General features: G+C 45.3%; 1 protein-coding gene across 2 annotated transcripts; it reads left to right on the plus strand.

Moving 5' to 3' along the window:
* The first annotated feature begins 594 nt into the window (after positions 1-594).
* On the plus strand, positions 595-230,740 carry SNAP23 (synaptosome associated protein 23). 2 transcript variants are annotated; one of them, XM_086937239.1, is made up of 8 exons: positions 595-722; positions 121,346-121,459; positions 130,331-130,372; positions 157,020-157,068; positions 172,227-172,344; positions 180,694-180,849; positions 182,669-182,813; positions 228,730-230,740. In XM_086937239.1, exons 2-8 carry the CDS (start codon positions 121,403-121,405, stop codon positions 228,793-228,795), a joined length of 633 nt encoding a protein of 210 aa, XP_086793365.1. In that variant the 5' UTR covers positions 595-722; positions 121,346-121,402; the 3' UTR covers positions 228,796-230,740. The 2 variants fall into 2 exon arrangements, with proteins under 2 accessions (XP_086793365.1, XP_086793364.1); XM_086937238.1 differs by lacking the exon at positions 595-722 and adding an exon at positions 38,981-39,116.
* Positions 230,741-285,774: the final 55,034 nt, after the last annotated feature.

A 285,774-nucleotide genomic window follows, 5' to 3' on the forward strand; every position in this document is an offset into this window, starting at 1 on the left:
GATGTCACGATTGCACCACTTTTCTGTTTGCAATAAAGTATCACTTGTGACACATGGAAGCGTCACACAAAGACACAAAGCAAACAGAGAAATATCACATACTCATACTAAAGGTCGGCAAGCCAAACAATTAACAGAGAGTGACAAGCTAGAGCCAAGCCAACAGTCTGGATGAGCTCTAAGGGTCTGTGCACAAGTCGAGCTTTGTAAATATTTGGCATGTGAATAAAGTAACAAACATCATGTAAAAATATTATAAAGTCTCTTCACAATACAAAACAAATTACTTATTTAATGCAATGAAGGGTTCCACTTTTGGACATCAAATTATATCACAGCAATGAGAGATATTTATTAAAAGTGAAGGTTTAAAAAAATGAACTCAGAAACGTTCCTGCCCATGCTCTGGCAATGCCATTATCTCAACATCCTTGCCTCAATCGTTACTTTTGAGGCGATTCCACTTTCCACAGGAAAAAGCATCCAGAAGTATGATGTCTCACCCACCCAGGGTGCTAAAGGCTAGCTTCCCCTAGTTCAGTTCCTGTTTTTTACTCTTGCCTCATGACTGAGACAGGGATGGAGGGAGGCCGTCCTTGGTGGGATGGGGTTGGGCTACTCGCTCCCCGGTGTCGTTCCACGCTGGGCATGTGAGTAACAGAGGGAGGGCACCGATGTCTGGGAAGAAGGATACTCAATGAAGGTGACACCATTGGACCAATGTAAGTGACTGCAGGGGAACAGAAGAGCTGGATTTCTTGTTCCTTTCTGGGTTGCCTCTTCTCTCTTTTTGCCAATATGTGTGACCCTGGTGTTTGCCAGGATGGCTTGTCTGGGTCTTGTGCATGAGTGGTCAAGCGGGAGCACTGTGCATGTGCAGACTTTCAATTTCAGTAGCTCACGTCTCTTTATCTTTACTACACAGAGTGTGATGGTGAGTTTTGCCGGATATTCTGATTTCTAGAGTTTGATGGTAATTTTATTGGCAAAGATGGGGAAACATTCTCCCAAGAGGAATTATGTGGATGTTTCGTCTTCTTCGGCCTCTGCTCAGATCTCCCTGCATAGTTAATATGGGATTACCTGTGGATCAAGTTCCCAACACTTTTGCTGATCCAGTTCGAAGGCAGTTTCTGAAAGCTCCTGCTTTAGATCTTCCCCTACCTGAACATGTTTCTGATGAGTTCGGAGAATGGAAGGATCCAGATCACATGTCATACCAAGATTCATATTTATGCTTTATTCTCTTGACCATATGGATAAATCAGTGCTTAATTTGTAAAATTTGAAGTGCAGGTGCTCAAATCTTTGTCGAAGGCCACACCTACTTTTCTATGGCTCCTTCCACTTCCTACACTGCCACCAGCCACTTCCTCAACTGGCACTGTGAAGTCAGATTTTCACCATAACCTTGTTGTCCCATACATTAAAAATATCACTCAAAGTTGTTGAACAATCACAGACGTGTAACGCCCTGTTTGGGAGCATAATGTAGCAGAGTCCCCAGTATTCTCTCTCTTCTTGCTTCTATATTTCTCGCTAAATCTCACTGCCACGCCCCCCTGTCTACCTCCAACTCTGATTGTCTTTACTTTAGTTTCTCTTTAGTCTACCTATCCCTGCCTCAACACCCTTCTATATATCTTTCCTTCTCTTCTCACCCATCTTTTACTCTGTCATCTCTCTCTTGGTATGTGACCTCACGGCTCACCCCTCTTTAATACCTCTGATACCTCTGTCTCTCTCTCTCTGCTTTCTACCCTTTCCTCCCTACTGGCATCTTCCAAGTTATTCCTCACCTCACCTACCTCTTGCTACCATGCATCATTCTGCTGTGGAAGACAGACTATCGATCATAAAAAAAGTAACCAAACATAAGCATTTTTTTTTGCTTCCAGCACCCACACGTCGAACACCGAGGACCAATATTCATAGACACCACAGCAAATCACAGCTTTCAGCATCCCTATATCTTTCCCAACCTATTCTAATATCTAAGCCAGAACACGACCCGATACTTGATGCAATGCAGACATCTATGCATTTCCTGCCAGGTACCTTGGAAACTTAACTGTAAAGGGTCTAATCACAAGTCAGGCAGCCTGCTTTCTTATGCTTGCTACTCCACCAGACACTATGCATCGATCCCTTAGGTACGCACACCTACCTTCTCAATCCTCTGCTTCCCAAATCTCCACAAGGTAATTCCATTTTCAACCTTCCCATCCACTGATGCGCACTAATTTTGTTATAAAAAACACAACAAGCTCCTAAGGTGACACTCCTTTCTGCATGCCCAAACCCCCAGACCTCTACTCCTTTGAACAACAAAGCTTCTATCTACATTCCAACAGCAAAACAGCAAGACAATGCGTAGAGCAGTGGGCATCGCTGCGGCGGTGGCTACCAATCATTTTGCTCGGAACAGTCCACAGTACGTCCTCAGGCATCACCGAATTTCATTATGACCCTGCAGGGCCGGGTCATAATGAAATTCACCTTCAAGTAAAGTTTAGTGCTTAACTTACCTATGGTGGGAAGGCCGGCAGGGACTGACTCGGGACACACTCACACTGGCTTCACGGCGCACACACGTCGCACAGCCGTTCTTTAATAAATGATTAGGCCTGCCTGGTGCTGCTTAATACTAGCAGACACAGTACTCTAGTGAATGTGGCCGCTGATCAATGCCCTCACAACGCCACGATGCGATGACTCGTGGTGAGCTGCCTGCTGCGCGCTGTGGTGGTTAACCGTTATGCTGGGGCATGGCAAATTGGTAATGTGAAAAAAATCTGCGCAGTGCGCATGTTGACACACAGCCTGCCCCTACCCCATCATAACAAAAATCCAGCCCAAACCAGTGTCTCCGGCCCGCCCACCAAAGGCAAAGGCCCCGAGGTGCGCAGTGCGGTGCCGCCATTAACACAGTTATATTTAATGAATATGAATCTCCTCTGGGCTGGGGCGGGGCTCAGGACAGGTTAAGTGTCCCACATTCCGCAGCACTGTTAAATGCCGGCTGCTTCGGAGATGTGAAAAAAACACGATGCTGCTGCACGGGAGACAGGACAGTACAGTAGCGAGTGTACAGTAATAAGTTAAATTGAAAAATGTGACGTGCACGGTGCGCCTCGTAGATCTGGCCCTGTCAAGTAAGTTTCGGTACTTAGCACCGGAAAGCACCGGCACAAATTAGGCCCTGAAAATGCTAGACTCGGTGGCTATATATTCCTACATCACCAACTTGGACGGCCGCACTTTCATGTCCAGAGAAAGTATTCTAAAAGACTAGGGGGCATATTACCAAGCAATAGCGATAATTATCGCTATTGCTTGGTTAGAGACAAAAATGTACTGATGAGCTGCGGCGATTTTTATCGCAGATAAACCTTGGTATTACCAAGGTTTATCGCAAATGCGATAAAAATTGGCCGCAATGCATGAATATCGCTGAAAAGCCCGCGATATTCATGCATTACCGAGCTAATGCTCTTAGCCATGTTATCCACCTCCCATTGAATAACATGGCTAAGAACTGCTGAGGGCTAGTGTTAGCTTTTGGAGATATTCGCTCTTAGCGTGAATATCTCCAAAAGTTGGAAATAGGAGATAGCGATGTTAGCGACTGTTTCCAGTCGCTAACATCTTGGCACGCCCACTTTGCATGTCATTAGTGACAAATATCACTGACATGCAAAGTGGGGCCCAAGATGGTCGCTATCTCCAACTAGCTGTCTCTAACTGGTGTTCGCGACAGCTAGATAATAGGGAGATAATTTTATCTCCGCTTTCTTGGCTTTTAAAGCCAAAAAAGCGGAGATAATCCCCCTTGATAATATGCCCCCAGATGGTTAAAAAGATTGATTCTGCTCAACCTTCAAGACGATCAACACAAATTCCTCAATCCTACCTTAAAAACAGAAGGGGAAAATATACAGGAATTAAACTGAAAAGAAGAATATGAGGTTACTTCCTCACAAGACCCACCGCTCCTTACTATCAAGGAAGTGGCCAAGAACAGCCAGTAAGAAGGAAGATGGTTTTCAGGAAGGTATGGAAAGAGTCTACCTGGTGTGATTTAGGTAGCGAAGGAAAGCTACAGAAAGGCTTAATTTCCTACCTCGAAACTCTGGGACCATAGTTATGCCCTACCCCAGAAAGTCGATCAAGAAGCAAGCCTTGCAATCAGGGATCAGGAAACTCATTCTGAAAAGCAGTCTCACCAGTTCCAAAATATGAGAGAATAAGGTGTGTCTACTCCAAGGTCTTTCTGGTAAAAAAAAAAACCTTAAGGGGATTACAGAATGATAATCAACCAGTGCAAGTTGAATTTCTGTATCAAGAAAATTCCTTTTGAAATGGGAACACTACAAAAGATCATCTCCCTGATAATAAACAATTCATTCCTAATAATAGTGGAGTTGATGGATGCTGTCAGAAACCCTTTCAGAGGCCCTCAGAGCAAGCAGGAGCTACTGGGTCCAACAGTGGCAGTTGAAGCCTTTTATTCCTGATATACGAGGGCCTGACCTACTGTTGATCCCGAGCAACGGGTCAAGTACTTCTTCAACACATGACCATCAGTGGAAGTGCAAGTATAGCAGAGCATGGCTTCTCTGGGGGAGAAAGATACGGGGGTGGTGGGTTTGGGAGGGGGGTGGAACACAGGCTCCCAACTTAAAATACATTCAATAGCAGCAATAAATAATTGTTCAGTCAAAATAGTTTCTATTATGACCAAAGAAGTATTTACATACAAATACAAAATGAAATTCAGAATACACAAACAATACACACAGCCCTTGAGATCAGGCCTCTAGTGTTCAATAAGCTGCCCCCCCCCCCGAGTCCCACTTTCCTCTCACCAGCAGTAGGGGTTATTCCCCATAGGGGACGTTCAGGTTGCGCCTCCCTAGCATTGCAAGTCTTGAGAGTCCCACCTTGACTCTTTTAGAAAAGTCAAGTGTTCCAGCGCCAAATCTCTACCTGGTAGACCAGTTTCTCCTGGGCATTCCAGCTCTTCGAACAATCTTAACCGCACCAACAGGGACTGCATGACTGGAACCTCCAGCACCACCTCACTGCAGGTGCAGAGGCTGCAGCGGCCGCCATCAGTGAGTAACACTGCAGGTCTGCAAGGGAAGCAGCAGGCTATCCTCTGCACTTCTCCGGTGCTACAGTAAGTTCCCTTTGATCCCTCTCACAAGTGGATGGGCAGGGATTTGATGACTTTTGGTTGATCTTCATTCAGGGCTCTGGCCCCCAAGGATCACCACGGAGGCATCTCCTCTCAGCAACAGCATCAAACAGGCTATAATCCTTGTCCTTTCCAGTGGCCCCCTCTGGCAAACAGAGTCATCACTCTTACTCTGCACTCGGGCAGGAGGCCGATCGGCATGAAAACAAGTTCCTCTTCACCGCGGCCCCTCTGGCCTACAGGGTCACAGACTCTACAACTGCACACAGGCAATGGCCTGATTGGCATGGCTAACTTCATAGCGGCCCTCTTTAGCATATGGGGTTGTCGATTTTCACAGCGCACACAGGCAATAACCTGATTGGCATGGTTAACTTTACTGCAGTCCTCCTCTGGCATATGGGATCGCCGACTTTCACTGGCAAAGGAACCATAGGGACAAAAGTCCACTCCTCACACCCCGCTACAGGGATCCACTCGCCACAATCCCCTATTGGACTGTGCTCTTTCCAGAACTCTGATCTTCCTTACAGGGCACGTTGCTCTTGGCAAGCAGGCCGGCACTGGTGCTCCAGGGGCAGGTGGTCTTGGATTTTCCCTGGGTGATGTTCCTCCACCGAGGTAGGAGACTAGCAGACCTTAACCCCCAGTCCTAGTCACAGGCAGAAGTCTTGAAAAGCTTCCCCTCCTTGCACTGCCTGACTGGCTACTTGGCCTCAAGCTCCCCTTCTTACCATCCATTTCCAGACACCAAATGTGATTTAGGGTCTGAGTTTTTGAAGTTTGAGTTGGAGGTCTGCTTCTTTTTGAAGTGTCTACTCCTCTGCCCTGTCCTTTCTTAAGAAAGCAGTCTCTTACAGCAGGAGTGACTCCAAATCTGATAGTCCCACAACACAGGACACAGGAGGGACTAGAGGTTCACATCTGGAAGTTAGACACAGTGATATGCATCAAAAAATGAACTCAGAGCCCCAGCCCTACCCTTTATGATTCTCTTATCAGTCTCCTTCCTGATATGTCCCCAGTCCCCTTTACAGTGGACTCTCTCTGAATAAAAGAGCACCCTTTGAAGTGTAATGAAGAGCCTGGCTCTTCCTCCTCCAGTGTGTCCCGCACCCAGCTGACAAGAGGGAGCAATCCACAAATTTCTGAGGGGGTTCTTCTACCTCCTCATGCTCCTCTAGTCAGTCGTGGGCCTTACAAAATGGATCCCAGAATCCTCTATGTATAGTACCAGTCACTGGCACACATACACCCATCACATGCATACAGCACACATGCACTACACAGCACTACATACTACCTTGATGAGCCAAGGGTAAGTTAAGCACACAGCAGCAGAACTTTTAGTGAGTGAGTCTGTAGGCCTCATTTCAGTGACACAGGCAAAAAGGCCTATTCACTTCCACTGATCACTATGGGGTATGCTGCCATCCTGTGCTCATGCTACTTAAATCCTGGCAAAGGCTATAGCCTTTCACTACTTTGAGTGTAGCCCCTCATGGTCCCAACAAGACCACAATATGTGAGACAGGCCTATGCCATGATGCACAGGTATGATCTGTGCTCACATTTGACAACAAAATCAGACAATGTTGCAAAAGCGGCACTCGGGGCAGGGGTGCATGTGCCAACAGATGCCTACTTCCATATACCTATATGGACAAGGTATTTGAGGTTCCTAAGGTCTGCGGTAATATAAAGACATTATCAGTTTCAAGTCCTACTCTTTGGAATACAGTTGTCACCCAGAGTGTTTGCTATGATGATGTCCCCACTGGTACCATATCTTCACTTTCAGGACTTTAATATTTACCCATACTTGTTTATTTAGACTCCCTCTTAACAGAAGGCACTAGTAGGGTGGAGAGTGCTAAGAAACTGCTTGGAGGAACATCGAATGTTGATAAATTAAGAAATGCCACCTGGCGCTTCAACAGGACATGACATGTATTGGGGACCTGTGCATGACCAAGTTGGGGAAGGTTTTCCTTGCAGAGGAAAGAGTTCAAAGATTAAGAGATGCAATCTATGAAGAAAGCCCCTACGTGTCTTTGGCAAAAGGTACAGAGCAATATGGCCTCATGTGTGTTCCTGGTACCCTAGTCTAGACAACATCTCATATCTATAATGATTGACCTTTTAAGATGGACTGAGATCAAAAGATTCATATAACTTCTCAAATCATACTATTACTGTGTGGACGAATACATGATTCCCTCAGTAGGTGCTTTCTTTTACATCTAATATCTTCCTTGTTAATAATGATGGATGCCAGTAAAAAGAGCTGAGGAGCAGCGTGTCTCCTTGATGATTCAAGTAAGATGGTCAATCCTATAGAGACATAAATACTTAGAAGGGGCCAGAGGAGATTTTAAAGACCAGCGAGAACAATCTCCCTGATTAAACACACACAAAACGGGCCCTCGGGTCGAACAAAAAGAGAGAGAGGGGGTTGACTTAGAAGAAAGCGTCCCTTTTAAGGACGTTTCCATCACCCACCAATGGTTGCATGCTTCATCATTGGGAATCCTCCTCGCAGCATGAAGCCTAGTTATGGTACAGACTACAACTACCTCGCTGCAAAGGAGGAGCTCAGGGATGTTTTAGGTATGTAAGATGGGTTGTTACTAAATACCAATGTGAGCTGGCCGGATGTCATGAGGGGTGCAGTGGTAGTGATGAAGTGGATTAAAACTAGCTACAAGGTTTACCTTATACTTTTATTCTGGCTGGCTTGTGCTAGGATTAAAAACAGAAGTTATGACAGAAAACATTAGATTTATTCGTACTATACTCAGATCGACATGTTTCAGCGAGTTTCATGGCCTTCTTCAGGATCTAAAGTTAGCTACTGCTGTGAGGGTGAGAGCAAAACGTTTTTTAACACAGAGAAAGACGGTATATTAAATATGATACAAAACCAGTGATCCATGGAAAGCAGGATGGTGAATTCACCGATGGTACCTGTAAGGGGATCTAAATAACATACTAAGCAAATTGTTTATAACAGAGTGAAAACAATGCAGCCCATTTTGTCAAATTGTAATCGAACAGTTTGTCGAGACATACACATGTTGTGAATGAGGAAGAAGGGTCCCAAAGCAACGCCCACAGAGTTCCCCATACAGAGGTTGTCATGCAGTTACTTGGGGTTGGTATGACACAGTGAGGAGTTGTCTATAATTAGAAACACTCATCTGCAAAGGTTAGTCAATGTGCACCAGCTCTCCTTAGCAGAAAAGCTTAAATTGCAAATGTGACTCCAACCTGTCTAATAAAGGTTGTGGCATTAGTGTATAATCTTGGGTCAGAATAATAGAAACTAGCATAAAAAAGGAGAGCAGAGACCAAGTCAAATCTATGTGTAGTAGACTCATCTCAATTGCCGTCAAGCAGTATTCCCTATTCGTATTGTAATAGATGGGATGAAGCAGTTATAATGGTGATGAGGGGTACAATAAAGTTTTGTTGAAACAAAGTATGTTTCAGAAAAGGGGGTGGTGATGAACAGAGTATCTGAATTAAGCAGACTCATTGCACCATCAGGATTCAAGCAAGCCGGGCCGAAGACGGCTGAAATGCCAGAAACCGGTCCCCGGTAGCTTGTTTCCTTCCCAGTATAAGAATTGGCTTGGTAGTTTGGTCTGCCCTGTTCCCATGATGCACTGGGCCAGGGACAGACTAATTTGCATGTAGCCAGGTTATGAGCTGGGGTGGTGCAGTGAGCTAAAAAACTGTGATGGATCAAGCCCTGATCTTTGGACTGGGTAAGAGTGGTCTGCTTAATTCAGACATTCTGTTCATCACCACCCCCTTTTCTGAATCGTTTTTGTCCACCATAAGCGTGGAAGGGTATACTCAGATGTGAGTCCCTTGCTCATTGCACCATCAGGATTCAAGCAAGCCGGGCCGAAGACGGCTGAAATGCCAGAAACCGGTCCCCGGTAGCTTGTTTCCTTCCCAGTATAAGAATTGGCTTGGTAGTTTGGTCTGCCCTGTTCCCATGATGCACTGGGCCAGGGACAGACTAATTTGCATATAGCCAGGTTCTGAGCTGGGATGGTGCAGTGAGCTAAAAAAACGGTGATGGATCAAGCCCTGATCTTTGGACTGGGTAAGAGTGGTCTGCTTAATTCAGACACTCTGTTCATCACCACCCCTTTTCTGAATCGTTTTTGCCCACCATAAGCGTGGAAGGGTATACTCAGATGTGAGTCCCTTGCTAATTGCACCATCAGGATTCAAGCAAGCCGGGCCGAAGACGGCTGAAATGCCAGAAACCGGTCCCCGGTAGCTTGTTTCCTTCCCAGTATAAGAATTGGCTTGGTAGTTTGGTCTGCCCTGTTCCCATGATGCACTGGGCCAGGGACAGACTAATTTGCATATAGCCAGGTTCTGAGCTGGGATGGTGCAGTGAGCTAAAAAACGGTGATGGATCAAGCCCTGATCTTTGGACTGGGTAAGAGTAGTCTGCTTAATTCAGACATTCTGTTCATCACCACCCCCTTTTCTGAATCGTTTTTGTCCACCATAAGCGTGGAAGGGTATACTCAGATGTGAGCCCCTTGCTCATTGCACCATCAGGATTCAAGCAAGCCGGGCCGAAGACGGCTGAAATGCCAGAAACCGGTCCCCGGTAGCTTGTTTCCTTCCCAGTATAAGAATTGGCTTGGTAGTTTGGTCTGCCCTGTTCCCATGATGCACTGGGCCAGGGACAGACTAATTTGCATATAGCCAGGTTCTGAGCTGGGATGGTGCAGTGAGCTAAAAAAACGGTGATGGATCAAGCCCTGATCTTTGGACTGGGTAAGAGTGGTCTGCTTAATTCAGACACTCTGTTCATCACCACCCCTTTTCTGAATCGTTTTTGCCCACCATAAGCGTGGAAGGGTATACTCAGATGTGAGTCCCTTGCTAATTGCACCATCAGGATTCAAGCAAGCCGGGCCGAAGACGGCTGAAATGCCAGAAACCGGTCCCCGGTAGCTTGTTTCCTTCCCAGTATAAGAATTGGCTTGGTAGTTTGGTCTGCCCTGTTCCCATGATGCACTGGGCCAGGGACAGACTAATTTGCATATAGCCAGGTTCTGAGCTGGGATGGTGCAGTGAGCTAAAAAACGGTGATGGATCAAGCCCTGATCTTTGGACTGGGTAAGAGTAGTCTGCTTAAATCAGACACTCTGTTCATCACCACCCCCTTTTCTGAATCGAAACAAAGTATGTGGCACTGATGGAAGTTGTGTGGTGTTGCTAGTGTTTATCAGCAGTGAGTGCTTCTAACGTTTCTTCTGGGGACTAGGATACAAACGTAATCGTGTTTAATGATGACAGCTACGAAGGACAGCGTGGCTGAAGAAAGGGCAAGCCACCTCTCAATCTGGCAAATAGTAATGGTAGCCCATGAACCAGAGCTAATTTACAGAGTCGATAGGTGCTGCATGTGTAAGAGTTTTGTCGTGCCCAAAGTAGGTGTGTTCTACATGGGGAAAACATGCAAAGTGCTTCCTGGTATGTAGTACTGCGAAGCAGGCAGAAAAAATAAAAACAACACAGAGACAAATACGTACGCCGTCAGCCATAAACCCATACTCACGCAGTGTCTCAGATACGAGGAAGTCAAACTGGTTAGCTTGGTAAATATCTCACTGAGATAGGCACAGTAGTGATCCCGGTTACCATTCATGAATATGCCACGGCCGATTTGACTGCACAGTTAGACTTCATTGTTTTGACTGTAGTTGTCATCGATGATGCAGAAGTGCCTTGCAACTTCCCTTTTTCTGCGACACTGCGTGAGTATGGGTTTATGGCTGTTTATTTGGGCCAGGCACTCACACCGACGTTTGGTTTGTCTCTGTGTAATTTTAATTTTTTATGACTGCTTCGCAGGACTAGATACCAGAGAGCACTGCACATTCTTCCCCCATGTAGAACACACCTACTTTGGGCACGACAAAACTCTTACACATGTGGAACCTATTGTTATAAACAATTTGCTCGGTATGTTATTCATGATCCCTTACAGGTACCACCGTTGAATCCACCATCTTGCTTTCCATGAATCACTGGTTTTGTAACGTATTTAATATACCGTCTTTCTCTATGTTAAAAAACTTTCTGCACTCACCCTCACAGCAGTAGCTAACTTTATATCCTGAAGATGGCCACGACACCCGCTAGGTCATTGGCTGAAACATGTTGATGTGAGTATAGTATGATTGAATCTAATGTTTTACGTTGTACCTTCTTGTTTTAATCCTAGCACAAGGCAGCCAGAATAAAATTATGTGGTAAACCTTGCAGCTAGTTTTAATCCACTTAATCACTAGCACTGCACCCTGACATCCGGCCAGCTCACATTGGGTTTTAATAACAACCCGTCTTACATACCTAAAACATCCCTGAGCTCGTCCCTCGCAGCGAGGGGGTGTAGCCCTCACCATGACTAGGCTTCATGGTGCTAGGAGGATTCCCAATGTAGAAGCATGCCACCAATGGCAGGTGAGGGAAACCGTCCTTAAAAGGGAAGCCTTCTTTTAAGTCAGCCCCCTCACTCTCTTTTTATTCAACCAAAGGTTGGTGAAGATAGGGGGGCCGGTGCCCTGCAGATTTTTGTGGGCAATGCATAGGCCTTTGAAATGTATTTGCTCTTGTATTGGGAGCCAGTGGAGAGTTTTTAAGGTCAGTTTAGCTGAGGAACAGTTATTAATGCCTGTGAGGAGTCTTGCTGCTGAGTTCTGGACTACCTGGAGTTTGTGGATAACAGAGGTTGGGGCTCCTAAGTAAAGAGCGTTGCCATAGTCCATCCTCGATAAAATGAGGGCTTGAATTAGATTTTTTTTTAGAATTCTCGGGTAGGAGGGGCAGTACTTTTCGTGTCGATCTCAACAGGCCAAAGCAGGTAGCCGCTGTCTTTCTGGCTTGGGCTTTAAAAGTGAGCTTGTGATCAAGCCAGAAGCCCAGGCTCTTTATTTCCTTTTTAGGAGTGGGGGGCTGGTCCCATACACGGTGGCCACAGAGTGTGTAGGTTAAAAGTTGTTTGATTACCCAGCAGCATGAGCTCCGTCTTGTCGCCATTGAGTTTGAGATGGGACTGACAATCCCAGTTTTTATAGCAGTATACAAGGTTACGGTGATTCACAGTATTGAAGGCTGCACTAAAGTCTAGGAGGACGATGGCTATGGATCCTCCGGAGTCCAAGATCTTTCTGGACTCTTCCACCACCGCCACTAGTGCAGTCTCCGTGCCCTGACACAGGCAGAAGCCCGTCTGGGAGCAATGAAGTAGTTTGGAAGTTTCAAGATAGGTGGAGAGTTGGCGGTTCACATATTTTTCCCGCAACTTTACTAATGCCAGGGAGAAGAGAGATAGGGCGGAAATTGGACAACTCTCTGTTTCAGTAATGCTTTTAGCATAGCAATATTCCAGTCCTGTGGGACTGAACCAGATTCTAGGGAGGCATTAACCAGATTGACAAAAGGAGCTGTAATGACAGGCAAGGCGGATTTTATGATGTTAAACGGAGCCGGGTTCAGCGGAGAACCACTTTTGATGGTATTGAGGATAAAAGGAAGAAGTTCCTCATGGAGTGGGACAAAGGATTCAAGTTTGGAGGGAGTTATTCTGGGATTGCGTTTCGGGATGCGTGGAGAGTTGATCATTATTGACCAATGGAAGGAGGTTAAGTATGTGCTGAATTTTGATGGAGAAGAAAGCTGCTAGCTCCTCACAACGCTGGCCCGTAGAATCTGGGGTCACGGGGGTGTGTGGGACTTTCATTGTTTTTTTGATTATCCTAAATATTTTTTTGGGTGCATTGGAAGACAATGAAATTTTTTCCTCATAGTAAGTTGCCTGCGCTGATTTGAGTGAACTTTTTTAGGAGTTAGTGGATGCCCTGTAGTTGGATTTTTTATCCGCTGAAAAGTCTTTCTTCCACTCTCTTTCGAGTCTCTTGCACCTCTTTTTTTGTTTGCAGAGATCAGGTGTGAACCATGCAGTGTTGTTTGAGCCGGCTTTTTGAATAATGGATCTCCTGGGGAGTACTACGTCTAATGGGTTCTCGATCCATGAATGGAACTTGCTGCTGGCTATTACTGGATCGGGGTGATGTAGAGGTGTGGTAGAGTGAAGTTCCTTTGTCCATTCCTCTATATTTAATTTGGGCCAGTGGCGGGCTTGAGTGCGGGAAGTTGGCGCATTTGAGCGGGGGACGATAGCTGCCATGCAAAGGGGATTAAAAAATGGTCCGACAAGGGGAGGGGGATAGGTTCCTTCCCTTTAAGTTCTGCAATGTTTGCGAAGATCGGGTCGAGGAGGTGCCCTTTGGTGTGAGTCGCTTGATGGATCTTTAAGAGCATTTCACATGCTGCAAGGTCGGGGGCAAGATCATTGGCTATTATATCCTGGGGGTTATTAAAGTGCAAATTAAAGTCACCCAGCTGATTAAAATTAGATGCGGTGCTGGCTAAGTTTACTACCGCTTCAAGCAGTGGGATGCAGAACTGTCCCAGGGCTCCTGGGGGGGGGGGGGCGTTATAGGAGAATGCCGACAAAGGTTAGTTGAGGGGGTGACCGTAATGGAAAAATTGGAATTTTCACAGTCTGAGAGGGGGCTGCCCAGGATGCGTCAAACAAGATGGTCTTTATAGAGAATAGCGATCCCTCCCCCTTTCCTGCCTGTTTTATCGATGCGCTGGATTAGATATCCCGGGATGAGTGCTTGGACCACATCTGGGTCGGAATTAGGTCCTAGCCATGTTTCCGTAAGGAACAGCACATCGAGTGCAGTGTCCTGTAACATTAATGAGATCTCAGTGGTGTGACTTAGCATTGATCTGCAGTTCAGCTGTGCCATGTTGTGCTGATTCCCATTCTTTGATTGGTTTCCTGCTTTTGGGGATGGCTCATATGCACATTGAAAGCATTTCTGTTGCCTTTCCTCCAAGGCAATGGGATGTTTACACGTTGTACCTAGGGTGTTTCTAATTTTGAGGAGAGTGTCCCGTGAATATTGAGCAGGGGCGGGGGAAAAAAGGGCAAGGGGTTTGGGCCCAGAGCCCGGTCTGGCGCGGACGGGCTTGCCCTTGGCGTGCCGGTGGCGCGCCCGCTGCACGCATCCGCTGCGCGTCTGACTCTGCATGTGTTTTTATACTGGTTAGGCTAGACCGCTAACCTGCCGTCCTTGAGTGTGCCTTACTTCCGGTTTTAGTGGCGCCTCCCTCCAGACAACCGGAACAATCCGTGCTGGACCAGGGAGGGCGCTAACACTGGGTGCAGAGATAATCAAAGTGAGTGAGTATGGCTGAAGACTTAGTGCAGTACGGAGAGATTTAAAAAACACGCAGAATGTAAAATATTTGAAAGCCCTTTCCCAGGCGCTTTCTCGAATTTGTCTAAGTTAAAAGATGCAGTTTCCAAGTGCTATGACAGTTTTAAGATATATAGCGAGAAGCCCTTTCCGATGCGCTCCCCAGAGGCAATCACCTTGTCAGCCTTAAGCGCGTCCGCTGCGCGTCTGACTCTGCATGTGTTTTTATGCTGGTTAGGCTTGACCGCTAACCTGCCGTCCTTGGGCGTGTGCCTTACTTCCGGTTTTAGTGGCGCCTCCCTCCAGACAACTGGAACGATCCGTGCTGGACCGGGGAGGGCGCTAACACCGGGTGCAGAGATAATCAAAGTGAGTGAGTATGGCTGAAAACTCAGTGCAGTACGGCGAGATATAAAAAACACACAGAATGTAAAATATTTGAAAGCCCTTTCCCAGGCGCTTTCTCGAGTTTGTCTACGTTAAAAGATGCAGTTTCCAAGTGCTATGACAGTTTAAAGAGAATATAGCGAGAAGCCCTTTCCCAGGCGTTCCCCAGAGGCAATCACCTTGTCAGCCTTAAGCGCGTCCTGTCTTATGTAAACAGACGGGGAAATTAGAGTTGGTCCTCTCAGCCTGGAACTTAACAGAGAGTAGGTTTGCCCCAAAAAATTCTCTTTTGTCTTTAAGGGCCATTCCCATTTTAGGGAAGGAGAATACGATGGCAGATCGCCTCAGTAGAATACTCCCATCTTTCCAATACCTATCCCTTCCTACGTGTCTGGTCTCCCCAATATGCCTAAAGTTCAGGAGGCCTTTCATACACCCATTTCTTCCAAGAAGACACTCACCTGCCATGGTTCTTTTCACTCTTTCCTGCACCAGCAGCACTGAGAGGGGACAACCTATCTCTATCTTAGCCTCATCAGCTCCTCTATGCATGTCCTCTTTTTCATCTTATACCTCAAGTTCTTCTCAAAATTCAAAAAGAAGCAGTAGAGATGATAATAGTACTTTGATTCTTGCCATGTGACTCCTGGTTTTCTCTGGTGATAACAGTGGTGGTATTTCCTAACTGGGAAATCCCTCTCTTCCCTTATTCTCTACGAACAAACAAATAGCGGAAGCTTTGATAAACGAAAACACACCAGAATCTCTTGGGTGTTTCCTTTTATCAAAGCTTCCTCTATTTGTATTTTGGTTGAGAGGTACAGACTGCAAACCAAGGGAATCCCTCAGCGTCTAGCCAAGTGAGTGCTGTTACATCTACTAGGCAAAAATTTAGAATTTGGAGCAATTCTATGTAAACCTTGTTTTCTTTCTATTTAGTACACAGTGTGACCTTAAGACCCAATCCTGCTTTTGCAGCTAAGTTCTAGCAAAGTTGCATAAAGAACGGGAAACTGTCTTATATACTTTATTTTCTTCACCAGCTTCAGAATCAGAACAGGATAAGTCACTGCATCTTTTTGGATGTAAAACAAGCCCTTTTAATTTATTTGTGCAGATCTAAGCCTTTCAGGAAAAATAATCATGTGTCTGTTACTTTGGAAACTCAAATTAGTGAGTTAAAACTTCTAATATGAATATTAGTACATGGATTCACTGTACTATTTTCATGCCATATTTGCTTTCTGACATTCCAGTTCTGGTGGGAATACACAGAAGATCTATTTGGGTGGCTACTTCCTGGGATGACTGTCAGGGTCCAGGAGTTCCTTAAAATGAAATCTGTAGAGCATCTACTTGGGTCTCCCCGAAAACTTCTTTTTGTACATTACCAAATAGACATTTTGAAACCAGAAGGTTATTCTTTTGGTAAAGATGTTTTGAAATGTGTTTTGTCGTCTTAAACCCAGACTTTCCTTTTTACGAATTAAAGGGTGTTGCATAGTTAGTAATTGAAAGTATTATTTTCCTAAAGTTGAAAGCCACTTTTGGCTTTTTTATGCTCAAAAGTAATAACTGTGATGAACTATTATTTGCTTGGCTTTCCCAGCCAGATTGAATCACACCATGGGAAGGCTGTGTGGACGTGGACATCGATAGGGAAACGACCGAATGAGTCATGTGACGGTGCCGAGTCAAGTTGCGTCCGAGCCCGAGGCTCCCAACCCGTTTCAGGCTCCTTCCAGGGGGCCCTCTGCCGTCTCCACACCCCAGGCCAGTTCAATACCATCACGAGTGCATCAGCCGTAGCCCGCTGCATCGGAGAGGGTGCCTGGGTGGTTCTGCGGAGGCAGCACGGCAAGGACAGGGTCCGGCTTGCGGTGCCATCTGGTGAACCCCATTCGCTCTTGTTACGCACCGAGCAGCCTGTGGAGAACAGCGCAGAGCGAACGGGAGAGCGCCACGGCTGGTGCCTGTTGCCCTTTGCCTGATCCAGTTACATTGGCGCTCGTAGGTAACGCTTGAGGAGTAGTGGGGCCTAATGGTTACAGATTGTTTTTTGGTCCCGGGTATCCCAAGTGGTCTAACTCATACCGGACAAAGTGTGAAATGTCCTCCCCCTTAATAAATAGCAGTACATTAGCAGACACTTAGCAGGCAGCTCTAAAACAAGCATTTACAATGCAATGGTTTCGCCTTTGGAAAAGTTAGAACTATTGGCATTGTAAATGACAAATTTTGTATTTATGTGTTGGTTTTGAAAACAGATAAATAAATGGCATTGTCATTTACATTGCCATTAGCTTAATCTCTCGCAAATGTGAGACCTATTGTACCCTACGGTAGCAAACAGCAAGACAGCAGAGCTCAGCAGACAGCAATTACTACCACACCCACACACCCAGAGCCACACACACACACCCAGAGCCACACACACACACACCCAGAGCCACACACACACACAGAGCCACACACACACAGAGCCACACACACACCCACACACCCAGAGCCACACACACCCAGAGCCACACACACACCCACACACTAAGAGCCACACACACCCACACCCAGAGCCACACACACACCCACACACCCAGAGCTACACACACACTCAGAGCCACACACAAACCCACACACTGAGAGCCACACACACACACACACTCAGAGCCACACACCCACACACCCAGAGCCACACACACCCACACACCCAGAGCCACAGAACAAGAAGTTTGAAGCAGCACCGATATCCTGTTTTTAGAAACTTTATCGCTTGTTATTTTAAAAGAACAGCCAACATGTTGGCAACGTCATACCAGTACCCAACACCAATCCCGCTCGATCACAAATGACAAATACATTTACATTTATCCTTCATGTACTATATTTGCACCTCTGTATCCACGCTATTCCAGTTTAATCCAAAAAATGAACAATAAAGTAACTATTGTGCACCGTTTGCCTTATTTGTGGCTCTTTCTATGTCCTATTGTAAAACACTTCTCCGTACGTTTGAAATACATGAGCATCGCCAAACATGGAATGCTGGAGCCGTTTCCTGAATCTCAGTTAGATAAACATATACATCAGTCAAGGCTCTTTGATTGGGAAGCAAGGGGTTAGCTGAATTTTGCCACTAAGACAAACATCACTTGATAGACTTTCAGGTAGTGTGGTTTCCGCAGTCTACGGTTTAAATAAAAACTTCAACAACACTGGAGAATTCATTTAAAGAGAAGGCGAGTCTTGGCTGCTGCGTTGCATAATTTAGCTACACATCATGATAAAGGCCCTTTAAGGGTTGATTGTTTATGCTCGATGCATGGGCAGCATGGCTCCTAAACAGGCCCTACAAAAGGAAGCAGGACTATGGTTCATGAAGGGCACACTTTCATTTAATACCATACATCACTGGACAGGACAGGGGGGCGAAGTGATGTTTCTATTGCAGCGTTTAGCTGAAGCACACAAACACATTTCAAGACATACTCTTTAAAAGGAACAATGAAGGTACATCACAGATGGCAGTGCTTGATGAAAACACATGGAGGTCTCCTGGCATCTTTAAAATGGAAGCATGGGGGTGCTTACCGCCTTGCACAATTTAGCTAACCTCTGAAAGTGAGGTCAGTGGTGATGTCACTCGCAGTGAACCCCGTTCTGAACAAGCTGATGATCTCACAAGTGTGAGAGAATCATCATCGGTTACGGATGTGTGGGGGTGGAGTGCGGGGTGTCTGGCCTCGTTTATTATGTTCATAGTCACATGGGAGAAAAGGCATGGCAACCCAGCCACGGCGAGCCACGTTACATCCCACCTGCCCACTCCCTACTCTTATGAGGAGCGCGGGAGTAAGCAGTTGCCTTCTGTTGCATAATCCCCAGGCGCGGGGTCTGGGAATGCCTTTTAGGCAGGACAGCGCTGCCATTTTATGCCTACAAGCTCAATCACACAAAAGACATCCATGGATAGCGTGGTGCGGGGACAACATGCAGCTGACTAATCCCTCCTATACTCGCAGAAAATCTTTTAAAGTGCTCAGTGCCTGTGAGGAATACTGAGCGCCCCTCTTCAAACAGGCGATGCCTACACACAGGTACATTTATAATCGTATTCGGTTTACAGACGGAGGGTGCTTTGTGCCAGCACTATGAAACCACCCAGCTGCAGTGTGCTGTGGGGGCTGATCACAGTTCGTTCTTCGCAACTTTTAGGGTGGCAATAGCTTATAGGAGCTTCACTTTGTGCTAAGGTGTGGGCGGGTCTCCACAGAGTCCAACTCAAACAAATAAAATAAAAAAATACCCTTACGATCAGGCCAGTGACCTGGGAAAGGCTCTGTTACAGAAGTGCCCTGGAAGCTTTAACAACCTATTTGTACCTCACAACATTAGAAATGCATGTGTGGCTCACCTAAGGGAGGCGGGGGGGGGGGGGGCTTAAAATTAAGGAGTCCATAAAGAACTCAATCTGTGTTACTGTCTCAGAAGCCCCTAGTGCAACCAGACATGCCTACCTTCCAGCAACAAAGTTTAGCATATGATTGCCCATCATAACATAGGAAGGCAGAACATACAAGAATTTACTATATCGACACAGTGTAGCATAGAGCAGCAGAGCATACTAAGCAATGCCTTACACCACAAACTGCATTAAACTGTACCATGATATCAATTAAAATAATTCCCCTCTGTACACAATTTCATATCGTGTCATCATACCATACCATATTGTATCTAATCCTGAACCTACCTACAAAAAATTATTCAGTTTTAACAGAGAATGGATACAACAAAGCGTCAGGGATGGGCCAGCTCCCATCAGAGGCACACGTCATCACGTGATCTGACAAGAACCATAAACACCTGCAGGGTGCAGGTCTTGTCCAGCCCACAGCGCTACAAGCTCACACGTATGGCTGCCATGTGCCACACAAATATAGCTTACCGCTACATACCAAAACATGCAATACAGCGCAAACGCATAGCACAGCATCCCACAGTAGATGAATTCAACAGAACGGAGCCACGCCAGTGCAGAGTCGACTCTAGTCTATTGTAGCATAAAACAAAACACACAAAAAATGAAATAAGCCAAAACATGTTTTAAACTCCGGCATCTACTTGCATTTGGAGCACTGGTCAGTACTGAAAGCCTAATTCATAAATATCCCGGCTCTCAGGACTGCTTTTCTGGCCACGTAGCACTATGACGCAGCAATAAATCGGCACACATTTAGAACATATAACTAAATATATTTAAAACAGCGAATTATACAACAGGGTAATAAAGAAAGCTTTGGCGTTCAGCGGTATCATAGGCCCTGTCAAATACAAGGACAATAAATCACTGCAGCTGGAAGGGCAGTGGAAGGCAGCCACTGGGTGGGGAAGGGGCAACAGAAACCTTACACCCCAGGGCCCTGGTGCAACTGCACCCACTCCACTAGTGGTGTTTTCGCCCCTGAAACAGATAAGGCGCTATCAGTAACCACAAGAACTTTTTCTCATCGAAGCTCACCTCAATGGGAGTGGTGGTCTCACTTTTAACAAGTTCTAACTGGAAGATACGAAATGCTCCGGACTGTTGCCCATACAAACGTGAGAGACTAGGCTAAGAAATGTTCACAATCTCACTCGAACCCCCTACACCGCTCTCCATTCACTCCTCGCCATCCTTGCCTTCATCACGACCGCCCTCCCTTTCTCTCGATATCCCCCCCACTGCGTTACCCCCACCAAGAGCCCCGACTCCCCCCCCCCGGCTATGAAAGCTGAGTCTGTACCCGAGCAGCTTGGCAGGGCCTTCCTCACAGCATCGAACACAGACAGTGGGCGGGCGAGAGGGAGGTGGCACGGATAGTGGGCGGGCGGGCGGGAGGGAGAAGGCAGGACAACGGAAGGGAGGGCGGGGGATCACAGCATCGAACACAGACAGTGGGCGGGAGGGAGGAGGCACGGACAGTGGGCGGGAGAAGGCAGGACAACGGGAGGGAGGGGGATAAACAAGATGTTAAGAAACCAGGTTGGACAGCATCGAACACGGACAGTGGGCGGGCGGGAGGGAGGAGGCACGGACAGTGGGAGGGCGGGGGAGAGACGACTAAAAAAAACAAGGCCAAGGGAGAGAGGGAGGGCGAGTACAGGGGAATGAATGGACGGGGGTGGGATGGGAGTGTGTGATTTGGGGGCATGGTTTTCGTGCTCTCCCCTTCCCATTGGCTGGAAGGTAAAATTCCAGCCAATGGGAAGAGGAGAGGGCAGTCCTTAAAAAAAGACACGGAAACGCCCCGAATCGCGTTTTCACGGGGAAAGCGTGATTGACAGCCAATCTCTTCCAATGGCTAGCCTCCATTTATGGAGCTAGCCAGTGGAAGACAGAGGCGGGACTAAGCCCCACACTGTAGGAACATAAGAATTCTCCTGGGCAGAGCTAGTGCTCCGGCCCAGGCGAAACCTAAAAACAGCTAAGCACCTGACCCTGTAAAAGAACCAATTTTGGCAGTTCGGAAGATCAGAAAATTGAATAAATTCCTCCCTCTGCAAAATCTCTGTCACTGCTGACTAAACTGCCACAGCTTTCTCTGCTCTTCTCTCTCGCCGTACTAGGATATTCCAGGACAGCTCTGCCTATAGTGAAGCCCCCATAAGCATCTGCATGCCTCCAATTTCCAAACTTCCTGTCTACATTCATAGTCGGCTGCCGCAAGTGCATGCCCCGCTCCCCTCAGAAGTGGCTCGGCTAGGGCTGGGTGCGGCTTGCAGGGATAGTCAGGTGTGCCCTGTTCGAGTCTTGAAGCTTAGTAAATCCTGTGGCTAGGAGGAGCGGGGCGACAAGACTTGGTGACAGCAGTGGCAAAACGGACCAGGAAAGTTGTCGTAACATGTCTCACTGGTTCTGTCCGGAACAAGATTCAAGTGGGAGGAGAAGATGTGGGGTTTCTTCTTTTTGCGACCAGGAGGTCTTGTTTATCAGAGCTCAGGAGATACATAAGAGGTAAAGGGAGTCCTGAGTGTCATGGCAGTAGATACCATTGCTAAGTGACAGCCCACGCCAGTCGTGGGAGCGGCCCACTTATGCGGCTTGGGGTTGACCTGTTGAGTTTCCATTTTAGGCTTACCTACCACCTCAGGAACAAGACTGATATCCAGGTGGAGTTATGACAGCAAAGAAACTGCGTTCATGTAAATTGGTTTACATAACAGATTGTAAAAAAAAAAAAACAAAGCTAATCCCCTAAGGAACAAATCGATACAGATAAATACGCTAAAAGGATTTCATACTATTTCCACCTTTTTTCTAAAAGAGATAGGGTTAATAAAAGTGGAGATTATGCAGAATAAGCTTGTATCTCTTCCTGGAAAGGTCAAGGCGAAAACAGAAAAGTTGCTTTTGGCAAATCTTACTGTTTACTCACCTGGAAATAGAGTAACTCGTCTGTGGTTGAATTAAGCCCTGAACTCAGAGAGGAAGGCTCCCCGTTGGAAGGCTTTACTCTCACAGATATTAATATCAATCTGAATCCTATTCCAAAGGTCCTTCAGGCTACTAAGCCTCACACTAATATTACATCCCTTTCAAACTTTCGAGACAGTAGACAGGACTTTTCCCCTGGCCCTACCTTTAAGATACAGCTTTTTAGTAGTACACACCCAGTGGAACATCTACATTAAATTCAAGGGTGTCCGCCACCCGTGACTTGCCCCCGAGTCCTCATCTACTAAATAGCAACGCAGAGAATAAAATATTGATGTCTGAATCTTTGCTCTGACTGGAAAGAGTCCTGTTGTCAATTGTGGCTCTAATTGAGAAAACTGTAAATAACTCTAATCACATCTTGGATTCTCTTCTGTCCCTGATCAAATCTATTATCTCTGATTAAAGACCTCCAACTGGTAAAACTATCCCCCTTCCCTCATATAAGACTAATCCCTTCAACAGGGACCCTTTTTCCCTTTCCCTTTGCCGTAACTTTAATCAAACCAAATCCACTCAAACGGGCACTGTTTCCCAGTTTAATTGCCGGAACTTTGGCACTCAGGCAGGTACGTCCTTTGGTAGTAGAAAGAATAGGGGCAAAGAAATTGAAGACTTATTTGAAGAAAATCAGCCCCTCTTGCTACAGCAGTTCTTCCAACCTGAGGAACCTGTTCTTTTACAAACACCTCTGTCCTCTCAGTGTTCAGAAATGGAGAAAACAAATATGGAACCACATTTCATTCCCATTTTCTTAAAACGAAAGGGTATAAAAGTTGAACAATCTGTAGCAGAGGAAAGGAAAATCAAAAGTAAAAGTAAATCTGCATGCAGGAAGAAATAAAAAAGTAAAAAAACTTCGTAGAATAAACAAAAAGAGAGCAAAACGACTGCACTTCGACCCAATTTAACTATGAATCCTGACTCGACTGCTATAAGGAGGGAAGAAGGCCAAGTTGAAGCTATTTATACAACACGAATATCGAAGGGTCTAAAAAATAAAGATAATATTCTGAACATTATGAACTCTAGAAAAGAGAAAATGTTTATGTGTACGCCAAATACCTAGATGCAGGCCACTACAATAGAAAATACTAATTAAATCAGAGGATTCCAGGCACTCACCAATTGGTGACATGCTTCATCATCTGGGTCTCCTCTTGATGTCACTTTAGTGACACTAAGGGCTGCAAACCCATCAGAAAGATTGGGGAACCCAGGGATGCTTTGTTTGTAATAACCAGAAGGAGGAACTAACCTCCTGTCTAAATTACCAGATGAGAGCAATTGACTTGTGTGGGAACGGGATGCAGTGCATATTAATAAGGTGATATGTGATTTTAAAATTGAATCATGAGAAACCCTACGTTTATTAATGTCTCTCACAGTCCAAACTAAAAACAGTGCAAACGACAGTTTGTAACAAATAACTGTTTCGGTGTTTGAAAAAGAGGTCAACATGTTTCAGCACATCCGGACAACTTTATATCCAATGCCTTTTTCAGGACCACTATAGTATTGCTACTGCAAATGTGAAAAGTGAAAAAGTAAATATATATAATAATAAATACAAGTACACTTGAACTGGTTGAAACCGAGACACCAGACAGCTTGGATGACGGTCAGAGTTACCGACGGAGAGAGGGGTGCCTCCTTTTCCCCTGAGCCCCTACCAGGTGAGGTGAGGTATCCTCCTCATGCATATCGGATACCGTCATCTGTACAAGTTTTGCAGAGGAAGGATTGTACATTCCTGATCACAGGTGATTCGGGTGTATTGGTTCCAACCGGTTCAAGTGTATTTATATTTATTATTATATATATTTACTTTTTCACATTTGCAGTAGTAATACTATAGTGGTCCTGAAGAAGGTATTGGATATAAAATTGCCCGGATGTGCTGAAACATGTGGACCTCTCTTTCCAACACCATCCTCTCCTGTTCGCCCTGGCCCTAGACCCGCTTGCGCACTGGATCCCGAGGGTCAGGTCATTCTGAGGCCTGGCGCCGACCGGTGAGTGGGAGGAGCCTATCTCTTTATACCGTGTGATGTTTTTTGTATATGGCCAGACCTTATCATTCATTAGCGCAGGCGCTCCATCTCTTTGAGCTGTTCGGTAGTTACTCAGGCTACATGATCAACTGGACCAAATTAGTGATCTACCTGCTCTCGGGTCCCCCCCTCCAGGCCCCCCCCCCTCGAGGATACAGACTAGGTGTCCCGCCTCAATCGTGGAAAACAGGTTTAAATACCTGGGGGTCTACATCACCAGAGATAGAGCAGAGTTCTTCACCAGGAATCTGGAGCCCCAACTGAGGCGTTTGGGCACAGATGTAAGCCACTGGAGGTCACTACCGCTTTCCCTCATGGGGCAGGCTGCAATGCTTAAAATGCTGGTCCTGCCGAGGTTCGTCTTTATCTTACAGAATACGTTGTACCCGGTTCCCAATGGAGTATTCAAGCAGATCTCTCAGGCACTACGAACGTTGCTCTGGGAGGGAGGCAACCCAAGGATAGCATTGCGTAAATTGATGAGGGGGGTTTACGATGGGGGGGGGGGGGGGGCTGGCCTTCCCAGACGTACAACTATACTACTGGGCATCAGAGCTACAAGTGGTTAACGACTGGGTATATGCAACAGGGTCGGAGCTTATAGAGTTGACAGATGGGTCATGCCAGGGAGAAACTACGAGCCTCTCCTTTATGCAAAGAGGCCACGAAGGGACCTGCCATCGCACACAGGGGTGGCGATCCAATGGTGGAGGGACGCAAATCAATTCCTGAGCTGGAAAGACTCTGATAGGCAGAACCCCGTTATGGTTTGGGGATCAGCTACCAGAGGTGACCTGATTGACTGGCTTTAGGGGATGGAAACTAATAAGCATTAAGTACTTATGGGACGTATGGAAAAGAGACGCAGCCCCACCTTTCAAGTGCCTTCAAAAAGAATATGACCTACATGACATACAACATTACCACTACATACGTCTTACTCATGATCTACATTCACACATGCAGGGGTCACATCAATCCTGGAGTATTCCCCTATGGAGGAAAGGCTTCTCCTTGATGCCATAGTGGAAAAACCCACCTCCACAATCTATCGTAAACTTATCAACAACATGCCTGACCCCCTAGTGTCCCTGTGGGAAAGATGGGAGGGAGACATAGGGGCCCTTGAAGACGACGACTGGAAGGATGCACTACAGAGCCCCCGAGAAATTGCAATTCGTGTCAGGTTTCATTTGGTGCAGCAAAAAATTCTACACCGGTGTATTACCCCCGTACCCATCTATATGCCTGGGGAAGAAGCCAATCGGCCCTATGCGTGAGGGGATGTAGACGTACAACTATACTACTGGGCGTCAGAGCTACAAGTGGTTCACGACTGGGTATATGCGACAGGGTCGGAGCTTATAGAGTTGACAGATGGGTCATGCCAGGGAGAAACTACGAGCCTCTCCTTTATGCAAAGAGGCCACAAAGGGACCTGCCATCGCACACAGGGGTGGCGATCCAATGGTGGAGGGACGCAAATCAATTCCTGAGCTGGAAAGACTCTGATAGGCAGAACCCCGTTATGGTTTGGGGATCAGCTACCAGAGGTGACCTGATTGACTGGCTTTAGGGGATGGAAACTAATAAGCATTAAGTACTTATGGGACGTATGGAAAAGAGACGCACCCCCACCTTTCAAGTGCCTTCAAAAAGAATATGACCTACATGACATACAACATTACCACTACATACGTCTTACTCATGATCTACGTTCACACATGCAGGTGTCACATCAATCCTGGAGTATTCACCTATGGAGGAAAGGCTTCTCCTTGATGCCATAGTGGAAAAACCCACCTCCACAATCTATTGTAAACTTATCAACAACATGCCTGACCCCCTAGTGTCCCTGTGGGAAAGATGGGAGGGAGACATAGGGGCCCTTGAAGACGACGACTGGAAGGATGCACTACAGAGCCCCCGAGAAATTGCAATTCGTGTCAGGTTTCATTTGGTGCAGCAAAAAATTCTACACCGGTGTATTACCCCCGTACCCATCTATATGCCTGGGGAAGAAGCCAATCGGCCCTATGCATGAGGGGATGTAGAGGAGAAGGCACATTCTTCCACATCCTGTGGGAATGCCCAGAGATAGTCCCCTTTTGGGCTAAACTTGCAGACACAATGGCAGCGGTGGTGGGTTTCCCGGTTCCACTAGAGCCTAGGAGGCTATTGTTGATGATCAAATGGGCCATGGACTGGTCCAGACACAATGAGCTCTGGCTGGCAATGGTAGCAGGGGTGGCAAAAAGGAATATTGCAAGTAGCTGGGAGGCGCAGGCGCCCCCACAGTGGGACCAGTGGGTGCGAGATCTAGATTGGTGCCAGAGAGCTGAAGAAACTATTTATAAGTCCAGGGGTTGCATAAAGAAATGGAAAAAAGTCTGGGGGCCTTGGAAGAAATACAGAGCATTGAGGGGCAGACCAGGGCTAGATCTATGAGTATTGATAATCCCATCTGTGTCAATGTCAGTCTTTCATTGTATTGTGAAATTGCATTCCACCACATACTACATGACTATTGTCCTGAACTGTACGATAGTGTGAGCAATGTTAATAAAAAGAGTCCCCCCCTCCCCCAAAAAAAGAGGTTTTCTATATCAAGACATTTTTGGAGAAAAAAACATACAAATATTCCTTCTCCTGTGACTTCACCTTGGCACTGAATTATTTCAGTGCACAGGAGGAGTCCGTGATTCGCTCCCGCTTTTAGAACTTAAATCTTTTTTAAAAAACACAAGTTGTATGGTTAGTTTCCAGAGAGACGTCAAGTATTGTAGATTAAAGGAAAGATTGGAGATAGTAGCCACAAGAGTTGCTCAGAAATACTTATCTTGTAATTTGGACCATGACATTGGCCGTTGGCTAACTCTAATCCGCATGAATCTTTTACCATTAAATGATCTAACAGCAAATTGGTCCACCTCTATGAAAATAGGAAAAAAGTGTAACAATTTGTAACCTGGGCATTCAGGTCCTTAATCATATTCTGTTTGTTTGCCCAGCCATGTTACCGTATTGCTATCGATGGCTTCGACCAATCTTTATACAGAATAACATCAAAGGGGTACTATCAGCCCACGAGTTTCTCCTCTTTCCAAAAAATGAAATAGTGTGTACAATACGATTACATTTTTTAAGGAGTTTCTGAATATATTTTAGTCCTTATTATACTCTATTTAAGTAGGTCCGTCCGTCCCTCAGTAATACATATTTCATTTTTAGAAATTATGGACAAAGAGGAGGACTAGAGCCATGAGTTATGAGAACATAATTTTACTCCTGGGATATATGTGATCTTTATTGATTAGACTTGTTATCTCATAGGAAAAATAGTGTTAGAAATGGGGGTCTCTAGTTGGCAACGGTTTGCACCTTTGTCCAAGCAGGGACCCTTCCTTCTAGTCAGGATCAGGGAGTTACATTCCTAAAATAACCCCCTTGGTAGCTTGGCACGAGCAGTCAGGCTTATTTTAGAGGCAGTGTGTAAAGTATTTGCACATAGCCAACAGTAATACAATGAAGACACTACAAAAGGACACCACACCAGTTTAGAAAAATATCCAATATTTGTATGTATCCAAAACAAGACCAAAACCATAAAAAAAATCCACCATACAGTTTTCAGAAATCTTCAGTAATCAAAATAGATTTGAAATACAGTTCCTTGAAGTCGATAGCTCCATCTGGGGCTATCAGGGAATCGTGAACAACAAATCCAAACAGTTCTGGCTGACCGCGGCATCGGGGTCTGGATACAGTATCGGGAAGACCCGCAAACCAGTACTGGTAGAAATGTAGGGCGTAGGCGACCTCTTAATGCTCCCCGAAGGGTCGGCGTCCGCAGGCGTCGGTTCTGGAGATCAGTGCAGGAGTCATCGGGCCCTTGAAGTCACACGCGCTGCAGATTGCACTCCTCGCGGTTGAAGTCCGGAGCACCGGTAGGCGTCGGGCTGCGATGCCTAGTGCAGCTGTGCGGCGCCCTCAAGTCGCAGTGCAGGCAGCGGCTCGGTGACGATCTTCCAGCGGCAGCGGTGAGACCATGGCAGTGGTCCTCGTCGCAGTGCTGGCCGGTCAAGGTGCAAGCAGCGGCGGTTTCGTTGCTGAAGCGCTGTTGTCGGCTGATGAACTGTAGTGGATGGCGCCGGTGTCGGTAGGCCAAGGGTGCGGTGCGGGATGAGGACGGTGCATTGTGTAACTTACGAGCGGTGCCCTCGAACCACGGTGCAAGCAGCGGCATTGATGTTGACGTGGAGCGGCAGCATCAGGGATACCAAGGCAGTGGTGTGAAGCGAGGCGGTGCGGTGCGAAGTGCAGTTCCCACAGGTTGCGGTGCAAGCAGCGGCTCGGTGGCATCGTCGGTGAGACCAGGGTTGCGGTGCGGCATGCTCCGGTGCCCTCTGTGGAGTCGGCACTGGCCTCTTAGGCGGTGTCGGGTTGCTTTTTCTTCTGCGGCTCGGTGGCGTTGTCGGATGGCATCATCGGTGAGACCAGGGTTGCGGTGCGGCGTGCTGCGGTGCCCTCTGCGGAGTCGGCACCGGCCTCGTAGACGGTGTCTGGTTGCTTTTTCTTCTGTTGTAGCACAAAGCACAAAGTCCCCAGTGCTGATGGCATACGAACTTGAGGTCTTTGCTGTTCCTGAGACTTCTTGAACAAGGGGCAAGCTCTACCTCAAGCCCTTGGAGAAACTCAACAAAGAAGTTGCAGAAAGTTCAGTCCAGTCCTTTCAATGCCCAAGACAGAAGCAGCCACTGCAGGCCAACACAGCAAAGCACTCAGCAAAGTTGTAGTTCCTCCTCACAGCCTCTCCAGCTCTTCTTCTTGGCAGTCTTCTTGGTCCAAAAGAAATCTTAAGGTTCTGGTGCGTGGGCCCCAATATTTATACTCCAAATTCCTTTGTCCTCTTAGGCAGAAAGCGTCTGTGCTTAGTCCAAACCAGTTTGGTCCTCTTTGGTCCAGCTTCCCTGTAAGAGGCGGAGACAACATTGTCTACAGCAGACCAGGAGAAAATCTCCTCCCACTACACTAAATGCAGACTAGGCCTATCCAGGTGCTAGTGAAAACTCCTCCCACTGCTCTGAATGCAGCCCAGCCCTGACTCATCAGACTCTCTAGAGCCACTGCACATTCCCAGCCCCTGTTATCCCCAAAGCCAGACACTCAATACACATCCTAGCAGAGGCACACTGGATGGCTAAGCAAGAAAATACCTACTTCTAAAAGTGGTATTTTCAAACACAGAATGTAAAAACCACCCTCACTAAAACATGCATTTTAGGATTCTGAGTTCAGGCATACTAAACTTTATTTTTCTATCTGGTCCCAATCGGAAGTTATATTTATAAGATGTTATAAATGAATTCCCATGCTTTCCTATGAGCCAGATAGCCTTTCAATAGTGAAAAACTAAATTGGCAGTATTTCAAAATCAGGACATGTCACACACATCAGGTCATGTCCTACCTTTCACATACACTGCAACCTGCCCACAGGGGTACCTTGGGCCTACCTTGGGGGTGACTAATATGTAAGAAAATGGAAGGGTAGGTCCTGACAAGTGGGTGCACTTACCAAGCCGACATGGCAGTTACAAACTGTGCGCAGACCCTGCAGTGGCAGGTCTGAGCTACCTTTGAAGGGCTGCTTGTGCGGGTGGCACAACCGGTGCTGCAAGCCCACTAGCAGCATTTGATTTACCGGCCCGGGGCACACACAGTGCACTGTACTAGGGACTGACTAGTAAATCAAATGACAAATCATGGAATCACCCATCCATAACAACAATTTACAACAGGAGCACTTGCATTTTAACACTGAACAGCAGCGAGAAAGTGCGCTGAGACACTAAACCAGCAAAAACAGAGTCAAAACCAGGAGGTCAGAGAGCAAAAAAACTGGGGAAACATGCCAAAAAGATGCCAAGTCTAACACATGGCACCTCTCATGACTTTGCTCCTAAGTTACTAGCCTTCTGTAGTTCTTATTAAGGCCAAATTAGGGAGAGATGGCCCCACTTGTTCGAGGGAGCAGGACACAGTAGACACAAAAGCCTCAAAGAGATCCCTGGAAATGTGTATATTATGCCTCTCAACAACTTTTTACTTCTTGCACTCCACACTCATAGCCCATACACGACTTGATTGGTTCCTCAATATATTCACACACTAAAATGAGGTGCTTACAACAATTTATTCAAGTATAAAACAATACCATTGTATATTTTTTTTAAATTCGGAAACATCCGAAGACACTGTCAGTAGTTCATATAATTTAAAATAATCATTTCACAGTATGGATGTACAACTTAGTGAAGCTAAATGAGAAGCTATACTAGCATTTAAAAACACAGTGATACATCCTACAATATAATCAATCACACAGACACTGCATAAAAATACTACCCCAATGGAAAAACAGTAATCGTGATACACTTCAAACTCAATCTGATCCAATAGCTAATTGTATTGTAAGGGGACCTATTGTACAGAAAATTTCCTATACCTCATATGCTGCCTTGGCGTTTTTGGATTCCTTTTAAGAAAACAGGCGTCGACGCGTTTCGGTGCTAAAAGACCAATGGATATGGAGCCACCTTCTTCAGGACAATATTGTGTTTGGGGTCACTTCATTCAAGTAGAAATTACTTTGTCTTAGGCAATTCCTTTGGTCATTGCTTTGTATTTGTAGGATATAACCTTGGTGCAAACATCGGTACTTCAAGGTTCCTTGTTGTTTGTGGAGCTTGCAGATGTATCGCCTCTCAATTTAGTACTCCACTAATCAGAATGCTATAATTTAGCTGGATGTTCTGATACACACCACCTTTGCATCTATGTCACTTTTGATGAAAGTATACTGCCCCGGAAATGGAGTCGGGTGCCTGGCAGTCACTAGTTTCAACTGTCATCGGTTATGCCTTTGGCTTATTTATACATTGCGTCACTCTTTTGGCCTGACCTCTGGATGTCGGTCGGCTCGTTCCTCGTTCTATCCTCCTAGGATTAGACTCAGAGTAATGGGCGAGGTAAGCGGAGCAATAAACATCGGGCGAGGGACCCGCCAGCGTTTTCCCTGCTCCCTGCTCCTCTTTGCCTTCTACATTGACTCCTTTATAAGGAGAATAGACCGCAATAAAAATATCTTCCCGATAATATTAAATGGGTATGAGACAAAAATCCTAGGATACTCTGATGATCTGGCGATTACTTCACCCGAACCAACGTCTGCATTGTTGGAAATAGAAAGAGAGGCGGACATTTTTGGGGCCTTATCTAGATATAAATTAAATCAAGGGAAGACACAAATCGTGGCTAAAAAGAAGATTACAATGGTAGATCAAAGGGTGACGGACCCAGCGGTTTATTTGGGAATAATGATAACTTCAGATCTAACGAATCTAGTAGAGAAGAATATTGCCCCAGTGCTTAAGAAAGCAAGGAAAGATCTAGATAAAATGAATAATTTACATTTGACAATAATAGGCCGCTGCAACTTAATAAAAATGCTGTTCCTCCCAAAACTGCTATATCTTTTTAGGACGATCCCACTAAATTTTAGGGGCAATTGGTTTAAAGAAATGGAGGGAGTCGCAAATCGCTTTATTTGGGCAAAAGGCAGAACACGAAGAGCCATAAAATGTATGTCTTTGTCAAAAGAGCGAGGGGGTCTGACAGTACCAGATTTCAGGCTATATTATTGGGCAGCAGTACTTCAATATGCAAGAGGTCTTCAGGGGGGTACGACCGAAGATAAGTGGAGAGGCAGCGAGAGCACTCCGGATATATACGAGCTCATAACAACTGTGGCAAAAGGATGGCTTTTTACGTATAGCGGGGCAAATTATTATAAGAAAGTTAAATTTAAGACACTTGGGGCTGCAGTGGCAGTATGGACCTCGGTCCGGAAAAGGCTATGTATTGGCAGGATGAATTACTACACTCCCCTATTCAACAATCCTTTATTGCCGAGGGTGTTTCATGACAACATAATGAAATGGTGGGATGCGCTCAGAATTAAGACTATAGGGGATTTTACAGATGCCAATGGTATAATTACTTTTGATAAGGCACAGCACTTATATAATCTAGCACGCAGAGACTTATTTAAGTATCTGCAGATCAGGTCTGCCTTAATAAAAAAACAAGGGGGCATTATGGTAGTTAATAGAGCAGAAGTCATGGAACAAGTACGGAGAGAGGGGGGATGTACAATTTCATACATATATGAAGAACTGAGCCAGCACTCAGAAGATGATCGAGGGAAAATCTCTGAGAAATGGAGAAGAAAATGTAATCTAGAAGGGAGCGAGTATGAAACCTCGCTCAAGCTAGAAAACACAATATTAAAGGTTGCAAACCTTCAAGCACAATACTTTAAAACTATCCATGAGCTTTATTACACTCCACATAGAATAGCTTGCTGGGGGGGGGAACAAGTGGTATAACCTGCCCACGACGCCAAAGTATTGAAGCTGACACAATACACATGTTTGCCTCCTGCCCAAGCCTGAACCCATTTAAAAATTCTTTAGAACAATTTTTGAATAGCGCAATGGGTATTTCTATAAGTTTAACCAATGAAGTAATGGTATTGGGCGTTGTAAAGGAGGGGGTCCCTACAGATCGCTAAGAATTTATTTTTCTAGGGATGGCTATTAGCAGGATATGTATAGCTTGTTTATGGAAAGATCCAAATCCTCCAACATTTCAGCAATGGATCTCACGGCTATTAGCTATATATAATTTTGAGAAAGCACTGTCTGAGAAGAAGGGTCGGAAAGCTAAACAACTGGGGGAACGTATCTGGACCCCAATGATAGAGTGGAAAGAGAGGATGGAAAGAATCTAAGGCTAGTATTAACAGCTTAGAATACATTTGGTGGGCAAGAGGCTGGATCATGTCTTTGTGCTATTTGAAATCCCTATATAATTTTGTAAATATTGATTCCCTGTTTCTCGTTTCCCATTGCTTTTTACTTTTGTTTATTTTTGTTTGACAAGACGTCTTGACTGAGTACTCACTCGGTGTTATAACGAATTCTTGAAATTATGTACTGATGATGATTATAATAAAAAAATGTTTTAAATTTAAAAAAGAGAGGCATAGTATAAACATTTCCAGGGATCTCTTTGAGGCTTTTGTGTTCTTATTATGGCTAATGGAGTTTTTTACTCTTTGGAATAAATATTGCACTTGGCTATTGCTGTTGCTTTTTGCACAAAACTGGGATATATTTTTGCCTTTTAACCAGTGTTGTTATGGGGAAATGAAATTTTAGAGATAAATGTGTTTGATCTTGCCGTAAAATATCTTGTCTATAAACGTCTGTTGCTACATGAAGCTCTCTATATAAATTTGGACTAATTATGAAGTTGATATTGTATGGAAATGTAACATTAACAAATTGAATATGTATTGAACTCAATTTATTTGTTGTGATAAAGGATTTAACTATGTAATTGCAATTTGTCTATTACATTATAATGGTGAATATTCTTATCCATATTCTGTTTATTCTGTGCCATTGTCCTCCTTTGATTTACCTTTGTACCTACCTTTTTATTGCTTTAGGCTAGAATTGGTTATGCAGGATTTCGATATCTCCTTTGATAGATTAATTGGTATAAAAACTGCTGCTGCTATATGGTTGTGATATTTTTGTTTAAAATTAACTCTTAACTTAAATGAAGTGATTTTATTGAAATTTTATAATAACAACTGCTTATGTAGGTTATGTTATTTACTGCTGTAAAGACCTGAGCATGCAATTTTAACATGCTTATTGCGTAATATTTGTGTGTATATTTCTATGTGGACCTCACTGGAGATCCAAATATTAATAAATAAATGGAATTGAATTGATGAAGACAGAGGGATGTAGGGATAATGTCCAATTACTTACTGCTACTCTTCAATATCCTTAGTACTGGAAGTCTGGTCACGGTCACTACAACCCACCCACGCCTCCCTGTGATAGTGGCCTTCAAGGGGCTTGGTATTTTCAAGATGTGACATGGGGAAGCTAGATTTTAGAAGCCTGAATGGATAACACCTTCCTCTTCCTTTCTCCTGTGGGAGGTAGATTCACCTCAAAGGTAAGGAGCGTGACAAGAAATTCCCGGGACTAAGTACAATGAAGATTACCTGTAAGTAACCAGGCATTAGGGAATTAGAGGAAAATTAGTAGTTATGTATGCCCTAAATGTGGCTCAGATTCTTATTACAGATGGAGCAACTATATAGTGCATACATGCTAACATTTTAAAACTGTGAAGTGGAAGATATTGAAAACAAAATTGGGGGAAATGTATTTTTCCCCCATTTACTTCTATGGAATCAGAGACCATTTTTGGAGGGAGAAAGCAAAAACAAAAACATTTTGGCTTTAAAAATCGAGAGTCCACTGCCTGAATCAGGTCTGTTGGCATGTATGATAGTGTATTATTTCAAATGTGTTTTATTAACATTGCACATCCAGAATTCACGTATTCAAAGGTGCTTTCATAGGCGAGCATAAATAACAAGCATTAGAATAGCCACTAGGTCTCGCCTTTGGGACCTTAAAAGTGTTTAGTCATGCAGCACATTATCCTGGGTGCTGTGCTTTTGCAGCCTTAATGCCTGATAAACAACCTAAGTAAACAGTGACGCAGCACTGAGAACACTTTTATGCAAAGGGAGAAGTAATGGCTTAAGCACACATTCTAAGGGAGGCCTCTGTAATCATGACACAGGCTGGGCCATTAGGCAGGAGGCCTTGATGAATTCTGCTGGCATCCGTAGTTGTTGCTGATTACTTCCAAGGTCTGTTTCACTCTGCCTAAGTGAGCAGATACTTGTCAAATCCACTGCCTCATTTTCCTCTGAATATTAAGCACATGGTTAGGGTAAAACGTAAGTAATTACACAGTCACTGGCGGGGGCTGCAACTGGTCATCCAGGACAAACGCCGGCGCAGGTCAGTCGCACGTCGATTGCTGATTTGTTGGCGCGTGAGAGTCATTGGGCATCGAGAGAGCGGAATTGCTGAAATGGTCCAGTGTATTTAAGGGCAGTAAATGTGTCCTGGGCATGGCGTGTTGCAGGGCTCTGAATCTTAAATCTATTTGAAGCCATTTCAGCCCAGCCTGCTTGTTTCTATTTTTTCTCTTTTACAAGAGGTAGAACGTAATTATAAAATGGTGATTCTGGGCAAAGTTGACGCTCAGCTTCTTCGGCCGTTAGGTTTTATGTGTCATCAAAGGATGGTGAGCAGTACATTGTACTAGCGCCCTGTCGCAGTACGTGTCGCTTTTCATTACCATATGATTTAAATGATATGGAATGACTGGCACGCCTCGTGTCATTATACCCGCCCAGTGGCCCATCCAGCCATCCCAATACCAGTCTGGACTCAACAAAGGCGGAATGGGTCTTTTAGAGAAATCGGTTTACTACCTAAAAATTACCTATTTGGGATTATAATTGGGTACTATTTGGATTCAGTGCACTCTGCAGTAATGTTATCTCTAATTTAAGTAAGCTTTGCAAAACTGTACCCATTTTGCAGCTCGTGGAGCTGCTGCGAGCGCTGCACACTGAGCAGTCGCCCATCTGCTGAGGCCTTTAGCAGAAGCTAATTATTAAGCACAGCTCACTGGCAATTAGCTGGTATCATTGCCGCTGATATTTGAGACGTCTGAACTGCCTGTTCCAAACTTTCAACAGTAACCTGACACACAGCAATGCAGCTGCCACCCTGCGCGCCACTACTCAAACCCGCAAGCAAAACGGTGTGGGAGTGAACATTTGCAAAAGAGGTCGGACATGCGCCCGCCTTTAGCCATTTGCAGGCTACAATAACAAAACAAGCATTTCCAATGCAATAGGTCTCGCATTTGAAAGTTTACGCCACTAGCATTGCAAATGACAATGCCTTTTATTTGTTCTAAAAAACAAAACAGAAATAAACGACTTTGTCATTTACATTGCGAATAGCTCAAACTTGCGTAAATGCGAGACCTATTGCATTGCAAATGCTTGTTTTAGTTATATGCCTTATGCTGCGTGACACACTCCCTGTTTCTTCGAATGACTGGCACTGCAGCTGCGCAGTATGCTGGGGCGGGCAAAAAGACTAAACCTGGATCTGCATTGGTCAGGCCGACCTGGGGAAAAAAACACAAAACCTTGACAATATAATGCCAAGGAGGGATGACGCCTTGGGCCAGTCTAATAATTCACCATCAAGCAAGACTACAGCAGTTGATTGGTTGCGGCCGTAGTGCACTAGCGCTTCTATAATTTTATTGCTGCCTGTGTGAGATTGTTAGTTACTTATGCTGAGCTGAGGCACGGACGTCACATCACCTCACCTGCCGTTTCTGGCAGTCTGTGTGCAGGGAGGAGACCGTTAACTCACACTACAGAGCATACGTAATTATTCCATGCGATGTTCTGTAAAGACCTGGCCCTAAGAAATTAGTGCTGATGCTAAGCACCAGAAAGCACTGGTACAAATTAAGCAGTACGTGACGACATAAGCAGCAAGCAATGACATCTCACCCCAAGAGGCAGGGAGCCCAAAAAGAAATCTCACCACAAGACACAAGCAGGTAAAAATTACTTCTCACCTCAACAGGCATAATGCTCACGGGGACATTGGCTCACCCACTTTACATATATAACGTATATCCGTAGGACAAGAGCTGACCTCTTGGACAGGAAGTGGGACGCTTGCAGGTCCCACAGACAGGACGTGGCTTGGTACTGGTTATTCTTGGGACGCTTCCTCTGTTATTAAGATATGTCTTTGTTATTAAAACATCTTCTTTATCCATGGGATAATAGCACGCTAGGCCGGGGCTATTTCCATCTTCAGGAAATGGCTGCCACACTTCTCAAGGTTAAAGCGCAGAGATTGGTCACAGACCGCAGTAAACAGTCGTATTTGGGCTCAAAAACGGTGTCTTGCGTGTAAACAGAGATGCAATCTTTACTCAGGATACAGACCAGGGGAGACATCTAACACATGTCAAAGATAATACGTTTCTCGACGCCTCTCCAATTTCTAGGTGACTAACTCATAGTTTTTACGAGGGAATGCTGCTATTGAGCAAATAATTGTGCCATCTTGCCAAAACAATATTCAATAGCAGTTAAAGTGAAAGCGTGATACAAAAATAAACCATCGGCTGCCTTTGCCAAAGACAAGTCTAGACAAATTGAGCTGTGCTCTATCAGCAGGGAGTTTTAGAGTGAGGTTTTACATCTCTGATGTTATTCGTAAGAAACAAGAGTAAACAAATAGAAAGAAAATGCGGACCTCACTTTTTTTTCTATTTGTTTACTTTTGCTACAATCGAGGCACCCACGAAAATCTATTTCTTTACTTTTTCAACAATCGCGGCACCCACGCTTTACCTTTAATCATGTTAAAGTAAATCGTGGGTGCCGTGGTTGTAGCAAAAGTAAACAAATAGAAAAAAATCAATTTCTATACTTTTTCAACAATCGCTGCACCCAAGCTTTAGCTTAACATGGCTGAAGGGTGCGTGTGCTGCTAAAGTGAAAAAAAAGTTAATAAATAAAAGAAGCATTAGACAATAAAAAATACACAAGTGCTGTGCTATAGCGCGGTACATGGCGGCCCGTGAATAGCGAGTGGCCTTTCCAAAGCAGAATGAGCACAAAAGAGTGCTTACCCACTAACAAAGGAGACAGTTTAACGGCGCAAGTGAAAGATCCAGTACGGATGGGCCGTCCGCGAGGAGACAGGGCGGTAACAAAGCAACCTAATTTTCAAACACACGCCAAAGTTTAGCATAAACGATGACGCCAGCCAATCAGAATGATGGGTGGGGCTTCAACTCCACTTCTGAAATCTCCTAATTACAATGTCTTGCAGAGTGAACAGCGCATGTGCACTGCAATGCAGGTCTGCGAGACCTAATGACACAGGCAACAGCCAACCTAATGTGTGGGGGGAGTCAGACCCACACAGAGATGTTTAGAGTGCTTACAAGAAGCCTCGCAGAGCATCGCATGCGCAGTGGCTCATGCTCGACCTAAAAAGGACGCCTCGTGAAATACTTTCCTTAAGATCACACAATTTGAAATCTGGGTGTTCAAGACTGATCACAGGTTTTCTTTCCACGTTATGAAATTCAGCTACTACTTGGGTATCTCTTGTACGTCGCCTGTTTTACATCGAAGGGTGTCTGCAATACTTGCTGCATGAAGTCTGAATGTGAAGCCTAGGCAGCTTTCAGTTGTTCTCCCACCTCTAATGCATACAGAAAAGTTGGTAGCAAAGGCCCACAACTTCTCCGTTGGCACCCCCTTCACTGCACATGAAAAGAGACATCGCGTCTAGCTGCAAACCCTCGCTGCCTACTTTCTCGCCTGCAATAGCGGCCATCGTGCGGCTGAGGCGCACTTCTGTGGTGATGCCTTCCGGGACAGCTGCATGATTGTTTCTTCCGGGAAGGGCGGGGCATCTGTTTGTTTTTTTTACCAAAGGGAGGTCATTTACTTTCTATCCAATCACAGCACTTGTTCCCTCCTAGGGCACTCCTTAGCCTGTCAATCTGGCTGAATTCGCTTTCCGATTGCTGCTTGAGTTGGGCTCCTCGTACTGAAGTTGATCAGAGTGAAAGCAAAGGAATTCTGATCGTTTGTGATCCTTTCCAGGGAGACCGGAGGTAAGGCCATTCACGGTTGGGAACATTCAGCCTTTCTTTAAGCTTGATCTTTAAGTGTGGCTGTAAACAGGCGTGGCATACCGGGCTTTAACAAATAGGCATAAGGACTCCCCCCCCCTCTTTATCCGTGTTTTGTTGTATCCAGCTGATGTCATTAGAGTTAAGCGACTCTGTCCATCCGGTTGCTGACTTGCGTCACTGTTAGCATTGTTTGCTAGAATAATAGTAAGTTACTGACTAACTTCCTGCAGCGCTTGGTCTTAGTTTGCCATTATTGTGAAAATACACTGTTGGCTACAAAATACTAGATGTGATTAGTGGAGGCGATGTAACAAGTTGAATTAAAACAATCAGTCTGACATGGGATTTCCTTGAGAGAAACGAAATTAACACACGCGGAATAATATATTCGATATGGAGCTCGCACAAACCTCTTCAAATGTCAACAATTCCGAAGGACTGTATCGTGATACCGGTGCCGCATCATGCGACCACAACGTTGTGCTTCAAAGTTGACTAACACTGAGGCTAAAGAAAACATTGCCAGGTGATGGAATGTGAGGCACAGGGCGCTAACTGCAGGGCGACGCGTTTCAAGTGTTCATGAAACGAGAGTGGTAGAAGAGTAACGCACAGGACAGTTCTCTAGGTTAAATATAAAACTAAAATGGTACAAGAGTCCAAATGACCTAAACGGTTGATATAATTTGAAATCTTGTACCATTTTAGTTTTATATGTGACCTAGAGAACTGTCCTGGTGCGTTGTGTTTGTTGTTGAGAGGGAAAGCACCTGGATATCTCAAGAGTCACGTAATAGGTTTATTTGGAGAGTACCGGGACTTCTCAGCAACAAGCAGATCCTCCTGCACTTCCATTTTAACATTTCAAGCATGCGTAAACCGTAGCCCAGGGCTTTAATTGGACAAAAATACTTAGTCCGGGAAATCATAATTGGGGGACAAGATGTGGCAGAGGAAAGGGGGTGGAGTCATGAGGGTGGAAGCTTGAAGAGCAGAGTACAATAATTCACAGATACATTTAGTTGCAAAGATAAAAATTCTACTACAAATTGACAACTAGGGCAATGTGACAATGTTCTAGATGGCGTAATTGATCCCAACGAGGCTACGTTTTAAAATATACTGCAGGTCTAAAACACCTGCTGCAGAGATTGTGTGCTCAGCAATTTTGAGGGGATTGTAATAGCGGTAAAATTCCTCTAGGTTTAACATAGTTCTGGGAGAGTTCTGTGTTTTGTCCAGTCAGAGTTTTGACTCATAAAGTAACATAGATGATTAATGTGATTTTATTTAGGTTGGTAAGTGGGCTACTGCTTTTGACTCTGAGATCATTTTGTTACTTCAAGTTCATACATTTCAAGCCTTCTAATTTAGCATAGAGCTCTATTTATCAGCATCAAGCAGCTGCATGCAAATTGTAAATCATGGGTTTAGAGATTGTTTTCCCTATCTATTATTATAAGTTTGCAAACCATGGTTCCTTTGCAAAGTAAGTTCAGACAACCACAATCTCTGTGTAAAGTTTTATATCCTGACACTGTGTTTCACCCGAATGTTCACTCTTAACAGATAATTAATATATAGTATTGGTGATATGTGATTACTACACCTTATAATCATTATTGTCTTATGTTATATTTCCTGTAGAAGGATTTACACATGTATGATTTATTGTGCCTCTGTGAGGGATGTAAAGTGCTCTCATACACTACACTGGGATGAGTATCTATGTAAAATAATTAAATAAATAAGTAGTAGAGGCTTTTTAGATCAATATTTGTTTTAATTACTCATACAGACACATACAACTTGCATTCTTACAGTGCAAGCACATCTTAAATAGAGTGGTGAACAAAGTAAAAAACACCTGCTTCCAAATTATAGTTTCTTTTGCCGGGTCTGGTGGCTCAGTGGACTGCAGGGGCCTGTGTTTGACCTCCTCGTCACAGGTTCATATCCTGACGGGTTCACTCAGCCTTTCATCTTTCTGAGGTCTATAAAATGAATACCATTGAGTTGGGTACCAATAAACATCTGTTATTCAGCGCCAAGATGCCTACAATTGAATGTGCTGCTTTACAAATACACGTTATGTTATGAACTTGTGAAGTGAAAACATGCTGTGCATCTTTTTGTTTTTTCCATGGCCTTGACAACTAGGGGTCAGTCTCAAGCTAGCTCTCGTCCAGTATTATGGTCAAACAAAAGGAAGGCTGATAGCCCCTTCAATCAGGCCTTTGTTTCGGGCCCACCTGGAAGCCTGAATAAGAGCGCCTCCTGCACATTGCTGTTCTGAATGGAATGCAGACCAATGTGCAGACGCTGTTGAATTATGTCCTGGTGTCAGAAAATGACATTAGGACAAATTCAGCATGTATTCATGGGTCATCCGTATCGCAGATTTGGCCGGAAACGGGATCCAGCACGTTCCGCCTCTGTTCCCAGCACTGCCCTAGCTTGTATCACAAGCCCACTAATTTAGTTTTTGGTTTCTTATGATGTTATCATATTGCTCTGTTCCTAGTTGGTTTGGATCATTGCTTTGGTTTGTTTAGGCTAGCTCAATTAGGCTTTAATGTTTTACTTCTCTGTTCTAGGATTGGTTGAGGTGAACACTACACTATCACTTACCTTTAAGAAGTTGGCTGAACGATTTCTGAGTTGCTGTAGGGCCCAATCTGTCAGACTGTACATCCACAATTACCTTTTCCTCCTAAGGTTGGGGAAATTGCTAAAGAACATGATCTGATGATATATTGAGACTGGCAACTAAGAAAGCTTCTCCACAGGGGAGGCATTTTGATGGAAACATTTATGTAATGGTAAAGGCCAAACCTAGTCACAGGGCGGGCGGTGGGATTCGATGCCCCTACTGATTGGCTTTTAGGACCTATTGGTCCGCATAGTGGACGCCTGGGAAAGAAAGCTGCATGAATGACAGGACATTTTTTTTACTTTTGAGTTTGGTTGTAAAGCGATAAAGGATTGTGTTCTAGAAACGTGCCACTCAGTTCAAACTTGGCTCAGGGTATCCAGATCATAGAGCTGTGGTGTCACATCAAGGTGGAGGATATTCGTTATTTAAGAGACAACTTTCAAACTCGTCATAAAATATCTCTGGAATTGGGCTCAAGTAATATTTACGCTAGACCTTGCATTCCTAGTCTGTTACATATTTCTATGCACCTCTGTTGTTTCCCCATGCAAAGCCCTCTGGGTATTACCTGGAGGAACTTACACAGGGGATACAAATGCAGTTTTACCAATCAGTAAAATCAAAGACACACCTTATTTTCTATTACAACTGGTAATCTCCGAATCCATTGCAAAAATCTCGAGGTTTAATGGTGTTACCATTCTGCAGCAGTATTTCCTCTGGGCAGCTTTTGTGTCTTATAACTCTAACTAGTTCTGAATGATGGTGTGTGTATCATAAGGACTGGTGAACTCGGCTGGACATAAACATCCACATCGATCTATGTGGAGTTTACTTATTTGTCAGTTTTTATGTGGAGTGTGTAACATGATCTTCTGTAGTTCCCCTGGCAAGGAGCCTAGTAACTCGGCTATCTTTTGGCCTGTCCAGTGTGTATTACATCATTCATAGCTGCTACGCTTAAGTCACAGGACATGAAAATTATCCCCTGCCTGGACAATGGTTTGGTGCTCAAAAACGAAGGGACAATGGGAATACAACACCATTCTGCCAGTAGATTACCCACAGGTCTTGTGCTTCCTCTTGAATTTCAAAACGCTAATACTAGTTCCATCCCATTAGATTCAGCCTTTTGGTTTTTAGATTTGTGGTTTGGTTTTAGACGCCTTGGGTTTGCCCACAAATAAGATGGTGAATGCTTCTTTAATCTTTTCTGAGTTCATCTTTAGGATCATAGTGAAGTCTTGAATCTGTTATTTGCCTTCAATACGGGATATTTTTGCAGACTCATTTACTTAAGGGTCTGCAGTGACGACGTGAGAAAGTGGACCAACTATTGCAGTTGAATTGAGCTCTCTGTGGAGACCCTGGAAGAGCTTGGCCAGTGGATGGACTACCTTATAAGGTTGAGGTGCTCTTATGCTTTTCTCAAATAATGAGGATGGGGAAGGTGGATTGGATCCATCAGAGGGATTTATTTTTTCTGTTCAACTGCCTCTATTTAACTATCTTGATAGAAAACGACCAGCAGAGGTCAGTAAAATACCAGAATCCCTTTAGCATTCTCTAGATTTCAGTCCATAAAAATTGTCTTCCATAAGCACCCGTAGACCATAATATATTTTTAAAATCTTGTATTTTCAGGGATAGGACCACCGAAGGCCCTGCTTTTATAATAAAAACAGAGCTTTGGACAATACCATTTCCCGCTGAAAGGCAATTTTTCTCTCCATGTGTTCCCATACCTGGTGTGTCACGCAGTTTGGTGCTTACTCTCCCTCCATGCACCCAGGGTAATGTGCTGCATAGCTAAATACATATAAGGTCCCAAAGGTGAGACCAATTGCATTGCAAATGCTTGTTTTACATGATTTTAGATTGTTTGTTTAACTGTTCATATGTAAGCCGGGTCTGGTGGCTCAGTGGACTAATGCGTCCACTGCAGGCGCCTGTTTTTGACCTCATAGTCACAGATTCAAATCCTGGCTGGTCCACTCAGCCTTTCATCCATGTGAGGTCGATAAAATGAGCACAATTGAGTTGGGTAACAATAAACATCTGTTATTCAACGCCAGGATGCCTACAGGTAAACACACACTTTACAAATACACGTTATGTTATATAATTCTCACACTGTATGAATACTTATAAGTTAAGCCACATGCTAAGGAATGTATGACTTTACATCGCAGTCTTTACACCGCAATACGTTTACAACGCAGTCCTTACAACCCAAGTCATTACAACGACTTGAACTGGAGGGCGCTGGACTTAGGAATAGTATGATTTACTATTCCAACTCCAGCCTATGTAACAGTGGGCAAGGTGTTGAAATAGTAAAGCATACTATTCCTTAATGTTTAGCGCCATCCAGCGCAAATCGTAACGACTTGCGTTGTAATGGCCACGTTATAAACGTTTTGCGGTGTAAAGACCCCGTTGCAACGGATTTCTCCCCATTCTAAGTACTAGGTCATTTTAAGGCACTAATCTTGCATAATACTTTCCCTTTGTGCCATTCTGTAAAATGTAGTTTCCCCGTAATTTGTGTCAGTAAAATAATGATGTTTGTACATACGAAATTGATCACCCCACCGTTTGCTGTATTTGCTCCATTTTTAATGTTTGCCCGAGTAAGAATCTGTTGCAGAGCAGGCACACATAGTGTGTGCTAGTAATATAGAAGGCCTTTCACATTTGTATTTGTTTCGGGTCTAGGCTAGTCGGAATGATATAAGAGACTGTCAGATGAAGACGATTCTAAGCATTCCACAGAGTGAGGATGAGTAACCTCACAGGGCCTATTACTGTTGGGTTCTTATCTGGCAGTTTAGTTTGCGTTGGTGATAAATTAACATGGAGCTTATGATCTAACCTCAGCAGATGTTTTTGTCTGCCCAATCCCATATCACTCTTAAAGATAAGCAGCTCCTAGTCTGTCATCGATGTATGATCACATTTCAGACTTCAGGAATTGACCCATGTTTTTGCTCGTTTCACTAGATGAATCCGAACTAGTTCTAAATATTTGGGGAAACCATTCCTTTGGTTTTCACGCACAATGTTATCAGACCCTGTGTCCTAGGTGTTTACTTTTTGAAAGAAGAGTGCTTACTGTGTAAATGAAGCAGATACGGCATGTCTACAAAATTCATTTCAGTACAAAACCCGAAAGCGTTTGCTGGGTTACTATCTGAGTGTTTTAGAGAATTTGTTATGCAATCTTTGTCTTGGTTTTTTTTTAGTTAGTTGAGCAAGTATTTTCTTAGTGAGTGAGTAAAGTGAAAAATGTCAGCTTCCTCTATTTGTGCTGTGCTGCAATCTTGACGCTATGAACCATGGAGTTCTTACTATTTAAACCTCAAGGCATGCTCAAAGTCTTAAGTCCTTGTGCGCTGGAATCTGTGTGAACTCTGCTGTACAAACAGTTAGCTTCTTTATTCATGGATCAGGAACATCCGTTTCAGTTGCAAGTATATAGGTACAGGACACCCCACCAGGAGCATGGGACTTTCCTCCTCAGCCTCTGATCTCAACTGGTGTCACTGCCAGAGTAACACTCCAGGTGACTTAGAAACACTCCATACAGCATCATACCCATGTTATGTTAGATTTGTTTGTATAGCGCATGGCTACCCCAGCAACAGGGCGGCACAGCGTTTGCAGACAAGCCAGTCAGGCGGCGTAGCAGGATAGTCAGTGAAGTGAGAGTATGAAGTGGAGGTCGGCCTAGATGGAGGTGTACATCCAGGTTTTGATTTGTTTCCGGAAGAGCCAGTGGTCTTTTGTGGCGCGTGCCTCAAGGGGGATGGAATTCCATCGGGCAGGGGCCAAGGACTTAAAGGACCGCCTGCTCTGCTCTTGCGTATCCTAATGGTGCGAGCAAGGTGAAGGTCTGCCGAGCGTAGGGCACGTGTGGGGATGTAAAAAGAGCAGAGTCCCTGCAGTAGTTGGGGGGGGGGGGGGGGGGAGAGGCCCTGGCCATATAGGATTTTGTGGGTTAGGCAAAGTGTTTTAAACGGATTCTTTGTTTCACAGGCAGCCAGTGCAGCCGGCAAAGGATGTGTGAAGTGTGACAACGTTTAGGTAGGGCGAAGAGAGTGCGGGCAGCTGCGTCCTGAGCCCTTTGAAGTCTTTTTGTGACCGTCAAGTTAGTTCCAAGCATTAGTCCATTACAGTAATCCAAGTGGGATAGGACCAGGGACTGGACTATTACTTGTCGGGTGGGTGGCTGGGACACAGAACACAAGGAGAGCAGGAAACAACACATTCCCTTTCTCTTTCCTTTCAAAAGCATATAGCTGGTGGGGAGAACACCAATTTAAGAAGCTTTTCTTGTTCCTTTGCTATTGCCATATGATTCCAATGAATATTTCAGAAATCCCCAAACCACCTTCGAGCTCATTTGAACTAATCAGGTTATAGTTTGTATTATTAGTTTAGTATTATTTTGGAAATCGCAACATGTGTGATTAAGTGTATTGGATGACATTTCTGTGACCGTTGCTATTCCAAGGTTCTTTAAATAAGTTCTGAGCAGTGGGTTGTTTTAGACTATAAGACTGTACATACTTCAGTTTTTATCAGTACAATTGTATTGTTTTTTTCCCTAAGATAAGCACATGTACAATACTAATATCAACAGTATGTCCATATAAAAATGTATTATTTCCTGAGACGTGACTGACAAAAATGGGTCTTGTTGTGTTTAATTCTATTGTATGTAAGCAATCGTTATCTTTCATACCTGGCTAGAAAGCACAGGAGGACAGTTCAAGGACTCGGGGTAGGTATGGTTTGAGATATTTTACAAGGGGACAGGAGTAGCGTTGCCTCTTTTGTAATGGTGCCTGGCCATGGGCGGGTTCTTATTAGACGTTTGCAATAGTTTTAGAAGTTCAAGCTTTAAAGAGCTTATTCTCTAGAGTCCTGGATCTGACTATAACTGTTTGATAGAGCGACCTTGTGCCTGGCTGAGCAGTGGGATATTTTTCGATGGTCTGATATTCTGGTTCTGATTGTAGGAGTGCATCATAATTCCCCTTAAATGCCCCTTCCATCTTTCTTATATTCAGTATCCAGGTCACCCACCACTACATGATGAGGACATTATTGTCCAATTAGTTCCAAAAGAAAAGCCAAAGACTGCAATGTGTTATAGTAAAAAACCTAGCTCTTCAGTCACGGTTGTCCAAAGACCATTGGCTCTCCTTTTAGTACTTTGTTGGCCGTGGAAGCAGGAATTAGAGTTTCAGGAGCCGACCCAAAGCAATCACTTCTCTAAAGTGAAGTCTATCATGCCGTTGGAGACCATGTGAGCGATGTCCCAAGGGAGTGAACCTGAAATAATAGCACATTTGGTCCTTGGTCTATGTGCCCAAAAACAACATACATGATGTGCGATGTCCGTCCTTACACCACATATAAAGCGCAGTCCATGTAGGTACTTTGCATTTATTTTGACTATGAAGTTTCTGTAAACCATATCTGAAACTTACATTAAGTTTCTCTAAACCATATCTGAAACTTAAATTTCATCCATGAGATGGAAAGAGTATTTTCACTGCCTACAATCTATATATAAAAACAGAATTTTTTAAATAAATTTTGATGCATTGTTGGGTAACAGAAAAATTGCTTTAATTGGAAGGGTAACGAGAAAGCTCCAGCACTCCCCAAAATCTATTTCACAACATGCTTAGCCCCTAAGGCAAGGGCCCCAGTTCATAAATTCTTGTCTAAAGCACACTCCACCTGTTTCAGATTGGTGGTGTTACTTTAAATTGCATTTTACTCACTACTGAGTATATTGTTTTGCACTTCAGCTCCAAATACTTAGTTCAAGTAGAGTTTCAAGAATGTAAACTTATGTTGCCATGGAAGAGGTGTGGCGCAGTAGCCAGGGTGCCTAACTCCGGACCACGGGGCTCAAGGATCGATCCCTGGCGCCGGCGGCAGGTCAGCCCAGCACCATGTGACTCTGGGCAATAGCTTGCTTAATCTTCCCGAGGGCCCCTATCGGCGGGAAACCACTTCGGAGGTATCTGTGCGCTTTACAAATTCAAGGTTGTTATTATTATTATTATTATTATTATTATTGCCAGGCATTATATCAACATTTCAACCGTTTACTACGGTGAGAACAAAACCTTAATTATTGAACACAACCCCTCCGCTTCTAGAGTCGAAATTACACATTTTTTCAAACCTGCAACAAAACAATGTCAGGGCAGATCTGAAGAGTAATGTTGCAGCTCCTTTAAACATACCACTGAAGATTTCAGCATTATCATACAAATCTGTATAAATGTGCTGGTCTCTGAACGAAAAAAGGCAATCCTATATTGCAGACACTAATGACTGTACTTGGTAATCACTAATCACTGTGGTAATGATTTCCACGTGCACAATTAGCATAACCACTAGCGTTAGGCGCTCCTTTGCATGTATTATTGAGCATAACAGTGACCTCTTCAAGAGATGCATTCTAAATAGTGAGTAAATGAAGCACGAAAAGGGTATTCCAGAGACGGAGAGAGTGTATTAACCAGAAACCACAAAATGTTAAAGTGCTCAAAAATGAATCCTGTCTCCTGCTGTATGATGTGCAGCAGTAGCATGCAAACCTGAGTCTTCTGAGCCCACTTGAAACCCCAGTCCAATGACATTTCCTGCATAATGCTGGCCATTCCATTTGATTTATTCATACTCGGATGGAAGAGCAAGTGACCCTTTGTTGAATGATGCCATAAAAGAGACCTGACAGAGAAGTAAAGTAGCTTTTGTTGTCTGGCAGAGAGCTTCAGGTTAGCAGCTAGGCCACTGTTCTGGTGAGCCCAAGCAGTGGCAGCATGCAGCAGCACTCTATCGGGGAAGAGATACCTAATTATTCACCTATGAGTCAATAATATATTACAGTACATTTTTAAATTAACAGATACATTTTTTGTTTAATTGAAAAATTGTATGTATGTTTTTAAAATTACCTCAACAAAACCAGACAATACTTAGTATGTGTATCATTTTAGTCGACATTATAAATTAGGCTTTGTGACTTGTACGCATAAATATGTTTTTCTGAAACCACATCCAAAATATGTTATTAGTGAAACCTTTAGCCAATATTGTTCGTTTTTAAACATTAATGTGCTTCTTGACTGGGACCTTATTATGGCCTCTAATGTTTGCCTTGTCCCCAGCTTGCCTCATCTGGAAAAGACAACTGGTTCTACCCTCCTGATCCATTGAACTCTACTTCAGGGAGCACAGCAACACTTGGATTATATTTAGAGTTCCACTCTAACCTTTTTGTCTTGTCTGGCGGGAGGATTTTGCAGGATCCATTTGTCTAATACCACCTTGTTCATTAAGCAGGGATGTTTTTTCACCCCCTCCCATTGCTCAATTTGAGAGCGTGTACATGAGTACCTTTGGCATGTCAGTTGACGATATCAGCACTGTGTGTTTGTGCTGTTAGTTACAACTCTACAAGATGATTGTTGAAGTGCAAGTGGCTTTGCTTCAATTACTGAACTCATAAGAAAGCATTGCATCCACTAAATTAATTCCTAAACAATACTCTGTTATGACTCATTTGCTGATTAGGAGACTTGTTTGAGTGTTTGAAATAATTCCAGCCAATAATCGTCTCTGAAGAGTGATTCGGCAAAGAGGAATTTTGATGGGTTATTGTTATATGTATTTGTAAAGTGCACTATCGCGCGCAAGGGTCCTCCGGATGCTCAGCAGGGGTGTGTGTGTGTGTGTGTGTGTGTGCGCGCGCCTAGCATTGCCTATTCTAGGTTGGCTAATTAAAAAAGCGATGGCTTCAGCTTCTTGCAGAATTCAAGAAGAGAGGAGGAGGAGGAGGAGGCGGCTTGCATTTGGAGTGGCAGGTCAGTGCAAGTGGGAGTCCTGCAGAGCGAAGGTGTCTGGGTGGTTGGTGGAAGGAGATGACTGTTTAGGTATGTTGGGCCTGGGGTGGTCTTAATTGAACACGTTTGTGAATCGAGAGCCAGTGGAGCCCCCTGAAGTGTGTGTGTGGAAGGTTAAGGATAAATCTGGTTGTCGAGTTCTGGATGGTTTGTAGTCTTCAAGTGAGTTGTTTGATGATCCTGGTGTAGAAGGTGTGCCCATAATCAAACTTGCTGGGGAGTAGGGCGTGAGTGATAATTTTTGTAGTGTTGCTTGGGAGCCATCTGAAGATCTTCACCAGCATCTTCTAGGTGGGGAAGCCGGATTCAATGACCGCATTGACATGTGAGGTCATGTCCAGTTTGCAGTGGATGATTATTCTGAGGTTCTTGGCATGAATTCTGAATGTTGGTCCAAGTTCATCCTGCCTCTTGTTAGAGTCCCATAATGAGGTGTTCTTACTTCTGTTGTGTCGGTGTTGAGCTAGAGAAAGTTGGCTTTCATCTAGTTAGCGACTTTGGTCATACAGGCTGTGAACTTGTTCCTTGTGTTGTAGGTCTTATCCGTGCGGGAGGCTGAGTTGCATGTCATCGCGTAGCAGAGGATGCTGATGTTGTTGTGTACTCGAATGACATTTGCTAGAGGGATCAATTATGCAGTAACGTGGGAGGAGCTGAGCGATAAACCTTGAGGTATACCGTAGATAAGTTTGTCGGCTTCTGAAGAATAGGGTGCCAGGCTGACGGCTTGTGTTCTATCCATTAAGAAGGTGGCAGATTCAGCAGAGTGTGGGTCCTTCGATGTCAATCTGATCCAGCCACCTGATGAAGATGGGGTGTGTGGCTGTGTCAAATGTTGCAGAGAGGTCCAGAAGAATTAAGGAATGTTGATTACTGGTGCTCTGCTTTGGATTGGCTAAAATCTTGCTTGACAAATATATCCCACATCAGTACTTTGTCCCTGTTAGCTTTTGTGGTATTCAAAAGGGTTGGATTTTTGTGCCGCTCCTATTTAGCACCTACCTGTAGCCATAGACCTACGCTAGGAGTGTACTTTTATATGTATGACACGCAGCTGATGTTTGGTTTAGCTTACCAGCGAATGCGCCTTTGTATATGGAGGTTTCTTTGAATAGAAGATAAACAGCCCACCATACTGTCTGTACTGCAGTGGTGAGGTGCTGAATATCCGCTAACTTCTTAAAACTTGACCCTATGAAGAGCATGGTTTTGTTTACCAACATTGCATCTCTTATTTGGGCCTCAATCATCTGGCTTGTAAGTGTCGGTGTTTGATCTTTTAAAATAGTGTCTGGGCTTATGTCTTTCCTTAATTTCTAACACTTTCTTTCACTTGAAGGTTCTGCATAGATGCATGCCTTTCATTGATTTTGACACTTCGTTCTTTCATTGATTCAGCCCATTCGTTGCTTAATTGTTTGTTGTCATGGTAATCTTATTTACTTGCTTCTTTATAATCCTTTTTATTGGATCACGTGTATCCTTCAACAGATCATATCAATAAACTACTCTTCATGAGAGTGCATATGTTTTCTTGTTCTCTCTATCATGTGCGGCTTCCTGTGCACCTTCGATTTCCCCACGCTCTCTATTGCTCCCCACCACTGCCAGCTTATCCGTAAACCGTTACATATAGGGTTGACCCAATGGTACTGGGACTGACCCAATGGTACCTGGGTATTCTTCAGTACAGTAAGGGATGGTCCCAGTAAACAATACTTCAGCAAGAGAATAAAATAATAATGTGGTTCGCTCCTTTCTTGTGAGTCCAGAAACTCCATCCTCGCAAACTCTTTGGAATCTACCAGTAACCCTCGGACACTGTAAATGTGGACAGTGTAAAGCCTGTAAGATGACCATTCAAACTAAGAGTTTTACGTACAAACACCATACCATTGATTTTAAGTCATTTACCAATTGTAACACCAGTAACGTGGTCTACTGCATCACATGTCCCTTCAGGCTCATTTATGTGGGTCAGAACCAGCAAAAAATCAAAGCACGGATACTGCAGCATTGCTGCGGAATAAGTTGTGATGTGCAAGGGGCACCATTGGTGGAACATTTCAAAATTGTGACCCATGGACCCGAGGAACTCCAATGAATTGTTCTTGAGAAAGGGACCCTTGGTCCAAGAGGAGGAAACATGGGATCGATCCTCAATATCAGGGAGGGCAAATGGATGACACGTTTGGACTCCATAAACAATGGACTGAATGAACAAGATTCCAGCGAGGCTCCGCTAGCATGCCCAGCATCAGAATGAGGTTGTGGCTCTATATTAATATCTAGACACCGTATAATCCGCAAGGGTTCTGCAAACATGATTCTATTGTGATACACTTACCTTGATGAAATGTGCTTTGCTCTAGATCAGGTTAAACTGTATGTATATGTATGTATCAACCCAACTCCTAACTGTCCTATAATGGTTAGCCTTGTGTGTAAGATAACTACCCTAACGTGAACGATTGTAGCGTACAGTATGTTGACTTAACATATGACCTACCTGGTATAAATGCATTGTACTTTCATGGTCTAAGTTATAGACCCCTGTCTGTGATGTCACATGTACAATTGACTACATCCTCTTTAGAATGTCCTTTAATGCAGTGAAAGCGGCTACATGATTTATATAATTATGTCTTACATTCCGCATATCGATTGAACTTTGATAGAATCATCATTGTAATCATAGGTGTGGACTTTCCCTCATTTCTTAATACTTTTTGAATATACAAGCACAAGCCTAGATTTTATTTTATTTTTTAACGGGGCTGAGTCTTTTGTCCCTTTCTATGCTAGGGACTGCAACGTGGTGATGCTGCTTACACAGCATCCAGTGTCTGTCAGCGAGACGTGTGGTTCATGACGCGGGACACGGGACACGTACGCGTTTACAAGTGGAATTGGGAGACCGGCTCTGTTCCCTCGTTCCCTTTTGAGACAGCTGCCAGCGCACAAACGGGAAGCACATACGAGCAACGCGCTCTTTATTTCATTTGACCCTATGTATGTGGCGTCCTCCTTACGACCTAATGCTTGCCCTTTCAACCTTAGATTTTTGCTCAGCGTGGCCTGATTTCACCTTGACTGAGACGGGTCTACCGAAGAGCGGTGAGTTCTTACTCTTAAAGTCTGACCCGATTTAGATTTCCCACACCGAGGTAGATGTTGCCACTAATGTTTCTGCACAGTTTCCCTCTCCCCCAGATAGAGTGCCCTTGTGTGACGCACTTTTGGGAGCAGAGCAGGTAATCTAGTAGTCTCATACGGACATGCTGGGTGGTGGTCTACTCTTTATTAAATTTAATTTAGATTTTGCGAGGCTTTCCTCATTTTTGGCTAATATATTATATGTCAATTTCCTTTCCGCATTTTTAGATTTGTACTCAGTGGCTTAAGCTGATGATTACGGCTGGGATAATTAATATGGCCTTAATGGGACACAGGGTATTATATCCGATGAGAGTAAGTGGTTAAGCGGTCACCACTGCTCGTATTATTTGGTCACCTTTGGACGTTTGCCCATATGTCATTATTGAACGGGCTAATCTGTAAACTACACCTTACTCTTGCAGGTGCAGTTGCCGCGCACGCTTTTCGTCGGAGCCCTCGTGCCCGATTTTTATTTTATTTTCTTTTTTTTTTCTTTTTCATGCTTCAGCCCTCCGTGTAGGGCTCTTTATGTTAAATTGGAGGACCAATGGCCTCTAATTCGTTTTAATGTCTCCAGCGAGACTACCTCCCCTTTTAATACTATTTCACTTATACCCTAGGTGCCCACTCCCCCTTCACAGACCTGAGGAAGACCACTATTGAAGGTGGACAACAACCTACAAATCTCTGGGGTCGAAACGTCAACACTTCTATTAATCCAGCCCAAAAACAACTGATATTTTTTACTGTGTTTTGCTATGCAGCTTGGCTAGTAACAACTATGCAAATTTATGTGTAATCGTGGGGAAATAACAATCCCAATTTGGACGCTTAATGTGAATCCGTTTATTGCACCAATTGTTTTGCCTGTCCATGACACTCCATCCTCACACAAATGACCCACTTTTCCTAATACCCCCTTCTTTTCTCCTGGGCACAATGTCAATGTATTCTAAATGTGTTAGTTATATTTGTAAATACGACTGTGTGATTAACCCGTTGGCTGATTCGAACGTTCTGCGCCAGTGCGGAACGTTAGAGGAACGGGTGGGGCCGCGTCGGCCAACGGACGTGCACAGCACTACCGAGGTAATGCTCGCGACGACCGTTGGCCGACTGCAGCAGCCAACGGGTTAAATAACACTGTTCAGACATCGATTATATGTATTGTTTTTGACGTATTGTGAGTACTTGTTTATTCTATTCTCTTGCTGAAGTATTGTTTACTGGGACCATCCTTTACAGTACAGCTCATCCGTAAAGGCACAGCAACAGTTATAGGTTTGACTTAACAGCAGTCTTTGTCAATTTGCTTTGGTTTATCTCCTGCATGAATACCCAGGATTTGGCACACACAGGCAACATTTAATGCGCTGTACCAGGAGCAGGCTACTGTGCTAGACATGTTTGTGGCAGAAAGTGTACTTAGCTCCTAATCTGCTGCAGAGCACCAGCTGGCCGGAGCATTCTTCCAGTGCTGAGACAGCCTTGGCATTTTTTTCCTTTACATTTTGAGACTTCATTATTCACTGCCTTAAAAACTTTTTAGCTTTTTTTAAGTTACTTCAATTAGTCCTTTACGTTTTGAACTGGATTACGTGCAAAAGGCTTTATTGAAAATATTGAATTTGATGTTCATTTTCGTGATACCTTAAGATATGTGTTTGCTTTTACGTCAGTATTTTGAAGTGTTTACATTGGCAAAGTCAGTAGCTTGGCACTCACAATATAAGGCAAGATCTATTGGCTTTGCCAGTGCTCATTTCACTTGTACTTATTTGTAACCTCAGCCCTTAAAGTTTTGGCATATGTGCACTTTAAAAATTAACATAGTTAATGGTAGGTACAGTCTTCTGTTTTTCCAGCTGTCACTAAATGGAAAGGGTGTACAACCTCTCACAGTGTTCATGCACGTTCAACCAGAGCAAATCCAGTAGTGATGGCTTTTAAACGAACATACTCATTGCAGACATTTGTAGAGCACACGTGTGGCCATTTCACATGTTTTTGTTAGCATTCTTGCAATTTTCATCTAAAGGTTCTGTGCACTTTATTTTTAACTTGAATCCTTGTCATGTTTAGATTGTCTTCTCTTCCTTGGTCTGTGCATTCAGGTTCCCCACCAGTTCGGAACAAAAGGAGCCATACAAACAAAAGAAAAATAACCTTTACTGTGATTCATGTTGCAACACCACCATTGGCAATCATAAGCAGGGGGTGGGTCTGTGCATGAGGAAGGGTCCCTGTAAAGTTTTCTTTAGTGGCAGTATTTTTATAAGCTTTTTTTGGCCCTGCCTAAGTCTAAATCTCAAACCGCGAAAGAAGAGTAGTAGTCCCATAAGGTTCAGATGTTACGGTATGCAGATTTGCAGAGCGGAATATCACTCAGGAGGGTATCCTGTCACCAAAAATTACATTTTCTCCCTCGAGATGTGGCCTAATATTCCACATCTCTTATCCAAACATGTTATAAGGACAATATTTGATTGTGTTAAAACAAATAAATCATCTACTGACAATGGAGTTCGCGCAATCATAACATGCATTTGCAATGCAATAGGTCTCGCTTAGGAAAGTTTGAGCTATTGGTCTTGTAAATGACAATTTTTTTGTTCATGTGTTGGTTTTGAAAATATCTAAATTAATAGCTTTGTCATTTACAATGCCAATAGTTATAACTTTCAGAAATATGACACCTATAACCTGGGGTTTACGCTGAGTGATGCTGTGGTGGTGCTGTGGTGGTGCTGTTGGGGTGCTGTGGTGGTGCTGTTGGGGTGCTGAGTGGTGCTGTGGTGGTGCTGAGTGGTGCTGTGGTGGTGCTAAGTGATGCTGTGGTGGTGCTGAGTGATGCTGTGGTGGTGCAGAGGGCAGAAAGGCACAAAAAAGAGTAGTGATGAATCTCCCACAGCAAAGAATCAAACCAAGACATTGTCTGTGAACAAGGAGAGGGTCAATTAGGAAGAATTACGGGTTCAATCATGAACAAACAAGTAACTGATAGGCTTCTGAAACATCCCGAGAGGGAAGAACTGGTTAAAACAATGGGAGGTTGGACAGTCCCTGATCGTATGTAGCCTTCTGTAAAAGTGGGCTCTGCAATTAAAAACGGACGACCGCGCGAACGTGATCGCTGTGTCCTGTAACATAATGAATGATATTGGATGAGACTAAAGACCTCTGTGTCGTGGAACTCCATTAAAGGCAGAGGGAGGCTGAAAAGCAATCTGCGGGCTGCTGCAGACATCCAAGAGCTAATGTAGTGAGCGTGGGGAGCACAGTGAGCTCATGCTGTGTCGGTATTAAATCGCTATCGTCCATAAAAAATCAATCCACATCTCAACCAGCTCTGACGTCAACCTCGCCAACTCTGAACACCTTCACTTCCAGATCCACATCGACCCCAAGACCACACTCAGAGGCACCCTCCTCTATAGACCACCAGGACCTCGCGCAAAATTCAGTGAAGACATCACGGACTTCATCACTCCACACGCGCTCCCCTCCAAAGATTACATCCTTCTGGGAGACCTCAACTTTCACCTTGAAAAGAACAACGACCGCAACACCACCACCCTTTTGGACAACCTCGCCAACCTCGGACTTAAACAACTGGTCACTTCCCCCACCCACATCGCAGGTCACACACTCGACCCCATCTTCACCTCCAGCAATCATGTCTCCTTCAGCCACACTACGGATCTCCTCTGGACTGATCACAGCTGCGTTCACTTCACCTACAACAAGCCGAAACCCACCAACCACCTCCAACCAACTCTGCAAAGAAACTGGAACAAAATCACCATAGACCAGATCTCCTCATCGCTCCTTTTAAACACACCATCCCACTCTTCTAACCCAGACCAAGCCGCCGCCAACTTCACCCTATGGTTATCCAACACCGCCGACATCCTAGCACCACTGAAAAAACGTCAAAGCAAACCTGGCAGCAAGAAGGCCTCATGGTTCAACGATGATCTTAAGACATCCAAGAAACTCTGCCGCTCCCTTGAGAAGACCTGGAAAAAAGACCCAACAACCAGCACCAAGGACGCCTTCAAAAACGCCACCCGCATACACCACCAACTGATCCGAAATGCCAAGAAAACAGCATTCAAGGATCGACTAGACAACAACGCCCACAACAGCAAGGAACTTTTCAACATCGTCAAGGAATTCACCAACCCCTCGGCCAACTCCAACGACATCACCCCCTCTCAAGCCCTCTGCAACTCCCTGGCTCTATTCTTCCACAACAAAATCGCAGACATCCACAACAGCTTTGACAACCAACCCGGAGAACAACCCACCCAACCATATGCTGAACATTCACCCCCCTCGAACACCCTTAACGACTGGAACCCAATCTCCACTGAGGACACCATCCGCCTGATGAACTCCATCCACTCAGGATCCCCCACAGACCCATGCCCTCACCACATCTTCAACCAAGCAGACTCCATCATAGCACCGCACCTCCGAGACGTCATCAACTGCTCCTTCAACTCCGCCACCTTCCCGGAAAGCTGGAAACACGCTGAACTTACCGCCCTTCTGAAAAAACCCACAGCGGACCCCACCGAACTCAAAAATTACCGCCCCATATCACTCCTTCCTTTCCCGGCCAAAGTCATCGAGAAGGCTGTCCACAACCAGCTCGCCGCTTTCCTCGAAGCCAACAAATCCCTCGACTCCTCACAATCTGGCTTCCGAGCAAAACACAGCACTGAGACTGCCCTCATCGCAGCAACAGACGACATTCGAACTCTACTGGACAATGGAGACACAGTCGCCCTCATCCTCCTCGACCTCTCTGCAGCCTTCGACACAGTCTGCCACAGCACCCTTTTACAACGCCTCAGAAACATCGGAATACAAGGAAAAGCACTTGAATGGATCACCTCGTTCCTCACCGGAAGAACCCAGAGAGTCCGCCTTCCACCATTCAAGTCCGAGGCCACTGAAGTCATCTGTGGCGTACCACAAGGATCCTCACTCAGTCCCACCCTCTTCAACGTATACATGAGCCCCCTTGCGGCCATCGCTCGCCAACACAACCTCAACATCATCTCCTACGCGGATGACACTCAACTGATCCTTTCTCTCACCAATGACCCCAGCACCGCCAAAACCAACCTACACGAAGGAATGAAAGAAGTTGCCGAATGGATAAAACACAGCCGTCTGAAACTCAACTCAGATAAAACAGAAGTCCTCATCTTAGGTACATCCCCCTCTGCATGGGACGACTCTTGGTGTCCGGAAGCTCTTGGAAAAGCACCCATCCCGACAGACCACGCACGGAACCTAGGCGTTATCCTGGATTCTTCACTCTCAATGAACAGACAAGTCAGCGCCGTATCCTCATCCTGCTTCAACATTCTTCGCATGCTCAAAAAAACATTTAGCTGGATCCCCACCGAAACCAGAAAAACAGTCACCCAAGCTCTGGTCACGAGCCGACTGGACTACGGAAACACCCTCTACGCAGGTACTACCGCTAATCTCCAGAAGAAACTCCAACGAATCCAAAACGCCTCAGCCAGGATCATATTAGACATCCCGCGTTACGAACACATCTCTGGTCACCTGAAAGACCTCCACTGGCTACCCGTCAATAAGAGGATCACTTTCCGACTGCTAACCCACGCACACAAATCACTCTACGACATCGGACCAGAATGCCTCAACTCACGACTGTCCTTTTACACCCCCCCCCCCGCCAACTACGTTCTTCCAACCAAGCCCTCGCCACTGTACCTCGCATCAACAAGACCACCATGGGAGGCAGATCCTTCTCATACCTGGCAGCTAAAACATGGAACTCACTCCCCACTTACCTTCGCCTTACCCAGAACCACCTAGCATTCAGAAAGCAGCTTAAAACATGGATATTTGACAAGTAATCCTCCTCCCCTCACTAAGCGCCTTGAGACCCTATGGGTATGTAGTGCGCTATACAAATTCTTTACTTGACTTGACTTGACTTAAAAGTATCATTGCGTAAAGGGTCTGCGAACTAACACCAGTGATACCGCTAAACCTTAGCATACAACATTGGGCGTACGCGCTTATAAACAGGGGAAAGCTGAAGAGCATGACGAGCATAACACTCGTGCTTACGTCTATGGCGTTTGCTCGGCTCTGAAATGCGCCCGACAGTCAAGTCTCACGCTTCTTGTAGTGCGAGACGAGGCACGTACGTACCACGAGGTGCAGCCGCTGGTTGATTTCCGGCGTCTCGTCAGTGGACGGCCAATGGTAGGGGAAAGAGGCGGGGTTAGTTGTTTAGTAAAAGCTCACGTCACATAGTGGGTGAAGAATCTAATGGTAAAAGCCATCGAAGGAGGAGAAACATAAAAAAACCTTTGAAACATAAAAAAAACCTTTGTGGCGATTTGTTGAAGGTGTAATATTTCAAATAAGTAGTGTCGTTGTTTGAGAAATCATCGTGCCAAGTTATTAACGCGATGTGCATTGAAAATATTCCTACATTGTTACTCGATGTAATGTCCGGTCAAAGTTGTTCTCATATGTTATCCCATATCACATATGTGTATTATTATCACAAAGTAAGTAGATTGCACCAGCATTAACAAGCTCTTGGCATTGCTGTGTGGAGAGGGGAGGAGAAATGCGAGACACGGCCTGGCGGCCGTGAAAAGTGTGAAGCAGTGGGCGGGGGAGCGGATCCCTTTGAAGCTCTCGGAGGCAGGAGCAAATGGTAATAAAAAGCGTGTGCATGAGCACATGCACTTGACGTAATCCGCAATGGTTTCAGAGCTTGGATGAGCCTCTATACTCCCGTCCTTTTATCGCTTGCGCGATTAATAGGACGAGACCTAAAAATGGGACAGCTACTAAGAAGATGAGGTCATAGGCACATTTAACATTTTTAAGATTATGAGATCATTTTTAAGAATGACCTCCTAAACAGGAACTTTCCAGCTTTTACATTTTGCACACTAGTGCTAAATTGACAGAAAATGCAGGTCCAATTGCAGATTTACCTTCTGCACAGTGACCTACTGTAGAGCGATTTTCTCCACTCGTGTCTGTTACTTTGCTCTTGAGTTTCTGTGAAGGCCACGTGCACAATAAGCTGCTACGACCCTGGATTGTTCCATCTTTTATATAAGAACAGGGGTTTTGGCATTTGAATTTCTTTCTTGTATTCTGTCGGTCAAAAGTGGCCAACCTTTTGCTTTAACTCTTCCTTCTCCACAAATGATTGGAACTTATGTCTACAGTGGCAATGTGGTTCAGTGAGTTCAACGCTCATCGCCCAACCCTCCCCTTCCCTCTTAGGTGACTAGCAGATTACAAGCTCTAATGCAGGCCATTGACTTGCCCTTCCATCCTGCCAAGGTCAGTCAGTCAGTCAGTCAGTCAGTCAGTCAGTCAGTTGAGTTCTCTAAAGGAATATCCGTGGAACAAAATCCCTCTCATGTCCATTCAAAATATCTAAAGACGTTTTATTTTTTTAAATAAAAACAATGGAGAATGAGTATAGTTTTGTATACAACGTCTATGTGTAGATGTGATGCGTCGTCCACCTGACCAACTGTGTTACAGTTGTGGTTTGATGCTCGTTCAGGCATGAGGCAGCCCGCAAACAATACATATATAATTCAGACTTTGCCACATAGTTAACCATGTTAGTGATTACCTTAGATATGTGTGGTGTGCTTGAGACCGTTTTCTTCAGTGTAACACGTAGAATGAGTAGTCTATTGGCGTTGTATGTATCCCAGTAATCCCTTGTAAGAAGTATTGTATTGAAATATATTTAATTTCAAATTATATTGCTAACGTCTTTTTTTTATTTTTTATAAAGCACTTCGTACTTCACTGGTTCGTTTGTAAGTGCTGTACTTTAAAAATGTTACTAACACCCTATTTTATCGTGGAAGGCTGCACTGTCCTTGCCCAGATTTAAACTTGTAAACTGCAGGTTACACCAGATGTAGCTGTGTGCACAAGCTGTCCTGCCAGCCTCAAGGTGCAAAGTTAGAGTATATAGTGTAGCCAGGATATCCGCTTCCATCCCATTTACGGGCTAACTATTGATTGTGGGTAGGATTTTTTTTATTTCAGAATTATAGTATATAAATTCATCATGTGTGGATATTATGAGGAGAAGGCCTGAATGAATCTGCTCCTGGCTTAAAGGGACACTCTTGGGTGTACCTCCTTTTTAAAGTCTCTGTTTTACTGATTAGTATTCTGATGTTACGGTCAGAGCAAGGGCCAGGAACTCCTATTCGAACAGAGACCGCCTTGCCCTTTTACATTCACTCTGGCTTCCTGAAACCAGTTGTCAGTAGCCAACAAACACCCTGTAAGCAGAACTGTGCCCTGAATCATTGACGGACAGTAGGCCGCTCTTAATGATTCATGTCTGTTTACACACCATAGCCCTGGATCCAAAAATTCCAAGAAAATAAAGCAGCCAAAGTCCGGACTAAAGCAACAGAGGGAGTCTAGCCTTTTGTTGACACCGATGGTAAACCGTGACCAGACACTGAAAGGAGATATTTCATCTTTCACAGTAACCATTAACTTATCCCAGAGTGAAGAAAGGCCCTTCAGCTGGGAAAATGTTTAAATGTTTCATGCAGAAATGTGCCACATGGACGGACACTCTGCAGGAGGTAAGTTATAGTGGAATGGAATTATACATGAAAATCTCCGACCGGAGTTGATTTCCATGCTTATTCTTGAGAAAATTTGTGCAGCTCCAGAAACTCCGAAATCTATCCAAACCCATGGCTCATGCCTCCAAACCAGAGTTGTATGGCTTCCCATAAAATGTCTGAGTTAAGACTCTTGGGAGGATTGTTTGCAGCAGAGTGCACAGGTGAACTTTGCAGTTGGAGACTCTGCTTCTCCACGTCACTCGGGGCAGTTCAAAGCAACCCATCTCAACCTTTTGTCCTCTGGGAACCTAAGACCACCAGAAGATGAAGGTAAGGCAGATGCATTGGGTATTCTCCTGGGAGGAATACTGGAGCAATGCAGCTTCAAAGACTAAAGGAATCCGTTTTCCTCAGTACTGTGTAGTCTGTTCTTCATTATAAAGATATTTTCCCTTTCTAAGTCTATGGGACAGGTGCACATTTTAAATATTGTTTCGAGACCTGTTTTGAGCAGAGTTTTAATTGAAACAATGCTTCTCATCTCTTTACCTCATGCTTCTTAATACTTGGATAGCCTTGTTATGGACCATGAAGTGCTGTGCTCACATGAGGTCTGCTCTCTGGGTCTTGTGGCTGTCTTTGATTTCTTTCAGGGTCTGTGGTGGGTACAGCTGTTCACCACTGGTAGTCAGTAAGCTTGGGTTCTATTACAGTGCCATTGGATTGACTAAGCAACCAGGATGCCAGCGGTAGCTAAGTGAAGAACTCAAAACATCCTCTAGTAGGTAGTGGACGGTTTGGAACCCGACAGACAAATTAGTCGCTCGTGAAAACTAAGTCTTTGATATCGTGCTGTGCGGAATTGCTTGAATATACTTTAAAAAACACAGTCCAGCAATAATTTGCATTTAAACATCTATTAGGATTATATGACTGCATTTATATACACTTTTAAACATTTTCGAAAATAGTATATCTTCAATGATACATTTCCATGTACAGTTAAAACCCTTTCACGAATAAGTTGCCAGTTCAGTCCATTAGATATTCACAGCTATTCATGACTTTACACAGTTTAACAGTTATTCATTTAAGTAGATGATCACATTAAACACGTGTTTCGTGGTATCGAATTATTGCCTCTTCAGTGTTGGTTTACTCATAAGCCACCAAGCACTGCTTGAGTGGACCGAACCTCAGATCCATACAAGAACCTGAATTATGATATGATTCATCCTTGTTGCATCTGGGCAAAGTATTTTTGACAGTAAGGACTATGATCAACCTTTAAAAGTACATATGCCAGGCTTTTTCCTCTGGACGCTGCTTGAGTGGACTGAACCTCCGATCCATACTAGAAACCCGAAGTAAGATATGATTCAGCCTTTCTTGCTTCTGGGCAAAGTATTTGTGAAAGTAAAGACTATGATCAACCATCGAGTGCATATGCCAGGCTTTTTCCCTATGGACGTTTTAGCGAAAGCTTTTGAGGACCATAACCAGATGGTTAGTGGAGTTGTTCCAAATCATGCCCGGGCTCAGTCCTCTGCTGGAATTTTGTGAACAATAAAATGCTCCACCGCACTTCAGATTAGTATTTGAATCTCACCCATTTCAGTGACTTCAGCTGTAGCATAAACAGGATCCTGTTAGTTTTCATGGTGGCATCCAATTGGAGGCCTCCCAGTGCATAAGAGCAAATAAGATGTGCATAGACATTTGGTTATTTTATTTGCTTTGATGATCTGTTAAATTGCTACACGTGGCCCCTGAGTCGCTTCACATTTTGAATTCATACATTTGTAAGGGAAGTGGAGATAACTTGGTCATCCTAGCCTGATGAGGGTTACTTCTTTCTAGAATTTGACTGCTTCACCCTGGTGCGTCGTTAAAAAAGGCTGGAGGCATCTAAATGGCAGCCTGTACATTTCTATATGGATGCTTTTCCATTCAGTATAGTTCTTGTGATTCTGTTTTTAGGCTCTAATGCCAGGAAACCCAGTACTGTAATCGCGTTTCATAAATGTACATGTGACAGAACAGTTTCCTTCCTGTCAGCCAGCTGCGCAGTCAGAGGGTGTAACGTTTCTTCTTGTTTCCCTGTCGTTTCTTAGGCAAATATCGCACCTTTTTATTGAACCGTAGCGCGGCTATCCTGGATATTATATTTGTTTGCAAAGAAGAGTTTGCCCTAGGCGCTGGAAACTTCCCCTTCACGCTGTGTCCAACAGAATGTATCTTTTATCTTTCTTCATAATGACACCACTATCAAGTATGCTTTTTCAAATACTGGAGATTTGACCTCGACGGGTACAGGGTTGCCAGTTCTGGACTTTCATTTAACAACCCGATACAGTCTGGAAGTTGCAGTCTTTCATGCAGCTGTGAAGAGGCCCCATGCTCTGAGACCTCTTCAGAAAGTTCTAGATTTTTAAGCCAATGTCTTTGTCTCAGGCGTGTAGTTTAGCTCTTAGCAATGCATCTGTGGGCACCGAACTCCCAGCATCCATATTGTTGCTGGTTTTTAACTTTGCCTTGGCATCCCTGCTCTTGGATTGTATTCGAACTTAAACAAGCATTGGCATAGCCAATAGGTCTTGCTTTTGGGACCTTTATAAGTATTTAGTTATGCAGCAGAACCTCCTTGGTGCAACAACATCAACTGTTGCATGGCTAAACACTTATAAGGTCTGAAAGGTGAGACCAATTGAATATGCCAATGCTTGTTTTTTCTTTTCAGAGTTTTATATAATGCTAACTTGACCCAAAGTATCGGGTATCAGACCACTTTACATGATAACCACTGCGTTACACGGGCAAGAAGACATTCATTATTGTTGGGCACAGGGACATTAAGTGATTTGCCCAGAATCACAGGATGTTGAGTGTCCTTGAGGAGACTCAAATGCATAATGTGCATATTTGACCACCCAGTCTCAACGTGTTCTTTCATTTAGGAATTTCATGTTACGAGTGTTCATTAGAGCATTACATTAAACATATAACTTTCCTAATTCCATTAGTAACCTAACCAAATATCATCTGGTGCACCGAGGTAGAAAACCACTCTAAAGAACCAGTAGCACAGACTTTTATTCCAGACCTCCACAATGAAAGTGTGTGATCTTGGGCAAATTCCTTTGCTTCCCTTGCCTTAAATTTTACAGTGACTCAAAATGGCTACATTTTAATTTCTAAGCCTCCTTTTACAATCAAAGTTGGAATGGCATTCAGTGCTTTCGATTGCCTGAGGGAATTACTTATATTTCTGTGCTATTGCTGTCCGAAAATAGATATCAGCAAATATAAAATTTAAAAAAGAGATTTAAAAAAACCTGTGTGAATTGAAACTATTCGGTTAGCTACCTATTGCGTGTATTCATACAACTCAATGTATTAAATTAGAAGTATGTAATGCATCAGTTACTAAAAATGGCATGCCATAGTAGAAGTGCTGCAAAGTGAATAATCGATTTAAAAAAGAACTCTGCTGATACCAGGGGCATGCCAAGGGTATTGGTTGATCTCTGCAGACATCTGTTTACTCTAATCTGCTTAGCCATATCTTCCCTGATTCCGGTCCAGGGAAGATATGGCTTGGCAGTTCGGGCTGGACTGTTACCAATAGGCACAGGGTCAAGACTGATTTGCATATGCCCATGTCTGAACTGAGGTGCCTTGGTGAGCAAAATAATAAAATGGATTAAACCCAGTTCTGTGACTGGGGGTGAATGTTTTGCCATTGTGCACCATTGCCCGACCACCTGGTTGAGATCTATGTCACATGGCCACTTTTACCGGGGAAGAGTTACTCGCTCTCCGATGTGAGGTGCCGTGTGCGGTCCATCTGCTACACCCTGGCTCGCACTGCCTACGATGCCATCATTGTGGTTTTATTACTACCGAAGTCCCTCTGCCTTTACCGCCTGTAAAGTCTATGAAATTAAATATACTGAGCCTGAACTGCCGACCTCTAGTTAGGCATCATGAAGATGTCATGACCTTTTGGTAGATCAATCCCTTGATCTGCTATTCTTAACAGAAACGTGGCTAACAAATGATTCGTCTGCCATCTTGACCCTGACCCTACCTTCTGGCTATTTGGCACTTACCCAGAACAGACCCAAGAAAAGAGGGGGTGGATTAGCCGTGATCTTCAAATCCACCTATTCCTGCTCTCTTTCTCCCATTACCATAGTAGGCTGTGAATGCGTCCTTTTTAAGATCAGGGTCTCGGATACCTTTACCTTTACAGGGCTCCTGATCTATGGCCCCCCCCCCGGCCCTGCAAGCACCTTTCAGGAATCGCTGGTCTCTACTATTTCTACGTTAACGCTACAGTCTGCTAATTTCAGTATACTGGGGGACCTGAATCTCCATCTGGAGTGTTGTGACTCCCCTGCTGTACGAGACCTTCTGGGCGATCTGGAGGCTTGCCAACTTATTCAGCTAGTCAAAGGCCCATCCCACTTGGCAGGCCATCTACTTGACCCGGTATTTTCGAACATTTCCGAAATATCGGCCTCCACTCCCTGCCCCCTCAGCTGGTCGGACCATTTCCTGGTTCAAATTTATATTAAAATCTCAGCTGGTTCCAGGAAACAGCCTCCCCCACCGCGTTGGAGGCGATCATGGCACAAACTAGATGGTGCCATATTCAAGACCAGACTGAAAAACTCCCGCCCAGACTAGCCAGAGGATCTGGAGGCAGCTGATACAGCATACAGAGAATGGGTCAATACATCACTTGACTACCTCATCCCCAAGAAACTGTCCAGGCCCAAGCGCGAGCATTCTCACCCTTGGTACACTGTGGCACTGGCCGAACAGAAAAAGCAATGTAAGTTACTAGAGCGCATCTGGAGACGATCGTATGACCCCCAGGCGAAAGCCACCTTCAGATCCGCTACCAAAGCTTACCATAAACTTATAAAGAAAGTTAAAGCTACCTATTTTACGGACCAGATCAGTGTGAGCACAAATCGATCTAAAACCATCTTCTCTTTAGTGAAGGACTTGACTAAACCACCAGAGGATCCCAATTGCACGATAACATCTGACTTGCAATGTGAAGAGATTGCTTGCTTTTTCGTAAGTAAAGTCCAAGGGATTTATAACTCTTTTGGGTCTGATGGGTCTGTCTCGACCCCTCACCAATCCCCAGACTCTTCGGAACTGCCCTACTCTCTTCACTCCCTCCCTTCCATCACACAGGCTAATATGAAACTTCTGGCTGTTAAAGTCAAGTCTGTGTCGCCGGAAGACCCCGTTAAACCTGAAATGTTCAAACTGTTCCAGGATTCCATCTTGGCAGAGGGTCGGGAGCTGATTAATAGATCTTTTCAGTCTTCCACCGTCCCTAAATCATGGAAACACGCCAAGGTTGTCCCTTTACTAAAAAAGCCCACCTTGGATTCTTCCAGGCCTGAAAGTTTTAGACCGATTTCCCTGCTACCTTATTTGGCCAAGGTGGCAGAAACGCATGTTAATGACATCTTGACCAATTACTTGGAGAGCAATGGGATTCTAGATGACTCACAAAACGGATTCCGGCCTAACCACAGCACGGAATCCGCCCTGCTGGCCGTCACTGAACAGCTAAGGGCAACACAAGATCTGGGTGGCACGTCGGCTCTAATCCTGCTGGATTTGAGTGCGGCGTTCGACACGGTCTCCCATGGGATTCTACTTAGAAGACTATGGGAGATCGGAGTCCGAGATGGTGCCCTGGACTGGTTTGCGTCTTTTCTATCTGACCGTTCCTTCCAGGTCCATGCTCCACCATACTTATCCAGCAGGCTTCCGCTGAGTTGCGGTGTCCCGCAAGGGTCGGCGCTCAGCCCTACGTTGTTTAACGTGTACGTCCGCCCTCTGGCAGTGTTGGCCAGAGAACGTAAGATCCAATTAATATCATACGCGGACGACACGCAGCTTATCTTCTCCTTTTCGAAGGACACGGATACGGACCAAGCCAAATTTCAAGACGATATTCTGGCCATCTCTAGATGGATGACCAAGAATTGCCTGCAGTTAAATTCATCAAAAACTGAGGTACTCCTGATTGGCAGGGAAACAAACAAGTGGGATGATCACTGATGGCCCTCTACGTTAGGTCCACCTCCCATCCCTAAGAAGGAAGTAAAAAACTTGGGCGTGCTTATGGACGACTCTCTTTCCCTAGAATCGCATGCTAAAAGAGTGGCGGGCGTGTGTTTTGGTCGCCTGCGGTCGCTCAAACCAATTTTGGGCTTCTTTGAACCACCTGTACGCCAGACAATTGTCCAAGCCCTTGTTTTATCGCATATAGACTATTGCATTGTCTTAATGCTGGGCTCTAATCGAACAGCCATCAACAGACTCCAAAGAGCCCAAAATGCAGCTGCCCGCATTTTGTTTGCCCTACCAAAATACTGTCACACGTCCCATATTCTACGGCGTCTACACTGGCTTCCAGTCACACAACGTATTCAATTTAAGTCCCTCTGCCTAATGCATAAAATCCTTCACGGCTCTGGCCCCCGAGTTTTACAAGGTCTGTGTTCGTCCTATGTCCCCTCACGTGCCCTCCGCTCGGCGGACCTTCATCTTGCCTGTACCATCAAAATCCAAAGGAGCAGAGCTGGTGGCCGCTCCTTCAGGTATTTGGCTCCGAAACTGTGGAACTCGATCCCCGCGGAGGCACATGCTACAAATAACTACCTGTCATTTAGAAAACTCATTAAAACCTGGTTGTTCCCTTCTATCTAGTGCTCCTAGTGGCGTTACACGTCTCCCCCCTGGTTCAAAGTCCGTCTTACTTTCAAGTTGTCTGCAAGGGCTGGGACGCCCCGTCACTGGGGTAGCCATGCACTTTATAAGCATTTTTAAAATAACATAACATTCCGTCCATCATCTTGTGTGTTTTGCTGACAGGGAAACAGGGCATGGCTCGCGTCTATTAGGAGCACAGCCACCAGGTTCCTCTTGTATCGGTTGGGGGGCCCTGGCATCATCTTGCTTGCATTTGTTATGGCTGTTGCAGTTCTGTCATAGACTGTGAGTACACCAGAGCAGTTGCTGCCCCAACTGGGTCTGTTGGTACACCAAGGCAGTTGTAGGACCACCTGGGCTCAACACTGGAAATATGTAGACTTTAGTGTTACTCCTCTGAAACCATGAAGAGACTTCGAGACCCTCTGCAGCACGAGTCACTCCTGGCTTCGTTCCTAGGTAGTCTGCTTTTGCTTGGCATTTCTCAGACCAGGGAGATGTTGGACTTCTCATCCTTGACAGTCTGTCCTCTTGCAGGTCCTGGCAGATTCCTTCCCCCTCACAGCATGCAATCAGGCAGCTAGGCGCTAGGAAGAACTCTGCTCCTCTAACTGACAATACAGACTTTAGGTGATGTCCCCTTACCTCTGGTAGACTGGCTGTCAGGAAAACTCCAGCCCAGATCATACAGCAGTGTTTTGAGTACTATGGGGACCACTCCCTTCCTTGCTCATCAAGAACTTGGAACAAGAACTAGTGGGATGGTTTGGGTCTCAGTTTTGTACACACTTTCTAGACGGATGATGTGGATCTACTGTCTCACCACTTCAGAACCGGTTTGGGGTGGTTCTCTTTCAGGTTTCCTTCTCATGCTTCTCTCCTGACACAGGCTTTGTGTAAAGTGATACTTCTCACAGCAGGTAGCACTGATGTTGTCTAAATACTGGAGCGCCCAAAACATGAGCACAGTGAAGCATGAGGTTTTTCAGAACAAATTTATAGAACAAAGCTTTCATACAATTTCTGAAGGTAGTCCTGTCTCCATTCTCCTTACTGTAGTCCCTGGATCTCCAGTCACAGGAATGCAAGCAATGCACTTTTTCTGCCTGAGGAAGCTGTCCTTATCCTCATGTCTTGTGACATGCGAACCCAGCGGCATTCCGATGGGATACCACTGACTTCAATTTTCAGATGTCTACACATATGCAAAATCCTACTACTACACACATGCTCCACTCAACCTTCATATGCGCCTGCACTGGACATGCACACAAAATGTCAGCACAAGGTTTTGAGCAATCACATTACAGCGGGACTTTATACGAGAGGGCTATTATACCACCTACTGACCATGATAAAAAGGTCTGTTCACACTACCCGTCCTTAAACGTGGCATACTGCCACCACTGATTCTACTTGCAGGACAGGGACAGTAGATCTTGTCCACTATGAGGATACGCTTTGTGCACCCCGCAGGAAGGGTCCCGGACTTCGAAGAGTCGAGGACAGGCCTAGGCCTCTACATAAAGGCTAGATAACTGTGATGACAGGGCCAACAATATATGTCCGATTACCAGGTACACATGCAGCCAGACACTCTGGTCAGGGAAACACACCTATATACCATGCATGATCTATTGTTGACCCAACAGGGAAGTAGCGTGAACTATAAAAGAATATGGTTATTAAATAGTTTATGCTTGGTGTGCACATGACATTATCCAAGCGTTCAAGCCCTACATATAGCTATTCTGTCAAAGTTGCCTCCCTTCTGGAATAACTTGCTTCATGGGAGCAATTATATTTTTTTAAAATGCATACTAAAGACTCTGGTTGAAGTACCAAGATGCGTTCTCTTTCTCGTTCTTCTTTTCTCTTCTTCTTTCGTCTCTCTTTCTCCTCCTGTTTCTCTTTCTACTTTTTCTCTCTTTCTACTTTTTCTCGTTCTCCTTCGTTTTCTCTTTCTCTCTTTCTCCTTCATTTTCTCTTTCTCTCTTTCTTTCTCTTTCTCTTTCTTTTCTTTCTTTTCTCTCTATTTTTTTTTCTCTTTCTCAAAAAAAAGGTTTACTCTGGTTATTTGTTTGCTTTGGTTTTGAAAGGTTGTACCAATATACTCTTTTTATCAGTACGATCTTGGTTTAGGCTTTATGCTTAAGAACATTGTATGTTAGTTGGTGGGAAGCTGCAGTCTGACTGTCTTTCACAAGAGACGCACTCGCCTCTCATTGTACTTCCGAATAATGCCCTCCAATTTGCGTATGCCTTTCTGCTTAAAAGTTTACCGTCATGAACAAATAGCCATACTTTCCTTTGGCAATAAAAGTGCTTGTGTGCCTGGAGCTAGCATCGGCTGACTGCTGCTATTTACACTGTGGAGAGGTGAGATATACCTTTTCAATGAGACATGCGCACTGGTGTCTCCGATGACAGCCCTCGACCTTAACACCGTCTAAACACATTTACACCGTAACACTGAATCTAAAAATACAAATGTAAAGTGTATTCAAACAAGGGTAGTTATCTAAGATGATGAAACAAAATAGAATGTCACCCGTAAAAATAAAAAGAATAATAATCATGTCTACATAAAACCATGCAGGAATTTAAAGTTGTGCAGCACAACCTAGTTGTGCTGCTGTTATCACAAAAGAAATTCATAGGAATTTTTGTTTTCTGAAAGCTGTATTCAAATACGTATTACTGCAGAGGTGAAGTCCATCTTTTATCATGGTATTGTAATTGTATTTATATAGCATTCTCTACCCCTGACGAGGCGTGTACCACTCTACTCTGGAACCCAAAAAGGATAAGTTGTGGATTAGTATAGCGGCACTTGAATTAATTTAAGCGGGGGACGTGTGAGTCTGTTAGTTGTATTGAAAAAGATAATGGAGGGATAGAAGAGGGAACATTCTAGAAAGTGCTTTGTGGGAGGTCATAGTAGTAAGATGAGTATAAGGAAAGATGGAGGAAGGAAACATTTCTAGAAATGGATTAGGGAGACCATAGTAGTAAAATTAGTTTTGGGATGAGTCAAAGAAAGGATAAGTGAGGGAAGAATTTGGAAGGATTGTTTGGGAGATCATAGTATTACATTGAGGTTTGGGGGGATCCAAGGGGGGGGGATAGAGGAAGGAGGAGTCTAGAAATGGTTATTTTGGAGATCATGGTGGTAGAATGAGGTTTGGGGTCAGTCAGAGAGTGAAGGTAGACAATATATTGAGAGAGGTATAGGGTGAAATGTTTTTTTTTTCTTGTATGGTAGGATTTTGAGGCAAGGTGCCAATCCGGGACGGAGGATCCCTTGTTAACTGTATTTGGGGTGATTTTATTTCTGATGAAAAGTGATCTTGTTCCTTGTATTACCTTTTGGGTGATACAAAGCCTCCTGAATGTTGATCTTCTGGCAACCGGTAACCAATGTAGGGCCCTTAAGGCAGGGGAGATGTGGACTCGTGGCTTTACATGTAGTAGTCTGGCATCCTAGTTCTGAATCCACTGTAGTCTTTTCATAGTTGATAAAGATAATTCTTCTGGAAAGTAAACTCAATACTTAACTCCTTAACCGCGGCGCGAATTCAGCCACGGTGCAGGAGTTTTAATCAGTGGGCTGGGCTGCGTCGGCCAATCGACGCGTGCAGCACCAGCGAGGTAGCGCTCGCGACGGTCGTTGCCGTCACGAGCACGGAACGTGTTGAAGATAAAGCTGCATACACGTGAGCCACTACATCAAAATGCACAATTCACAGAATCTGAAGATAACGTTCAGAGAGCCATGACCGCTACAGTTAGTAAAACATTAATCTGATTGTTGCCATAATATACAGTTCTAGCAAGTCGGCATGCGGCCTGCTCCTTATATAATCGTTATAAAGCACACTTCCACAAGGTACATAAGACCCAAGCTACATGACTTTTAGAACCTCATTTTAAAAACTGAGAGGCAACACAGGTTATTTTACTTCACAAAAGATACCGAATTATGCTGTGCTTGAAAACCGTGCTGCAGGACCACTGCCTGCTGTGATCGCCAAAACACGGCAGTATAATTCCACGTGTGATTTATTACTGTTCCTAGTGGGTATGAGTCAGAAGTGACACCGGCTGGCCACTTCACAGCACAGAACATAAGCATTTCCGAACACACAGCTAGACCAGGAGGCACATGTGGTGAAGGTGTAAAGGCACTACTTCACTCTCCCTTCAATGCTTCGGATGTGCCTGCATGAAATGCTCCTAAAAACGAAACCTATCGGCCTATCACATGTGTGTCTCCTGGGTCACAGATCTGATAAATGCTGCTGCACTCATAATAGTGCCCTGCAGTGGCACATATGTTGCTTGCTATCTGTACCCAGCAAGAAGCGCAGAGTCTAATCAGACGAGCCCTAAGCTGGTTCCAATAGTGTGCCCAAACAGTTTCACACACATTAACACCATGTGGCAAGACCACGCACCAGATACCAAGCTTCAAAGAAACAACTGAATGTACGGTATTTTAAGTAATGACTTAATCCATGCACACTTCCTTGTGAACCTCACTATACAAGCACAGTGGCAAGGCAGGCATGCATTCAATTTATAGCTCAGGCATTGCACCCAGTTAAAACCAATAAAACAACACTTGCAACTCGAGCATGGACTTCCAGTGAGGTGCTGACAAACACCCATCGCAAAGAGACACCATTGTTCACAAATAAAGCAAACCATGACCCTAATATTAGCGGTACTAATTAACAGCTCACCAACGTTCACATTGTATTAACAAGAGTTAGTGTGTAAGCTAACTAACATTCATTCACTGTCAGCCGGTGCTGTGTTACTCAATGGGTTGCTTCACAGCAAGCAGCCCAGCGGTGTAACTCAATGAGCTGAAAACAGGTCAGATTGTAAACCGAGAAGAGTGCTCACTGCAGTGTTGCAAAATGCAGAGGCTCACATGCACTGATAAAAACAACTGGTAAAGCTAATAGCTGTCTTCTTTTAAAGGTGAACCGTGTGAGCTATTGACTTTGAGAATCGCTTGTTTCTATTGGCAAAAATAACAAGCGGCTGGGGAAAGAGTAAGGGAAAAATGCCTTCTGTGGAGTGCTGAGACGTAAATAAGAGTACTGACCTGGTATTGGTGGTGGAAGAATACAGCTCATCCAGTCAGTAACACAATAAAGAACTATGCTCCAGTGGATGGACCCAGAAGGGGAAGGAAATCCATCGAAGAAGAGGCAGGCAAATGAGATTGCCAAGAAGTCACCCATTGGTAAGCAGTGAGTTGACCAAAAACGGACTGCAAGTATTGGATTTCTCCCCAATAGTTCTTCAACAACAGAGAGCTTAAAGCTCTCTGTAAGAGAGACCTAAACATACTTTGGTTTCTTAAGAAGGAAAGCTTAAAGGGGTGGAGCTCTATGTATCGGTTAAAAAGTACTTACTATGTATGCTTCCTGCCAAGAACGGTCTTGAAATAAGACTGTGTATGTGGCTTTGGAACAGGGTTCCCTAAAGACGTATAGCATTTCATTGGGCAGCACCAGGACATTTGAATTTGAGAAATAGTCAAAAGATTTACAGGTATTGACCTTGGCCAATGAGCAGTACATTAAGCTGACGAGAAGGGATGACAAGCTAAATGAATACCTGGGGGAGTGGGCTGAAATGGCCAAAGTATTGTCCCCTTTAAATAACAGACCACCCTGATTGGTAAAGGAAGGTCTATGGATATGCTGGAAGTGTTAGCCCCAAGAGGTATATAGAGCTCTGTTTGTATCTTTGATTGGCTAAATGTGCATAGGATCCATTGAACATATTTGGGTACAAAGTGGTTTGTAAATTGTAATGCCCAATCAGTGTGTTGAATGTTAACTGGAACTCATGTAGTGGTGAGGAATCCCTTTGGCCAATATGGTACAGTTAATGTAATTATTGAAAATAATAAATAGAATTTTAAAAATAAGAAAATAATATAGAATCGCCAGATCCATTTTAAAATGTTATTCGTCAACAATTTCTTCTTGCCTGGATGCCCAGTATATAATTTAAATTACCTTGTGTTTTCTACCTCCCAAAATAAAATGTACATATAATGTTACATTCGGCAGAAAGCACGTTTTTATGTATAAATATCTTTTCTATAACAAGCTTGTCCTATTCATTCAAAATATTCCAGTTATTTTTTAAAACTGGTCTTCAGTTTCTGGTTTACCCTGTGTGTCGACTATGGGACGTTGCAATTATATTTTCCATTGAAACAAAATTAAAAGCCTTGAGATAAGTATAGTACATTTTTTTTGTCTATCCGGTATGTGGCTCAGTTGGAGACACTTTACAGTTCAACACAATTGGCATTAAAAAGAGATGAAACATGGTTGGGATACTTCCAGAGGGCCCTCTTGAAATAACTGCTAGTTTGAGGAAAGTATCCATGATCACATCATTAATTTCTGTTAATAGTGAAACAAAACATTTTCATGGCCGCAAATGAATCATTTAGGTAAATAGGTCCAAATTGTGGTCAATCCTTCTTGAGATGGGGATAGATCCTTCCCTGATCACTTTCATGGCCTCTTTACATCAGGAGCTATTCGCCAAGTTTAGGGTCACAAATGAGGGGAGGTGTACGGACACTTTTAGGTCGGAGAAAGGGGTCCGCCAAGGGTGCATCCTGGCCCCCCTCCTTTTCACCATTTACATAAATGGGTTGGGAAAACATCTAGAGGAGGGGGGGGGTAGACGCTCCGCGTTTGGGAGGACTGCAGGTTCCGGCCCTCCTATACGCGGACGATGTCGTACTGATTGCCCGCACAGGTATCGGTCTACAGACATTATTGGATCGTTTTGGTTCCTTCATGGAAAACCTTGACCTGAAAGTAAATGCTAAAAAATCTCATTCTATGATAGTGGGTAAACAGAGAGGAAAGTTTAGATCTAAAACCTTCATATGTAAGGGCGAGGTGGTTTCAAAGGTCCCGGTCTTCCTTTACCTGGGGGTCCTCTTTGACGAAAGGGGGTCCTGGGCCCCCCAGATAAAGGTGAAGAGTTTAACCTTGGCGCGCTCGACATCTGCACTGTTGGGTTTTACAAAAAGGCTGGGGGCTAGGCCGATGGAAGGGCTTTTGAAGGTTTATAACACCAAGTGTATTCCCATTGCCACCTATGGGGCCGCCTTGTGGGGCTACGCTACCCAAGACAAAATCCAAAGGGCAGAAATGGGATAATTAGACAACTGCTCTCAGTCCCCAAATCGACCCCTACCTTTTCCATCCACGAGGAAGTGGGTTTGCTTACATTGCAGACAAGTTGAACCTGGCACCCCTCTTGTTCTGGGCAAAGACATGGCTAAATCCAGAGTTAACTTTGAACCATCTTATTCTGGAGGATGTCACTTTTTTGGACCATGCCTTGAAAATACCTTGGCTGAAGTATTTAAAAAACACATTTTCTGCTCTAGGTAGACCGGAACTTTTTTATCTCCATCTAATATCAGGAGAGAAGATGTCAAGTGGATCAAGGTCCATTTTATAGAGAGAGTCCGTCTTAATAGAGAGGAGAAGGAAATAATGAAACCATCTGTAAGAGCACACTCTATGTTAATCACTACTGCCTCCCTGGAACCATACCTGAAATTTGTTACAAGACCTCTTCATAGATTCCTATTAGTAAGATTCAGGTTTAATCTGATTCAATTCTCTTTAGGTTGCTACCCATCATGGGACAATTCAGAAGATGCCCCTCCCTGTGAGTGTGATAATTTCTCAAAGCAAGATACCATGCATTTTATGATGTTCTATGGGTTTTATACTGCCGCTAGGAAAAGACACCTGTTACCTGTTTTGAGGGAGGCTGGCTTTATTCAAGTCAGACCCGCATTAATCTACCTCCAGATGTTGGGCAATATTTACATTACTTTTAGCGTTGCCAGCTTTCTAGCGGAAGCTTTTAGAACTAGGAATAAACGTGTACCACTGAACATTTTATTGTAAATATGGTATCGTTTTAATAGACTTTAATTCTATGAGCCAAACAAGATGTAGTACAGTTTAATTATGGCCTTCACTGATTTTGTACATAAATTAACTGCGATTTTAATGTATATGTATTGTATGTGCCTTTTATGATTTTTTTAAAATCGAATAAAGTGTGCTTTGAATCATTTAGGCTATCATAATTGAATTTTATTTGAGTATTTAAGATTTTTTTTAAAGCAAGCAAAAGACCTTTCGTCAGTCGGAGGTGTTTAATTATCAGAGCAAAATTGACACCTCCTTAACTACAATAAATGTGGCCAGTAGAGCTTTTGCAAAGAGGCAGCATCAGCATTGTGCACAAAGTGCATCGATTTTGAATAACTTGTATTCCCTTTGAGCTACAAACATTATTTATTTAAACATGCAGCAGATGGTGGATTATATGGCAAGGGCAGTACATTTATTTCTATGAGTGAAAGTCCACAGATTTGTATTTTTTTTCTAGTACCGTGACCATCATCTTCACCTGAAGAGTTGGAGGAGCATTAAGGCAACCTCTTCGTCATTAGCTCTGATTTTAGGGCTACTGTTGACTTTCCAGCAGGCAAACCTAACTAGAAGCATATAATGTTGCTTTCCCCTGCTTTAGGGGTCTGAATGTTTACAAATTTCCCAAAGTTCCACCTCACAAGATGCTCTCGCTACTGAAAATATTCTTTTATTTCTGCTACTCTGAAATTCCAGATGAAGGCCAAGACCCCTCCTGCTGTCTAGGAAACAAGTTTGCTTTATAAATAGGGCCCTGTCAAGAACCTGAGACTGTTATCTGATTTCAAGATAGTCCTACACTGTTATCTGCTAAATTCTCGTCCAATTCACAGAATAATAATCCCTTTTAAATTCTCTTCCCCCATGACCATTTATCAGCTATACATGGTCATCCACTAAAATAAACCAGGCTACTTGGCAAAAAAGTTCCATATCTCTCACATTCACAACAAATCTTTCAACCCTACCTTTCAAAACGTTGTGCAAGGAATGCATGCATACAGGGCAGACAGGTATCTCCTCATATGCCACTAAATGATCTCGCCCTTCACCTCACCCTCCCCCCCGGTCTATACAACACTGCAGGAGCAAGCAAAAGGTCATCACTTGCCCAGCCTTCTTGCTGCCTGTTGACCGGCTTCTCCTTCCTCTGGTCATCCCTTCTGCATCCCCATGGCCTTCCAAGGTTTACAATTAGAATGCCTCAGTGATTTAAACTGCTGCTGCTACGTTTGTGCAGTGATTTTCAAGTCAGAAGTATTCCATTTGCAAGGTACAGAGCTTCAATAACTTCGGGCCAAGTCCGTATACTATGAATACCAAATCCTATATTGAGACCTAGTGCAGAGTACTGCATTTTTAGGGCAGTTGACTCGTCGAAAGGTACGTTGCAGATATACTTTGTGACCCTCTTTCAGAATTCACAACCGTCTAGGCCAATGCTGGTCTAGATCCAATATATCTCTAAAGAGTGAAGGGGGTCCCTGGGTAATGCATTAGGTGACCAGGTTCAGGTCTTCATATTAACTTGAGTGGTACTTCCTTCATAGGACCTTGTGTTGGGATCGTTAAAAAGGTGCATCCAACCCACAGCTGTTGAGGCGCCTCCTCTGTAGAACCAATCAGTGTTTTTTTTAAATTTTGTTTACTTGTTCTTTAACTTCTTAAAGTGAATCTGCAGACATTTCACCGCCGGACAAACCTTTGTTCACTTTGCCATTGGATTCAAGCTAGCCTGGCTGATGAGGGGTGTGATGCTGAAACCGGTCCCAGGAGGCTTGTTTCCGATCCAGGGAAGACCTGACTTGACCGTTCGAGCTGGGCTGTTCCCATGAGGCACAGGGTCAAGACTGATTTGCATATAGCTGGGCCTGAACTGGGGTGGCGAAGTGAGCTTAAGAACGATGATTGATTCAACCCAGATCTGTGACTTTGGGTGAGTGAAAAGTTTCAGCACTCCGCCTATCATATCCTTGTGTTTGCTTCAGACATTTCACTGCAGGACAAACACCTACGTGCTCTGGACGTCCGTATTTGCCCCTTGTTGATTGCCATTTATTTATTTATTTTTATGCGGAAATGTCAGTCGTCAGAATTAAGGCAGGCCAAAGTCTGAATGCCCTTAAATTGAATAGAGCAAAGGGTCTTCATCTTTTGACATCTGTGAAACCCCACTGATTCACTGCTGGAAGCCGGTGACCCGGTCAAAGCAATTTCTACGATTTGAACCTCAAAACGATACTCTGATATACAGAGCCAAGCATACATCAAACAAATACACACCTAATGAAATATTTTTATTTTATAAGCAATCAAGATTTGCAAAAAAAAAAAAAACTTTATTGGGACGTTCGACGCTTTCAAAAGTTATTTTTATTTCTAATTGTTTCTACTCTGGTTCCCGATCTTGATTGCATTTCCACAATTTTTCCGAGCTCTGGAAGTGTATTTGACCAGCTGTAGGTAGAATTCTCTATTTTTATTTTTTTTTAAAGGGTGCATTGCTACAGCTGTTCTCAGCAACTTCAATTTTTTACTTTTTGACATTATTTTATTAATTTGGAAGCATCTCTGCTTTGCAAATGTTGCCATGTGGATTAGTAGGTCTTCTCTGATTGCTCCTCTTTTGTGTACACTCGTGCAATTCTCCTCCTCCTCCTGAATAGATTGGCGTTGAATAGCAGCCTATGTTTTTATTCCACCTGCCCCCAACTGGACTACATACAGAGACAATGCAGGTAAATCCCTGCCTTTAGCATAAAAGAAACCAAGAAACATAACATGGACGCAGCGGAGTAAATTCTAACCACTAATTACAAATATATTTGCGCGCCTGTCTCTCTCGCCTCCTCCCCTATCATAGGGTGTGGTGCCCTGAAACAAGATAATATTACCTCTCTGGTTACTCGCCCACAACACCAAAACACTTCTCGCAAAGGATCTCAAAATGTGTAACACACTGCCAACTGGACTTGTTCTTCATGGTGTAGGGTGCTTCCTCCCTGAATATGTGCTACGGCACCCTCAACTGGGTACAAAGTGTTGCATACGTTTGCAGTTCAATGCAATGTAAAACTGCTTGAAAACGACAGAACATGTTTTTTCGCGATGGTCAGTGCACTACATGAATCTCTATAAGACCGCAAGCACTCGCAGTGAGAGGGACATGCTTATTAACCAATGTCTTTGCAACAGATAACTAAAGCACTTGTGAGCCACACCTAATTATAACCCTGGGAACGGAGAAGAACGTTATTAATAGTTTCCCAAGGAGAAATGTGCTCCATTCGTGACAACTTTGATTTTATTTGTTTTTCTATTTTTAAGATTTTTGTAACTAAGCAGCTTGACTTACCATGGATTGTGTTCTTCTTGCTCTTTCGAATTTGCTTAGGATTTCTTAGATTTTTTTTTTTAGAAAGTATTGGTTTGCTGTGAACACAAGCAATCTTATTTAGTGTGTTCACTCCCACAATCGTTTCTGATAAGTCTCACAATCCCTTATCTCTGTGTTGTAATGACAATGGTGCTGACATTAAATTTGATACATTTAGGACGCCCTAGATGTGCTAAGAACTGTATGTAGCGTTGAGCAAAAGCGCTATTTGTAAGTTATTTCATAACCTCGTACCCTTGAGTCTGTGTGCCTTTTACCGAAAGTGTAAACGCCATTTCGAGAACATGTTAGTTCCTGATTGTTGTATTTCACACAGTGGTTAGTAGCTGAAAGTATCGTTTCCCTTTTCAGTGTGTGAGGCGTCATCAATACTTCCAGTGTTATTCATTTTATCAGGACCAGCTTTGCATTCTGACTTGTATTTTTAGATGGGTGGAGGCCTTTAAGATTGTTGTGTTCTGATACTAATGCTGAAAACGTTTATTTATATTTTAAGGAAATAAAACCAACATTTTAAAACCTAAGGTTTAAAACCTAATATAACTACAATGCATTATTATTGAACCTTCTTAAAACAGAAGGGGCATATCTTTGTCAAAACTGTTTCCCATATATCTGATAGAAAATGCACACAATTGTGTTTTAGAAAATGGTGCCAGATACTTGGGGCAGTTAATATGACAAGCCCCCACCCCATAGCCCCTTTTAAAATCCACACAACTGCCCTACTGCGAAGCTCTGGCAGACATAACGACCAGCTATCTGGTAATCCAAAGGCTATATAGACCTTGCCTACTCCTGTCTGCTGCCCCCGAACAAATTTTCTCTGTCAGGCTTGGAGTGTCATCAATATTTTCACCAGTTTTATGAAGGAAAGGGAGGATCGGGTCACAAATGTTTGTGCCAGGCCCGCATTCTCCCCGCAATTTGTCTTCAGTATGTTTCCCAGCTACTCCACAACATTTCTGTGAGAAGGTGCCTTTTTGAGTAAAAGCACCACAGTCCAAGGTTTGAACTTGTAAAACTTCTGACCTAAAATCATCAGCCTTTCAAGTCACTAAGTATCCTGTGATTCAGATTCCAGTCCTTGCGATCTGCTATCCAGGTTACCCGCATGTTACCTATTTTGTGAGTTGCTGATCTTTGTTGTGTGAATTACTGGTTTTGTGCACCACGACCATGTCCATTTCCCAGCAGATCGGCCATACTATGTGTTCGGAAGCTGTTAGACTGTAGCCACAACTATTAGGGCTGTCTTTAGATGACCAACCCATTGTATTGTTATTGTTTGTCAGTCTTCTGCTTGTCCAGTACTTATTTTCACTACACCAATTCTAGTCTGATACTCTGGTGGTTTAAAGTAACCCGCATTTACTTTTCCAATGAAAACAGAGTTTGTCAGGGGAGCACCACGAATGGTCTTCGAGCAAATTGGATACAATGAGAAAAGAAATCAATTATGTACTTTTTGCACTGTTTGTATGACATGGTCACTAGATCTGTCTGAAACAAACATCCAAATGAAGCTCTTCTTCATATGTGTCTGTCGGATGCAGGTATGGTCATCAACATGCCTTCACAAAGAACTGGATGACGTACTTTCCTTTTTCATTCTCCTTCGCTTTGTCGGATATCTGTTTAGTTCATATTTTATTGCAGTGCCTGGTTCTAAGGGTAGCCATATTCTCAAGCCAATCCATGCCCTGGACATAGAGACCTAGCCCTTATTGGTTTCATTTAGCACAATTTGGCTTCCGTAGGTATGCTCTTTAGAGTCTTCAAGATCTGCAACTGCTCCATCCTCTCAAAGGTCAACATTGCAGCAAAGGGGCAAGCAAACGGCTAAACCTGCAAAATGTGGCTGTCCCCAATACTGCACCCTTTCGCTGGTCTCCAGTGTACACCTCTACCTCTTGTAATACCTTCAGAAATCAGCTCTACCTCTTGTAATACCTTCAGAAATCAGACTGGGTAAAAGGACAGCAGGAGATTTGGCTTTTCCCCAAAAGCTTCCATTATCATTATCTACTTTCTCCACAGTGGATATATGTACTTCTCACAGAATCCTTGGATTCTTCGACAACCAAACCCGTCAGACGATAGTACAGGCAGCCATCCTCTCCAGATTGGATTATGCCAACTCCCTTCTCCTAGGGACTAACGTAGCTGAAAAAGCTGGACTTCAACGAGTACAGAACGCTGCCGCCAGGGCATTGGTAGGCATTCCCCGCCATGTGTCTGTAACCAGTACTCTCACCAAACTCCACTGGCTCCGAATGGAGAAACGAATTCAGTTAAAAACTCTGTGCCTGGCATTTAAAATTCTAAAAATGGCTTCCCCACCCATGCTCAGCCCCCTTCTGTCTAACTACGTCCCTCTACGCACTTTACGCTCAGAAGGTCAAAATCTGGCTACAGTACCTCGCATCAAACTATCCAGGATGGGCGGCCGCTCCTTCAAGTACTTGGCCGCAAAGCTTTGGAACAACCTCCCTGATTCTATCAGAGGGATACAGGACCTGCAGTCCTTTAGGAAAGCTATACAAACTCATCTCTTCTGCTAAACTCCTCTCCCTTCCTTCCTCCTGTTCCCTTCCTCTGTCCACTCCTCTTACAGTAAGCGCCGGGACGTTCCTTGGCTGGGGCAGCTGCGCGCTATACAAGCTCATATAACATCATATAAAGGTGAGACAATATGGGAATAGGAAAGGCATTCTCTAGCCTTGCCACAAGTATAGACTCCTTCTGCAGAGGAAAACCCTCCGATGACCGAAGCCATTACCCAAGCAAAGGCAGCATGCTCCATTATTGTACCTCTGCTCATGCAACAAGTTTTTTAAACAAATTAAATACTGTAGAAAGCAATATCTTACACCTAAACAAAGAACTGGTAAGCTTGCAAGACAAGGTCAAAACATGCTGTGATTATTCTCAGCTATCTGTAATGCCATTGGTCACAAGGCGTTACTCAAACATTTGGATACACCTTCTTGACTTGTAACTAAAATCTAAGTCCTGATTTATGTCCATTGTGAGCAGTCACACCCATCCCATTAAGCCAGGCTCCTGTAGGTATATTATCATTAATATCAACTGCGAAGTTGCAAAGTGATCATTCTAGAGGCCCTATATGACTCGCTGTCAAGAAAGAAAATAGAAGACGGAGAGTATCAGATAACGTATGAAGGGTTCTTATAAATGGTTCGTACTATAGAAATATTTGAGACTGCTTACCCTGTGTTAGGTGAAGCATCACTGTAACTAGCCCCCAGGCAAACATGATCACTTGCCCGAGAACCGAAGATATGTAGCGCTGTACTCCACTGGAAATGAAACCAGGCCAGAAACCGGTTTCTAAGCCAGTAAGCTAAATCAACTGAGAACTGGAACAAGTTTAAAAAAACTGTTAATACCCAGGTACATCCAAAAATAAATACATGGGTATTTTGACTTGGCTACTGTGTTTTTGACGTTTCTCCAGTTCTCTGTCCATCCAAGAAGAAATACATGGGTCAGTACAAGGGAACAGGAGAAGGGAGACCGAGGAAGACAACAAAGGGGGAAAAACAAAGATGTGGGATCACAATTACAGGTGTGAACTGTAACTGCAAACGATGGAGTCAAAACAACCGTTCTTGCGTGACAGGCTTCTGCATCCACTAACCCTGAATAGGGCCCTGCGCTGTCTGACCTCGAAGGCAACTATCAGTCCTCCGGTGGATGAAGCAGCATATTTCAGACCATAAACTGGAAGCTGTTGCCCTCCATGACTGTAGTATCCATTGTCGTGTTATCTCCTCCATGAGGCATGTTTTCAAACTTTCTTGTGTGGTGTCTTATCCCAAACCTGACAGGATATTGGAGCTCAGAACTTGTGGCAAACTGCTTGAAAGTTTTCCTTCACTATATGAAGTTCAGTTTGCTCTAGTTCAACAGTCACGAGTCCAAGATCCTGCTTTTTGGCTCATTGGATGCTTGACTCCCACTCTACCTTTTGTCAGTCTCTGTGGGGCTGACCACATAGCCATTTCAGAAGTCCTGTAGAATGGAGTGCAAATGATGACGTCGCTGTCACCCTTCAGTCGAAGCAGTCCCACAGAACGTGTTCCATCATTTTACTCAAGCTTTATTCAATCCTCCCTGAAGTTTCTTACTTGATCTCCTCCAGACCCAACTACTACAAAGGCATTTATACACTGCTTCCAAGAAATTATCTTCGCATACATCTGAGAACCCAGAACCACGTGGTGTGTCTTTTACTGAACTTGAGCGACATCGATTATATCAGACTATCTCTTAAAAATGGTGTTTACTATCAGTAGAAGAAACATTTTAATCAGAAAATGTTGTGCCTGGTACACAAAGAACTGGACGACGGCACCCTAGATTCGCTCTACTTTTTCTTCCAGCCTTATCAGATGATCCGGGTTAGCCTGGCAGGGTCTTCTTCCTTCAGACGAGACATACAAGCAGTTTGGGGGTAGGTCTTCATGCAGAGGGATCGTAGTAAAGAAATAACATCTCTGCACATCACAGACCAAAGGATGATTCCCTGAACTTCCTGTGAGACCTCAAAATACCTCTTCCAATCGACCTTTGCCTATGAGCAAAGCAGTGCCCATACACATGCTGTTTGCTATTCTTTCATTTTCAGTGTGGTTGCATGGATTACCTATAGTTTCAGGAGAACAGTCACCAACCACCCTGTTGATTTTCCAAGATTTGCTTCACCATCTGCACTTCTGAGCTACCATGTTATTGAAACAAAAAAGACTCAGTCTGCCACTTCAAAATGCTTTCAAACCCTTAGTAATAACACAGATGGTTAAATGAGATTTCCCTTCATACCCAAGTCAAATTGAGCTACAGGTATGTAGGTCAGTAAAGACTTTAACTGAAGACCGCCAACTCCTTACATTTAGCAACAGTTTTCCATAATTTGCAATATACCAGAGGGTCCCTGACGGGTCTTCTCTGCGCCCCATGCTCTTTAACCCTTTCGATGCTGATGACAAGCTCAGCTCGTCATCACCCACGGGTGTCGTGTGCTGATGACGAGCTGAGCTCGTCATGGTGACACTAAAATGGCAATTTCCAGCACAGGACGGGAAAACTGCCAGCAGCCATGTGGTTAACATCTTTGTGTGTCCATTGTCTCAAGTGATCCGATACCTTAGTTTCATCCCTTTTAGCTACGCAGATGATACCCACATTTTATTCTAGGATAAGTCATCCTCCCCAAGTACTTTAAGAATGCATGACACACATCATTGAATTGATCTCTAGATATTCCCTCAAAATTGATGTAGTCAAAACTGAGATAATGCTCATCCCTTGGCAGAGATCTCCTTTTCTGGTCTCTCTCGACCTTTTTCACTGAACCTGTGCCCCCCAGCCATGACACCTACAACAGTGTGCAACTTAGGATTCCATTTTGATCAAGATTTTGTCTCTTTCCAGTGAGGAAGCTAGCTTCCACTTGTTTTGGGATTTTTAGAATTCTATGAGTCTTCTCAATCTCCATAAAAATTCCCAATTCCCATCTTCCGATTGTGAAGTCTGCCATTCTCCATATACTCGACTACTGCAGTGCTCTTTTTCTTGATGCTAAATTACATAATCAATCAATCGGGAGTTTTAGAGCGCACTACTCACCAGTGTGGCCAACTTCGTTGTTCATTTGAAAAGCCAGGTCTTGAGGTCCTTTCAGAACTGGTGCAGTGTCGGGCTTTTGTCGGATGCGAAGCGGGAGTTCCAGGTCTTGGCTGCAAAGTAGGAGAAGGATCTGCCACCTGCTCTGGTCCTGTGGATGAGAGGGACTGTGGCTAGGGCTAGGTCGGCAGAGCAGAGGTTTCTCTTGGGCGGGGTGGGGGGCGCAGAAGGAGATTTGTTCGTTGAGGTATTGGGGTCCAGTGTTATGGGCGCCTTTGTAGGAGTGTGTGAGCAGTTTGAAGGTTAGTCTTCATTCGACGGGGAGCCAATGGCGGTCGCGCAGGTGATGTGGTCATGTTGTGGGATGCAAGGATAAGTCTGGCTTTCCGGAGTTTGCAGAAGAGTTTTTTGTTTATTCCAGCATAGACACAGTTTCTGTAGTCCAGTCTGTTGGTGATGAGTGCGTGGGTGATGGTCTTCCTGGAGTCGGGGGGGGGGGGGCATTTGAAGGACTTGGGAAGTATGCAGATGGTGTTGAAGCATGTGGAGGACACAGCATTGATCTGGCGGTTCGTGGTGAGTGAGGAGTAGAGTATGATTCTGAGGGTGCATGTGTGGTCCTTTTGGTTGGTGGGGGGGGGGTTCCGAGGGTGGAGGGCCACCAGGTGGTGTTGCATGCAGAGGGGTTGGAGCTGAGGATGAGGGCTTCTGTTTTATCTTATCTCCCTACCGACCCAAACAGCAACCCACTCACTAACACTCCCAACTCTACAACCACTCCACTAACACCCCCCACCCCTCTCCCCCCCTCCAGTAATCTAGACACTTGCTCTCCTTCAACCCCCACCCCCACCCCCTTACCCAACCCTACGTTGGACACGATAATGACCACCCTACTTCAACTGAGAGAAGAACTCCACGCCCTCAAAGAGTTTTTCCTCACACACCCCAGACACCCCCCAGGAAGAAGACACGCCCTCAAAGAGTTTCTCCTCACACACCCCAGACACCCCCCTCCCACCTCCACTTCCCAACCCAATAACCTAGTCCCCGCACACCCTACTCACTCCCCACAGTGGACCTCTATCCCCTCTCGCAATACCTCCAACCGCCCTCGACGCACCATCAAGACCCTTTCGGACCTAGACATACACACCCTACTCAGCACATATGGCCTTAACACCTTAGCTACCACACACCTGTCCATTCCTGCAATTCTCCCCAACCCTCTCAGACTCCCCAAACATAACAACAGAGGCTCCGCCCCCAATAACCTCACAAAAGTCCCCCTAGCCCTAGATCCCCCCTCCTACCTCTACACCCCCAGACTCAAATGCACACTTCTCAACTGTAGATCGGCCCAAAGACACTCCTCGGAGGTCGCTGACCTCATCCTCTCTCAGAACCTTGACCTAGCCATCCTAACTGAAACATGGCTAACTGAATCTTCTACTCCTATCATGGATATCCTAGTCCCCCCCCCCCCCCCCAACTACTGCATCATTAGACTTGATAGACCCAGGAAGACAGGCGGTGGGATCGCATGCATCTACAAGAGCGACCGCTCAATTAATAAAGTCTCCGCCCCCTCTCTTACCTCCTGTGAATACATATGCCTTGAGCTCTTCAGTGAAAACAAACCTATTTGCTCACTACACATCATCTACCACCCACCTGGGGACAACCTCACCTTCTCCCAACAACTCATGGACACAATCTCAATCAACTCAGGAAGGCAAAACACACAAATTTACCTGGGCGATTACAATCTTCACTGGAATGATGGTAGTGACGCAGTGGTCAATGACCTCAAGAATTACCTTGATGCCTCTGACCTCACCCAATTTTGCAACAGCCCGACCCATGACAAAGGCTCTATCCTCGACCTCATAATCGCCAAAGAAGGCACTATTCAACTTGATTCAATCCAACCCTGTGACTGGTCAGATCACCATACTGTCACATTCTTCATCAATGAAAAAGTTAAACATATCCCAGCCCAATCCTCCAAGCCCAAAGTTTGGAAAAGAGACTTGAAGGAACTCAATCCAAACTCTCTACCCCCTAACAGCTGCAATCTCCTACTTCCCCCTACCGGCGTTACTGACGTTCAGTGCCTAACTGACCACTATCTCAACGCTATGACCTCAATAATCAATGAGGCTGCACCGATGCAACTGAAAAGAGACTCCACCAAGATCTTCAACCCGTGGTACGACGGGAGTCTTAATGAAGACAGACGTGCCATGCGAATGGCAGAGCGCACCTGGAGATCAGTACCCTCGGCACTACACCAAAAAATTCTGAAGAAAAAGAGAAACGCATACTTCAGGAAAATAAAACGCTCGAAGTCAGAGTTCTTCAGACTCCAGCTCGACCAAGCAAAAAAACGTCTGAGAAAACTGTTCGAACTAATTCGATCTCAATCCAAGGAAAAACCCCAAGCAGTCGACACTATAAGCAAAACACCTTCCTGTGAAGATTTCTCTGATTTCTTTAAACAAAAAACCGACAGCATCAGGAGCGATCTCTTCATTGACGCAAGCCTCTACTCCAAACACCATTGCACAACACCCAATGAACCAAAAAATAATGCGACTTGGTCATCCTTTGTCACGTACTCTGAAGAAGAAATTGACAGTCTACTCAGCACCCTGAAACCATCCAATCACCTCAATGACCCTCTTCCTGCTAACGCTGTAAAAGGCTTCACCCCTCTGCTCCTCCCACTCTGGACTAAAATTATCAATAGCTCACTGCAACAAGGAACCATCCCTGACTCCCTCAAAGTTGGTCAAGTTACTCCTTTACTAAAGAAACCAACAGCAGACCCCACTGATCTAAACAACTACCGTCCTATTACCAACATTCCCACTCTCGCCAAATTGTTGGAAAAATGCGTCCAACTACAATTGACAAAGCACATAGAACAGTTCGCTCTCCTCAACCCTCATCAATCAGGCTTCCGAGCAGGGCACAGTACCGAAACAGCTATGACTCACATAATTGACGATGCCCTCCAAATTCTGGATCACAATGATACCTGCCTCCTCATTATTCTTGATCTCTCTTCAGCATTCGATACTGTGAAACATGAGAACTTACTCGAACTCTTAAAAACAAGAATGGGTCTTTCTGGGACTGTCCTTCAGTGGTTCACCTCCTTTCTACACAACAGGTCTCAGAAATTCAAGAGCAACAACTTGATGTCCTCCCCAGTACCTGTATCGCTAGGTGTCCCTCAAGGATCCTGCCTATCCCCTACTTTGTTCAACCTAGTAATGGAACCTCTCACCAACTTGCTACAAGCATCCAATGTACACTTTCACATGTACGCCGATGACACTCAACTATATCTCATACTGGAATCCCCCAAAGACATCATGCGTCTGAACTCAACGATCAGAAGCACCCAATCCTGGCTGGCCGATAACCACCTCAAACTCAATGCTATGAAAACTGAGTTCCTTCTGATTTCACCTCCCGCGAAAATCTCTACCACTCAAACCTGGCTTAAACACCTAACTGCACTCAACCTCCAACCAACCATCGTGGATTCAGCTAAATCTTTAGGCATAACACTGGACGCCAATCTCAACATGCAGCAGCTTATCTCCAAGGCAACCAAGGGAGCGAACTTTCAAATAAATACCTTGAGGAAACTTAAACCCTTCCTCCCAGCCAAAGACTTCCAAACTGCAGTACAAGCGCTAATCATCCCTAGCATAGACTACGGCAGCATCGCCCTTTGTGGTCTCCCCCTAACTACAACTGCACCCCTAAGAGCCTCACTAAACGCGGCAGCGAGACTCATCACTGGATCAAAAAAACACTCACATATCTCCCCTGACTTTAAGGCCCTGAACTGGTTGCCCTTTGAAGCCAGAATACATCTGAAAATTGCTTGCTTAACGCACAAGGCTATTCACCTGAACTCACCTGGCTACCTCACTCAGAAGCTGACAATTTCCGGCGGCTCCAGAACCACCAGAAGCACAGAAAACCTTCTCCTGAAGCCTCGAAGATTCCGCAAGGAAAGAACTTACAAACGCTCCTTCTCAGGAATGGCGCCTAGGATATGGAACTCACTCCCTCCTGAAACCAGGCTCATCTCCTCCACTTACCTTTTTAAGAAAGAAGGTAAAGCTATCCTCATGGCTAAATTCACCTGAACTACTACCTTTGATTTTTTAAGACTATGCATCGATCTGTACTCCTGTTTGATCCATTTGCACATGTGTTTTACCTGTATTATCGTCCTTACCCGATTGTTCTTACTCCCTCCCATTTGTTATACTCTCTGTGCTCCCTCATGTACCCACCCTCCCTCCTACCCCTCGTCTATGTGAAGCGCTCTGTTATCTGCAAAGATCTTGTTCGCGCTATATAAAACTTTGAAAATAAATAAATAAATAAAAATCTGAATTGCGCTTCAGGCAGCTGTTGCTCATCCAGGTTGCAACATCTTTCATCCCTTCTTGGAAATTGAACCTGGTGATGTCTGGTTCCTTGGTGAGTGAGAGGATGGGCTGGCTGTTGTCGGCGTATGAGACTATGTTGAGTCTGTGATTTCGGACAATGGTTGCAAGGGGTGCCATGTAGACTGTTCGGAGAGGAAGGGCAGGAGTCTTATTCTATGTGTTCTGACTGAGAGGATGGATCGAACCAGTTGAAGGCTGTGCCTTGGATGTCTGCATCGTGGAGCCTGAAGGCTAGTGCGCAGTGGGAGCACAAATATTTTACACATTACCATACATTTAGCCTGTGTGCAATAGCTGCCAGGGGGTTTAGCTCTGGTTACTTTAGTGACTTTGAGGGTTCACCCTGACAAGGGTTGTGATTGTTCCTTGAGGTGATAATAATCCAATGTCTTGCACCTCTTTAGAAGTTTAACAGAATAGAAGACTTCGCCAATGTGCAAGTCCCTACAAAACTATAATTTGGGGTGCTATCAGCTGGTGTCCAACCATTGACACCCAACAGCCTTATAAATTCTGAAGCATAATCAAATAAGAGAAGTGCTTGGAGAATATGCCATCACAAAACATAGTATGAAAGACCACCCCACTTTCCACAACTTTTTATGTTAAACCCACAACTTCAATAACATCAGGCTACACACTGTATTTTTTTTTTTTTTTTTTTTTTTTTAGACCTTTTTTATTATTAATATACAATACACAGCTTCTGGCCTACAACCTCTGGGGCCGGCCGCCATCTTACTTCTCATAAGCAGTATGTTTGAAAGTACACAGCCCATTAGCCGCCAACCCAGAGGTGCGGCGGCATGAAACAATTGTGTGTATTTAGCCCGTGAATGAAGTATGGATTCGTGTGGGTCTCATTTTATAACAATAAACCATATAAACATAAAGTTACCACATTCGGTCATCAGTTCCACAAGAGCGAGCATATTACCCCTAATCTGGTTAGATCGTCTAGCGTTCGTTTTGTGTAGGTGGCTCAAAGACCACTTAGTTTGCTATCACTATATTCTGCCATGGTGGGGTCATTTTGCACGATGATCAATTGTTACTTTATATATACCACCCCCCCCCCACCTCCCTGTTCCATACATACATCCCGTTTGTTCCTCGAATCCCTACCTCGATCCCCCCTGTCCCATGCCTTAGTCACCCTCCCCCTCTTCATCTGATGTCAAGGTGTCCTCTTCATCCAGGGGTTCACATGTGTCCCCCCTGAATGTGTTCCATGGGGTCCATATCTTGTTCCATTTGCGCGGGCATGCTCTATTAGTATATACAGTCCTCTCTACTATCATGACTCGGTCCATGTTTTCGCACCACTGTGTTAGTGTTGGAATATCTATCGCTCCCCACCTCTGTGCTATATCACGTTTGGCTATTACCATACCTATCGTGGACCATTGCTGTCCGTGTCTGGAAAGGTCGTTGGGCCCCCATATGTTGAGCAGGCATTTCCGTGGTTCCGGAACCAGGGAGACCTCCATAACTTGCGAGATGTTACGCATGACTTGTCTCCAGAATTCCTGAATGCGAGGCCAATCCCAAATGGTGTGCAAAAAAGTCCCCTCTTCCCCACACCCGCGAAGACAGTACGGATGGTGTGCCCTCTGTATTGTGTGGAGCATCCTCCTCGTATAGTATACCCTATGTAAGATTTTAAGTTGTATGAGTCGGAACTTTGAATGAATGAATGAAAAATAACTTGTATTGCGCAACTAAAACCCGAAGGCATCAAGGCGCCTATCAAAAAAAGTTCAAAAGAGGGCAAAACAAAACTACAAGTAGGCTTTGGCAAATAGCCGAGTCTTCAGGGCCTTTCTAAAGGACTGTATAGTAGGAAGGGACTTAATTTCCACAGGTAAAGTGTTCCACATTTTCGGTGCTAAGCTAGAGAAAGCTCTGCCACCCCATTTAGCTCTGCGGACGCGGGGTACTGATAGCAGAGACTTAATAGTGGAACGTATTTTAATTTCCTTTGCCAGGCTTGGAATAACATACTTGCTAGCTAGTACTTTTGTATATTACTCTAATGTTTAAAAAAAAGTTGACCTACATCTGAGGAGGTGTTGTATTAGTGTTCCTTGTGATGTATTTGTACGTAAATTAATTTATTGCATTTACCAAATAATAAAAAATGTATTAGAAATTCACAATGCGTTCTATATGTTTTATTTAAAATTGTGAGTATACTTAAGATGCAGTCATTGCAAGGTGTCAATTGTGTTTTGGTTTTTTGAGAGTCTGTCAGAAGGAAGTCAGTGTCTGTCAAATTCATGCAGGCAAGATTATTGAAAATCTTACACTTAGTTTTTAACCCCCTTTTTTCCCTTAAATTTTCATCCGTAAAATCTGGAAATGTTACGGTATTTTGCAACACAAAATCTTTAAGTACAACACATCATTCTGAATACCCTCCGGCAGTTTGCTGACCGACGAAGTAATGGAACAAACAAGGACTGTACTTTAGTTTCGTCCTCGGGGCTAGGTGGTTTTATTTGGATCAGATATCTGGAAAAACCTGTTTTGAAAGTCTGGATTCTCTACAATGGGATGCATTGTTGGACGTTTGAGCTATGTATTCTAGGAATTTGAAGTCGAGTTTGAGAGAAGGAAAGGCTATCTTCCCATCAGAGGCACAGTGAACTTCTCTAAAGTTCTAGGTTTATCAATCTCCATGAGAGGAAAATAGTTGTCTTTTCTTCATCAATAGATGTGCATTATGCTGGACCAAGAAATCTGCTGTATGTAGGAAGGCTGTGCCTTGATCCTTCCTTCAGTCAGTTCTTTGGCCTGAATTCTCCTCCCCAAGTATTCACGAAGGTTCTTGCATTGGTGACCGCCTACCTTCAGGTGATGTGCTTACTTTTCTATTTTCTACTTGATCAAAGTGTGATCTCAAACTGACTCTCGTGAGTGACTCTGTCTAGTTTGCAACACTCTTATTTCCCAATGGCAGACACATATAGGGCAGCAACATGGCTGCTCTGAATGCTTTTTGCAAGCATTGCACTGTAAGTGTATAATTTGTGGTAAATGAACTGCTTACAACTTCTTTGCTTATATATAGCCTTTTAATGCTGATGCTGTCTTTATCCGCCAGGGCCCTTACTTATCATTTGGTGTGCTACTCCATTGTGTTTCTGAAGAAATGAAGTGAATGTAGAGGTTGGTAACGCAAGGGTAAGGAGTAGTGGTTAAAGAGATGCTCTCCCAAGAAGACATCCAAAATTCTTTAAAGTGATAGTACTTTCTGCAGAACGTTTATCAATCCCTTTCCGCCAGCCAGGCAATTCCACACCTATTCAGAAGATGGGGAGAAGAACTGCTAAGTGCACCAGTATTGTCCTGGATGATAGGACTGTTGGATAAATGTCTTTGTGTAAAATTTACTAAATTACAGTCTGCTTTTTTTATGTGCCTGCCTGCAAAGAGCAGGCATCTTGGAATAAGTTGGAACTAGAAGCACATCTCAAACTTTGGTATATTTGTCTAACTCTCGCCCACCTTTAAGAACTAATTGTCCTGAAAGGACTTCAGGCTGCCGTTCAGCACTATCAGCGAATCTCCATTTTAGTCTGATTTAAGCCAGTGAAGGAATCTGGCATTCCACCTTGAGACCCAGACCATATTTGTGCTTCCCACTGCGGGCTGATTGGAGCAACTTATGGGTATCCACTGTATTTCCAGCACAACCCATTACCAGCCACCCTGTTCCTGAGGCTTATCACCAGGGACCCACTCCATACCATTCATATTCTCTATCTCGTTGTATTCCCCCGAGTCCTGATGATAATCCTGCCATTTATATTGGGATCGAAATGCCATTGACTTAATAAACCTAGACCTATATGATTGCTGAGAGTTTGCTGTCAAGGGTTGAGGTTGTTGATAACTTGTTGATCACGATTCATCGCTTGAGTGTATGACCTCTAAACGGAACACAGAGCACATTTGTTTTGCACCAATATTCACTGCACCACCGTGTCTTGAAATTGAAACATTGTATTCACCATTTGGTTCTTTGAATGAAGTATTGTATTAGGGGCCGGTGTAGCTGGTGTGTTTTTGTTCTTCTTACTTTGTCTGCAGCATATGGGTATCTCCTAACTTGAAGAACCTGACCTACTTGGTACTGTTTGAGATATCATCCTAAGGCCATGTTGCGGTCATTCTTGTACACCATGCTGGCCTCTGCTCTAGAGTTCCGTGTTGATTCCAAATGGAATTTGTGAGATGAGACATAGTTCTGGTTCTGTAATCAAAAGGAGCTATAGGAAATCTGGGTCAGCCTTCTAAAGTCCTGACTATGCACGTACATCAATCACTGCTATATTGAAACCTATCACTCATGACCTATAAAAGCAAGTAGCTGGAGATGTACATTGACTTGATGTTGCTGTCCCACTGGTGGGCTATGAAATAGAGTAATTTCTATTTGGTAACTTCCCCAACAAGACTAGTAATGTGTATTGTTTTACCTTTAGAAATAAGTTCATGTGTAAACCTAGAGTGTGTGTATGTCTTTGAAACTAGGATGGTTACCTAAATATGATAAATATTAAGCAAAGTTAGTACAATAATTGTTTATTGTTCTTCTCATTCAGTGCAGTGTGTTTTGTATGGCACATGCCTCAAATAGTTTTGTTTTGGAAGTTCGAGATAGGCTTCAGATAGCCATTACAGTCACCGGGTCACATATCATGAAAGGGCCCTTCTGTCAGCATCACTTTTAGTCACCAGCACTAATCATGCTGGGACATGTAGTTTAGTTGAAGTTCATATTATACCTTTGCTTCTGATACCCCCGCCATGCTTGGTGTGTTCGCTTGAATGTCCTGGACTGGCAGAAGTTCACTCATGGCAGGCAGCTATGCGTTTCAGTGCCAACAATATGCTATTCCTCGAAGAGTTACTAATGACTCCTGCATATAGCGTTAAAGACTAGATTGATGAAGGCATATATAGGTTTGGGCAGTGCTCACTGAAGAGATCAAGTAATAATGCCTGCATATCCCATAGAGCTGTCATCTAGTCTCAGATCTGGGAAGTGGAAGCGCATTCCCTCAAACAGGAAAGTTCAGAATGATACTTTTACCTTCAACCTTGGGCCCCCAGAATTTGAGCCTAAAGATTAGGTCTTAGGTTGTGTAGCTAGCTGCTAGACTGATGCCAGCTTTGGATAGACCTGGAACTTGCAAATGGTGCAGGTCAAGGTCTGTTGACATTTAGCCTGCTATATAGCCCTGAGTCTTGAAAACTGATACTGAAGTTACTGAAATTGGCTTGAAATGATATAGTGCTTAACTTTTATTTCAGTCGCGCTGACTTTGTGCTACCAGATTGAGTAATAAGCTACTCTTGTAAATACTGAAAAGACCAATTTCAACTATATTGGTTGGGTGCAATATCAAACAAAAAAACAAATTGTTCATTGCTCTTCAAGACATGAGAAGTCCCTTTATCAGCCCATCGATCAAAACCTAGTTGGATGGTAGACCTTGAATAATAACAGGTTTCAAAGGTCAGCATTTCAGTGCTTCACTTAAAGGAAATTGTCTCCCCAGTTGCCAAGCTGTATATTTGGTAACCCTGGGTGGAGTTGCACTATGAGTGCAAAACAAAACTCTGCTGCACTACTCGTAGCTCCGCAAGCGGCGGAGTACAATATATAAATGCAGTTTGCGTTGATTGCACAGTGCCGGATGCTTGTCTGCACCGTGCAATCATTGCGAACGACGCCATGCACAGCGCAAGCGGTCCCTGCTTTGCTTTTCTGCCGCTCGAGTAGATTTTTACTCGAGCAGCAGCTTTCTCAACGAAACGGGCAGTTTCTCAAAGCGGGCTGTCGCGAGCATACGCGACCACTCGCAATAAGAAACCTGACTGCCCCACGTTGAGAACTCTCGCCTGCAGGTTGATTTTTTACGCTTGCGCTTGCCATTTTGATGTTTACGATCGCGAACAACAAAAAATCCCAACGGGAGGTTGATTTTCCCCATTCGCAGTCGCCAACTTGACGTATGCAAGCGAGGAAAAAACTGTGCTGAGAGGAGTTTTTGGTAACTCTGCGAGCTCCGCGTAACGAGGAGTGTGGAAAATTCTGCAAACTCCGCGAGCGGCGTTCACTGCCCAAGGTAATATTTGGGCAGCAAACCTGATGTGATCCAAACACAGGTTAGATGAAAGAATAGCCTTTCACGTTGGCCTGAAAGGAGTGTTGGCTGTTTACTGATCTAAACTGCATGAAGTGAAAGCTAAGGAGTTGTCAAACCTCTTATGAACTCTATGGAAAATATACCTTTTTAAACTGTGTAGAGAATTCTTACCATTTTACTTTTTATTGATCTTTCATTTGTCTTTACATGGAGATAGGTGGCATACAATTGATGTAAGCCAGTAGCCATCCCAGTATTGTCTGAGAGCCATACTGACTCAAAGAACCCCCTCCCTCCCCCCCCCCTCCTTGTAACAGACACCATGGTTCATTTTCTGCCTCCACCACTGTGCTTTTCATGCCAAAGCAGGGGTTCCCAAACAATGAAGTTTAATGTATTATCATGTCTGAGCTCTGCCTTCGATGTTAAATAACACTTTTTAGTATTGGGCACAATAAGTAAATAAAAAAATATATTGTAGTGAAAGTAAAGTAAAAGCAAAGAATTGACCTGCAGGAAGAAATATCATAAACATCTGGAAGCACGTTTGTAAAACAGATGGCTGTGAAGAAGTAGCTAGAAAAAAAGCCCAAACTATAAAGTAATTGCTAAATAAGTAAATCATGCAGTTCATAGATGCAGATACCACAGAAGGACGTTGTATGTGGAAAGGTTCAGTAAAATTTGCGCTGTTACACACAAACTGCACTGTGGGACACACACTGCGCTGCCTCACATACACACTGCGCTGCCTCACACACACACACTGCCCTGCCTCACACACACACTGCGCTGTTACAAACTGCACTGTGAGACACACACTGCACTGCCTCACACACACACTGTGCTGCATCATACACTGCCCTGCCTCACACACACACACTGCGCTGCCTCGCACATACACTGCGCTGCCTCGCACCACACTGCGCTGCCTCACACACACACTGCGCTGCCTCACACACACACTGCGCTGCCTCACACACACACTGCGCTGCCTCACACACACTGCGCTGCCTCACACACACACTGCGCTGCCTCACACACACACTGCGCTGCCTCACACACACACACTGCGCTGCCTCACACACACACTGCGCTGCCTCACACACACACACTGCGCTGCCTCACACACACACACTGCGCTGCCTCACACACACTGCGCTGCCTCACACACACACCATACACACACTGCGCTGCCTCACACACTGCGCTGCCTCACACACACACCATACACACACTGCGCTGCCTCACACACACACCATACACACACTGCGCTGCCTCACACACACCATACACACACTGCGCTGCCTCACACACTGTGCTGCCTCACACACACACTGTGCTGCCTCACACACACTGTGCTGCCTCACACACACAGCAATGTCTCACACACACACTGTGCTGCCTCACACACACACTGTGCTGCCTCACACACACACTGTGCTGCCTCACACACACACACTGTGCTGCCTCACACACACACACTGTGCTGCCTCACACACACACACTGTGCTGCCTCACACACACACACACTGTGCTGCCTCACACACACACACTGTGCTGCCTCACACACACACACTGTGCTGCCTCACACACACACACTGTGCTGCCTCACACACACACACTGTGCTGCCTCACACACACACTGTGCTGCCTCACACACACACACTGTGCTGCCTCACACACACACACTGTGCTGCCTCACACACACACACTGTGCTGCCTCACACACACACACTGTGCTGCCTCACACACACACACACTGTGCTGCCTCACACACACACACTGTGCTGCCTCACACACACACACTGTGCTGCCTCACACACACACACACTGTGCTGCCTCACACACACACACTGTGCTGCCTCACACACACACACACTGTGCTGCCTCACACACACACACACTGTGCTGCCTCACACACACACACTGTGCTGCCTCACACACACACACTGTGCTGCCTCACACACACACTGTGCTGCCTCACACACACACTGTGCTGCCTCACACACACACACTGTGCTGCCTCACACACACACTGTGCTGCCTCACACACACACTGCGCTGCCTCACACACACACTGCGCTGCCTCATACACACACTGCGCTGCCTCATACACACACTGCGCTGCCTCACACTCACACACACTGCGCTGCCTCACACTCACACACACTGCGCTGCCTCACACTCACACACACTGCGCTGCCTCACACACAGCAATGTCTCACACTATGCAGTCACACACTGCGGTGTACATACACACATATATATATATCTGCATAACACTATAAATACAAATATACATACATGCATGCATACATACATAAGCATCTTATGTACATAACGGTTTGAAAACACATAACACTCAGTGCCATACAATTACACGCCTCATACTTACACTCTACTCAATGCAACATAAATACACTACATATATTCACACGCAGTTCCACATAATTATATGCTACATAATTACAGTGATCTCAATGCAACATGCACTCCAAATACCACTCAGTACCACATAATTACATACCACATATTTACTATACTGAATGCAACATACACTCCACACAATACCACTCAATGCAACATACTGATATAATGCATAATTACACTGCCTCAATCTAACATAAACTACAAATGATACCACTCAGTGCCACATAATTATACACCTCATGTTTACACACAACTCAATGCAACATAAATACACTCCACATCATACCACACAGTGCCACATAATTATATGCTACATCATACCACTGCACGCAATGCACACCAAATAACACTCAGTGCCACATAATTACACGCCACATTATTATATACTACTAAATACAACACACACACCACACAATACCACTCAGTGCAACATATTTATATGCTACATAATTACACTACACTAAATGCAACAGAAATGCACTCCACATATTAACACTCAGTGCCACATAATTACATACCACATATTTACACTCTACTCAATAAAACTTAAATACACCCCTAATACCACTCTGTGTCACACACGTACAAGCCACATTATTAGACTCTACTCAATACAACATAAGTACTACCACAATAATAACACTCTGTACCACAAAATTACACTCCACATATTTACACTCTACCCAATACAACATACATGCACTCAACATAAAGCCACTCTGTACCACATAATTATACATCACACATTTACTGTACTCTATAAAACATACATACACTCCACATACCTGTCACATTTACAAAAGTGTAAGCTATTGGCATTATAAATGCCTATGCTATTAATTTATCAATTTTTTAAAACACATAAATTTAAAAAAATCAATTAACAATTCGAATAGCTCACACTTTCCTAATGCGAGACCTATTGCATTGCAAATGCTTGTTATTGTAAATAACAGACATCCCGATAGTTTTGTAGAGGAGACCCTTCTGCTAACACTGAAGGTCCCTGCATGCTGAGAAATCCCTGGTCTGGCATTCCGTGAGGGGTGTCCAACTTGAGACCAAGACGGGGTCCTTCACTCTCTCTCATCAGGTAATGGGGTTGGATCGTTCCTAGAAATGTATCTGTTTACTCTTTTGGTGCTTGTAATCTCCTTTATTTGCTTCTGTCTCCTAATCAATGTAGCACACGTATTTTATGCAATAATAACATTGGTTCAATAAATATTATTGAAAACGTCCCACTATGTATTCTCTGTATATTTCTCTGAGAACAAGTGAGCATGAGTGACTAAGCGAAAGGTTTTATACTGTTTCCACGATTCCTGAGGAATCTGGGTTGTCTGTTTCAGTGGTTGCCAGAAACTGTTCACTCCCTGGTACTTACAGTGGCACTGTGAGCTAGCTGGTCTATAGGCCAACATATCCTGCAGTGGTGTCCGGAATCAGTCTAGGCACCAATCCCTTAGTTTATGTTGTCCAAACAATGCCCAGACCCTACGGATTAGTTGGAACTACAGGACAAAGGCTCATATTCGAACTTTGCCATTGCCCACTTTAAAACTTGTAGCCGACTCTGAAAGAGCCCTATTAATGCTAACCCTCATTTTCTTGGTAAACTATTAACACTTTGTCCAAGGCCACAAGGTATCACTCTTATGGGACCTTTAACTAATAAGACAAAGGGTTAAACTATGGTACTACGGTTCGGGCCCCATTCAAAAAGTTTTTCCATAGTAATTCCCATCCTAAATTATGCCAGGGTTCGAAACTGGTAGTAATGCTGAGGGCCAAGGCTCGCTTCCTCAATTTTAAAAAAAGGTCTCCTCCGGCAGGGCTGCTCACCCAAGTCTCAGGATCTGGTGCTCTGTGCATGTCTCATGTACGCCGTGTTTCATTGTGCTGCATTGACAAGAAGCATTGGCATAGCCAATAGGTCTCAGTTTTGGGACCTTATAAGTATTTAGTTATGCAGCAAAATATCCTTGGTGAAATATCAACTGTTGCATGGCTAAACACTTATAAGGTACAAGGTTTAGCCATGCAACAGCTAATGTTGTTGCACCAAGGATATTATGCTGCAAAACTAAATACTTATAAGGTCCGAAAAGCGAGACCTATTGGCTATGCCAATGCTTGTTTAAAAAGGTACTATGTAAAGCTTTAGCCTAAACAGAAACCCGACATCTCAGTGGCATAAAGTAAGCACTAGAATAAAATTAGGAAAACATGTAGGTTTTTACGACGTGTATGTCCTACTCTCCCTAATTCCTAGGCCCTGTATGTTGCTATGCAAACTTTCCCAGAGGAGAGAATGCAGGAATGAGATTGTTCAATTGTCGAGGGTTGAGGGAAATCTAAAGAAAGGCTGGCCGGGTGGTGTGGGCTTGTCGGTGCGTGAGTGCATGATCTTAAAGGAACCCAGACTTTTTTACGCATATTTGTCACACACAGACTCACTCACAGACGAGTGTACCAAACATAATTTAAGTGTGTATGGAAAGTAACGCTGGGAAGTGGGGTAACTTTGTCCTGTTTTCGACACTTTAAAACCTGTCAGTGTTTGCATTCCGGAGGGAGCCTGGAGCAGGTAACGAGCTCTGAATTGTTCGTGATCCAGGCCGGTGGCCGCTTTGTCTCCCCCTTGTTCTTGCGGGACGCTGCATTCATCTGTCTGTAACGCGAGCTCCCTGGCCTCTCTCCCCCTCTTGAGTGCAAGCCCAGAGCACTTTGCCTTTAAAAGATTTACCTCATTTCTACTCAAGTGTAAAGAAATTACCCTGCTTCTCACAAACCCAAAACCTATTGCATTGAAAATGCATTACGAGAGAGCGTGTCCTGCCTTCACGAGTCCGTCATTGAAAGGAGGAGGTGCAAGGCAGAGGTAAAAAAAGGGAGAGCAATTAACTGAGGAAGTGGGAAGGATGAAAGGCGAAAATAAGCAGCAGCGGTGCGTCCATTGGGGCGTAGGGTCGTAGCCCCACCAGCCACAATGGACCCGCATCGCGGCCGCCGGCCGCAATTCTATCTGCATTTTTTATGAAATACATTGCAAAAATCAGCCTCCGCCCTCAGCCCACCGCCGGGAATTGTGCAAGGGGGGGGGGGGGGGGGGGGGGGCTGCAGCTTGAGTGACACTCAGGCAGACCGGGTAGTGCACTGTGCGCATGCTTGGGATTGTTGGTTACTGTCTCAAGCATGCGCACTAAGTTCCCCAGCGGGACCCAGGGGGGTACTTGTTCGCCTGCTGCCAGTGCCACAGCCCGGGTTTTCGAAAGGCGACAGGGCGAGCAACAAATGTGCCCTCCCAGCGCCAGGATTGGCTGGCCCACCAGCATGCAGCAGCCATCATTGGATGCCGCGCGGGGGGTGGCGCACACACTGTTGACGCACACGCTGCGAGGAGGAACAGGATGTCGGCGGACGGCGGTAAGAAAACTTCGGCAAGTGTTGTAATGTATGTCTATCTATGTAGTTGCATTCCCCGACCCCTTTGCAGAACGGAATTAGCCACCAGGGTCCAGTTAATTGCTTGAGAGTGGAACGCAGAGGAGAATATGAAAAGTCATTATTTCCGGGGGGGACTTTATTCTTCTGAGCGTTTACATTCTCATCATCCGAGTTCCAGGGGAATGTTGAAAATCTATCTTAGTCAATGATGTGTGCCAAAGAACTGAAAATAATGAAATCCGTGAAAGGGGCTCCACCTGCGCAGTTGAAGCCCGGTTGCGTAATATATAACCTTCCATTTCAAAAGTCATTTTTTTTCATTAGCCAAGAAATCAAAAATGCCACGGGGCTTTATTGGGATTCTCGGGTGTCCGGTGTTCATATTAGCTCTGAAAAGTCAACTTTCCAGACGAATGACAAAGTATTAATACAGCTCTGAAAGGGCTTTCTACGGGAAAGTGAGGTGAATATAAACCAGAAACCTTATTCTGCTCTGTCCTCCCTCTCTGGGCCCATCACTAGCTTTGCTTCTCTCTCTCGATGTACATAATAAATGATGGCTATTGTTATCGTAAAGACCCGTATACTCAGACATTGCCATAACTGCGAGTTATAGGTTACCATTGACAAGCTGAATTGAATTACATAAAACCTCTATTGGTGATAATTGTTATATCTGTGCTGCACAATGTATAAATAATAAGCACTATTCACTAATCACGTGTTTTCCTTAGCACATCCGTCCTTCCTTTATTTATTCAAGTAGCTCTGTGACTGGAGCTGGTTAAAAAGCATGTTTATGTGCCATGAGGCGTCGTTGTTTAAAACTTTGTTGTAAAGTGCAGCAAACTGAAACACAAAGCACAGTCTATTCTGCTACTTGCTCCTGTAGGACCGAAAGAAGCCCCTGTAGGAATACCCTTCCATTTTCCTTCAGCTTTGAGCTGTGCAGATGAGCTGTGCAGACCTATGAACACCATCTATTCCTAATGGAAGTATTATCCAATTTCGCGAGAGGCAGGAAGTCATTTTATGAGGATACTAAACAGGTCTTCAATGCTTCTGCCAGAAAATTTGGATAATAATCGCTACACGAAAGATGACCGACCTCCGTAGCTTACACTGAGAGGAGCACAATAATGTCTGAAATTACGTCGATTGGATAATGAGCTTCTTGACTATGTTAAAAACCAAGAGGACATTAACCCAATTACACAAAATAATAAGGGGTGCAGCCAGGAAAGGGGGGCAAGCAGGCGGGCCAAGCAGGGGGGTGGACTATACTGCAGTCTGAAGGGTGCAGCCAGGGCAGGGAGGGCAAGCAGTGGGGGTGGGGTGTGGGGAGGGCTGTACTGCAGACCGAGGGGTACAGCCAGGACAGGGGGTGTAAGCAGGGGGGTCGGAGGGTAAATGTAAATGTATAGGCATTTATATAGCGCACTACTTACCCGTAGGGTCCCAAGGCGCTTCGACCGCTGCGAAACCCTTCCTGGCTTCCCTGAGAGATGGTCCCTTAATGGGTATCTCCAGGGTGAGACCAGGCATCCCCGGCGGTCTGGTGGGGCCGTTAGTGAAGATGAGGCAAGCTAATGCCCAGAGCTGCCGAGTGTGATCGCTGATCAGAGTGGGCACCGAGGCGAGAGAATTATCGAGTCCGCTGACCCTGGTCCAGAAACCTGCCGCGCCGGGAATCAAACCCTGGTCCCGGGCCGTCCTCTGCTCTCGGGTCTGCCGCCTCTAACCAGTGAGTACAACAAAGACCAAAGAGTACACCAGCACAGGGGGCAAGCAGGGGGGGTGGGGTAGAGGGGAGAGCTGTGCTGCAGTCAGAGGTGTACAGCCAGGGCAGGGGGTGTAAGCAGGGGGCAGGTGTGGGTCACAGGGGTGCAGCCAGAGCAGGGAGGGCAATTAGGGGGACGGGGTGGAGGGGAGAGCTGTGCTTCAGTCCGAGGGGTGCAGCAGGACAGGGGTGCAAGCAGGGGGCGGGGTAGAGGGGAGAGCTGTGCTGCAGTCAGAGGTGTACAGCCAGGGCAGGGGGTGTAAGCAGGGGGCAGGTGTGGGTCAGAGGGGTGCAGCCAGGGCAGGGAGGAAAATACACAGAGGCAGGATATTTAGCCATCAGTGAAGATTGAGACATGCTGCAACTCATTAAATGAAAATTTAGGGCAACATAAAGTGATTGTCTGTGCTCTCATTATATGTGTTCCGTGGAAATGTGGACAACAACACTCCCTACGTAAATTCGTTCACACCTCCAGTAGAAGCGCAGTACGTACGGCTGTTTCCACAGGTGTGCAGAAGACATTGCACTTTAAGGATGGAGCTACTGGGATGCGAATTGTCAGGTCAGCCTATAACTTTATGATATTAATTTGGAATGGATTGAAAAGACTATATGTGCATATTGCTATAGTATATACAAATGTGCAGAGTGTCGTATGGCATTTACTACTATTCAGAGGGTGGGAAAGGGCTATGACTCTTAAGAGCCGAAGCCTCTTGCTGAACTCAGAATCTCTGGAGTCCACTCAGCCACAGGTTCCTCCAGGTAATAATGACGCTTTCAGGCAACAGGGGCGTTAATGGTGAGAGAGCAGCATCAGGGCGATTAATGGTGAGAGAGAAGCAGCAGGGCGATTAATGGTGAGAGAGAAGTAGCAGGGCGATTAATGGTGAGAGAGAAGTAGCAGGGCGATTAATGGTGAGAGAGAAGCAGCAGGGCGATTAATGGTGAGAGAGAAGTAGCAGGGCGATTAATGGTGAGAGAGAAGCAGCAGGGCCATTAGTGGTGGTGAGAGAGAGGCATCAGGGCAGTTATGGGGAGCGAGAAGCAGGCAGGGCGTGACTAGTGAGTGGGAAAGGTGTTAACAGTAGGAGGGAGACGGGAGAGTTAATGGTAGAAGGAAGACAGGACGTCAGCGGAGAGAGAAGGCGACGGGGGCACTGTAAGAGGGAGACGGGCATTAATAGAGAAAGGAAGACCGGGGCATCATGCAGGCCCCTGCTATGCTTCATGGAATGCGGGGCTTCCTGCCCAAGGCCACTGAATATATTTGGAGACATGGGAGACTCGGCGGCTCCTCATCGTGTTCCGGGAGGGGAGTGGGCACCGTTTTTATCACGCCTCTGAGGAGCATTCGTGGTGAGATGGAGACATGGGCCTTAACGGAGAGGGCAGTGGTTTTAGTGATGAGATGGATAGAGTGGTCCATGGAAAGGAGACCTTGTGTCAATGGCAAAGGGAGACGGGCATCAGTTATGGTTATAGGGAGAGCATGCGTTCATTATGCTTTAGGGGAAAAAGGCAGAGGTAACCCTGAAAGTAAGGGGTGACATGGAGGGCTTGGCTTCACAAAGAGTTGAGGAAGGCAGCCAGTAGAGCAATAGGAAGGAAAATCGAGACCTCGCCATAATAAAACCTAAATAAATGTACGAAGAGGAAAACGAGAAAAGAAAAAGGAGCTGGGCTTTTTGGGGTGTGTGGAGAAAAGGGACAGGGCAATGTGGGAGAACGCAGACGAAGCAGTCAGCCACGTTTGTCTTATATAACATGTCCCATACACTGTTTTACACACCTATGATTGCTAGTCTGTGTAATGCGTGCGTTATGTACAGTGCTGTTATGTACAGTGGTGTTCATTCGACTTCCTATGTTGCTGGAGTGCATTTGTTTTTTTTGCAACTGATTCTATGACTTTTAGGGGTGTATCCTCGAAAGTCTCCTGTTAATGTGGCTGACCTGCTTGCTGAAGTGCACTTTATACTTGCTTTTGAGTGACACCAAGTATTGCTGGTTTAATTCGATTCCGTTTGCTGACTTGTGATGCACGGCTTGATGGGTGCATGCGTTTATTTCCCTGTGACTAGTTTGTTCTGATATAATTGTCTTATTTGCAATAGTTTTCAGTACACAGTTTGCTCAATCAGTTATGATTTTGTGTGACTACCTGGATTCCTGGAGTGCCTCTGACTTCATTCTGTTTCTTTTTGTGACTGTTGGTCCTGCGGGGAAACATTTTCAATTTATGTTGTCTTGTTTACTAGGAGCATTGCTTTTATTTTCCTTTAGTGTAATAGGCTGGCTGGTGAAGTGCACTTCCCATAGTGTGCAGTCACTTCAATTTGCCTTTAGGTGACTACCTGGCTTGATGATGGTTTTCTATTTGATTTCATGTAACTCCTTGTCTTGATGAGTGCATTGGTTTTAGTTTGTTTGAGGTAACTGCTTCACATGCTGGTTTCATCATACAGCTGACACCCACCCTGAGAAAAGCCAGAGCTGCCCTGTAAGTGGTATGAACACCAGTACGCTTAGGTTCCTTACAGCTCCTTCACTTGAAGTGGGTTACCACCTACCCGTTACTTTTTGTATCCTGCTCGTACCAAGTCAGATCCGGGCCCAGACCAGTCCCCACAGTTGCTCCGGATTAAGGGACATTGTCATGTCCTCTCAGGCGCGATGTAAAGATTACCAGTGAGCTGAGGACTCTTTTGGCTCAAGAACAAACTAGCTGGAGACCCTTGCGGTTGTTTAAAGATTTAAGATCAGCCTGTAACTCAGTCTTGAGCTGGGTGGGTGACCTCGATTACAAAGTGGCTGTGCCAGATGTCCCATTATGACCCCTTTTGCCTGTCTCCCCTTCAGACGCAGAGGGCGTAAAACTGGGGGGTGCTCAACCCTGCCAAAAAACTGAGGGGTGACCCTAAGAGCACAGCTGCCATCCAATCAGGGGTGGGATGCTTTGGTGTGCTGGTCTGGTTTTCTGGGTGACTGGTTTTCTAACTTATGACTGCGCATTCCTTTCAGTCTGCACTTGCTTCAGTTTACTTTTTGAGTCACTGTCTAGTTTGCTGGATGTATTGCTTTCATTTTTTGACTTGCTTGGTGCTTTTATGTTGGTGCCTGCATGCTGAAGTGTACTCTTCTTCAGTTTAAATGTATGTGACTGGCCTGTTGACTAACACCCTGCTTTCAAAGTGAAGGTTCACAGGTTCACTCTTGCTTTAGTTTACTTTTGTATGGTTGACTGCATGCACTGTTTTGCTGGATGCATTGCTTTAAGTTACTACTTGATGCATTGCTTTCAGTTTGCTTTCGAGTAATTGCCTCTCATTTTCCTAATGCTTTGTGAAGGCTGTTTCCCAACTGCTGTGCAACTTCTTCTACTCTTAGAGCTGAGATTTTCATGAAAGTCTTATAGTCTGAATTCAGCACCTGAGCGTAATAGGACGGAATGTATGAAGCTCTGTGGTTATACTGAATAAGCAGCTACCTATGTTATGCCATCTACTAATGTAATAACTGCACTTTCACAATTGCTTTATTAACCTTCCTGCTTTCTCAAATTTGCTTGAAAATGCACGATTTTTCTTCTTTTTTTTCAAAATTTTCTTGGGGGGGGTTTTCCCCCCAAACCCCCCTTTTGGGGTTCGGGCTCGCTCGCTACGCTCGCTCGCTACGGTGCAGTATGCAAATCACTTTGCGCCCCACCACATTGAAATGTCACCCACCGCTACTGAAAATAAGGGTATGTGTATATCGTCACCAGAGTGGCCCTTGTCATTCGTGATATTTTTTGTCAGTCGTGGCTTTCAGCTACTAGCACGTTGCATTCTGGGACTTGTAGTTTTTACCCGAGGCCTGTAGTGGTGCAAGGTAACTTGGAAATGTTATTGTTAGACTGAGACTGAAAGAGCGATGTGATGTAAGAGCACTGTATAGGTGATCATAGAGCAACGGCAAAACTCAAAATGGCGCCCACCTTGCAACATTTTAAGAGGCTAAATGCCAGACTCCGGCCACTCCTACCCTTCAGGGCCCGAAGAGGCGAACCTTACTCGGCTAGGAACCAGCAACAACGAGCCTGTCAGAACAGCAACATAAGAAGAGGGACAGTAACATCAAAGAGGGAGGCCGAGGGGCGAGAATGAAAGTGGGAACCTGGTTCCCTATGCAGGCATGAGGTTCAGCAGATGAGAGGACGAGGGAAGGTTAACACTAGAGGGTGCACTGTGATCCGAGGTAGTGGTTGAGACCGGGGGATAGGTGGGTCGTGCAGATTGGTGAGAGAAGAGAGGCACACATTAATGGAGGCAGAGTTGAAAATGGATGTTGGGCTTTAAAAAGTGAAAATGCACGTGATCTTGCGGTGAGGGAGGGGGAGGGAGTTAAAGCACGGGTGGGCAGAAATTGAAAATGAACGCCATCTTGCGGTGAGGGAGGCGGGGTCGTTTTGTGGTGAGGGAGGGGAAAGAAGTTAAAGCGCGGGCGGGCTGAAATTGAACATGCACGTGATCTTGCGATGAGGGATGGGGGTGGAATTGAAGCGCGGCCGGGCTGCTGGAAAAGAAGACAAATGGCAGCTGTGCACGATTGCAGCTGTGCACATCACGCGCGCGCATGTGCGCGTGATAGTAAGTTAGTCGCCGGGAAAGTAGCACTTTTCAAAGCAGCTACAAAATGTCTCAGGCTGAGACCTAAAAAACAAAAAGTGGCTGTATGGAGTTGACAGGTTAGTCAAAAATAAACATTCGTATTTGCATTTACGGCAGGGTTGGGGGGGTTTAATAAGTGTACTGTTGTACCGACCGTAGCAGCTGCTACCAAACATGTGTGGGGGAAGAGAGGTAATTAAAAAAAGAAAAACACCTGGATGCGGGCAGCCGGCCATCTTGCCGGACGCTGCCTCTCCTCCTTCCTCTTCTCTTCTTCCAAGGCAGCTGGAAGCACCCAGTCTCCCCTGACCAATCACAACTCTGCCTTACAGCATTGTTGTGATTGGTCTGAATGCTGTAGTTCGGCGCTCAGACGGGGGCTGGGAGGCTGGGCATGTTCTCCACCCAGGCTGTAATGCAGCCTGGGTGGAGAACATGCAAAGTGTGCATGGCATTTTGGCCAGGCTAAGACGGCTGGCCAAAATGTCATCTGCACTTGGGAAGTGCCTAACACTCCTCCCCCAGCCTCTAAACAGCCCCACCACCCCCTAACCAACTGAGCCAGTACGTTTAAATAAAATGATAATGTTAAGTTTATCATTTTATTTTTCAGATTTTAATTGCTCAGTGGGGCGACGCTCCTCTGCCTTAGCCGAGGAGCCGCCACTGTGTACCCACACTCATATTTCTCTAGAATAGAAAATATTGAGTAACAAAATGGAGACTCCTCACTTGCCCCTCAGGCCAGACAGACTAGATAAGCCATGAGAGGCAGAATGACCCAGCTCAAAAGAAGTTTTAAAAAGTATAGAAAATAGAGATGTTTCCGCGGTCCAGAAAACGCTGCCAACCTCTGGGTTGTAGGCTTGAAGCTGTGTATCTATGATTTATATACTATTTATAGGTTTTGGGCCTGAGAGGTTGTAGGCATATAGCGGTGTACTGTCGCAGGACGGCTTTTCTTCTTGCCTCTTTTCAAAACAAATAAAAAGATTTGTTACATACAACCGTATAGAATATCGCATAATAAAACTTTTAATGCCCAGGTACCACACGTCTAAAGAGAAGAAAATAAAACCCCACGGACATAATTTCACATTTACATACACAAACTTTGGTCTACCTAGAAAGAGTACACATAACTATAGCGAGAGCCAATACCCATGAGAGGTAAAGGTCCACAAACATCCTCTGAATTACCAGTCTTTCTGGCTATAAACACCATTGCAGAAGGACCAGGAATAGGGCAAACAACAAGGATGGCGGAGGGGGTCGTAGGGGGAAAGGTGAGGAGGGCCTGCAAACGCATGCACTTTCAGGAGGGCTCATCACCTCTGCTACTGCTGCTCCTGCTCACCCCCCTCCGCTCACCACAGGGCTAAACGGAGAAACTCATTGGCAGAGCCTCTACGTTTCACTGCTGAGACGTATTGCATTTTTCCGTGCATGTTGGCCTGCTGCTTCAAGCTACTTGAAAATAATACTGTCGTGAAGGAATACGGTACACAGACCTTCATCTTGTGACATATTCAAATATTTGCTCTTGGAGGGTAGTTTTCTCTGTGCAAAATGTTTAATGTGTTCTTTCCGAAGTTTACGTAAGCTGTTGGAACTGTTTGAAGTCTGAATTTCTTAAATTGGCAACGTTTCATTTTTTTCCAGGCCTGGACATTCATTCATATTTTATATCCATTGTGTAGCAAGAATGCATTGCCATAGATATTGAGACACTCCACTCTCCCTCAGGTGTGCGAGGCAGTTTCTATGTTAACGACATATTCACCCATTTCCTGTTTCCGGTGCATTCAGACTTGTGTTCCTTTCCAGGCTGGCCCCTTCCCTTTAAATAGAAAAAAGGTGCTGGAGATGGGGTCCCCAGGGCCAAGCCCTGTGGCCATCTCCCACCATGTATGGCCAATGGCTGTGCACAGTGTAAAGTTTAATGCATATGGGGTGTTAGCTGCAGGCCAGGCCTAGTTGCCAACACCCCACCATGCACTACCGAAGGACGTGGGAAGTGTGGGGTTGGCTGGCCACAGGCCAGGCCTTGGGGCCAGCCCCCCCCCCCACTGCGCACGGCAAAAGGCTGTAAATAATTTATAGTTAAGCGCCCCTGCCATGCACTGCTTATGACCTCCCATATTACATCACACATGACATGTTCTATGACATAACTGGTGACATCTAAAATGACATGTCAAATGGCATAATTGATGACATCATCCAAGCTTCTTTTGTATACATTGCTCTGTAAACGGGATAGCATTAGTGCTACAAATGTTAGTGCAAAATAGCTCAGAAGAATACGAGGCATAATTACAGAAACTAGTCCCTTACATGCAATGCATCCCAGGGCCAAGCCTTGTGACCAGTCCCCCACCGCACACTGCCAAAGACCATATGCGGTGTGATGTTGGCTGCATTTGGGGTGGTGGGCCTCATGGCCTGACCTCAGGCCTTGTGGCCAACCCTCCATTGCTCACAGCCAAAGGCCATTTGGCGCGTTGGGTTGGCTGCATGTGGGAGATTGACCTCCAGCCAAGCCCTATGGCTAGCCCTCCTCCATGCACGACAAAACGGTCTGCAGAGCGTGGAGTTGGCTGCTTGTGGGGTGTTGGCCTTAAGGCCCTGCAGACAGACCCCTGTCAGGCATGGCCAGATGCCGTGCTCAGCGGTGGGTTGGATGAATGTATGGTAATTAAATCTTACTTTACATAAAAAGAAAATATAAGCCCCCAGAAATGTTAAAGTAAAGGTAAATTTAGGTGTAATGTTCAGTTTTAAACTAAAAGTCACAAAAAATCACCAGTTATAGTTGGGTAACTCAAGTAACTGTAACTCGTGCCCTAAGGTAACTATAACTCATGCCCTCTCCATGCACCACTAATTACCCTACATATTACATCACTCATGACATTGGCATTAATATCACTGTGCATGGCTCGGGTGTGAGTTATAGTTACAGTTACAAAGTCATCCTGTGCTCTGGGCACCCCCATTGCTTTGCAGACCGTTACTGGTGGTAACGGGCTCTGACCATCCCTGGGCTCTGCCTAACCAGGCTCAAGGCCAGTTCTATGCTGAAAACACTTAGAATGCACTGTAAGCACCTACATCCACTAAGATACGCTGTGGTTTAGGGTACCTCTGTGATTGGCATGACCCTATAAGTCCCTAGAACATAATAGGATGGGGGGATGAAAACTACATTAAAGTCACTAGTAAATAATATGTTAGACAGTTTAGAGAACAGCAGCCCTTTCTGCACTGCTTGTGTGCACGGATAAGAGCCTGAGGTCATTTTAAAAGCAGCCGTGTGTTGCAGAACTTCTAAACTCGACTTTGGTGTTGGGGGCAGTAAAAAATAAACAACAGTATTTTGGCCTACTAGGTACACACGGGGTCTCCCCTAGGGGTCTCGGGGTTGGAGAAATCCGGTTCTTATGAAGAGGACCCTTATAAAAGAGGTTCTGTATGCCTTGGGGATAGAGAAATTGCACATTTCACTTCACTCGTAAAGTGCTTCCCAAAATCGACCTTTGAGCTAGGAGCCCTGTGGAGGGAGATCTACATTTTTGTGTATATTCAGGACCCCTAAAGTCGCCCCCAGGTGCCGGGATGGGGGGGGGGGGGGGATCAGGTAGATATAAACAGGGTCCTTATAAAAGCGGTTTTATAGGCCCTGGTGTGGGAGAAACTGGACATTTCATTTTTCCCATTGTAGATCCCCAGCCACATAGGTTAACATTGGAGAAGCTTATGAATTCATAACTACCTCAAGGGACAGCCGTAAAATACAATTCAAGGACATACGAAAATGGTATTGATAAATCTAACAATATGCTGTTTTGAATTTATCCTAAAATGTACAGAAAAGAAGTTGTAAGACTTTGTCTATAAGCCAAAATCCAGTTATCTACCCTGATTGGTTAGAGATAAGTAGCTTAGCCAGGCTGCTTTGATTAAATGATGAGCGGTACCCATGGAGAAAAGCTATCTCTTGTAGATGGACCCTGCGCCACAGTAATGTAGCAGCAGGAGGTAGGGGTTGTAAAGCACCTGCTTCAAAGGTAGAGACAGCCAGGTCAATCTACCCCCTTTCACTCTAAACCCAGCCAGATGGTAGGGTTAAAGAAGGAATTTGCATATGTAGAAGGGAGGCTAGCTATGGAAATGAGCCACCCTGGAGGTTGGTTTAGCTAGCTCTTGCTTCTCTGCTGAGAAGTCATCAATATTTCATTGTGGAAGAATAGAATTTTCTGTGAGACCATTGTCCTAACCTTCAGAGGAATTGATCGTGTTCTAGGATGTTGCCCTCCATCTCATTGGACAGGAGTGTCCTCCTGCTTCACCCCAGAAAACAGTGAATAAGTATCTAATAGGGGCAGAGCCTCTCAGATCTGCTGCTTTAAAAAAGAGAAGAAGGGTCCATGCTGGGTGTTTGATTTGCACCAACCAGGCCTTGCACTCTGACTGCACCTGCTGCACAATACGGACCTACAGCCATGTGGACTTAACTGGCTTCAAGCGGAATAAAGAGTGGACTCACTGCAAGCTAAAAGTTAACGTAGTTCACCTGGACTATCACCACCAAGAATCCCCAGGATTGTGCCCAGTGGATTTGTAAGGGTTTTGTCGAAGTGGATTGTGGGAACTGAAGTCCCAAAACTTTCAAGGACCATCTTGGATATTACAGACCCTTGGATTGTGTTTTGGACACTTTCAGAGAGAAGTTACAGAAGCGTGGAGCAACTTTGAAAAAATCTCCATGAGTGGACCGACTCGACCAGGGCAGCCAAGCTGGCGACCGTCAATTACGAGCCATCCTGCCCTCCAGGTTCCTCCCCCTGAAAAATTCCAGACGCCGACTTCCTGAGTTTGACCTGGAGCTCATCGAAAGCCGAGCCAGCGAACCCTCACTTAACACATCCTTGTGAAGAGTATCTACGGACCCCAGGAGAATAAGCTCCGTAAAAGTTTCTAAGTCTGAAGGTAAAAGACTTGACTGGCTCCAACCCCGAGAGTCAAGCTACCCACCTTCAACCTCAAGCCGGTCTGGATTCCTGGTTCGACCCACTGGAAAGCTACGGAAGTCTGACTTCCATAGTTTGACCAGGAGCTTGTCGAAAGGCAAGCTGGGAAACCCACACTGAACCCGGACTGGTGGAGAGCATCGAGGGACCCCGGCAGATAAAGCTCCAGGAAAGTTTCTAAGTCAGAAGGTAAAAATTTTGATTGAGGTGTACCGTGAGTAAAACCCGCACAGGGCTCCATCACGGTCGGCCTGAAACTTTGACTTTGTCCCTGTCTAGCATGACCAGATGTCCCATTAGGTGCTCTAGGTTTATATGTGCTGTATAGTGCTACATCTTTGAAAACTCACATGTCCTGTTCCCTCCATTCGATCTGTTTTATTTTGATGTCATTTTAAAGATGCACATATTTCCTATTTTAGGTCTCGCCTGTCGATGCGCATCGAGCTTGCGAGTCTATGGGGGCTTATCCACTCTTTATCCAACTTGCAAGGAATCGTGGCGATTCCTTGCAGTGCACGAGAAATTTAAGCTCAATGCGCATGCGCATTTAGCTTAAATGCGCGTGCACATGCCCCCAGCCGCCTGCCTTGCCTACTCTCTCTCTCACAGCCTCCCCCAGCTCCGCCCCCTCACTTCTTGATTGCACGGCCGCTAGGCCGTGCCTCCCCTACTCTCCTCCCCCCTCCTCCTCCTACTCTCCTCCCCTGCCTGCCTGCCGTGTCGCACCTCTCCGCCCCCTCCCCTGCCCGCCGTGCTCTCCCCTCCTCTCCTTTCCCACGCTCGCCTCCTGAAAGTCGTCTTCGTTTATCTCACCGCTCTCCGTTTACTTTCCTGCCTCCCCCTCTTTCACCCCTTTCTATTTTATATCCCCAATTTTCTCCTTTTTAGTTTTATTTATTCCAGTTCGTGTGTCGCCTCTTTCTTCCTTTGCCCATCCAACCTCCGTTTTTGTTCTTCCTTTGTCCCTGCTCAGCAGCCCCGCATGCCTTCCCCAGCAGCACCGCACACACGCCCCTCCCCCGCTGTCCCCGGAGCAGCACGCAGACACCCGCCCCCTCCCCCGGTGACATGTCTCTCGCTGCCTCTGTTTGTGTTGGTGCAGCGAGAAATGTTCTGTCACAATCCCGTCCGTCAAATCCGGCTTCGTATCCTCACTCACAATGTCACGGGCACCGCGGCCTGTGCCCTCACACCTCCGACGACCACTCGGTGCAAATACGGACTCTCTCCCTCAGTACTGCGTCATCAGTGCCTCCCACGGCGACCCCCTCTTCCAACAGACCACCCTCCCAGACCAGCAGCCCTCCTCTCCCTTTCACCCCACAGAAACTGTGCCCGCACTCATGACGTACACGCCGTCCTTTCCTACCCACACACCTGCACTCACACTGCCTCTCATCTTCTGCATCCCACAGCGACAGTCTCTCCTATCCCAGGCGTCCCACGCTGAGTCTATTTCAACTCCGGCTTCCCACAATGACCATTTCTCCCGCCTCATTGACAGTCTCTCGTTTCCAGTGTCTCTATCTCCTGCATCCCACACTGACAGTCTCTCTCGTATCCTGCACGCCACACTGACAATCTCTCTCATTTGCTGCACCCTACATGACAGTCTCCCACGCCTCGTACACCCAGCAATTACAATATCTTACGTCCCCTTCACGCCACACCGACGGTCTCTCTCGCCTCCTGCACTCCATACTCACCAGTCTCTCTCTCATCCTGCACGCCACACTGACGGTCTCTCTCGAATCCTGCACGCCACACTGACGCTCTCTCATTCCTATACTCCACACTGACAGTCTCTCTCGAATACTGCACGCCACACTGACGCTCTCTCATTCCTATACTCCACACTGACAGTCTCTCTCGAATACTGCACGCCACACTGACGCTCTCTCTCATTCCTATACTCCACACTGACAGTCTCTCTCGAATCCTGCACTCCACACTGACGGTCTTTCTCGCCTCCTGGATCTTAGGCTGGCAGTCTCTCTCATCTCCAGCATTCTACAGTGACACTCCTCTTTCATCCTGCATGTCTCAGCTGCCTTTTAAATCATCTACGCTCCGCGCTCCACCAGACAAAGGCACCACGAAGCTTTGCTGAGCGGCTATAACTGTCAATGCCTAGAGCGTGGAAACAAATGTCTGGAGCTCGTGTTACAAACACCCTACAGTTGTAGCTAACATGTCATAGCCTCGGGCAACTAATGGTATAATATTGTGCTCTCCATAGCTACACAGTCCTGGACGGCTGCATTGCCCATTGTTGCTCCACCGGGGCAAGAGCTGTGCCACCCTTTGAAGATCCCCGCTGGCTTTGTAAATAAGCCCCGTCTGGGTTATATATATGCCATTTGGCTATCATTAACATCGAGCAGAAGACCTTTCTGTGCCTCCCCTACTCTCCTCCCCCCCTCCTCCTCCTACTCTCCTCCCCTGCCTGCCGTGTCGCACCTCGCCCCTCTCCGCCCCTCCCCTGCCCGCCGTGCTCTCCCCTCCTCTCCTTTCCCACGCTCGCCTCCTGAAAGTCGTCTTCGTTTTGTCTCACCGCTCTCCGTTTACTTTCCTGCCTCCCCCTCTTTCACCCCTTTCTATTTTATATCCCCAATTTTCTCCTTTTTAGTTTTATTTATTCCAGTTCGTGTGTCGCCTCTTTCTTCCTTTGCCCATCCAACCTCCGTTTTTGTTCTTCCTTTGTCCCTGCTCAGCAGCCCCGCATGCCTTCCCCAGCAGCACCGCACACACGCCCCTCCCCTGCTGTCCCCGGAGCAGCGCGCAGACACCCGCCCCCTCCCCCGGTGACATGTCTCTCGCTGCCTCTGTTTGTGTTGGTGCAGCGAGAAATGTTCTGTCACAATCCCGGGAAATATCACCACCTCCGGGGATTATTTATTAACAAGCGGGCTCCTGCCCCGCCTCTCTCCTCATTCGATCTCTCTCATTCGGCTTCTTCTGCTGCTCTCCCCTCCTCTCCTTTCCCACGCTCGCCTGGGAGCCCTAATGAAATGTATTGACGCGGGGGCTTAAAAAGTTTGAAGACTAGGGCTTTAGGGCCTATTGGCTTAGCCTGTGGCCAATGTTAAGCTCCAAACTCCTACGAAAGGTGATGTCACCCATCAAATACAGGTAGCCCCGCCCACACTCCACAAACACCCTCTGCCTTACAGCTGAACAAAGCCACACTTGCGTCGAAGTGGAAAGTCCCCGACGATCTCTGTTCGATCTTTAGTCTGCTTTGCTTTCACTTTCTTTTAAGACAGTAAAGTTAGCATTTCCAGGAAAGGAAGGACACCCACGCGCAGTACATGTGAATGCCCTCACCCTCACTCACCTTCAACCCCTCACCCTCACTCACCCTCAACCCCTCACCCTCAAACCCTCTCACCCTCACCCTCACTCACCCTCACCCTCACTCACCCTCACTCACCCTCAACCCCTCACCCTCACTCACCCTCACCCTCACTCACCCTCACCCTCACCCACCCTCAACCCCTCACCCTCACTCACCCTCAACCCCTCACCCTCACTCACCCTCAACCCCTCACCCTCACTCACCCTCAACCCCTCACCCTCAACCCCTCACTCTCACTCATCCTCACTCACCCTCAACCCCTCACCCTCACTCACCCTCACCCACCCTCAACCCCTCACCCTCACTCACCCTCAACCCCTCACCCTCACTCACCCTCACCCTCACTCACCCTCACCCTCACTCACCCTCAACCCCTCACCCTCACTCACCCTCAACCCCTCACCCTCACCCTCACTCACCCTCACCCTCACTCACCCTCACCCTCACTCACCCTCACCCTCACCCACCCTCAACACCTCATCCTCACTCACCCTCACCCTCACTCACCCTCAACCCCTCACCCTCAACCCCTCACCCTCACTCACCCTCACCCTCACTCACCCTCACCCTCACTCACCCTCACCCTCACTCACCCTCAAGCCCTCACCCTCAATCCCTCACCCTCACTCACCCTCAATCCCTCACCCTCACTCACCCTCAATCCCTCACCCTCACTCACCCTCAACCCCTCCCCCTCACCCACCCTCACCCACCCTCACCCTCACTCACCCTCAACCCCTCACCCTCACTCACCCTCAACCCCTCACCCTCACTCACCCTCACTCACCCTCACTCACCCTCACTCACCCTCACTCACCCTCACTCACCCTCACTCACCCTCACTCCCTCACCCTCACTCACCCTCAACCCCTCACCCTCACTCACCCTCAACCCCTCACCCACCCTCACTCACCCTCACCCACCCTCACTCACCCTCCCTCACCCTCACTCACCCTCAACCCCTCACCCTCACTCACCCTCAACCCCTCACCCTCACTCACCCTCAACCCCTCACCCTCAACCCCTCCCCCTCAACCCCTCCCCCTCACTCACCCTCACTCGCCCTCACTCGCCCTCACTCGCCCTCACTCACCCTCACTGACCCTCAACCCCTTACCCTCACTCACCCTCAACCCCTTACCCTCACTCACCCTCACTCACCCTCACCCTCACTCACCCTCACCCTCACTCTCACCCTCACTCACCCTCACTCAGCGCAACCACAGCATCTTCACTAAATATATTTAATAAACTTTAAGCTATTGGCAATATAAAATAAAATCCATTTTATTTACGTATTAATTATTAATTGTTTTTTAAAGCCATTGATTTTTTAAATATCAATACATATAAGTCCCGTTAATACAAAACATGTTGCTTTACAAATGCTAGAGGTGTCACATTTACAAAAATTATAACTATTGGCTTTGTAAAGAAGAAAGCTATTAATTTAGCCATTTAGAAAAAACAACACATAAATAAAAAACAAAAAAATAAATAACACCTATAGCTCAAACTTTACTACTGCGAGACCTATTGCATTTCCAATGCTTGTTATAAATTGGTGTTGGATTTCTGTTGTGTGTTATGTCTCAATTATTTACTGAATTGGTATTTTTAAATACTTTATATACCGGTCTCTGAATTTAAGCCTGCCTTCTCACCGCCAAGCTACCAAGTATGAGCATGAGAATAATTTTCTGAGGCCTATCTGAGCCCCAAACTATGTTTGTGGCCTTCTTGCCAGTGTTAGACATATATTTGCCACTACTAATAACCCACTCTCCAACAGTTAACTTGGGACTTGAGTTATAGTTTCTCAAGATAACTATAATTGGTAGATTTCCGTGGTTTTAGAGTTTAAAACTGAACATTTCACTTTAGCGTTACTTTAACCTTTGTTTTTTTTTTCAGTGAAAATATATATCACTGAAAAAAACAAAGTTTACATGGACGTTATAGTTATGCTGATATTTATCTCATACAAAACCAGAGAAATTAAGCAGTTGGCTAGCTAAGCTAATTGTAACTTATGCTCAGGTAACGCACTGCATATGACCTCGCATATTGCATCACTCCTGACATGATCAGTGACATCACTGATGATACCTCAAAAAACATCACTGATTACATCATCCAGTAATTGAAACTATTTTCTAAAATAAACTGGGTGTCAAACATATACTAAGGTAAGTGGCTGTAGGACTGTCTTTATAGGTGACTAAGTGGGTGTTTAAGTGGTGTATAGAAGAATGAGTGGGTATGTGACAGACTGTATACATGAGTGAGTGGGCGTGTACGTTTTTGTATGGGTGAATGAGCGGGTGAGACATTGGGTGTATTAGTAATGAGTGGCTATGTGGCTATCTCTATGGGTGGGTGAGTGGGTGTGTAACTGGCTGTTAGGGTGAATGAGTGAGAGGGTTTGTCCGCTGTAAATGGTAAATGAGATGGTGCATGAGTGGCTGTATGGGTGACTGAGCCGATAAATGAGTGTGTGAATGGGTGTGCAAGGGGGTGTTTGGGTAAGTAAGTGGGTGTGTGAGTGGCTGTATGGGTGAGTAAGTGAGTGTGAGAGTGGTTGTATGGGCAAGTATGTGCTTAGGTCAGTCACTGTATGGGTGAGTTAATACTTGTGTTAGTATATGTATGAGTAAGTGAATGACTGTGTGAGTATCAGTGAGTGAGTGGTGTGGTAGCGACTGGATGAGGGAGTAGGTGTCTGAGTAGCTATATGGGTGAGTCATTTAGAGTGTGAGTGACTATGAGTGTATGAGCTGGTGTATAAGTTTGTATGTCTGTATGACGACGTGTGAGCTGCTGTGTTGGTCAGAGTAGGTGCATGGGTGGCTGTATATGTGAGTTACTAGTTGCTTTAGTGGCTGTATGGTTGAGTTGATGTGTAAGTGGGTCTATGAATTTGTGAGTTGGTATGTGAGCGTTTGTGCGAGTCTGTGAAAAAGTATGTGAGTGGTTATGTGGGAGTGGGTGTATGATATATATTCGGTTGTAAGTGGGTGTGTGAGTGGGTCTGGGGGTGTCATCAGTGATGTCATTTGAGATGCCGTCAGTGATGTCACGGACCATGCCATGAGTGATGTAATATGTAAGGTCATAAGCAGTGCATTGCGAGGGAGTAAGTTATAGTTAGCTCAGCTAACTATAACTGCTGAATTTCTCTGGTTTTGTAGGAGTGTAATGTCAGCCTAACTAACGCTCCTGTAACCTTTGTTTTTTCCCAGTGAATTTTTAAAGTTGTTTCGGTCGAGCCTGGGCAGCACAAGCGCTACTCTGTGAGCCATAATGTATTGGAGTATGTACTTGGAACCCCGCCCACTCTCCCCGCATATTTGTCATTGGCTTGTGTCATTCTCCTTCTTAAATGCTGGCTTTTGATTCGTTATTAAGGAGTCTCTCGTTAGTACCGCCTTGTCTTCATTTGTAACCTCCTATGAGGACTGGCCCTTTTACTTCAGTTGTTACACGGTATGTCTTCTTTAGTCTGTAAGCACTATTTTATTTAACGAGTTTCTCTTACTGCAGGAGGATCTCTTGTGCGCAGTTGTAACCACTGGCTTGTTTATTTAACTCATAGCAAACTGTGAGTTATTCTGTGGCCATGCGAGACAGCGAGACAGCGATGCCTTCAAGCATTTGAAATAGAGTAGGTCTCACATTTGCGAGTGTTTAAGCTATTAGCATTGTAAATGACAATGCCTTTTTGATTTATTTTTTAAAAACCACAACATAAATTCAAAGGCATTGTCGTTTACAATGTCAATAGCTCAAACTTGCGTAAATGTGAGACCTATTGCATTGCAGATGCTTGTTTAATTTTATTTCCTAACTATAACGTCCTTATAACCTCTGGTTCTTAAGTGAATTCTATGTTTTTTTAACTAGTAGTCACATTTGTAGAGTAGTGGAGAAAGGGGAGGGCCTCTGACCAGTTCTCAAGAATCCTGCTGTTTTTGGACTTACTGAAGGTAACAGTAAGGCTTCTTGGCCCCATGACCCTCAGCATTCTAGGGGACTTCATCCCCCAACCAGTAGTGCGCCAGTACTGAAGAAAGGAGGCATGGCTTCTGCTGACCTCTCCGCAATCCCACTGTGTGGGACCTACTAGATACTGGAAGTAACAGTAGGGGTAGTTGGGCCTCCAAGGACCCTAAAGGGACTTAATCCCCCAACTAGAATTGCGCCAGGAGGCGCGTTTTCAGAGAGGTGGTCAATAAGGGAGGGACCTCCGTCGACTTGCTGGGGACTAACTATTGTTTTTGAGGGGAGGTCTCCCCCACCCCTTCTTTGGGACGATTTTGGCCCGAGGCCTGCCCTTTTTTTTCTTCATAAAGAGAGGGGCCACACTTCCCTTCTTCCCTAGACGATTTTTGGCAATTTTGAGCACATCCGGTTACATGGAGCGCTTTGACTTTACAGCACTCTCAGATAATTCTCATGTTTTAAGTCCATACACTGCTGTCGATATGAACTCAGACCATCACTACTCAATAACCGATGAGAAGCATTGTCCGCCATGTTGTAGTTTGTTCGCTTTCAGTGGGACCAATGGACATGTCTTTTTGTGCATCAGATTGATTTGGAAAACAGGTTCTAAATTATATAGACAATTGAATAGTATTTTTGTTTTTTATTTACAGAGAGAACGAGTGTTACCTGATTTCTTTGTGAAAACGTTTAGAACATCTTAACTCATCATGGGTGACATGACCGCAGAGGAAATCCATTTGCGGGCCAACCAGGTCACAGATGAGGTAAGTCTGCCCTGTGTGGATCCTTACAGTAGTGCTGCTCTGTGCTTGTGTTTTGTTGGTACTTGGTAAAGAAAAATCAGACTCTTATTTGTCATGGATAAGTAAAACTAGGAACGTACCAACTACTAAACATATTTTGAAAAGTCAGAAACCATGGTGACCCCTGGTTAGGATATGTCACCAATAGGCACCTGCTTTATTCCAGCATTATTGTGCTCTGATGATGATGATGATGTACTCGTGGCTCAATCAGCTAATGGATCAAAGTGTTGGACTCCTTTGTATCATTTATGGACCGACAAGATCACCAATTTTCCCGAAAACTTTGATAATGGTGATCGGTTCTAAGTCTGCAAAGTCTAGGCCATTTAAGATTATGCAAAACATAATTAACAGGCTTCAATGGAATCATTGACTATACATCACAAGGCAATCATTTTCCAGATCTATTGGAGATGTATTCAACTTTGCACTAAAATTGGGATCCAAATCATTTAAATGTATGCTTCATATTTACAGTTGTGAATGTCTGGCTGTTAGGGGAGTTGGGTCCATGTTTATGCTACATATCTACAACCTGAAGTGAACAGGTTCTGTAGATTTCTGCTCGATGCAGAACTTAGTCATCCATAGTTGGAAAATGTTATTAAACTTTACTCCTTTGGATCTCCATTTGGGCCAAGTTTGGGCCATGTATGAGATCCATTTAATTAGAACAATAAGCTCTGATTGCGTGTCAGAATATGATGCTCATAGTATCCCATAGATTAAATAATGAAATCTTTGTATCTTGAACTTGGCAGGCTGATTTATTTTTTTATGTAATATTAATAGTAAAGTGTAAATCTAGGGGTAAATCTGAATTTTTCACTATCCAACATGTTATGAGGGAGGACAAAGAACTTCCAAAACCACAAGCAAGATTTATCATGCACTTGAAGATTGCATCCACCATTGAGCCATATCTCTGCTTAATGTACAATGCCCTACAAAAGGGCATGATTGACGGAGCGTTTGAGCAAATCAAACACTCACCCCCTGTCAACTGATCTGGGTTTAATCCATTACCATTCTTTAGCTCACTCTGCCACCCCAGTTCAGACATAGTCATGTGCAAATCAGTCTGACCTGTGCCTCATGGGAACAGTCCAGCCCGAACTGCCAAAGCCATGTCTTCCCTGGATCAGAAACCAGCATCCTGGGACCGGGTTTCTGGCATTTCAGCCGTCATCAGCCAGGCTAGCTTGAATCTAGTGGCAAAGTGAGCAAGGGACTCACGTCTGAGCATACCCTGCCAACTTAGGTCGAACAAAGCGATACAAAAGGGGATGATGGAAGGAGCGTTTGAGCAAATCAAACACTCACCCCAGTCAACTTATCTCGGTTTAATCCATCACCATTCTTTAGCTCACTCCGCCACCCCAGTTCAGACATGGCCATATGCAAATCAGTCTGAACCTGTGCCTCATGGGAACAGTCCATACAATGCCCAGCATGCATTTTTACTGACTTGTTTTAGGCTCAACATTGTGCATCTTCTTTTAAGTTTTTGTAAGAGCTAGGCTTTTCCTGACCCGCTGCCTTCTTGACATTGTGAACAAATCGCAGTTCCGTCCACTATACACTTTATAATGGTTTGCTAATGGAGTCCAGTACTTAAATCTTTGAATTTGGCACAATCAAGGCAAGCCTTTTTTATCTTTGAAAATACTGCCAGATTGGCTTACATGTATAGGCCTGTTCAGATATCTTAATGGTGCAATTAATTAAAGAAAAATCATTTGTTTTTATTTCTTCTTGAATAATGAAATTGTTTTAAGTGTCTGATCTAATTTTATTGCATTTTGTTAATTTTGTAAGGTTTTTAAATGTATGTTTTTAATTAGCCAAGTAAAGATATATGGATTTGATTGATTGGCAGTGTATTGGTTGAGTTATGTTTGGGTTTTTCGAAGTACCCCAATTTTTCAAATTTAGTGTCTGGGCATTAACCCCTTCCACGCTCATGACGAGCTGGGCTCGCCATGGTGTAGCCTCCTCGTACACTGATGACGAGCCCAGCTCGTCATAAAACAACTAAAATAGCAATTCCCAGCACAGGAGGGAAATTGCCTTAGCAGCCATGGAGTTAGCCAGTCTATAAGCACCTGATTGGGGTAAGCAAGTGGTAAAAGTTCATGTAGGGCCACCTTTCCAGAAAGAAGGGGAAGTTCAGCATCCCTGAAAGTGTGATCTATCTCCCTGATTTTGCATCCTTTTGTTGCAAGTGGCTACCAGAAGCTTCTTTGTCTGACAGACACTTCAGTGCAATGTGTATGTTGGGTGCCACAACCAATATGCCAATATTCTCAGAAATAACGTCTATGTATCATTAGCTTTGGCAGTGTTCTCTAATGCTAAAAAAGAAGAATGGTTCTTTTGGAAGATTATTGTTCAGGATATTGTTTGTTCTAAAGGAAATTTCTCACCACAGGTTCCTCCCTAATGAATTTCCCCAGGCGTTAGACTGGATCTGTTAACTTTCCTAGCAATTCCCTGATTCATTGACAGGTGGCATCATGTGGCTCCGCATCAGTCCATCCTGCCCAGGTCATGACGGCAGGCCCCTATATTATCAATACCTCTGCGTGCTGACATCAGTTCCGTTCTTTCAGCGCTTACTGACTCGTATCTGGAGCGCGAATCCTGTCATATGCCAGAGATTTTCTCCCTATTTCTTTTCTAGTATGCAGACAATGCCACCCCCTACGACTACAGGTTTTAATCCTTATGGTGATTGTAACCAACAGATGTCTGCCTCTGGTGCCTTGACTCCAAACACAACTCAGCGTCATGTTCATGTTGCACCAAGATGAATAATACGGCGATCCTAGGACACAAAGTCTAGCTCACCATCACCCAACTCTATCGAGAGATATATATATATATATATATATATATATATATATATATATATATATACACATATATACATTTTTTTTTTATATACTCGAAGTAGGGGGCCCATTGGAAGTAGAGGGCATGGATGCGCTTACGTGGCCACTCCCACCGATTGGTTGCCATTTGTCAGTGAGCTCCTGAATATCCAAGAAGCCACACAAAAAATGAAAGCATGTGTGTCATTCGCCCCGCCACTCAGTCATGTGAGGCTCCACGCACCTCTGGGCTGTGGAGTAATTCCCCCAAGCATAGCCGATTCTATTGCTAGTCCTGCCTCGGCTACTTTCCGAACGTATATGACGCCACTGCAGCTACACCAACTAAGGGTGGCCATGGAGGAGATTTTTGGTGATGAGCCTGATCCCTTGGAGCACCTCCGGGCCCCATGGATCTGAGGATTTCCTCAGTTCAGTAACCATCAGTGCAGCCTTCCTCAATGCACACTGTGCCCTTCGACCTGGCACCCCCTTTCCAGTGTTAGCACTGTCAGCACCAGCCTCTGCGCAACCTGTAATTCCTCCTTCAGCACCACTTTCGACACAGCTCTCAACATCACAACGGACTCTACCAGAGTATTGACACAGATGCCAACATCAGACACTGTTACAAGAATGGGGTGACCCTGAAGGTATGGACCTGGGTATCTAGTGATATAAACAAACAATGGTCCTAGACCTATAGATTTTGGTACATTGATCAAATCAGAAATTGATAAATTATTCAAGAAAAAGCACCTTTGATTAGTCTGCTATCTGCAACACAAAGACTGAATCTTTGAGACAAAACTTTACACCACGGTACTTTTGGAAAAATATATTCTTATTTAATTTTTTTTTTATATTCAGATTTTTGCATAATTTTGTCAATAAAAACATATAGGTTGCCCCAAGATAGGAGAGTGCAAAGAGAAAGTGTGATTTCAAGGGGGTGAGCGAGTGAAGTGAAAAGGAAAATTGCACAGTGGTAGATAAGAGAAATAAGTTTATAATTTAAACAATCAATACTGAATATGAATCTTCACAAAATAACAGTATTGAACACCTAGCCAACAAACATCAGTTCATTTGAATTGCGGACAACAACATTGTAGGGTTCTCGTAACAATATCCACAGTCTTGCACTGCCTACAAAGTTGGGGAGATACTGGTCTAAGGTGTATGTGTGGAAAATGTCGACGTTTCGACTCGACTTATTCCCGAACGGTGATTTAGACCTGGGGATTGCGAGTCTTCATCAGGACAGAGAGCAAACAACGAGGCAACCAGGGAGTATTGAATAACCCTGAAAACAAAACGGGGAAAATTCGGAATTATTATCCGTGGTGTAAAGATGCAGCCTATCCCCACCGGGGTGTGGCAGTTTCTCTTACCCTTTGTGGTAGAGAAGGCGTTGGTTAGGTGATCCGAATTCACCAATGTCTCAAACAGGAGTCCTGTAGAGACAAAAATGGAATAGGATCTAGAGTATATCCCAATCCCTAGGTACTTAGTTTCACCTATAATAATTAATATGGCAGAGGCATCTATTTACCTTGAAGTTATATTTAGTCCATGTAAAAGGAGTCGTTGTTTCTTACGTGGACACGGTGGGTGATACCTAGAATTAATTTAGACACCATCAGTATACCCTATATGCACTGTCTCAAGGTAACTGGTGTATTGCTATTTGAACATTGTCAAGTACCTTGATTGTGTGTGAGCCCAGCCTCCACGAAGGGAAAAAATTCCAAGCTGTCACTCCAGAGATGCACACTGCAAAAATGACAATAGTTCCTAGTTGATTATGTCATAATATGACTTATTTAGAGGGGTTGTATAAGGGGATTCATTTTTGTAAACCGGATGGGCTTACCTGATTGTAGGCGATGCTGGTAGAGTTAATCCCAGAATACTTCCGGATGTAAACTATATTAATGAAAACATAAATAGAAAACCGGTCTTACTAAGGGTCCATAGAGCCTGTTTATGGGTCTATAGTCTCATCACGCAGTGATCATCATACAGGTGGATCTGGGAGAAGGACCTACCCGCTGTATGGCCGATTCAGGCGTAACCATCCGAGCCTCTCAGTGCTTCCGGATGTCCAGTTTCTGTGGAGATTAGTTCCACTTGATTTCGGACGCTGTTTTGGAAAAACGGAGGGATATGCTCAAGTAAACCATCGAGAGTAGGACGGAGTTTTTAATTAATTTAAATTGCTCTCCAACGGGTAGGTTCCTGGAATCTGCAATTCCATACCTTGCTTGTCCCTATCTACCTATATACGTTTGACTCCCATCTGTTTCGGTTCTGTACATGGAATGTTTGGGCTATACAGACTTCGAGGATCGCAATTGAAGGGTGAATCTAGGAGTCTTTGGTCTGCCGAAGAGGAGCGACAATATCATTGTCTCTTCTGCATTGTTCTTGTAGGACTGGATTCACAAGGCTCTCGGTATCTTTAAAATAGAAAGATCCCAAAGGATACTATTTTGCAAAGTAAAACGTTCTAGATTTTCTTAAACTATGATTTTCAAACCACTGTTTCAACATAGTGAACAGACGTTGACCCACATGAGGAAAGCATAAAACATGGAGCGGATTAAAAATAATCATTCCTCAAGATTAGGACAAGGACACTGTATCCTGCTACAAAGCATTTCTTGCAATGAAGAAAAAAACTGGGAGTTCCGACTATCTCCTTCTCGTTTGTGAGCCTCCAAGATCATGCACAATGGGTAAATCGGTTATGTTCCAAAAGCGTGCAGATGTGCAATCCTTTTTGATGAACCTACTGAAATCAAATGTGGACACTTAAACCTGATGCTCACTTTGAATATACATCATCTGAATATAAACCGCTCTTAAATTTGTTTGGGAGCCAACAACCTTTATTAGTAATCGCTATGGTAGTTTCATACAGTAAGTTCCAATAATCCACTATTCTGGCATTCACCTGAATTTGGTGCACTCAACGTTGCTCATTACTCAATACACTCAATTTGATGATTTATTTTATTTAGAATCAGAAACATGAGCTCAGTTTACAAACGAACAGCAGCTCATGTATTATGATATATATATATATATATATTACAATAGTTAACTGGTTGATAATTAGTTCATAAGATCAGAAGAATAAAAGTCAATCCGTTTGCATGAAAACTCATAAGTCAAATCACGCATGAAAGGTAGACATTTATTATATTTCCTCCCTACCACTCACTAGACCTCGCCAGTGATGTTTAGTGTAAGTAACATAATTATCAAAGACTAGATACCATTAACTATCGCAGTATAATTTATAGGATGCGTTGGGTTAACCCTCAAGTGGCCACTCGCAGCCACTACTGGCCAGACACATACTTCTTGGGAGAAAGGGAGGATTAACAGCAAAATGCTGTAGAAAAGGGACTTCTTACATTAAAGTTGCTGCTTTTTCTGATTTATTCCCTATTGAGCTCTTACTTGCTTTCATTCCCTACTCTCAGCAGTGTGCTGACTACAGTAAAAACCTGCATAGCAGTTTATTTCTCAGCCTGTGCTCGTTATGTACATACTTGCTGGTTGTAAGAGGGACAAGGGACCGATATCCCTACAAACCCTGGTTGACCAGCATAACCACGTTTCCACAGATTCCTAATCTGGCAATTCTATCCCTCAACACCAAAGGTGTAAATTATCCACGAAAAAGAAAGAAAATTCTATCTTGTTATTAACTCAAAGGGGGATATATTTCTACCAATGGCAACCAGAATTGATGTTGGGGAGGTAATACAAATAAAAAACCAATAGGTTAAAGACTTCACAATCTGCCAGCCCAAAGGGGAATAACCTTGACCTCGGATTCAAGGGGTGTAAGGCAAATGGCTAATCACGAGGCTCCAGAAAGTCGATTTTAAACTTTTCCTTATCTATGTTTGAACACCAACCACTAACATAACAACCTTGGCCAAAATCTTAACAATAAAAGTCTCAAATCTACCTCAGCGAGCAAATGTTTTCTGAGGGGGTGATTTCAGCATTCCTTTAGAGGGACTCTAGATTGACAATGCTTCTATAACAGATCTTGCACTCAGATAATACACCAAGATAACTTTAGAGCTATTTGACAAGTATCCATCCTAGTTTGATGGCTATTCCTTCTACCCTCATTAAATCATAACCTTTACAGGATAGCCTAGCTACCGATGGATAGCCCACATGTCTCTAACGCAGCAAATCCCAGAGAAAAAACAGTAGTCATCTCAGATCATGCACACATATTAATTGAACAACACAAACACTAGAAAGAGACAATCAAAAACTAATGGTGCTCTGATGGATAATAAAGAAGATGAAAAAACAAATGCTCAATTCCATTAACTTAATCAAAGAAAATATTGCTTCATGCTCCTCATCACAGATATTGTGGGATGCTCTGGAAGCCAGTGCAAGGAGAGAAATAATATTATATGCTCTGAAACAAAACAAAAACACTCAGGTTGAACACAGTAAGAAAAATATTGCTGCTTTGGAGCATAAAATGTTCTTGTAAAAAAGGCTGCCAGAGTGGACTAAGGACCCTAAAATATGAATCTAATAAAATTATCAGAACCATGACCCATACTTGGCTTACCAATAATAAGGCAACCAGACCTTGGCAGTTTCATAAGGCTGGGAAGATGCCAGCTACTTATTTCAAATAAAATAGAGAGCAAACATTAATGACACTGGATAAAATACAAACACAAATGGCAGAAATGCTTGACCGTGTCCATCATTTCTACTCTTCTCTCTTCATGTAGAAGTCTATTTCCCAGAAGACAACAACTCGTACTTGAAGTCCTTTCTGTAACCACAAAGAATAACGAAGTCTGAATAAATTAATTGAGAATTCTGAAATCATTAAAGGTATAAGCATACTGACACTTAGGAAAGTCCCAGCTCAGATGACTTTAAGCACAAGATTTAATAAAGCATTGAAGTACTCAAATATGGAACCCATTGATGAAATATTTAAACAGATTGTTAGCACAGGAGCGTCTCAAATGCTCTCATGACCTGAACTTAGTAAATTACTTCTAAAGCTCTCTTGGGATATAAGAGCAATGAAATAGCACACACTAACCACCATTTACTTCTACTCCAGATATGAACTGGACTAGCATCAGGACATTTGTTTTTACCTTTAAAATTATTCCTGCTTTAGCCAAAATCAGGCTCCAGTTGATGTATAGAACATTTTTCCGACAGTACAGGCTATATAACCTAGGCTTACTTAGCTCAAAGCAATGTTGGAACTGTATGGTTAGTTAAAGACATACCACTAATTGCTTTCCAGCATCTCCACCTGCAGTCGTTATAAGATGGAATTCTAAAGAAAGGTCTTGTCCAATGATGGAATAGCAACACATATACAGAACCTGCTTCATCTTCATAACTAGAACTAGCTCATAGATGGATTGCTTAGCTATAGAAAGGAGGTTGAGTTCACAACCTAGTAGTTAAGTTACTTACAGTAGAAGACCTAGTCCCTTTTGATGACCTTAGGAACACTTCTTTGTTTACAGTATTAGGTAGAATCACACACGTAAAAAGATCATGGCATTTAGATGTTTCTTGGGTTTGTTTTATTTGTTTTTTTATTTTAAGTTGAATTATTTTATAATGAATGGAAGAGGTTAATGCTTACAACTCTTAGCAGAAAAATGTATTCTAGATAAAATCTCTCAAGACTGCGCATAGAAACTTCTCTGTTGTTGCAGGTGGGGTGATGAGGCATGAGGTTGTTTACTCAGAATGAGAGTAAAAATATTGTGGGATGGAAGAGGTGTAGAAATGTTTTTTAAAAGCATACTTGGTTACATGAAGCCATATTGACTATGTAAAATGCACCCCCCGGCCCTACAGTTTTTTCTTAAAACTCTTGGATGCAATATATAATATGATTTTTTGTTAAATTATTCCCTAGTCTCTGGAGAGCACACGGAGGATGCTGAATTTGGCAGTTGAGGTAAGACAATCATTTTCCTTAAATTCCCCCTTATGGAGCACTCATAACGTACTTGTACGGGTTGTACACATTTGCAAATGTGCAGTGTTTATTGAAAGGGTATTACGTTGCATCCAGATGGGATACATTGCCTGTACAAACATAACAGATTGGGACACTCTTGAGCGCTCTTGCCGCTCCATGACTAGACATTAATACCTTTTAAATTCCCATTGAAGAATCCATTATTGCCCTACCGTGTTTTCAGTCTGGATCCGTAGGATGTGTGGCATGTAGTACTTGGGTTGTTATAAAATTTGCATTTCACGATGCTGTGGCATTTTCAGCTTTGCCTGGCATTGTCCTATTTTCTGTAGAAACATCCATCTGCTGTGTAGACTGTAGAATCCAACAAAATAAGTATGTTTTATCTCCAGTCCTTCTGAAGTTTCTAACAGTGTATCTGGAGCGCAACAGTGCTCTTAGCACGTTGCCAGTGGCGGCTCCCCTGCTAAGGCGGAGGAGCGTCACCCCACTGACTATATAATAATTAATAACTATACATTATTATCATTTTATTTTTCCTATTAAAGTTAGTGGCTCGCGGGCTGGCCAGGGCGCGGGGAGAGGAGTGGTTTGTACTCCTTAAACGCTCTGGACAGCTTGGCCGGCCCTGTCGGCCACACACTCCTGCGCACTTTGCATCTTCCCCACCAGGCTTGCTTTACACAGCCTGGCGAGGAACATGCAAAGCCTCTTAGTCCCCGTCTGAGCAACGTGGTTCGGCTCTCAGACCAATCACAAAGCTGCATTTGCAGCATTGTGATTGGCTATTCGAGAGCCTGAGAGCCCGGGTGCTTCCTGCTCCTACCTGCAGCCCGCGTGGCAGGAAGAAGAGGACTGAGAAGAGCCAGCAGCCGCTCGGCCCAGGTAAGTGTTGATTTTTTATTTTTATTTGTTTCCATCCTACGTCCCCCCCTGCCCCCCCCCAAACCCACCCCACCCCCACTCCACCACTCCTGATCAGTAGCAGCCACTACTGCACATTGAATATGGTAACTGGTCACCTTTCACTCACTATTGGCTCTGTTTAGATCTTGAGTAGGTGAGGCATTTTCCCAGTGGTGCCACTAACCCTATTAGCTTGGTTCGGCAGGGGCAGCATGTTTTTATGTACTTCGGGAAATCAAAGCCCTACATGTTAAAGTATGCATGAAACAGGATGGAAACAATCCAGATTAGTTCTCTTTTACTTTTGTTACCAATTCATGGTAACCTGACTCAGAATTCTACAAACCAGCATTGTTTTAAAGAGGTCTAAAATGTAGGTTAATCTCCTTTTCGGGACTACTACGTTGAATCTCTAAATAAGGCACCTACATCATAAATGTGTACTATACTGTTCTTTACATATTTTGCTTCCTCAAACAAGTTACATTAAGGACCTCTACTTGTAAGCACAAAATAAACCCCACATTGAGCTCCAGGAGACATGGTTTGAAATAGTTGGATGTGTAGAATGAAGTAGGCCCATCTTTGTTTTCGAAAAAAGATTTTATACAGGTTTATGGTCTGCTGAGTGAACCATTGAAAATGTTTTATGCAGACTATCTTATTCTAGAGGTGAGGAAAGGACATTGTTGACAACAACAAAATGTCCTCGTGTCCATGCAGCAAAACAGTTAAATATTTGGAGATACCTCTTTGATAGGCCCCCCTTAAAAAAGTTCTCTTTTTTTTCTAAACTGGTTGATGTACTTTTTATTAATTATTTTTTTGGTCTAGGTTATGATGGCACAAGGTGGTGCATACTGTTTGTAATTGTATAATATTCCGGATAATTTCATTTCCTTGCTGCATAATTCAGCTAATATTACTGCATAATTCTATCCACTTGCTCCATTGGCTCAGCATAAAAGTATCACTGAATTGGCAGGGACTAGAAGTTGACAGACCGTATGTTGGACAGGCCACGTGACGGGCCGCTCTCCCCCGGCTCGACCAAGCCCGAGCCAGTCATACAAGCACCACACCCCCCCATTGCACGTCCTACGTCCCCTCAGGGACACCTGCCCCCGAGCATGATAACCTCGTGGGTCCGATCCACGGCCGACCCACGCGCCCAGCCCGGGCCGCCATCTTGGACACTTCGCCACGAGGCCGCCTGGCCCCCGATCGACCTCAACCCTGGGCCTAGCCCGGCCTCAGACATTCCGGCACCACCCTCCACCCAGGAGGTGAGCGAGCTACTTGGCCAGTCAATGGGAGAAAGAGGTGTCGATGGTTCTCCCCCGGCCAGTGCCGCTCGCCCATCGCCTCCCCGGGCGCTGGCTCCACCCCCCTGCTGGGTGTCTGGACTCCCTCATCCCGGACCTCCCGACCTCCAAGTGCGAGGGTCCGGACATCAAAGCACGCCAGCCCTATAACTGGGGCAGCTCCAGAACAGGAAGGCAGTTGTATCTTGGAGTCGAGAGACGAAAGAAGAACTCATCCTGGACGGACTACTGGCGCTGCCGTAGCTCTGTCCTGTGCACCATCATCCTGCCTGGTGGCGCTGCCACAGCCGTCGTAACCTTCATCCTTCACCGTCGTCCGGATCTGCTGGCGAGGCCGCGGACCGTTGTAACTGTCATCTGCATCGGGACCTGCTTGGCTTCTCCACGGCCCGTCGACCATCCTTCATCCATCTCGGGACCTGCTTGGCTTCTCCACGGCCCGTCGACCATCCTTCATCCATCTCGGGACCTGCTTGGCTCCTCCACGGCCCGATCCGCAACCACGCCGAGCTCGAGGATTGAGAGCTATTGAACTCATTGGTAACTAAGACTGTCCCGCTACCCTTTTCCTCAACCAGAGATCAGAACCGAGGGGACCCCTGAGTCCAGACCTCCTTGTATTATATCTACGTAACCTAAGAAGTGCATATAAAGTCTCGTTAACCTTCAATCTTGTGTGGTGTCCGTCTGTGGGGGGGAAGTTACTTATCTGTACAGTCGTTGGAGACGGCTCTCCCTGGAGACCTCTCCCCGTAATCTCGGCCGACCCTCCCGGTCCGTCTAACATTGGTGGCCAGCGGCGCGATCCGAATCACCGCATAACGTACAGAGAGTAGCTCACCCCACAACGAACAACAATGTCGACTAAAGAGAGCGGATCAACTGAGAAGTTCCAAATGGAAAAGCTAGAGGAATACAGCCATCGTGAACTAAAGCAGTTCTGCATCGAACTAGGTATCGCTACCACCGGACTAAGTACCAAGGACGATTTTAAGCATGCCCTAGAATCTTGGGCAGAGACCGGGGATGTCGAAGCCCCGGAGCAAAGCACCGCGAAAAAGACCAACACGGCCCCTGAAGAGCAAAGAACGGGTCTCTCACAAGACGAGATCCAAGAAAGAGAAAAAGCCCGACTACACGAACTTGAAATGGCCCGACTCAAGATGGACATAGAACTCAAATTGGCCGAGCAAAAAATAAACTTAGAGCACCTTCGCCTCCGAGAAGAAAGAGAGGAGAAACAGAGGCAAAGGGAGCTCGAGGAAAAAAGACTAACGTACGAGCACGAGCGGAACCTAGCCGAGATCAACCTGCGCAAACAGAATAAAGAATTAGGGGTGCCCGACAGACCGTCCACCCCCGGGACCACGGACAAAAAAGTGCACATCCCCAAGGATGTGGTCCGAGAATATTTTCGAGAAGACGACATCCAGCAATGGTTTAAAGCATATGAAATCGCGATGACTGCGCACCGGATCGATAGAGCCGACTGGGGAGCCGGCCTATGGGGCAAATTCCTCAATGAGGGCCGCGATACACTGTTACAGCTCCCAGACCACCAGATGACCTCCTACGACCATATGAAAGCGGCCCTCCTCACTCGCTATGGCCTCACGCCCGAGATGTACCGTCAGAGGTTCCGAGACTGCACACGCATTCCAGGTACAACTTGGGTGGACTATGTAACGTACTTTAGCCGAGCCTTCGAAGGCTGGATCAGAGGGAACAACGTCACGACCTACGAGCAGTTGTTCAATCTGATGGTATGGGAGCATCTGTCCAACAACTGCTTCATTGAACTACGCCAACACCTCCTCGACAGCAAGTTAACCGATCCCCGGCAGCTCGCAGCCGAAGCTGACCGGTGGGAGATCACCCGAGTAGGCCGGAATGGGTCCTACGAGCAGAACAGGAACAACAATGGTCACCACCGATCCAGAGGAGGAGGAGGGGGCCAAGGACGAGGAAGAGACAACACTCCGGCCGCCCCCACTACCAGCACCACCCCCCCGGCCAACCGGGGCAGCACCCCGGCGCGACCGGGATACAGAGCCAATGTTACATGTCACCGATGCCAACGAGTCGGCCACTATGCAAATGACCCAAGCTGCCCGCAGTATCAGAGCCCAAGACCCCGCCAGGTGACCGCCGCGGCACTAGGGGAAGAACAGATCTCCGAGGAACAAGAAACAGACGAGCAAGAGTATCAAGGGTGGGAGCCAGCCGCCATGACTCTCGCGTGCTTAGGGGGAAGAGACATGGTCCCGCGGGTCCCCCTACCCGCTAACACCCAGAAGTACGGCCAATGGGTGAGCATCAATGGACAACGGGCCGAAGCTCTTCGAGACACCGGGGCCAGTGTGACAGCCGTCCGCTGTCATCTGGTGACCCCAGAGCAATATCTTCCGAACATTCTCTGCCCTGTACGATCAGCCGACAACTCGGAGAGTCTGTGTCGGATGGCCTGCGTCCCCTTTGAATGGGGAGGGGTCTCCGGCATGTTGAAAGTAACGGTCCGAGACGACGCCCCCGTGGACTGCCTCCTCGGAAATGACCTGGAAAGCTCCCCGTGGGCAGCCGTGGAGCGAAAAGAACACTTGGGGATGTTGGGCGTCCCAGACTGGGCGTGCGTCACCACCCGGTCTATGGCCGCCCGTGCCAACCATCACCCGGAAGAACCAGAATGGCCGGCGCCTCCGCCTCCGGTCGCCCCCGCCGAGACCCCCGACCAGTGCATCCCCCTCGAACCTGCTCAACCTTCCGACCTTGCTAATCTCGACCAGTGGGCTCAAGGAGGGGGACCCACACAAGAACAATTTCGTCAGGAGCAGAAGACCTGTCCCTCCCTTGAGGGACTCCGACAACAAGCGCTCGCCCAAAGCGCAGGGGATACCTCCGGAGCTCATTGGGTCTACTGGGACAATGACCTACTGTACAGCGAGCAACGAATCGCCGAGCTGGGGGCCAACCGAGTACTAGTGGTGCCACTCCGCTTTAGAGACTTCCTGCTAAATCTGGCCCACGATGTCCCCCTGGCAGGGCACCTGGGACAAGATAAAACCTACAGCCGCCTAGTGACCCACTTCTTCTGGCCAAAAATGAGAAACGATGTGCACCAGCATTGCCGATCTTGCCCCACGTGCCAAGCCAGTGGGAAGAGCGGCCGCAAATTAAAGGCCCCCCTGCAACCCTTTCCCGTAGTCACAACCCCATTTGAGAGGGTCGGAATAGACATTGTGGGACCCCTAGACCCACGTACAAGACAAGGCCATCGCTTCATCCTAGTACTAGTGGACCACGCCACCCGCTACCCTGAGGCTATTCCTCTCCGGACCGTCACAGCCCCAGTGGTCGGCAGGGCCCTGATGGGGATCTTCTCCCGTGTGGGGTTCCCCCGAGAAGTCGTCAGTGACAGAGGCACGAACTTTATTTCCAAATACATGAAGTCCCTCTGGCAACAGTGTGGAGTCACCTACCGCTTCACGACCCCCTATCACCCCCAAGGAAACGGACTGGTTGAACGGTTCAATCGCACACTAAAAGGGATGATCGGGGGATTGGAAGAACCCCTCCGTCGCCAGTGGGACGTGCTGCTGCCGTGCCTCCTCTTCGCCTACCGGGAGGTCCCACAGAAGTCCCTAGGCTTCAGCCCATTCGAGCTGCTCTATGGGCACCCAGTACGGGGGCCACTCAGCCTGATCAAAGAAGGCTGGGAGTTGCCTCCGGCCAAGAGTCCTCCAGATGTCTTCCGGTACCTCCTCACCCTCCGCAACCAGTCCCAGCGGTTCAGAGACCTAGCGAAAGCCAACCTAGAGGCCAGTCAAGAGGACATGAAGAGATGGTATGACCAGAACGCCTCATCTATTGAATTCGAGCCGGGGCAACAGGTCTGGGTAATGTCCCCCACAGAACCGTGCGCTCTCCAAGACAAATGGACGGGACCCTTCAAGGTAATCGAGCGCAAGGGACCCGCCACCTATCTGATCGATATGGAGTCCGCCCGGAATCCGCTCCGAGTCCTCCACACCAACAGACTGAAACCCCACTTTGCACGAACAGAACTCAGCCTCTTGATGGCCACAGACAACGGGGTTGAGGACGACTCCGAGCCTCTCCCTGACCTCTTGCGGACCCAGGAGCAAGACGGCTCCGTGGATGGGGTCCGACTCTCGGAGACCCTCACCCAGGAACAACGCCAAGAGTGCCAAGCCCTCCTATCACGATTTGCCAGCCTGTTCTCCCTCACCCCAGGTGTCACTTCCTGGTGTGTGCACGATGTGGACACCGGAGACAGCCCTCCTATCCGCCACCGGGCCTACCGCGTACCTGATCGGGTACGGGCCTGCATCCAGGCGGAAGTAACTAAGATGCTCACGCTCGGGGTCATCGAGCCCTCCGACAGTCCATGGGCCAGCCCGGTCGTACTGGTCCCCAAAGCAGCCGCCCCCGGAACCACACCCGAACTCCGGTTCTGTGTCGACTACCGGGGCCTGAATGAAGTCACCAGAACGGACGCACACCCCATCCCCCGGGCAGATGAACTGGTCGACCGAATGGGCGCTGCCCGTTACCTCAGCATCTTCGATCTGACGGCAGGCTATTGGCAGATCGGCCTCACACCCCGAGCACAAGAACGTTCTGCCTTCTCCACCCCCGATGGCCACTATCACTTCACGGTCATGCCCTTCGGCATGAAAAATGCCCCAGCGACTTTCCAACGGCTCGTCAATCAGGTCCTGGCGGGGCTCGAAGAGTTCAGCGCCGCCTACCTGGACGACATCGCTGTGTACAGCCACCACTGGACCGAGCACCTCCAACACCTCCAGGCAGTGTTGCAAGCCCTTCAGCGAGCTGGCCTCACGATCAAGGCCAGCAAATGTCAAATTGGACAAGGGTCAGTGACCTACCTCGGACACCAAGTGGGAAGCGGTCTAGTGGCCCCTCTTCAACTGAAAATTGCCGCCATCCAGAACTGGCAACCCCCTAACACTCAAACTGAGGTGCGAGCCTTCCTGGGCCTCACGGGCTACTACCGAAGGTTCGTGAAAGACTATGGTACCATCGTGGGGCCTCTCACCGAACTCACGTCGAAAAATCAGCCCAAGAAGGTGAACTGGACCCCAGAGTGTCAAGCGGCCTTCGAACAGCTAAAGGCCGCCATGTGTTCCGCTCCTGTACTCCAGGCCCCAGACTACAGCCGGGAGTTCGTCGTCCAGACGGACGCCTCCGACCAGGGCATTGGGGCGGTCCTGTCCCAGGTGAACACCGAAGGCCTTGATCAACCGGTGGCCTTCATCAGCCGGAGACTCCTACCACGGGAGCAACGCTGGAGCACCATAGAGAGGGAAGCCTTCGCTGTGGTATGGGCCCTCAAGAAGCTCCGACCCTACCTTTTTGGCACCCACTTCCGGGTGCAGACTGACCACCGACCCCTGCAGTGGTTGATGCATATGCGGGGGGAAAACCCAAAACTGCTACGCTGGTCCATCTCCTTGCAAGGTATGGACTTTACCGTTGAACACCGGCCTGGGTCTGACCACGCCAACGCGGATGGCCTGTCCCGGTTTTTCCGCCTCGACGAAGAGAGTCCCCAAGAGGATGGGTAACTCTCCCCGCCTTCAGCTGGGGGGGACGCATGTTGGACAGGCCACGTGACGGGCCGCTCTCCCCCGGCTCGACCAAGCCCGAGCCAGTCATACAAGCACCACACCCCCCCATTGCACGTCCTACGTCCCCTCAGGGACACCTGCCCCCGAGCATGATAACCTCGTGGGTCCGATCCACGGCCGACCCACGCGCCCAGCCCGGGCCGCCATCTTGGACACTTCGCCACGAGGCCGCCTGGCCCCCGATCGACCTCAACCCTGGGCCTAGCCCGGCCTCAGACATTCCGGCACCACCCTCCACCCAGGAGGTGAGCGAGCTACTTGGCCAGTCAATGGGAGAAAGAGGTGTCGATGGTTCTCCCCCGGCCAGTGCCGCTCGCCCATCGCCTCCCCGGGCGCTGGCTCCACCCCCCTGCTGGGTGTCTGGACTCCCTCATCCCGGACCTCCCGACCTCCAAGTGCGAGGGTCCGGACATCAAAGCACGCCAGCCCTATAACTGGGGCAGCTCCAGAACAGGAAGGCAGTTGTATCTTGGAGTCGAGAGACGAAAGAAGAACTCATCCTGGACGGACTACTGGCGCTGCCGTAGCTCTGTCCTGTGCACCATCATCCTGCCTGGTGGCGCTGCCACAGCCGTCGTAACCTTCATCCTTCACCGTCGTCCGGATCTGCTGGCGAGGCCGCGGACCGTTGTAACTGTCATCTGCATCGGGACCTGCTTGGCTTCTCCACGGCCCGTCGACCATCCTTCATCCATCTCGGGACCTGCTTGGCTTCTCCACGGCCCGTCGACCATCCTTCATCCATCTCGGGACCTGCTTGGCTCCTCCACGGCCCGATCCGCAACCACGCCGAGCTCGAGGATTGAGAGCTATTGAACTCATTGGTAACTAAGACTGTCCCGCTACCCTTTTCCTCAACCAGAGATCAGAACCGAGGGGACCCCTGAGTCCAGACCTCCTTGTATTATATCTACGTAACCTAAGAAGTGCATATAAAGTCTCGTTAACCTTCAATCTTGTGTGGTGTCCGTCTGTGGGGGGGAAGTTACTTATCTGTACAGTCGTTGGAGACGGCTCTCCCTGGAGACCTCTCCCCGTAATCTCGGCCGACCCTCCCGGTCCGTCTAACACCGTAATCTTCCATGACTAAGAGAGGTTGATTAACTGTTTGACTATCATTTAGGGCCTTTAATGGGAATCCTGGTTTGAAACCCGGTTAGTTATTGCTCTCTCGTCCGGTTGGTAGACAGCCGATGCTATGGTGGGCACTGACCCGCCACTTCACCAGGTGTCCAGACACTAGAGGAAGTCTAAGAAATGCTAGTGATGCAATTGCACCTCCATCTGCCGTCTCTTTTCATCTGCAGGATTGTGCACACCTGCTTCTGACCTGTTAATGTATGCCCCTCTGATGACAAGATTTCACAGAGCCATCAGGTCTGCTCCAGTGTAGGAAAGAGTTGAAGACTCACTTCTTTAAATTACACTACATCAGAATGTGTTATCCGTCTACAACCCACTACCTCTCATATCACTTGTCAACTTTGTGGCTTGGCTGTAGCCCTGTACAGCACTCCTCTTCCTTTGGCAATGTTTATGCTATTGAAATACAATATACATACAGGACTACTGTTAGTGTCCTGCCGGCTCCACCTCGCACGCTGAGCGCAGAGAGTGCAGTTTCCAGTAAGGAGGGCAGACAAAGACGTGCATGAGCGGGGTGCACCCGAACATTAACAAAGGTTAATGGTATGTTGTGCATCCCTTCCTCTAAGATTGCTGACCCCAACGGAGGAAGAGAATGTTTTGGGGTGGTGGGCATAATCCATATAAAATTGTAGATGTGTGGTTGTGTCTAACGTGGCTATTCCCAACTCAGTGTTCCAGATGACTTAATTGACTACTAGAGCCTCACTCTTCTTGTCTATTTGATGTCATTTAGAACATCAAGTGTTCGACGGGGAACTAATGAAGCAAGTAAACCAACATCGTAGAAAATAAGCATCTATTTAACAAACGATTCTTCAAAGCCGTCTTTAAAATATATATATATATATTATTGTCATTTTTAAATGCATATATAAATGAGTACAATCAATCAGCAAACTGACAACTCCTCCCATGCCCCCCCAACCACCCAAACCCCCCACCCACTGGACCCCTACAAATCAACAAGTCAAGTCAAGTCAAGTCATAGAATTTATATAGCGCACTACATACCCGGAGGGTTTCAAGGCGCTCGGGAAGGGGAGGAGGATTACTTGTCAAATATCCACGTTTTAAGTTGCTTTCTGAATGCTAGGTGGTTCTGGGTGAGGCGAAGGTAAGCGGGGAGTGAGTTCCATGTTTTAGCGGCCAAGTATGAAAAGGATCTGCCTCCCATGGTGGTCTTGTTGATGCGGGGTACAGAGGCGAGGGCTTGGCTGGAAGAACGTAGTTGGCGGGAGGGGGTGTAGAAGGACAATCGAGAGTTGAGGCATTCTGGACCGATGTCGTAGAGTGATTTGTGTGCGTGGGTAAGCAGTCGGAAAGTGATCCTCTTATTGACGGGTAGCCAGTGGAGGTCTTTAAGGTGACCAGAGATGTGTTCGTTGCGTGGGATGTCTAATATGAGTCTGGCTGAGGCGTTTTGGATTCGTTGGAGTTTCTTCTGGAGTTTTGCGGTAGTACCTGCGTAGAGGGTGTTTCCGTAGTCCAGTCGGCTCGTGACCAGAGCGTGGGTGACTGTTTTCCTTGTTTCGGAGGGGATCCAGTGAAATGTTTTTCTGAGCATGCGAAGAATGTTGAAGCAGGAAGAGGATACGGCGCTGACTTGTCTGTTCATAGAGTGAAGAATCCAGGATGACGCCTAGGTTCCGTGCGTGGTCTGTCGGGATGGGTGCTTTTCCGAGGGCTTCCGGCCACCAGGAGTCGTCCCATGCAGAGGGGGATGTACCTAAGATGAGGACTTCTGTTTTGTCTGAGTTCAGTTTCAGACGGCTTTGTTTCATCCATTCGGCCACTTCTTTCATTCCTTCGTGTAGGTTGGTTTTGGCGGTGCTGGGGTCATTGGTGAGGGAAAGGATCAGTTGAGTGTCATCCGCGTACGAGATGATGTTGAGGTTGTGTTGGCGTGCGATGGCCGCGAGGGGGCTCATGTATACGTTGAAGAGGGTGGGACTGAGTGAGGATCCTTGTGGTACGCCGCAGATGACTTCAGAGGCCTCGGACTTGAATGGTGGAAGGCGGACTCTCTGGGTTCTTCCGGTGAGGAACGAGGTGATCCATTCCAGTGCTTTTCCTTGTATTCCGATGTTAATGAGGCGTTGTAAAAGGGTGCTGTGGCAGACTGTGTCGAATGCTGCAGAGAGGTCGAGGAGGATGAGGGCGACTGTGTCTCCATTGTCCAGAAGAGTTCGAATGTCGTCTGTTGCTGCGATGAGGGCGGTCTCAGTGCTGTGTTTTGCTCGGAAGCCAGATTGTGAGGGGTCGAGGGATTTGTTGGCTAAGTCCTATTGTGTAGATTACTCCATCTTATATACACCACTAAATTCATAAAAACTAGAGGGAGACAATTCAATACAATTTAAGCCAAGACTATTCCTCCCTCTGGCCGTTTTGCATAAATAGCAATGTACACGGAAGATAATCCAGGATAATCTGACAAAAAAGCGATATATAAAGTGTCCTGTGCAAAGTGCGAGATGCAAAGTGCGAGTGCAGCAGCTTAGGTGCAAGACATCTTTGTATCCTGAACAGGTGGAAAAATTATTATACAAATATAAATATTCATGTTGTCCAGTAGACAGTACATGTAGCTTTGTTTGCCCGAGCCCCTAGTTTACCTACAAGTTTCCATACCCCCTTTGTTGCAAAGACGGTTGACGAAACCCCTTAGCCAGCAGTTCCCAAATAACCACTCCCTTTTTATTGGGCGCGAATACCATTCTTTTTCCAAGATACTTATGAAACACCTATCACACCAACTTAGAACATTCAACAAGAACAATGTCACAAGTTAAATTCACATGGTCAAAATCAGGTTGAATGAATATATCAATCTCTTAATCCACAAACTACTCAAAACCCACCTTTTCCCACAATAATCTGCCTATTCCCTTCCCGTTTTTTTGCTTTCCCCCCTCAGTTGCTAGTACAATCCCAGCGCTGGGACGCCCCCGGGCAGCCATGCGCTCTAGAAATCCCGTTTTCATTTAATTTCATTTCATTTCATTCTCCAAGTCCAGCCAACACGTGTTTCGTCGTATGGGCAGGTACCCACGACTTCGTCAGGGCTGGGAAAAAAACAATACAAAAATATGTTGAAGTCCCGCCGTACATCGGGCAATGTTTGTACTTTACATATAGGTAATCAGTGATCTTACAATCGTGGTATCATGCAAGTGGGTTTGTTTTTACATTTTCTAAGTTAATTCTCATTCTTTTATCAAGGGTGAATGATGGTGAGTGATTGAAGAAGGGAGGAAGGGAGATAGACTCCCAGAGAAAGGATGAAAGAGACCTCCTATGAGGCAAGTAAGTTCCCCACAACTTATGTGAATCAATCCATTCACCAGTAGCATCAGATTTCCCGGCATCATACCGGCACTATGCCTCACTAGTAATTTTTGCGCCAGGAACCCACGTGAGCATGGTAGCATAAATATCAGTGCTGTACGTCCCTCAGTGGGTGAAAAATATAACCCGTGCTCAATATATGTCCAAGACTGAGAATAGCAACTCAGGCCTACCTGATACTGAATCAGTGGTAAACTGTGTGCCTGTAAATCATCATAAAGTGTCAGAATAGTGCATCCTCAATGTTAACATCAGTATACACATAATGCTCTGGCCCAGAGACGTACCTTCTGACTGGTTATAATTCCGACCCAGCCTCACACGGCTGGGTAGATAAACTTTCAGATCACGGGGCTGTCCTTATTATCACGCTGTGGGAAAATATGTATATATCATATATTACCCTGATAATTAACAGGTCTACATAAAACAGCATTATGAGCTATGATTACAATATCCATAGTCATGTCATCTCCTTAATAATTCCGCACTTTGTACAGCCTAATCCATATTCAAATTTCCCACTTCCGATCAACGATCTGTTAATGGTTATACGTCTTTATTAGCTTACCTTTATATTAGTAATGCAATTATACAGCCCGTGAAGCGACCAGGATCAAAGATTGGATCCGATTCATAAATGGTATAGATCTCGAATTATTCCTCATGTAGGTAATAAATATCAATGCCGTCACCCCAGCTAAAATGTGCACGAGGGAAAAAGAAACACACATACGGACATCCATTAGTATTCCGTGTGTGCAAACTCACGAGAGATCATGGCGCACCTCTCAGCACATCGCGTTCGTCCTTACCTTCGTATTATGAAGTTCTGGGAAAAACAATCACCGCAACGCGTAGAGCCGGTCTCTCCGTTATTTGGAAGAACCGCGTCTCCTTACCCGGAAGTCTCTTAAGACTGCCTGGCCTTCCAAACTGTAAATTGAGAGGACTCGGGCCAACCACTGCTGGAAAGGAGTGTTGTGGTCCAGCCATGCCGACGCGATACATAGCCTATGTATAGCTATTGCAATGAAAATCAAGGCACCTCCCTTGTTTCTTTCTATAGTATCTTGTACTCCCAATAAAATTATTGGCAGTGTTAGCAGAACATCTTGGGATAAACCTATCTTTAAAACCCCCAAAATATCTTCCAACAAGGGACCAAGCTTCACACAAGTTGAAATATATGTACAGAATCTGCACCATGTTCAAAATAGCGGGGGCACTTGGTACCTTTGCAAACCCCACATTTCTCAATTTTACTCGCGGTAAAATAAAAAATAAAAACAAGTTTTATAGAACTGGGCTTGAAAGTTAGCCGAGAGTAAAACGCTTTGTGCAAAAAAGAGAGCTTGCAGGAAAGCATTATCCGTAATGCCTAATTTCAGCTGCTATTTCCCAGAGATCTTACTCAGGTCATCGGGCATCAGGCTACTAAGAATTCCATAAATAGTCCCAACTCGTGGGACGTGTGGCTCGGATAATTTCTCCATAAGTTCGCATTTAACGAACACCGCAGACCTGACTACCTTACGTTGTAAAAAGTTCCTGATATACAAGTATTGTAAAAAATGAATTTTGACTAAGGCCAAATTTTATTTTATGATCTTCAAAAGCCATAACCCCGTTAGAGGAATGTAAAGTTCCCAATTTATTGATCCCTGCTTTAGACCAAGTTGCAAAGTAAGGTCCCCCAAATATATCCGGCAGCTTCTCATTATTTCTAATGAGAATATAGTAATTCAGTCTTCCGATCCTTAGTAGTTCGCAAACAGCAGTAAAAACCTTATAGGTCCCCATAAGAGCCTTGAACCTTACTCTCTTAAAGTATCCGTATTCAAATTGTCGCCACAAGAACCCCAAGCTTCTGGGCCGATTAAAAGCTCGAACTGGGAAGGAAGTTTGGTCGTTTGTTCGTGCTTGGTAATGATCCCGCAGCAATATGGGGCATATCTGCATGATAGTGGCCCATTAGTAAAGTTTTAAATTTGGAAGCCCCCATCCACCTCTCTCCCTAGGGACTGATAAATACTTTACAGATCTTCTAGGCTTAGAGTAGGCCCATAGAAACTGTGTAAAAAGATGATCACATTTATTTTACATTGGGTTTGGAAATTCGAGAGGGATAGCTCTAAAGAAATATGAAATCTCCGAAACAAAAAATAATTTTCAAAACATTGCACCGGCCCACTAAAGAGAAATGTAAATTGTTTAGAAAGGAATTACTTTGTCATCTTTGAGGCTAATGGGGCTAGATTTTCTAAAACAATCGTATTGATATTTGACAAAATATTCACCCCAAGATATCTAGCCTTGCTAACTGTCAGGGGTCCCCCTCGAGCGAGGAGGATGTTCGTCCACAGGAGCAAAGATGAATGTCCCACACACTTCCAGACAACAACTACCAAAGCGAGAAGGTATAACATCGCTATAAGGCAGCTGCTACCAAAAAGTGTGGGGGGAATTTTCCCAGGGAGTATACCACTCTCCCCCAGCAAGGTGACGTAGCTGCAGTCTTGATGGCAGGAGACTGGAGAATAAATATACAACAATACTAACCTCACCAGTTCTTTACAGGGCTGATATACAAGTGTTCAACATACCATTCCACTTACCTCACAGGTGAGTGACAGGGCTTTAAGCTAAAAGTCCAGGCAAGAACCAGGAGATACAGCAGAGAACCTGGGGGACAACTAGCAAGGAAATCTCCAAAGTAGAATGCACCAATTCCCGTCCTACTCATAAACTGAAGACAGAGCAGGACTGGGGGCCATAAGTGCAGCTGATAACACTAGTATCACTTCTAGAGCTAAAGACAAAGTGATACAGAAATTCTCACTTCCAGCGCATAAACTAAAGACAGCGTGGAGCGAGTAACAAACATATAACACAGACAATCCCCTCTTCCAGCTCATAAGCTTAAGACAGAGCGGAGGAAGGTAACAAACAACATAAAACACGGACAATAGACACACCCCGTCTGACTAGAAACTGAAGAGCAGAACGGAGTGGGCGTACCTACAAGACGCGTTAGACCAGACACACTCCACTCGTAAACTCAAGACGGAGTAGAGCGCAAACACAAACATACACAAAAACCCCTTCGATCACAAGAATGACCGCGGAGTCTAAACACTGTGATGAATTGCCAGTTCCGAACTGACACCAAAGAGGAGAGAAAGGCAGGCGGGGAATCCAGGCGGAAGGGGACGCTAGGCACCGGGGAAGGGCGTGCCGAGAAGAGAAAAGGTAACGGAGCAGGGCGGGAGGAAAAACAGCAGGCAGGACTCAGAACAGGAACAGAAAATACCGTGACCCAAAGGCAGAAATCTCAGGAGCTGGAAAAGAGCACAAACGGGATCAATAGGAATCAGCAGGATCTCAGAACACTACGGGAACCTCACGGAGCAGAACGCTGAGTAGAGGGGGCGTGGTCACTAACCAAACAGTAAGCCAAGCCATGATTCGCGGGTGAGCTTCCCTTTTCAGCTACCTAGGGAGCGTCTCAAAATACCATGACTACTCAGTAAGAGGTTTTAAGGGAAAGGTACAAAAGTCTCACAGGGACACCAGAAGGTTAGTATAACTGAGCATTCTACACAGCCCTGTGGAATCTATATTGAACACTTATGGATGAGGTCAAATCCGACCACCCCTAACACTAACCACCCTGTTATCAAACCATTTGATTTTCTCATTCTCGATCTGAGTTTTTTCCTTGTTTAAAGCATAGCCCGAAACCTCCCCAAAGCTTTGAGCCTCACATTCAATTGCCTTTGCGGGTTCAGGGGTCACAAGCGCTAAATCATCATGTAGGCCATGATTTGGTGTTGAATCCATGCCTATGTATTGGAAGGATCCCCTGGTTCATTTCTAGCTTCTTGACAAACGGGTCAATATACATTGCATAGAGCAGAGGGGAACAAGCAAGTCCCCCTTGTAATTGCGAATTACTCGGTCTGCACCCAGTTTATCATGACACTAGCCACAGGATTTATGTATAGTGCTTTAACAGCCTGAATACAACTGGCCCTAACCCCATTCTTTGCATGATGGTCCACAGGAAAAGTCAGGAGACCCGTTCAAAGGCCTTTTCGGCATCAAAAAAGATTAATGCCCTCTGGTGTCCAGTAACTGTACCATCCAACAATGTAATAGAGCTCCTTATGTTATCAGTAGTGCTTTTTTTAGGGATGAATCCATGTTGCCATCTAGAAACTAGTTTTTAAATAACAACTGATAGTCGGGAAGCTAGAATATTGGAGTAGTGGTGGCCCTTATTTCAATTTAAACTTAAGTATGGCATGCCCACATTGTGGTACAAAAGGGGGTGGTGATGGACGGAGCATCTGAATCAATAAAACACTCACACCCAGTCAAAGGATCTGGGTTTAATCCATCACCGTTCTTTAGCCCAATCTGCCACCCCAGTTCAGACATGGCTATATGCAAATCAGTCTGACCCTGTGCCTCATGGGAACAGTCCAGCCCGAACTGCCAAGCCATGTCTTCCCTGGACCGGAAACAAGCTTCCGAGGACCGGTTTCTGACATTCCAGCCTTCTTCAGCCCCGCTTGCTTGAATCCAGTGGCAAAGTGAGCAAGGGACTCACGTCTGAGCATACCCTGCCACAATTATGGCGGCCAAAAGCGGTACAAAAGGGGGTGGTGATGGACGGAGCATCTGAATCAATCAAACACTCACACCCAGTCAAAAGATCTGGGTTTAATCCATCACCGTTCTTTAGCCCACTCTGCCACCTCTGTTCAGACATGGCTATATGCAAATCCGTCTGACCCTGTGCCTCATGAGAACAGTCCAGCCCGAACGGCCAAGCCATGTCTTCCCTGGACCGGAAGCAAGCTTCCGAGGACCGGTTTCTGGCATTCCAGCCTTCTTCAGCCCGGCTTGCTAGACTTTTGACTGGGTGTGAGTGTTTGATTGAGTCAGATGCTCCGTCCATCACCACCCCCTTTTGTACCGCTTTTGGCCGCCTTAAGTGTGGCAGGGTATGCTCAGATTTGCTCACTTTGCCACTGGATTCAAGCAAGCCGGGCTGAAGACGGCTGGAATGCCAGAAACCGGTCCTCGGAAGCCTGTTTCCGGTCCAGGGAAGACATGGCATGGCAGTTCGGGCTGGACTGTTCCCATGAGGCACAGGGGCAGACTGATTTGCATATAGCCATGTCTGAACTGGGGTGGCAGAGTGGACTAAAGAACGGTGATGGATTAAACACAGATCTTTTGACTGGGTGTGAGTGTTTGATTGATTCAGATGCTCCGTCCTTCACCAACCCCTTTTATTCCCACATTGTGGCCTTAGTGACTTTAAAATATGGTATTATGCCCTAGCTTTTTCGAACCTTTCTGGCTCTACTCCGAAGCTTTGTGCTCTTATAGGAAGTAAGAATGGCACTTATTAAGAGGGGCACATCATTGCCCTCCTCTTCACCTCCTGCAGTCTTACCAAGGTTTACTTCTTCGGTGCCACTGTTACCTTTCGGCATCCAGCGTCAGGACACTACTTCGATTAGCAGTCGCACTTTACAAATACTCCACATAGACTCCTATCTACCCGTGCAGTGCAGTAGACCGTCCCATGTCCATCGTTCAAAGAAATCGCACCAATTTGGCCAGTGGTCCAAAATAAGACTTGATGAAGCCTGGTCAGGTTCATTCAGTTATGGGATGCCACTTTCGGAACGGCAAACATTGAGGAACTGTCTCGTGCATTAATTGTTTGAATATAGCCTTGGATTACTCTACTCTGTTTGTTTAAAAATCTAATCATAATAACAATTTAACAAATTAATGGTTTACATCTGAAATAAAGGCAAAGAGGCTTCTATTTAGTCAGAGATAAAGTTGTGCCTAACCTCCCTAAAGTGTGCCAGCACTACAGTACATACTACAGTTAATATGATATAAAAAGAGTCTACTTTAACCGAGGCATCTTGCTGTAAAATTCAGATTGAAGAGCCTGCGTACACTATTTGAGGTGCTCATCGAGCTGCCGAACCCAGTATGTTTCCAACACTATTCTCTCTCGCTCAACAATGTTGGGGAAAAAATGGCTGCTTTTTAGGTTTTGCCTGCACATCGCTTACGATTTGATTGTGAAATCTATTGTATTTAATATAAATATTATTAAAAGGGGCCTACTTCCCACCCCCTTGCTTTTCTTTGGTTCCTGTTCTTGCCACTTACTTTCCCCCATTTCTATTGGCTGTTTCCTGGTGTTTTCGTCGAGAGCTTCTCTTATCAATTTCCTGGCGACCAAGTACTGTTTCAATCCACTCTTGTGGGATTATTGTTTTAAGGTTTTGCATGCACAGCGTTTGTTTTGTGCATCTCTGAGCACCACTCTGTAAACATGAGCTGAAAGACCCTTGTATTACCGTTGGTAATTCATGACCGTCAACTTTCTTGAAGCGCACACTATGGTGGCAGTTGTAGGTTCTGGTTTGCAAATCAACATAAAAGATTTGATTAAGGGATTACCTCTTGCCATAAACATCAGTGTGACAACTTGGTGCACTAGAAACAGCACTATGTAATGCCTTGGTGTAAATAATCTGGTGTGCCAATTACAGCTAATAATTTGCAGACATTTCCACTTACCAGCAAGATGGCGTTGAAAATGGCACTAAAAGAAATTCTGATAAAACCGCTGCCTCAGCGTAGGTCTAGTCTTTTGCTGCACAGTTTGATAGTACAGCCTTGGAAATGCCGAGAGATCCACGTGCTATACCTGCCTCACAATCTCTCCGTTGAGCATCGCCGCGTTACGGACTCCTCAGCCTGAGTCACTGCATACACGTCGCCGGTAGAGTACACTAGAAAACCCGCTCATCGCCACTGTAAGCCACTGGTATGTTGAAAACTCATATCAGTGAATAGTTTTTAGCGTATACATATTTTTAATGCTGGGAAATGATGGGTATGTTTAGGTGGATACAAGTTTCCTGTTTTTTTCTACATACTTTTGTGACAAATGCTTGCAGTAAAACATTTTTTTAAAGTATCCATCACGCCAGCTTGCCAAGGCCAGACCTATTGGGTTTGACAATGCTTGTTGCCTTCATGTTATCCCCACTCTCCTATGATTGACTACTTGCAGCCCACGGTGGTGTGATCTTCCTGTTCTTAACTATCAAGCATCTAAATGACTTACAATGAAAGGGACACATTTTGTACTTTACATGTTTTTTCTATCCATCGACAGTGCTTTCTCATGCAATATCGTTTTTAATTTGTTTTTCTGTCATGCCCACTCGGGCATGGAGTAATGGGACTTTGCTGTTCCTTTTCTGTTAGTGTGTGCTGTTTTATATACAGTTCATTGAGTTGGTTCCCAAACCCAATGAAAGCAATCTTTTTTTCTGCAGTTAAAATATAGTTTTTGTATTTAGCATGAACAAAGAGTAAACGTCACCAGGAACCAACATTTAGTTCAATTCATCCGAGAGACTAGCACACACAGTTGACACATTATCAACCGCCTCATAATGCAGATTAAATGCCATGTAAACATGACTATCTTCAATGAGGAACAATGAACCACCCTAACAAAGGCTCCATGTTAAGTAACCTCACATGGTCCAGTGAAAGCTCTCTGTCAATTACTAGGGTAAATATATTCAAGTACAGGTAGGCAAATCTAGCTACAGGTGAGTGGATAGGAAGCTTTTCAGCAGATTAACATTTGTTTCTGAATGCGATAGCCATACTACATCTAGTATCATGTATCTCAGTACCAACCTATTTGTAGGTGGTTGCAACAAATGATTTAGTGGATGTCAGAATAGTGATATTAAAAATATAGTCTGGCAGAACTAGTGTGGCCTAACTAATGTTTGCAAAAATATTGTTCCAACAGATGTAGATTCTTTATTATTGACTCCAATATAGCAATATTTTTGTAAACCATATTTAGGACATGCTATTTTTGTCAGATGATACTGAAGTCACGATTTTGTAGAGGTTTGTGAACATTTTATAATATTTTTGCATTATTAACAACATGTAGAATAATGATCTACACTTGAATTTACATATGTACACTGCCACTATTCTATTGCCTTTGAATCAATTTATATACAACCTGTTAGTCATTTTCTTGGCTTTTGCTAACTAAGCCGCTAGTTCTCTGAGCCATATTATTTCTGCTGCACACAGTCAAGCAAAGTCCTACTTGTTTATTTCCACTGTTCTCCCAAAAGGCTCTCGATCATGAGCTCAGTTTTGTAACTTTCTTCAAGATCCTTCCTATGCTGCACCCAATGGCGGGAGGGAACATCTTACTAAATCAAGTATATTTGTATATGAATGCATATAGGTACTAGATAAATATTACTGTTAAATGTACACTTCCATTCTTTTCATGTTGGCTATGTGTTCCTCTCTTCTCATTGTCGTATTTCTCCTTTCAATGCAGCTCACAAACTACTCTCCTCTGTTTCGGCCCCTTGTGGTCGCATGCACACATCTCTTGTCACTGACTGCTTTACAGTTGAGACCTCTGTACAGTGTCCCACTCTTAAGTGCTGCACTCACACTTATCAACCTTCATTCATGCATCACTCACCCTGCACAGAGAGCACTTGCACCACTTTCCCTGCACTCATACACTGCTCCCACACCTCCAATGTTTAATCCCATAGGCAAAACCTGATGCAGTTACCAATGTTTTTTTTAACCACACAAATACTCAGCTGTACGAAACATTAAATGACCCATGCTGCCATGACCAGAGAGAGATTTACAGACCTCAAGCCTGATGGAAGAAATATTGGTGGAGGTGAACTCTCGTCTCCAAGATTCTTGAACTAGGCTATGGTTTGCCTTTATTAAATCAGGAACTCTCTGTGACCTCTGTCCAGTAAGTGGCTCCACAGCCATCTCCAGTCTTTCTGTGTTCTTGAATTAATCTTTCTTTTCAGGACTAGTTACCAGTTACTGTAAGAACAGTGTTGTTAAACCTTCTAAGAAACCCACATTGCATCCAATCAGAGGAGGCTTCTAGTGGCTAAAATGGGGAACAAGTATATGGTCAGATGACAATCTAATCATCTTAAGGCCCTTAACTTGTTAGATGTAGCACAAACAGGTTTTTGACATCGAATGGGTGCAGAGTCTGCTTTTGTATCCGTGCCTCACGATCTGAGAAGAAGCCTCAATGAGGGTTACTTCAGCGTGCTCATTTTACTGAATCTTTCCGCTGGGTTTGATACAGCCGATCAATCCAACTTAATAAAAGAGTTTGCAACAGTTGGTAAAGAGAACTCCTGCTTTCGCTTGTTTCTTATCTTTCCTCGCTGAGCAGAGCCATTTACTCACTCAATCATCATTCATGTTAACATCCATCCAGGTTTGGTGCGGACTTCACCAGGGATCCTTATCAACCACCTTGTTTAAAATCTAAATGAAACCTCTTATTGACATAATTAGATCTCTTGGCATGGAGTGTATATTCAACACCGATGACCTTAGACTAGTGCCCTCTTGAGGAGATCCAGCAGACAAATCATGCATTCATTTTGCCTTTAATATCCTATATGAGCAAGAATATGTTAAATGGCAATGCTAACAAAATGGTGCTGCTAAATGGTGGTGTGGATGACCACTGTAATGTTAGCTTTCCCTCCTGCTTCATCCTGTAGGCCTATTTAAGAGTCTTTGGTCCTTTTTAGGTCTCGTAGAGAGACCTATTGCCGTGAAACCAAAAACCTTAAACCAGGCGGATTTTGCCGAGTGCATGTGTGTCCGTGCACGCGCTTTACATTTGCTTCCCGAGCCGCCTGCCTGCTTCACACCTCAAAGCCATCAGCCTCCCTCCCACCTACCCCCTAATTGCTTTCACTTTCACGGCCGCGAGGCCATGGGCTACTTCAAAGGGATCTGCTCCCCCTCTCCCCCGCCGCTTGCATTTCCTGTACTTGTTTATTGTTTTCCCTGTATCTGGTCTCGCTTTCTGTTTCTCTTTATATCTATAACCTTCTCCTCTCACACTTCCCCTCTTATCGCCCTGTTGTCACTCCTCTCTGCAATCTTCTCTCCTCTTTCGCCTGCCCTCTGTCTTTATTCTGTCTAAAACACCCCTCTCTTCTCTCGCTTCCTTCTATTTTCTTTGACAGTTAAGGCAGGTGGGGGCTGCAGCACAACACACGTGTCCTTTCCGTCTCCAGATTAATTGCAAGAAGCGAGCCTTGTAATAACTCCGACCAGCGTTAATTTTATTTTAGCACATGTGTTCGCCCTGCTTAATAAGGGAACATCCACCCAGGTGCGATGCGACAATGCATCTCTTCAGTAAGCCCTCCTCCTCCTCCGCACAGTAAGTCCCATGTTTAATAACAGGTAAACCATGCATAAGGCCTAGGCTGAGCAGGACACTAGGCGAAATATGGATAATCCCTGGGTTTGGGCCTAGCCCTCGCTAATACTCTTCATCCTGGTACTGTAGGCATTTTATTACATCCTCTAATCAGGGGTTAACCTTTTATGAATTGAGGCCTATAAACTGTGGGCCTTGGGACCTCTAAAACAGTCCAATACCAGGGTAAACACCCCCTTAATCTAATAGGGACCTTTCATTAGGAAGTATCCTGTTCGCAGGTGAGAACAACATTTCATGTAGAGCCATTCATATTCTCATTAGCAATAACTTATTTCAATAAAGGTTAAAACGTTACATTACCCAGCATTAAACATTTCCTTGAGTTGTACTTAAGGAACATTTCAGCAAGGAGGTATTGCATCAAGAATAAACCTGGCATCAAAGATAACCATTGCATTAGCCAGCACTAACCCAGTATAAGGCCAAAATGAGCACTTAACTTTACTCCCAGGCCGGGGTTAACCTTAGTGGCCCAGCAGCCCCTAAACTTATTAACCCTTCTCAGTGGCAAGAATCACCAGGGCCATAACAGACCCCTAACCGGGGGTTAATTCTTAAATGGGACCAGGCCAGGTTCAGATGCTTTTATGGGCCTGATCAGGGCCAACCGGGCCCAACTACAGTTTCTCCCGGGGAGCGGCGAACTCGGGGCCTTCCGCCCTCCTCCCCGGGATGGTACCTTGTGATCTTCGGGCCTATCTGGCCCCTCGCATAGGCAGTGCAGCTTTTCACAGGGGAGTACAGTGCTCTGAAGGACCCCACAAGATACAGCGCTTCTAGGATGCAGCGCTCCCAGGCGCCCACACGGCGCTGGGTAGATGTAGCGCTTGGGAGCAGCCAGCTGGCTCACAGCGCTTCTTAGGCAGCAACCTCCTCCAGCACCTCCGCGCTGGAAAGATGTAGTGCTTGGGAGCAGATATAGCGCTTCAGGGTTCTAGCGCTTCAGGGCCACTGTAGCCTTAAGGATCACAGCGCACTCTGGCAGCATCAGCAGGCTCAGTGCTTCTCACAGGGGCTCAGTAGATAAGCGCTTGGGGGGCAAACCACAGTGCCCTTCTGACACAGCAGTACTGGGGTTGTCAGCGCTTCAGGGGCCACGGCAGGCTATGCTGGTTTCAGCGCTTCCCAGTACACAGCGCTAGTGAAACGCGATGTGGGGCACACAAAGCAGTTCTGTCAGTTGAGGTAAATTAGGCAGTTCAAATGATGCAGCACAGCAGTTCAGGCAGATATAGCGCTTCAGGGTTCTAGCTCTTCTTCAGGCAGTTACAGTGCTTGAGCCTCAGACCATTCAGTCAGGCTAGCAGTTCAGGAGGCTAGCGCTACGCAGTCATAGCGCTTAGCATTCACTTCAGTGGGGCACTTTCCTCAGGACAGGTAGTTCAGGGTGCTAGCGCCAGGGAATAAGAGTGCTTAGCCAGCAGACAGTTTATTTTAGTTGGAAGCAGGTCAACAGGACCAACAGGACAGGCCACACAACAGTGGAAAACCAGCAAAAGGGGTCCCAGGTGGCGCCAGGGAGCGCGGGGAGCGACACCGCGCCAATACCTGGTTGATTTCTTAATAGTCCAGTGGTGGTTTGGTTTCTTCTTGGCGCTTTATGTTTCTTGCGCCCTTGTAAATAGCAGTCTCTGGGTTCCTTGAAGGGGGGGGTGAGTTGTTGGCTGATATCAAATCTCCTCAGCCAGTTCCCTTCAAGTGGTCCCTGGGTTCCCCTTCCTCCGGGCCAGATCAGGGGGCAAGTTCAGGATCCCTCAACACTTGGAAGGCAGCACCTAGGCCCGGTCACTCCCAGTGTCGTAGGTCCCTGTCTAGGCCCCACTGCCTAGAACTCCTGCTTGGTTCTCCCCCAGGTCAGTGTTCCCTCAATCTGACAGGAAAGTTTCCCTCCCTTTCCTTATATAGTGCCAGTTGACAGTTGGTAGTGGCAGTTGGTGTCACCTCACCGGTTCCAGGAGGTTCTAGGAGGTTCCACCATTCTGGCTATGGGCAGGCTGGCAGGCTTGTATTGATACATTTTTGAAGGGTTCCAGACAACTCCTGGCTACTAGAATGCGCCCACAAAGACCGCGCTGCAGTAGCAGGGGTCAGTGGCAGCCATGTTAGGGGAAGAAAGCACCTGCACCTTAACATTAGTTTGACATTACACAGGGCTTTCTCCACTACACAAGGCCTATACACTTTTGTTACAATAGGGGGCACCCTAAATTAAAGGAATAAAAAGCGAAAAATTCTGGGGAAAGGGCCAAGTCCTACACACACACATACATACACATATGTGTGTGTGTGTGTGTGTGTGTGTATATATATATATGTATATATATGTATATATGTGTGGATATACATACATATACACATACACACACACCTTATTTATATTTGCGGTTCCAAAACATCATCATGGGGAACAAGCAGTTATATATATATATATATATATATATATATATATATATATATATATATATATATATATATTATATATACGCAACATGTGAAACTGAAAATATTAAAACATCCTCTAAAGGCATTAGAAATTGTAGGCTAAAAATGAAGATGGTGTCCTCAGATTGATGTGTGGGTGCAGTCAAATGGTAAATAATAGGACAATTGAATTTAGAAGATTACACTTGAGAATTAAATAAAATAGTTCATCATTTGTGTATTTGTTTGATGAATGCTAGTCTGCATATTTTTGTGTATTGTTTTGATGTTCACATCATACAAATTGCTTAGGCCAGAGTCCCAGAATTCCAATAATGACTCTGTGAGGTCAGCTGGTTCCAGTAATGATTAAGTGGGGGTCCATAGAGGGCAAAATCTTAATAACTACTGCTCTATATTCAGTTTACCTCATTTTAGTTGCATTGCACATAAGAAGTAAAGACTTTAAAGGTCCAAACCGAGCAATGAAATAGCTGCATTGTTCCCAAATACATTTATCTGGGGGAAAGCTTTGCTGATTGAGCCATGCTACTGGAAGTGAGTATTGAATTCCTTGCAGAAACCAACTTACTTTTTGGTGGTCCGATGTTTTTTGGCCTGGCAGGATCCCAGTCACACTTCACTACAAAACTGTAACCTCTCTCCCATTAACTTAACCATCAAATTTCCTTTCCTTCTGAAAAAAAAGACTTGCTAATTTCTGAATCCCACATTTTTTTAATGCTTTTTCATACTAACCGAGCCAAATTAAAGTGCCCAATCTCTTTAAACTTTCCAGTTCAACCTCTTTCCTTCTTGTATTTTCATGTGTTGGTTGATTAATAACTTCCAAACCAGTGTTGACATCTCTATTTTCCACAACATATGATCTAATTTACCCCATGACACCTTTTTATTTTCAAAAATCTTTATTGGTTGTTTTTAACGAAACAAAATATACAATAATACACAATAAGCACAAATAAGAGGTCATAAATAGAAATTAACCAAATTTGATTCAGTGGAGGCATTTTACAGAGATGATTGAGTTTAAGGTGTCATCATGACAGTCTAGATAAACAGTCTAGATAAAACAGTCTGGGTAAAGAGGCAGACATATGTTGGAATACACGTAGGGCTGTGGGGGCCACCTTAACTAGCAACCGGGATACATTAATGTACAGAAACATAGGCTTTTTAGGGAATCCATGACACCTTTTATCGCTTATTTGTATTACATTCCCATTCCAGAACTCCTCTCAGGTTCAGGCTTTGAAGCACCTACATTTAATGCTGATCACTTTAGGAATTGTTGATGTTTTTTGTGGTTTCACTTTACTGTGAAGTATGATATGTATAGTTTCCAAAATCAGAATATCAGGTTTTGCTTTATTTTGGTTTAGAGTGAGGATGCTGGTGTCAAGACCATCACGATGCTGGATGAACAAGGCGGTAAGTTCTACTTGATTCCCATTGAACTACCAACACTTGAAAACTTCCTTACATTTTTTATATAAGACGCAAGTAACTCTTTAATTGTCATTCATAATAACGCTCGTATTCGGATAACAGCAGTGTATGTATGTGCATATTTCTTTGCTCTTAATTCGTCCCAGATCTTTCTATCTCAGATGGAAATTCTGAAGACATAGTACGGGACAGAATCTGCAGCATCTTGCAAGGGAATGGCCAGCAGATCCTTTTCATTACACACCAGCATGCTTTTGCACCTCTGCCTCTGATTCAATTTTATGCTGCCAATCAACTGTTGTTTTTGCATTTGTCACCCCGAGTGGGATGGGTATGCTCAGACGTGAGTCCCATGCTCTCCACACCACTGGAGTCAAGCTATCTTGGTCGAAGACAGCTGATAGCCAGAAACCGGTCCTAGGATGCTTGATTCCGGTCCAGGAAAGACATGGCTTGGCAGTTCGGGCTGGACTGTTCCCATGAGGCACAGGGTAAAGGCTGATTTGCATATGGCCATGTCTGAACTGGGGTGGTGTGGAGTGCAAAAAAACGATGGATTTAGGCCCAGATCTCTGTACTGGGGTGAATGTATGACATTGTTCTGCATTCTGTCCATCAACTGTTGTTTTTCCCAAGTGAGCAAGAGCATTCTTTGCAGTCACTTTTAGGCACAACTATAGCTTCTGCTCAGGCGCGCTCTGTGTTTTGAAGTAGCTGTTACTGATCGTCTTATGCTTATTGTAAGAAATCTCTCTTTTCATCCTTCGATTTATTTTCATGCATATGCAACACCTCAAAACAGTCATTCTGCAGTGTGTGCACACAAATATAGCAGAATGGTCAGTTAGATGCTTTGGTTATGGAAGAGAAGTAAATTGCTTTTAAAGAAAGAAGTATGGCTCTTGATCTGCAGAATATTAAGGACGTTCTTGTGTAGGAGAGCAAAAAGAGTTGGTTGGCTCGCAAGCAAAGCTTGAAAAAGATGGAGCTTGAATCAGGCATTCGTGGTGGCAAAAGAGTTGTCATTTAATCAGTAGTAGTGAAGTTAGTTCGATTTAGATTTAACTAAAATCAGTTCCAAAACCCAATTTACTTCCACAATCTCAACATTCACTTCATGTCAGAAGGTGCATAAAGAGCTATTTTGTGAATAGGATCCTTTAAGAGAACAGACAAAAATCTGTTTGACATGATATTTCTAAGTAAGGGAGGAGTATCCAATATGTGTCATTGCATGCAGGCGGGAGGGATTCCGACCACAGTGATGGTAACTAAGGTTTCTGTGCTGCTACTTTTGACTTTCTGCAACGCAGCAATCTGGTGGCAAAGCCATACATTCACCCAATATTTGCTGCCTGAATGACTAGACAATAAATGAAGCCAGAGTGGGACAGTAGGCTGTACTGCGAGATCTGTAACATGTCTTTGCAAAGGTATATACTGCTGTTCAATTCAATCAATCAATCAAACAGTATTTATAGCGTGTGGCATTGGCAATCACCCCTAGGAGTATCCAGGTGCTGAGGTCTTGGAGGTCTCTAGTTGAAGAGCCAAGTCTTTTGGGTCCATTCTGGTGTCTTCCAGTGACAATAATGATTGTAGGCGGAGGGCGAGGTCATTCCATGACTTGGCAGCGATAAAGGAGAAGGAACAACCTACTCTTTGGCTTCAGATGATGAGGGTAACATGAGCAGTGGTTGATGAAGGCGGGATCCTGACTGTGGAGGACTTTTTCGGGCTTGGGTCAGCATCTTGAACTGGCATCTGTTCTGGACGGAGAGCCAGTAGTGGTTCCTGAGGTGGGGGGTGATGGAGGTCCGTTTGTTGTTGTGGATCAGAGCTTGGGGTGCCACAAGGTGTTCTCTCATGGTGAGGTGTTCTTCCCGATAATCTTCCAGCTGGTGACGCTCGTCATGGCGTTAGGACAGTTTGTTCTGGTGGTGGTGGGGTCTTCTGTGAGTGAGAGAATGACTTGGGTGTCGTCCGCGTATGAGATGATGTTGAGTCTATGGGATCGGACAATGTGGATCAGTGGTTTAATGTATTCGTTGAACTAGGTGAGGCTGAGACTGTCTTTGGGGGACACCACAGATGATGCTCATGGGTGAAGAGCAGTAGGCGAACTATCTGGGTATGTCCTGTGAAGAAGGATTCAATTCAGTTGAGGGCTTCTCCCTGCATGCCAATGTGGTGGAGTCTTCATGAGGGTGTGGTGGGATACAGTGTTGAACGCCACTGCGAGGTCGAGGAGAAGAAGGGCTGCTGTTTCACCTCAGTCCAGGAGGGTTATGATGTCTGTTACAGTGATCACAGCGGTCTCGGTGCTGCTGTTGAAGCGGAAGCCGGATTGGGAGGCGTCAAATAGGTTGTTTCTTTCTAGCTGTTTTGTGAGCTGGTGGTTAATGGCTTTCTCAAGTACTTTGGTGGGGACCAGGAGCAGCGAGATGGGTCGGTTGTTTGAGTTCGCTGGGGTTGGCAGAGGGTTTCTTCAGCAAGGGTCTGACCTCTGTGTGTTTCCATATGTCCTGGAAGGATGCCGTGGTGATGGATGCATTGATGATGGTGGCAAGTGCACTGCTAATTTCTTTGCATCCATGGTTGAAGGCATTGGTGCGCCGTAGTGATTGGAGGTCATGTTGGTTGTGGTCTTTTGCATCCAAGTGGTAAGCAGGTGGTTGTGGGGGGCGTCTGTTGGTGCCCTGGGTTGTCCATGTCTGTGGGTTGTGGATCAAAGTTGCAGTTGATGGCGTATATCTTGTTTTGGAAGTGATGTGCTAGTGTCTCAGAGTTCTTGGGAAGGGCAGACTGTGTTCTCGTGGCTGAAGGGCAGAGGAACTCGCTTGATGATAATGAAGAGTTCCTTGGTTTGGTTGGTGCTTGCGTCAATGCGAAATGTCAGGCAGTCTTTCATAGCCTCTTTCAGGCATTGGTGGAATTTGCTGGGGCTAATTTGAAGGCTCCAAAGTCTGCGGGATTTCTATTAGATAGCCATTGTCTTTCTAATTGCCTGCATTCGCATTTGATGGTAAAGAGGTCTGATGTGTACCAGCTGGCATGTTTGGTGGACCTGCTGGTATTGCCCATCTTCATTCGGGCTACTTTGTCGGCGCAGCTAAAGATCCAGGCGGAGAAGTTCTGAACGGCCTATTCCAGGGTGCTAGAGATGTCGGGCAGGGTGGTACTGATGGCAGCTGTCCACTAGGTCTCTGTAACTTTGTTCCAGCTGTGATGGACGGAGCCTGATTGCTTGTTGGTGGCATCCCGGGAACCTCTTATGGTGAAGTGCACAATGCCGTGGTCGGTCCAGGTGAGCTCTGTGACGTGGCTGATACTTGACTCTTTTGCTGGCTGTGAAGGTGGGTGGGTCCAATGTGTGTCCTGCGCTGTGTGTTGGGCAGGTGACCAGCTGGGTGAGGCCATTGTTGCTAATGCTTTTCAGGAAGTTGGTAGAGTTAGTGTCTTTGGGGTCGTCAAGGTGGAAGTTGAGGTCCCGGAGGAAGATGTAGTGCTTGGAGTCGATGGCTAGACGGGCAATGAATTCAGAGATGGTGTTGCAGAAGCTGTGCCTGGGACCATGGGGTCTGTAGGCGAGAGTTCCTCTAATTGTTGTCGTGGCACCGGTTTTAAGCTGAGGTGCACCATTATCTGTATGGTGTTGTCTTCAGTGGTGGTGCATTGGAGTGTTTCTTTGTCGATGATAGCAATGCCTCCTCCATTTTTGTTGGTGTGATCTCGGTGTATCATCCTGTAGCCATCAGGCATCACAGTGGGGATGTCGGGGGATAAAGAAGGGTTGAGACTAATCTTGGTTATGAAGATCACGTCGGCGGTGGTGGCGGCTATGATATCCCAGATTTCTCTGGCATATTTGCAGAAGGACCAGACATTGAGCAGAATGCACTGGAGCTGTTCTGGGGTGTCCCGTGCTCACCATGCCACTGGAGTCCAGCTAGCCTGACTGATTAGTGTGGCAGGGTATGCTCAGACGTGAGTCCCTTGCTCACTTTGCCACTGGATTCAAGCAAGCCGGGCTGAAGATGGCTGGAATGCCAGAAACCGGTCCTCGGAAGCTTGTTTCCGGTTCAGGGAAGACATGGCTTGGCAGTTCGGGCTGGACTGTTCCCATGAGGCACAGGGTCAGACTGATTTGCATATGGCCATGTCTGAACTGGGGTGGCGGAGTGGGCTAAAGAACGGTATGGATTAATCCCAGATCTTTTGACTGGGTGTGAGTGTTTGATTGATTCAGATGCTCCGTCCATCACCACCCCCTTTTGTACCGCCCATGATTAGGGATGGGCCGAAACTGGTCCCAGGATGCTTCTTTCCAGCCCGGGGAAGACATGGCCTGACAATTCGGGCTGGACTGTTCCCATGGGGAGTAGGGTCAAGAAGGATTTGCATATGGCTGGGTCTAAACTGGAATGACATGGTGAGCAAATAAATTATGAATTTGGGCCCAGATCTCTGTACTGGGGGTGAATGTTTGACATTGTTCAGCATTCTGTCCATCACTTGTTCTTTTTGCAGTTGCGGATTTTCGGGCAATATCACATGGCTTTAAAGGAAACCCGGTCCTTCACAGGAAGTCAATGCAACTTTGGCAGAGCAGGAGCTGAGGGAAAGTGTCTAGGCAGATATACTAGAAGCCGCGCTGCCATGTTCTGCACACGTTGGAGTCTCATTAATCGTGACTGAGAGACCCCCAGATATAGTAAGTTGCAGTACTCCAGTCGGGACATAATCAGAGACTGGGCCACTGTCTTCCTAGCTGTCTCTGGCAAGAAAGTAAGGATTTTTTCAGGGATTTAAAAAAAATCCTGAAACGTTGTCCTGCTAGGCTTGTGATTTATTTTCATCCATTCAGCCACCTCTGTCAGCAGGCAGAACATAACACTGTTCTTCTCCGATACTCACCTCGTTCACAGTTGCATCCCTTCCTCAAGAGAAGAAACCAGCCTTCTTTTTTTTAAGAAATCCCAAAAAGTAGAGATTTCAACTCAGAAAAAAAGCATAGCTAAACATTGATCGGACTCCTCTTTTGTCTGCAATGGCCCCTCCTGAGGAGACAGAATCCGGACTGAAGTCACTGTTTCTTATTTTTATACCTATTCTAAGGTGGCAGAAAGTTATCTTTTTCCAGTATTGCTACCAGATGGAGTAAGTTGAATCGGCTGAAACCTTAGAACAGAAGAGATGAGGATTCTTGAACTATTTTATTCACATGCCTATGGGTTTTCTTTTCCATGCTGGTGGCTTTCTCAGGTAAGATAATCTTCTCCTGTTTGGGAGCAGACAGGACGATTCATTGCAGATTTTGTCAACCCAAGACCTTACTGCTTTGTAAAGCCACCTAATACCAGGCAAGACACAGCTCCCATTAGAAAGTACCACCTGTGTGTCCGTGGCACAAAAATAAATTGTTGCGGTTTGGATTAATGCAAAAGGAACAATTGGGTTTGGTTTGGATTACCGCAGAAGGAGCAATGTGGGCCTCAATCCACAATGCTAATGAAATGTGCCGCAGACATAATACACTCAGGGTTGTGCTAAAAACTGCAGAAATTCAGTGTAACGGATGACACTTTCCAGCCCCCACCATCACAGTTGCACATAGTCCATGGCCAACTCCACATAGTCTTCTCTATCTCTAAGGCTGCCCACCACATGACCTATTTGGGACTGGTTTAATTTATTTTACAGACCTCCGTTAAGTGTGCTGTGGGATTATGTTTTTCCGATGCTTTAGCTGAAAATGATTTTGGTCCAGAAAGTATGCCTATAAGTCCATTGTAGTGGTCTTCCATTAATTGCAAACGAAGGAAATTAGAATTGAGATTTACACACGTTTCTATGCTGCTGGATCTCAGAAGGAGTCCATTTCATCTAAAACCTGCAGTCCTACTGTTTCTTGGAGTAACATGCACTTATCTGATCTCTTGTAATATAATTGCTGTATTAAAAAGGAGCTGGCAGTGCCGAGTTTTTTTTCCTGAAAAGTGCACATAAGGGAGCAAACAAGGCATCCTTGTTGAATGCTCAGACGTTCTATTTTTTAAAAGTGGACTTCCATGCAGGGAAGAAGATAATCAAGTGGGGTGACTACGTGACTCTCCCTTTGGAGAGTCATCGTTAGATTAATAGAGAAGTGTTATTTGCTGTCCTGACCGCAGTGAGCAGAAGATAGTCCCAACATCAATGAGGGTTGTATTATCTCTTTCAATATTATCTGATCTGGGATTTTTTTTATATACAAGGTGCTGGTATCAGAAAAAAGCATGGCTTGCATTCCCCTTTAACTGTAAGGGGGAGTATTTCACATGCAGTCAGAAGTACATTCTTGGAGCATGTATTAGCCATATACATGCCTAGGTAAAATCATTTTCTACTCCCAGATTTGAGCCTCCACTGCCACATTTTGAGTCATTGTTCTCTGAAGCAAACAGTTTAGGGCTGTTTTTAGTACATAATAAGGCAAGTTGCAGGAGCAGAGGAGTTGATTTATGATTTTCCCAAAGCCCTCATCCACTGTGTAAAGGGAGCTTTTCAGGGCACCTGTTCTGCAGATTGAGGTGATAGCACATTGTGCTCCGAATCTCATACGTGGAACCGCCTAATGCAAGGACAAATGTTTACACTGTTGTTTTCCTGTCTTGTGTTTTGCCCCTGTTCTTGGAATGAACCTTTTTGAAAAGGGCCACTTTGCAGAGAGTACATGTATACCCTGATACAGTCTAAATCGTGGGCTGGCATCCTTGGGCAAACTCTGTGTTCAGTTAGCAACCTACACGCGTTCAGGTGGCAAGTCATCTAACTGACTTGTTTGCATATTCTGCAGTGGTCTTATGGATCCATCATGGGATCCATCATGGGATCCTAATGGATTTTCAAAAAATGACACTATTGTTGCTGTGACCTGCAAACCATTTCCCCAATGAGTTAGAGTGTGAGCCTTTGTATAGAGTGAGGGTGGCTATTTATATAGCATTCACTGTGGCACTAATCCGATGAACTTCAAATTAAAGGTAGCACTGATTCAGGCATTCATATCAAACTGCTCCTCGCTATTATTTCAAATTGAATGACTGGCTTCTGCAATCAGTGTTGGAATAGAACTTCTGAACCAGATGTTTAAGTGAGTGCGTTGTCCTTCATCCAATCTTTCTTTGGAAGAATACTACTGAATAATCCTTGCGAGCCCAATAAATGTATTTCATGATCCCGTCATAGAAAACAGCTCCAGCTTCGAATATATAGCTCCTTCCTAAAAATAAAAATAAAAATTGCTGTTGTGTTTGTCAAGGGCTTTCACAAATTACATTTGCACCTTTGACCAAAAAGCTTTCGTGTAAAAAAGAAAAATGTTTGCTAGACTGGTTTCAGGTACAAAGATAAGGCTGAAATTTGAGATCGATGCAAGATTTTTTTTGCAGCTGAATCTGTATGCATGTATAATCATTCTAAAAATTAATTTAGATAATTAATGGTGTCCTAGCAGTTCGTGATTGTTTCAGCTCCCAAATGGCAAGTCATAGAATTTTCATCAGAACTAGACACTTCTTTTACGTTGAGCTTTTGTAGTTACCAAAACCTATAACCAATGTAACATTTACAGAAGAAGTAAACACTACTTACATGCAGGCGCCAACATGATATCAGTACTAATTGATTTTATGGTTACAATTATATGGCAGCCAAAGAACATCATCATGTGTTCACATTGGTTATGTATGCTTAAAAAAGTGAGGGTTTTATGGATGAAAAAATGCCCATACAGCCTTGCAATATAAACAGTTTTTACTTTTATACCTCTTCTTCTCAAGGGTCGCCTTACCCCTTGCTTTGCATATTCTAGCACTCTACTACAGTAATAAGAAATTGTCTCTCTCTCATATCAAATCAAGTAATTTGTAGGGGTGTGCGAAATTCAAGCAATTTGCTTTTGTATAATTGACATTTTGTGAACATTGTGGGCAATTACGTGAAATGCAAATTCCTAATTTGTGATATGTTATATTAACCTCCATTTAAAGCGTGCACAGCTACTCGGAAGAGTCCCGGCATGGAAGCCAAATGGTGGAGACAGGGGGGAGCTGACCTGTTCTGGAAAATTACTTGAATAACAACGTTTTAAAATGTTTTTTAAACAGCCTGAGGTCACTGATGTTTCAAAGTTCAAAGGGCAAGGCATTTCAAGCCATGGCTGCACTGACCGAGGGGGAACTGCCGCCCACTCTAGCCAGGCGGTGCCTAGGTACAACAGCAAGGCATTGGCCTGTAGAGCGTAAATGTCTGGGTGGCACACAGAACGCGAAGCGTCTCCTAAGATACTGAGGCCCTGCCTTATAGAGAGCACCGTGGGCAAGTGTAAGAGCCTTGAACAAAATACGTTGGTCAGCCGGGAGCCAGTACAGATCCCGTAGAGTCTGCCTTACGCTAGACCTGCCAGGATTACCCAGTAAAGCTCTAGCTGTCACGTTCTGGACAATCTGCAGCTTTTTTAGCTGATATGCCGAAAGACCAATGTACAAAGCATTGGCATAGTCCAGACGCGAAAGGATGACAGCACAGGTCACCATTTCTTTAGCCACTTTGGGCAATAGGGGCAGGAACTTCTTTAGGCGTTTCAGTGCGCCAAAGCACACACCGGCTAGTTTATTGATCTGAGGCAGAAATCTTAATTCCTCACTGAACCAAACTCCCAAATTTTTCGCCACGCTCCCTATAGAATTAGGCAGGGGTAATCCACCGGCCAGATGTCCTATCTGAAATGCGGGGGGAAGGATCATTTGAGGTGCACCTCAGATTTCTCCTCTATGCATTTCAGTTGGGCCTGCGCTAACCATTTAAAAACTTCCTCAAGGCAGTTTTTGGCAATGATCGGAGAGAAATTCATTTTCTTCCATGTGAAGAGGAGCTGGGTATCATCAGCATAGGCTATGATCTTAGCGCCCAGCTCCTACGTCAGGTAAATAAGGGGTGTCATATAGACATTAAACAGAAGAGGGCTCAATGTTGAGCCCTGAGGGCCCCCCGTAGTCAGACTTCTCAGTGGTGAGGAGAAAGGAGGCAGCCATACTTGCTGTGTTCTATTAACTAGAAAGGATTCAATCCGATCCCACACCTGACCAGAGATGCCGATGTGAGACAACCGCGCCAAAAGGTGGCGGTGTGGCACTGTGTCGAACACGGCAGAGAAGTCTAATAGTACCAGAGCCGCTCTGCCGCCGGCATCCAGGCACTCTCTAATTGCCTCGGCCTACTCAACAAGGGCCGTCTCGGTTCTATGAGAGGCCCTGAAACCCGACTGGGCGAGGTGAAGGGCGCCAGAAGTCTCAACAAACTCCAAGAGCTGCTTGTGAGCTGCCTTCTCACACACCTTAGTCACAGCCGGGAGGAGTGAACTTGGGCAGTAACTAGCCGGGGTAGCGGGATTTAATGAAGGTTTTTTTCAACAGGGGGAGGAGTTTTGCCTGTTTCCACTCAGGCTGGACCATTCCGGCCAGGTGGGACAGATTGACAATTTTGTTGACTACCGGATCAACGACCTCCGCCACTGCCGCCAGTAACCTTGCTCAGCAGGGATCCTTAGGAGAGCCTGATTTAAGCGATTTAAGTATTGCCAGAGTATCTGCCAGCATGATGGGAGTAAATATAGTCAAACAAGGGCGGACTGGATCAGTCTACAGCTGTCTGGTGCGAATAGATCGCCTTCGTTTGAGAAGTAGTCCTGAAGCTATCCTGTATAGCTTGAATGTTATCAATAAAAAATCTCGAAAGCTGCTCACATCAGTCGTTCGAGACTGGCAAAGCCATCTGTTCAGTGCATGGATTCATGAAGCTTTGAATGATTGCAAATATTTCTTTTGAATTATTTTTTGATTGGGCAATACGCTCCGCAAAAAGTGGCCTTTGGCCAGCTTGACCATGGTGTAATAGTTGTTCTGAGCCTTCCTGAGAGCTCTTTTGGCTAGCGGACAATAGGCCTGTCTCCAACAGCGCTCAAGCTTTTTACAGGTTTTTTTTAGTTCTTTTAATTCCTTTGAAAACCAGGGTTGGGATGGGGATTTTCTCTCTTTTATGACCCAGAGGTGCGGAGAAATGCTCAGCTGCTCACCAGCAAAATATTAAATCCGCCAACCGCCTCCAACAGACCACCAAAGGTACCCGAACGGGGATCTGCTAGGACTCTGCCCAAGGCAGCAGGCTCAATGCGAGGAGGGGGTCTAGCCTCCAAAGTCTTCATAGAAGAATAAGATGGCTTAATGGTCCAAGAGAATTTAATGAAAAAAATAATCATACCAAGAGACAGGGAGAAGATCCTGTACAGCTAAAGGGAAGTTGGAACAGACCCTATCAATGGTATGTCCCCCACTATGGGAGGGGGAGTTAATCCATTGGGTCAACTGGGCAAGCTCCAGGGACTCATTTATTTATTTGCGGGTTTATAACGCGCTTGAATCGACTCCTTCCGGAGTATCTCTGCGCCCAAAACACCAGAAGCATGTTCAAGCAGTCAGTGGATAGCAAATTAGTTCTGAAACAAGAATGTTTTGAGCTTCTTCCTGAAGCTCAGATGTTCAGAACATTGCCTCAACTCAAGGGGAAGCTTGTTCCATAGTCGGGCCAACTACAGATAAGGCCTTGCCACCCTGTCTGGCCCTTCTTACAGCTGGCACTTTCAGGAGAAGCTGGTTACTGGACCTAAGAGACCGAACCGGGTTGTATGAGATGAATTTATCTTTCCAGTATAGGGGCCCTAGTCCATGTAGGCTCTTGTGTATTAAACAACAGATCTTAAATTTTACCCTGTAACGGACTGAGAGCCAATGCAGTTTCTCCAAGAGAGGTTTAGACGGTGTTCTAGGGGGGGCGTTTAATACCAGCCTGGCCGAAGTATTTTGAATCATCTGGAGTTTGGCTAATACTCCATCATTGGCCGATAACAGGAGGCCATTGCAATAGTCGAAACGACTAAGTATCAGAGCTTGCACCAAGGTTTTTCTGGTAAAGTCCGGTAACAGGGGAAAGATCTTTCGCAACAGGCCGATGACATGGAAGCAGGAACCCACAATGATGTTACAATGCTGCTTGAAGGAAAGTTCGCGATCCAAGCACACTCCTAGATTTTTCACAACTACTTTGGGGTCTGGGACCGGGCCAAGGTCTTGCGGCCACCAGTCCGGAGTCCACAGAATCTTTGCTTCCCCATAGAACACGACCTCCGTTTTGCCTACGTGGCAATTGGAGGTCATCCAATTTGCTACTGCCTTCATGCCATTGGAGAAAGATGTTTTCACTTCGTCGGTAAGAGTTTTGAAAGGAAACAGGAGCTGTGTATCATCCGCATATGATACTGGGATAAAACCAAACTCTCTCAAGATTTTAGCCAGGGGGGCCACGTAGATGTTGAAAAGAGTTGGGCTCAATCAAGAGCCCTGTGGCACCCCCTTGGTGATCTGTTTCCACCGAACGAAATGTACCCATACTGACCGATTGAGTCCGGTTTGATAGGAAACTTCTTAGCCAGGCCAGCGCTGTACTCACAAGACCGATCTTAGCAAGCTGTTCAAGCAGAATATTATGGGATATAGTGTTGAACGCTGCCGACAGATCTAACAGTACCAGGACTACCGAGTAACCCCTGTCCTGGTACATGTGTAGATCATCCGTTACTGACAGTAGTGCCGACTCCGTACAAAAGCCAAATTGCGAGTGGTCTAGACTGCCGGCCTGTTAGATATAGCTCGAAAGGTGCTTGTTTACATGTCTTTCAGTGAGCTTTCCCATGAATGGAAGTAGGGATATCGGTCTGAGATTAGACAAATCCGTCCAGGGGATTGTGGTGTTCTTCCTAATAGGTCTTACCGATGGCTTTTTCCATGCCAGGGGCACATGGCCTTCGGTCAGTGATAGATTTACCAGGCATTGAGGGCACGTGTGTCGGAAGCCTCTCTACAGTCAAAATGAATATTGAAGTCACCGAGCAGTAGATAATTAGAGTAGTGTAGGGCTCTAGGCACGATGGCTTCATCAGACGCTTTTAGAAAAGAGTTTGGGGGCCCAGGGGGACGATATAACAGTGTGGCTCCCAGTAAAAAATGCGGAGAAATAGTAAGGGAGAAGTCCATCGCTTCCCCCTTCCTAAAATCCTGTGACTGTCCCTGAGTAAGAGTACAATTTTCCCTGAATACTACCGCAACCCCTCCTCCTCTACCTGTTTTGCGGTCGACCCTGGCAATTTTATACCCTGCAGGGATAGCCAAGGCGATGACCGGAGCTGAACACTCATTAAGCCAGGTCTCTGATATAAATAACCGATCTACCTGGCTATCTCCCAGCAGCTCAAAGATGTTGGAAGGGATGTATGACGGTACCACGCGTACTTTTACAACGCGTACCGTTACCACGCTACTTTTACCACGCAAGTCGTTACAACGACTTGCGTGGAGGGGCGCTGGATAGTAAATTATTTAATTTACTATTCCAACTCCAGTCCCCGTGGACTCTAGGGAAAGGATTTGGATAGTAAATTAAAGTATTTACTATCCTGGAGCGCCCCCCAGCGCATTTCGTTGTAACAACCTGCGTGGTAAAAGTATTGTGGTAACGGTACCGCGTTGTAAAAAATGCGTGGTAACCGTTGTATACCTGTTGGAAGCATGTTTAGCCATGGACCGCGCATTAATCAAAGCAGCTTGAATACATTGAACAGACGGAGGGACAAAGGATTATGACTGGGTATGGGAATAGAGCCCACAGTATGGTTAAAATGATAATTACAAGTCGGACAGATGCTAGACCTATTATCCAGCACTGGCCATACATGGCCGCACTTACTCAGAGACGCACCAAACGACCCCAGTTTCTCATGGCTCCTGAACCTGCATACAGAAGGCACGTTAGATGGGAAACGGGCAGCCTGGCTGGCCGCTTCCGGGACGCTGACGGGCGCAGACGGGCTTCCCTTCGGCGCAATTGTTTTATGGCAGAATACCCGTCCCCCCCCCCCCTCCCCCCTACCCCCCAACTACTAGAGCGTGCCCTTCCCAAGATGGCGGCCTAGATTGTCCCTCCGGGATTCCGGTGTTTGCGTGGTGCGATAATGCAGGTAAGCAGTCAATTTAAAAAAAGTAATATCAGGTTTGTAAAAACAATAGCCGCAACAAATTAATAAAAGTACGGCAGAATAGTGTGGACTAAAATCACGATCTCCTCCGTTGCAAAGCTAGCAGCACATAAGCAGCAAGAGCGAGTAGCGCCACTACATTTTATTGCAAAATGTGTCCATGCGTGAAAATAAAGTGCCATGAAAAAGCTGCTTGCATTTTGGTTGTTTGTGTCCTCATTAAGCCGAATTATGTTATACTTACTCAATGTGGTGTAATAGCATAATTTCAGGAATTTCACATAATTCTTGAAATAATGCAAACTACGCCATCATCATTCCAATTTCACCTGGGCCTAATAATTTGCTAAATACTTAAAAGTAGTAACATAAAAAAAAAAACATATATATATATATATATATATATACATTTTTAATATGTAATTCTAATGTTTTTTGTTTTTTTTATCTGCATGCATGTTATTCAGGCTTCATTGCTGTTAATATCTTTGGGTCTGGGAAATAATTGACAGAAGCCACTAATTAATACAAAAAGTTTGCTTGTTAATTTCCTGTCGGTACCTGTGTGTACGCTTTACCAAAAGATATTCAGGGGAAGCAATATATGTGTTTGTAGAGTTACACACTGATGTAGCTGCAAATAGATACTTCAAACATCTATAGATGATGTTACAGGTAACTAAAAGAATTGCAATCCCATAAAATGAGAACTCATTCAATTTTTCCATCAGTAAAAGGAACATTCAAGCAGTGAATGGGATCCTAGTTAGGGTAAAGATCAACCTTTGTGGTTGCACATCACATGACTCTTAAATTCATAACTTACGGAGAAGAGCCTTTTATTATTATTTTTTTTAATGATTTTATTTCTGCAATAAGTACAACAATGTGAGATTCTGCAAGAACACTTAAAAAATATCCACTTATAATTACAGCAACCCCAGCACCACCCGCCTCCCCTGCAAGCTCAGTCAAAATCCCTAATTCAGGATTGAACACTAAACCGGTAACTGTAGGAGGCCTTCAGAGAGTACATTTTCTGCTTTAAATGTAGCACTATGGTACCCTCCTCATCCCCTTCCTCAGGCATACATCATGCGCTCTCCGACTCATTCCGCATTCGTGCTCAAATGGGTAGTGTCTGTGCTAACTGGGACATCCATCTAATGGCAATCCTGTGTTTGGCCGGTACTAGGCCCAGAAGGAGGAACTTCCTACTCGGGTCCCTTTTTAATTTTTTTATTTATTGGAATCCTTCCCAACTGACATTGCCCCACATCTATGGAAATGAACCAACCATTGGTTGTGTTCAGGGACTTCAATACCTAATATAGGGCACCCCTAAAACATGTGTATGAAATCCACTTCCTTTCCGGTTCAGAAGAGGCTTGGATGCTACTATGCTGGGAACCATTCAGCAGAGCTACAATGTTAAAATGTACTCTCCGTGAAAGATGAGCCAGGGAAATATTTCAAGAACCATCCAGCTACTTTCTCACAATACAGCTCCAATCACAGGCAGCCATACTAAATTCGTGCTCTTGAGATGGGACATCCAGCAGGAAACTGGAAAGTTCTGACCAGACATGATAAAGCCATTTTCCCCCTGGCACGGTCAAGCAATTTGTTTCCTAGTATTCATTTAGCTTGAAAATGCATTTGTTGTGAAATAGCATCACCGGTCACTTGTAGTTATCTTGAGGATATCTTGTGTTAATTCCTTCCCTGAAACTAATTGTACTGTAGTAACATGCCTTTTGTCATTAACCACACTTTCTTCAATTTGGTGATCCTGCATTTATTCTGTCGTAGCCTAGTAGCCGATGATATTCAGAAATAGCCCTGTCTGTTAGTGCACACAACCTGGCCCTCCTGAACAGTATAGTTGGTAAAATGTTTTGTCAAACTGTCCTATGACATGCTCCTAAATATTGATGCATAACTGTTGTGTGCAAATTTTGTTGAAGGTTATTTAGGAGAATGTAATGCTTATAATGCTTTATTTACTTAGAAAAACTCAAAAACATTGAAACTGGAATGGATCAGATAAATCAAGACATGCGAGAAGCAGAGAAAAACCTGACTGAACTCAACAAGTGCTGTGGCCTTTGCATCTGTCCTGGCAAGAGGTTTGTATACCATGTCGGCTTTAGGACTAGAGGGGAACCTTAATACCAAAAAAGTAAACACGGAGTTACTTGGAAGGTATATAGATTACAACATATATTGAGCTCTAGTGAAAAGCTGGACGGTTTTTGAAATTGAGGACTATTCAAAGAGATTAAAATCTGTCATAACTGTCCAAAAAAGCTGGTGCACATTAGGTCGAAATCCTTCTTTTCCTTTGAAAATTATTGTATGAGATGTTTGCCTTTTTGTCTGTTTTTTTATTTCCATGGCAATGAAGTATAATCTACATTGACTGTCTGGGTGATCTTTGGAATCTCAACTATTTTTGCCTGATGTTACAACATGTTTCACATCTGTTGATTGTAAATTGTAGTTTGCTCAGACATTTCACTATAGATGTATATGTGGGTAGACCATGCAATAACCGTTATTAGATGTGCCTTCCCATTGTAGCCAGGGGTTTGAAAAACCTAGTCTTCAAGTTTAGATGATTGGATTCCATGTCACTGTCTTGAGCTCATCGAAGAGGCTGATGGGCTCTCTTTTTAGGTCTGACATTTCAGACAACTTTAGCTGTCTTTCCTCACTATTGGTTTTCTCCAAAACAAATTATTTACATAATAAACATACACTGAGGGGCTATTGGTTATCAGGCTTCTGTTAGTAGTCCGTTAAATTGTCGTTCATGTCTTTGTTTCTAACCACTACAGCATACTGCATGTGGCAACAGGTCGCCCCGTTTACCCATTATCTCCCTTCACTTAAAGTGATTACACAAAGCTTGTGCACGTGTACATATGCACTGAAAAATAGTTTATTTCTCTTCAGTGACCAAGCTAGTTCACCGCATGCTTTTTAAAATTTTTGTTTTATTTTAACTTTAAATAGTGACTATTTATTTTGCCTGTCCTTTGTCTTCAAACTAAGGCGGAGATCTATTTTCTGTCTTTCTTTTAACTTGCTTTTCTAACGTATTTAAGTGACAGTGTAACATTGGAGCTGCCTGTAATTTAAATGCTTGGTTAGGCTTTGATTTATTTATGTCTCTTTCACAAACGATAATACTAAAAAATGCATGGAACATCTGTAGGCTTTTTATTCAAGAAAATATTGATAGCAGGTCAGCCGCATCACTGAATGCTTTTTTAAATGTAACACTTTTATTGCATGAATTTGGTTACCATGTTAAGGTGATGCCTTTTTTTCTGTTTTCCTTTTCTGTCTGTGGCATATGCTTTAAAATCATTTTTTTTTTAAAGCAATCACGCTAGCCTACTAATGCCAGATTAATTGGGGTTACCAGTGATTGTTTACATTTGTGCTTTCAATACACCCCACCAATGGATTAGGGGGTTATAAGCTACCCACTCATAAGAGTGGCATGCAGTAACATAGCCACAATTCAAAGGGGTGACCTGTAGGACCATTGAAATTAGCCTGCATTTTTTGTGGTGCAGAGGACCGAGTTGAACATGTTCCCAATGATGTCCACTTGGGAGTCTGCTTTAAAGTGGCAAGTTGTAGACAAAGTGAAAGACCTTAAAACACAGATCTGTGTCTATAGCAAGGTTTGCAGCAAACAGAAGACATCTCAAGTGCATAAGATCAAGGTAAGATCAGCAGCTTTGTAAGGAGTAGGGCTAACAATCTGTCATTGTTAATTCCAGTTCCAGAAAGAATACGTTTATTAAGAACATTTTTAGGCTTCACACCCCAATTGCTCTATTGGACAGGCTTTACTGAAAGGAATACATGAGTTGCTCCATTAATGCCCATCATCCTTTGGATCAGTATTGGACCCAAATTAGGAATTTCAGCGTACCAAGGAGCCTTAAATTGTAGGTGCTTTTATTGAAAGGGCTCCAGAAAATTCAAATGGCTTCTGAATAGAAGAATGTGATTCCACAAGATAGGAGTTAATGATATTGTTGCAGGTATTCTGCGCAAACATAGAACTTAACGTAGGATTATGGGACCTTAGTATATAGGGACTGAGTTATCCTACCATCTTAATACCCATGAGCCGGTGACGACTAGCTATAGTGTCTCACTTGCCCTCCTACTCACTCACAAAGGAACAGGTGATTAGACACCCCAGAACACCACGCTCCCGATTCTCTCAGGAATCGCGGTTGCAAGACACACCCTTTTGCTCTCACTCTTGTACTTTGTCCACGATAAGATCTGACATAGACACTAACAAGTTTAAAATATTTATTTTAACTACCGTGCTCTAATATGCTGTACACGTGTCGCAATAAGCAGAAAAATGCATAACACAAATATGGTCAGCATAGCAAGTAGTCCGTAAATCATAAAGGGAGCCGACATTGTAAAATACAGTGTAGCCTAACCTCCCACCCCTTGTATAGAAGCAGGATGAATAAATATTAGAAGAGCTCCTGACATTATCTGCAGACCTGTACTTCAGTCTATAGATGGCAGGTCTACATCATAGGTGCTGTCATGGGAAGTTTCCTCTCTAAGTGTTCCCTATCTATTTGTATATTCCTATAAGACCAAAGTACGTATTCCCAAACCACCGCTGCATCTGTATGTTTTGTCTAGGTGCTAGGGCCTGACCAGAACAGAATAACAAGGGGCATTGTTGTTCGATCTTAGTCACAATGTTCAGACAAAATCCCAGGAACCTGCAGAGCGTGAAAGGTTCTTGGGTGAAAATTTCAAGAGGCGTTTGCAAAATAAACTTGTGTAGTAACGTGCGCAAAGCAGCGGACAGTCTGCAGTGTGCTCATGCTAACTTAGAGAAGACGACAATTTCCCCATGGGCCATGTGACAATATCTGGGACCTAATAGCAGGTAAATAGGAAAGAATTGAAGCACGTTGGTGACACAAAATTACAAAACTACTACATTGAAAGTTCCCCTGGCCAAGTGACATATTTGAACTGCATTAATGGATCAAACCTCTACCTGAAGTTTAGATAAGGCATTTGTGTGCTGGCTTCTTTAAGTTTATCACAAGATCATGTGTTTCAGACACTCGATAGGTGTATTAGTTCTTATGCCTTTAGTGAATAAGTATACTACTCCCTATGTTTTTGCCGCTTATATGTGGGCGCAAGAAGGAAATAGTTGAGTATCTCCACTCTCAAAGTAAAACATCAGACCATGTTTCATGCGGTTTTCCTCCATTCATGTTTTTCAGGAACTTCAATGGATCTCTCCTTGGGACCTGTTCTAAAACGTCCACTCTCCAAATAATCTGATTTGGGTTTTTTGTGGATTTGATCCTGGTTGTGGTTGTATGTTTGGACTGTCCTGACTCATATTGAAAATCTGCTATTACTAATTAAATCTGCTCAGTTTTTGGTTTTCTCTGACTGTACTCTCATCTTCTCTTCCCTCCACCTCCTTTCCTTACTAAAACCGAAGATCTAACACTGGAGACTGAACTTTGTTCACCGGTCACTGCAGGTGTTTTGCTGAGTTAACTCTTGTGATGCAGCCTTTTAGTGAGCTGCTCTGAAGGTGATCCTTTATGGTTGCATGTTTGCATGCATATGCCGCCTGCATGTAGAACATCTTGCGATCGTACCTGTGTTGTATTGTATTAATTAGTATGTGGCTTTTCGTGTTTGTCTTGTATGTAAAACTCATATTGTGTTTATTGCAATTATAAATGGTGAATAATTCTGGTGCAAGTGAATGATCAATAATATTTTTCATACAGTTTCCTACAACTTAAAGTTCCATTTGGGATTCTGTGGTCAAATGACATTCACGGAAATACTGTTGCAGCAGTAAATCTTAACACAGGTCGTCCCATTCTCTGTAAAAATGTAAAGAACTTGTCAACTTCTTCTGAAACGTGTACTAACATTACCACATCCACAACAGATGATCGTGGTCATCAAATACTTTACTCTAGTACCCGATTAAATTCCTGGAACAAACATGATCTATAACAAGACCAAGGTGCGTTCTGGATTCCTTATACACATTAACATTTACATTAGTTAAACATATTACACATCATTTAGCCATTATGAATCAATCACTTTACCGCTCTCAGAAGGAAGATTTCCTTGCAGTCGCTATTAGGAAAAAATAATCAAAAAACGACCAGGATGCGGCCACCTAACAGACTATGTTGGGGCTGTTGAGAAATAGGTGACACAAAACTACTTTCTTCCAAACCCTCAAACAGAGTTTTTGCTGCTATGGCTCCTTCTCCTGAGCCATGTCTGGCTGTGCAGAATTGTAGCTTAGGACATCATGCCCCCCATAGTTCCTACCTAAAAATCTCCTTGATTTGGGCTGGATTGTTTCTTGATCATCATTTAAAGTGCATGGCATTGGATTACAGCATAATTGCATCTATGCCTGCCGTATCAAATCATAGAAATACTTTCAGGTACCACTGAACTGGCTCTCCATTGATAACGCACATCATCTACACGACAACCTACTAATTATTTGCTGCTCGCTATAATGTCCAGTGCTACCTGTATAAAAACCTTCCTATATAAGGGAAACATTGCTTGCTATTGGAAATATCAAGCCACAAGAAGCACAAAATACAGAAACGATGCTTCTCTGAAATTTCTCAAAATCTGCGTTCTCCCAGTTGAATTGAAACTAGTCCAGAACTCGCACACTTAAGGCTGAAGGTGCTTCTTTTCACGAAGTGCATCACCACAGAATTCAACAACCCGACACTACAGCAAACATCCGAAATCACTGGAGCTGCTTAAAACGTACAAGTTAATTTTGTATGACATATTGATCGCCTAATTGCATTGTGTCTCTTAACTTATGTGAATTATTGATGTATTCTAAGATTTGCTCTTGGTAACTGTCCGATCAGCCCATGGTTAAGAAATGGTTGTGATTATATGTTATACAAAATGTTAGATTTGGTTGGTGGGTTACACTTGGTTACTGCTGTATACACTTTTCGCTAAACTGATTCTTTATTGCAGCTGTCTAAAATGTTGAATGGTTACTTGCTCAGTATGTGTGATAGTTTGCACTAAACATGAATGAAATGGAAAAGCACAAGGGCTACTTTGAGCCGGTTACTCAATTGGTAATGTTCTGTTACTAGTGATTCGCCCTATAGTTTGCTTACCAAGAACACTTCGTAAGCTATGCAAGTTTGTATGCATTATCGAACAGTCTGTCCCATTGCAGTATGTAGCAAATGTTCGTCAAAAAGTCATTTAGATTTGCACGTCAGAAAATGTCCTTAGGTTAACCTCTACAGATTACAAACCAGTGTCCAACCTTTCGTGGAGCCACCCAGTCTGAGAAGTCAAACAGATTGAGGATTTGGAATTATGCGTGTGTTTTTGGGGACCGAGGAGAGCGAGATCACGCAAAGGATGCAACCAACATGGAGTTAGAGGGTCAAAGTATTACATCAGCCTCATAAACAGGAGCGCACTTTTCTCACCCTCATTTGCTCATTGTCCAGGAGCATCATAATAGCTTTCTGGTCCCAATTGAATTGGTGTGGCACAAACGTCCTAGAGAACCACTTCAGGTAAAGGGCACTACTTGTCTGGTCACGGTTGGAATCAACATGGCTGCAAGTTGAGGTATCCCATATTTAATTTTGGTTTCAAAATTATGAATACACGTTACGTTACGTTATGTTATATTACAAGAATTTCATTCAAAATTTCATGTTTCGCACATCAAGTGGTCAGTAATTAAGGCCCTCTTTATCTTCAGAAGAAATTTCAGAAATATGTTCCTAATTGGACTTCTTTATTAGGCTTTGAACACTAACTTGTTGATCCCACAGTTTAGAAAAGTAAGAAGGGGTAGTTGCTCTGTACGCTTTCTTGCTGCCAAGCACCGGAATGATTTGCCATGTTTTTTGAAGGAGACACCAAATCACCTTCATTTTAGAAAGCATCTCAAATTGTATTATTTGAATAAATATGCCCTTTTACTGCACCTGTTGGTTTAGCTTGTTTTATTAGCACCAAGAGACACTTTTCAGTAACTGAGTGCTTTATAAAATTTAGTGAAATCCATACAAGGGTTCAGGTATAACACTCAAATAATAAAACACCCAAACAGGAGACATATAAGAAAAAAAAGGGGAAGAGGGAGAAGCACAGGATACCCATATATACAATATTTCAATGAATCTGAAATGTTTTGTTTATTATTAACAAAGTTAGACAAACCATCATAAGACAATGATGGTGCTCATAGGTTTACACAAACAGTACAAAAATACAGTGTATAATCAAACAAAGTGGCTGAAGGACAATATACAAGGTTGGGGTTCAGAAAAAACGGAAACAGCACACAGCAAAGAAATGCGTCCTTCATTTAGGGCCACAGTAAAAGCGTTGACAGCGTTTCGACCTAAAATGAACTTCGAACGTCATCATCAAGACAAGACAATACACTTAGGAGCATTCAAGCAATTTTCAATAAAACATTAAATGATTTATCCAGGATGTAATACAGATGAGAAATCACATGAAGAGCCAAAACTCTGTGCGAATTCAAATTGAACTGTTCCGTATTAAAACGCCTCATTGAATTATGATAATTCACGTGCCAAAGATGATAAAATAGTTCTGAGGACTTCAAAATGTATTGAAGGAGACAGGACTAAATGAGCTGTTCTCCACAGATCCAAAACTACTTTTAGATGTAATTAGTGAAGAATTAAACAACCGGGCTGGTATAGGAGATCAGACGATGGGCTCACCTAATTGCCCCTCTCGGCTTTGCCTGGTCCCAAAAGCATAACGGTCAAGAACTCGTCCGAGAAAATGTTCTACTTCATTGAAATATTGTATATATGGGTATCCTGTGGCTAAATAATATTGGCCGTCTTTTCTTCTCTCTCTTCCCCTTTTTTTCGTATATGTCCTTTTTTTGGGTGGTTTAATTATTTGAGTGTTATACTTGAACCCTTGTTTGGATTCCAGTGTTACTTTGCTCATGGTTCAGGTTATAGAGTGGCCTCTGCTTGTAACTTATAACATTTAGTAGCAATGAAGTAGTGGGAAGTAGTCAAATGATCAAGGAGAATCAAGAACCCACATTTAAATTACGATCAAAATGTATTTGAGAAGTCAAAAACCACTGCAACTTAAGTGATTTAATAACCTCACACATGGCAGTGCCTGGCAAATGAGTGCCAGATTAGCAGAGCATGTTTTGGGCCATGTGAGCTCTATGACCTTGAGATTCATCTATGACCTTGAGATTCATCTATAGGGGGGGGGGGGTGGGGGGGGGGGGGGTGTAAGAAGGCATTTGACTGTTGCCGTCCTTTTGAAAAGTCTGTGTTTCTTTGAGACCCCTGTTAGTCCTAGGGTAATTACGGGGAGGCACTGCCTTACAAGGTGTTGTAAAGAAATTATGTTGCAGTAAATATTGTAAAATAAAACTAGAAGGAAAAAATAGAGAACAAACTTAAAATGTACTTCTTAAAACAACACATAATGGGGCGGCAGTAAGGGACTGGGGAGCAACATTCCTGATGGCATGGCCAGCACTGGAAGAAACAGCTAAATGAACTGGACAGGTGAGTGAGGCAGATTTGTGGAGAGCGCATGACTTTGCAGGCCTTTGAGGGCTACACTTCAGAAGAAAATGGAGAAATAAAAGGACAAAGCTGGCAGGTTGGAGACAGGAAACCGGCGGGGGGAAGAATGGGAAAGAAGGATTGAGAGCTTTATCAACTCCGAGAAGACCTGCAAGAGAGACGAGGTTTGTGGTTTCCCCAGTAAAAGGCCAGCAGAACACATGCTTACAGTAGTGAATTTAGAAGGAGGTAAACAATTAAAGTAAATGTAAATAAAATATTTAAGAACATAAAATTATACTTTTTATGGCAGGATTTTCTATACTTGCTAGAGAAAGCAATGTTTGACCTTTTTTCGCTCTATTTTATACCTACGTTTTGCAGTTTATCTTTTTGCAAAAAATCCCATGCATTCTCCTACAGTGAATTTCCTTAACTTGCCTTTCTACTATGTGTATTCTTGATAAATTACTTACAGGTGGCTTGCACTGTCACAGTGCAGGCTGTTCACCAAGAACTTGAACTGTGCATTTTGAGGGAAGACAGTGGTTCTGTACATATTGTAGGTCTATGTATTTTGTTCTTCTTTCCAAAGAACTTTAGTCACCCTCCTCGGTTTCTGGAGGACTAGTTTCAGACCTCCCACAGTAAGCATCCTGCCGAAACGTATTACCAGGAAATCCTTGGAATTGTGCTGATAACTCGCACGCTGGCTACATATTGTATTACAGGTTTCCTTTACTGACTTGCAGTCTTGTGAATGTATGCATTTTTTCTTAACGCTATAGTGTTCTTCTTAGCTGGTCTTTGTTTTTGTTTTAGGGCAAAGAATTTTGAGACCGGCGATGCATATAAGAAAGCCTGGACTGGTGGTACTGCAGAGAATGGCCAAGGGGCAGTGGTGGCAAACCAGCCAGTTGGCATATCCAATGGGCAGCAGCAAAGCAAGGGTGCAACAGGTGGAAAATACATCAATCGGTAATCAGTCACTCTTCTTTCTCCCTTACACTGGTGTTTTTCAGATAATTGATGTGGCTTTTTCAACCACGTTCTGTTGTAACAGCAGTTGCAAATTTATGTACATTGTGATGTACTATTACATAAATACTAATATGTTTGAAGGAAATATCAACTTGTGAAGCGCGAGAATTGATCATCATCATGACCATTGTTACCACTGTGTGTGTGTGTGTGTGTGTGTGTGCGCTATCAGTATTAAAATGAGCATCAACAAAGACCATGCTTCTGGCTTATAACAAACTGTAAGGCAGGCATATTGGCTTGGTCACGGCTTACATTTTAGTGTACTTTTGTTTTAGGATCACAACAGGGAAACTATTGCAGTTGTGCTTCAAAAAATGGGCTACAGCACAATAAGTTAAAATAGCATCATATATTTAGCGCCTCACCTACTCTTCATCTCAACTCCCCAGGAATCCAGCCTCACCCCTCAGTACCATATCCTCAGCCCCACAAACTTCACCTTTCACCCTCGTCACCTCAGCCTCATCTTAACCGAACGTATCCGTAGCACACCAATATCAAAGAAACAGCATAGCATCTTCAGGGTAAGTGGTTTATTTGAGTTATTCTTGGTGTACAGGTAAAACATATCACACCAGAAAACATTATGCCCTCTGAGATCTGATTCCAACTGAACACTTTTTGAATATTCGCACATCTGGCATTGCAGACTGCACATTCAACCCTGGCTATATCATCTTTTCCAAGAAGACGAAGATCACATGACACGTGCTTTCTACTTATAAATCCTATGTTAAATGGTTATTTAAAAATTAAATGTTGCCTGTATACAATAAATATTGTTCCCATAATTGAGCTGATTGGTGGCTATGAATGGATGCCAGAAAGGACAGATGGGGTCAGACTCGGGTTGAATTGGTGTGTCCAACAGTTTTCACATTTCTTGAGTATTGCACTTGGTTTTAGAGTCCCACCTCTAGAAAGATGAACATTGCAAGATGTTCTGCAGGAACATGACCATTACTAAATATACATCATGTGCAAGTTGGTAGACGGATTATTCAACACATTTTATTTAAATGATTGAGCACATGTGCCTTTAACACAAATAGAACGAATGCACAATACGTTTATACTCTTTCTAAAGTAAAAAGTAGTAGTGGTGGTTTTCCTGCCCCCACGTGATGCACAATGTGGGCTGCAGTGCAACATGAAGGTTTAGCTTTTGAAGCGGTTGAGTCCTGTAGCCCTATGGTACAAGTTGCCAGAAATGCATCTAAGTGGTTTCTCTCCCTGCTGGGGATATTTTGACTTCCCCACCTATGTAAAACAAACATTAAATTATCAAGAATGTTTTCAGAACAAGGGCTTGGAATACATGGAGCTGCATGGAATGCATGGAGTTGCCATCCAGCAGGAATATAAGGGCAGGGATTTTAAACCTGAGCAATTGTAGAGAGGAAACCTAGAGGAGGTGCCTACATCACATCTGCTAGCAAGGTGGTGGTCAGTCTTTACAAGCCGGATGGTCCTCACCAGTGTCAATGCATAACTTTGCATTGATGTTTGCAGCAGTGACAGTGGAGCTAGATAATACTCTGATGTATTAGTCAGTCCTGAGATTGACACAGAGGACTTATTCCACTAAACGTGTTTTAATGCACTTTGGATGTGAACATAAAATAAGGCTAGCTGAGTGACTGATTACCCTATGGAGTGTATCAGAAAATCTAAACCAAGCGTATAAGCTGATTCAATAGGCATGTCTTTGCTAATGTGATGCTTCTTGTATTAACCTTGGTTTTCTCAACAGGGTTACAAATGATGCTCGGGAGGATGAGATGGAGGAAAACTTGGAGCAAGTGGGCAACATCCTTGGTCAGCTGAAGGGTCTGGCTATAAACATGGGCAACGAGATAGATACTCAGAACAAGCAGATTGACAGGATCAATGAAAAGGTATGTTCTTTCCTTGTATGTGTCAAAGTGAACACCACAGCTTCTCTGCTGCAAAAGCGATGAGCCAGGACCTGTATCTGCACCCTTGAAGCTCCACAAATGGAAGTTGATGCACTCTCCTCACACTTTCTTTAACTGTTACCTAGATGCCCATGCTTCTTGCTGGTCTGGAAGGCTTTTTAGGATAAGATGTATGGAAATGGAATCTATTCACTACATGTTTTTTCGTGTGGGTGTTTTCTTCAAGGACCTGTTAAGATTCTTGCTTAGGCTTCCTAGACCAAAGAACTTAAATAGAATACAGTCAGCCACCCCAATTAACACATCTCTCACAGCTAAGTAACACAATTATTTCTGCAATTATCTGTGGATCTAGTGTCTAAATGGGTTCTATGTTATAGTGAGTAAACCACCTTCCTTGACCACCGTTCACAGGCAGTCCACCTGTCCACCTTTTCTGCACCCTACACATCCTTAACCTGCGGGGTCCCTCAGGGCTCTGCACTATCTCCCCTACTATTTAATTTGTATTTGCAACCCCTCCTAGCTTCCCTCCGTAATACCCCGGTCACAATCTTCAACTACGCGGACGATCTTCAGTTAATCTTTCCCATTGATTCCCTTCCTTCCTCCTGTCTTAATTTCCAGTCCATCATGCTGGCCATTGCTGAGTGGATGTTTCACAGCCAATTGAAATTGAACCCCACAAAAACAGAGCTAGTACTCGTGGGGGGCCCCACTAATCCATGGAATACCACCTTTTGGCCATCATCCCTAGGGACGGCACCCACTCCAGTGAGCACAGTGAAGAGTCTGGGGGGGATTATCTCTGAAGACCTTTCTATGAGACCACAAATCAATTCAGTCACCTCGTCCTGTTTTTTTCATCTCAGGCGGATCCGCAAAATCAGTAGGTTTCTCACCAGAGATGCCCTGATTCTAGTCATCATCGCTCTTATCACCTCCAGGCTCGACTACGCCAACATGCTGTATGTGGGGATCCCTGCATTCCACCTCCACCGGCTGCAGCTGGTGCAGAATCAGGCTGCCCGCCTGATTTTCCGCCAGCCTAAACATCAGCACGTTACCCCCCTCCTTCGAAGTCTTCACTGGCTCCCTGTCTCCAAGCGCTGCACATTCAAGCTGGGGTGTACAGTTTTCAAGGCCCTCTCTGATTCAGCCCCTGCCTTCATCTCATCTAGTCTGGCACGCTACATCCCCCACAGAGCTCTCCGCTCAACATCTCTCAACTACCTCGTGGTTCCCAAATTCAGACGATAAAAGCATGGTGGTCTGAGTTTCTCTGTCCTGGCCCCCTCCACTTGGAACTCCCTGCCATCCACACTTCGTCTCTGTCCCAGTTACGACTGCTTCCGCAGACTGTTAAAAACTCTGCTATTCCAGTCAGCATTCGAGTAACTCCTTCACCCTGATCACTGTACTTTGTCAAGAGCGGCAAGAAACCGTTGGTGAAAGTGCGCGGTACAAATATTTTTAACGTTAACGTTAAAATCTTTACGGACCACCATTGCACTTCTAAGCTAAACACAAGCTTGTTAATCAGGACTTTGATTGCTACATTTATCAGAGACTGTTGCCTGTATGATAATTGTAGCAAACTTTGCTGTTCTTACTCATGATTGCTAAAACTGGTTATTTTGTGTTGTGCAGGTAAAAGCTGCTTGTTTTTATTTGGCTCAAACGTTTATTCCTCGTCTCTGTTATACATTTTGATCCCTGTTTTTTGTAGTTAAAGTGTGTAGTTGTAATGCCAATCTATGGAGCATTTCCTACTAAGAATGTTTTCAGTTTGAACTTGATGGTTTTTGTCGTTGGCTGAAAGCTTGCTGCTTCATGGGCATCCACATTTGGAAACTTGATTGTGTGTTTTGCATGCTTGTAGTAGTTTGACAGGATTATCTGCTTCAAATGCGTAAGGTCTTTTAGTCAGTTTAGAGCTTGACCATCTATCAAGGATTCTTTGGGGATCTTTTTTCTGTGTCCTAGTTATTTGATCTTCTTTTTCTTACCGACTTTCTTAGTAATTTGTTTCAACGTCCAAGACATCACCTTGTGCGTTTTCAACTTTACATTCTAAGCTTTCAGCAGTGGTGATTGGTTTGGCAGGGGCGTTGAATGCTTTTTTCTATGTTTACATTGGTGGTTGTGTGTCATGAAAATGACTAGCACCCTCCACATCTAAGGCAGTGTATTGTTCTCCCTATGCCACCTTGTCACTTTTGACTTTCTCTGATCTAAGACCCCTGTCTTTGCGTGGTGAATTGTACATCTGTGGGCCAGACTCTTGTTTTTTGTTTTTTTTTAAACATATTTTTATTGATTCTCATACCTATGCAGAGTGTATAGCCAGTAAATTAGTTGTATAAACATTGCAATTGTATATGATGAAAAGAAAAACGTAAATAACTCCCGCCCTTCCATCTCCCCACCCCGGACTCAAACTAACATTTTTATTCTTGTTTCATTAGGCATATCTAGTGATCATCCCACAGTATGAAACAGCAATACGCAATGTCGCATATACAGTCCATAGCCTGAGCAGTCTACATACAGTTAGACCGCCCCACACTGTAAATTATTGTTACTGTATGTCTAAACCTGCACACCAAAGCTATGCGTTCCAAGCCTATGTTTGTAAGTTCATGACTGTGAACTCTTTGAGCATTGCATTCCATTAAAGTAAAATAGGTATCTTTTGCATCCCCTTTCGCTCCTCTCTTTGAAGCTCCGCTCCCTCCACCCTGCCCCATTGGACCACCTTGTTGTACCAGTCTAGTAATAAAGACGATCTAGTAGCCTTCCACCTCATGGTTCTATTTCGTTTTGCTAGGATCATCGCAGGTTCGCAAATTTGCGGGCAAGGCTTCCTTTCTTCCCTTTGGGGCCTAATCCCAATAAGCAATATTCCAGTGACATATTATTCCCCAGCAGTGCTATACTATTCACAATTCCTTGCACTGATGACCAATAATGATTTAGCCTCGGGCAGTCCCACAACATAGGCAACAAGACGGAGCTTCGGGGGAAATAGCGGGGACAACCCCCCGACACTTCTGGGAACATCCGGCTCAGTTTGTGTGGGGTCAAGTACGCGCGGTGTACAATCATTAGCTGTATAAACTTGAACTTCGGGTTCCAAGAGACTTTGCGAGGGTGTGCCTGTAGTATCTCCCATTCCTTATCTGTAAGTGCACAGCCATTATCGATGTCCCACCTGTTTCTGGTTGACTGAAGTGATGCCAAGGTGTGTGTACGAAAACCCCGGTATAACCATTTTGTCAAGTGACTACCTTTACCCATCAAATATTGCTTGCGTGTCAATGCATGTGACGGCGGCTCCTCCCCCAGGGTCCATAGATAACGGGTTATGTATGCGTGGAGCAGAAACAGATTATGCGACACCTCCATCTCCCTCACAAAGGCATCATGATTCAACATCGCGCCGTTGTTAAAGAACGCTCCTATCGTTGACACTCCCGCATCTACCCATGTCTCTGTGCCTGAGAGGCACCCTCCCTGATGATATCGGAAGTCCTAGTAGGGGTATGTTTGGTGCGTAGGGTGTTGTATTTTTAGTGTAGCGCGTTGCCTTCCTCCAATACAACATAGCCGTCCGCAAAAGTGGTGGCGCCATCAACAGCAGTGCATGTAATGCCCCATGCTCCCATACCTGAGGGGTCATAGATATTTCTTGCAGGTTACTGTCCGCGATCAAATACGCCAACCATTGCAGCTGGCCTGCATAACAATAGGCTCTCATATCCGGTACTCCCGTCCCCCCTTATTTTGTGGCCAGCTGTAGCTTAGAAAGCCCTATACGTCTAGGGCCCGAGCCCCATATTAATTCAATAAGAAGGGTGTCTAACAATTTAAATGTCTGAAGCGGAATTATAATGGGCTGATTGACGTAATATTATAACCGTCTCGGTAACATCACCATTTTAGCTATGGCAACTCGCCCAGCCACCGATGGAGGTAGTGAAGTCCAAAACTGTATTCAATTCCGGAGCGATGTAATAGCTCGCGTCAGGTTATCATCCAATATATCCTCCACATCCCGGTATATCTGGACACCCAAATATTTAAAAATAACAGTCGCAGTCTGGAACGTTCTTCAATCAAAGCGAATTGGGTCAGCACTTGTCACGTCATTAAAAGAATAGACATGATTTATTCTCATTGATAGAGAGAAACAAATTCTTTGGAACTCCGAAAAAAGCGCAGGAATAGGGTCATAATCGCCATCCAGATTATGAAAAAACAAGATTAGGTCGTCTGCATACTCCGAAACTACATGCACCTCATCTTTTATGTGTATACTCTTGTCGCACGCCGTGGCACGAAGCTTATGCAGGAGAGGCTCCAGCGCTAAAATAAATAATAAGGGCGACAGTGAACAGCCCTGCATAGTACCATGCAATACTTTGTATTGTTGTGAAATGTGGGCACCTGTGCGTGCCCATGGCGTTGGATTCGTATATAACAGTCGCACCCAGTTCGTGAATTCCGGCGGAATCCCGAATCTAGGCAACAATGTCAACATATAATCTCATTGTAGGGAGCCAAATGCTTGGAGTAGATCCAAGGAGATGCAGCCCTGTGGAGAAGCATCCACAGGCATATTGGACATCACCTGGTGAAGACTTCTAATATTGAGCGCTGTACTCCTGCCCGGTACAAAACCACTCTGATCAGTGTGTATCAGTCGGGGGGAATACGGCAACTGTCTGGTGGCCAACAATTTACTCAGGATCTTATAATCTGTGTTAAGGAGCGAAAGGGGTCGGTAACCTGCCATTTCTTGGCCGTCCCTACCCGGTTTCAGAAGAGAAACCACCGAAGCCTGTAATGTGGCTAGGGGGAGAGAGCCACCCTCCAACGCTGCCCGATACAAGCCCTGTAATCTGGGAACCAATATCTCGGAGTAAGCTGCATAAAATTCGATAGGAAGTCCATCATTGCCCGGCGACTTGTTACGAGGAAGGGCTTTAATCACTGCTTTGATTTCCATATTGGTGACAGGCCGTTTTAGGTCCTCTATGGAGTCCCTATTTAATTGCTGGAGTTGTAGTCCGTCAAATAATGTCTCGTGTTCACCCTCCCCTACCTCTTCTGTAGGTGCATACAGTCGTTCATAGTACTGCAGAAAAGCAGTACTAATTTCCAATTGGGTGCGCACAACAGCACCATCTGGGGTAGCTATTGCAAGAATAGGAGATACCGGCGGCTCATCCTTAATTATCCTAGCAATCAATTAGCCCACCCTATCTGCCGTCACATGTTGTTTCTGGGTGTATAATCCGTAATCTAGGACACGGAGGTCTTCCAGCACTCCAGCATGTGTTACATGCAGCTCCTGTAGCTCTGACCGGCTTGTATAATTCGATACTGCCTCCTGTTCTAACACAGCCAGTCTATTTTCGACTGTCTTAAGCCGATCCAGTAGGGCGGCACGCGCCCCGACTTTCGTGCTAATCGCTACCCCCCGATCACAGTTTTAAAGGCATCCCATTCAAGCTGTCGTGTGCTAGCTGCATCTGCATTTTCAGCAAAATAATTAGGTATGGCCGTACAGAGAGCCTTGTGGAACACCGAGTCTTCCAATAGTGAGGGGTTTAATCTCCATGTTGGTATGGGCGTTGGAACCTTCCCCCAGACTAGTGTAGCCTCAATCGGATTATGGTCCGTGTAGGTTTTGCCTAGATGTGTGGCATCTACGACTATGTCAAGCAGCTGCAGCGCGCAGAATATTCTATCTATGCGTGTATGTAGGCCGTGCGGTGCCGAGTAAAATGAGTATTCCGTATCCGTAGGGTGCATCTCCCGCCATATGTCTCCAACCCCCCAGCCTCTGGCCCATGTCTGAAGTGCGTCCGCCTGCTTCCTACATCCCACACCCTGCAGGAGGGGGGTATGATCTATCCATCACTATGTCCATCACTGCATTAAAATCTCCGCCCAACACCCACGGGTACCCTTTACAGCCCACTAAGGCAATACTAAGGGTCTCAAGGAATGTGTCCTGCTCTGTGTTCGGGGCATAGATTCTGCCTATCACTATGTGCTCCCCATCTAATAGACCATGCACCAACACATATCTCCCATTGGAGTCAGCCCGTTGTTCTAGGAGCGTGAACGGGGTTCCATTCTTGAACCAAATCGCTGCTCCTCGGTCAAATGCAGAGTAAGAGGTAGAAAATAACTGACCTCCATTTCTTTTGAAGCTTAGAGGCTTTCACATGTATTAAATGAGTTTCCTGAAAAAGTACTATATGTGCCTTTCTACGATTTAATTGCTCCAGAATTCTATGCATCTTATGTACCGAACCCAGGCCTCTCACATTCCAGGACGTGTAGGTGTATCTATTGGGCTGCGCCATCCAAATTCTCGAGAACGACCCGCCGTAGACCATGTTTTCAGTGCACTGTTCCATAATTGTAGCCCATGTAGTTGAGTCCGTAACCCCCAATTAATTTTCCCAATACAAGGTTCCCCCATACAACATTGGAGGACCAAACCACAACAAGAAATTCAGCAAAAACTATGTGGTTTCCATAACCAAGTGCATTTGCCTTGGGGGCAGTGGCTACCACCCACTTCACAGTACATTGCACACAATTCTCCATGTACAGTTACATCAGAGCCCCAGTCCTTGTCCCATTAGAAAACCTGTAACACAGACTGCACGACCATCCAATATTACCACTTGCATAATTATCTGAACAGAAGTCATAGTCAACATAACTGGCATAGCTTTATATTCATCTGTAAGTCCACCTCAGCAGAAGGAGAGGAGCACCACAGTCACCCTAGGCAGCCACCGGCAGTCTGAGGATTAACCAGGGGGAACAATGCCACACTATTCTCAGAGTCAGACTGGGCATTTGCGTCTTCAGAAGAGTCCACAGTTCTGCTCCAGATCGTGCATCATGTGCTGCCAAGGCCACCGCCGTTAGTATAGCAGCCCTTTGACTGTCTGTTATCTGCTCTGGTGACGGATGTCCTCTGCTTCCGGCACCTGTCCAACGCCTCTGGTCAGGTCTGTCGCGCTGAACCCGCTGCGTCTTCGGCTGTTGTCGGCTGGACTGGGAGGAGTGCCGTGAATTCGGCAGTGACCAGGTAAATTCTAGTCAGTCCGGACTGTCAAAGAATGGGGTCTTTTGATTATTGATAACCTTGAGTCCTGCTGGAAATAACAATGCATATTTCAAGTGATGGAGCCAGAGTTTCTTTTTGACGTCTTGAAACGTAGCCCTCGCCCGCTGTACCGCCAGAGAGAAATCCGGATAGAGAGAAATTGTTTTGTTCTCGAATGTTATTGGAGCATTTTCTCTGGCTGCATGCAGTATTGTATCCCGGTCTTTATAGTTCAATATCCGCGCTACAATCGGCCTGGGCGGCGCCCCGGGAGGGAAGGCCTAGGCAGAACTCTATGGGCACATTCCACACTATAGTGCTCTGTTAGGCCTTCTGGCGCCAGCCGCAGCCATTTTTTTTTACGAATTGGGTGGGGTTAGATCCTTTGCTCCTCTCTGAGATTCCCAGTATACTTAGTTCTTCTATCTGAGAGGATTGCGTTGTTTGCTGGGGTATGAGGTTGTCCAGTCCAGTTAGATTTGACTTTGTCCGCCAGCTTCATGTGATCTGCGTTCAGTAGATTAAAACTGGTGGTCAAGGCACCAATTTGAGTTTCGATTACAATCCTGGAGTCCCGTATCGCCCTCAATATCAGATCCAGTTTGTCTTCAGTTCAAGCAGGTTCCGTAGGTGGAATCGCCTCGCAGTCAGGGCTTTGCATCTAGGTATCTGTTACTGTTCCAGTTGTTTCTCTGGAAGGCTGGGGGTCCGGTTGCTTGGTCCTGGGGCACCCCATGATGGTAAAGAACTAGGGCAAGTTATATCGCCGCTCTCATCCCACAACACCACTTGTTATCTACTAATTGTCAGTCCCCGGTTGCCCCACTGCAAGTCACTGCACGCCACACACTGGACCGTCCCAAGGGTCACCTCACTTGCACCACACCACAGCACCTCGTATTGTGTTACCACATGTTCCAGTGCACCAGCATCAACCAACGTCCGCTTCGTCCGCAGCCTGGCTTCACTGTGCTGTATCTGTATTCCAAATGCTCCTGGCGCAAAGCAGGCAGAGACCCTGGTAGCGTCTAGACAGGTCCAGCCCTGGCTCTCAGTATTTCCTCTGGCTGGTGGTCGCACAAACAAGCCAGGGGTTAGACCCAGGGAAGCGCCAAAGAAACGTTAATTTACGCCTGCATCACAATGCCAACCCCAGTGTTGTAGTGCAGCCATATTAAGGACCAAGGCCACGTTGACACTGTGGGCCCACCATACGCCTCCGTATTGCTTTTGTTAGTCTGGGCTCATGCTCCACTGGCGCGCTACACATTGTACAAGCCCCTGTCAGCCTCCTCGATCCTCATATGTCTTAGCCCAGCTTGTTGGGGGTCTGGACGCAGTCTACTCCACAGCAGGGTACCGCACTGGTATGTCTCCCCAGCTAGCACCACCATGCATCCCTGGTGCCGGGATGGCTAAGTCTGATAAAATGTCCACCACTGCAGTAACAGGCTTCTCCCACAGATTTCCCAACTCACCATGAGTGTGTGGCGCGTAACCCCTCACTGCGCAGTCTATTCCCTCATCAGAGCTCACCGCCGGTGTTCACCTCTGCCGTTGCAGGGCAATTCGCAGATTCGGGCGTGTCCCAGCATCCAGGGCACAAACCAGCTCCAGACCTATCCTAAGCCATGCAATTTACGCCCAGCTCGGGTCTGTCTCTTTGGCGGGTGCCCTATTATGAGCGTGTTCAGGGGACGAGGAGCTTAAATTGTCCCGCACAGAATTTTCCTGTCGAGTTCCAGCCTGCGTCAGGGCTCCGCCTGCCATTTTGTGCCGTTCCGGTTCCTCCGTATCGCTCACAGCGACGGGCCCCCAGTTCACAGCCCCCAGTCCCTCTAGCAGCAGTCCGGCGAGGAAGAAGGGGGTCGTACTCACGACAACTGCTCAGCTCCTCAGGTCCTGGGCCACAGATTGCGAGTTCCCGGCCGACCCCATTTCAGTGCCACTGCTCAATTATGGGCTCAAGTCCGGGCGTTGTCTGACTATTGAGGGCACACAAGCTCCAAACTACTCGTTTTCAGAGTCTTCGGCATCCGGTGTCCAGCGCGCCAGTAAGGAAGCGCGGATGGTCCGATGTCAGCAGAATAATTGCCACAGTGTCACGGCTGGTCACGGAGCTCCTCTAGCTCGCGTCTGCCATGCTCGGCGGTTGGCCACGCCCCCCTAGTCCAGACTCTTGTTTGTTGTTAAACACCTGGCTCTGTTCTCCTGTCTTTAGAGCTGTTGGTTTGAGTTTAGAACATAGTCCACAACCCTCTGTGTGATGATCATGAGGCAGGCTTATATTGAATATCTCATGTTAATCAACATTTACAGACTTGTGGTGACACTTGAGGCAGGCTGTAAAAGCAGTTCTCTGAGTTACCAACAATCCGAAGGAGGAGCAGAGAAAAACACTCACAAATAGTCATTAACAGATCTGGAAAATTCAGTCCCACCTCAACCAATAGATGCCGGAATATGCACAACACTGAATCTTGAAAAGTTTTACACCTTGAACCAGCCAAAGAAATATAGACAAATAACAATGAATTCACTGTTAGACATGGGGAACCCAAAGGGCATAACCTGGAATTTGTAGTGCTCCTCTGGCGTTGAAAATGCTGACCTGAGCTTTGCCCCATCAGTTAAGGCAATCTGTCATTACCCAGATGTTAAGTCAAACATACTGAGTTACTTGGCAGCTCCCAGCCGATCTATGAGCTCATCAGCTTGGGATGGGGTGTGCTTCAGTCCTGGTGACTAAATAGAGCCCTCCGCAGTCCACACAGAACCGGAGTACAGGCATGGCGCTGGGTGCGGCAGCCTTTGGGACCAAGACCACTGGGCTGGCCCGAGGGCTGTTTAAGGGCTCAATCACCCATAGCGCTAACAGCTTAGAGACCTCCTCCTTGATGCAAGGCTTGACCCCGTCAGTCACTCTTAAATTTTGTGCTTCACAGGAGGACTGTCCCCAGTGTCAACATGATGGACACACCACTGAGTGACATCAGGGGTCAGGACGAACAGAGTTGCAAACTGTCCCAGCTGTTTGCGGAAGTCACTCTGCTGTTCAGGAGACAGGGCAGTGGAGAGGGTTACACTGTGCACTGACTAATCATGCTCCTTAGCAGACAAGAGGTCAGGAAGCGGATCGGTCTCCTCTTCTCTTCTAGCATCTGTCACCAGGAGCATGCCCACTTCGGACCTCTCCAAGTGGGGCTTAAGGCAGTTAACATGCAGGATCCACAAGGGTTCCTTGGAGACTGCAAGTCCACCAGGTAGGTGAATTTACTCTTGCGCTCCACCACCTCAAATGGCCCAGTCCACTTATCTTGGAGCGCACAAGGCTCCCCTGGGGCCATGACCCACACTTTCTGACCAGGCTGAAACTCAATTAGATTGGGATTCTGATCATACCACCATTTCATCTCCTCCTGGCTGGCTTCCAGATTCGCCTGAGCAAGTTGCCTGAAGTGCTTAGTCTGGTTCTGAAGGTCAGCATGTAGCTATATACATCCTGAGGAGGTATACTAGGAGCTTTCTCCCAGCCTTCCTTGACCAGACTTAGAGGTCCTCTTACAGAATGCCCATCCAGGAGCTCAAAGGGACTGAACCCTAAGGACTTCTGTGGTACCTCTCTGTAAGCAAACAAAAGGCATGGTAAAAGGACGTCTCACTTACGCCTCATGGGTTCACCAAGACCTATTATCATGCCCTTCAGGGTCTGGTTGCATCTCTCAACCAGCCCATTACCTTGGGGGTGGTAAGGAGTGTTGAACTTGTAGGTAACAACGCACTCCTGTCACAGGGACTTCTTATACTTGGATATGAAGTTGGTACCCTGGTCAGAAACCACCTCTCCGGGGAACCCTACGTGGGTGAAAATCCCTATGAATGCCCGAGCCACCACAGGGGCCATCACAGTCCGGAGAGGGATGGTTTCCTGGTAGCGGATGGCATGGTCTACTAAGACCAGGATGAACATTTTGCCCATCCTGCTACCCATCTAAAATCTCCTCGTCCACCATAGGCTCCTCGGTCTGCTCACTAGCATTCCTTGATTCCAACCAGACACTGTGTTTTTTGGTATTCCTCCTTTCTGATGAGACTTCTTACTGAGATTTACATTTTTTTGCAGACCGCTTTCAATTGTGGCACAGTGTAGGTTTCAACTCTAACCTCTTCAAATTCAATATCCACAGATGGAAGTGATGCTGGTTTACTCATGAAAATTGGCAGTTCTCAAATTGCGAAACATTCCAAGGAAAAAGTTCCACCAATTGTATGTCGTTGTGTGATGGTCTGCACCCTACTAGTAGTGTACACCAATCGCTGTATGTAAGACACGAATGCAAGTCCAGATCCCACCGCTGCCATCAATGTTAACAAGCATTTGCAATGCAATAGGTCTCGCATTATTAATGTTTGAGCTATTGGTATTGCTAAATAATGTAACATCAATAGCTCAAACTTTAATAATGCGAGACCTATTGCATTGCAAATGCTTGTTGCATTTACTGAGGCCCCTCTTCTTCGCTTGTACAATGGCCCCTGGGCCGCTTTTTTTTATTTTTAAATATCTTTATTACATTTTTATATTTTCCAATACAATAGTGTACAGGCATCCATGTGCATCTCCTTTCAGTTACAATATCAGTTGCTCGACAGCAGTATATATATATGTATATATATATATATATAAACCAGGACATTACTGTTTCACTGTTTCCGTGCCGTTTCCTGTTGTAGAATGATGCTAAATGTGCGTTAATAGGCTACCTTGGGCTCCTACAGCCCGTACAGTCTATCATCTCCAACGGAGGGCCGGAATAACGGTATATGTTGTGTCATTTTGTAGTCATACATGGTAATACGTGAAGGCAATAGTACATGCATATCAAGGCTTTACAGAACTGGGCTCAGCCCTTTAATAGAGGCAGGTATTGCATCATAATCCAATAAAACAGTAGATAAGCGAATGTCAGGCCTGTATGCGTAGAGATTGATTCTCATAATAAGATAACTACATGTTCGAGGCATATGGGCTGCAGATGGTACATTATGAATAGATCGCCATCTGGTGTTGGGCTCGGATGATTGCACTTTGTTTTTCTCTTGGAGAGTCTTTTGTAGCTTGGTGACTCCTCCTTTGGTTGGTAGTGCGCATTGCTATCACCACCCTGAAGGTTTGTAATTCTGGTCTCCAGAGGATGGCGCGCTGCAATTTCTACAACATGGGACGTGCAGGTTGCTAATAAAACACTGTGCAGGTGCATTAATCCAGAGAGCTATCAGTCAGGCACGTTTGCTCACAGATAAAAGACTGAGTGCCTTGTGCTCGAGAGATGCTGGATAGAAGTTTGGTGCCCGAACACAATAATAAAACAAGCCGTGCACATCCCGAGCGTGCACATCCCGAAACCGGAAGTTCAGGAGGGGGGCGGAACATCCGTCTTCTGCAAGAAGCTCGCACCCACGGAGTGGCTGGCCCAGAGGAGCGGTGGTGACGCGAGGCTCCTATGCCTGAGGGAGAGCCCCGCTGTGGCAGCAGAAGTCAGGAGTGGCGGCTGAGGCCGCTGATGCGGTAAGTGGGGCTTAGTTGAAGGGGGGGCGTCGGGGGGGGGGGGGTGTGCGTGTGTGTGTGAGTGAGAGTGTGTGTGTGTGTGTGTGGGTGCGCACGCGTGTGCGCGTGTATGTGGGTGTGCGCGTGTATGTGTGTGTGCTTGTGTGTGTGTGTGCTTGTGTGTCTGTCTTTGTGTCTGTGTGTGCGTGTGTGCGTGCCTGCGGCCCGCCTAAGTAACGCTGTGTGTGTGTGCGCGCACCGTTTATACGTAAGTGCGTCCACAGACCCCAATCGGCTCGTGCACCGGTCTGTACTACTTGGGAAGCAATTCAGTAACAAAAGATCTCGCTGGCGACAGCGCGTTCGCGCTGCAACACCAGCGAGACCTAAAAAGGGGGGGTCTCTAGTTGGCAGAGGTAGGCTTTGTCTAAGTAGGGACCCTTCTTCCTAGTGAGGGTGAGGGGAGATACACTTCTAAAACTAACCCCTGCACACCCCCTTGGTAGCTTAGCATGAGCAGACAGGCTTATCTCCGAGGTAGCGTGTAAAACATTTGTGAACAGATACAATAATACAGCGAAAACACTACAAATGGACACGATGCCAGTTAAGAAAAATAAGTAATCTTTATCTAAACCAAACTAGACCAAAAAACAACAAAAAATCCACAATACAGTTATAAAAATATGACTTTCAAATGGTAGAAATAGACAGCAAACCGCACAGATGCAATATTCTTTCTCAGTTTCTCTGCCTTCTCCTTGGCAAAGGTTCCTTTTGATTCCCAGAAGTGATCTAAAAGTCTGGTGTCTGGGCCCCTCTTTTATACAGTAAATTTCTTTGTTCTCTAGTGCAGAGAAGCCCTTGTGCTCAGTCAAAACCAGTACTTTCCTCTCTGGTGCAGCTTCCTGGCTGGAGGGGGAGACATCATTGTGGAAGGTAGACCAGGCCCATTCAGGTGAAAGGAAATCTCCCCCCCCCCCCTACTCTAAATGCAACTCGGGTCCATTCAGCCCAGCCCTGGCTCATCCAGACTCTCTGGAGCTACTGCACATACCCTGTCACTCCCTAGCCAAACAGTCAATACATATCCTAGCAGAGGCACACTGGATGGCTAAGCAAGAAAATGCCTACTTTCTAAAAGTGGTATTTTCAAACACATTCTCAGTTCAGGCTTACTAAACTTGACTTTCCTACCTTATTCCCAGGGGTAGTTATGTTTATAAGATGTTACAAGCAAACTCCTTATTCTGTCCTATGGGAACAGGTAGCCTTATAATAGTGAAAAACGAAATTGGCAGTATTTCACTATCAGGACACGCCACACACATCAGGGCATGTTCTACCACACACAACACTGCACCCTGCCCACAGGGGTACCTTGGACCTACCTTATGGGTGACTAGTGTATAAGAAAAGGGAAGGTTAGAGCCTGGCAAGTTGGTGCATTTGCCATGTCGACATGGCAGTACTAGACTGCACACAGGCACCACAATGGCAGGCCTGAGTTACATTTACATGCTGCTTATGTGGGTGGCACAATCAGTGCTGCAGGCCCACTAGCAGCATTTGATTTATTAGCCCTGGGTATACACAGTTCACTGTACTAGGGTCTGGCTAGTAAATCAAATAAGCCAATTATGGAAACACAAATCCATAATAACACTTTACAAAGGTAGCACTAGCACTTTGGCACTGAACAGCAGTGGCATGGTGCCCAAAGCATCTAGACCAGCAAAAGGAAGTCCCAACACACAGCAAAATATTAGGAGGCAAATGCAAAAATACAGGGAAAACCCATGCCAATGATGCCAGGTTAAACACACCTAATCTATTTTTTTGATTAAAGATTGTTCAAATTATAAGAAATATAATTCTAGAAACTCAGATAAAATAAAGACTAAATATTCACATGCACACACTTGTCATGGGGAATGTTGGCGCCTTACAACAGAAACTAAATGAATTGTTATAGCAACTAGCCTATGAATGAATGAGGGTATTTGTAAAGCGCAACGTTCACTCCAAGGAGCATCTTGGCGCTAGCGAGACAATATCTGATACTGTGTAATAGAGGAGAAACCAAGTTAACATACTGAAATCAAGGATTTAAATGAGAGAAAAAACAGTGTTGTCTAGTAAGGAAAAAATCCAGGTCTTTGAACCCACTTTTAAGAAGCTTTTAATGTGTGTGTGTCTAAGCTGGGTGGGAAAGGAATTCCATGATTTTGTTCCTAACACCGCCATTGTCTTCCCCCTCTCGTTTTCAATTTAAAGGAGATGGGTGCTAACAGATTCTCTGTGGATGACCGCACGACTCGATTAGTCGTTTAAGGTGTAATTCTTGATCTTAGGTATCCTGGTCCTGTGGCTATTATGGCTTTATAGGTAATCGTCAGGACTTGGAAGAGAATCCTCCTATGAATAGGCAGCCAGTAAAGAGATATCAGTGCTGCTGCTGAAGAGGAGCCTTTGGCAATTTCAGGACCAACCTCGCTGCAGCCTTCTGGATTATCTGCAAGCGTTTCAAGACCATCTTTTTCGTTCCTGCGTACAGATTATTATAATAGTCCAAACGAGATCAAATTAAAGCAGCTGTGACAGTTTTCCTCCCCTTTTGTATCGCTTTGTTCGCTCTAAGTTGGCAGGGTATGCTCAGACGTGAGTCCCTTGCTCACTTTGCCACTGGATTCAAGATAGCCCGGCTGATGAGGATTATGAACCCGAAACCGGTCCCAGGATGCTTGTTTCCAGTCCAGGGAAGACATGGCTTGGCAGTTCGGGCTGGACTGTTCCCATGAGGCACAGGGTCCGACTGATTTGCATATGGCCATGTCTGAACTGGGGTGGCAGAGTGAGCTAAAGAATGGTGATGGATTAAACCCAAATCAGTTGACTGGGGGTGAGTGTTTGATTTGCTCAAGCGCTCTGTCCATCATCCCCTTTTGTATCGCATTGACCGTTTTCCTAGCGGCTAACAGAAGAAGATCAAAGAACTTTCTCAGGGTTTTTATTGTTTGGAAGCAGGTACCCACCACCGCAAGTGCTTGCTTGTGGAAAGATAAAGTGGAATCAAACTTGATCCCTAAGTTTCTCACCGTATCCACTGTGTTGGGAAACAGGGCTGAATTGGAAGGCCACCACTGAATTGGGGAAACTGAATTAGATTTCCCAAACAACATTATTTCTGTTTTTGAACTGTTGCATTTAAGATGATTCAGTTTTATCCAGTCGATCGCTGCTGTTAGGCAGTGATGCAATTTCTCTTCCGCTACTGAAGAGTTTTTATCAAGAGAGAAAATCAACTGTGTATCATCGGCATAGGCTACGGATTCAACATCAAATGTAGATAGCAGGGTGAGGAGTGGTGCCATATAGATAATAAAGATTTGGACTCTGGGATGACCCCTGAGGTACCCCTGAAGACACCAGTTTTTCCGCAGATTTATGACTACCCAGTGTTATTATCTGGTGCCTGTTTTCCAAAAAAGATGTGATCCATGCTAATGCGTTGTTCTTAATTCCACTATGTGCAAGCCTATCTCTCAAAATAACATGAGAGACTGTATCGAACGCAGCTGACAAGTCCAACAGAACCAGCACTGCATCCTTGCCTTGATCAAGGGCCAATTTCAGAATTTCAGCTGTATGGAGCAGTACTGACTGTTGAATGGCCCGGTCTGAAGCCTGATTGCTTGGGGTGTAATATATTAGTATTTTGCAAGAAATCATTTTTTTGTGTATTTACTAATTTCTCAGTGATTTTGCTCAGACAGGGCATTAGTGAGATTTGTCCGAGATTAGAAAGAGTGGGACGGTCAGGGATTTTCTTTTTTTGAAGAGGCTTCACAGCTGCAATTTTCAGGAACTTTCGCTAGCTTGAAAGTTGAATTAACTATCTGATTGACAGTTAGATTTATCATATCTACCAGTGCGTGTAGAACTTTTGGGGGACAGAGATCGAACGGTGAACCTGACCAACAGGGAAAAACAGCTTGTCTAGATTGTTCCAAATTAATCTCTTTAAAACAGGTAAGTTTGCTATTATTTTCCCGGAGTTGCTTATCATTAGAGGAGAAATACCGTCCGTAAAATCTTTCCTAAGGTCTATGATTTTTTTTCTCAAAGAAATCAGCAATTTGATCACATAGATCCTGTCAAGGAGGGATTTCTTGTTCAAGACAATTTGGATTAATAAAAGATTTAACAATATTAAAAATATTTTTTTGATTGTCAGCCTTATTAACTAAATTGGAGTAGTATGCCCTCTTTTCTACATCAATTTGCTGATGGTATGCTCTGAGTGCTGATTTAAAAGACTCCATAACGTCTGGCTTGTAGTCTTTTCTCCATAGTTCCCCCCCCCCCTTTTTAGGTTTTGCCTAGCCAATGCGTACGAAGTACGCATGTGCTAGGAAAAAACCTAATGAGTATAGTATAGGGGTTGGAATCCGCCCCCGTCTTCCATTGGCTAGCTCCATAAATGGAGGCTAGCCATTGGAAGACACGTTTGTCCGTCAATGCAGGACCAGATTCGGGGGCGTTCCCGAGAATTTTTGGCTTTTGGCGACGTCAGCCGAAAGCCTGTTCTCGGGAACGCCCCCGAATCTGGTCCGGCATTGACGGCACCCGGAAGAAGTCCAGGTGAGTGCTTACTTTTTTTTTTTTTTGCCTGTTCCCACCCCCTCTCCCCATCTCCGTGTCACTGGCCCCGTTCCCGCCCCCTCCCGCTGCCTCGCTCTCCGTGTCTCTGGCCCCGTTCCCGCCCCCCTCCCGCTGCCTCGTTGGAGTATACCCGTCTTGTGGGGTTATGTGTTCAGTCAGATACCTTCTTTATTAAGGCACATTAGTCCGGCGTTTTTCCTTCACCCGGTATAGAGGCAGGCAGTCAGTCATTCTTTAATTTTTTCATTTGATGGAACGATACTGCGCATGCGCAGCGTCTCCTTCATGACTTGCGTTGCATGCAGACACTGAACACTGCTCACCACTTACTAACGCATGCGCAGACTCTCCAGCGCGATCCCGGAAATGGAGCACACCACACCCGGCGCCACGAGATTTGCGACATACTTATAGAAGGCCGAACACCGTCAATGTAAGGCAGCCACTGGAAGGGGTAGGTGCAGAAGCACGAGCATCCTGCTAGAACCATGAGTAAAACTCCCCCATTAGGGGGACGAATGCGTGGTATCACTGACTCTAGTACACACATGGGGCTGCAAATGTATTAGATAATGATTCCTCTTTTTCCCAGTATTCCTGGATGCTTGCACGACCAGCGCCGCATAGCCTCCGGAATCTGGACTTTGACAGAGGGTAAGCGTGTGAGAGCTGGTGAACGGATTATGGCATGCCAATGACATTCCAGCTAACGTGTAATTGCACTACCTGCACATGTATCCTCGGCACTAAGCATACCGTGGCTTGCGACGCTCATCCAGACACAACGCCCCATGAGGGCTGGCGGCCACCGTGTCTGGAGGGGGTCGCGGTCCCACTGTGCTATGTTGTACCCTTTTGCTCTTGTGCGCACGACACGGCACTCTCGTTATAACTATGTGCCCACCATTGCAATTAGCCGGGGTCGTGAGTGTATACTGAAGAGTGTTAGACAGCATGGGCGTCGTCAAGCGTGGGTGCATGAGGAAATGCTTCACTCGCTGTCGTGGTCCCGTGCTCCCTGCCTTGACCAATGCTACATGCCTGTACTTCTACTCTTTGGACACGACTCGGGACCCCCTATACCCCTTCCCTGAGGTCACGGGAATGTCACTATGTGTCTGTGTGTCTATTTGTGAAGTGTGCCTGGGGACGGCGAGGAGGCGGGCGGCCCGGGGAGGGGAGCGGTAATGCGCAGCCTGTCACTCGAGCGGCTGTGGGAGTGAAGCGAGACGCCTGCCTCCGGGGGATCCTCCGGCAGACGGAGGCGCCCCTCCCTCCCTGCCCTACCTCCCCTCCCCCTCCGCAAACAGAGCCGAGGGAGCAGCCCCGCGCCGCGGGAGCTGCACGAGGTGCTCTGCGGCTAGAAATCTGTAGCAGAGGAGTTTGAGCTCCAGGCGCTCTGCGGGGGGCGTTGGAAGCCAGCCCAGACAGGCAGAGTGTGACATGCAATTAGCCCCAGAGCTGTCAGCCCAGGGGTCTGCGCGGCATTAGGAGGTGACTGGCACCTCGCCGTGTTTATCGATCGGGCGGGGGCTCACTTCGGGGGCCGCTGCTCTAATGATGGTGATTATTCTCCTCAGTTTGTCTCAGGGCACGATCACCCCCGCCCCTCCGGGGTGAGTCAGAGACTGGCTGGGAGGAGAGCGTTAGAAGGGGACGCCTCGGAGGTTACTTGAATGACGGGGGCGAGAGCGGGTCTAAAGAAGCAGCGGTCATCTGCTTACTCCAGCCAGCCCCCAGCCAAATTCAATACTCGTGTTTAATTGCACTGACCTCCTTTCCCCGAGCGCCGAGGGAGGGGGCGGCCTCCTTCCGCTGCACATGGCGTGGGGGGTGTTCATGCAGGGCTCTGGCACACGGGGACGCCTGCCCTTACAAACCACACCAGAACACAGTAGGCCCAAAATCAGCATACCCTCATACACCTAATCCAAACACACGATTTGAGGTAACTTCACACCGAACGTTGTTACTTTGCAAGCACACCTTTTGGAGACCAAACAACACCTATCCCTCCCTCACCACACACCTTCCTGCTCCATGCATAGCGCATCCCCAAAGCGCAATGCCCGTCCATCCTCTGACACCAAGCAATGAACACACTTACATTCACCTAACATTCAAAATCAATAACATCGGAACACAAAATGTAACCTAGCAACCGACACATAACTCTTTACAGCACACCCTCACACATCCGGTCCTAGCAGACTACTCAGCAGCCGGTACACACATACCTCACTCTACTCAAGGTAGCTTCTTCGCGCGCGCACCCCAAGACATGGTGCACTCCGAGTCCCGTCACACTTTGCCAAACACATCGCACAAACTATACCACGATATGCCTGGCATGCCTCCACGCACACATCAGGATACCACTCCATGCACATCACACACACTCCCTGTTGTCGCCCTCTGCCAGCACGCACCGACTCCTAGAACTATATGTATATGTATGTGGGTGTGGGTGTACGTAGAGTGTGAAACTACTCGCAGTGTGTGGGGGGGCTCGCAGTGTGTGGGGGGGCTCTGTGTGGGTGTGTGTTGGGGGGCTCTCTGTAGGTGTTTGTGGGTGTCATTTGCGAAAGATAAAGCTAGTGGCATTGCAAATGACAATGACATTTATTTATGTAAAAAAAAAAACATAAATAAAAATAATGTCAAGAGCATTGCCAATAGCTCAAACTTTAACAAAGGCAAAAGCATTGCATTGTAAATGCTTGTTTACATTGATTTTGTAGATCTTTTAGATGGGGGGTGAACCATGGGGCTGACTCTTTCTTCGTGCTATTTTTCCTTAAAGGGGTTATGGTTGCCAGAGTAATTGCCCGGGACAACATCCAATCATTGAAGAGATCATTGTTGTTTAAAGGGTTTCCTGTAAGAATAGGTTTCCTGGCTTCTGCTGTTTTGTAGGTCGGGATTTGAGAGCATGCTATCCATCTCTGAGTTGGAGCACGACCCTGTTGGCTGGGATATCTTTCTTGTGGAGCATTTTTTTGGTTGAATATAAAGGGGATTAACTTGGGGTCTGACCATGTTAAAGGAACTGGGTGGGTCGATGGTTAGGCTGACAGTGTTGGTACATATCCCATCAAGGGTATGACCTGCACAGCAGTATGTGGACCCCGCTACCTGTTGCTTTAGCCCCAGGGTGCTTATAGTTTCTATAAAGGTTTTTGTATTCGAAGTGTCAGCTGAAGATGGAGATTAAAGTCACCTAAGATAGTGAAATTGGAATACCTGACCACTAGGGGGCTTATACTTTCCCCTAGGATATCTAGAAAGGCAAGAGCGGATCCTGGGGCCTATAGATTAGAGCTCCTGCAAACGTAGTGCAACTGTCTAGCTTAAAACTAAAACCAAGACTTTCCGCCTTCTTTAGTTCATTAATGTTGAAGGTAGAGCATTTCAGATCATCTTTGTAAATTATGGCTATGCCTCCTCCTCTTTGCCCAGTTCTATCCAGTCTAGAAATGGTGTAGCAGGGGGGAAGTGCTTGCACTACATCCGGATTTGAACATTCAGATAACCAGGTTTCTGTGATAAAGAGGCAATCCAGATTCTGATTTACCAATGTGTCCTGGATATGTAGTGCGTTTTTTGCTCGCGATCTAGCATTTATAAGTTCACAGCACATCTGTTGGACATTAATCTTACTTTTGTTCAACCACTCTACTGCACTTATGATTGAAGGTAAGATTATATGTGCGGCAGACCAAGGGGCCTTTACTATACCCCAAATGCGGGAGAGCTTGACAGGTGTTATCTGATGAATTAAGTGTCAAGAGCTCTTCCCTAGTATATGTGAGCTCCGGTCCAAAACCGGCAGCATTTCTGGCCCTGGGCGCTGATCGGGCGGGCACAGACGGGCTTGCCTTTGGAGCGCCGGCGGCGCGCCTGCTGCAGCATCTGATTTAAATCCCCTCTGGTCTCCCGCCACTCGCACTGCAACAGCAGGAAGTGGGAGTGTCCTCTGTGGGAGGGGCTACATTTCTCTGCTCAATCCGCGATAGTAACGCCACGGCAGACCGGAAACACAGTCTCTAACCAGGCTAAAAATTAAAGAATGTGCAAAACAACGCAATTTTTAAGGAGCAATGCGGCGTATGTGCAAGCCAAAAACCTCTCCCAAATTGTACTGGGGTCAAGGTGAGTACCCTAAAACATTAAAAAGAACGAGTGCAGCAATCACATAAAAACGATTTAAAAACCGTGGTTTATAAAAACAATATTTGCAGCTGAGGTGTGCTAAATGCCCCAAAACTGCATGAATGTTACCACTGTCCTTAAATCTGTTCCTCCCAGACTGCATAGTGTTCTCAGCGACAACACAAACAGAGGCTTCTCAACGAGTGCTTCAGCCATCTTTTATATTATATTTGGACACTAAATCAGGACAAGTAAACCTGCAAAGAAAGGGAGAATTCTCTTCTCTTCTCTTAGCACTCAGCCTACATCCTGGGAAGGTACTGGCTGATCCATTCCAGCGTACTCAAACAACAAGCGGGGTTGCTGAACTGTTCCTAATAGGAAAGAGGAATAGAGAATGGGCTGTACCTTAGGGGTATAATATCACCCTTGGGCATCCATTAGGTTGGACATGTTTGCCTCACACACCCCGAAGGATGTCATGCTTCATCATCGGCGGTTGCTCCTCGTCGGGGAGGCGGTGCAATCCCCGACGGGCTCACCTCAAAGAGGGGCTCTTTAGCGGAGATCTTTTTGTCCACTTGCCTGTTGATGAAGTGTGGGTATGTGGGCTAGGGCAATAGTATCCTAAAAAGGTAAGGTTTAAAATATAGTAGAGGGTCCCGGAAAAAACTTTATTCTGGAGGTCCTCCTACTATTGTTAAAAAGGTGAAGTTTAGTTTGCAAGGTCACGGAGAGTTACGTGCCGTGTTTCAAACTAGACTAATGTGATGGTCGGTCAACATGTTTCTCGCTTGGGTTCTTCCCGCGATTCTTCAGGACCTAGTGAAAGTGTGAGTGAGTGTTTAAAACAAGGACATGCTAGTGTCATGAACCTAGTGTGTTACCTCAGGGGAATCCTGTGCCTGAAGTATGGAAATACAAAAAGAGACATTAATGCAGGTATCGTTACAAATGTCAAAAATTGTAAATGGTAACAGCCAATTTAAGCATCTCAGTGCAGTGAAGTGGAAGTGGTGTGTGTGAAGTTACACATACGAACATGCCTGTGGTGTACAGAGAGTGTGTAGTGTAGTGAACACTCTCATACCTATGTCCGTGGTGTTTAAAACAGTGGTTAAAACCAGTGGTTAAAAACACAACTGCTATCTCTAGGAGAGAACTCTAAACAGGGAAGGCAATTACTGACGTGGTAAATATCAGACTCACCTAAAGGTCTTGGATAAATAACCACCTGAGTACTCGGCGGGTCGGAACAACAGAAGTTGCCTCTAGATCAGGCTAGAGAAGGAGAACTAAGGTTAAGGAAGTTCAGGGTATCAAATTCTACCATACTTGGCAACTCGGGGATTGTCTGATCTTACCTCCGGTTATCCGTGTCTGTGCTGAGTCACCTACCCATCACCGCCGAGCTCGAATAGGTAATGGACTAGCGGGGTGTGGGTTATTTATAGGTGGACTCGTCATGAGTAGGCGTCAGGTAACGCCCTATGTGTAGGTCACGTGGTAACCAAGGTGATACCGGCCATGATGGAGTGGTGTACTCAGTGTTTAAACAGATGTGGGTTAAATCCATTGACAAGGCACCGCATGTTCACAGTGAATGCCAGGGGATGTCCTCGTTCAGACCTTGTCTGTCTGTAGAAAGGCGGTGTACCCACCTTTGTTCTTTACGGAACAGAGCGTTTTTTGGGCAATTTGGACTCACCTCAAGGATCACCCATTGTATGCAGTCGGCGCTGTGTTGGTTCTCTAGATAGTGTTTGCACATCTTGGTGTGTGACTTTTTGCACCGAAAATTACTGCGGTGTTCGGTGATCCTTGTTTTAATTGTGCGTGTGGTCATCCCAATATACTTAAGACCACATGGGCAAGTTAGCATATAGATGCAGTGAGTGGTATTACAGTTTGTGTGCCCCTGGATAACCCACTTGAAAGTGTCGGTGAGCTGTATAAAATGAGCCTTGTGGTCAATCTCTCAGATCGCATACTGACCGAGAACGAGGAACAAGTTCTCCAAAAAGGACTGGGCTTTGTCCCTACACCAAAGATCGACCTATTCAACCAGACCAGGGAATTGCAATCTTTCTTCAGAAAGGTCAGACTTAAGGCTTTTTTCGAAGGAAAACCCCAAGAACCAGCACAAGACTCAGGTTTACATAACCAGTCGACATTTACACCCCACAATGGGATGGTTCCTAATGAAGTCCTGACCTTTGAACAGGCGGTATTGAAAGACATCGAGACCCTTGACAGGAAAAAGACCCACTCCAATATCTCCCGGAAAGACATGGAGGTACTTAAAACATTGGCAGACGACCCTCTCATCACTATAAAACAAGCTGATAAAGGCGGGGCCACTGTTTTAATGAACACCAAAGACTACGAGCTTGAGTGCCTTAGGCAACTTAACGACAATCGGTACTACACCCCCATTCCATGTGATCCGACCCCTCGCCTGCAAACAACCATCGCAGGCTTGGTGGAAACCGCTGAATGTGAACGTTGGATCAGTAAGAAGGAGGCAGAATTTTTGAACCAAAAGAACCCGAGGGTTCCCTACTTCTACACCCTTCCAAAGATTCATAAAGGGACAAGACCAGTCCCGGGGAGACCGATAGTTTCTGGTATCGACTCGGTATTAGAACCACTGTCGAAATTTTGCGACCATTTTCTCCAGCCGTTGGTTAAACGCATCCCTTCTTACATTCAGGACACGGCCGACACCCTACGGCATCTTAACTCAATCGGCAATGCTAACCAAGTTGACCTTTTGATCACCCTAGATGTTGAAGCCCTCTATACCAACATCCCACAGAGGGCTACTCTAGAGGTAATTGAATCACGCCTGAGGATGGAGGAGTGGGACTCTGACACCCCACCGTCATTCATTATGGAATGCGCAACCCTTGCGCTCACTGAGAACTTCTTTGAGTTCAAGGGTCAATTCTTCCACCAGACCCAAGGCACATCGATGGGCAGCACCTTTGCGCCGTCGGTGGCATGTCTGTATATGGCCGATTTTGAGGACAAACACATCCACCACCAATCCAACCCATTCTCAGCAAACATCATAATGTGGAAGCGTTTCATTGACGATATCCTGATCCTTTGGTCGGGTCGTCCCAACTCACATGAGGCCTTCTTCATATGGGTTAACTCACTGAATCCATATCTTCGGTTCACTATGTCTTCATCGCCTAAAGAGATTGCTTTTCTTGACCTCACTGTACAACTGAAAGAGGGTGGACTCCAGACAACAATGTTTAGGAAACCAACAGACCGTAACAGCCTCCTACATTTTGAGAGCCACCATCCCAAAGCCTTAAGGAACAACCTACCTTTTGGGCAATTCCTTCGGATCAGACGGAATTGTAGTAATATTGCAGACTACAAAAAGGAATCAACCATCCTCTCTAGAAACCTACTAGATAGAGGCTACCCGAAAGGAGAGGTCACAAAAGCGAAAAAGCGAGCAAGAAACAACAACAGAGAGGCACTCCTAGAGAGACGGGAAAAACCACCAATTGAAAACCAACCCATCACTTGTGTGACGACATTTACCCCATTGTCAGCCAAGATTAAAAACACCATCAAACGTCACTGGGGAATCCTTAACACAGGGGATATACCCTTTGAACAACCTAGGTTTGCTTTCAAAAGGACACAGAACGTGAAGGACATATTGATCCACACGAGACCGAAGATTACTAAAAAGAGTTCCCAGCAGACATTATGGAACATGCCAACAGTCACCGGTCACTACCCATGCGGTAACTGTGGGGTTTGCAAATACACCACTCCCCAAAAGACAATACAGCTCACCGACACTTTCAAGTGGGTTATCCAGGGGCACACAAACTGTAATACCACTCACTGCATCTATATGCTAACTTGCCCATGTGGTCTTAAGTATATTGGGATGACCACACGCACAATTAAAACAAGGATCACCGAACACCGCAGTAATTTTCGGTGCAAAAAGTCACACACCAAGATGTGCAAACACTATCTAGAGAACCAACACAGCGCCGACTGCATACAATGGGTGATCCTTGAGGCGAGTCCAAATTGCCCAAAAAACGCTCTGTTCCGTAAAGAACAAAGGTGGGTACACCGCCTTTCTACAGACAGACAAGGTCTGAACGAGGACATCCCCTGGCATTCACTGTGAACATGCGGTGCCTTGTCAATGGATTTAACCCACATCTGTTTAAACACTGAGTACACCACTCCATCATGGCCGGTATCACCTTGGTTACCACGTGACCTACACATAGGGCGTTACCTGACGCCTACTCATGACGAGTCCACCTATAAATAACCCACACCCCGCTAGTCCATTACCTATTCGAGCTCGGCGGTGATGGGTAGGTGACTCAGCACGGACACGGATAACCGGAGGTAAGATCAGACAATCCCCGAGTTGCCAAGTATGGTAGAATTTGATACCCTGAACTTCCTTAACCTTAGTTCTCCTTCTCTAGCCTGATCTAGAGGCAACTTCTGTTGTTCCGACCCGCCGAGTACTCAGGTGGTTATTTATCCAAGACCTTTAGGTGAGTCTGATATTTACCACGTCAGTAATTGCCTTCCCTGATTAGAGTTCTCTCCTAGAGATAGCAGTTGTGTTTTTAACCACTGGTTTTAACCACTGTTTTAAACACCACGAACATAGGTATGAGAGTGTTCACTACACTACACACTCTCTGTACACCACAGGCATGTTCGTATGTGTAACTTCACACACACCACTTCCACTTCACTGCACTGAGATGCTTAAATTGGCTGTTACCATTTACAATTGTTGACATTTGTAACGATACCTGCATTAATGTCTCTTTTTGTATTTCCATACTTCAGGCACAGGATTCCCCTGAGGTAACACACTAGGTTCATGACACTAGCATGTCCTTGTTTTAAACACTCACTCACACTTTCACTAGGTCCTGAAGAATCGCGGGAAGAACCCAAGCGAGAAACATGTTGACCGACCATCACATTAGTCTAGTTTGAAACACGGCACGTAACTCTCCGTGACCTTGCAAACTAAACTTCACCTTTTTAACAATAGTAGGAGGACCTCCAGAATAAAGTTTTTCCGGGACCCTCTACTATATTTTAAACCTTACCTTTTTAGGATACTATTGCCCTAGCCCACATACCCACACTTCATCAACAGGCAAGTGGACAAAAAGATCTCCGCTAAAGAGCCCCTCTTTGAGGTGAGCCCGTCGGGGATTGCACCGCCTCCCCGACGAGGAGCAACCGCCGATGATGAAGCATGACATCCTTCGGGGTGTGTGAGGCAAACATGTCCAACCTAATGGATGCCCAAGGGTGATATTATACCCCTAAGGTACAGCCCATTCTCTATTCCTCTTTCCTATTAGGAACAGTTCAGCAACCCCGCTTGTTGTTTGAGTACTCTGCACACGGGCACACGCTGTAACTGGACCTTCCACCTCCCCTTTTGAGGTGGTAATCGGTGCCCGTTCGATCCATTGATCACACTCCCTCTTTGTTGACGATGATCCATTCCAGCCTCATCTAAACACTACCAACGGTATTATGGATAACCTTATGCTTCACCCGAGATCAGAAGGCCTTGCGGAGGTACTTCGGCAGCACTGCAGTTGATTACGCTCCTCTGTGCTGCATGCACTAGGTTTTTCCTGTGTGTTATAAGTGATAATTATGACTCAAAAGACTTTCTAAGCGAAGGTATGCACAACTCCTCTTAAAACTGTAAATAGGAGGCATTATCATACTAGATAATATGCAACCCAGGATATTCTGCTTCAAACCCCGTGAAAAGTAATCAAGGATTCCGCAGTGGGGTGGGATTTATGAAATCACCTTCCACACAAATGCATTTGGAAATTTCATGGGCAATGACCAGAAAGTTGTGATGGTAGCACAAATTATTTTGTGAACAAAAATTGCAACGAGACCTGAACAAAAGAGTGAAGCCGACTCCTATTTCTAAAAATGGAACATTTCACCTGCTCAAAGAATTAGGAAATTTCAGGGGTGAGCCAGCAGGCTATAACTTAACGAGCGCAAAATATTGACCTACTGGAGCAAAGAAATCTGATAACAGAAGAACTTTTGAGTTTAACATAAAGCCTCTTCTAGGCATAAATCAAGGAACCAGCTTTAATTTTAGTTATTGACAGATGACACCTATGGCCCTAGTTCCTCGAAATCTAGGTAATAACTACCCATTAATGTCAGCCAAGGCTAGACTACGTTCTGTGGGTATCTGTGTGGGATGAGGGTGAGAGTCCAATATATCCCTGATTGCTCTTACAGCAGCGCTTCCCAAACTGTGGATCTCGAAAGTCTTGGTCTATATGGAAGTAAAATTTTAAATGATTACTCCGGTTTGTTCAGCACCTTTGCACTGATTCACAATGTGCCTAAGTCCAGTTTTAAAACAATCCCTTGCAAGGTATTCCCAAGCAAGACTCTAGGTGAACCTTCCAGTATTTGTTGCTTCTGCTTTTTAACTTCACAAAGCCTTTTCAACAGAGAACGTACTTGTTGTACATGATCATACACAATCATACCACTTGTGACTTTCATCCACAAAATTGAGAAATATGTGCCAGCGGTGCTGGGTTTGGATCTGGGCAACCAGGTTGAATGTCCGGTATTGGCTCAGCATCCTTTGATTCTGGACAAATCACGTCATCTCCTGTTTTTATAATAAAATTAATCTGACCTTGTATAATGTAATCTGTCTCTCATGTAAAGTGCCCCCTCCCCCATGACTTTGGGCCATGTTACACTATATAAAACTGATATATATATATATATCTATACTACTACTATTATAAAGAGAGAAGTCTGTCCTTTGAGCCAGGTAAACTCGAAAAGTACACCACCAATCTAAACACCCAAGACAGCTATGAAAACCTCAGGGCAAGCAGAAGGACATAGGCGATATAAAAATAAAAATAAAAAATATACGTTATTTAAAACATTTACAAATAAAAATAAAGTAGTCCCTAGAAAGTAGCGCCGGCCGCAACGTCTGCGTGATGACATCGGGAGCGCGGGGAGGAGCGGCGTAGAGGAGCAACAGGAAGAGCGGAGGACATGAGCACGGGGAGGAGGACATGAGCGCGGGGAGGAGCTGCGGAGGACAAGCGGAAAGGAGCGGCGAGAAACGGAGGAGCAGTGGCAGCGCGGGGAGGAGCAGCGGATGAGGTAGCGGACAAGCGGTCAGGAGCGGCAAGAAGAGGAGGAGCAGTGGAGCGGTAAACACAGCAGCGCGGGGAGGAGCGGCGGATGAGGTAAGTCAAGCAGCCGCTGGTGCGCAGCGAGGGACGGGCGGGGGCCATGAACAGTGAGTGATAAAGGGTGTGCAGCGAGGGACATGAACAGAGAGTGATAAAAAAGCATTTTACACAAAGTCGGGACGTCGGGGGATTCAAAGCGTGGGCAGAAGTGGCCGCTCTGCTGCGCCTCTCCTGCTGCGATGCTGCCCCCAGTCCCTTTCTGCCCCGGGCAAGGCCGGGGCGGGCTGCTAGTATATGTATATGTATATGTGTATATATATATATCCAACAGAACAGGAACCCAATTTGAAGGAGGTCTCTGGACACAAAATATACAGTTTTGCAAGTTTATTGGCAGCAGGCAAGCAGGAGACTTCTCAATATCTCACATCAGTCAATTGTTAAGCCAGTATATATTCAATTTGAAAATGCCCCACTGGGCCTCTTTTTAACACAGAAATGAATAAGAGGCCTTACCCCTTACTCAGCTGCAGAAGGGTATTCTCTAATTTGCTAAACTCACTGGTATTCACACCAACCCTTATCAGAAGCCTTGTGATTTTAGTGAATGTATGCCATCGGGCAGCACCCCATTAAGATAAGTGTTGAAGCTCCAGACTCGAGTGCAGTTCCTGCACCTTTATTGGGAGATCAATATCCTGGCCACAATTGTGACATTTATAAACAATTGCTGTTATTACATTAAAAAGATCACCCTCGCTGCATGCCCATTAAAGCTCAGTGGGTTGCCACAGATTGCCGTTCTAAAAATTGGGTCCTGATTCTAAAAAGATTGGGAAGCCCTGTTTTTGCTAATTCATTCCCTCCACCTGACCTGACCTTTGGGGGTAGTAAGGGGCATGCAGTTTCCACTCTATTTCCTAACAGTCACACGTCTTGTGCACTACTGCAGCCACAAATGTACCCCCTTTATCTCTATGCCCTGGGGAGCCCCAAACTGGGGTATGATATCTTTCATGCTACAACTTTTGCTGCATCATTCTTCCTTGTGGGAAACGCTACCACCCATTTTGAAAATTGATCCACATATACCAGCAAATATTTGAATCCATTCAATGAGGGCATTTAGGCAAAATCGATTTGAATGTTGGTAAAGGGGCCATGTGGGTGATCATAGGTAGCAGGGGACTAACCTGTAGCATGTTGGGCACAAACAAGACATTGGGAGCTGAATTGTGCAGTGAAAGCTGTTTGGTGCAAACCATTCATATCTAATCAAAGCATTCACCCCTGTGTGCCATGTGAGTGGGTCCTTGAGCAAGCCTGTTAAGGGGCAGGAGCATACTGCATGGGGTCACAGGCCTCCCATCCTGGTGGACCCACAATCCCTCATCCGTCTTCCCTCATCCAGCATCAATCTGCTCTCTCTCTCTTCTTCTTGTGTTGCAACCGTTGTGCTTCCTGCACATCAGCTAGCAACAACTGCCTCTGAATGAGCTGTATTTTTTAAATGCTTTTTGCCATTAACGGCGCCATCTGTACTGGCTGTAACATGCTCTCTTTTGCTGCTGTGTCCGCCATAGTGGTACCTCTGGCTATCTTAGCATTAGCTCCTGTGTGTGCGCCTCACATTTTAATATTACTATTCTGTTGGGTAGTAGTATTACCCTTAGCAGGTTTTTTACTAAGGCGCCATTTTGAATGGGGTGTCCTGCTGCTGTTATGAAACCACAATACTGCCACAGCTGGCCAAAATCGTGGACATCTCCCAAGGCATAATGTGAGTCACCGTAAATGTTAGAAAAAGAAAAAAATCCCCTGCTAAGATGCATGCTCTTGTTACAGCATACAGCTCAGCTTGCTGGGCAGATGTGCCAGGTGGGAGTGCTGCACTTTCAACGATGGTATCTACTGTTGTTATAGCATACCCTGCTCTGTAACCTGTCTCTATTAGTCTGCTGGAGGAACCATCAGTGTACCACTCATATTCTGCATTTTCAAATGGTGTTTGCTGCAAATCTGGTCTGTGTGGTGGATGTTTCTACAACCTCAACACAGTCATGGTTAGGGGTCTAATCTAAATCACCTGTTGGAGATAATAATGTTGCCAAATTAATAGTTGGGTATCTTTTAATGATGATATTGGTGTTAGACTACAGAGTGACCTCATAACCTGTTTGCCTGGCCACCAGAAAATGTTGTGTTGCTGCAAATGACAATGACTGTACCAAATGTGGCACATAAGCAATACAAGGGTAGTCCAACATAATGGGAGTCGTCCTCTCTACCATCCCAGCTGCTGTGGCCACTGCTCTCAAACAAGTGGATGCCCAGTCACCGCTGCAAGCAAAGTCACAGAGTAGTATGCCACAGATCTTTTCCTGAGCCATGCTCCTGTGTCAGCTCACCATTTTTAGCGTCATTTTGCTCTGACACAGAGATGGAAGGGCAGTTTGAAATCAGGCAGCCCCAGGGCTTGCGCAGTACACAATCTCTTTCAGTTTCTTGAAACAGTCTGCAAGTTCATTAGTCCAATCATTGCTGTTGGGAGCATCTTGTAGTGTACATTGTCGCAGGATGGCATCTTAGGATCTGTACTCCGGAATACACTGGTGATGGTAGTTCCTCATCCCCAGGGAGGAGGATATCATTCCTTTCTTGGTTGACGGGGGCTGCATGCTCAGAATCATTTTTATCCTGTCTGGTGATATGCGGCGTGTACCTTTGGCTACCACATAACCCAGGTAAGTCTTCTTTTTGCAGCACCGGAATTTTGACAATGAGGCTTTGTGTCTTCTCCCCTGGAGGTGATTCAACAGAGTTACCGGGTCTTTCACGGGCCCCAAGTGATAGAGATGCCACAAGGAGACGATCAGCGTACTGCAAGATGGCTATCACTTCCTAGGTGAACGCTGTCCAGGTCTCTCTTTACTGCCTGCACATAGATCGCAGGCCTCTCAGTGAAGCCGTGAGTGAGTCTTCTGAAAGTGTACGGAGTATCTTTTATTGTGAAGGCAAAGAGGTACTCGCTTTCTGGATGGACTCTAATAATGAAAAGTGCAGAGGAGAGATATCTGTGAATGAAAAGTACTCTGCCTCTACAATTATAGAAGATAACGTAGTATTGGTGTAAGGCACAACAGGTGCTAAGGGAACCACAATGTTGTTTATATGTCTTAAATCTTGTATGAACCTATACTGCCCTTGGGCAATGGAATGATAGGACTATTACAGGGCTAGAGGTCTTTTTAATGATACCCTATTGCAAGAGACATTCAATAACCGGTTTTATGCCCTCCTCTGCCTTGTAGGGTAGTAACCTGGTACACACCCCCCCCCCCCTATGGAAACATGTGGTTCAGACACTGGTACTTGAAATAACCTCTCTTCCTGTGGTCCTAGCTCAGTGCTCACATCACACCCTTCTTTTTCTATATATGTGTGCTCGAGCAACTCCATTGTCCAGTACAAATGTTTGTCTGCTATGTAGGTGTACCATTCAGGCACCGGCCCCTTGAAAAATGCTGCAGTACAGTGTACGGACCCAGGTACTGATGTCAACTGCACTAAATGAGTGACCAATTAACTCTCAATGTCGGCTGTATTTAAACAGTTCTTTAAACATGTTTGTGACAGGACAAGAAATAGCGGAGACCGGATATCTTGTTACTATGAGGTTCTTTATTCTGCCCTCAGTTCCTTCTTGTGGGTTTCCTATTATAGGTGTACTTCTCAAAAAAAGTTAACATTCTTTTCTTCTAGGGGTATAGTTTCTTCTTCTGTTTTCTCTTGTCCCCAGTCCTCCTTCTCTTGGGTATCCTCTGGAAACATAAACAGGTAGGTGGCTATGAGCAAAACAGTCCTCTACAATGAATATCCCTTCACCATTCACCACTTGTGGTTATGATATAGTTCTAGTCCGTGCTCTATATAATCCTTTATTTATACAAATCCAGTGCACTATTGGCATTTAGGTGAAAAGTGGTTATGATAGTTCTGTTCCCACTGGCCTGTACTTGAGAGGCTCTAGTTCACCCCACCCGTGTTCTATCAAAAAAGGACCCAAGAACCCATAAGACGAGTCCTGCTCGTCTTAACCACTCATTCGTGGACAATACTTGCCTTGGGCCTTGACTCCTGACCGGAGTCACAGCTGGAGGGTTCTTTTGCTCTTGACTGGTGATCTGGTCCTCGCCTTTGGTCCTGGGCTCCTCCCCTCCAACGCTTACTCGTTCCGTCGAGCCACTCTCTCCTCCTGCATTGTCTCTGTCTGACATCAGTCCTCTCCCGTTGTCTCTGTCTTCCTTTAACTCCTCCCTGTCCTCGCGTCTTCCTCCTCTAACGCTCTGTCTCCTAATCGCTATACCTTTCATGCCCCGGGGTACCGTTCTCCCGAGGGTTCCGTCTTCCCGCCACACTGTTCTCATAAAAATCTCCATGCAATGGAGTCCATTCGCTAATGTTTTGGGGAGAGAGAGACAAGACAGGTGGTGCACATAATACAGAGTCCTCACTTAATTTGTATTAGCCAATTCTAACCTGTCCTCAGGTACTTGTAAGTAAATCCCATTTTGTTAATAATATAATGTTGCATGCAATTTACAGAGGAGGTCTCTCCCCAGCAAATTGATGGGTGCATCTGGTGACAGGAGCAATTGATGGATCAGTGTGAAGTCTTCAACAGAAACTGGTAGTGGTTCTGACAATTCATCGTGCATCATCATTCCATTTACTACTATAGTAGTAACTGTTTCACCACTACTAGGACTCTGGTTTCTGCAGTTGTCCCATCTCTCTCTCTCTCTCTCTCTCTCTCTCCACGTGGTCCTATGCTGTTCCATGTTGCTCCACGAAAGGATTCCTCCGATAGTGCTGGAGGTCTCTGGGAATGGGTGGTGAGAATGATTGGACCTCATGTTTGTCAAAGATGTAATTCCTCTTGCTTCTATAATTTTTGTTATACCGGTCACGTCTCTCATTCTAAACCCTTCTGCCTCTATTACTTTTACAACCCGTACCTCTGGCAAACATAATAGTGATCCCTACTCTTGCCTCTTCTCTGGTATCCTTGTCCATTGTCCTGTCTATGCTGCGCCCCCTGATAGTACATTTTCTCGGGCTCCCCCTCTCTTTACACTTGCCGCAACATCATTCCTTTGTCGTTTTTAGCAGTGTCCTTCTTTACCCTGAAAATACAATCTCTTTCCATGGTTATGAGAAGCATGCACACGTCTTGATATCCTTTAGTGGACCAATCAGGGTGACGCAGTTTATAGCTATGGGCCACATAAGCAAACGATCCATTCATAAGTGTCTGAGTAGCTGATACCTTATAGGCCTCTGTCGTGCGCGATACCCCTTCATTGTTATCCCATGCACTGTTATTCCAAGCTTTATTGTACCTTAAGATGTAATGAGCCACTGACTCGCCTGGCTTCTGCAACATGGCTGTTACTTGGGAAAAACCACAATGTTTGCCTGCTAGGCAATTAATTGTGTCCCTTTAGACTCTAACTAATTTATCAATCTATTTTCTGTGACAATCGCTTTCCTGTAGAGTTAGGAATGCACTTTTTACCAAAGACCATCTGCTACCGTATGCTATTTTTAATACTATTTTTACATCTCGAGGGAGGGGGTTTAGGCAATACATATTTTATGAAACCATTCATAATATTTCACACTGGCAGTGAGTGGTTCTTGTGCGTCCTCAGTCATCTGAGTCGCTTCCATGACTTTAACATGACTGTTCCCCCAACACTAATTTTTGGTGCAGTTACTTTAGTTTTCTATAGTATTTCATCTGTACATGAATTCTCACCCTTGCCCTTTCGTGCCCGTGTGTGTGACCTTGTACCAGAAGTTCCTTCTTATCTATCTTATCCTGAAGTTCGTTGTATTTTCTCTCTGTGTTCACGTCTTCTTGGAACCATCATCCTAATTCCTCAGGTTTGCCAACTGCTCACATTCCTCCTCGTTGTTTCGCTCTACTGCACTCAGCCCTAAAACCTCCCTCAGACAAAAAGTGGAAGTTTGGCCTGGTGTTTCGAAAGCATGTGTCATTTTCTCCCCCAAATGATAGGTGCCCATTCAGGACGGGTGTTCTAAAACCACCTTCTCTGGGGCTAGTTGGTATGTCAGATACCCTAGTTAAATCACCTTCCATGGATATATGGAAATAAAGGACATGTGGTAAGCCTGGTTTTGGAGCCAGTGCCTGCTTGCATGTGGTATTTCTTTCACAGTGTATGTGGGGGCCTGAAAGTGATGGGTACATGGAAGTTGTTGGAGGAGAGGCTGAGAAATTAGGCGCAGGTAGAACAGGCCCTGCAGAATGGTTGCTTTGTCCCAGTGCCAGGTGACTGTTCTCATTGCTGTCTACCTGTGATCCAGTAATTTAATTCACTATTTGCATCCGCTCTGTCTTTTCCTTTCTTCCTCAGTAAACAACATCCCCTCCTCAGTCAATGTGCTACCAGTTATTTGCTCACTGTCTGCTCCTTCCCCCTGTTTGACATAAAGGCCTTGAATCTTGGAGGCGATAAACAGTTTCTTTAACTTATTTATGTCAATATTCACTTTGCGGTGCGTCCAAATACACAGCAGAGCAGCAGCTCTTCTAGAAGTAGTGGCATTTGGGTATTGCTTTAACCCAGTCTGCTTCAGCTGTAGAAAACCCACACTGTTGCCATAATGACAGAAAATGCTGTTCTGTTTGCACAGTCACTTAATCCAACATTGGCTATACGTTGTGGTTCGATTCTTTGCTAGTTTTCGCTCATTTTTATTAGGCTTTTTTGCACTCACTGTTCACCACTGCTATTGCTTAACAGTCTGTGTACTCAGTGGAGGCGTTCCCCTGGCCCTTCTTTTTTGAAAGGACAGCTTTATTTTTTGCAATTGAAAGCCACTGTTGTAAGCAATCTTTTATATAGTGTGAATCCCATTATGTGTCACCCTGTAGGTCTATTGTCTATGTCAAGTGTTCAATATCATCTATCTCAAGAGAACCAAATCTAGGCCACCACCCTTCATTCCCTTTCCAATTCCAGACTAGCGCGCAAAAAGGTGTTCCGTATTCTAAACAATTTGTATCTTTTACAACTTGAGCTGCAGAGCTATCTAATGGTAATGTAAAATCCTTTTCTAATGACACTTGTTGAAACAATTTTTTTGTCTTTTTCATCATGTGAGGCCTTACCACCTCCATGGTTACTTTAGACTTACCGGTACCCATTGGTCCCTTCACACACAATTTTAAACTCTAAAAGATAAGCAGATTGGTCTCTTAGAAGGAAAGATTTGTTAGGTAGTGGATTGAGAGAGTGAAAAAGAGAAAAATCAACAGCTGTGGACCACTCAGACACCACATAAAGCAATTTTTCTTTTCTAATGTAGTAATGCACTATTTTTCATATAATTCAGAGAAACATTTCAAGGAAACATTACTCTTAACGATCAACACATAAACATAATTTAAATACCGTCTTTGATTAATGACAGAATTGTGTACATTAGACAATAATTTCCAGCTGATAGTCAATACTTCCCACGTTGCACTCTGGCAGGGTTTATTTTTCCTCATCGTCCCCCTACCTTTGGGGTCATAAATTATTCTCTGGCCCAGACTCTACTGCACTGGATGTTATGAGGCTCCAAAAGATTCAGGCACATATCAATCAATGTATTGATAAAGAGAAAACTCACAATTTTCTCTACAGCCCCCTGTTTAGTTTAAATGCCAGTTCATTCCCTGTTTTATTAATACTATGTTCTAAGCATTGAAAGATTAAAAGGCCTCTGCGGCAAGGTAGTCCGCTTACAGCTTACTTACCGTCTGGTGACATTCATTTAATGCATCCCACTTCTACACCATCAAAGAAAAAACAGACCCAGGCAGGCTCCGAAACAGATTAAATGTATTTGCAGCTACCAATGCTTATTGGTATGCCAACGTAGAAAGCAGATTTACATACCAGTGTTACGTCTTGGAACAGGCTTCTTCTGCCCTGAGTCGGACTCTGTGGGGTGCTTATATATGTAAGAAAGTCCTTTTACTTCTAGAAACCCCAGAAGGGGACGAAGTCCATGCATCGATGTATAGAAAATAGAATTGCTATGCAAGTACAAGACCATGCAAAATATACTTATTGCACTATAAGCAAACAAGGGAACAGAAATAGGTTGAACTAAACTTGTAAGAGAGTGTGGTTTACGTTGACAGCTGTTAACCAAGGAGGTGTCAGAGAGGGCAGTAAAGGGCTTTGGGTCAGGCTGGATAGATTTGTAAAAGGGGGGGGGGCGGAGCACTATGAAGGACAGAGATAGCAGTTTGGTCAGAGACGGACATGGCTTGCTCAATGGTTCTAAGATAGGGAAATCAATTCTTATTCTCCCCTGCACTATCTGGGTGATGCATGCATATGGATATAAATGTTTCTCCTCACTCACAAATATTTTTCAACCATCTGCACCAACATATGTATTCTAAATGTGTTAATTTATGTATAGTAAGTACAACTTATGTGGATTAATACACATGCTCATATAATAAGGCAAATAATTCTTAATACCATTACACAAGCAATGATATAGCATATTACCTTGCTACTGAAGACTATGGCAGATAATACCGCCTCTAAGTTACAGGCTACACCGCAGGCGAGGGAAGAGTGTCCTTAAAGACCTATATAGCACATGCCAGAGGGCCTGAAGTGCTCTTAGAACATTTCACCCACTGTAGAGAAAATTTGGTAAATTAAAACAAAATAAACAGAAAGGCAAACATTACAATGTAGGAGGAGAAGGCATATACCTATTAATCACTCTTGATTCTCTTTAATGATGTTCTCAACATTCAGCTGTTCCTGCTGATAATTATGACTGATAAATACCCACCCATGCTATTTGGCCTATGATGTGCAGGTCCCTGCTAAAGGTAAGAAAGAAAGGCTGTTGGTATCCTGTCAGAAATAAGTGATTGAAGGAGCGGGAATGACATCTCACCTAAACGGTGGGAATCAAATCACATTATAGCAGCTCCTCCACCCTACTGCTCCGCTCTCTTTAAGTGCACAGATAGCACAAGCCAGTTTTTCTGAGTGCTAGTTCCAACCTTTCATTTTAGCATTTATTTAGAAACCACCGGATAGCCCCTAAGAGCATCTTAGTGGCTCTACTGACATCTTCACAAAGCAAACACAAGGAGATGATGGACGGAGCACTGACATTTTTCAGACACTCACCCCCAGTCACGGATCTGGGTTGAATCCATCATCATTCTTTAGCTCACTTCTCCATTTCCGTTCAGACCTAGCTATATGCAAATTAGTCTTGTCCCTGTGCCTCATGGGAACATTCCAGCCCGAACTGACAAGCAAGGTCTTCCCTGAACAGGAAACGAGCATCCTGGGACCGGTTTCAGGGTAAAACCCCATATCAGCCAGGCTACCTTGAATCCAGTGGCAAAGTGAGCAAGGAAGCCACGTCTGGGCATACCATGCCAACTTATAGTGAACAAAGCAAACACAAGATGATGGACCTTGCGCTGAAACTTTTCAGACACTCACCTCCAGTCACAGATCTGGGTTGAATCCATCCACTGACATTTTCACCACCCCAGTAGTATAATGGATGATAGATGTCACATCTTAGCTAAAAATGTACACACAGCAGATTTGTCACTCCGAATCAATGTGGCCATCAATCAGACAGTGCTTAATTTGAGCCATTGGTTACCAGTGCCTGATACCGGCATTAATTGTCAACACTGGTGCTTTTGACAGTCTGCCGCAAGGCGATGCTGTCTGGCTAATTTAGAGATGACCACAATTAATTCAATATACATTAGAAATGACTATTATCTGCTGCCTAAGCCATTCTTTTAGCTTTAGGGGCCTGAAATAGTCTGGATTGTCGCACTTGTAGGAGCGTGATGATTAGTATATGTGCTGTTACTCTCATTGGCACCATTGCAGGGGCAATGTGTGGTGAAAGCTGCAATGGCCTCCTGAAGAGAGCCCTGGCACTTATTGTTTCCGAAATTAAGCATGGACACCAACAATGTGCATAGTGTCTAGCCTTGGAAATATCATGGATTGCCTGCTTCAAGTATTCATGATTGGATTACGGTGGCACTCCTGTATAAAGACCCACAGCATCCCAGTGGCTGGGCGGTTAGAGCAAGTAGGGCTATGCAATTCAATAACAAACATCGGGCCAAATGTACTATCCTTTTACGTGGTCACAAACACATTGAATCTGAATTTGCAACAGCAAGGATGGATTTTTAGACCAATCCTATTAAGGATTCCGTCAAGTAAAACATGAGTGTAAATTGATACCAATTTGCTATATGGAAGAAGCATGTTGTAGGCGTCCTCTCCAAACACCCGACTGCGAGCCGATGTATCTGTGTTTTACTACAGAAATCCGGTTGTGAAGCATTGAACATGGTGAGCCATTCGCAAAATGGAAGGGGTCCCCTTGGGACGACTTCCCGATTTGTGTTGTCCCATGGATTCTGCTTAGAAGCAAAACTGTTCCTGGGACCAAGGGACCTGAGAATGTAGAGACTAAGTCCCTTTACCACATCAGTACCTATGGGTCCAAATCTGAATAGCTCACAGTGCCTCACCTGCCCTCCTAACCTTCTCAGAGTAACAGGTGAACTGGCAACCTAGAACACAACACTCTAGTCCTCAAGGGAACCATGGAAACAGATCATCACCTTTCGCTTCTCACTTATGCATGTCCATAATAAACAGAGAAACATACAAGGAAAGTTTACAATATTTATTGAAACTACTATTATGAAGCAATTCTGCTGCAATAAGAAAACACATAGAACGAAGCACAATAATCAACATTACGAGCAGACTATATACAATGAAAGCCCTACCATGGTAAATGATGCATCTGTTTAAGCCTACCCTCACTACGTGAGCAGAGGGTTATATCCCTTATCTCTGGGATTAACACTGAAACCCATACCTGATCTTTGTAGGTAGGTGGTCATAGGTGTTAACTCCGTTTACGCAAAGTTAGTGCACCCGTTCCAAGACCTTTCCCCTATGCTAGAATTCTCCTCTCTATTTTCCAAAGAGCAAGTTTCGGTTTATATGATGTTCCGTGTTGGGAAACAGCAGCTGTGCCCCATGTGTTGTGTAGAACATTAGGCGATTTTGGTGACTGAGCACAAAAAAACAGGGCACCATGTTGTTTGGCCTTGTATGAAACGTTCAGACTAATTCCCAAGAAGACAAATTGAATAACAATAACATATGTAGCATATTTTTAAAATAATATCATGGCACAGATAAATGTATTATGTGGTAGACAAAAGGTGGCCTAAAACGTGTAGTTAGTGTAGCACAAGGGGGAACCAAAGTGGACCCAGTAGGGAACTTACTTTAGTGTTTTAAGCAAAAATGGGGGAGGCACCGCCAACTCTTAAACTTAAAAAAGTAAACTTTCTTTTTTAAACACAAAGTAAACATTCTTTTTTTAAACACACCTTTTGCTGTGAGGAAAAAGAATGAAAAAGTTCACTTAGACATGGTGGTCTGCTGACCCTGGTACGCACCACTCCTTTGATCGCCACCAATTAGAGTCAGTCACACTTTGTGACCTACCTTATAAACATTAATTAACTAGATCAGATTACAACCCATTCAGATTCTGAATTGTATGTTGCAACCTATTAGTAGGTAGGTCATTTAATAAAATGCAATACTGGTTGCAAAATTGCCACCAGTTTTTTTCCAACCAGTATTTAGTACATCTAGCTAATTGTGTTGTTGTAAAGGCTGATGATTGTCTTTAAAATGGGAAAATGCAGCTTACCACAAGCTCATTTTGCCTATCCATATAATCAGAGGCTTGTATCCAGCAGTTTAGAATGTTTGTTTACAAATCAACCATTCTGATTAGGCAGCTTAGCACCTTAGGCAGCAATTTTAGGAGCAACATTTGACTGTTACTCTAGAAGAAGTTGGATGCACAAGGCCTGAATTCAGCTTTAACTATGCTGCGGACCAAGAATGCCATCTTTAAGTTTCTTTGGCACAGTGTTCCTTTGTACTTTGTCATTGATGGGGAAAGGGTTGTGATGATTCTGTGGAATCTGAGCACAGTGCCTGGAACAGTTGTTCCTTGACAACATGTCAGAGCCATCTGCTATCTCCTCTCTCCTTTCTTTCACAAAAACATTTTGACAAATTCCGTGCTTTCGTATCCCCCTGAACTGGTGACTTGCATTTCATCCCAGAACGCTGCATGCTAGCTAAATTAATCAAAAAGAGTAATTCAAGCCCCGTTCAAATAGTGCATCACCTGCCAATGACCAGATGACCTCACAACTTCCAGAACATGATATTTTATCTTCTGCTGCATAGGATACACAAACACCTGCTCTGCTTATTTGTCTCAGAGGAATACTGCCAATTTACCAAGTTGACATTGGCTTCAAGAGTCCGTGCAAAGCTCTTTACAGTAATAACAGATTACCGCTCAAGGGAAAACATCCATATTTTTTATGCATGTGGCGAATTATCGAGATAGTATCCAGTTTAACAAGCAGGATGGTTGCGGCTTTCTATATACTCATAAATTTCAAAAGCTCCTACATTACATTACAATATGCCTTATTTGATTAGTTAGTACCAAGACAGGGACTGCATTTCTAAGAGGTTTATAAGACATTAAAGATTGTTACTCCTCTATCAAGACGTATAGCTGTAATCTGTCTTGTTTCTATGACTTTGGGCCTCATGCCCACTTGCATTGAATGGGTTAAGATTGCCTGAGAATAAGTTTCTTGTTGTTAGCACTCTAGAATTGTGATTCTTTTAATTTGGGTGAGAAATGTAGACATGCCCATCCATTCCCCCTCCAGTTTTACTTCATTGTCTGAAAAACATTCTGCAGATATTGGCAACGTTGAGCTAATTCTCGCTTCTAATTTGTATCACAACATTTACTCCAAATAATTTGTCATAAAATCAAGTGCATCTGAAGCACCGTCTTCTGACGATTGGAGACCACTTCCTTGTTGTGTAGTTCCTACAAATCTATATAGGATCTGCAAGTTTAGATAAGATAACATAAACTAAGGGATTGGTGTCCAGACTGATATCAGACATCCTCAAAGGATATGTTAATCTGTTAGTCATGCTAGCTCACAGTGCCACTAAGAGCCCCTTTTAGCAAGGAGCGGATAGCTTCTTGCAACTATTGAACATGACAACCCTTACCCCTCAGGGATGGCGGAAATAGTGCAGAGCTTTTCGCTCAGTCACTCATGCACACTTTGTTTCCGAGAAATACACAGAATACACAGTGGAGCCGTTTTCAATAAGCATTTATTGAACCAGCGTCATTCTAGTGTAAAATACGTGTGCTGCAACAACCATGAGACAGAAGCAAATATATACGGTTATAAGCACCAACACAGCAAAGAAAAGGTAGTAATCTACCATAGTGCTAAAACAATGAATATATGCAGGCATATAGATACGTGACAGTAATAATGCGTACTCCTACGATCCCAACCCTTACTCGATGTCCCTAAGTGTACCTAGCATGGATGTAGGTGTAAAGCCAAGAATCCCCGTAGCATAAAGCCAGCACAATTACCTGATGTTGGAGAGCGAAGGGCCCCATCTTGGTCTCAAGAAGTACACCCCGCGAGGGATATCCGACCACTCCGTGCTGGAGTGTCTGTCTGCATGTAGGAACTTCAGCATCTCACATCAGCGTGTCCGCTTGGAAGTCTTTTTCTCCTCTGGGTTGCCCAGTGAAGATGTAGTGCGTATATACCCAAAAGGTACCCTCAGCGGTTCTACCTAGAAGTGTATTTTGGGCATGTCGGACAAGGATGACGATGGAGGTGACCCTTATACAGAGTTATTATGCAGAAGATGGTAATCCTTCTGTGATGCTGAGAATCCTCATGCATACACAAGGCTAGTTTTTCGGAGAAAGCCACACGACAGTCATGTAGCACATAACTAGGTAAAAAGTAAAGGCCAGACCGGTTATGTAGAACACCGGTAGGACAGATGTATGTAAAAGGTTGTGTAACTACCTAGGCCTATATTGGGGTAGATTGGGTTCATAACATCCTGCTCAATCAGTTCCTCATACTGGAAACATTAAAAATGTTTATCCTGTAGCAGATTATGGCGTCTCTGTAAAGAGGCTCTGTCTCTGCGATTTCAACCTGCAAAAACCTTACTTTAATCTGTCTACCAAATAGGGAATTTCCATGCTTCTCAGTGCTTAAATCTTACTACTACCAATATAATGTGATTCGCGTTCCTGAACTCTTTGCCTCCGGGATTTACAGTCTTGAGGTATCAGCATTTCAGATCTCCTCCTACGTAGATCACTCACTATTTTTAAGCCGTCTGTTGACGGAGACCTCCTCAATATCTACAGTGGAGTAAGAGTTTGATACCTAGAGAAGCAGTAACATGCTTTCAGAAACATTTTAACAGCCATGTTACGCAAAGTGTTGTGATGTAGTTTGTGTAGTGCACAATTACCCTTTGGGGTCCTGGGGCTCGGAAAACATAGATCATACTTGCAATAAGAGAAATTGCCGTCTAAAAAGAAGAGCCTTTAGTGCTTTGGATAATTGAAGTTAGTCTGCCTTACCTCATAAATTAGAAAAGAGGATGGTCCAGAGGGGCAGTGACTATAGAGAATTCACATCCTCTGGTGCGAGGGGCGCAGACCAACTGGAAGTAAAAGGACCTCAAGTTACGCCTAGGTTTATAAAAGGTGAATAAAGTGGACATGTAGGAAGAAGGATTTGTGGGGAATAAAGCTTTGTGACATAAAGTGTCCTTTCAAAATGATACATTTATGTACAAGCAGTCCGTGTAAATAGGTGAACAGTAGGGAAGCAGGCAAATTTCGACCCTGTTGTGCCCCGATTGGTGGTCACGGCGGGTCTTTATCATGCCAGACGGCCGAGTCCCGTCTGGCATGAGTCACGGAGGCTTTGATTCGAGCCTCTGTGACTCATGCCAGACAGGACTCGGCCGTTCGAGAGTGAGCAGCGCGATCCTCTCGCTTATTTGACTTGCGATTGACCTTCCGGCATTCCATACCAGGGTGTGACTTATTTGCCTCCTGTGAATCCTGAACCCCCCCTGTCCCCCCCCCCCCCACCCTGTCTTGATAAAGACCCGCCGTGACTACCAATCAGGGCACAACAGGGTCGAAACGTCGACGCATAACACTGGTTCCTCCAGGAACGATCATAGTAACCATCTGTCTCCTTGGAGTTTTAATCAAGAACACTGACCGCCAATTCAAAATTGTTTTCCCCTCCTTTCCCCGTGTATAGTACTGTATATAATTGTAAATAAGTGTCACTCAATATATTGCAATACTCACTTTGTTCACTTAGTCACTTCTCACATGTTCTTAGAATTTGTATAAACTAATATGGAATGAAGTAATCCCGGTGTTTTACAAATCTGACTTTGTTTCCTATATAAATACCTTGAACTACATTTGTTTTCAGAGAGGTTTCATTCAATTTTATTGCACTTGAATTATTACATTGTGTTTTTGAGCTTACCTAGCCTCTTCTTAAAAGCAATTTATTCGGTTACCCGACAGAACCACTCTTGTTGTTAACCTCATCAAGACTAATGGCTGCCCCCTTTTTCTTTTATTTGCTTGTCGAATGTGGCCGCATGCCTTTCCTTTTCTGTTTATGTCCTTTTTTTTTTTATAATGGCGCCACCCGCGCTTTCGCTTTGAATGTATAAAGCTAAATGGCTGGGGGCCGCAATTGCTTCAAAAGTAAATTGCATTTTTTTTCTATTTCTTTACTTTTGAAGCAATCACGGCACCCGTGCTTTAAAAGCTAACATGCAGGTGTCTCCATTATAACAAAAGTAAATAAATGGAAGAAAAAACATTCAGCCGCCATTTCTTTTTCTATTTGCCTACTTTTGTTACAATGACTGCACCCACAGTTTAGCTGTAAGCATTTAAGCGAAAGTGTGGGTGCCGCGATTGCTTCAAAATTAAATAAATAGAAAAAAAAGTTACTTTACTTTTGCCGCAATTGCGGCACACGCGCTTTGCTTGAGATGTTTACAGCTAAAGCACAAGTACCACAAAGGTCTTGCATTTGCGAGACATTAAGCTATTGGCATTGTAAATGACAATGCCTTTTATTTATGTGTTTACAAATCCTGCAAGCGGTGTTTACACACCGCTTGCAGGTTTTGTAAACATATAAATAAAAGCCTTGTCATTTACTATGCCAGTAGCTCAAAGTCTCGCAAATGCAAGACTTATTGCATAGAAATGCTTGTCAACATTATATACATACGAAATATAACTCATTTTTTTCAATTAGCCAAAATGTGTATTTCACCAAAATGGAGGTATTCCAATGACATTTTCTGAAGAGGCAGATCTGAAGCCGAGCCCCATTAAGTCCCAGTGTTTTTTTTTCTAAATACTTTATTGAAAAACCTTATCAGCATAAATGTAGGATCATTTTGATACATAAGGCATTTTGTTTTTGTTGTTTCCAACTTCTACATAATACATATTTGAACTCCCAATGTGTTTTGTGACAAATTGAATTCATGTGTGATCCCAGTTTTTCCAGAATATTTGTCGAATCTATTGAGTATGCTAATGTCTCCCTCATCCAGCATTGTTTCTTTGTTTCGTAATATGTTGTCATTGGAAGACAGGAGAAGAGGGTAGTCCAAACGAGTAAGGGAAAGATAGGACCTCTCATTGCTTTTAGTCCATAAACTTCTATCTCCATCGCCATCTTTGTGTCGACTAAAGGTCCATTTACTAGCCAGCCTGAAGTGGGGTGATCATGTTATGTACAAGAAAGGGCATAGTGGGATGTGAGGGAAGATACACGTTTGATACTGGAGGTAATTTACATAAGTCCTACAATGTTCCTTTTTCAGCGGCTGGTTAGAGAGCACCTACTGACTCACTAGAGTGCTCATAAAGTTTACTTTTCTGGTTGTGAAGTGGGGAATGATACAGGAGAAGATTTAAAAAGGGCATTTTTGCGCATATGTTTTTACAGTAATTTGAGGTAATTTCTCTTGTCCTATTTTTTTTTTTTTTTTTTTTTTTTTTAACCAGGCTGAAATTAACAAAGATCGCATTGAAACTGCAAACACAAGAGCCAAGAAACTTATAGACGGATGATATGACTCTGTTTCTACATCTTGCTTTCCTCCCACAACTGAGAAACTCTCCCGGTCCAAGAAGATTATATGGTTGGAATTATTAGGTGTCTGTTAAGATGCCTATTTCATCAGATCGGACTCCTCTGCTTTTCCTAATTCCAGTGAAGCAACAGCTCAGGTTTTCAACGATCTTCTTTACAAATAGCATTTACCACCTCAGATGTGTATGTAGCTTGGAAGGGATTTGAATGTTACTTGTGCCTTTTTACCCACTATGAAATTGAGCCTTACCTGATATGTACCTTTTGGGAGGGGGGAGGGGCGGGGGGAGGTAAAGGGAGTGGATGTGCACGGATATAAAATAGGAGTGGGATAATGAACTTAGTGTTAATAGCTCACAAATGTAAAGTGGTCTGAAGGCACCTTGTTTTTAATTTTCCATTTCTTGGTAGTCTCATTGCCACAGTTAGCACAAGCCATACTTAATGTGTGTGATGCCCTGCCATTTATTAGAAACCGGATTGGGCTCTGAAATTCAGTGAAATTTCGTTTTGTAATAGGATGAGGTTTAGGATTTTAGCTACAAAACGAGAGGTGCATGAATTCTTCCGAGGACTGCCAAGAAAGAAAATCACACAAGACTACAGAACTTCTTCAGCACCGTTAGTTTTTAGTTAACTTTGTTATAGTTAATCCTGCCTAAGACGATTTTCGCCAATTGCTGTAGCATAAATGGTAAAAGCTATTAGGTCCACACTTTTTATTTCTGGGTGTATCACTCCATATAATGTTAAAGTCAACAACTTGCTTGCAACACAATGGATAAAAAAAATGTCAGCATGTATTTTTCATTCTGAGCATTGGTGGGTCTGTGTTTAAAAGACTTTCTTCTTTTTTTAAGAGTCTGCTCACAGCTAACTACTGATGGAAAAATAGGTTTTACTATTTTATTCTGCAAAACTTGTGAAAGCTTATTAAATTGCATTAACTATTCAGAGATTAGGTTTATCGCTTTTGTGTAATTAAATGTAAACTTTTCCTTCCATTTATGAGGATTGCTGATTGAACCTTTTGCCTGATTTAGAATTGAGTGTTATTGGAAAATCCTCATTTCTAGAGCAAATGCTTCATCTGGAACAGGATCCACTATGGAATTCCATCCACTACATAAGGAAGAACATTTCCAGGTTTAGTGGGTCGTCCAAATACTAGATAATTGGTCACTGCCACCTACATCTGAATTGGGTCCCTTGAATTCAGCTCACTTTTTATTTTTCAACAGTATGCATTACAGTAATGGATTGGTTACTGTAATGCCAAGAACAAGGCTCATTTTGGACAGTTATTTGGCATTGTTTGTGGGGACAAAAACACAAATAGGCTTTTTTTTTCCAGGGGTTAGCAAACATTTATAACTTTTCTTCTCGCATGTGCCAAATTAAGAGTTCTATGGAGAGGTCACTGTTAGAGCTGTGGACGTAGTGAAAGTTAGTAGCGCAGAAGACCTCTACATTGCCCAGGACTAAATTGGCTAGTCCACTTTCAGGTTTTCCAATTCCTACCTCTCCTTAATTGTTTGATTGTAGCAGTAATGCAAAGTTTTGAATTTTGAAAACTACAAAGATAAGTTATGTGTAATCTCGAAGTCTGTGTTTACCAGCTCAAACCCAAGATGCACAGGATTATGATCAAATGTACTTAATCAGGCAAGTATGTGCTCCTTTTCACAGTTTGAAACATTCAACATCTGTATAGTACACAAATTTCACTGAAAAGAGAGCAATAACCTGGAGCTTTTGATGTATACTTTGTCTCAACCACATTTTAAATCTCATTCTTATTGTGGTATTTCAGAGAACACCACATTGTATCCTTGTATAAAGTGGTTGTTTCTAAAAAAATGTCACGCTTATAGTGCCTTAAATTTTATATGTGTTACAGAATATGTATTGTCTAAATAAAAAGCTGGACAAATAAAATGACATTAGATCTATGCAAGAATCTCTGTTTCCTCCTACACTTTCTTCACAGGTCTCTCAGTAGGATGTTTTTGTCCTTCTGCTCTGGTTTACTCACTGGCTCCCGAGTTCACTCTTGCTGAAGAAGCAGTGGTCCTACACTCTACCTGCAGGCACTCTTCTTCTTGACAGCGGAGCTTCTCCGATGGAATGAGTATTACTTGGATTTGGCCGCAGGAATAGGCTCCTTTTACGTAAAATAGCACACCTTTTAAATCTGATTTTATACTTTGTGTATTTGACATGTATTAATGTATTTAACTGCTACGCAAAGTTTGTTTTCCAAGTGCATTTGAACTGTCGACATTACTCTTGATCACTTTCACCTCCGTTATGAAGATGATACCATGTATCACTACTCCAGACTGGTGTGTATCCAAGGATCTTTACTGTTGGTACCTGCCAAACAATCCAGTGTGGGCCCCCAGCCTAACAATACCCACATCTTCTTGTTTCATTTTGGAATCAAACTGAATGTTTGGAAACTTTAACACGCAGTCACAATTGGGGTTGTAACTTAACCTCATACTCTTTAGAATGTTTTAACAAAATGTGACCAAAACGAGTAATTCTACTTAGAATGCCTCCAGAAGAAAAGATGCAATAACCGAGAACCAGCATTGGCAAAGCCAGTAGGTCTTGCCTACACTAGGAATAGGTGATGTCAATGTTTTTAGCCATTTTGTACAGAAGCGCAGTTGCTGTGCATTATTGCCAAAAGGCAAAAAGAACAAAGCATATGGCGCAGTCTGCACTGGCTGCATTATTGCTGGTTGGCAACACTGAAGGAAGAGGAGGCAACACAGAGAGCGGATGGAGTGGGAGGAAAAAGCGATGGCCGTGGCCAGTGTTGTCTGCATCATAGTGTATTTTTATGGCGGGTGGGGGAGGCCAACATGGACAACAGAAGTAGAGAAGGTGTGGGGTAAGCCAACATGGGCAATAAATGGAGGGTAGCGGTACAGGCAAGCCAACACAGACCACTATTAGAGGGATAGAGACAAATAAGATGGGTGGGGACAAGCCGGTATGGACTGTGAATGGAAGGAGAGGGTGAAGGCAATCCAACACGGGCAAAAACAGTTATTATAGGGTCAAGACTACACAGGCAACAGAGTGAGGATGGAAGCAAGCTAACCTGGATAAGAGAGGGTGGGAGCAAACCAACATGAAGATTGGGGACAAGCTAGCACAGGAAACTGAAGGAATCGAAGTTGGTGGGGGCAAATAAACGGACAGTGGAGAGGCACAGAAGGGGGAAAAGTACAAGAATGAGCAGGGGGCGCTAGGTTGTGTATGAACAGAATGGCCGCCGAGAGGTGAGGCTCCCGTCGACCGGTACCATTATCCTACAATTATCCTGCCAACTACCTGATTTATGTCCCTAGCTGTGACGGAAATAAAAGTTAATTACTCCGGGCGATGTGAAAATCCTTGCCGGTGGACGCTCCGATGCCCTGCAGACTGCGAGCGGGTTGCTGGCTGCGCTGCTCTGGAGCTGAGAGGCGGGGAGAACGGCTACGCAGGTCCCCCGGAATACCACGAGGGCTGTAGGCCATAGCTGCACCGCGGTAAGACACTGAGGCGAGATGGGAGTAGTATGACGGGATAAAGACACACAATCTCCCGGGGCAAGCTGATTGACCGCTGACCCGCATTGACAGTTTGCTGACAGATTAAACAGAAGAGTGGTCTCGAGATTGTGCGAGCGAGACTACTAGCGTCAGATTGCAGTGATTAATGAGCTGCACCAGAGGACACGAATGATCGATTTATCCCGATACACCTGGTGAGTTGGCGTGTGGTGCTACGGGAGATATGCTGGCTGCATGAAACAATAGGGACCCTGGGAGATAAAGCAGGCTGCTGGACATTACATTCACGGAGCTTGCATGGTCGCTATTTTGTCTTGACGCGCGCAGACTTACAGAGCTCTGGCAAAGAAAGGCAAAAGTGGTTTGAGCTCACATGATTAAAATCATTCTGAAAGTGCGATACTCGGGACAACAGGGCAGGGCAAAAGATAAGGACACCCACCTCGGAGCAATACGTTGGGCTGAGCACTGGGACAGTTACGTCTTGCTTGGAAAAGTGATGCAAATGGTGGCATTGCGGATCAAAACTCTCTGGAGCGCTACAGGACCCTGACAGGACCCCGGTGCTGAGGGTGGAACGGGAACTTTGTGTGTCGCTGGTTGGGCGGCACGGGCTAATTCCGATTATACTTGACGGAGTCACCTGCTGTTGAACATCTGGGATTTTCTTGGTGATTTAGATTGCGGATGGACTGCATGGCTCTGGCGCACAGTGGAAAGAAACTTTGAGAGAGCTGTGTTAGCAAGAGGGGTGTGGGACTCTGTGGTGACTTCTTGACTGCGATTACAGCGCATAATTGGAAACCTACATGAGTGCCGGGATGGGGCGACCAGATACCAGGCAACTAAAAATATCCTTCGAGAACAAAAAGGCCCCCAAACCACAGCAAACTGAGGATAATACTGAGGCGGAGACCTCTCGGCAGGACCCCGTGGTAACAGCAAATGAGGACCTCTGATCAATTCTAAAGGAAGTCCGACAAGGGTTTGCCACCATGGCGGAGAAATAGACACAGTAACTACCAGGATGGATGCCATGGTGCACACCATCGAAGGGCACGAGGCACGGCTTAAAGAGGTAGAGCAGTGTGTCTCAGACGTGGAGGACACCACAGACAAACTAAAGCATTGACGCAGATGGATAGGTTACTTAAAATAATAGCGGACAAAAATGAGGACATCGAAGCCCGAAGTCGAAGGAACAACATTAGGGTCCTTGGTATTCCAGAGAGCACCAGTACGGGATTTTATGGAGGACTATATTGAAAAGATGCTCCGGGAGGTGGTGGGTACTAACTTGTTGTCCGCCCAGTTTGTGGATGAGAGGGCCCATAGGTCGTTGGGGCAGCATCCCACGCCGGGTGGCCCTCCCAGGCCCATAATAGCCCGCCTCCTGAATTATCGGGACAGGGATGATGCCTTATGGATTGCCTGAGAAAAACAACAACTGACTTATGATGGCCTGACATTTACCATGTATCCGGATTTCATTACTCGGGCGCAGGAGGCGCACCAGAAATTTCTGAGAGTGAAGCAAAAGCTCAGGAAGGCTCAGATAGACTCTGCTCTACTTTATCCTGCTCGACTACGGATTACACATCAAAGGAAACAGCACTTCTTTGTAAACCCGCAACAAGTGGAGGAGTATCTGAAACACCTCGAGAAGAAGGATCGTCTGCAACGAGATCAGGATGACTCCTACAAATCGATATCTCCGGAGGGGGACTGAAGGAGATGCTGAGAGGCAGACTGCTACAAACAGCGCTAGCTCAGGTGATAAGTTGATTGAAGAGTGAACAATTGTTTTTCTATCCCTGGGGGGCTCCTGTGTTAGGCCCCAGCTGATAGACTTCATTTGCGGAAGGTAGGATGGAGACTGGACCTGCCGGTCACCCTCGGACTAGCCCTTACAAGACACATGTGATCAACACTGGTTTGAGGGGTTAATGTGCCACCTAGAGATGCTACCTATTAGGGCGTATCACACCTTCTAATCCTTGGTACGATGATAACCTTAAAGCAATGCGCAAGGACTGTAAAAGAGCTGAGCGTCAATGGAGGAAAAACTTTGACGATCAGGATAAGGCTAACTACTTATTCAAGCTTAAAGCCTACCACAAAGCCATTAGCACTACCCGCGCAACTTTCTATGCTGACAAAATTAGGTCCAACCCGAACCCTTCTAAAGTGATCTTTAAACTGGTCAAAGAACTACAAAACCCTCGGTCGCCCTCTCCCAAAATTTCTTCTAACGAACAATGCGAGCAGCTGGCCACATACTTCGTTGAAAAGGTCCAAAAAATCTACGCTACCTTTCTACAGAACCCTCCACACGCTGGGGAATTCAAGACACCAGCCCCCATCAGCACCCCTCTTACCCAAATCCCTGCCATCACGGCTGCTGACTTGACCAAACTCTGCAAGAAAGTGAAATCTGGCTCTCCGGCTGACCCTATGAGCCCCTTTCACTTCCTGGATTCGATTGACTTCTTCCTACCCCCCATGCTTGACATCCTCAATCTCTCCTTCACTTCCGCTTCTGTACCCATAGCCTGGAAGCAAGCGTGGGTATCACCGATAATCAAAAAACCCACCCTGGACCCTTCTAAACCGGAAAATTTCCGGCCAATATCTCTCCTCCCCTGGATATCTAAAATAGCAGAAGCCCATGTCAATTGCATCCTTTCTAAACATGTGGACCTTAACCGAATCCTGGATCCATCTCAAAATGGCTTCCGAGCGGGCCATAGCACTGAATCTGCCCTAATGGCCACCACTGAACATCTCCGGACGATTTTAGATTCCGGTCAAAGTGCTGCGCTGATCCTTTTAGATCTCAGCGCAGCCTTTGACACGGTATCCCACGACATCCTTCTGAAACGTCTGGAGATGGCCGGCGTGACTGGCCTTGCTCTTGCATGGTTCCAATCCTTTCTTAAGGACAGATCCTTCAAGGTATCAGCCCCCCCATTTCTCTCTAAATCTCATCCCATTGCACAAGGAGTCCCGCAGGGCTCAGTGTGAGCCCCTCCCTCTTTAACTTATATGTCCAGCCGCTTGCGGATGTGGCCAAAGAGTGGGGGCTCACGTTGGTATCATACGCCGACGACACCCAGTTGGTCGTCACCCTCACTGAAAGCCCGTCCATCGCGGCTTCCAAGTTCAGAGAGGGCATGGCTGCGGTGGCACAATGGATGACGGATAACTACCTCCAACTTAATGCCGGGAAAACCGAGGTGCTCCTCCTTGGCCGAAACACCAGCCTATGGAACGAGCACTGGTGGCCGTCATCCCTTGGTACCACCCCACTCCCTAAAAACTGTGTAAAAAACCTGGGAGTCTGGATGGATGCTAACCTTAGTTTCCAGTCACACACTAAAAAGGTGGCAGCCACCTGTATAGGTCTCCTAAGGAACCTCAGGCCTATACTCGGATTCTTTGACGCAAAGACTCGCCAGCTAATTGTCCAGGCAACCATCCTGTCACGCCTGGACTATGCGAACGTCCTTCTCCTGGGAGCAAACAAAGCAGAAACGGCCAGGTTCCAACGAATCCAGAATGCGGCAGCTAGAACGCTGGTCGGTCTCCCACGCAGAAGCTCAGCCAGAGCCACCATCCGCAAACTCCACTGGCTGCCCGTGGAACACAGAGTTAAATTTAAAGCTCTCATCACGATCTTTAAAATTGTTAAACAGGGAAATCCCCCTCTGCTACGAAACCTGGCCCGACCCTATGTCCCTGCTCGTGAACTTCGCTCCTCCAACCAACTTCTCCTGAAAGTACCCAGAACCAAGCTCTGTCGTACTGGAGGTCGCTCCTTTAGCGTTCTCGGACCCAAACTATGGAACGATCTTCCGCTTAGCATACGTTCCATAGATTGCCTCCCAGTCTTCCGTAAGGCAATCAAGACCCTCCTCTTCCCTGCTCTCTAAGGCTTTTCTTTACTCTGCCTAGTAGGTGTGTGTTTGTTCTTCTCAGCGCCGGGACGCCCCATTGCTGGGGTAGCTGTTGTGCTTCACCAAACCTAGAAATAGAAATACCCCATTGTTGTTCTACTGTTATGGGTATTTTGTACTCCTTTGACCCGAGTAGGGAGAAGAGAGATTTATTCGACTGAATATTCTGAAATGGAGTTTGGTACAGGGGGGAGGTTTTGTTTTTTGTTTGTGTGGGAAGGGAGGGGGGGGGGGGACTCACAAGAGCCTGGCATGATTGGGATGCTTCAGTGGGAGGGGGGAGGTGGATTCAGGGAAGCTTGCAGCATCAATGACATTGTTCACAATATTGTACTAGTGACTGGAGACTGGCCATTTGTTGAAAATTGGAAGTATCTAGGAATGAAGAGGTTATATTTTGGATGTGATGGGCGAAATGTCTGGGAGGGGCACTGATGTAGACTTACGGGTTTTATCCTGGAATGTAAGGGCGCTTAATGACGCCAGGAAGTGTAGGCAAGTTTTGGCCTACCTTGATCGGCAGCAAGTGCAGATATCGCTTTTACAGGAGACACACTTCAATCCGCACTCACGTAATACCTTTGCTGCTAAATGGGCAGGTTTCAGGGCTTTTTCTTCATACCTTTCATACGCTCGGGGGCTGCTGTCTTAATTAAAACCTGGGTCCCGGTCGCACATGCAGGTACACTGACGGATCCACAAGGGCGATATGTGATTGTATGGGAGCGGTTGGGAAGGGACTCTGTGAGAATTGCCAATTGCTATGCACCTAACTTAGATACACCCGACTTCTTCACGATGATTTGGGGGAAGATAGTAGATATTGGATCGACACATATTCTGTGGGCAGGGGGGGGATTTTAATGTTGCAATGGTCCCGGAGCAGGATAGGGCAGGTGCCACGACGCAGTACAACGCTACGGCCTGTGAAGCGATGGCTGGTATAGTGGTGGAAGGTGGACTAGTGGATGGCTGGCGACATCTGCACCCAACGCGCAGGGAAGGGACACATTATACATCGCACTCAGGGGCGTGGGCGAGACTGAACTATTTTCTGTTATCCAGGGGATTGATACAGGGGTGAGGGATGTCAAACATCTCGCTAGGACGTACTCAGATCATTGTCCAGTCAAACTTACACTTGAGATTCCTGGATATAGTAGGCCCAAACCGACATGGCGTCTTCAGCCAACTGCACTCTTGGACTTAGTATTTAGAACAGAACTGGAGGAGGAAATACGAGACTTCCTTCTCTGTAACAAAGGTTCAGTAGACAGTGTAGCAGTAATATGGGAGGCCTTTAAAGTCACCATACGTGGGCATTGCATTTCTAAAAGTCATGGGGTACTGAAAGACATTCAACGTACATTAGCACACATAGAGAAAGGTCTGAAAAGATTGGAACAGCGTTTGCATAGGGGAGAAAAGGGGAGGATACAGGAGGAGTTTCGATCTAAGATGTCAGCCTATGAAGAGGAGGCCGCAGGGGAGGCCAGCTTTAAGGGGAAATATTGGAAGGTGCACCGATACGGGGAGGGGGAACGCCCAGGCAAGGCATTGGCTGAGATAACGAGCACCCCACGCTTTAGCAATAATATATTGGAAATAGAGACACCAGAAGGAGACCTATGTCAGGATACAGCAGGCATTATGGAGGCTTTCACCTCACAGTACCAAAAGTTGTATACTACCCAGAGAAAAGGGGAAGTGAGCCTTGAGGAGTTTTTGGGGGATGTTGCCCTGTGTTGGTTGAGCGATGTCCACAGGAAAGTCCTTAGCGCTCCTTTTGAACTTGATGAAATACGGGATGCTATAATGTCGCTGCACAATGGAAAGGCAAGTGGACTCGATGGACTGCCAGTCGAGTTTTATAAATGTTATATAGATGTTCTAGCACCAGTCCTGCGTGAGGTGTTTGAGGAGGCGCTGGTTGATGGGGTTCTTCCTACCACGATGCGGGAGGTGGTCATCACATCCTTGCTTAAACCTGGTAAACCTCTGCAACAATGCGATTCCTACAGGCATTATCGCTTATTAATTGCGATACTAAAATCCTGCTGAAGGTATTGGCAATGCGGCTAACCTTGCTTATGAATGTCATTATTCTCCCTGACCAGTCTGGGTTTGTTTCTGGGAGGGCCACGTCACATAACTTGCGAACCCTTTTCTCGATGATGCAGACAGTTGCTCCGGAGTTCAAACTGGCAGCTGTCTTCTTGGATGCCTCTAAGGCATTTGACTCCCTCGAGTGGGGTTATTTATTTAAGATCCTCCAAAGGATGGGATTTCCCTTCTGTACATCTCCTGGGTGCGGTTGCTATACAGCCAACCCATGGCTAAAGTGCTAATAAATGGGCATTTATCCACAGCTATCCCCATTTCGCGAGGCACCCGGCAAGGATGCCGACTATCCCCGCTCCTTTTTGCCATAGTGGTTGGGCCCCTAGCGGCCAGATTGCGGCAACATCACCGTGAGAAGGCGTTCCATTGCTTTCAGCGTCAGGTACTGATCTCTCTATACGCTGACGATATTACTTTATATATAAGAGACCCCCGTCAGAATCTTAACCCCTTGCTGCGGGAATTTTTGATGTTTGGGCAGCTATCGGGCATAAATATAAATTGGAGTAAATCACAATTCTTTCCTCTGACGCCGGCTATGGTGCAATTCCCTCTGGACTTTCCCCTGGAATGGTGCGCCTCGGACCTTAAATACCTGGGTATTCGAATATCGCGTGACAGGGATGAAACGCTCCGCCTAAACTATGGTACGGCGGTCGTGAAATTGGCGGCTAATGTATCGCGCTGGATTTCCCTACCTATATCCTTGGCTGGACGTGCTTCCCTGATAAAGATGGTAGTCCTGCCTCCGTTCTTATACCTATTTCTTAATATCCCTTACTACCCAGGGGCATTCTTTTTTCGGACGCTGCGCACGGAATTAATAAGATTAGTTTGGGGAGGCAAACAGCCGCGTCTCTCCTGCTCGGTGCTAACACAGCCATACTCACAGGGGGGTTTCGATATCCCTGATTTTGAGGTCTATTATATCAATGCACGGGTGCATTATGCGTACCACTGGATGATACCAACGCCATTTATGCCTCCGTTGAGGACTGGCTGGCACACCCGATTCCACTGCATGGTCTCATACACGAACCAATAAACAGTATGGATCCACCGTTCATGGTCTGCACGGTGGACGCCTGGAGCCGTATGGCACGCATGCTGAGGGTGCAGTTATTGTATTCCCCGCGGCTCCCACTCACATACCATCCTAAAATGGTGCTATTTCAAGAAACGGGGTTCTGGGCATTCTGTAAACAAGTACGTATCACTATATGTGGAGATCTATTCTGTTATGGTAAATTCCGTAATATGGAGCACTTATTTCAGGGTATACAACAGACACCTATGGATGTTTTTTTTATATATATTAGACTGAGGCAGGGTATGAGAGTATTATTTCCCGATTTTCCAAATGAGCCAGAGATCTTTGTTCCACTACACTACCTCCTCAGCCCCTCTAATGGGAAACACTTGGTATCGGGTGTCTTCAGAAGTGTGCGAGCACAGCGACAAGGGGTGGAAAGTTCCGCTCGAGGACACTGGAGCACGGACATTGGACAAGATGTCACAGACTATCAATGGCAATATTGCTGTGATCTGACGGGTTCAGTGTCTGCTAGCTGTAGATTTACGGTCATTCATTATCGATTCTTACAACGTCTGTACTATACCCCTGTCAAAAAGTTAATGTACAAATTATCCGACAATGATAGATGTGTGAGGTGCAATGCGCCTGGGCCTGGGTTCTTACACTTGGCGTGGGAATGCCCTGGGGTGTGTGAGTTTTGGACACAAGTGCATGGAGCCATCACAAGTATGTTGGACATTACATTGGAAAGAGATCCTTTATTCATGCTACTGGGGTATACAGCGCATGTTCCTAGGGTCAGCAGAAAACTCGTGGATGTCTTACTGTTATTGGCAAAGCGGCTTGTCGCTGGGAAAGGGGAAGGGCCCCAAAGTTAAAGGACTGGATAAATGATGCCCTATACTGTCAGGAGCAAACATCAATACATGCTGAACTGAAGCCATTAACCTCTAGGCCAAAGGATATCTGGGGCCCAGTACAGATGTATCTTCTGCGTGCTGATGAAAGGGATCCTGAATTGGCAGCGGTGTCTGAGGACTAAAGCTGAGATATGTACATTACCGCCCACTCCCTGCTCTAATTACTGATTGGATGTTAAATGTATGAATATTACTACTGATATGAATACCACAATTTGATGTATATGTACTTCGATTGTAGGACACAACTGAGGGATACGCCCACATACCTGACTAAACTAATGTGAGATTTTAAATGAGACCTGTATATTGATGTATAGAATGCGTTAACTATAACCAGACATGCACAGCTATAGATGCTTCCTGTGATTAGAATGTAATTTGGAAATGAACGAGAAAAGACAAGTCTCAATATCACAATGTTATATGGCCAAGTATGTCAAGATGCATATTTCTGTAGTGTTGATTTTATGCTGTATTTGAAAAAAGTATAAATAAAGTTATTAAAAAAAAGTACAAGAATGAGCCCGCTGAAAAAAATGCCCTCAAACCTAGAGAACAAAATGGCATCAACAAAATTGAGCACTGGGAGGCACCAGTATTGCATCCATGTTGCTGACGAGGTGCAAACACACAGAGGAGGGAAACCTATGGTATTTGCCCAATAAGAATCAAACCATTTCGAATGACAATGAAGACAACCAGTGGTAACCAATGGGCGATCTCTAACATCACTAATGGTAATCTAAAGGTCTTGCAGATACTGCATATTTGCTCACTAGGTGAGACCTAAAAATGCTGCTTCCAGAGCTCAGTTTCTCCTGCCTTCCACAGACTAGAAAAAAGAGAGCTTCCAATTGCTGGAGCATGCATTCCTACTAGAAACAATCCAACAAGCTATTGAGGTCTTTAACACTCTTTTTTGTTAGGGGAAGAGCCTCAAAAAGCTTTAATATTTGTGTGAAATGTTTTGTTCTATATAGATAAAAATGTAAGATTCCTCCACATGCAAATTATGGGATATTGCTTAGGAATCTGAAGTTGAGTTCAGAAAAAGTAGGTAAAAAATTGTTCTTGTTTATATGTAAATGGGTAAAAATGTTGGGAAAGTACAATAAATAATAGAAGATGTCTGCAAAAAATGGAAAGCTGGAGGAGCTCTTGGGAGAGAAAGGTAGATTTCTGCACTCGTCCCAAAAGCACTAATGAACAAAAAGGCATGTGGTATGAGTTGATTTAGAGTAACTCTGTATATTGATGACTTGTTGAGTCGTAATCGCACTCAAGATTGAATAATGTCGTTGTATGTTTACTTGTGTGGGTGGTGCTATCGAAGTACAGCCCACTGTGCTCTGGGCGTTTAATGATTTTAAAAAGCGGCAATTCCCTCAGGAGTGACGTCCCTTCGATGCACTCAAAGTCAATTGTTCATCTCATTCATTCAATAATGTTTCTTCAAAGGTATATTTAATGCTTGATACTGTTTTATGAAATAAAACAGTATCAAGCATTAAATATACCTTTGAAGAAAGTTACGTTTAAATATTTTTTTAATACCGTAATCCCACCCACCCACCCGCCCGACCACCCTTTGTTTATGGCAACTTCCGCTGATTAACATCTACCCTCAAACTGTGTAAATATGTCCTCAATGTGGACAACATGCCCCATACAAGTAGGAGATCAGTCACACATCCCCATTGGCTATTCATGAAAAGACATTTTAACCCCAGAGTCCCAAGTTACCAATATGTAAGTTTGGTCACCAAGGTCTGGGAAATGCTCCCCTCAGAAACTGGGCAGGTGTGTTTTTTGGGGGTCCACATTCATCTTTATAACTTCTTGCCGTTCAATTTATAATAGTCAAGTAAATTAAGCAACAAATAACGTTTAATTTGACACGTGGATGTCAATGTTCATGGTTTCCATATAGTGCTTCAAGGCTGATGTTTACAATCTGAAAGAGACACGTTAGTGATAGATTCCTTACCTTAGAATATCCCCAGGCGTCAGACTGGATCTGGAAATTTTTGCGTAGCAGTACCCTTGCGCGTCGGTAGGCGTTGTGTCCGGCTCTGCATCCGTCGTCTGCGTCGTGGGTGCCGTGATGACATCGTCGGAGAACTTAGACGCCGCCTCCGCGTGCTGATGTCAGTTCTTCTTTTTTCCGCGCCAGCAGATCTGGAAAAAGCAGTACTTTAGTCACTTTTTGACTAGACTTTTTTTGATCCCTTTTGATTATTTTTCTTGAGTCTTGCGACTCAGGACGGTGCCGATAGGGATGCCTGGTTTCAAGCCTTGTGAGTATTGCGACTGACTGTCGGTCACCGACCCTCACCGTCGGTGTCTCCACTGTCTCGACGTCGACCACGACGACCAGACCTGCCCCGACTGCCGGGCCCTGACTTCGAAAGCTAGGCGGGAGCGGTCCCACAAGCGACTCGAACTCCGGCATTCGGCACCCGGTCCCACAGGAGGTCGGGGGACAGGTCGCGGGGTCGGAGACATCACAGCTCCGAGAGTCGGCATCACTTCTTCGGGTCGAAGTCTTCGTCAGGTAAGCACAAGAAGTCGAAGAGACGTCATCGCTCTTCTGACTCCCCCCCGACGCTCGCGCGACGCGGCCGGGGGTTCGGGTGACACCGCCCACGCGGCTCCGTCGGAGTCACGGGCGGCGGCCTGCTGCACACCCTCCGGTCCCTGGGCAGGACGCGACGCCGGGGGAGATAAAGCGCTTCCACATGGCCATGAGGAACCTCTCTTCCCCGACGGGTTCCGCTGCGCCTTCGGGCCCAGCGGACCAGTCTGGGGCCCCTAGCAGGTCGGGGGCTTCGGCCCCGACGCTGTCGGGTGCTTCAGCCCCGACGGCGCCGCAGGGCCAGGCACCACAGGGCCCCACTGGATCCGCTTCGGGATCCGGGTCGTCGACGGTTGACCTAACGACCTCACTGGCGCCGGTCCCTCAGGAGTCCCCTCCGATGCCGTCCTCGGGCGGCGCCGGCCCCGATGCCTCCCTCGCTCCGGTTCCGGCATCGGAACGGCGCCGCTGGGTGCCGCTTTCTACGCCGCTTGGGGAGTTTAGCTTCTATGAACCGGCCTCATCGTTTGACAACTCTGGTTATCAGGGGATGGGTGAAGAGGAGTATTGGGAGGGGTCTGAGGACCCTCTGACCCGAGAGTGTCAGTCTCAAGAGGACTGGACAGGTGGGCTTGGGGATGCCAGTGGTCTGGATACCTCACCAGACACTGGCTTTGTCTCGCCTCCTACCGTGGCTACGGAGGAGGGGGCAACCTACAGTGTGGTGTTGATGAGGGCAGCCAAGGCCTTGGGCCTTGAGCTCCCCGTCGCGTCCGTGAGGACTAACCTCCTCACTGAGGTCCTTAAACCGCAGACAAGCTCGGCCGAGCCTCTGCTGCCGTTTAATGAGGCCTTGACCGGCGTTCTTTTGTGTACTTGGTCCAGGCCCGCTACGGGTTCGCCCGTAGATAGGAACGTGGCCAGACGCCACGCCCGTCCCCGGGCGACCCATGTTTCCTGTCCACCCCCCTCATCCCCGAGAGCCTGGTCATCCAGGCCTCAAATTCCCAGACCGCATTCCAAACGGGTGCCTTTCGCTCCTTTCGTGGCCAAGGAAGGGGCGCCCCCACACGTGCAGCCAGCCACGCACCGCAGACTACCATCCAGCGCGGTGGTGGCCGTGGAAATTGCCGTGGAGGCGGTCGGGGACAACGGCGAGGCCAGTCCACACCCTTCCCTGCAGCATCCGCCTCAAAACCCTCCTAGTCGGTGCTTTTCGGCCCATGTGATGCCAGTGGGGGTCAGGGTTTGCCTTCACCACTGCCACTGTCACGTCGGACAGGTGGGTGCTGCAAATCGTCCAAAGCGGCTACTCCCTCCCCTTCGAGACGACCCCTCAAGCCATGCCACCGCAACACCACCACGTATCGGGGATCATTTGCGACTTCTGCAGGAGGAAGTTATGTTATGTTATGATATGTTATGTTAAAGAAATTTATTGAGCGCGACTAACACCATTAGGTTTCTTGGCGCTTGTGCTGAGGGAGCAGTGAAAGAAGCAGAAGGACGGGAACTAATTATAAGCTTCAGTGAAAAGGAAGGTTTTAAGAAGGGATCTAAACCTGGTGTATGGAGAGGACAACCTAAGAGAGAGGGGGGGGAATTCCAAAAAGAGGGAGCTAAGAAAGAAAACCTAAGACCACCATGTTTCTTCCTCTTGAATCTGGGGACTGAAAGCAAGGCCATCTGAGATGACCGAAGATTGCGGGGAGGAGCATACGGATGGAGAAGGGAAGAAATAAAAAGGGGACCATGACCAGCAAGAGATTTTGAGATGATGCAGCCTAACTTGAATTTGCAGCGAGCATAGACCGGGAGCCAGTGGAGACTTTTTAAAAGAAGATGAACATGTTGATCTCTAGGTTGGTGGTAAATCAGGCGAGCGGCCTGATTTTGGATCAACTGAAGTCTCTTAGTTTGATAGTCAGGAATGCCTCTTGGCCCAGGGGGCCATCGAGCGCGTTCCTGGGCCAGAAGTAGGGTGTGGTTGCTACTCCCACTACTTTCTGGTACCCGAGAAGGGCACAGGGGGCCTACGCCCTATCTTGGACCTACGGAACGTCAACGGCTTCCTCCGGAAGGAGAAGTTCAAAATGCTGACTCTGGCTCAGGTCTTAGCTGCCCTGGACCCAGGAGACTGGATGGTAGCGTTGGACTTGCAGGACGCTTATTTCCACATCCCCGTCCTGCCGGCCCACCGGCGCTACCTGCGGTTCACGGTTGGCCACGAGCACTTTCAGTTTACTGTGCTCCCCTTTGGCCTTACCAGTGCCCCACGGGTGTTCATGAAAGTGATGGCGGTGGTCGCAGCTCATCTGCGCAGGTTAGGGGTTTCAGTCTTCCCCTACCTCGCCGACTGGTTGTTGAAGGCGGGCTCGCCCCAAACAGTCGTCAGCCACCTCCAGACGACAGCAGACCTCTTTCACCAGCTGGGGTTCTCCATCAATGTGCCAAAGTCACACATTTGTCCCTCTCAGAAGCTCCTTTTCATCAGAGCGGTTCTCGACTCGCCGCAGTTTCGGGTTTACCCACCCGAACAGCGGGTTCGGGATATACAGACTCCGATTCCAATCTTTCAGCCTTTATCCTGAGTTTCGGTCAGGTTGACGCTGCGGCTTCTGGGGCTGATGGCTTCCTGCATCCTTCGTCTGGAAGATAAACTCCAGCATACTAACTCAGGTAGACCAATACAAATACCTGGGCATCTCACTGGATCATCAATTAAAATATAAACAGCACTTGGAACAGGGGAAATCAAAAGTCAAACGGCTCCAATTCGCCTTTAAAACAGTCCAAAAACATCTATGCGGAAATTCCACTGCCCACATTTTAAAGATCGTAGCTGCCAAATTCTTGCCATCCCTCACATATGGTTCTGAGATGATGGCAACCCGGGACTCCACAGCGCTAAACCTCGGGCAAATCTTGCATCTTTAAAAATCTTTTTTCAATCCTGTGCTATATTTCGCAATCTCAAATACGTTTGGAATACGGTCTCACAAATCTGCTTCCGGCAAGACAAGGAGCCCTCGTCAAATACTACTGGCGAATGAGGGATGCAGAAGATCACTCTCTGGCTCATCTGTGCTGGCTGGAAGTAGAAAAACAGGCAGGACTTCCCAAGTCTATATATAAGTCATTCAGGCATGCGCTTCAATCATTAGCACTGGAAGAATCCTGGCTTGCACCCATGGCTTACACTGCTTTCAAACTGCGAACTAACAATGCAATCAAACAAGCGTCACTATTAATGGACAAAGCTGCAGTGGCAGGTAAAAGCCACGCCTGGATTGTTCTGCCATCATACATCCACATGAAGCCCCATCCATATTTGCAAGACTGCTTCAGGGACCATTACAAAAGGAAATTAAGCTTGTTAAGGTTGGGCTGCTTTGTGAGTAAAGATCTCACTCCCAAATGGCTACAGTCGTGGTCAACTTCCGACTGCCGCCTTTGTAGCAACGGCGCAGAGTCAATACTGCATCTAATATGTATATGCCCTGCACTTCAGAAACTAAGGAAAGCGCTTCTGCTACCATTCTTAAGAGTCGCCCAGGTGAGAACCTGCAGGGCGGCTGTCATCAAATGCCTCAGTGGGACTTGGATAAAACTATCTTGCAACACAAGAGCTGGGAAACAAGGCAGCAACCAAAGAGAACTCAGGATAACAGGCCTGGATACAGCCAGCCATAAGCTCACTTTTATTTTCCCAACGGACTCTCTTGTTTCCATCCCATAGCACTTCATTTCATGTCATAAAAGTGTACCCTGATCCAACCCACTTTGCTTCCCCAAGTTTTACTTTCCCCCTTACACCACTTTTTGAAAAGTCTGTGTAATTTCATGTTACAAAAGTATCCCCTGATCCAACTCATAACACCTTTCTAAGTTTTAATTTTCACCTTAGACCACCTTCCTGAAAAGCTTGTGTAATTTTATATTCTCTTTGCTTTTCCTATTCTTTTTGTTTTATTTTGACCTGAAGCTGATTTTGTGTTGTTTTAAAGATGTAAATATTGACCAAATGGTGGTAAGCTCCACCCTTTTATGATTTTTATTATAAATCAAATAAAAGTATTACTCTCTCTCCTGCATCCTTCTGGTGCATCATGCCCGTTGGCGGATGCGGGCTCTGCAGTGGGACCTGAAGTTTTAGTGGCCCCAGCATCAGGGCAACCTGTCCGACCATGTCCTGATCTCGGAGAGCACTGCGAGACAGCTGCAGTGGTGGCTCACGGACCGTGATTGGGTCAGCGGCAAATCCCTCTCTCTTCCCCAACCGGAGCACGTAGTTGTGACGGACGCGTCCCTCCAGGGCTGGGGAGGCCACATGGGAGAAGCGGAGATCAGAGGCCTCTGGTCTCCGGCGGAGTCCCGGCTCCATATCAACCTTTTGGAGCTGCGGGCGATTCGTCTAGCACTGAAGGCATTCCTCACCTCTGTCCGGGGGAGTGTAGTGCAGGTGTTCATGGACACCCCCACCGTCATGTGGTACTGCCACAAACAGGGCGGAGTGGGGTTGTGGACCCTCTGCCAGGAGGCTCTGGGCCTTTGGCAGTGGCTGGAACATCAGGGGGTGATGCATGATGGATCACGAATGGCGTCTGAACTCGGACATGGTGCAAGGACGTCAGCAGTGGGGAGAGCCTTGGTTAGATCTTTTCGCCACCAAAGAGAACGTGCAATATCATCAAGTCTGCGCGTTGGAATTTCCAAGGCGGCACTCGCTCTGAGACGCTTTTCGTCGCGAGTGGAGTTACGGTCTGTTGTACGCCTTTCGGCCTATACCACTTCTGCCCAGAGTGCTGAAGAAGATCAAGCGCGACCGGGCACGAGTCATCCTTGTGGCTCCGGACTGGGCACAAAGATACTGGTATCCCGAGCTACTCAGTATGTCAGTCGATCCCCCGGTTCGTCTGCCTCTTCAGGAGGGACTTCTGTCGCAGCAGCAGTGGACGGTCCTCCACCCGAACCTGTCCAGTCTCCACCTCCATGCTTTGAGATTGAGCGGTGACAGTTGAGGCCATTTGACTTGCCTCCTGAAGTCTGTAACATCATTCTGGCAGCCAGGCGTCCCTCCACAAAGTCGGTATACGCCTGCAGGTGAAACAGATTTGTGGCATGGTGCACAGCAAAGGCTGTGGATCCTCTCTCTGCCCCTCTTTCTGAGGTTCTTCTCTTCCTTCTTTCTCTTGCCCAGCAGGGCTCTGCTCTGGGCACTACAAAGGGCTACCTTTCAGCCTTTTTAAGGCTGCCTGATCAACCTTCTTTGTTCAAGTCCTCTGTTGTTAATCGATTCCTGAAAGCCATCACACATACGTTTCCACCTGTTACCTTTGTGGTGCCTCAGTGGGATTAGAACCTAGTTCTTACTTTTCTGATGTGCGCTCCCTTTGAGCCACTTCACAACTGTCCTATCCACCTTCTTACCTTGAAGACTGCCTTCCTCGTTGCCAACACCTCTGCAAGGAGAGTGAGTGAGCTCCAGGCTCTATCCTCTAAACCTCCTTTCCTTTCTGTCCATCCGGACAAGGTTGTGTTGCAGACAAAGCCCTCTTTCCTGCCCAAGGTAGTCACAGCCTTCCACATCGGGACGTCCATCACCTTGCTCACCTTCTTTCCGCCTCCGCATCCCTCAAAGGAGGAGGAGTGGCTCCACCGTCTGGACCCAAAACCTGCGCTTTCATTCTATTTGGATCGCACTCGCCAGTTCCGGGTGGATGACCAACTCTTTGTTGGTTACGTGGGCGCTAAGAAGGGACGGGCGATGCACAAACGGACCATTTCTCGGTGGATCGTTTTGTGCATCCAAGCGTGCTACTCCTTGGCTGAAAAGGAACCTCCTGCTGGGCTGAGGGCCCATACCACTCGGGCCACGGCGACTACCACTGCCCTGGGCCGAGTAGTCCCTTCCCCTTGAACTCCGAACCATCACTCTGTACCCACAATTTCGTAAACACCTCAAGGCCCACCTGTTCACAAAGTCCTTTGACTAAATCCCCAACAGCTTCCCCTGTCTTCTAGCCCCGGATCTTGTTAGCTGAAGCGCCAAGAAACCGCTGGTGTATGCGCGCTTTACAAGTAATTTTAAACTCAAACTCAGGACATATGTCAGGCGGCTACGTGGACCTCGCTGCACACGTTCGCAAGACACTACTGCCTGGACAGCCAAGTCCGGAGGGATGGCTTCTTTGGCGGTTCCGTCCTCCAAGACTTTCTGGTGTGATTATTGGTTCGCAGACCCTCCACCGGGGTTGGTTTTGCTGGGGTATCTATTCTAAGATAAGGAATCTATCACTAACGTGTCTCTTTCAGATGCACAAGTTACTACTTGTGTAACAATATATCTGTAAGAGACATTAGTTAGTGATAGATTCCTTACCGACCCACCCATCCTCCTCGCTCTGCGAACCGATATCTAGGGTTAAGGTCACCCCCTTTCAGGGCCCTAGTTTCAATGGCACCAGTGTTAGTTTTTAGCATAGCTCTGTGTTTTGGGCGCGGAGAAGCTGTCTCTAAGAACTGACGTCAGCACGCAGAGGCGGCGTCTAAGTACTCCGACGACGTCATCACGGCTCCCACGACGCCGATGACGGACGCGGAGCCGCAGATGATGCCTACCGACGCGCAAGGGTACTGCTACGCAAAAATTTCCGAATCCAGTCTGACGCCTGGGGATATTCTAAGGTAAGGAATCTATCACTAACTAATGTCTCTTACAGATATATCGTTACACAAGTAGTAACTTGTGCTTCATTCATTGATAACACATTTGTTCAAGGATTACATTTTTAACAGTTTAGTATTTGTTTTGAGCGTGGGTTTTATGTCGAGCTGTCTAGATCATGATGTGGCAGTGATGTGCTCAGCACCATGATCTGCCATTAATTACTGAAAATCATAGTAAACTTTGATTTTTCCCTGAATCTCCCTTTCCCTTGGCTCTTCCTTCTACGATGCTGTGAGCTCACCAGAAATATGGAGGGTAAACCGGATTCAGATGTACGCACCCCTCAGATTCAGGCTTTCACCCACAAAGTTGATGAAGAGAGCCGAGCAGTAGTGGCTGCTGCCAATATGCGGGGGTGAGGTCATCAGGGCAGCAGCGGCGGCAGAGGGTGAACGAGGAATTAATTAAAAACATTAAAGTACCTGATTGTGCTGCTGCCTCGCACTTCGGTGCTCCTCTTCTGCTGCTCCCAACAGCCCCTGGGACAAACTCCCCAACCAATCCAAATGCTGCTCTCATACTATGAGAGCAGCGCAGGGATTCGCCTAAGCGGGCTGGTTTGAAGCACTGCTCAGGCACAGGGAGCCTGTGCCGTTTCTTCACCCAGCTGGAGAATACAGCAGGGTTAGAGAAACCTAACTGGGCATTTCTGTTTGGCTGGCCTAAGGGTGCCGGCTAAACAGATATGCACATTTAGATGGGCACCAACCACTCCTCCCTGTGATCCCAGCACCGCCCGCTCTACACATGGTGGCTCGGCCAGCAGCTAAAAAATAAAACAATAATAAAATATTGTTTCATTTTTCAGCTGCTGGCTCTGGGCTAGTGAGGCAATGCACCTCTGCCATTGTGAAGGAGCCGGCGCTGGAGAGGAGGAGCTAGTTATATATGTGCAGGTGGCCATTTGCAGGCTGCGGGAAGGATGGCGGCTACTGTCCTTTAAGTGATCTCTATTTTTCAAGGAATACGTTGTGCTGCCTCTATAATGACAAGGGTCAGGACGGGCACGTCACAGCGTAGCCAATGGGGTGAAAATTACTTCAAAAAGTCATTGTTCGCCATAAACGTCATTGATTGGAAAAGCCCAGGTCTGCTTAATTCAGATACTCTGTCCATCACCACCCCCTTTTCTGAATCGTTTTGTCCACCATAAGCGTGGAAGGGTATACTCAGATGTGAGTCCCTTGCTCACTGCACCATCAGGATTCAAGCAAGCCGGGCCGAAGACGGCTGAAATGCCAGAAACCGGTCCCCGGAAGCTTGTTTCCTTCCCTGTATAAGAAGTGGCTTGGTAGTTTGGTCTGCCCTGTTCCCATGATGCACTGGGCCAGGGACAGACTAATTTGCATGTAGGCAGGTTCTGAGCTGGGATGGTGCAGTGAGCTAAAAAACGGTGATGGATCAAGCCCTGATCTTTGGACTGGGTAGGAGTGTTCTGCTTAATTCAGATACTCTGTCCATCACCACCCCCTTTTCTGAATCGTTTTGTTCACCATAAGCGTGGAAGGGTATACTCAGATGTGAGTACCTTGCTCACTGCACCATCAGGATTCAAGCAAGCCGGGCCGAAGACGGCTGAAATGCCAGAAACCGGTCCCCGGAAGCTTGTTTCCTTCCCAGTATAAGAATTGGCTTGGTAGTTTGGTCTGCCCTGTTCCCATGATGGACTGGGCCAGGGACAGGTTAATTTGCATGTAGCAAGGTTCTGAGCTGGGATGGTGCAGTGAGCTAAAAAACGGTGATGGATCAAGCCCTGATCTTTGGACTGGGTAGGAGTGTTCTGCTTAATTCAGATACTCTGTCCATCACCACCCCTTTTTCTGAATCTATAATGACAAGGGTCAGGACTGGCACGTCACAGCGTAGCCAATGGGGTGAAAATTACTTCGAAAAGTCATTGTTCGCCATAAACGTCATTGATTGGAAAAGCCCAGGTTGAGCCAGCTCTCTGCAGTACCTCTCTCGCCAGCTGCATCAAGATTAACTGTGTTGTAGTTCCTAGTCTCCTCTCTGCTGAGTAGCCACACACTACTACCGCAGCCGGCCCAGGTACTGGCAGAGAGAAACAATTAGATGAAGTACCAGGGAGTCCTCAGCCGGTCTTCTGAGAGATTTTAAAGTCAGCCTTACATTCTCCCACAGCAGGTGAACCTAAGAAATGAAGCTAGCTAGGCACATGAGCAGTAAGCAGAGGGAGAGGGCCTGTCGTACATTATTTAATTCATTTGTGATCTGACTCGTGTTACTGCCTAAATGTTCTTCAAAATGCTGCATTTCCCAGTTACTCAGCACGCCCTAGGGACATCCCAAAAGCCACCTTTAAACGTTTCTTTAAGCCATATGCTGTTTTAGCACAACACCGAAAAGGATTTAAACTACACCATTTTCGATACATACTTGGGGGAGGTGTCCCTTACCCCCAGTAATTCTGTGCTCTATCCATTTACTGTTTAAGTGCACTATAAAAGGTACCTTTTTCAATAACATTGCTGGAAACGAATGTGAGGGGGAGCCAAACTCACCCAGAATAGTAGGCACTCAATGTCACCAACAATACTGAAACTAGCTAGTGTGATAGGAGCAGGGGAATGACTGACTGAAAACCCATCATAGTGGAAACACGCGTACACATGGAGAATATAGACAAATGTGTGTTTTCTATACCAATATAAATAATTAGTCCAAGTAAAACTGTAGCAAACATTGAAGGATTGAATCTCACCACTTTCATTTTTCCCCACCACCCTGAGGTAGCAGATGCTTGCGCCGTCCCTTTTGTGGCTATGCTGTGTAATGTTAAGAGGGACTATTCTAATTTCTACAGAGCTGTGGCCCCATTCATATGTGAAGACTCATTTGCCCTGCACCCACACTGTTACTAGCAGAGGGGCAAACAGTCTCTCAGAAGGTGCCCTAAATGTTAAGCTGGGCATGTGTTGTGTAGTACAGATATTTGCAAAGCCTTAGGGACTCTGCCGTTAACTGAATTCACTTTCAGCTCCCTGACCTGCAGTGACCCCTCTCTCCAGCACCTGCTTTGTCCAGATTCTATGCAAAAACAACAGTTGATGGACAGAATGCAGAACAATGTCATACATTCAACCCAGTACAGAGATCTGGGCCTAAATCCATCGTTTTTTTGCACTCCACACCACCCCAGTTCAGACATGGCCATTTGCAAATCAGTCTTGACCCTGTGCCTCATGGGAACAGTCCAGCCCGAACTGCCAAGCCATGTCTTTCCTGGACTGGAATCAAGCATCCTAGGACCGGTTTCTGGCTATCAGCCGTCATCAGCCAGGATAGCTTGACTCCAGTGGTGTGGAGAGCATGGGTCTCACGTCTGATCATACCCATCCCACTCGAGGTGACAAATGCAAAAACAACAGTCGATGGACATGGTCCATCACCACCCCTTTTTGTACCGCTTTGTTCGCCATAAGTTGGCAGGGTATGCTCAGATGTGAGTCCCTTGCTCACTTTGCCACTGGATTCAAGGAAGCCTGGCTGAAGACGGCTGTAATGCCAGAAACCGGTCCTAGGAAGCTTGTTTCCGGTCCAGGGAAGGCATGGCTTGGCAGTTCTGGCTGGATTGTTCCCATGAGGCACAGGATCAGACTGATTTGCATATGGCCATGTCTGAACTGAGGTGGCAGAGTGGGCTAAAGAACGGTAATCGATTAAACCCAGATCTGTTGACTGGGTGTGAGTATTTGATTGGTTCAGATGCTCCGTCCATCACCACCCCTTTTTGTACCGCTTTGTTCGCCATAAGTTGGCAGGGTATGCTCTGACATGAGTCCCTTGCTCACTTTGCCACTGGATTCAAGCAAGCCTGGCTGTAATGCCAGAAACCGGGCCTAGGAAGCTTGTTTCCGGTCCTGGGAAAGCATGGCTTGGCAGTTCGGGCTGGACTATTCCCACTTGAGGCACAGGGTCATACTGATTTGCATATGGCCATGTCGAACTGGGTGGCAGAGTGGGCTAAAGAACGGTAATGGATTAAACCCAGATCTGTTGACTGGGTGTGAGTGTTTGATTGGTTCAGATGCTCCGTCCATCATCACCCCTTTTTGTACCACTTTGTTCGCCTTAAGTTGGCAGGGTATGCTCAGACGTGAGTCCCTTGCTCACTTTGCCACTGGATTCAAGCAAGCCTGGCTGAAGACGGCTGTAATGCCAGAAACCGGTCCTAGGAAGATTGTTTCCGGTCCAGGGAAGGCATGGCTTGGCAGTTCGGGCTGGACTGTTCCCATGAGGCACAGGGTCAGACTGATTTGCATATGACCATGCCTGAACTGGGGTGGCAGAGTGGGCTAAAGAACGGTAATGGATTAAACCCAGATCTGTTGACTGGGTGTGAGTGTTTGATTGGTTCCGATGCTCCGTCCATCACCACCCCTTTTTGTACCGCTTTGTCCAGATTCTAAGCATGCCACAATAACCCCTCTCTCCAGCACATGCTTTGTCCAGATTCTAAGCATGCCACATATGAGCAACACCAAAAATAAAACATATGGGACATCTTGCTGGGAGGGTTGCATGTGAATCTAGAGAAAAGTGCTTGAGGACCACCTTTTCAGGACCTAACTGAATCTTCTGCTGTACCCCCTCTTTTGTAGACTCGTGTGCTGTTCGAAAAGAATATTAAGCAATATATATCTGGGCAAGGGGAAGAGTTGCACCATCAACAAAATAGGTTCTTCAGCACTGATAACCCTCTGCAGTATTGGTTTCCACATCAGCATCCCACCAATTTCTTGGGCCTCTTTCTAAAATGAGATATCCTCACCAGATACACTTTAGGGACACATTTTGCACTTATATGTTTGGTAAGCCCAGCAAATCTGCAACAGTTCACATGGTTCCCTCTGTACTTTTCCATTTCAGATCAAACGTTGTTTTAAAAGAGCTTCTCCTTGAGTTAGCCCGCATCTCCAAAACTCTCATTCTGCTCAGGAGATGAATGGGTGCCAGCAGCCTAAATTGAGTTTCTCAGCATATGAAGCTTGGAAACTCGGTCTACCTCACCCAGTTCAGGAACTTCAAGATACTTTGTAAATTGCACGTCATCAGTCTCTGCACTTCATCAGTCTCCGCACTATCTGGTGCAGCAATGGAACTGATACGAACACATGTTGTGTCTTTCCTACTAAGTTTACTAAGCACTTCCAAGAAACAGCTGTTGCTGAAAACCTGAGAACAAAGGAATCAAATTCAATTCTCTTTGATTTGAAAGGATCTGTTGTTGGGAAGTTCCATTACTTGTGAATTGCAGCTACCACTCGAGTTGGACCTTGACCTGTAGAGTTTGTCAGCCATGTTGGTTTTTATTCCAGTCTGGTGTTGTACCATCAAGAAAATGATTCCATTTGGCAGCCAACATCCAGATTTCTTGTCCATCCCTGGACATGGCCAGCAAGTGTGCTTCCATATGTTATACCTAGTCATAATGTTATTGTCTGTCATGACTAACACTGTTCATTCTTCCTGTGACATTTACCTGAATTGCTCTTGTGATGCATGTCGTCTGTAAATCCAGCAAGTTTATTCGTAGTGTTCTTTCAAGTGTTTTCAGTCCACTGACTGACGGGAAGACCGGGTATCCTTGCAACTGTCGAGGAAATCATCCATGAACACCCACACCTTCAGAGGCAGACAGCAGAAAGGTCACAGGCTGGGAGCAGGTTTAGGTTCATGACCACCAAGACAGATGAAGGCAGAAATGCATGTTGCTCGTTGGATGCTGATGCCAGATCAACTTTCTCCTGTTAATACAAGGCTAGTTACGTCCATTACTGGTGAAGATCTTCCTGCAGGGCTTGCTGTAAAATGATTAGTCAGGATGACATGAGGCACAGTAGGGTCATTAACTGGCTGGTTGTCACTTGGTTGACTGCCTCTCTCCTGCTGACCTCTCCCTCCAGCAAGGTATGCATTCTGTTCTGGCGGTTTTATTATTCACCACCTGGGTTTCATATGTGCAGCAAGGAAGATGATTTACTCCAGTGGATTTAAAAGGGCCTTCTAGATGTTAAACAGCTGCATTCCTAGTCGGCTGCCCTAGCCTCCACAAATAATGGCACTTTTATCACTCTTTTCTTCTGGTAGAGAAGATATTGATCCTCTGCCTGCGAGGTGCTAGATTCTACATGAACACCCTGAGAAAAGGTTGCAATCCTTAGGTTAGTTCCTTGAACTGCCAGTGCCCTTGGTCAACGCTGAACCTGAGGAATTTCAATTCATTCCGATGAATGTGAAAGACGTCATCTTTAATGTCCAATGATGACATCCACTTTCTATGATGATGTTACTTTCTTGATTGACTGCTTTCAGATGAACTTGTTTGTGAAGCACGTCTGATGGACTGCACATCTTCGTTCGTCTTCGGTACTGGGAAGTGCCTGGAGTATTTTCTCGAGTTTATTTCATGTCCTAGCTGAAACAGCTCTTACTTAATTCCTCACGGCCGGAGGCCAGCTTCTCTATGAATTCCAGCATATGGCAAGACATCAAAAAGTCAAATGTCCATCACCCATTTGTCTGGAGTGGTTGCTTCTGCTTCTTATATCAAGGCTTTGTAGGTAATAATCCCTATATAGCAAAGAGTACAAAAACTCTGACCAATCACTTTCAGATGAACCTTGGCTCTGCCAGTGGATCCATGGGTCTGTCAGTTGAATCCATGGGTTTGTGATCCTCCTCTTTTAGGACACTGGAAAGACTTGAGCCCTTGGTGGAATAGAAGGGGCTGGACTGTTGCTCATAGGCATAGGGCAGGCCACTGGATGGTTGGAGGTGAAAACCTCTGAGGTTCTGTGAACCTAAGTCCTGGTCCACAAAATGGAAACAGGGCTAACATAACTTCACTATGTTGGTGTCCGTCTTCATGGACTGGACTGCCTCATCTTCTACAATATAAAACATCTATTCACTGTTAAAGAGCATGTCAAGTACCTTGGCCTGTAGCCCCAACTGGACCTGGTAACAGAGGGCCTGGTAGTGGGTAATTTGATTGAAAATGATGCCTGCCATCTTTAGGAATACATCCTGAGCCTGCTAACAAGCCAACTTGCACTTTGTTACACTATGACTACCTCCTTCCTGCTGGTCATAGCCCAGAACATTAGTTGTTTTGCCATATTGCTGCTCCTTGGCAGATCTGATATGTAGCACTGCCACGCTGCCTGCTGTATGTTAAGGGATGTCATCCCAGATATTGCCATGCCCATGTCCTCCTGCTGTTCGACTATGAGTGCACTTCATGAACAGGCATCAAATCCAGTACAGGCATGCGGCTGAAATACTAAAGGCATGTGGGGACAGAGTCCAGGGCCCTTGCCTTGGTGGCCCTATCATGTTCTTAAAGAGGATTTCCTCTTTTTCCTACACATGTCTAGCAGAGACAGGGTAATTGATATTTTATCTGGTGCCTGCTCCAGTGCAAATAGGAAGCCTGGATCTTTGAAATCATTGTCCAGCTTTCTAACTCATGGCACAGTCAATTGGAGGTGTGGGGTAGGACAGGGAATTTCCTATACTCCTACATCCTTCATCTTTCCTGAAAGGTGTCTGTGTACTCCTTCTGAGGGATTGATCTTCACTTTTAACAGTGCGGGTTCCTACTTGGACACCTGAATGCCAAGAATTCTCTTCTCATCTTTCATGGGGATCTGCTTCTCTGACATAATCTATACTCTGGTAGTTTCTGTTCCTCTCCTCCTGGGACAAATGTCTCTCTTAGTCAAGCGTTGCCTCACTGTATCCTTCCTTCTTGGCATTTCTCTTTCTATCTCCATTTGTCTCTCCTTGGCCTTTTTGTCCTTCCCCTGACTTTCTGCAATATCTTGTTGTGCTCTTCGGGCTACTTTTTCAGTCTTTAACATCAATGCAGATTGAGAAGGAGCAGTGGCCAACCTCTGACGTTGAAGATGTGGATGTCGATAACCGAGCCAACTCAGTGACGGTTACTTTATGGGGGCGCAGGTGAGTTAACCCCTATTTGTTTGCCTTCCTAAAATTGTTTAATTAGTAATGCTGAATCCATCTTTTTTTTTTTTGCCACAGTGCAGTGTATGAACTGGGCATGGAAGTTACATGGGGGGCCAGTGGCGGGTGGCATGGCTCTCGGGTGGCAGGCAGGCGCAGGGGTGTTCAGGGGGATGTAGGGGGTGTGAGGGTCACAACTTTAAAAAAATGCAAAAACAGTTACCTTCCCACCGGGTCGCGCATCTCTGTTCCTGCTCTCATCGACTCCAGGAACGGGTACACAGGATCCCCTAACCAATCCGTGACACAGCGCTCAGCCGGGGGCTGGAGGTGTGGGCATGTTCTCCTGGCAGTCTGTAATGCAGCTTGCATAGAGAACAGGGAAAGTGCACATGACTGGTTTGGGCGTCCCGAGAGGAGGGGTTGTACATTTCCTCCCCTGCTCTTCAGCCCAGCCCCCTCAAGCAAGCTGCCGAAGCAGGAGGACTAAATAAAATGATAACATTACGTTATCTTTTTATTTTTTCCTTTCTTTTTCTGCTTGAAGGTAGTGGGAAGAAGCTCCTCCTCCTTAGCAGGGGAGCTGCCACTGGGTTTCGGGGGGCCTCCTAGGGGTGAAGTGCGCATGTCAGGTTGGGCAGGTGCCTTGCTCCGACCAGCCCGACATGCACACTTGAACCCTCACCAGGCTCTACAATGTAGGAGCCCACGGGATTGTGGCCACATCCGCCACGGTTCCAAATGAGCGTTGGCAGCCCCTGACCCAGTCAATCCTCACGCTGCGGGTGTGGGACTGGGCCTGAGCGTGGTAGGGTAACTCACCCACGGCATGCACTACTGGAGAAAGGCCTGAGGCGAAGAAACACTCATTGTGTTCTGTGCTGAGAGTGGGACCGGATGGTGAGTGTGTTTAAACTTTTAGTTTAAGTCCCTTTTGAGCTTTAAAAAGCAGATTTCTTGGGTAAGACTAGGGATAATGTGCAGTGAAATGTTGGATCTTGGGAACTCAATTTCACCGCAAATTATCGATTATCCTCTTCCAACTGACCTATTTATGGAAGCTTGAATGTCTTGTGTGTTCGCCAGACACCGTGTTTACTGGCAGTTTATAAGGAAATCGTACATTAATGGCCTTGTGTGTGGCAGCTGCTCTGATGTCATTAAAAATGCGAGTCTTTGGGAAAGACCTCTCAAACGTTGATAGTTATGTAAAAAGAAAATATGTATATATATGGTGATCAGCAGGTCAAGAGTTTGAGTCCTGACTGACATAACCATTAAGCCTTTCTTCAGCACACATTAGATCTATTTAGATAAATTATTAATGACCGGGAGCTAAGAAAATGAAAGGCATGCTCACAGGGCAGCTTGACTGTAAAGCAAGAGGAAGTAAGGATGCATAGTCAAACTCCCTCCTTCCATGAGCTCTTTTAAAGATTCTGACCACAGATGCAGTGTAAGACCGCAGAATGTACGCACAGAGAAGCGGCCTCCAGAAAACCGTATGTTTCCTGAAAGATGCGGTCTTTAATAAATAACGAGCACACATTATCTGCTCAGTCCAAAACACCACATGAGCAAATAATGTGAAAAAGGCAGTGTACCAGCAGCAGCTCCCGTGCAATGTCAGAGGAGCGTCACCCCACTCACTGCAGAAGAAAAATAAAACAATCATAGAATAATTGTATCATAATTTCTTTTCCTCTGACAGCTGATGCCGAAGAGTTCTTGACAGGGCCGGACTGGCCGTAGCGGGCACCAGGCATTTCCCTGGTGGGCCGCTAGGATTGGAGACGGGTTTTGTTACCTCACCATATTTGCAGCATAGCTGCAATATCGGCCGCTGTAACGAAATCGTCCGAAACCAACCGTGGCAAACAGCTCGGCCACCCCCCCAGGAGGCCGGCTGAGCACTTTGCCAGGGCCGGTTTTGGTTCCCAGTCCGGCCCTGGTTCTTGAGGGTTAACCAGGCATCCTGGGTGACAGCCATCAGGTACAGGTCGAGTTGTTGGGCACTGAAAGTGCACATGGCGGTTTGGCCGGCCGCCTTGGGTCGGCCAAACGGTCATGCGCACTTTGATATCTCCAACCCAGCTGTATTGTACAGCCAGGTGGAGAAAAGGCAAAGGCTACCAGTGACTAACAGAGCACCTACCAAGGCCACTGCTGGCGAGGCTCTCATGCTGAGAGCAGCGTCTGGATTGGGTGGGAGTAGCCCATTAACTTCCTCATACTTCTTTCCTGAGGCAGCAGGACCTTCAGCATGAGTTAAGTGTTTTTTTTTATTATTATTATATTATTTGTCCCTGCGCGAGGCCTCACCAGTTTATTTTGGCAGCGGCTGCCCCTGCAATGTACTGGTGAGCCGAGTATAAATGAGGGAGACTCGCAGTGCCCAGAGCCTGTCCTATTTAGGCATGGGCGGAAAATCCGTTTCGCTCGCGGATTTTGCGGATTTTCGGGAAATCCGCAATCCGCGAGATTCGCGAATCTCCTGCAAAATCCGCAAATCCGCGAGCAGCGGATTTTGCTCGCACTGCTCGCACTGTTCGCGTGAGTTCGCGGCTTCCCAGTACAACTTCGCGCCCCGCGAATAAGTGCTAAATTGCAGAAATACGATCTTAGCAAAACTGAAACTACTTGCCAGGTTCAAAAGTTCAGGCTCATCATTAGTAGCCATTTCCTGTAGTGCTTCCTGAGGGGCCCCTCCAGAGTTCAGTTGCCAGTTGCAACTATTATGTGACCCTGCTCTGAACCTCAGAATAGTTACACATATGCCACAAAGGTCCTGAATTACAGCTAAGGGAGACAAGCAGGAGCCAGGCTGGAAGTTAAAATACATTAATCAGCCCCTAATTCATTATTGTCAGTTGGGGCAGGGCAGGTGTTGTAACTAATTTTGCAACAATGAAAGCACTTAGCAAGTGCAAAAGATCACTAATCAGGGCGCACTAAGGAAGCAGGTGCCAGCTAAAAAAATATTCTGTGACACATTAATCAGCCCCAAATTAATTCAGGTCACTTGAGGCAGGGAAGGTGTGCTTTGCTTTGCCGAAAATAATGTACACTGGACAACCAGAGGGTGTGGTGATGAAACAGAGGGTGGCATGGGTGGGCCAGAGGGTGGCATGAGTAGTCAGAGAGTGGCAGTGGTGACAGAGAGTGGCAGTGATGAAGAAGAGTGTCCCAAACAGGCTGGACACGTAGAAACAACAAGTTCGTGAAACTTGCGACCCGACAGGTAAGTTCGCAAATTGCGAAATTGTAAAAACCCTCGCGAACTGGCAGAAACACGGGCGAACACAAAAAAAAAAAATCCGCAAATTCGCGGGAATTCGCGGATTTTGCCGATTGCGAATTCGCAAATCCGCAAAATTCGCGAACGCGAGATCCGCAAAATTCGCTCATGCTTAGTCCTATTCCCACACAAGCCCTCCGAATCGCCTCCTGATTTCTAGACTTCGAAGATTACGTTCAGGTGAACAGAAAGATTCACTCATTCATTCAAAGGCAGCTGGGGTTATACCTGGAGGAGGCAGAAATTAATGACATTCTGTTAAATACTCCAAGCGTGGCACGTTTTAGGTTCTGTTTTCTCTGTGCACAAAGGTGCTGAGTTTATTAATTTCAAATACAGACCCCACATCTCTGCAACATGCGCCCAGTCACAAGCTCAATACGCTGTCAGCCATAGATGATGCAGATTTTTAGAGTCTCCGTGTTTTTTGGTCCAGCAGGTAATGGCAATATCTTAGCTTCCACTGCTTAAAACGTTGACTCCAAAGCTTATTAAGGAGAAGATTAATTCCTCACATCTATTTTTTCTAAATTCCACTGATTCCTAAATGTAGATGCGTGGATGGGACAAAACAGAGTGAATGTTTGTAAACTAAAGTCCTCTATAGATATACTGTTTCTAACACTACATAATGAAACATAGAAAATGCCAATTTCTTTTCAGTGTCTTCCTGTAATGTACCTGAATAGCTTTCTTTATTCAGACCAGTCATGCTACGACTTATCTACCCGGGTTATTGTCCCTTAATTCTACCCATATCTAATAAACGTGCACAAATCATTAATTCATCAAATGCATCTGATGCTTGTGAAAATTATACAAAATAGCACTATCCTGTATAGTGTGTGGATATTACAAGCAGGTGCATACCCAGCATACAAAAGGCATGTCAGATTCCAGCTGGAGACAGGTTAAGGTAAAATGTCTCGCATGTTCTACTTTTATCACTCTCCCTGTAGTACTCTGCATTGTTATCTCTAAGTCTGTTATGAAGTTCTGTGGTTATACTGAATAAGCAGCTACCCACGTCAAGATCATATGAAGTCTCTTTATTGATGTCATTGCTACACGTTCACAATTGCTTTATTAAGCTTCTTGCTTTCTCAAATTTGTAAATGCACCATTTCTCTACTCTTTTTTCAATAAATTCCCTGGGGGAGAACCCCTCTGAGCTCCTGTATGCCGGTCAGGCTTGCTCACTATGCTCGATCGCGACAGGCACGCAGACACAATTTTTATGCCCTACCACTTTTGAATGTCACCAGCCACCACTGATGTTGGGATCCGGCAGGTACAGTCGGAGTTGAGCCCTGTATTAGCGTATAAGGGGGCAGCATCAGAGATATTCCACTTGCCACACTAGGCATATGCCTTAAACAAAGCCACCTTCTTGGGTTGCAATGGAAAGTTGAAAAGTGCACCCAGCCTGTAATCACAAACTCGCAGCACATAAAGCCACCAAGTTCAGGTAAAGTAGATGAAAGAAGCATACCTCTTGGAGGACTCCCATGCACTAAAGTGCGATAAGAATCTGAACTAAGGCTGCTGTAGAACATCAATGAACAACTGTATTAAGTGTGATTTTGGAAAAGTATTTTAATAGATAATTTTTTAATGGCGCTGCAACAGTTTATTCTGTCACACGGTATAAACTGTCCAATTTTGAAAATAAATGATAAAACAAAAACAAAATTGGGAAACATAATCTGAGCTAAATAGTTGATAGAGGAAGGGATCACCACAGGGCTGGAAGTTATAGGTAAAACAGAGTTTAACTGATTGTAGAAAAAAATCCCTTTCCCAGGACTTTGGTTCTAGACAGAACATGTCCCATGATTTTACAGGAGGTTCCCAACTTGACGTGGAGGAATTTACAAATAACACATGAACCCCTAAAAAGATCCAGTCCTAGAGACCGGAAACACTTGCCAGGACAAGGTATTTATTGTGTGACAGGAGTACTTCTCACAACGTTAAACTGCAGTGCGCCCCTATTCAGATTCAATAAGCTGTTGCCAATACCTTCACTTCCTATTTACCTTTTGAACGGATTAGAAAATTGATTAGAGAAAGATGAACAATCTCTCTAATTCGTCCTTAGTGAGTTTTCCAATTATAATTGGTGCCTTTGTAAAAATAAGAAAACAATAAAATCTTGTCAATGTTGCCTAGGTGTGTGATAGTGTGTAAGGTGTGTGTGGATTCTTTGAAAAAATACAAAGGTTTAAGAGACATAATTAGGTGAAAATGTCGGTTAAAACATACTAAATGAACAAACCCACTCTTAAATGTTTAATAATCGTAATTGTATTACATTATGTTTAATAAAGCATTTAATTTTATTTAAAAATTGGGTTAACCACAAAGAGCAGCCATAGAACCAAACACAAGGGGTCCCTGCACTCCAGCTGACAAGCATACGGCTTCAGCTCAGAGTGCTTTAAAAAACAGACGGTACCCACTCCTGAGGTCATGGACTCCATGACCCACGAAAGTGGGGCTGCTGGGATTCGTGCAGCCCTCCACAAAATTAAAAAATGGTTGCTGGTGCTCCTGTCCCTTCTACCGGGGCACCCATAACATGGCATTTGTCGGCAGCTCCACGGCCACCATGGCCCCTGCGGACCACCAAAGCCTCTGTGGTCCATTTCGGCTCCCCAGCCAGCTCTTTTGGAGGGTGCTGGCAGGAGCAAGCTATTTTTTGAAAGTGGGTGCCCATTCAGGACACCCACAGCAGGCCAAATAAATTAGGGGCTTGCGTGAGCTGGCTCTTTTGTCATGTAGTTCCTAACAACACATAGGATTTGTGTGTATAGACAAGATAAACATAGGGATTGGTGTCTAGACTGATTCCAGACACCCCCACAGGATAGGTTACCCTTTAGACCTGCAAGCTCACAGTGCCACTATAAGCCCCCTTACCTTACCAAGGAGCGAATATTCTGGCCCTATCGAACAGGACAACCCTTGATCCTTCAGGGATCATGGAAACAGTACAGTACTTTTCGCTCAGTCACTCATGCTCACTTCTTCTCAGAGAGATATACAGAATAAGCGTTGGGGGATGTTTTCAATATGCATTTATTGAACCAGCGTCATTCCAGTATAAAATAAATGTGCTGCAACAACCACTAGACAGAAACAGATATATACAATTGCAAGGACTGGCCAAGTATATAAATGGTAGAATTCTACGATGGTGCTAAAACAGCAAATATAAGCTGGCATGTAGATACATAGCAATAATCAAACGTACTCCCAAGATGCAAACCCTACTAAGTGTACTAAGCATGTATGTAGGTGTGAAGCCAAGAATCCTCCAGGAAGCAGCAAACCCCATTACCTGATGGGAAAGAATGAAAGATCCCTCTTGGTCACAAGTTGAACACCCCGCAAGGGATGTCAGATCACTGTGTGCTGGAGTTTCTGCATGCAGGGACCTCAGCGTCTCATGTCAGCATGGCAGCTTTTCCTCTGGTTTGCCCCGCGAAGATGTGATGCTTATATACCCAAGAGGTACCCTCAGGGGGGCTACCTTGATGTGTAATGGCACTGTGGGGCTGTCGTTCAAGAATGACGATAGGGTGACTTTTGTACAGAGTTATTATGCAGAAGATGGAAGTCCTGCTGTGTGATACTAAGAATCCTCATGCATAATAAATGAGGCTAGTTTTTGAACAAAAAACACACAACATTTATCTGGCACATAACTGCTCTGGCGCTGACTTTTGGCTAGTTATGTGAAGCAAGGTAGAACAAATGTAGGTAAAAGGTCGTACAGCTACCTCGTCCTATAATGGGGTACGTTGGGGCTCATAACACCCACTCCTCATCCGAAGGACGATAAGAGAAACTAATCACAAAATATGCCTGTCTAAGAAGCATAAAAACTTTGTTAAAAAGCAAATGTAAAAAACATGGTATATGTAAAAGTGATGTAAAAAGTCAATTAAAACTTATAAGTCCTCTAAATAGTCCATATACTGTAAAGACTAACTGAGCACATAGAAAGCCATGGAGATCAGTGAGAGCAAGGAAAAGAAAACTAAAAACTAAAAATGTTTCAATTTGTTTTGGAAAAAGGCTGAATTGTTCCCATCACACAAAGAGCCAATTGTTTATGTGTTCTGTGTGGAGAGACACAACATCACTGTTGCTTGCCTTCGCAGACAACGGTCACCTTACCACCTCTTGGATCAGGTCAATGGAGCAAAGGTGATCTTCTACGGTTTCCACAGCAGCCGCTGAAGAAGCACTCCACACCTGTGAGCATGTTGCAGAGCCGGTGTCGATTCCAACAGGAGCTAAAGCATCCCACAGTGGCTCCAAGAATGCCGACATCACCATGGGAGTACACTGAGGACACTGTAATATGTGGGCCTTTGAGGGGTCCAGTAGTATGTCTACGTCTGGTGGCGCAACCGATAAAAGTGTTAGACACATATCCCCAACACGCATTCGCATTCACAGAATAGACAGCGGAGCACAGGCAAGATGCAGTCAACCCAGACTGTTCTGAATGATAGGAACCAATGCTCGCTTAGCTCCCAAAGCAGAGGTGTGCCTGATGGAGTACCATGCGCTCACTGTAAAGTCGCACCAGGAGTTTTTTTTATATCGCTTTGGAAACTGGGATGTCCATTGCATAGCAGGAAAATTACAACCAGGATACCCATTACAAGGAGTAGGATCAGTGGAAGCCCTCCAAAAATGCTTCCTAATACGGAGTGTATAAATGATGGGATTACTCCAAAGATTTTCTGAAAGGTGATCAATAGTCCAGAACCTATACTCTTGAATAGGTGCACACTTCCACTCGTATCAGACATGTTTAAGATACGATGCACAATTTCTCTGAAATGGAGCGGGAAATTCGTTCGGACTAGTGTTTGTATCTCAGCTGAAGACCTTGCAACCTGGAGAGCAAATGTCTCTCGGGCTGCGGTCAAGGCCACATCCCTCTGTAAAAGCATGGCTTTCAGTCTGCTCAGTGAATCAAACCGAATAAGGGAAACATTCAATGAAGGCCATATTAGCGAGTCCCTGACTGTGTAGGTCGGTGGAAACAATACTTGCATACAAGTAACCGTGGAACTTATTGTGACCAGATATGTGATGCCTGGCAGCATCCCACAACAACCTTGATCATTCAACCTCAAATAACTCCCATTTGAGAGCAGTTTGAACCCTGGATAAATCACAGCAGCTGGGGAACCATTCAAGTGACATGATAGGTTTGAAACTGAAGCATTACATGCTCCATGAAACATAATATCATGACAAATTAGAGACCCACCTAAAGAACTCGTCAGGCTTCCCATTCCTGAATCTTAATCTGTATGGTAATTCCCAAGATTCATGTATGTACCCCTCTCCCAATGTTTCAAACCTGCCTACCTGGTGATACTGCAGACAGTACTGAAATTGGAATGTCGTGACTGGCAGTGTAATATGGCCAAGAATTAACCATTCTGTGGAGGGTGACTCAACCTCGGCAAAAGGTAATTGGTCCAATTTTTCAATGTGTAGCATTGTAAACTTTGTATATCTTTGTACCATTTTTGTTTGTCTGTTTGTATGCAGAAAACAGAGACATACTGTTGATATGCTGACATGGCACATGACCAGAACACAGTTATTGCAGCGTCCAACTCAATAATAGAATGGATCGCAATTGCGATTGCCCATGTTGAAGAATAGACAAATCCTGTTCTATTATATCTTTTGCAGAAGACACAATGTTGTCCAGAGAATGAATCCTGAATGTCAGTTTGGTCATGCCTTTGTTGACCACTGTCAAAGCCTTTTCTAGTTTAATCCTGTCAATCTCACGCAATCTCTCAGCAGCTTCTTGTTGAGAGATTTTCCATACTTCCTTGTAAATAGCATATAAGAAGCGCTTCTGAGGACCTAACAAAAAATCCCTAAGATCCATGTCATTAGAGAGTAAGGACAAGTGTTGGTTCATCTGGGACAGTGTTGAGGTTTCTAGCCACTCTAGGCATAACTTCCCATCACTGTAAGATGTCACCACCTGAGTGTTCTGTTTGTACGCAGTGTAGGTCAGGCCTAAGGATACTAAACCCATTGGTGGTACTGCTGAATTTTGACTGACATGTATTTGTGTCGATAGGCCAAACCAACCATCCCTTCCAACTGGGGTCTGAGGAATTTTATGAACCGTCATGTAGAATGTCATCTAGTGTATCCTCACTATGTTGTGTAAAGTTTCGCCACCCCTCACAGTTTCTCAGTGAGGGAATCCTAGGTGTGTTTAAGTCCTTTATCTGGGCTAGTCCAAGACAGGAAATCTGTTGCACTGTGTTGTACAGGAAGATAATTTGCTGTGGTATGAGGCATGCTCTAAATAAGGCCTCAGTTCCCTGGATGTGCCAATCTTTAGTCCCCAGAGAGATTGTTGCCTTTTTGTGTCCCTCCAAAAAGTCCAAAACCTCTAAAGCTGGGAAATAAAGGAAGCAGAATATATCTGTTTCATGTTAGCATATTTTTCTTTGCAGGTGTAGGTGTAAGCTTATAATAATAAGATCTCGTATCTGAAGTGCTAAACCCAGAAAAATAAGTAAACTTTTGTGCAAATGTTTGTGATCTACCTTTAGGTGGTTTCGGACAATGTTCCCATTGATGGTAAGAGAAAATATTACATGGGATACTTGCTTTGTGTAGGAAATGATGACCATAGTGTTGGTAACAATACATGGTGTCAAAATCAGATGTATCATCATTAAACTCATTACTTGAAAACACGGCAGATTGTTCTAAATCTGACAGCGTAGTATTTAGAGTTTCAAAGTCCCAATTATCAGAGAAAGTACTGGAGGGAATGATATCACTTAAAAAAGTTTTAAACAAGTATGGTATTTTTAAAAGTTCAGTTGGACCATGCACATCATATGCAACCCTATCCCAAACTATTCCCTCAGGAACAGGAACTGCTGTAATGTTCACTAAGGACAGGTCTCTCTGTTCACGATGTGATGATGCTTGTTGTTTTAGGACTAAGTTCACATGTTGCACTGCGGAGCGTCTTTGGAGATAATGTCCAGTAAAAGTACACTAATTGCAATCCAGAGCTGTAGCCAGGGATTAACAGAGTAAGGCTCTTTCAGCCAAAGGTAGAAATAGCGTAGTTTTTGTTTGTGGGAGACAGGAGCTGGTGGTGACTCAGGTTCACTTGGATCGAATGAGAAAGTTTAAAAATCAAGGAAGTAGCCAGATGCATGTCAATCTATCTTTGGTAGCTCAGCAGGTTTTGTAAAACAGGAGCCCATGCGGCCTACTATTCAGTATTGGCCACATAGTGTAGTTTGATCAGATCAATATAGACAAAACTCTTTTCTTTCTTGACGGCAAGGGGCGGAAGAAGTACTTTCCTTGTTCCTTTGACAGCCATGACAGGTACAGGCGCTCTGTACAATGGCCCAAATTCTTTTTGTCCACAATTTTTTATCTGACCAGGTCCCCAATCTTTGGGACCCAGGCAGGTCTTGCCGAAACAGCTTTCACTTCCCCATTGGTGGGTGTGTCTTACTTTGACGTTGCTTTGTAATGCCTGGAATTCATTGAGTCCCTGTAAAACAGCCAAACGATTATTGATGTCAAAAGGTTTCTCATCCGCCACTGTGCTGCCACAATCAAGGTCTGAAACCCACATTCTAGTTCCAAACAGGACTTCATATGGAGTACAGCCCCCCAGGGAACTTCTTGGCATGTTATTAAGTGCTCTATGGACCCCATATAGGTGATTGACCCAACTGCCACCATAGGCGAGGTGCAATTCTCAATAACACCTTGGTATTCAAGTTGATCTAAGATCTCCCTGACTTGTTTATTTGCGTCATGATTTATTGGGTGCTGCCTCGGTGGTGTAGGAGTAGTTTTAACTGGGATTTCATGGAGAGTTGACTCAGCATCCCACCCTACATGATTGCGGTATAATGCAGGAGCTGGTGCTTCTGCCCACTCCTGCGCGTATGTGTCTTTTAGTGATTCTGGAACCAGGTTGGAGAAAGCCAGTAAAATTACCTCTTCCCCCTTTGGGCAATCAATGACGAGCTCAGGTGGCCAATCTCTTTCAGCCATTTGGAGCGTTATTTTGTATAACAATGTGTGACACCCTAGTATCAGGTGTTTCCACCATCATATGCTCATTTAATGCTGCTGTCACCAGAAATTACATCAGGTTCTGGCGAGCTATTGTCACTTCTGTTGCACTGTCTAGCATCGTCAGAGCCCATTTCCCGTTCAATAGTCGAGTCCTCAGTAGCCTTGGCATTTCTTGTTTTAAGACAAGCCACCTTTTTAATATGAGGTTTACTTTGGGTTTATCGTCTTTTCTGATAATGTAGTCTGAAGTGCGATGTGTGTCTTTTGCCTTTATTAGCTCTTCTGATCTGTGTTATGACCGTTCTTACCTCTTGAGTTCTTTGGTGAACCCTGAAAGGAACAAGAGGAATGTGTGTCGGTATCCTGGTACCTGTCAGGTTTCTTAATATTGTCATGGTTTCTAAGGTTATATTTCCTGTCAGAAGGCTCATGTCGAGAAGACCCAACCCGTGATTGTGATGCATTTTGCTTGGTTATTGTCCCATTTCTTTTTAGAAGAATCAGTCGTTTGCTTTGGGTGATCTTTTTCAGGATTACCAATCAATTGTGGTTTCACTGGTCTAGCTCCCAAATTATCTCTACCCAGTGATGCAGAGGTATCTTTGATAAGTTTGGGTAATTCTCACTCCTGTTGTGCAGGGGTGCATTCCCTTAGGCGTTGGGCATAGCCACCACTGCTGCGTTCCCTTTTATGTTAGCCAACATAATTGTTGATGCCTGGACACAATTGCCTATCAATTCAATCGAAAGTAACTTTATTCAGTTTCAAAAGAAGACTATAAAAGTTCATAAAAACAGCATAACACATTATTATTCCAATTTCATCCCTAAGTCCAGGGCAGGTTCTGCTCTGTACTGATTCTGTATTTGTCTCAATACTTCTGGTATGACTGCTATTGACAAGAGGAACCATGCATTCTGGTATAAACAGTAGTGATAGCTGTACCACAAGTGGTACAATTCTCTATCGGGGGAGCTGTCCCCATTGACAAGCAAATTGTCAGTATCCGTTTTTTCTTGCGGGCCAGTGTGTGGAAAAACGCCCTACAGCTGTGCTATTTTCTGTGCTATCCAGAATGGCATTTGCTCATGTTTAGTGGGAATTCTTCCCATAATCACGTTCAGCGTTTGTGGGGTGATTTTCGTTGCGGTCCCTTGTAGTTGATCAGCCTGAGTGACCCTTGTAAGTTGAAGTGTGAGTGTTCTCATTACGAACTGGGTAAGATTTCTTTAAACTTTTATTATTTCTTTGCGAATGGACGTAAGTCTGCTGCTGGCAATGTATCAATCTCTGGATACGGTGTGTAAGCAGCTAGAAGCGGCCAAGTTGCTCTGTCTTTGCTGAGCGGACCGAGTCTCACTTTATCTGTGGTACGGGGGAGGACGACTTTAAACCAATTTATATGTTCTTGGTAAGTTAACGAAACTTCTGTGTCCTCGTATGGACACTATTCCTCTAGTATTTCATCTGGAGTATAAAAATGAAACATGTAGGTGCATGCATCTGCAGGAGGGAATTTAACCCAAGGATAGAACACCTCTGTTCTGAATGGCTCGTGTGCCTCAATCAAGAAGGTACTGGTCCTGCCTAATACTAAGAAACCAACGTTTCCAATTTTATAGCAAGTGCATTTCTGCAATTTTCCGAAATGTATATAGCAGCTTCCTGCTTAACCTCCTCCCTACTAGCACCACTAGTGCTAGCGTCTGCGCTTTGAGACATTATGAGTGGAAGTTTATAGAGGCAGAGATAAGGTTTTGAACAATGTGGGGAACTATAAGCCAAGATTGAATAAACCTACATCCAAAACATAGGGTATATCTACTCAGCTGAGGTGGATTTTTCCTCCCCACTTCACAGGTCTCTGCGTAAATGTGAGTAGGGGTCTCTGAGAAAGGACGACTGAACTACTCAGATTTGACCGTTAAATAAGAACCAAACCAACATTGGCAGCGCCATGTTGTGTAGGTCCTAATAATATATAGGATCTGCACATTTAGACAACATAAACTAAGGGATTGGTGTCAAGACTGATTGTTAGTCTTTAGCCCAAGCTAGCTCACAGTGCCACTATAAGCAACCTAACCTTAACAAGGAGCGAATAGTTTTTGGCACCAACGAACATGACAACCTTTGATCCTTCGGGATTGTGGAAACAGTACAGTACTTTTTGCTCAGTCACTCGTGCTCACTTCTTCTCAGAGAGATATACAGAATAAGCGTAATTCTAGTATAAAATGGGGGGCGGAGCTAATTTGTGACCGTAATGGCCGCTTGAGCCCGGACCTCTGCAGAGTCGTAACCCTATCCTTTAATTATCCTGCAGCAGCAGCATCAATTACGCTCCCAAGATAGCGATTTTATTGTTGGAAGGTGTGCGGAAGAAGCAGATACCCCTGGCCCTGTGATCCGAGGCTTGTAGAGCAAGCCGCTGCCCATTAAGATTTGGTGGCATCTGGGCCGAGAAGCCCCGACCCACAGTGGAGGCTCCTGCCAGTGTGTGCGATTTGACGTGCAGCCAGCATCTGGCCTACGGAGCGCCCTTACCGGAACTTTGCCGCCTTGGTGCCTGTGTTGACGGTGACTATCCAGGTGGCCGGCGGAGGTACCCCGGATCTTGGTGGTGCCTGCGAGGGTCCCTACGATAGGCCTGGAAGTTGGCCGAAGGTGAGCGGGAGAGTGTGAGTCGCCGGGGAGCCTGTGCTGCGTGCGGCGGCGGCGCCTGACCTCTTTTGTAGCTGCCCGGATCCCGTAGGCGGTAGCGGAGATCGACCTACTGGAGCGATTTGCTCCCGCTTCTCGGCTGGGCTACGCGTATCGACACTGGAGGCTGGGGCCCTCTTTACATGCACTAACCAGCCCTGATGGGGTTGCTGCGGTCCGGAAGACAGCCGTGGTCTAGAGTCTAAGGACAGCTGCAAGGGGGAGCGCATGAACAGGATCATCTCTGCACCCCCTGGAGCTTTGACGTGCTGCTGATGGTGACCTACTGCTAGCGCCAACACTATATATTCTGCGCGGTTGCGTTGCGGGTCGGAAGAGGCCTGAGGCTGGTTTCCTGCATATGTGTGGGGGCACAGGACTGAATTCACATCTTTTGTGCCCCTCTGCTGGGTGTCTACGGACGGAGCGTTCTGTTCACCATCGTGCCATGGGAGATCTGCTGGACACTGTGAGGGCTGTGAGGCCAGGGCCTCGGCCAATTGGGCTAAGAGACAGAGTCGGACACTGAGGTGGTCTGGAGGTACAGCGCAGGATTTATTCACAACTGCCAGGCCGGGGAGAGTGTATGTGCCTGAGCGCCACCAGTGGGGGTTGTTACACTCAACAATCATGGGCAAAGGAGATAAGACCCAGACAAAACTGGCCTTCGACCAGTAGCGATCCAGATCCCACAACCCCGCCCGGATGGGGGTGCTGCGATGCCACCGCCAGTACAGGATGATGCAGAATCGGACATGCGCAACATCCTAAAATCGATGGAAAAGTCTCTTCAGAGTGGCATCACCACCTTGGGCAGACGTCCTCACGTACAGAATGGCTGAACGCCTTGATAAACATGCGGAACGCCTAGATATGTCTGAAAGACGATAACCCGAAGTAGAAGAGGCCCACACTAATCTTGACGCTTATCATAACTAGCTAGGTAAGGTTCTACGGGTCATGCAGGACAAGACGAAAGATATTGAAGCGCGTTCCCGGCGCTGCAACATACAAATTATTGGCCTTCCAGAAACGACGGCCACAGGAAATATGGAACAGTTCGTTGAGAAATTGCTTGTTACTTTGCTACGAGATGGTATTTTCTCTGCTATGTTCGTGGTGGAGAGAGTGCACAGAGCCCTGGGACCCAGACCCCCACTGGGTGCTGCACCGCGTCCGATAATAGCAAAGCTACTTAACTATCGTGACCGAGAATCGGCTCTCCGTGTTGCTAGGGAGAAGAAGACCTTGCGATATGAGGACACCGAGCTGTCCCTATCCCAGACTTCACCACCCGAGTGCAGTTAGCTCGCAGACATTTCGTTCTGCTCAAGAGACAGCTGGGGTGGAGGGGTTTCAATTTGGGGTAGGGGGTATTGCAGGTTAATTACGGTTATGCCTGGTTATGGAGGGTGCTCTGCTGATTTGCAACTGGTTAAAATGTTGTTGCTGCGGACGATGTCCCTTCATTCTGTGTTATGTCAGTGCTTGAATAAAATTTTGTTCTGAAAAAAAAAAAATGTTGTTGCTGCGGCCATGGGATCACGGCCTTATGTGTAGGTCAGCCTCGCCTCGTCATGGCTGGAATCGTGGCCATGGGACTGTGGCTAGTGACACCCCCCCCCCCCCTCTGGGGTGGTCTGAGATTAATAAATGGGGAGTGCACGTGGGGGGTAAGACATTTGCTTGCAAATGCTGACAATATAGTTACGAGGACCAGGGGAGAAACGGGCTGGCTATAATCGCTGTTAGTAACTGTTGAAGTAAGGCACAAGGGGCTACCTCCGCTCATGTGTCCCTGGCACTGTTGTTGCTCTCTCTCTAGAGGAGATTTAGGTTTTGGAGGGTATGGGGAGGCTGATTGGAATCCATGCGACCATGTTGGGGGAGGTCTGCTGTGGGTGGGGGGGCAGAAGAGGAATGTTTAGCAAGAGGGATCGTTCAAGGGGTTGGTTGATTGTTAAGCAAATGGTGCACTGCTCACTCGTTCCCAAATTTACTCATGTCACGATATGTCTTGCCTATGTAGTTAATGTCACGTGATGCGCCTGAATCCCGGGGGCAGGAGGGCGGAATACGAGTTATGTCATGGAATGTTAGGGGACTCAATGATCACTGAAAACTAAGGAAGGTGCTAAATTGTCTCAATAGACAGAATGTTGATTTAGCGCTCCTGCAATAGACGCACCTACCCCAAACGAGCTCTATGCTGAGATCTAGAGGATTGGAGGGTAATATTAACTCGGCAGGGTTCACCTTGAATGCTGGGGTGTATTGATCTGGACCAATCCCAGGACACCACTCAAACCTACACTGCTCCAAGCGGATGCAGAGGGCAGATATGTCATGTTCAAATGCCAGGGTCGGGGCTTAGACCTTCTCATCATTAATGTTTATGGATCCAACTATGACGGCCCAGAGTTCTTTGGGGACATCGCTAGGATTATCAGCCAATACGGGGACACCCAGATCCTGTGAGGAGGGGACTTTAACTTGGTTATCTAGATCCGGGTCCTAGATAGAACGGCTGCCCCCCCTAGAAACCCAGTGGCGGCTGCGAGAAAGTTGGAATAAATTATGATGTGTCTGGACGTTTGTGATGTGTGGCGTGCGAAAAGTGGTGTAAGAGGGGGTTATACACACTACTCGGCGTACCACAACATACACACACGTATTGATTATTGGATGGTATCTACTTCACTGATGAATCAGGAAGGCAATGCATTATATTGCCACGCACGCTTTTTCACCACTCACCACTGGTGCTGACTTTGGATACTCCTAGGAAAAGTCTACCACCATTCACGTGGAGATTTTCCCCGTACTCTCCATTAGACCTGTTATTTAAGGAGGAAATGACTGTTGCCATTGAGACCTTTTTTGATATTAATATTGGCTCAGTAGATAGTTTCCAGACTGTCTGGGAAACATTTAAAGTGTACATAAGGGGTATCGCAATGACTAAGCATTCGGGTGTGCTCAAGGATATTCGGAATAAGCTGTCTGAATTAGAAGCTAAGCTAAAAGTTCTAGAGCAGCAACGGCTCACTGGGGGTGATGAATCTTTAGACAGTGAGATTAAGTTACTACTTGAGGAATATCATGACGCTGCTGATAGTGAGGTGAAGCATCTAGGCAAGTACGCCACGGCGCGCTCATATGGCGAAGGAGACAGGCCGGGGTCTGTTTTGGCCAGACTAATGAAAGCGCGACGGGGTAAGACGCAGGTTTCTGAAATCAGAGCGGTGAGCGGTGTAATACTGACGGAAGAGGTGGATATGGCTGATCGCTTCAGACAGTACTATGCTGGCCTGTAAGGGTCCAGGTCTGAAGGGACGGAAGAGCAGATTTGGAACATATACGACTCCCATTTCTCCCGGACTCACACAGGGAACTCCTTATGCACCCTATAGAGAGGGATGAGATTATTGAGGCATTGGGTAGTATGAAGGCTAGGAGTGCCCCGGGGACTGATGGCTTAACTGTTGCTTTTTATAAGTTGTTTTTAGAGCAGTTACTTCCACATCTCGCTACCCTGTTCAAAGATATGTGTGTTATGGGCACCTTTCCCCCCTCTGCGGAAGGCCCTACTGTTTGCCATCCCCAAACCGGGTAAGGCCCTGGAAGAATGCAGCTCGTTTCGCCCACTCTCCCTCCTCAATGTGGGCACTAAATTGTTCGCTTAAGTATTGGCTACAAGGCTTGCTCTTGTGTCTCACATTCTGGTTGCCCTGGAACAGGTGGGATTTATTCTGTCCAGAAATCTAACTTATAACATACGTACGGTGTTCGGCACAATGCAACATGTAGGCCAGGAGAACAAAGCTGTAGCTGTTTTTCTGGATATGGAAAAAGCATTTGATTCGGTGGAGTGGTCTTTTCTGAGGCAAGTGCTGACAAGAATGGGGCTTGGGGCGGTGTTTTTACAGCTGCTGGGGACTCTGTATTATAAACCCACGTCCCGTGTGCGCATAGGGGACCTGGTTACTGCCCCTTTCCCATTACTAGAGGCACTAGGCAGGGTTGTCCCCTATCCCCGCTGCTTTACGCCCTTGTGGCAGAACCTTTGGCCTGTGCTCTGCAGGAGTATCATGGCAATGAGGGTATCGGATTCCCGACATACAGAAAAGTAGTATCAACTTATGCTGATGATACGCTCTTGTATGTACGTGATCCTGAAAACAACTTGGCCTCAATCATCAGGGAGGTGGTCCACTTCGGGGCGCTGTCAAGACTGAAGGTTAATTGGGAAAAATCGCTGGTGTTTCTACTATCACTGGCCTCCACAGAATTTGCTATGGAATACCCTCTGTAATGGACTGAGGAGTCAGTTCGATATTTGGGCATCAGGCTACACACAGATGCTGAGATTGTATTCAGAGAGAATTATGGCACGGCCATTGCTAAGTTGGAGGACAACGTGGAGTTATGGTGTCGTCACCAACTGTCCTTAATGGGGCAAATTTCCATTGTGAAAATGGTGGTCTTGCCAAGACTTTTATTCCTAGTCACGAATATACCCCTAGTACTACCGCGGTCCTTTTTTCACAGGCTTCGACAGTCCATGTTGAAATTGGCTTGGGCGGGTAAGCAGGCCAAGGTGCCGTGTGATGTACTCACACTCCGGTATCATTTGGGTGGTCTGGGCACCCCAGATTTTGAATTGTACTACAGGGTGGCACAAGGAGCTCAACTTCATCCCTGGATATGTGGCGAGGCTGATATCCCATTCCTACGTATGGAGAGACGATACCATTGCCGGCTGTAATTACTGAGCCAGTTGATCGCTGGACTGGTATTTTAGACTACCTAAATGCTACCAGGCATGCATGGCACTGGCTTTTGCAGAATCAAGCGGGTGCATTGCTGAATTCCCCGGCAATGCCACTAGAATGCATGAGATGAATGGGTCCTTGTACAGAAAGGGGCATCATCCTGGCGTTTCGCGCATTGAATATAAGGGTTGCAGGAGATCTCTTTCAGGACGGGGCGGTCCTAACCTCAGAGCAACTTCTTGAGTTTCCGGGGGGGAACCACCCTCCTGAATAAATTCTAATTTCACAGGGTGCGTGGGGCCTTACGGGCACTGCTGGGTGACAGTATTGAAGAACCCCCAGAGGTACTGGAACTAACACACGTTATTAAGTCCACTTCCCCCCGCAAGATGATTACAAATATTTACAAGATTGCCATGTTTCACAGGGCGCATAAATACATGGAGGCCAGGCTTGCATGGCAACGGGACTTGGATATACAGTTGGAAGATAAGTGGTCCAATTGTTGAATGAGTACTAGGAAAATATCACTTCATGGCAGTCACAAGCTGGTCCACTTTAAATATATTAATAGGATATATTATACCCCTGAAAGGTTATGCTGATATGGTTTGCGTGAAGGCGCTACTTATGAGAGATGCCACTGTTCCACAGCTGATTTCTTGCATTTGGCCTGGACGTGCCCGGGAATTTATTCCTTCTGGGAGGATATATTTGGGGAGTTGGGAAGGGTGGTTGAAACTGAACTCACACCGGATCCATTGCTGGCGCTCCTGGGGTACACCAAGACATTGCCAAAGGCAATACGCATGTTGGTCGACATGGGGCTACTCATGGCTAAGAGACGAGTTGCTCTATGTTGGATGATGGGCCCTGTCCCGACGCTATGGCAGTGGTCCCGGGACATGATGTATTGTTCTACACAGTCGGAGAATTATAGTGAGCTGCTTCCGCCTAGAAGCCGTCCCAAGAATTTTTGGGGATTATACACTTCTTACATGCTTGGTACATTGAGTGACAGTGGCGTTGAGACAACAAATATTAGCGATAATGGTGATGCAGTTGATGGTGAGCCCGCTGAAGAAGTCTGAGACATTGCGCAATTGGTCTGCTATGTGCGGCGCGCGGAGTGACTCTGATGTGTGGGCTGGCAGAGGAGTGTATGGTGTAGAGGAGATTCCTACCACTTGAGATATTTAGGTAGGAAGAAGCTGAGGGGACATGGCTACTGAACGTGCTGAGAGCGTCATGACACACTGGGACACACTTCCATGACCCTACTGAGAGACTCTTGACAAGACACGCATAGTGAAGCTTTTTGTTATTTACTGTTTTCTGCCGCCTGCCCAGACTGGGATGTTGGCATAATGGCTGTGTTAGAAGTTTGGTGAGCACACAGAGTGGATTACATGATGGGGGGCTGGGTGCAGTGTACCAAGACGTGTTATTGTTTGCTATCGCACTAAAATTTTCAATAAAAAAATAAATAATAATCAAAAAAATTCTAGTATAAAATACGTGTGCTGCAACAAACATTAAACAGAAGCAGGTATATATGATTGCAAGCACCGACAGAGTTAATAAAAGGTTGAATTCCACCATGGTGCTAAAACAGTGAATATTTGCAGGCATATAGATACATAGCAATAATCAAGCTTACTCCTAAGATGCAAACCCTACCTAAGTGTACCCCCTAGGAACGAGCCAACCCCATTACCTGATGGGAAAGAATGAAGGACCCCCATCTTGGTCTCGAGTTGGAAATCCCGCAAGGGATGTCAGACCACTGCATGCTGGAGTTTCTGCATGCAGGGACTTCAGCATCTCGTGTCAGCATGGAAGCTGCTCTACCTGGTTTGTTCAGCGAAGATGTTGTGCTTATATACTGAAATTGTCCCCCCACGGGGTCTACCTAGATGTGTAATGGTACTGTGGGCCTGCCATCCAAGGATGAAGATAGCAGTGACCTTTGTACAGAGGTATTATACAGAAGGTGGTAATCCTACTGTGTAATACTAAGAATCCTCATACATAATAAATGAGGCTAGTTTTTAAGAAAACCACACATTTATTCAGCACATAACTAGGCAAAAGGTCAGCGCCAGAGCCGTCCAGTAGAGCATGGTAGGACAAATGTAGGTAAAAGGTCGTGCAGCAACCTAGGCCTATATTGAGGTACATTAGGGCTCATAACACTTTGACTTTTCTCCCGCCCACGTAAGAGCACCATTTTTTTTCAGCTCCCGCTCAGGTGTGAGCAAAGTTGATTTACCTGCCTGGGGAGACTGTGGGCAAGGAATTAAGCTTATTCTTTATGCCAGCACTCTCCCGGGCATGGAACACGAGTCTCCCGGGCATGGGGTCCCTGGGGCACTCCAGTATTATTGGACCTTGCGGCATGAGGTCACCAGTACGTCTGCGGGAGGGCAGCCACGCACCCTCTCCCCAAAACGTATATCTGGGCCCAAGGAAACTGGGTTCCAAGGTCCTAAATAAAGCTCACAGAGGAGGGCCATATGACCCTGTCCCAATTTAAGGCAAGCCACCTTGGGGGATGGAGGCCGTCTGTTGCCTTACCCAAAAAAGCAAATGCACCAACCCTCAGGACCACTTCAAAGGGCTCAGACTTTAAACATTTTTTTTTTTGTATTTGGTACCCCGGATTGTCAGCGCAGGTTAAAAAGCAAAACCAAAAATGTATGTATGTATGTATGTATATATATATATATATATATATATATATATATATATATATATATATATATATATATATATATATATATATATATATGTTACAGTCAAAGTGTGAAATCCCAGTATTGTATAGAATGCCTAGGTAATGTATAGAATGCCTGATGGTTTTCGGCAAACTATGAAATATAAGTTTTTTGTGAAAATGCTACATACTTTTCCTAGGCATTCTATACAATTCCTAGGCATTATACAGAATGACCAATACCATTTACGCAAAGTGTTAAAAAGGCCACAAGATGAGAAGCCTTTATTAATTAATACGCATTTGAAACTGAAAGAACAAAACTACGAAATAAAGCACAGGATATTCTTACCGGAAAACAATGAAAGCAGAACTGAGATTGAAGTACTTGTTACACTAAGAAAGGCCATATAATTTGCCGGCAGACAATCCGGCAAAGTATACAATGCCTAGCAATGTATAAAATATCAATCATTTTATACTTTGACGTTCGATTTTCAGGCATTCTATACATTACCTAGCTATTCTATAGAATGCTGATTTCACACATTGCCGGGCATGAATAAAACAGCGGGATTAGGCGTATTATATACTTTGCCGGCAGACAATCCGGCAAAGTATACAATGCCACGGCAATGTATAAAATATCAATCATTTCATACTTTGACGTTCGATTTTCAGGCATTCTATACATTACCTAGGCATTCTATAGAATGCGGGATTTCACACTTTCACTGTAACATATATATATAAGCTTTTGGTCACTAGCTGTAGTATCTCTACGTTGCACCTACTTTTTTTTTTAAAACAGGACAGGGAGTCCAATTATGTCTGCTGTTGATATAGTGGCAGCCAATTAGAGCTTAGCTTGAGATCTACCAGCTCCGCACTTCCACCATGGCATGGAGTATACAATATTTTGAACGTTAATTTCTCAAAAACTACTGAAAAGATTTACAACAAATCACAAAAAGCAGACTTTCTGAACCAAGATTCTTTCTGCCACATTAGGTGTAATTCCTTTGGGCCATTTTTGCATTATCCCCTATTTAAAATTGCATAGGGAAAATGTGTTTTGGGACCCACCTTTTTCTCTGCCCTCACTTCACGTATCACCCAGGAACTTTCCGGGAAGTAGCTGAGTGGATGAACGTTTTATTTGGGAAGTTTTGTGAAGATTTGTCAAATGGTGCTGAAGTTATTAGCAAACCAAAAATCCTTTTCCTATGGAAACGTGGTCCTAACTACAAACATCCAGTGGTGACTGCCACTGGGTAATTAATATAACATATTTACATATCACTGAAAAACAGTTAAAGGGATGTTGTGGTTTGGAAAACAGAAAATCAAACAAGCATTTGCAATGCAATAGGTCTCCCATTTGGGAGAGTTACAGCTTTCCGTGTTGTAAATGAAAATGTCTTTTACCTATGTGTTTCGGTTTGGAGTGTAGTGGGTGCATGCAGTGTGGAGTGGAATTATATATATATATATATATATATACATATATATATATATATATATATATATATATATATATACACACACACAATTGTATTGGTATTTTAAGCTTCACATACATCTATGATAGTTCACATGGTCTTTTATTTATTTTTTTAAAACACTTTTTACTTTGAACAAATATCAGTCTTACAAGGTTAGATGGTAGAACTCAGATTATAAAGACAACATACTCTACATAAAGGGTCACATCCAATCCCAGACCTCCGAATACCATAAGCAAGTTTCAAATTTCACAATTGCAGTAGATCGATCCCTTCCCTCTCACCTTGCAGTTCGTCTATGGAGGAGATGCATATGCCACCCCTTCACGTGGTCTTTTTGATGTCACATAGTATTTCCCATCCGTTACTCTTCCCGTCTTCTTATGGTGGTCAGGCGGGTTGGATCCAGCCTCACTGTTACCGGAGGAACTCGACATGTCCAAGGCCCGTTCCTCCTTTATCTCTGCTATCATATGGGACCATGCCTGCAGGTCATCCTCAAGTTTTTCATCCCTTCTTACAAACTTTGTTCAAACCCTTTCCGCTGTAGCCCATTCGCGCATATCTCTCATCCAACTTTCACACTGTCGGGGTCTAGGACAGAGCCATGCTACAGCAATTTTTCTTTTTGCTAACACAAGTCCCAGCATAACAAGTGGAGTGGAATTATATGGGTTGTATTGGAATTGTGTGGAGTGGAATTATATGGCATGGTGAATAGAGAGGGGTGAGAGCTGCACAGAATAGATAGAAAGGAAGAGAGAGGGTTAGTTGGTTGGTTTAGGAAGTTGTGAATGAACTCCAGACAGATGAGCAGAAAGAGTGTGTAACAGAGAAAGAAGGGGAGAGCAGACAGCAGATGCATAAAGAAGAAGGACTTGTGTATGCAGAAGACACCCCGAGAAGAGGAGTGTATGGAATTGAGGGATGGGAACTTTGAAAAGGCATGGGAAAGAAATTGTGCTTAGTATGTGTAAGCAGTCAGTATAGAGCAAAGAGAGGAAGTGTGAGGGCTGACGGGGTCAGTGGGATTGGGAGATGAGAGGGGGTGAGGCAGTAGACAGTTTTGTTTTCAACTGTATCTATTTAAGTTAACATTCCTGACTGTAAAGAACTTTCCTTTTTCACAAGCAGGCAGAGCGCAGGCTGGAGAGCCTTTAAAATGTTGCCAGGTTATGGATCAAGAGGACACACTCGAATTGGTGGGGGTTGGTGGAGGTTGAAAAGGGAGACTGCTTTCATAGGAAGGTTTGAGAGGCAAGGAGAAAAACTCCATATGGTAACAAATTAGTATCACACGTGCCGAATATATATATATTTTTTAAGTACATGCAAAGTGCTGATTTTCTGAAAGTACTGTACTGCAAAGTTCTTTTCTGTTTCTATAACATTGTCCTATAACATAGTTTGGCAAGTTGCAAAGTTCTTTTCTGTTTCTATAACATTGTCCTACAACATAGTTTGGCAAGTTAACTGTCTTCTCAGAATTTTGAAGATCATACAACTTGAACAGTCAAGATGTGTGCCGAATTCTTTTGAGGAAAATTAAAGAAATGCTCATATGGCTTTACAATAAGTCAATGACTCTGCCTGTTTTTTTTTTCATAAAAATCTACTTTTAAAAAGTATATGTTAGGTTTGGCAAATATTCTGCTAACATTTTTCTTTTCACTAGTTTACGCATGCCAATAGTTTGCTAAATTAATGCTTTGCTGTCGGATTTGTTTATAGTTTCTGCAGCGACGGACAGATATCGATCTTCACACATGCACTTTCCAAGCAAGAAAACTGGATATTTTGACAGTAACCATTTACCTGCACACACACTCACCAAGACCGGGATTCACACTTGCGCAGTGAATCAGCTTAAAGCCCGCCCACTGCAAATCGTCCTTGTTGAGAGTAGCCTTGCTTTGTTTGATTCAAAAGATGTATATATGTAAGTGAGTGTAGTGTAGCGTACGGAAGTAGTAGGTCATAGCTACCAGCAGTGGGTAGTTTTCACAACACAATGAATGTTGGTCACTGCAGATTTGGCTTGTTTACATGAACAAGCGTATCTGTTTTTTCCCAAACCGTGCTTGGTGCAGCGCCCCTGGATACTTTTCACTGTGCACCGGGTGCCGCAACACACATATTGTGAGCCACTGAGAAGCTGTTCATTTTATTAATAGTAATTAAAAATAATTAAAGCGATCTCGGCGGGGTCCTACAGGGCGGGCAAGCAGTGTTGTAAGCGGGGTAAGTGGGTCGAAATGCTTAAAGCTAAAGGAAATAATAAAAATCTGGTGAAGCTTAAAGCAAGGCTGTTGGCCGGGGAGCGAGCATCTTTAAAAGATAAAGTGTGGCATCCATGATTCGGTTCCATGCTGAACCCCTAAATCACGTGGACTCTGGTTTGCTGAAGCGGAAAGCCTGTTGTGCCTGTAACAGCAGCTAGTGAAACGTGATTAAGAAAATAGTGCACACAAACAGTAAATAAAACATACTGATGAACAACACATGTAACAGGGGCAGTCCTCGTGGGAGGTTACAACAGGAGAAAGAGAGGTACTAAGGAGGGACTACTAAGCCAATTAACGAAGCGAAAAAACACAATTTCTAAAGGACAATACCAAGAGCCAATTGAAAAGATGGATGGAAAGTGGGAAGAGCTTAAAGTCCATACCTGAATATAGCATATCTCGAACAGAAAACGCAAGTGCTGCCTAGGCGAGACCTAAAAAACACTGTAAAATATAGTGCACAAACGTGTATTTCTAAACTTCCATTTGAAATGCATTTCATTTTTTTTTAAACAAATTTTATTGCGTTTTATACGTAATGTAACATACACCTTTAGGGTGTCAATGTACAGTAGACAGGACAAAAAAAAAAAAAGAGACATATCTGATTCACTGTATTTGTCGTTACCCTGGCTTGGCCCTATTTTTATATTGTAACTAGAGCGATCACATTGCTGACTCCTTGCAGTACACCATGTATGCAAGATAAACACCCCTTCCCTTCCCCCAACCATAAGGCAACAAACCAAAACTTCCCCTCCCCTCCCCCCCACACTGCCGTCTCCCCTTGACTATTGTTCAGCTATTTGAAATGCATTCATGAAATCCAGGTCTCTCTCATATCTATGATGATGAATTCCTTTATGGTGCTGCAGTGCTTAATTTGTGCCAGTGCTTTCCGGTGCTTAGTACCGGCACCTATTTGTCAGGGCCAGGTCTATTGCATAAACCACGCGTCTGCAGCTCTGCACGTCATATGGTAATCTGAATATGGTGTACGCATAGCTGTAGACAGACTAGACAATATATAAAATGAAATCACCTCACTGACTCGGCGTAATGACTCATAATTTACGTATTCCATGAATGAATCCAATATGGATGGTAACAATGCGCATTATGAATTTGCTTTACATAGACGGCTGATTGGGCAGGGGGCTGGATTTGGTTCTGCGCAGGTTCTGTGGGGGTAGAGCTGTGCGGCAGGCAGCGTGCGAGATTTTTTTCCCCAAATGCCACACCTGCCCGGCACACCAGCAACACAACCCACCACGAGTCATCAGCGGTTGGGGTGGTTAGCCCGGGCCAGCAACGTCGTAGTGCAGTCAATCAATCAATCAATCAGTGACACTTATAAAGCGCGCTACATACCCGTGGGGTCTCAAGGCGCTGGGGGGGGGGGGAGCCGCTACTGCTCGAACAGCCAGGTCTTCAGCTTCTTCCTGAAGGAGAGGTGGTCTTGGGTCAGGCGCAGGTCGGTCGGGAGGGAGTTCCAGGTCTTGGCGGCCAGGTGGGAGAAGGACCTTCCTCCTGTAGTCGCTCTTCGGATGCGGGGGACGGCGGCGAGGGCGTGGTTGGCTGATCGGAGGTGGCGTTTGGGAGCGTAGAAGTTGACTCGGCTGTTGAGGTAGCTCGGGCCTTGGTCGTGTAGGGCTTTGTGTGCGTGGGTGAGGAGGCGGAAGGTGATTCTTTTGTTGACGGGGAGCCAGTGAAGGTCTCGCAGATGTCCGGAGATGTGGCTGGTTCGTGGGATGTCGAGGATGAGTCTGGCTGAGGCGTTCTGGATCCGCTGGAGTCTCTTCTGGAGCTTGGCGGTGGTCCCGGCGTAGAGGGCGTTGCCGTAGTCCAGTCGGCAGGTGACGAGGGCCTGGGTGACGGTCTTCCTGGTCTCGGTGGGGATCCACCAGAAGATCTTCCGTAGCATGCGTAGGATGTTGAAGCATGCCGAGGAGAGGTGTTGACTTGCCTGGTCATGGAGAGGGAGGAGTCCAGGATGAAGCCCAGGTTGCGTGCATGGTCTGTCGGTTTGGGTGCGGTGCCCAGGGCGGGAGGCCACCAGGAGTCGTCCCAGGCGGAGGGAGAGGAGCCCAGGATGAGGACCTCCGTCTTGTCCGAGTTCAGTTTCAGGCGGCTGGTCGTCATCCACTCGGCTACCTCTTTCATCCCTTCGTGCAGGTTGGCTCTGGCGGCGGCGGGGTCGTTGGTCAGGGAGAGGATCAGCTGGGTGTCGTCGGCGTAGGAGATTATGCTGAGGCAGGCAACAGGAGCAGGTCTAGGACACCTATTGAATAAAGGCAGACAGGGAGGCAAGTGCCCAGCCGCCCACCGCCACAAGTAATTGTAAGTAACAGCCATAATAAGCCATTACCAGCTCTGCTTTATTTTGATGGGTTGTGGACTTATGGGTCCCATGACGTGACGGTCACCGACGTGGTAGCTCCGACTCCCGCTGGGCTCCACTTGAAGTCTGGGATTACGTTAAAGCGGCCCTGCTCCATCCCCTGCCCTCGTTCTTCCAGCCTTCCCTTTTCTTCTCGTCCTGGGCCAGGCTGGGCAACTTGCACATGCTCAGGTGCCCGTGCTCGGCGCCAGAGGCATGATAACTCAGGGCAGGCCTTGGGCTCGTCACTTGGGGGTGGTCACAGTTC

Source organism: Lissotriton vulgaris, chromosome 9, assembly GCF_964263255.1.
Source record: "Lissotriton vulgaris chromosome 9, aLisVul1.2, whole genome shotgun sequence".
Lineage (NCBI taxonomy): Eukaryota > Metazoa > Chordata > Amphibia > Caudata > Salamandridae > Lissotriton > Lissotriton vulgaris.

Bases quoted from the DNA above. Each gene is read 5' to 3' on its own strand.
- SNAP23 (XM_086937239.1), top strand. From the start codon at position 121,403: ATGGGTGACATGACCGCAGAGGAAATCCATTTGCGGGCCAACCAGGTC. The intron at 121,460-130,330 runs GTAAGTCTGCCC...ATTATTCCCTAG, and splicing joins CCAACCAGGTCACAGATGAG to TCTCTGGAGAGCACACGGAG. The intron at 180,850-182,668 runs GTAATCAGTCAC...TTTTCTCAACAG, and splicing joins GGTGGAAAATACATCAATCG to GGTTACAAATGATGCTCGGG.